This window comes from Pelodiscus sinensis, chromosome 6 (assembly GCF_049634645.1).
Source record: "Pelodiscus sinensis isolate JC-2024 chromosome 6, ASM4963464v1, whole genome shotgun sequence".
In the NCBI taxonomy this organism is placed as follows: Eukaryota; Metazoa; Chordata; order Testudines; family Trionychidae; genus Pelodiscus; species Pelodiscus sinensis.
The window spans coordinates 121319849-121590364 of NC_134716.1; the positions used below are offsets into that span (position 1 = coordinate 121319849).

Here is a 270516-nt window from a genome sequence, read left to right on the forward strand (position 1 = left end):
TTTATATAACTCATTACAGCACCGATTCACATTTCTAATTACAAAGTTAATTTTCCCCAGCAGTCTCTTAAACTGTAGGAGTAAGATGTGATTTTTTTCCCCTTTTTGTCTGAAATCAACAATGCTAGGAAGTTTTGCTCAATCATTCATTCCCGCCCCCCGGAAATAATAAAGCCTGCTCAGAAGAGACTGAGATGCAAGTAGATTTCCTTTCCCACAGATTGAAAGCTCATGGGAACAAAAAGTCTGGGCCAAAATCTCATGATAGCCTCATCAGAGATACATTCAGTTATACCAGCTGAGGATATGGACTATAGGCCTTGCCTACCTAAACAGAAGATCTCCTTTGCTGCGATCAATCTTCCAGAGTTCAATTAAGCAAGTCTAGTTAAGACTCACTTAATCAAACTCAGAGGGCATCCCCCCACCAGTGCCCAGTGCTCCTGCTTTTGCAAAGAGTAAGTGAAGCTGATGGGAGTGTTTGCTCCTGTCAACCTTTCACTTTGGGGATGCTGCCATGCTCGGCTAAGGTCAGCCGACTCCTGCTAAATATTCTACGTAGCTGGAGTTGCATACGTTAAGCCGAGCTGTCAGGTCTAGTGTAGACCTGGCCTTATTCTTTTGTTTTGTGCTGCATTCATAGAGGACAGCCTATTGTATTAATAAGAGAAGCATATAAGGTGCATCTACACTGCACCCTTATTTTGAGATTACTGGTGTTATTTTTAAATAACAAAGTGAGCATCCCACACAGCGGCCCACGGAGGGAGGGGAAGAGGGGCGGATGCTGATGTACACAGCTAGGGGGAGTGGCTGTGTATGTCACCACTCTACCCACCCTTCCCTTCCCGCCATGGAGCTCAGGCTGGCTAGGAAGAAGGGGGAGCGGGAAGCAGAGCTGGTGGGGGTGGGGAGAGGTGCAGTGGTGCTGGTTGGGGAGATCAAGAAGAGGAACGGGCTAGCGGGATGCAGAGCTGGGGGGCATGCAGGAGAAGTGGGGGGGAATCAGCTGGCCAGGAAGGGAGGGGGGTGAGCAAATAGGCTGGTGGGGAGTAGGACTGACCTGGGCACTTTCTGCCTGTCCCGTGCAGGATCCCAGCGACGCACAAGTGAGGAGGAGGCTTCCCCTCCTCCACACACTCAACCGACTGAGGGCTCTCAGCGGTAATCATGGCCCCACCTCCCAGCCGGGACTCCCAGCCGCTCCCCCGCCCACGTCAGGCTTCCGTCCAGTGCGCAGCTGGAAAAATCAGAAAATACCAGACATTGCACATGTCCGGTATTTTCTGACTTTTTTACCAGACAGAGAGGACAACTACCGGACTGTCCGGCACAATGCCGGACACCTGGCAACCCTACCCACCTCTCCTCCCCCATGGCGGCCCGGCTGAGCGCGCAACACTCAGCCGAGCCACCACGGAGGGAAGGGAAGGGTGCAGGGCAGCGATGTACATGGCCAGAGGGCGGGGCCATTTATATCACTGCTCCTCCTTCCCCTTCCTCTGTGATGCTCAGCTGAGTGCTGCGCCCCTCAACTGGACCGCCACGGAAGCCAGCATCACAGTGGACCATTTGGACTCCTCTGTGGCAGGAGGGGAAGGGGGGCTGGGTGGTGATGTACACGGCCTTGTCCCCAGCCATGTACATCACCGCTCCACCCCCCTCCGTCGCGGCAGCCCAGCTGGGCAGGCAGCACTCAGCCGAGCACCACAGTGGGAGGGGAAGAGGCAGGGGAAGGGGGGTGGGGAGAGACGGAGGGGAAGGAGAAGCAGGAGGAGGAGGAGAAGAGAAGAGAAAGGGAGAGTGAGAGGCAGGAGGGGGAGAAGAGAAAGAAAGAGACAAAGAGGCAGAAGGTGAGAGAGGCAGGAGGTGGAGGAGAGCAACAAGCTTCTGTTGACAAAACCCTGTAGTCTAGACGTACCCAAATTGTCAAATTTCCACTGATAAAAGACACTTCTTTTAAAAAATAGTTTTGCTAAAAACTGAATTTTCTATCCAAAAACAGTTTGGATGGAAAATTGCTGACCTGCACTATTTGTTGCTATCTGATGGTTGTTCAGTGGCATTTGTGAAAAATGCTGTAGATTCCATTCCTATTCTTCATGGACGAGGATTTTAAAGAACCCAATATCACCAACCCCATCATCTTTAGCAGGTGATCTCCTTCAAGAATCCAGGGAATTATTGGACCATGGAAACTGCTTTTCTAGGAATGCTCCTTCCAGGTCACCAGTGGCATTCACTGTAAGAAAGATTATTCTGCTTCCACCTATTATGCAGTGAAATAGGGCATTGGTTTCCAGTTCCTTGCCACTACTTCCTTTGTATTTAAAAATGTTTTTACAGGAGCATAATGCTAAGCATGACCAGTTCTAGAGTCACCATGTGATGGGGAGTAAGGTGCTTCACATTTCAATTATGCTCTCCTCCTCACCTCTGTTTCCAAATCATCATTCAGACTGGACAACTTTTTAAGTGATACCTATCTTGTAGCTCCATTAACAACAATTGGTACATTAGGTCTTATTCAATCCTACTTTAAATGCTTCTGCACCTTAGTTCAAGCAAATCAAATTTACTGTGGATCATTTGTACCACTTGAGCTGATAAAGCCAGGTTACTTTGGAGGGTAAATTACCATGAAGAGTATTAGGAGTAAAAAAGAAATGCAATTAGGATAGTTTCAGCCTAGAGGAGACAAGATTTTCTTTCTTTTTTTCTTTCTTACTTTCCATATCTTTTCTACTTTTCTTTCAAAAGAGACTTTCCTGAAATTTGGTGCATCTACATGGGGCCAAATGTCAGAAAAACCTACTCTTTCAACACATAGAATCATAGAATCATAGAATAGAATAATAGAATAATAGGACTGGAAGGGACCTCAAGAGGTCATCGAGTCCAGCCCCCCACCCTCAAGGCAGGACCAAGCTCCGTCTACACCATCCCTGACAGATGTCTATCTAACCTGTTCTTAAATATCTCCAGAGATTCCACCACCTCCCTTGGCAATTTATTCCAATAAATTTCCTTTATGCCTCATAGAACACGGTTTACAGGGATGGCAAAAGAGCGCATCTGCTTTTCTGAAAAATTATTCAGAAAAGCAGATGCATTCCTTGGACATGGTATCCCGGAAAAGCATGCTGAATAACCTAAGGCTATGTCTATACTGCAGTTATTTTTCAGAAAAAGGCATCTTTTTCCAATATTTTTTTCGGTAGAGGTTTTTCCAACATTTGGCCCATCTACATGGAGCCAAATGTGGGGGAAAACTCCTCATTTGGAAGAGCCCTTATTCCTCCTAAAATGAGGAATACAGGGCTTCCGAAAGAGTGCACCTGCTTTTTCGGAAACTGATCCGAAAAAGCGGACGTGTTCCCTGGACACAGCAGAGTTTTTCCAGGATACCTCCAGAATCCGGGAAAAACTCTGTAGTAGACTTATCCAACGACATCAAAAAGGATATTATGAGTTTTCAGTGATAGAAATGACATCAGAATTTGGCCCTGTATTTCAGTAGTAGCCATTCCCTTTCTGAATGCTTCACAGGCCATGTCTACACTAGATTGTTTGCTGTCTATTAAAGAATTGGACTACAGTAAACCAGATAAGTGTATATCCTAGAAAGCAGTTTGTGGAGTATTACAAAGATATCCACTAACTTGAGTTTGATTGCAATGAGATAACCATAGCTACAACAGCAGTAAAAAAAATTCTAGACAGACACAGAATATAAGACTTAAGTGCCCAATCTATCAACCATGTAAAAATCCATGTCTGTACACAGGTTTTGTATTGACATACTTATTTTGGTTAGGAGTGTGAATGTTCTGTCAAAAATTAAATCAGTGCAGTCCTTAGTGTGGATGCAATTATATCTGCATAAATGTGCTTATAACTTAGTACCCTTCCTACTCATATAATAGGCCTGAACACCAATATAACTGTGTTCTCACTTGGAGGGCTGTACAGCCTTAACTATACCAGTACAGGGACTGGTATAATTAAGATGGTAAAAAATATGTAGACAAGGTCAAAAAGAATATTAAGAGGAAACTCACTCCCCAGTGACAGGGAACTGCCAGAAATTTTCCCATATGAATAGCGGGTGCCAAGCAGGGTAGACTTCAACCCCTCTGTCCTACCTAAATGGCACTGGGGGGCATAGAGTTGGGGCAGCCCCGGACATTCACCTGTCTGGTGATTCTGTCCCTTTTCTCTATGGCTACGTCTACACTGGCCCCTTCTTCGGAAGAGGCATGCTAATTTTGAAAGTGGGAATAGGGAAATCCTCAGGGGATTTAAATATCCCCCACGGGATTTAAATAAACATGGCCGCCGTTTTTTTTCCGGCTTGGGGAAGAGCCGGAAAAAAGCGTCTAGACTGGCCCGATCCTCTGGAATAAAGCCCTACTTTGAAGAAGGAATAAGAGATCCTCCGGAAAAGGGCTTTATTTCGGAGGATCGGGCCAGTCTAGACGCTTTTTTCCGGCTTTTCCCCAAGCCGGAAAAAAAGCGGCGGACATGTTTATTTAAATCCCGCGGGGGATATTTAAATCCCCCGCGGATTTCCCTATTCCCACTTTCAAAATTAGCATGCCCCTTCCGAAGAAGGGGCCAGTGTAGACGTAGCCTATGGGTATGTCCACACTACAGAGTTTTGTAGGAAAAATGGCCGCTTTCCTCGGGGAATAACGCTAATTTTGAAATAGTTACTTTGAAATAATGGTAGTGTGGACGCTCCAGTGCCACTATTTTTAAATAACTACTCCCCAGAGTAATTCAAACTAATTACTCCTCTGTGCTTCCTTAGGTTCTAAATTGAGGTAGCACATCCACATTAATAGAGCCTGCCTCGGACTAATTTTGTGGGTTCCCCGTAGTGGGAATACACTATTCAATTTTGTAAAATTGGGAATTCAGTCAAATTTAGTTATTTTGAAATAATTTCCTGGTGTAGACATGCCCTCAATTACCTACCTTTAAAATGGGAATAATGATAATGCATCTGTTTCCCACCCATTGTTTATCTAGACTCTTACTGTGAGTACATACAGCAGATAGCAAAACAGGATCCCAATTACAATAGGTAGTGGCATACAGTAATATAAATATATCCTCAGTAGTCTGACGCTGAGTTAATTCTTTGATGCACCTGCCCCTGGTTTCATTTTCTAGGTTTCCATGTATGCCTTCATCAGCTCCTTCATATTTTTATAGGATCTTGAGGAAGGAAAGTTGAGAAGTTCTACAACACTCTACATGGAGGCTATGTCTACACTGCAGCTTTTGCTGCAAGAGCCTATGCAAATGATGTGTGGAATAGCATATTGCTCCTCTTCAATTGCATAATTTATTCGAGACTTTTTGCACAAGGGGTCTTTGTGCAAAACCAAGCAGTGTGGACTCTTTTTTTGACACAAAACCCCCATTTTGCACAAGATGCCTCTCTGGGACATAAGGCATAAGTCCACACTGCTTGTTTTTATGCAAAAACCCCTTGTGCAAAAAGAAACAGCAGAAAATATGCTAATAAGATCACAACTAATGTTAATAAGTCCCTCATTAGCATATTTTCTGCAGGAAGAACTGGCAGTGAAGACGTAGCCAGAGTGTTCCTGAATTCGTTCCCCATAAAGCTAGGCAGCTTCTGATTATCGCAGGAATAGAGCATCAGGAACAGTGTCCTTTCCATCATATTGCACTGTTCCATTTTATAAACTGATATGTGGTTATTAAGCGGTGAGCAATATTGATTTCTATGTTTCTTGTTTGTTCAGTTGCTTCAACAATAACAACTTAATGTATGCTAAATAGACTTTGCTGATCTCACTAGCTTTATGCTTCCATCGTTACTAATACATTACTTACAATTTGTAGCTGGCAGTCAATTAAAATCCCATATGTCCAACTAGTTTATTTTTGTTGAATTGTCTTAGGGGTAATTTGATGTCTGTTACAGATGAATGATCACAGAAGAAGAAATTTTTTCTTAAGACAGGGAGATAAAAGGAGACACTCCCTGGAGACATTTCTGACAGGTTGGAGAAGGTTGCTATAGAACTGGGTGGGAAATGATTTTTTTTTGAGCTTTTGAAAAATGTTCTTATCTTGAGCTAGGCAGAAAAAGCAAAATCTTGAAAAATAACTTGAACCAAAACTCCTGCCCCTGCAGAAACTAATTTGTGTCAATTGAAATTTACCATTTTGATAAGTTTCAGTTCAATATTGATCTTTTTCATTTAAATACAAATATTTTAACTTAGCTGAAATTGCAGAATGAACAGTCATTTCTATCCTCAAATACTTGGATGTTTATTTTTGGAAAGATGAAAGTGGAATGTGAATAATTCCAAACTGTTTTTTTTCCAATTCATTTTTTAAAAATACAAATTCATCTAAACTGACATTAGTCAATGAAAAGTTTTGATTTTGATGAATCAGCATTACTCAATGGAAATACTTGTTGTCAAAAAATCCCAATTGACTGTTTTGGGGTAACATTTTTAGAATCACCTAACCAGTTTAGGAGCTTAAACCCATGTATTTTTAATGAGATTAAATTCCTAAGTGCCAAGCTTCATAGGTAAGTAGATAACTAAAAATGGAGGGGCTGTTCTATGTAGTGGCACTTAGATCCTTTACAGCACGAGATAAGAACAAAGGAGCTCTACAGCCTAAACTGAAAGACAGCTGGCTTTTTAGCTCAAGCTGCAGAAGTTCCTACATCATACTCCAGAAGACCTAGGCTCACATCTGCCAGCTACCTCTCCAAAGCTAAAAATGTTAGGTATCTAATCCCTGTGGAATGTAGGCACCTAAACTGATCACTTCCCCAGTCAAAAGATTTTTCAACCTGCTCTTAAATATCTCCAATGATGGAGATTCTACAACCTCCCTGGGCAATTTATTCCAGTGTTTAACCACCCTGACAGTTAGGAAGTTTTTCCTGATGTCCAACCTAAATCTCTCTTGCTGTAGTTTAAGCCCATTGCTTCTTGTCCTGTCATCAGAGGTCAAGGACAACAATTTTTCTACGTTCTCCTTGTGACACCCTTTTAGATACCAGAAAACGACTATCATGTCCCCTCTCAATCATCTTTCCAAACTAACCAAGCCCAATTCTTTCAGTCTTCCTTCATAGGTCATTTTCTCTAGACCTTTAAACGTTTTTGTTGCTCTTCTCTGGACCTTCTCCAATTTCTCCACATCTTTCTTGAAATGTGATGCCCAAACTGGACACAATACTTCTGTTGAGGCCTAATCAGTGCAGAATAGAGCACAAGAATGACTTCTTGGCTGTGTCTAAATTGGCAAGTTTTTCCGGAAAATCATCTGATTTTCCGGGAAAACTTGCCAGCTGTCTACTCTGGCCGCTTGAATTTCCGGAAAAGCCCTGACGATCTCATGTAAAATCATCAGTGCTTTTCCAGAAAAACTATGCTGCTCCTGTTCGGGCAAAAGTCTTTTTCCGAAAGACTTTTGCCCGAAAGGGCCAGTGTAGACAGCACAGGAGTATTTTCCGCAAAAAAGCCCTGATCACAAAAATGGCGATCGGGGCTTTTTTTGTGGAAAAGCGCGTCTAGATTGGACACGGACGCTTTTCCGCAAAAAGTGCTTTTCCGGAAAAGCGTCCTGCCAATCTAGACGCGCTTTTCCGAAAATGCTTTTAACGGAAAACTTTTCCATTAAAAGCATTTTCGGAAAATCATGCCAGTATAGACGTAGCCCTCATGTCTTGCTCACAACACTCCTGTTAATGCATCCAAGAATCATCTTTGCTTTTTTTGCAACAGCATCATACTGTTGATTCATATTCAGTTTGTGGTCCACTATGACCCCTAGATCCATTTCTACAGTACTTCTTCCTAGACTGTCACTTCCCATTCTTCATGTTTGAGACTGATTGCTCCTTCCCAAGTGGAGCAATTTGCATTTCTCCTTATTAAACTTCCTCCTATTTACCTCAGACCATTTTTCCAGTTTGTCCAGATCATTTTTAATTATGACCCTATCCTCCAAAGCAGTTGCAACCCCTCCCAGCTTTGTATCATCTGCAAACTTAATAAGAGTACAGGCAGTCCCCAGGTTACATGGATCCGACTTACATCGGATCCCTACTTACAAACGAGGTGAGGCAACCCCGCACTAGCTGCTTCCTCCCAGCAAACCAAGGAGACGCGAAGCTGGCGCCCTCCTCCCCAGCAGATGAGGGAGACACAGAGCGGCTTTTCTCAGCAGACACCTCAGCTTGAGAATAAAGGACTGAGGGAAGTGAGGTGTGGGAGAATAAAACTGAGCTCTGGAGAAATGTTTGGCTAGAGTTTCCCCTACAATATGTACCAGTTCCGACTTACATACAAATTCAACTTAAGAACAAACCTACAGTCCCTATCTTGTACGTAACCCGGGGACTGCCTGTACTCTCTATGCCAATATCTAAATCTTTGATGAAGATATTAAACAGAACTGGTCCCAAAACACATCCCAGCAGAACCCCACTTGTTATGCCCTTCCAACAGTATTGTGAATTGTCTGAATGCTTCATTGAAAGTCCACTGCAGATATCAAATTAACTTAAGATGTCTTTGTGTGGAATTTGTTTCATAAAACTTTTTATTTTAGTCCAGTTATATTGTTGTTATTCAGCGTACAGCAAGTTGAGTGTGTGAATATGGCAGTGAATCACAGTGGAGAATATTAAAAATTCAAAGCACAGAAATATATCTTTCTTAAAGTTTTTCCTGACAAAATAAGAAATAAAGCTCTAAAACCATCCACCTTGTTTAACATACAGCACTTTTTAGTATGTTTGAAAAGAGAGAATTTCCTTTACATCATAAGAATATTACAAAATACCTTCCAGGCTGTAACTCATCCTTCTGGTAATAAAAGTTTGGACATTTCTTAAATAGAATTCATAAATGAATTTTGATGAAACTAATAAAAGTGAAAATTAAAATCACAGGGCCAGAACTTTAGATGGTGTAAACTGAACAATTCATACCAGCTGGGGATCTATCCTTGCAGCGTGAAGGTAAGGTCTTAAATGAAACTCTTGCATACCTTTGAATGGTTTTATACCCAACCGTCCTGTTTGCATAGAGAGCATGCATAATTACAACTGCACAATCACCCTGTAGACATTTAATGGCTTAGTGAGATATTTAATGACTATCCTTCAAAATGAGAAATCCTGCTGAGTAAAACAGGCATATAAAATATTATACAGCTGTGTAGGGTCCTTTTACGAATAGACGACAGCTACCATTAAATGAAGGGGGAAGTGTTCTGCAGGATGCCAGCTGAGCTGCTCTGTACAAAAGCCTGTGCTACACATTAAATACTCATACGTTTTAGCCAACCATGTTGGATTCCATGTCAGGGCACGGAGAATCCTTCCCAGGAGTTTCATGTAGCCAGCCAACTGCAAGCTTCAATGGAAACAATTGGTGGCTGTGAATTATCTCAAAAGCAAGAGGTTCAATGAGTTTGTATATTTCAAGGAGTTTTTAGTTTGAAACAAGTTAAATACTGATTAAATATTTCAGTTGGAGAACCTCGCCTAGATGCTCTGCTGGGGGCAGTCAAAGTAATTCCATTGTTTTGAACAGAGCTACTGTGATTTACACCGGTAGAAGGTTCAGGCTCCCTGTATTAATCCACAGAACAAGTGCATAATATCCGAGACTGTGCAAAGTTCATCAGCAATGTTCCTGTGCATGAAGGTTTCAGAAGGTTAGCTGAGTTAGTCTGTAAGTGAGAAAACTTAAAAAACAACTAATAGTCTTGTGACACCTTAGAACCTAACAAAACATGTAGCTGGTATCATGAGCTTTCGTGGGCACAGCCCACTTCTTCAGATGAATGGAGCTATTAAAGGTTCCATCCCCTATTTATTTAGAAACTAGATCTTTAATAACTCCATTCATCTGAAGAAGTGGGCTGTGCCCAGGAGAGCTCGTGGTACCAACCAAATGTTTTGTTAGGCTCTAAGGTGCTAAAAGACAATTTGTTGTTTTTGTGCATGATGGGTCACCCGGGTTGGCAAGAAGACAGTTCAGTGGTCCCCAACACAGTGCCCACTGGCACCATGGCGCCCACCGGGGCATTTATGTGCGCCCGCCTAGTTGGGGTCACGACGCGGAATGGCTGGGGGAGGACGTGCCACATGCTCTGCAGGGCCAAACTCGTGCTGTGACGAGGCGTGGGAAAGCGCCGGCGGTGGGAGAACCTTCCGGGGAGCATGGTGGGGAAGCCACAGGAGCAGGGCGGCTGGTCCGGAGCGGCAAAATGGCCACGATGGGGGGGTCTGGCACCGGTGCAGGTGCACTTGGCATGGGGCCGGCCAGCTGGGTGACGCAGCAGGATGACGTCACCCACCGGTGTGGCGCCCCACACACAAAAAGGTTGGGGACCACTGAGCTAGTTCATTCTCCATTGAGCATGTAACCTCATGGCTGAACCTGTGTTTTTGATGCGGACACTAGATATTCAGAAGAGATCATAGGAGCCCTGATCCTCAATTGGGGTAAATCAGATTAGCTCCACTCTGGTGTGACAGCATTTTATACCCGCCAAGGACCTGACCCTCATATCTATATCACTCTCACCGCTGACCAGCTTTATTGTTCCTAATGATTTTCAGGAAGGAAATTTACCTTCACGCAGCGCACAGCCAACCTATGGAACTCCTTGCCAGAGGATGGTGTGAAGTCCAGGACTTTAACAGAGTTCAAAAAAGAACCTAGATACATTTATGGAGCCATTGCATCCATCAATGGCTATTAGCCAGGATGGGTAGGAATGGTGTCCCTAGCCTGTTTTTGTCAAGAGATGGATGATATTGGAGGGATCAAGTGATGATTTCCTGTTCTGTTCACACCCTCTGGGGCACCTGGTGCTGGCCACTGTCAGCAGACAGGATACTGGGTAGATGGACCTTTGGTCTCACCCAGTACGGCCGTTCGTATGTTCTGTATTCATTTGACTTCAATTGGAACCAGCGATTTAAAAAGTGATGGTTGATCTTCAGTCCCAGTGGTGCAAGTAGGCCGGCATGGTCCAGTACCCCCTACAGGCAAGGTATTTTCAACCAGTACGGCATCCCAGAAAGACTCCCCAAGTCCTTCCACCGATTGCCACATCTCTGTGTACAGCTCTGGGACTGGGGGAAGGGGACAATGTGGGAGAGGGAGAGAGCAGGGCAGGGAGCTAAACGGCATCCAGAGAAGCTGCCAGCATCCTGCTCCTTTCCCCAGTGCCCCCAGAACTGCTAACCCTGCCCCCCAGCCCTGTACACTGACACCGCAGCTCCACGGAGAGGCAGAGGACGGGGTGGAGTTCCATTCCTTTCCCCGATGGGAGGGGCAGTGGGGAAAGGAGCGGACTTGCCAGCAGCTCCTCTTGCTGCTGTATCACCCTGATCCCCTTCTCCCCCCAAGTAATGTAGGATGGAGAAGGGAAGAGAAAATCATGGGAGTCCGGGCCCGGGGGCAGGGCAGAGTCATATTGGGAGGTCCTTTTAGCTGGTGTATCCTCCCTTTCCCATACCGGTAAGCATTTTTGTTTACTTGAACCATTTAGCATTATCAATCCCTGCACCATCGAATCCTCTAATTAACACAGGGATAGGGCCAACATGAAAAGATGGATCTGAGCATCCCCCAACTTTGCAATCCAAACCCACATGTTTCCAACAGCCCTGATCTTTATGTATGGAAAATACGTCCCTCCCGATCTGGACACTTTTGATGTGTAAAAATAAATCAATCAATCCCTATCTTCATTCTAAATTGTACAGATTGGGGACACCTCCCAGGAAACAAAACAGGATGTTACTGCTGACAACTCACAAACAGGGTTTCTTTTCACCTTAATTACATTGAAGAAGGACACTATTAAGAAGTACTGTTCAGCTACTCTTTAATACAAAACTGCAAAGGCCTCCCAATTTGTATCAATTGAACAGTTGCTTTTCACATACACAAAGAGCTTTGTAAAGCACGTGTATTCCTGTTTCTCTAGCAGTCAGGAAATGGTGGCTGGAAAACTCAGCTTTTTTGTTATTGTGTGTGATGAAGAGCATGGTGAGCTCTAAGGGAATGCTGACAAGTTGCTGCATAATACTGGAAACTAACATCATACCGTTGAACCTTTCTAGTCTGTGTCTGTCTGGTTCAGCAACATCCATGATCCGGCAAGATTTTAATTGTCGGGATATGTAAAAATTAACAGGGGTCTGAGATGGCTGGCTATGCATTAGTGGTTAAGGAATTTAGCCAAAATTGCCATTGCCCTTTAAACATGTTTTTCCCCTTTGTCCTGGCAGCCTTGGAAGACGGTTGCACTGAACAGTGTCTTGATTTGTCTTCACACTTGTTCTGTAAAAACATTTTCAGAGTCAAAGTACTTTCCCTCTTGCTATAAGCTGCTGATTAAGACAGCGTGTAATGCTGATTCAACTACAAACCAGTAAACAACAAACAAGGTGGATATAATTGTATTCATCACCTGCTTATTAATATTCATTGTATGGAAGTTAACATTACTAAATAAGGTTTACGGAAAGTAGTGATAGACATGTGAATTAACATATTAAAAGAGATAAAAGGGTAATTGGTGCTGAATTGTTGCCACTCGGAATAATGTGTTGGGGGTCCGAGGTTAACGTGTTTGGGCAATAAATACCGTTTACCTCATCCACTCCTGGGTCGCCTGTTTCTTCTCTAACATTAATTAGCTGTATATGTGCTTATCATGGGCTGCAAAAAGTTTGTTTATAGCTGCCAGTCCTGGCTCTCAGTATTCTATGCTGTTATTTAAAGCTCTAAATTATCCCTAAAGATCATTTCTACAAGACCAGCAAGCAATAGAAATGTTGATAATGCTGCTAAGCATAAGTGTGCATCAATATCAATTCAGTTATAGACTGTTATAGCATCATTGCAAGTGTTTTTCTGTTTATTCAGCTCGGCAAAATACAAATAAAAAGTGACCCACTTGCTTCAATATTGACCTCCTGTATTCTGCAAATTCTCTGTTTGGCCACGGGTGCCAGATCAGAGAGGTCCCATATGTACTTAGTTTGTGTTTACACAGTGCTTTTCTCCCACTAATGTAGCTGTGTACCAAGCTTCCTCTGGGAAAAAGTCTTTTATTTACTCTAAACATTGAACTAGGTCTACATTAAAGGGTAAAGTCGACTTAAGATATGCAACTCCAGCTACATTAGTTACATAGCTGGAGTTCAAGTAACATAAATCTCATTTTGGTGCTATCCACACAGAGGGAGGTCAATGATTTCCCTTACTCCTTGTAGGAGCAGGACTACTGGCGCCGATGGCAGTGCCCTCTCCGTTTGAATTAGCATGTATGCACTAGACCCTCTAATTGGAACCTTAGAAGATCGACTGCGGCAGCTTTGATCTTCTCTGTAGTGTAGACATGGCCTAGACACCAACAAAATGTGTCTGGCTCCTGGATGCATGTGTGATGGTAGGCTCATAAATGATCTTACATAGGACTGAAAGGGATCTTTAGAGTCATTTAATCCAGGCTTATGCTTTTTCAAGTAATCTCTTTGTAAAATCTAATCCATCAAGCTCCATTTTAAAACTAGTAGGAGGTTGTTTGCCCCCACTGTTCCTATGGGAAGGCTCTTCTAGAACCCTCCTCCTCTGATGGTTAGAAACCTTCTAATTTCTAGCCTAACTGTATTTGTAGCTTATTTAGACCCATTTGTTCTTTTGCCAGCACGTCCGTTTAGCTGAAACAGCTCTTTCGCCTCCCTGGTGTTTACTCCCACAGAGAGCAATCAAATCCCTTCTCAGCCTGCAATTTGCTAAGTAAATCAAGCCAAATTCTTCAAGTGCAGAGGTTCTCTACTTTTCTTTCTGAGCTCCCCCTCCCCCTGATGCTACAGTAGTCTCACAGCCTGCCTGTGCCACACAACTGGCTTTGTGCATAGAAAAGCCAGGGTCGATGTTATGGAGCAGCAAGCAGGGCAATTGCCCAGGGCCCCACACCATCCTCACAAAGCTAAGATGCTCAGTCCAGGTCCATAATACAGGAGAAGGTCGGTTTAAGGCATGCAATTCCAGCTATGTAAATAATGTAGCTGGAGTCAACATTCCTTAAGCTGAACTTTGGCACTGTTCCCACAGAGGGAAGTCGATGGGAGAAATGCTCCAGTCCACTTCCCTTACTCCTCACAATAGTGAGGAGTACCGCGGTCGATGGGGGGGGGGGGGGTCCCTCTGCATTTGATTTAGTGGGTCTGACCCACTAAATTGAACGCCAGAAGGTTGATCGCCACAGCATCAATCTTCTCTTTAGTGTAAATATGGCCTCAGACTTCTGCTTCAGCCCCAGGAGGTGAAGCTCAGGGCCCTGGGTTTCAGCCTTCTAGGATAAGGCTTAGGCTTTCTGTGATTGGCTCCCGTGAGTCCGACATGGGTCCTGCTTGGAGAATCACTGGCAACCTGCTCACAGCCTTCCCCACTCCCCCATCACCAGGGGGGTCCTTGCTCCTGGTCGAGAACAACTATTCTAGTGTTCTTTCATAAGACAGTTCTTTCAGTCCCATGATTGACCTAATGGCATGGCAGTGCACCTTCTCTCTTCCAGTTTTAATTAATGTTTCTTACTCATAGACTCAGGGTATGTCTACACTACAAAGTTAGTTCGAACTAACGGACGTTAGTTTGAACTAACTTTGATAGGCGCTACACTAGCGCTCCGTTAGTTCGAACTTAATTCGAACTAACGGAGCGCTTAGTTCGAACTAGGTAAACCTCATTGCACGAGGACTAAGCCTACTTCGAACTAGCTAGTTCGAATTAAGGGCTGTATAGACCCTTAATTCGAACTAGTGGGAGGCTAATGCTTCCCAGGTTTCCCTGGTGGCCACTCTGGCCAACACCAGGGAAACTCTATTGCCCCCCTTCCGGCCCCGGAGCCCTTAAAGGGCCACGGGCTGGCTACACAGTTTGTGCCAGTTGCAAGGCTGCCAGCACCCGTGCCAGCAGACCCTGCACCTGCCACACCATGAGCCAGCCACCCAAGGACACCCAGCCTTCCACTGCTCCCCAGGACCAGCCTGGCGGCTCCCAGGATCCTGCCCAGGGGCGCAAAAGGCGGGCACCCGCTTGGTCAAGTGCGGAGATCGTGGACCTCATCGAGGTTTGGGGGGAAGCCTCCAATGTCCACGATCTCCACACTAGCCACAGGAACGTGGCCGTCTACACCCGCATGGCTGCCAGCCTGGCCACCAGGGGCCACCAGCGCAGCCGGGAGCAGGTGCGCTGCAAGATTAAAGATCTGCGGCAGTCCTACTCCCGGGCCTGCCAGCCAGGGCCCGACCCGGAGGCCTGCCCCCACTTCCATGCCCTGGAACGCCTCCTGGGGGCTCATGCCGTCCCTGCCCCCCCGGGACGTGATAGACCTCGGGTCAGAGGGCCCGCTCCAGGGGACGGAGGAGGAGGAGGAGGGCTCTGAGAGCCAGGAGCCTGCCGCCAGCCTGCCCAGGACCCGGGACCCCGAGGCACCCCACAGTGCCACTCGCCTGTGTCGTCCGAGGCCGGGGAGGCGTCCACATGTGAGTACCATCGTGTTCCCCTTATGTGTACGGGGGGCTGGGGCGAGAGGGAGCCCCGGGACCGTGCGCCTGGGCCTTGCCCACCAAGGAGCAGCAGCTGGGGATCCTGCAGGGGCCCTGGCCTTGCAGAGGGGAGCTGGGTTTCACACACCTGGGCCCCTGGGGTAATTGACCACTGGTCTTGTTGCACCACAGCTGCAGCACCTGGGCCTGCAGGGAACACCACCCCGCCTGCAGCAGCTGCCCGTTCCCGGGCAAGCAGGACAGCCAGGAACCAGGAGGAGTACCAAAGGCGGCACCTCCGGTTCATGGATCACCAGCTCCGCACCCAGGACCACTGGGTCCAGGAGGACCTGAGGCTGCGACGGAGGAGTCTGGAGGCCCTGGAGGAGCAGGGCCGTGCCCTGCAAGGCCACCTCCAGAGACTGCTCGACCGCTTCCCATTTCCTCCTCCTGCTGCTCCCCCTGCTCCTCCTGCTCCCCCTGCTCCCCCTCCTGCTTCCGCTCCTGCTTCCTCCACACCCCCTGTCCCTCCTGCCCCCCCCCACAACCATTTCCCACCGACGCCCCCGGACCCGCAGTGTGGCGAGACGGGAAAGGCAGCCGGACTCCCACGCCTGAGCTTTCCTTTCCCTTCCTCCCTTCCCTCCCCTTCCAGCTCCCTTGTCCCAGGTTTCCCCCTCCCCTCTCCCACCCACCCCCCTCCCTCCCCCACCCCAGTTATGTGAAATAAACAGACGTTTTTGTTTGAAAAACAGGTGTCTTTATTTTACAGTAGGTAGGGAGGGGAAAGGGGAAGGGGGGTAGGGTGGAAGAAGGCCCCAGTGGGGCATGCAGGGAAAGGTCAGTCCTCCTTCTCCACCAGGAAGCTCTCCCGCAGGGCTTCCCGGATCCGGATGGCCCCCCGCTGGGCTTCCCGGATGGCGGCGGTGCGGGGCTGACCGTAGTGTCCAGCCATGAGGTCAGCCTCAGCCATCCAGGCTGGCAGGAAAGCCTCCCCCTTTCGCTCACACAAATTGTGGAGCACACAACATGCCGCCACCACGGGAGGGATGTTGTGCTCGGCCAAGTCCAGACGGGTGAGGAGGCATCGAAAGCGGGCTTTCAGTTGCCCGAAGGCCCCCTCCACCACAATGCGGGCCCTGGTCAGCCTGGCATTGAAGGCCTGGCGGGAGGGATTGAGGTGCCCCGTGTAGGGCTTCATCAGCCACGGCTGCAGTGGGTAGGTGGCATCCCCCACCAGGCACACGGGCATGTCCACGTCCCCGACCCTGATGTGGTGGTCGGGGAAGAAGGTCCCAGCCTGCAGCCGTTGGCACACGGAGGAGTTGCGGTACACCCGGGCGTCGTGTGCTTTGCCGGACCAGCCCATATTAATGTCCGTGAACTGTCCCCAGTGGTCACACACGGCCTGCAGGATGACGGAGAAGTACCCCTTGCGGTTCACGTAACGGGACGCCTGGTGTTCCGGGGCATGGATGGGGATGTGCGTCCCGTCGATGGCCCCCCCGCAGTTGGGGAAGCCGAGGGCGCCGAAGCCCCGGATGACGGCGTCCGGGTCGGCGAGGTGGACCACTCTGCGGAGCAGCACCCGGTTGATGGCCTTGACCACCTGCGGAGAGAGACACAGCAAAGCGCCAATCAGTGGGGCGCCCGGGTGGCTGGGAGCGTTCGTGCCCTGGCAGTGCCCCGCGCCCCACTCCCAGTAGCAACCCCCCTGGCAGCGTGTAGTACGGCCGGGACAGACCGACCCCTCCGGTGCGGGGCGCTTTCACCTCCTCCCGCCCCCCCTTTGTCCCTGGGGTGGCCCATCCCCTCCTCGAAGCCCCCCTTCCCCCCGGCTCGGTGGCCAACGAGTGCCATACCTGCATGAGCACCGCTCCGACGGTGGATCTCCCCACGCCGAACTGGTTCCCGACGGATCGGTAGCTGTCCGGCGTGGAGAGCTTCCAGAGGGAGATGGCCACCCGCTTCTGGAGGGGGATGGCAGGCCTCATGCGAGTGTCCCTTCTGCGCAGGGCAGGGGCGAGCCACTCACAGAGCTCCAGGAAGGTGTCCCTCCTCATCCTGAAGTTCTGGGTCCACTGTCGATCCTCCCAGCGCTCCAGGACGATGCGGTCCCACCAGTCGGTGCTGGTGTCCAGACGCCAGACGCGGCGGGGCACGCCGGTGCCGGGACGCCGCCGCAGCTCCTCCACGGCCCCCAGGGCGGCCAGGCGGAGAGGCAGGGGGCTGACGTGCACCAGGAGGTGCCAGGCAGCCTCGAGCCATTGGTGGCAGGCTTGCAGCAGCAAGTCCAGAAAGTGCACCAGAAGGTGCAGGGCGAGCTGTGGCTCCATGTTGCCACCTGCGGCGGCCCCCCCGAAGGGAAGCACCGACACAGACGGGCACAGAGACCAACGCTTTGCTGTCCCTCGGCGAGGTTGGCAAGCAAGCAGGAAAAGCTGAGAACCGGCTGTCCAGGGGGGTCCCTTTAAGCTCGAGCCTCAGATAGCCTCAGACAGCAGCCACACAAAGCAAATACTGACCTGATGCCCTGCCAGAACCAGTTTCAGCTGCCCTTAAATGCCCCCTGCATCCAATCAGTGTGGACGCGCTAGTTCGAATTAGCAAAACGCTAATTCGAACTAGTTTTTAGTTTTAGATGCGCTAGTTCGAATTAGCTTAGTGCGAATTAACTAATTCGAACTAAGTTAGTTCGAATTAGCGCTGTAGTGTAGACATACCCTCATAGACTTTAAGGTCAGAAGGGATCATTATGATCATCTAGTCTGATCCCCTGCACAGTGCAGGCCACAGAATCTCACCCACCCCCTCCTAGAATAATCCTCTCACCTATATCTCAGATATTGAGGCCTTCAAATACTTTGAAGACCCCAAGATGCAGAGAATCCTCCAGCTGTGATCTGTACCCCATGCTATAGAGGAAGGCAACCAGGCATGGTCAACCAGCCCATGGGCAACCAGAACTTTACACACCATTCCACATGAGGTCTCACCAATGCCTCGTAACACAATTTTAATATTTCCCTCTCTTTGCTGGAAATATCTTGCTTGATTTATCTTGTTCTTGATCCTATGGGCTCCTTAACTGCATATGTCTCAAGTTCTTTAAATCTTGTAAGTTATCATCTTCAGGGAATCTGTCATGCACTGACGCAGGTCTTGATCCTGCACCAATATAACCAAAGAGGGTATTGCCATTGACCTCAGCGGTCTCAGAAAGAGGCCCCTAAGTAGCAGCTACATTGCAAGAGGCAGACTACCCATGTACGCATGGTCCAATTACACTCTATTGTTAGGGTTCTGTTTTGGAAATGAGACAAATGTTCAGGCACTGTAAATCAGCATTCCTGCACTGGAATTTGAACATGAGAAAGTATGTTGAACCTCAGAATCATACCACTGAACTCACAGTCCCAGGCGTGGAAGGGATGGCTTTACACAGACAAGTGTGTCCTGTAATCTGTGCATTTGGGCAGCCACCCAAGAGAGATTCAAATGCTGTCCAGATGATTAATAGAGTCACCCACAGCCGGCAGCATGTGATTCTATTGGTGATGCACATCTGCTTATATCCTGGTGCACATAACAAAATGTATTCCAAACATGGATGGGAAAAATTAGATGGAACATTGCACAGAGCTGGCTGGGAATTTTCTAATGAAAAGTCTTTTTTTTTTTTCCCAGTCAGAAACTGAAAGTGAATCTTCTGGCAGAAAAGTGTCAGTTCTGACAAATTTCTCAACTCAGAACCAGCTGAAGGAAAAAGAGGGTTGAAAACTGTTGAAACATTTAATTTCAGCCTTTACCAAACACAAGGGCTGTGTCTAGACCTGCCAGTTTTTCCGGAAAATCAGCCGCTTTTCTGGAAAAACTTGCCAGCTGTCTACATTGGCCGCTTGAATTTCAGCAAAAGCACTGACTTCCTATGGTAAGAAATCAGTGCTTTTTGCAGAAATACTATGCTGCTCCCGTTCAGTGTAGACAGCTGAGATTTGTTTTCTGCAAAAAATCCCCAATCACGAAAATGGGATCATGGCTTTTTTGCGCAAAAGCGAGTCTTGATTGGCCATGGACGCTTTTCCACAAAAAGTGATTTTGCGGAAAAGCGTCTGCGCCAATCTAGATGCTCTTTTCCGAAAATGCTTTTAACGGAAAACTTTTCCATTAAAAGCATTTCTGGAAAATCATGTCAGTCTAGATGTAGCCAAGATTTATTTTTCATGTTAAAATTGGCTCTTTCTTTCCAAATGCCAGCAAATTAAAGTTAAAAATTGTCACAATCAAAACTAAACATTCTGAAATAAAAATGTTTCAGTTGTGCCGAAGCAACTGGTTTTTAGCTTTTTGATTCATGAAAGTTTTTAAGATTTTAATCTTTTGTCTGGATTGAGGAAGGAAAATTTCTATGATGTCTTAAAAATGTCATTGGGACAGAAAAATGCTTTCACACTCACCTCTGGTTTTGATCCACTTTCTCACCATCCCATTCCTGGGCTGTTCTGACTCCCTGGGTATGTCTACACTGCAGAGTTTTTCCAGAAAAATGGCCGTACTTACATCCACAGTGCTATTGAGTTATTTCAAACTCAAATAGAAAGTCAAAAGAACACAGGGGTTTTTCCCACAGTGGTAAACCTCATTCTACGAGGAAGAAGCCTTTTTCTGAAAAAGCTTTTTTGGAAAAAGGCGTGTGTAGATGTGGAAGAGAGTATTTTTTCAAAAGAAGAGGCCTCCAGAAAAAAGCACAGGTGCCCTGGTGGCCACTCCGCCCAAATTAATCACAACTGAAATGCGAGATAGCGTCCAATAAATTTGGACACTATTTTTTGAAAAAGCTCATCACTATTTGTGGTGCTTTTGCTGTGTAGACGCTCTCTTTTGAAAAAAGTTTTTCTGAAAGATCTCTTCCAGAAAAGCTTCTTCTGAAAGAAGCCTGCAGTCTAGATGTAGCCCCTGTGAGTTCTGAGGCATCTCTGGTCACACATCAAATCAGTAGCAGAACTGGGCTGAAATCCAAGGGTACATCTACACTACAGTGTTATTTTGAAATAACAAGGTGAGCATCCACACAGCAAGCCCGTTATTTTGAAATTATTTCATAATAACATAATAATTATTTCTTATTCCGGAATAATAAATCCTCATTTCATGAGATATAGCACCTATTTTGGAATTGCTATTTTGAAATAGCAGCAATGTGGATGCTCCACTGCTGCTATATTGAAATAGCTTCTCCCCATGGCCATTCAAAGTAATTACTCCCCAGTGCTTCCTGGAGTTCTAAATCAAAGTAGAGTATCCACATTAGGGGAGCCTGCCTCAGGCTAATTTCAAAGCTTCCCTGTAGCATGGACATGTTATTTTGAAATAGCTATTTGGGGAGTTATTATTCTGAAATACATTATTTTGAAATACCCTTGTAGTGTAAACATACCCCAAGAGTCCTGTCTCTTAGACTTATTCAACTAAATTTACATTCCAGAATTCAGAAGTGGATATTTGGCAAATGCTGCTTAAATTATGCAGACTGTAAAATGGGAGCCCAACAAATAGCCCAGTTTTCAGACGTCGGCCTCCTTTTTCCCAGAACAATTTACACCCACAAAAGTTGTGCATCCAGACTCAAGAAAATGAAGAACACAGCCAATTCAAATGAGGTCACTTATAGGTGGAAATAATCTGAGTCATGTCCACAATTCTTCCCATGCGACCAAAAATACTGGCACAAATTTTGAGGTGCATGTTCATGTTAAGGCCTTATTTGACCAGTATGATCATGTACTTTGACTGACACAACACAGACCATAAAATTCCACCAAGTAATTGCTGCACCTGGTCCATAACTTCTCACTTACCCATAGCATATCTTTAAGAAACATCTAGTCTTGATTTAAGGATGTCGAGTGCTGGAGGAGCCACCATAGTCCTTGGCAAGTTTTTCCAATTAATTACCTGTGGTTTTATTCTCATTTGCTTAGCTTAAGTTTCCAGCCATTGAATACTATTACACAGTCCTCTTTAGTGGCTTGGCCACAGAGGATATGAGACAACTACAGCTACTGGTTACAGAAGCTGCTACTTTAGTTCAAGCATGAGTCTCAAGGATTTGTCATGGTCAGGCTTAACTTCAGTTCCCATTCACAACCCATGATGGCAGTAATTGATGATCTAAAGAAAGACATACAAGAAATGAGTTTGGGCCTTGGACTATTTAAAAACATTTCTTCAGAATTTGTAGAATTTGAAATACAGAGAATCATAGGACTGGAGAGAAGTCTGAGAAGTCATCAAGTGCAGTCCCCTGAATTCATGACAGGACCAAGCACCATCTAGAACAGTTCAATGCATAACTTAATTTCCAGCAAATCTATCCATATGACTGGAATGCATTATTGGACTCTTGAGGGACAACCTTCTAATTCTGACAAACATTTCAGACAAATCTTCTACCATTCTTTAAAACAGAAATGTTCCTAATCAAAAGCACCTAATACTGAGAATTTAAACATACCCTCTCAGCTGAAATCGAGGATATTTCCTTTGGAGGAAAAAAAAACACAAAATAAAATATAGCTGTTATAAACTGCTAATTATAGTTTATAATAGTCATAATCCCAGAGAATTTGATCATTACTGTAGTTAATGGCCAGTTTGCTAGAATTTTAACTGCCTACAGCTCTATCTAGGGATGCCCAATTAGCAAGCCAGTCATTAAATATTCGCAATGACTAATGACTCATGGATTAAAAGCTTAAATATAAATAAAAACGAGATTGAAACTCTTAAAAATAATATGTTAATGAATCCCTTTCTTACCATGAGTTACACAATACTTTCTGTTCTTATGACTAGCATATCTTCTATAGGGGATTCATTTCCCTCTAAATGGGTTTCTATATTATGTCTTCTCCAGATGTTTAATTCATGTACATATGGACCATGGTTTTATAAACCCTCATCCTTCCATTTACTAGAGTACCTTAAACTGAGCTAAAATTGTTAACTTCCTTTCCAGCTGTCAGTGCGTGTTAGTTTTTCCTCTGCTTTTCTTCCTGCCTCCAAACCTTATTTCACATCTCTTTCATGTTCTTCAGTGTCTTGTCACTAGTCACATCAGCTACAAATTGACTTCAATTAGCTTGAGAAATGTTATTTGTTATGTGAGCTGTCAAATATACTCACACAATAGAATCAAGTGTGCCTGTGCAGAGACTGTACAGTGCTGAGACCACCATGATTATGCTATCTGATATTGTTCCATTGTTTTCTTGCATTCCCCCTTAGGTTTGTATTCAAATGTTGTCTCTTCTTTTATACTTAGAGGGCTTGTCCACATTACGCTTGTGCTCGCTTTCTGCACAGAGGTGAATTTCACCTATGAGCATGTCCAAACCTGTGTGCTTCAGAAACCAAGACAGTATCAGACACATGAAACTCTGTTTAAAAATGGCAACTGAATAGCTACACACATGGGCTACATCCCTGTCCTACTAAGAAATCTTCACAGGAAGGGCTCTCAGGGAGATTTTGTGACAAAGAATGAGGTTTCTCTTCACCTCCTTTTTGAGGTGCTATTTATACAACAAACCTAATATCCTCTGCTGGGATAAAACATATAGTTCTATTGAAGTCAACAGATCCATGCCTCTTTACTCTAAGGGTGTGTTTAGACTACATGACTGTCACCAGAGCCATGTAGATTAGTTTACTAGACATACCCAAATGAAGCAGCGATTTAAATAATCGCCACTTCATTTAAATTAAAATGGCTGCCGCACTGTGCCGATCAGCTGTTTGGTGGCACAGCACTGTTGTCTGGACGCTCCGCGGTCGACATCAAAGGTATTTTTCGACCTTGCCTCATGGTTTACCAGGGAGGTCGACAAATGCCTTTGATGTCGACCGCGGAGCGTCCAGACTACAGCGCTGTGCCGCCAAATAGCTGATCGGTACAGCGCAGCAGCCATTTAAATTTAAATGAAGTGGTGATTATTTAAATTGTTGCTTCATTTGGGTATGTCTAGTAAACTAATCTACATGGCTCTGGTGGCAGAACCATGTAGTCTAGACATACCCTAAGGGTGCATCTACACAGCACCAGAAACGCGAAATAAGATACAAAATTTGTGCTATGCAGATTACGTAACTTATTTTAAGTCTATTTTGAAATAGCTTACTTTGTCATTTGGTGCTGTCTACACAGCACCAGATTTTGAAATAGAATGCTATTTTGAGCCATTCCTTACACCTCGTAGAATGAGGTTTACAAGGATGGAGAAATAGCACGTCCACTATATTTTGAAATAGGGGACGCATTCAAAACAGGTGCGGTAGCTATACTTCTGGTATCCCAAAATAACTTTTCTGTGTAGACATACCCTAAATGGCTTCCTGTCACTAAGACCACATCTACACTACAAAATTGTTGCCTTAATTTACACCAGCATACAGTGACAGCAGTTATTAAACCATTTGTGAGTGTGAACATTTGGATCCTTGTGTCAATGGTGCACATCCTCACCAGGAGTACTTATATTGATTATATTGTCAATGTGAACCATTGTGGCTCCTGAAGGCCAGTAAAGGTCAATGTAAGCTTTGATCTTATTTATTTCACCAGCATGCCAGTCAAGGAGGTGATGTGACTAAATTGGCGTAGAAAGGCACGTGCATCAACAGGAGCCAAATTTAAGTGATGACACTTTCATAGCTACGTCAGTGCAAAGCAATTTACATTGACCTAAACATATAGTGTAGACTAGGCCTAATGCTCATCAAGGGAGAGTAGGAGCTCTATTTCTCTACCATTTCCTTTAAAAATCCATGACGATATTCCCACTAACTGTATAATGTTCCATGCCCTGGGTCAGGCCGACTGATAAGGGGGGAGCAAAGGGGACAGTTGCCCCAGGCGGGGTGATTCAAAGAAGCCTGGGGCTCCCAGCCACCGCCACAGCCGGAGTGCCAAGCCGCACATACTATGCGGCTCTGAGGGCTTGGGGAGACAGTGCCATTTTCTGTGTGGCTCTGAGGGATGGCTGCCTTTGGCTCACCCCTTCCATCTGAGTCCTCACCCCTTCCAGGGATGTGGAATTGGGCCCCCTACTCACCTTGCCCAGGGGTCTGCAGAAGCTGTGGGTCCCAGTGCCTGGAGTCTTTTATTTTTTGGTAGGTGTGCGATGTTCCACATTTCAATATATATCTGTTATTACTTTGTTTTCTGTGGATTGTACCTTTATAAACCTGTGTTCGCCAACACCAGCAGAGACAGGCAGCCATTTTGTGTTCAGCTCAATGGAAATTGTCACTGCAGACAGGCAGTCATTTTGTAATCTCGTTAGTGCAGACTTCTCAGAGAGCTTTTGCAAGAAGTTGGGAATGGACAACAGGGAATGGAGAATTTAATGATTACCTATTCTGTTCATTCCCTGGGGGGCACTTAGCATTGGCCACTGTCAGAAAAACAGGAAATTGGGTAAGATGGATCTTTGCTCTGACCCAGTATGGTCATTCTGGTGCTCCAGGGAATCTCTTTATGCCTTTTGAGAGAGACTTTATTTGATTCTCTCTTTATCAAACATTCTCTTATTCCAAAATAAAGGTTGCTCTGAATGAAAGTATTTGTTTGCTCTTTGTATAACATAACATGAGTTTCAAGTAATGTATGAATGGTACTTAACTACACTTTTTCTTTCTTTTTCCCCCTTAATTTTATGCTAATTTCTAGAGAAATTTCATCATAATTTTTGATTGTTGAGGATGTGCCAATTTATGCTTTTCATATAAACCATTTTTAGTTTCAACTATGAAGGCTTCCTATTTACATATAAACACTTGGGCCATGTCTACATTAGGGGTACGTCTAGACTACGGGCTTTTGTCAACAGATGTTTTGTTGACAGATAGGGTATGTCTAGACTCCATGGCTCCGTCGACGGAGCCATGTAGATTTGTTTGTTTGGCAAAGGGCAATGAAGCCGCGATTTAAATAATCGCGGCTTCATTTAAATTTAAATGGCTGCCCCGCTCTGCTGATCGGCTGTTTGTCAGCAGATCGGGGCAGTCTGGACACTCCCCTGCCGACATGAAAGTCCTTTCTCGACCTCCCCGGTAAACCTCATCCTACGAGGCATAACAGGGAGGTCGATAAAGGGCTTTCAGGTCGGCAAGGGAGTGTCCAGACTGCCCCGATCTGCTGACAAACAGCCGATCAGTAGAGCGGGGCAGCCATTTAAATTTAAATGAAGCCGCGATTATTTAAATCGCGGCTTCATTTCCCTTTGCCGATCAGCCTAATCTACATGGCTCCATCGATGGAGCCATGTAGTTTAGACACAGCCATACTGTCAACAAAGCTTCTGTTGACAAAAAGCATCTAGACTACATCCACTTCTGTCAACAAAGCAAGCGGCTTTGTCGACATGACAGTGTAGACCCAAAGGACAGTGTAGATGCAATAATGCCTTCTGTTGACAGAACTCTGTCAACAAAAAGCGTTATTCCTCGTAGAATGAGGTTTACTGCCGTCAACAAAACTTCTGAGTTCTGTCAACATTATGTTGAACTCAGCAGCAGTGTAGACAAGGTATAATTTTGTTGACAAAAGTCCACTTTTGTCAATAAAACCCTGTAGTCTACACACACACTAGGAGATTAGTCCAAATTTACTAAGTTTGACTTTCGGGCACCCAATTTTACAAATTCAAAGTTCCGTGTCCTCACTACAGAGAAGAATTGAATGTAATCTGAGACAGGCTCTGTTAATGTAGACACACTATCTCGGACTCAGAGCCCCAGAAAGCACTCTGGGGAACTGCAGGAGGCCTCCCAGAGGCCAATATGTTTGAATTTGTGGCGCTGGAGCATCCACACTAATGTAATTTTGGATTTACAAGTTCAAGAATAACATTACTCCTCATGAAAAGCGGGACTACGGAGTTTGAATTCCACCGCCCCTTATTCCGGAGTAACGGGCTTGGTAGTGTGGACACATCGATTACAAATTCAACTTTAGAGAGCTAATTTTGGACTAAGTTCCTAAAGTAGACCAGGCCATGATGCAGGTAAATAGCTACATCTCTCCAGGGCTAGAATAGTGTTTTCTTATCATGGGAAAACAAAGAATCTCAGCTTCCCAATAGGTTGCAAAACATTTGCTTCTCCTCAAGAGGTCTACAATGTTGCAGCAATTCAACACCATTTACATATTGTAAGGGGGAGAAGTGCATTGGTTGATGATGTATGTGTTTAATGTAAATATACATAGAATATGGTTATAATATGGGTTTTAAGGAGAAAAGACAATTATTCACTTTCTGTAAATTAGAGATAGCTTCTTTCTATTTTTGGTTCTCATACTGAAAAAGAGAGTGCTATAATGATACGTTTTTCCCCTCCCTCCCTCCAGTAAAAAATGTGTTAGCAGAATAGTGCTGGCATTCTCTAACCAGGCATTATAAAACTGTGATTTATGAAACAATGGGAATGTGAGCTGTGACTAATTAGTGAAGCACTTACTGCTGAAATATCTGAACTGTGCATATAATCAGTCTGGTGTTATTGTAGCCATGCTTACAGGGAAATAGCAGTCTTTACCTATTTTTACCCCACCATTTCCATGCAGAAAGATTATTCTTTCTTCAGGGAAGCCAATGCCTCCACTGTGCATAGGTGGGAAGCTAAGGTAGCTTGAAACATTGCTAATAATACTTAGGTCTGATAGAATTCTGCTCCTAGATCTCAAAACACTTTACAGAGAAGGCGTTTCATGGATGTGGCAATTGATGCACACAGGTTCAGTGGCTTGAAAAGGTCACCAAGGAAGCAATAGAATTCATGCATCTCAGCTCAGTGCTCTATCCACTACACTGTACTGCATTTGGTTATTTGACCTGGTGCTAACTGTTGTAACCCAGTGCTCAAACTAGCATTCAGCAGTGCTTTGCATTGCCAAAGCAACACAAAGCTGTTAGAGCGTATTGATGAATCTTAAACAGGGATTAGCAACAGCTTTCCACACAATGTCATAGAAGACCCACTGTTAGCGTATCCTATGGTTTTTAACTCCTTACACCCATGAAGCTCCAGTGCATCATATCTGTGGCAAGCTTCCAGTTGGCCATGAGCAATAATCTCAGGCAAGGCCATGTTCATCCTAACTAGATTTACAGCCTTTCAGGTATGAAAATGAGAAATTAAGGCTGGAAGAGAGGGTTATGTTTGAACTGAGGGTATGTCTACACTAGAAAGTTAGTTCGAACTAACGGACGTTAGTTCGAACTAACTTTCCTAGGCGCTACACTAGCGCTCCGTTAGTTCGAACTTAATTCGAACTAACGGAGCGCTTAGTTCGAACTAGGTAAACCTCATTTTACGAAGACTAACGCCTAGTTCGAACAAGCTAGTTCGAACTAAGGGCTGTGTAGCCCTTTAGTTCGAACTAGTGGGAGGCTAAGGCTTCCCAGGTTTCCCTGGTGGCCACTCTGGCCAACACCAGGGAAACTCTATTGCCCCCCTCCCGGCCCCGGAGCCCTTAAAGGGCCACGGGCTGGCTACTCACTTTGTGCCAGTTGCAAGGCTGCAAGCACCCGTGCCTGCACAGCCTGCACCTGCCACACCATGAGCCAGCCATCCGAGGGTTCCCAGCCCTCCACTGCTCCCCACGACCAGCCTGGCGGCTCCCGGGAGCCTGCCCGGGGGCGCAAAAGGCGGGCGCCCGCCTGGTCAAGTGCGGAGATCGTGGACCTCATCGAGGTTTGGGGGGAAGCCTCCAATGTCCACGATCTCCGCACTAGCCACCGGAACGCGGCCGTCTATGGACGCATGGCTGCCAGTCTGGCCGCCAGGGGCCACCAGCGCAGCCGGGAGCAGGTGCGCTGCAAAATTAAGGACTTGCGGCAGTCCTACTCCCGGGCCTGCCTGCCAGGGGCTGACCCGGAGGCCTGCCCCCACTTCCATGCCCTGGACCGCATCCTGGGGCCTCATGCCGTCCCTGCCCCCCGGGACGTGATTGACCCCGGGGCAGAGGGACCGCTCCTGGAGACGGAGGAGGAGGAGGAGGGCTCTGAGAGCCAGGAGCCTGCCGCCAGCCTTCCCAGGACCCGGGACCCCCGAGGCACCCCACAGAGCCGCTCGCCTGCATCATCAGAGGCCGGGGAGGCGTCCACCTGTGAGTACCCTCGTGTTCCCCTTATGTGTACGGGGGGCTGGGGCGAGAGGGAGCCCCGGGACCGTGCGCCTGGGCCTTGCCCACCACGGAGCAGCAGCTGGGGATCCTGCAGGGGCCCTGGCCTTGCAGAGGGGAGCTGGGTTTCACACACCTGGGACCCTGGGGTCATTGACCGCTGGTCTTCTTGCACCACAGCTGCAGAACCGGGGCCTGCAGGGCGCACCACACCGCCTGCAGCAGCCGCCCGCGCCCGGGCAAGCAGGACAGCCAGGAACCAGGAGGACTACCAGAGGCGGCATCTCCGGTTCCTGGACCGACAGCTCCGTCTCCAGGACCACTGGGTCCAGGAGGACCTCAGGCTGCGCCAGAGGAGTCTGAAGGCCCTGGAGGAGCAGGGCCGTGCCCTGCGAGGCCACCTCCAGAGCCTGCTGGACCGCTTTCCATTTCCTCCTCCCCCTGCTCCCCCTCTTTCTCCCCCTCTTGCTCCCCCTGCTCCCCCTCTTTCTCCCCCTCTTTCTCCCCCTGCTCCCCCTGCTCCTCCTGCTTCCGCTCCTGCTTCCTCCACACCCCCTGTCCTCTCTGCCCCCCCCTCCACAACCATTCCCCACCGACGCCCCCGGACCCGCAGTGTGGCGAGACGGGAGAGGCAGCCGGACTCCCACCCCTGAGCTTTCCTTTCCCTTCCTCCCTTCCCTCCCCTCCCCTTCCAGCTCCCTCGTCCCAGGTTTCCCCCTCCCTTCTCCCACCTTCATTCCTCCCTCCCCCCACCCCAGTTCTGTGAAATAAACAGACGTTTTTGTTTGAAAAACAGGTGTCTTTATTTGACAGTAGGTAGGGAGGGGAAAGGGGAAGGGGGGGGTAGGGTGGAAGAAGGCCCCGGTGGGGCATGCAGGGAGAGGTCAGTCCTCCTCCTCCTCCACCTGGAAGCTCTCCCGCAGGGCTTCCCGGATCCGGATGGCCCCCCGCTGGGCTTCCCGGACAGCGGCGGTGCGGGGCTGACCGTAGTGTCCAGCCATGCGGTCAGCCTCAGCCATCCAGGCTGGCAAGAAAGCCTCCCCCTTTCGCTCACACAAATTGTGGAGCACACAACATGCCGCCACCACGGGAGGGATGTTGTGCTCGGCCAGGTCCAGACGGGTGAGGAGGCATCGAAAGCGGGCTTTCAGTCGCCCGAAGGCCCCCTCCACCACGATGCGGGCCCTGCTCAGCCTGTTATTGAAGGCCTGGCGGGAGGGATTGAGGTGCCCCGTGTAGGGCTTCATGAGCCACGGCTGCAGTGGGTAGGCGGCATCCCCCACCAGGCAGACGGGCATGTCCACGTCCCCGACCCTGATGTGGCGGTCGGGGAAGAAGGTCCCGTCCTGCAGCCGCTGGCACACGGAGGAGTTCCGGTACACCCGTGCGTCGTGTGCTTTGCCGGACCAGCCCACATTTATGTCCGTGAACTGTCCCCGGTGGTCACACACGGCCTGCAGGATCACGGAGAAGTACCCCTTGCGGTTCACGTACCGGGACGCCTGGTGTTCCGGGGCACGGATGGGGATGTGCGTCCCGTCGATGGCCCCCCCGCAGTTGGGGAAGCCGAGGGCGCCGAATCCCCGGATGACGGCGTCCGGGTCGGCGAGGCGGACCACCCTGCGGAGCAGCACCCGGTTGATGGCCTTGACCACCTGCGGAGAGAGACACAGCAAAGCGTCAATCAGTGGGGCGCCCGGGTGGCTGGGAGTGTGCGTGCCCTGGCAGTGCCCCGCGCCCCACTCCCGGAAGCAACCCCCCTGGCGGCGTGTAGTACGGCCGGGACAGCCCAACCCCTCCGGTGCCGGGCGCCTTCGCCTCCTCCTGCCCCCCCCTTTGTCCCTGGGGCGGCCCATCCCCTCCTCGCAGCCCCCCTCCCTCCCGGCTCGGTGGCCGACGAGCGCCGTACCTGCATGAGCACTGCTCCGACAGTGGATCTCCCCACGCCGAACTGGTTCCCGACGGATCGGTAGCTGTCCGGCGTGGAGAGCTTCCAGAGGGCGATGGCCACCCGCTTCTGGAGGGGGATGGCGGGCCTCATGCGAGTGTCCCTTCTTTGCAGGGCAGGGGCGAGCCACTCGCAGAGCTCCAGGAAGGTGTCCCTCCTCATCCTAAAGTTCTGGGTCCACTGTCGGTCGTCCCAGTGCTCCAGGACGATGCGGTCCCACCAGTCGCTGCTGGTGTCCAGACGCCAGATGCGGCGGGGCACGCCGGTGCCGGGGCACCGCCGCGGCTCCTCCACGGCCCCCAGGGCGGCCAGGCGGAGAGGCAGGGGGCTGACGTTCCCCAGGTGGTGCCAGGCAGCCTCGAGCCATTGGTGGCAGGCTTGCAGCAGCAAGTCCAGAACGTGCACCAGAAGGTGCACGGCGAGCTGTGGCTCCATGTTGCCACCTGCGGCGGTCCCCCCCGAAGGGAAGCACTGACACAGACGGGCACAGAGACCGACGCTTTGCTGTCCCTTGGCGAGGTTGGCAAGCAAGCAGGAAAAGCTGAGAACCGGCTGTCCAGGGGGGTCCCTTTAAGCACGAGCCTCAGATAGCCTCAGACAGCAGCCACACAAAGCAACTGCTGACCTGATGCCCTGCCAGAACCGGTTTCAGCTGCCCTTAAATGCCCCCCTGCGTCCAATCAGTGTGGACGCGCTAGTTCGAACTAGCAAAACGCTAGTTCGAACTAGTTTTTAGTTCTAGATGCGCTAGTTCGAACTAGCTTAGTTCAAATTAACTAATTCGAACTAAGTTAGTTCGAACTAGCGCTGTAGTGTAGACGTACCCTAAGAGAGGTTTGCTTTAGTAGAGATGGATGAAGTATATTCAGTGCTGTGATGTGGACCAAAGTTTCTTCTAAATGTATTTGAGTATATAGCTGTCATATAAGAAGCCATATGAGGGGCCTGCAGCTCCACAGGCTGGGAAGAAAGTTTCCAGCGTAGCTGTACCTAGCCTAGTACAGCCTTGATGTCTGTAAACGCAAACACCAGCTGGCCCTTATCAGCTTTAACCCATGCACTTGAGCTGGGAAACTACTAAAGCGGTATATAAGTTTGACCTCAGTCTCAGCTCATAAGAATGATAACAATGACATTGAGCCTGTACGCACAAACCTGGTAAACAATTGTAATCTAACTAGCGTAGGGAGTCCCATGCCTGGTGAGTTTCACCAGGGACCTAGACCTTGGAGGGTGCCCTGGATTGCCCCCAGCTAGAGCCACATTTACCATGATCCTTGAAGCGAGGATCAGGGATGGGACTCCCAGAGGTAGAAGGTATGTAAGCATTCCAAGTGCCCTTTACTCTTACATGCATTGTTCTGTAGTGCTTGCTGATGTCCACACTGTGGGTGTGTCTAGACTACAGGGTTTTGTCGACAAAAGTGGACTTTTGTCGACAAAACTATACCTGCGTCCACACTGCCTTTGAGTTATGTCGACATAACGTCGACAAAACTCAGCAGTTTTGTCGACGTATGTAAACCTGATTCTACGAGGAATAACTCCTTTGTCGACGTAGTTCTGTCGACAAAACAGCAGTGTGGACGCAGGGGAAAAGTTATGTCGACATAAAAGGCCTCCAGAGAGAACCCCTGGTGGACACTCCTGCCACAGCTTGCAACTCTATTGTTCCTAGCCGTAGCCATCTTTAAAAGGCACAGGCGCCCAGGAGCAGCACTCTGGCAGCAAGCGAGCTCCAGAGCAGACCAGGGCTGTACTGCTCAGTTCAGGTCGAGCTATGTCACAGGGACAAGCTCCCCAAGGCCCCTCTGGCCCTTCCAGGGAATCATCCCCCCGGGAACCCCGGGGCACCAAGCGCTGGGCACCCTCCTGGTCAGGGCCAGAGATAAAAGCCCTCCCGGGACTCTGGGCTGAGGAGGACTCCCTACAGGCCATGCACTCCACGAAGAGCCGAAATGCAGACATCTATGCCCGAATGGCAGAAGAGCTGGCCAAACAAGGCCACCATCCCCGCACAATGGAGCAGGTCAGAGCCAAAGTAAAGGAGCTGAGGCAGGGGTATGTCCGGGCCCGTGAGCAGAGCTCCCGCTCCGGGGAAAGGCCGCACTCCTTTGAGCACTATGAGGACCTAAACAGGATCCTGGGGGCAAGAGATCCTCTGCCTCCTGAGAGGCTCGTGGAGTCTGGCCTGGAGACCCCGGTTCTACCACGGCCGGAACACCTGATGGAGGACCAGGAGCACCAGGAGGAGGAAGAAGAGGAGGAGGACGGCACCCAGGAGCCAGGCACCCAGACACAGGAGGCCTCCCAGATCACCTCGGACCCTGGGGAGGGAACATCAGGTGAGTGCTGTGAGGGTCCAACACACACAGGTCAGGGCAGGGCAGGGCAGGGCAGGGCAGGGCAGAGCAGGCGGGAGCAAAGGGGACGGTGCAGTGCTGTGACATGTCATGCTGAGCAAGGTCCGGGGGGAGGGAGGGGTGTAACAGACCGGGCCGTGTCTGGGCACAGCTGAGGGCGTCCGCTCAGGGCGAATTGCTCAAATCCAGGGCTCCTTACAGCCCCAGACTGGTGACCTCTCCACACAGGCCACAAACCAGTCCCACAGAGCGCTTCAGCAGCCTGCCTGAAACCTCACGAGCAAAACCCCTCCGATACCCCAGCAATATCCATGCCCCAGATGGCCCTGGGCCTCATACACAGGTGGGGGGTCCTAGCACCCAATCCCACCTACCCTGAACAAGTTCTGTCCAGTTCCGAGAAACCAGCCACAGATCCTTGGTCAATTTACCCTCTGGACCTTACCCACAAATCACGCTGGGCCAATCCTTTAGAATCTATATCTAAAGGTTTATTATCACAAGCAAGAAAAGCATGAGAGTAAGGTTGTTAAAGTACAGTATGTTACATGCACCAAATCTCCCAGTCTTCAATGCAGGCTCTAGCAGTGATGTTACAGCTTCTGGTTTAAAAGTTCTTATTGCACATCCTAGCATCAGGATGGGTTCACAGGTCTTCTGGGCTCTTCGATCCCTGCAATGCTGCCTCTGGGATGAAGTGCTGAGCTGAGAACCAAGATGACGCCGACCACATGGCCTCTTTATACCTCCTTCCTGGTCCCTTCTTGGCTGTAGTAGGTCACCTAGCCAGCGGCCAATCTCTGTGTTCCCTGCTGGCAGCTCTCAGCTGACAACCCTCATTCTTTAGGTGTGTCCTTTGTCCATTGAGAACCATTGTCCCACAGGGCCTCGCTAATTAGCATGTCCACAGGCCCGGCCCTGCCCAATGCTCAACCACATGCAGGGAAATTTTCAGTATCCATACAATTACATGCTAATAATTGCACACACAGACATTATACAAACACATGAACAGCGTACATAGGATTATCAGACAGTAAGCTTCTATTCAGTACCTCACATGGCCCCCTTCTATACCATTTTTGGGGCCAACACCCCCACCTATGGGTGCATCAGTGATCTGGCTGCTCCCCTCAAGACCCAGTAACGTGACAAGGGGGCACACCCATGGCTGCCCTCAGGGAGAACTGTGCTACCCCCCTGCACCCACATGGCTGCTAGGCACTGCCTGTTCCTGCAGGCAGGGATGCCACATGCAGGCATGGGCTGGAGACGCTGGGACAGCCTCACAGCTGCAGGCCTCTCAGCACTCAGTGGGAACCCCGACTGTGGCCCGACACTCATCCGTGCTGCTCAGCAATGGGGGATGCATGGGGGTGGGGAGGCATGACGGTGGTCTGCACACCGTCTGGGCCAGGCCACACCATGCCTTACTGAGACACACATGAGCAGCCTCTGACCCTAGCACAGGCACTGCCTGCTGAGAAGAAGGAGGGCAGGCCCTCTCAGGGAAAGGGTGAGCATGCATGACTGACGACTTTTCCCTCTTGTCTTCCACAGCTGACCAGGAGGGGGATGCCCCACCTGCCCGACCACCCAAACAGCTGCAGGGCACCCGTAGGCACTGGTGCAGCTACTTAGAGCTGGTGCGCCAGCACATTGGAGTCCTTCAAGAGATGAAGGACTCCATGGAAAGAAGGCTGGAGGCAGAGGCCGAGTGGCGCCGCCAGTTGCTGTGGGAATTTAGCCAGCAGCGCAGGGACATCTGCACAGTGATCCGGGAGGCCATGGCCTTCCCCGGTCCTTTGCCTGCTCCTGCTCCTCCTCCTCAGCCTGCCCCCTCCTCTGCCCCTGCCATCCCAGCCTCAGCCCCAGCCCCACCTCCTGCTCAGCCCTTCTGTGGCATCCCGCATGCGCAGCCGGGCGCGACAAGGCCGCCAGAGCCAAAGCAGCAGGAGCTCGGCCTCCAGGCATCCCCCTCAGCCCTGAGCCTCTCTCCCCCCTTCCAAGTTCACATTCCCCCTTCCCAACAGTGACACAAACTGAGGGACGCATTTTTTTAAGCACTTTATTTTCTAAAACAAACATGTTTATTTTTATTTTTTCTCTGAATCCAAGAGTTATTTATTTTCATTTGTTAAAAAAAACAGTTAAATAAAGTATACTCTGTTTTTCACCATCACCTGTCTCCATTCTCAGTGAGTGGGGACTGAGTAGAATGGGTGAATGTGGGGCAGGGAGGGGTTGCAGGGAGGAAGGCACCGGGGGTATGGGGCAATCCCACATGTGGAAGGCCCTGGGGACAATCAGGGGCCTCCCTGTGAGAATTGCTCCCTCAGGGCTTCCCAAATGCGTAGGCCCAGCTGGTGGGCTTGCCGGGTGGCAGCTGTCCGGGGCTGCCCAACCTGCCTCCCCTCCATCTCCGCCTGTGTCCTCCACACAGGGAGGAAGGCCTCCCCTTTCCTCTCTACGAGGTTGTGCAGCACACAGCATGCTGCAACCACATCAGGGATGTTGTGTTCCCCCATGTCCAGCCGCGTCAGCAGGCACCTAAACCTGCCCTTCAAACGGCCGAAGGCGCACTCCACCTGGAAGCGAGCCCTATTCAGGAGGGAGTTGAACAGTTCCCTGCTCGCGTCCAGGTGGCCGGTGTAGGGCTTCATGAGCCAGGGCATGAGAGGGTAGGCCGCATCGGCCACAATGCACGTAGGCATCTGCACATCCCCGACTGCCAGGTTCCTCTCTGGGAAGAATGCCCCAGTCTGCAGCCTGCGGTACAGGTATGAGTTCCTGAACACACGGGCATCGTGTGCCCGGCCTGACCACCCGACACAAACATCCGTGAACTGTCCCCTCTGGTCAACCAGAGCCTGCAGCACCATAGAGAAGTAGCCCTTCCTATTGATATACTGTGCCACTCGATGGGGCGGGGCATAGATGGGGATGTGGGTCCCGTCCAGTGCTCCACCGCAGTTTGGGAACCCCAGCCCTGCAAATCCGGCCAGGATGGTCTGCAGGTCTCCGAGGCGAACAGTCCTGTGGATCAGCTCCGCATTGATGGCCGTCCCACCTGCAGAATGGGACAAATAGAAACACACAGCACAGGACTTTAGAGGGATTGGCTCACCTGATGAGAAGTGCTCCCCCATTTGTCCCCCAGACAATCCCTTCCCTGACTCTGCACCATGGCAGGGTGAGGCTAAGTGGACTTCTACCTTTGCCACCCTATCCCCAATTCCCTGTGCCTGGTCCTGACTGCCCCTCTGGACTGTCCCCCAAGAGTGACTTACCTCCATCAAGACGGCCCCAACGGTAGACTTCCCCACACCAAACTGATGCCCCACAGAGCAGTAGCTGTCGGGGGTGGCCAGCTTCCAGAGCGCAATGGCGACGCGCTTCTCCACAGGGATGGCAGGCCGCAAGTGGGTGTCCTGGTGTTGCAGGGCAGGGGCGAGCCAGGTACAGAGCTCCCGGAAGGTGGCCTTCCTCATCCGGAAGTTTCTGAGCCACTGATCGTCGTCCCACTGCTGCAGCACTAGCCGGTCCCACCAGTCCAAACTGGTGTCCAGCCTCCAAACCCGCCTCTCCAGGAAAAAGTTGGGGGGCAAGGGCAGCAGGGCTGCAGCTGGATCCTGAGCAAGGGGCTCAAAGCTGGGCTCAGGATCCAGCTCTGCTGCCAAGGTCATCATGCTCTCCTGAGCATGAAGCAGAGCTTCCAGCAGCACGGTGTGGGGCCATCACCTGCCCAGTGGCAGCTCAGGCTCCATGGCAAAAAAAGCCAAAATAACACACAAACAAAAGAACAAAACAAACAAACAAACACAAGAACAAAAATACAAACAAACAAACAAAAAAACAAAAAAGTCAAAACCCAAGCAAACAAACAAGCAAACACACACAGAAGCAAACACACAAACAAACAGACAAACCAGATAATACACAGCTGTGGTGTCCGACAAAGCAAGGCAACCAGAGCCAGGAAAACTGCAGCAGCTTTGCTTTCCCTGTAAAGGTTGGCAAGCTAGAAGCAGAGGAACGGCTATCCAGGAGTATCCCTTTAAGCATGCGTCTCTGCAGAGAGCTTGCAGCAGTGCCAGGGCTTTATGGCTGCCCCTGTGACCTTTCAGAAGCACTTCCGGGTGCCTTCTTCTGTCGACAGAGCGTCCTGCAGTCTGGACGCTCTTATGTCGACAAAGCTGATCGCTTTGTCGACAAAGCGATGTAGTCTGGACGCTCTATGTCGACATAAGTTTTGTCAACAGATTCTGTCGACAAAACTTATGTCGACAAAACTCTGTAGTCTAGACACACCCTGTAATAGCTGAATAACAACAATTCAGCAACATTAACTCTGTAGAAGCAGTGACGCAGTGAGACTAATAAAACAAATTATCCCTAATCAACTCTGTGTTGAAACAAATCCATAATCCTATTTGTCCATGGCCCTGTGAGTTGACAACAGTGGATGAATAATAAAGTTTGACAGAATAATGCTCATGGCCCAAAATATCATCCTTGTCTTCTTTGGTGAGTAACCCTAAAAACAGAGGGAATTAACATGAAGGTGGTTTTAGATTGGTCTTCTTATCCACATGTGATGGCCACCATTTTGGCTAGTGCATTGGGGAATGAGCTGGGCACCTCCAGAGCATGACTTGCTACAGCTTGAGCTAATGCTGCTTTGCTGAAGACTGTAGCAACTCATAACTTCTGTCAGTCCGCAAAGAGAGGACCTCATACACATTCCCCAGTACATTAGAGAAGCACCTGTTGGAAGTCCAAAAGCCCTATTGGTAACAACCAGTGGAAAATGAAACTGAATGTGGAAGTCACAGAGTTAGAACAGGGATGAAAAGGACAGAAGAAATGGGAATTAAAGGAATATGGAGAGAGAGAAAAAGAGTTAATGAGAGAGATACCAGGACTGCAAGAGGGAGATAAGAACAGAATGAGCCTAATATTTTCAACCTGGCTGATGCCCAAATTCCTTTATTATGGAGGCAATTTGTTCCCATTACTTTGCACTTTACCTCCAAGCAGCTACAGAAATGGGTACAAAAATATGTGTCTAGACAGCACTCTTCTGTCACAATAAGCTACACAATTTGCACTACCTAAATTGTGTAGATTATTCCGAGTACAAGTCGAAAGAGCTTATTTAGAAATTTGGCACTGTGTAGACAGTGTCCAATTTCAAAATACTGTAAGTTACTATTCCGACAAATCCGTTAACCCTCATGGAATGAGGATTAAAGGGATGTCGGAATAGTGTGTCTGCTATTTCATGAAATAGCGGGAGCATTTAAAGATGCAGAATTGCTATTTCAGGATACTTCCGGTATCTCAAAATAGCGCCGTAATCTAGATGTACCCTCAGAGGTTGACTGTTGAAAAAATTGGCCCAGTAGGGGAGAAAAGACAATAGGGATGGTAGAGAAACATGTAACCACAGAGCTATTCAGCAAACACAAAATATTAACGCTCCTGGCCTATCTCTCATTACTTCCATGCACTAAATTTAATATAGTCAGAGATCCCCAGATGGATATATTCACATAATTTCATTCTAACTAACACCCCTCCCCACCACCCGATTTGTAATGTCATCGAGCATTCCAAAGGTTTTTGTACCAGAAGGCCAAGTATTAAATGAAGCCATTCACCTTGATGACTAATGGAAACCTTGATACACTTGAAGGATCTGCAGTAATACTTTTTAGGGTCCCATTACTCTGAAGCCATTTCAAATTTATTGTGATTGTGTTAACTGTTGTAAATTTTGGGGGTATTTATACGGATGTTGTATTTGCTTCTATTAAAGTTGCATTGTGACTTAAAGGATCATGAACTTAGTGTTCCATTAAAACAGCATGCTAGCAAATAACAATATATATATATATATATATATATATGTTCATAACTGTATGCGGACAGTGCTGAGAAACTATACCCACTCAATTTCTGCTAGCCAATAACTCCAACATCGAATACAGCTAAATCAGCTGTGCCCATTCTCCTGTAGTTAGGCAGGATTGTAAATTGTGTATGTCAGGAAACAAGGTTTCAGGACTCCTGAGTTTTCTCTATATCTGCCACTAACTGACAGTGTACCCTTGGCCCTGTTCTGCACTAAGGAGTTATTTCGAAATAACTCCCCTTATTTCAAAATAACAAGTAGAGCATTATTTTGAAATAAGGGGCTAGTTATTTCGAAACAATAACTCCTGCTTTCCTAGGGGAATAAGTTTATTTCGAAATAGTTATTTTGGGAGTTATTATTTTGAAATAATTTCCTAGTGTAGACAAGCCCTTGGAAATGTACTTACCCCTTTTGTGTTTCTGTTTCTCCATCCGTAAAAAGGAGATAACAATACTTACCCTGCTATGGCTAAAACCATGAAAATAGGAAGCAGTATTCTCATAGATATTCACAAATGCAACCCTTCGGATGTCACCACTACCATCTCTCTATGACTGCACTTTTCCACAGCAAAGCTCCATGTGCAAATGCATGAATTTGCATTTGTGGGAATCAACCATTTCTGCTATTTTTCGAGGCAGAAGCAGGTTCTCCTGCTAAAAATAAGATAGCCAGTTCTGTGCCTTTCTGTAGTACGAATTACAGATGCCAAAGGAAGATGCTTTGCTTTCTCAGGAGCATGTGGTGTTGATGAATTTTCAGCCACCTTCAAACTGCCTCTCTCGGATCTCTTGTGACGAGGCCCCAGGAATGAAGAAGGGGCTTCACCAACATGGGAGAATTTGATGCATTTAGTTTCAAATAAGGTGGACATCAAGCTACACAGAAAATATTCAAACAAGAAGTTGGGAAGTCTCCTTGCCTGTCCCATCTTCCTTTCCTTGGAGCTAGGTTGGGCCCTTTGTCATACTCAACAAACAAGGAGAGGGAGGTCCCCAACTTGCCCTTAGCTCCATCTGCCACCATCTTGGACCCAGGTCTGATATGAAATGTAGCCCCCGCTCTATGGATACTTCCTTCTGTGAACAAGTGGGTGTGTGGGCGTGGGAAGGATGCAAAGTATCTGCTTTCTTAGGTAACCTGACCATGCTAGTTGTACCAGCATGTTTCCTCTCACTGTATCACTGTAAGAGAGTGGAGGGGAGTAATTATGACTCATCCCTTCTGAGACTGCTCGCTGGGCACATCAATGATGCATCATCCCCTTATTTAAGGATGAGACTAACGACTTAGTCCAACTCTTCATTTGGTACAACCAGCCTGAGCTAACTATTAAAGCTGTTCAGACGGGAATATTTTCCCCTCAACAGTTTTGCTCCAGCCATTTTGCGGACCTCCGCTTTGATAAAACACAAGTTTGGCATCAAAACAGACCACATGTTGCAAGCTGCCACCATACTTGATTTAAGCCAAAATAGAATCTAAATGATCAAGACTTCACCTTTTCAAGAATGAGGATTTTTTGCTCTTAAACAGAACTATGTCTCATAGATTAGATACAGAAAAAGATTAGAAAAAGATGATTTTGCAAATCATGAACCACCAGCCAGATGCTCAGGTAGTGGAGCATTTTAAAGGTAATAGAGACATCCTGACTTACATCAGTTCAGAGTCTAGCCCCAAATGAGAAAACTTCACATTACAAAGCTTTCATGTTCCTATATGAATTTTCCACGGTTCTATCAGCAATAAGATGCTCTGCAGCTCCTATAAGTGGCAGATTTTTACAGTGACCTGTAAGCAATTCAGAACACAGGTTGGTATAAATGGTTAGCCGATTTAGACTATTGCATTCCACTAACAGTAAACTCACTGATGTCAGTCTAACCTTGAAACTATGTTGGTTTTGTGTTTAATCCATTAACTGGAGCACGACCTGCAGAAATGTAATAGAATGCCAGAGGAGGAAGAGAGGAATCTCGTATATGAGTAATCTCAGAGCAATTGGTAGAACAGGTCATATTGCAGAGCCCAAAAGAAAGCTTGTTATTCTTTGTATCCCTTCCTGTTTTGTTTCCTTTGCTGCTCATTAAGGGTATGTCTACACTTGCACCCTAGTTCGAACTAGGGATGCAAATGTAAGCATTCGAAATAGTCAATGAAGCGGGGATTTAAATATCCCACGCTTCATTAGCATGATCTCCCCGGTGCGTTACTTCGATCAACAGCTGTTTTGAAAGTGAGGAGTTTTTTTGAGGAATAATGTTAGTTTGAACCAAGGGGTTTGGTTCGAACTAATACGTCCTGTTTCGAACTAACACTTTCACTTTTGAAACAGCTGTTGATCGGAGTAATAGAATAAATCAACCTGGAAATCTATGGGTAATCCTTTTTTTTCTCCTCTATGAAAACAAGTGTTCAGGGTTAATGTTATTTATCTGGCCAAGGGAGTTGTATCATAGTAGCAGACGACCTGATAGCTGAAATCCCCCTGAACAACTGTGTCATGTTTAATAGGCTAAAAATATTTTAAATTTTAATTGGGAGCAGCAAATGAAACTGACGTGGAGCCCTGCATATACACCACATAGCCTGTTGTTTTTAAGCTTTTGGCTTCACATGAGAATGGAGACGAATCTTTCTCTTGGTGCACAAGTTAGCACTCCAGACAAGGGCTGTTTTCTCTGCGATGAAAATCTCTGCAAATGTAAATTTCATTACAGGGTGACATGGCTTGTTTTGCATAGTGAGATTCTTCCAGGGCTTTTTTTTTTTAATGTCCATTTAGCAGGATGATGAATTTGGGGCTGCGGGAATGTATTATTTTTAATGCATATTACATAGTTATTTGTCAGAGGAGCCTGCTCAAACTCACTCATTTCCCATTCTCACAGCTCATATGTGAAGGTAAATAAAGCTTTTATATGATTGGTGATTGGCCTGCAACTTCTTGTTGCTGTTTATATTACAACACTGCCTTGATTGGGTCCCTATTCTACAAGGCATTACAGACATAGTGAGAGGCTGTCCCTGCTCAGAACAGCTTACAGCCAAACCAGAGAAGACAAAGGGATGTGCCAAGATCTCACAGCAGATTGAATGACAGCACCAAGAACTGGTCTCCAGGTTCTTCATCCAGTGCCCTGCGCACTAGATCACAATCCTTCTAGACCACAGGAGGGCAATCCAAATTTAAGCCAAAGCCAAGGTTTTCATTTCCCCCAAACTAAAAGGAATTGCAAGATCAGTACATCTCTTATTCTGACGGCCTTACAAAATCCAGGGGAGAATAAAATATTTTCTATAGCACTTTTATCCAATAGGATTCTAGAGCCAGGGTCTGATGCAGGAGCAAATGTCACAAAATTCTATTGAATTGCTTAAAATAGTCTATAGAAAGGAGATGGCGAGTCCTATTGGTATCAGTGTCATTTCTATAGAATCCTGTTACATTTCTGAAGAACCCCTGTGATTTCACTCCTATCGAGTTCTTTGGGAACTTTATATAAGGAAGTAAGATAGAACTTGCCCCATCATCACCTATAGCCTGGAATGACATTTGACAAGCACTGCGAAATCCTTGGCAAAGTCCTTCACACAGAGTTAGGTAGCCACAACCAAGCGACAGCCAAGGGTATGTCTACACTGCAAGTTTCTTTCGAAATAAGCTCTTCCGGAAGATATCTTCTGGAACAGCTTATTTTGAAATAGAGCATCCTCGCTACAAGGAAGCCTCAAAATTAGTCCGATGTAGGCTCCCCTAGTGTGGAAATGCTATCTTGATTTAGAGCCCCAGGAAGTGGAGAGGAATAATTTTAGAATGGCCCTGGTGAGGAGCTATTTTGACATAGCATCAATGGAGTGTCCACACAAACCGTCTTCCGAAAAAGCTTTTTCAGAAGAGACCTTATTCCGGGTGGAATGAGGTTTACCAACATCAGAAAAAGCTCTCTGTTATTTCGATTATCTTTTAAAATAATACAATTGCTGTGTTGACACTAGTATTTTTTTCTGGAATAACAGCCGTTATTCCAGAAAAACGGTGCAATGTAGATGCATCCCCAAGGGCCTTTGAGGTTAAGAAAAAAGGAGCGAGACAGAATGGAAAATACCAGAGGAGCCACCTTTTTAAAAAAAAAGAAGGGGGGATCCAAATGAAGGTGTTTCAGCAATACTGTGGGGCAAACTGCAAGAATGAAGAAAGCTTGTTTGAAACAATTGCTATGGGGTGGTGGAAACAGGCTTAATCTCTAGTGCACCGGTGTTCTTGCTTTTCAGTTCCACCCAGGCTGATTACTACATTTGTCATCTGTGAAAGAGAGAAAAAAGATAGAGCTGCGATTTCTGTGCAGATTCTGTACAGATTCACCAGCAGCCTGACACACTGCTGCTGCATTTTAAGTGTCCATCTGCTTAGTTTTGGATTGCTGCACAGTGCCATCTGCTGGCATGATGGCTAACAGGAATGGAAATTTCCAAGTCTGTATTTCCTGCAAAATAAATGTAATCCATACTGCTGACTTTTCCCTGTTAGGCTGTGTCTAGACTACAAAGATAAATCAGAAAAAAAAGACAATTTGCAGTACCCAAATTGCATATCTTTTTCCGATTTACTTCCAAAAGAGCCTTTTCCAACATTTGCCCCATCTACATGGGGCCAAATGTCGGGAAAAACCCTCTTTTGGAACATCTCTTCTTTTCCAACATTTTTTTCAGAAAAGCAGATATGTTCCTTGGACATGGCAGAGCTTTTCCGGGATACCAGAGGTATCCTGGAAAAGCTCTGTAGTCTAGACATACCATTAGAGGGACAGTATATGAGGCCCAATGCCGGGCTGGAGAGAGGTCTCAGAAGTTCATCAGAGCCTCTCCAGTTTTTTGAAGGAAAATCTGGGATATATTCTCTGCCTCATCTGTACTAGAGACAGCTAATTCCTGTAGTCCTTATTATCGAGGGAACTGGTAGTGACCTTAGTATGTAGTTTGCCTAACACTTTTCATTATACAGCTGGTCCCCGAGTTACGAAAGAGTTATGGACCAAACACTTGGCCGTAACTTGAAGTGTTCGTAACTCGGATCCCATAGAGTTACATGGCAACCGCGCTGTTCATAAGCGCGATTGCTGCTCGTAAGTCGGGACTGCATTTACGACCACTTTGGTCGTAAGTGTGGATGGTCATAAGTGGAGGTGGTTGTAAGTTGGGGGCCAACTGTAAATAATTCTTCTGTCTTTCTTTAATGACAAGCTCTGAAATTCCACTGTTTGCAGGAGGCCTTTACTGTTTGGTCCGGAGAACAAAGTCAGGCTACATAAGAGCTTTTTGTGCTTGCTTTAAGATACAGTCTTTTGTTACAAGATCAAATAAGATTTTTTTTGCACTGGACCCTCATTCCAGACACGATATGGATGCTGAAGGGGGCAGAATTAAGATTGTGCAAGCAACTGCAAAATGTGGCATTTTCTCAATTTCAAGTGTTCGGCTTTGCAACCTAAAAAATATATAAGACAAGGAATAAGGGAATGATAATTGAAAAGAATAACATGGAAGCCTTCTGCATCTCTACATACAAGAAAATGAGCAATCAAACTCAGTGTATGAGGAGTTTGATTAGCTCCACAGTACCAAATAATAATTGTCTGTTGATTTAGATCCAGAAATTTTAGTCCCTCCAATTGCAATAGCTGCATCTTTTCACCCTACATTTAAGTTCATCAGAAGAAATGCTGAGCAACCACAAATTCATGGTGTATATCAGTGATGCAGTTAGCAGCCCGCAAAGACTCAACAATTGACTCCTACAAGGGTCTGTTCTAGCTACAGCCTTTTTCAAGTAATACAATCAGTGATATTCCACCAACATCCTCCCACCAGGTCATTTATGTAGATGTAGGGAGAGCAAAGCGACCCCACCGCCGAAGAGGCTACCCGGTGAGAGTACAAGCTGTGGTGTGAGTGTGTGCCTGTGCCTGACTGTTTGAATTTTACAGTTTGAAGTGTGAAGTGAGAGTCTGATTCCAGGTGAGTGCTAGCAGTTTCAGTTTCAGCTTCTGTGGCAGTTGGGACTGAGAGCCTGCCATTGTTCCCTTGATTGCCTCTGATTAGCCTCAGGCTCAGCCTTCCCCTGTGTGACTCAGAAGGGGGCAGGCCTGACCTAGGCAAGCAGGCTTTAAAAAGCCAGAGCAGTGCAACCAGGGGAGCGAAGCGGACAGGGGACTGCAGACAGGGGAGTTGAAGAGGGAGTTGAGCAGAGGGAGTGACTGATGGTGATGAAGACCCGTAGCACTTGTGCCAGTACTTCTCCTGTCTCCTCCACCTGTGCCTGTATCCAGACAGAGAACCTGAGCATGGATGCCTCTACCCAGGTCCTGGTGTGGTCTTGCTGTATTTGTGGCTTGCAATTCCCACTGAGTGATCTCCAGGCTGGGGGAGACAACCATTGTGAAAGGTGCCTGCTGGTGGAATCTCTCAGGCAGCAGGTGGGAGAGCTACAGGAGGAGGTGGCCAGGCTGAGGAGCATTCGAAGCCATGAGGAATTCCTGGACAGTATTCCTGTGGAGTCCACGGAGGTCACTGTCCTAGGATGTGGGACTGTTGACCAGCCACTTATGGAGGAGGCGGTGGTGCAGGGTGAGAACTGGTAGCTGGTTACTTCCGGCAGCAGGCAGTGTTCCACCCCTGCTCCTAACCCTCCCACTGTGTTGTTACATAACCGTTACACTTTACTTTCAGCAGGAGACAAGGAGTCACTCCCCACAGTGGAGGAGACCAGGCCTTGCACCACCAAGGTTGAGCAGTCTCCTGCCACCACTGCGAGGAGGAAACGTAGGGTAGTGGTGGTTGGAGACTCTCTTCTGAGGGGAACGGAGGCACCCATCTGTCGCCCTGACAGCTCATCTCGAGAGGTATGCTGTCTGCCAGGGGCCCGTATCCGAGATGTTACGGAGGCATTGTCGAGGATTATCCGGCCCTCTGACTACTACCCCATGCTACTCATCCACGTGGGCACAAATGATACTGCCAGGTGTGACACTGAGCGGATCAAGTGTGACTACAGGGCTTTGGGAGTACGGGTGAAGGAGTTTGGAGCGCAGGTGGTATTCTCTTCTATCCTTCCTGTCAAAGGTAGGGGCCCGGGCAGAGAGAGGTGCATCCTGGAGGTGAATGCCTGGCTGCGATGATGGTGTCGCCAGGAGGGATTCGGCTTCCTTGATCACGGGGTGCTCTTCCAGGAAGGACTGCTTGGCGGAGATGGAGTTCACCTTTCCAGGAGCGGGAAGGCCTTGTTTGGACACAGACTGGCTAACCTTGTGAGGAGGGCTTTAAACTAGGTTTGTCGGGGGCAGGTGAGCAAAGCCCACAGGTAAGTGCTGAATGTGCGGGACTGGGAGATGGGTTGGAAATGGGGGGGACTACGGCCTATAATGGCAAGGAGAAAGGAGGGTCAGGGCACAACAGGGAGGCAAGATCAAATCAGTATCTTAGATGCCTATATACAAATGCGAGAAGTATGGGTAATAAGCAGGAAGAACTGGAATTGCTAACCAATAAATACAACTATGATATCATTGGTATTACAGAAACCTGGTGGGATGGGACGCATGATTGGAATATTGGTATGGAAGGGTACGGCTTGCTCAGGAAGGACAGACAGGGAAAAAAGGGAGGAGGGGTTGCCTTGTATATTAAAAATGTACACACTTGGACTGAAGTGGAGATGAACGTAGGAGATAGCTGTGTAGAGAGTCTCTGGGTTAAGCTAAAAGGGGTAAAAAACGAGGGTGATATCATGCTAGGAGTCTACTACAGGCCACCTAGCCAGGTGGAAGAGGTGGATGAGGCCTTTTTTAAACAATTAACAAAACTATCCAAAGCCCAAGATTTGGTGGTGATGGGGGACTTCAACTACCCAGACATATGTTGGGAAACTAACACAGCGAGGCACAGGCTATCCAATAAGTTTCTGGACTGCATTGGAGACAACTTTCTGTTTCAGAAGGTTGAAAAAGCTACCAGAGGAGAAGCTGTTCTGGATTTGGTTTTAACAAATAGGGAGGAACTAGTTGAGAACTTGAAAGTGGAAGACAGTATAGGGGACAGTGATCACGAAATAATAGAGTTCATGATCTTAAGGAAAGGTAGAAGGGAGACCAGCACAATTGAGGTTATGGATTTCAGGAAGGCAGATTTTGATAAGCTCAGAGAACTTGTAGGTAAGGTCCCATGGGAAGCAAGACTGAAGGGAAAAACAACTGAGGAGAGTTGGAAGTATTTCAAAGGGACGTTGTTAAGGGCCCAAAAGCAAACAATTCCGCTGTGTAGGAAAGATAGAAAATATGGCAAAAGACCAGCTTGGCTTAACAAGGAGATCTTGCATGATCTCAAAATTAAAAAGGAGTCATATAAAAAATGGAAACTAGGACAACTAACAAAGGATGAATATAGGCAAGCAACACGGGAATGCAGGGGCAAGATTAGAAAGGCAAAGGCACAAAATGAGATCAAACTAGCTACAGGCATAAAGGGAAACAAGAAGACCTTTTATAAATACATTAAAAGCAAGAGGAAGACCAAGGACAGGGTAGGCCCACTGCTTAGCGAGGAGGGAGAAGCAGTAACAGGGAACTTGGAAATGGCGGAGATGCTCAATGACTTCTTTGTTTCGGTCTTCACCGAGAAGTCTGGAGGTGTGCCTAACGTAGTGAATACAAGCAGAGAGAGGGTAAGTTTAGAAGATAGGATACACAAAGAACAAGTTAAAAACCACTTAGGAAAGTTAGATGTCAGCAAGTCACCAGGTCCTGATGAAATGCATCCCAGGATACTCAAGGAGCTGATAGAGGAGGTATCTGAGCCTTTAGCTATGATCTTTGAAAAATCATGGCAGACAGGGGAGATTCCAGAAGACTGGAAAAGGGCAAATATTGTGCCCATCTATAAAAAGGGGAATAAGAACAACCCAGGAAATTATAGACCGGTCAGTTTAACGTCTGTCCCAGGGAAGATAATGGAGCAGGTAATTAAGGAAATCGTATGCAAACACTTGGAAAATAATAAAGTGATAGGGAATAGCCAGCATGGGTTTGTGAAGAACAAGTCATGCCAAACTAATCTGATAGCTTTCTTTGATAAGATAACGAGCCTTGTGGATAAGGGAGAAGCGGTGGATGTCATATACCTAGACTTTAGTAAGGCATTTGATACGGTCTCGCATGATATTCTTATTGATAAACTAGGCAAATATAACTTAGATAGGGCCACGATAAGGTGGGTGCATAATTGGCTGGATAACCGTAGTCAGAGAGTTGTTGTTAACGGTTCTAAATCCTGCTGGAAAGGGATAACAAGTGGAGTTCCTCAAGGGTCTGTTTTGGGACCCGTACTATTCAATATCTTCATCAATGATGTAGATATTGGGATAGAGAGTACTCTTATTAAGTTTGCAGATGATACCAAACTGGGTGGGGTTGCGACTTCTTTGGAGGATAGGGACATAATTCAAAATGACCTTAGCAAGTTAGAGAAATGGTCAGAGGTAAACAGGATGAGGTTTAATAAAGAGAAATGCAAAGTGCTCCACTTAGGAAGGAACAATCAGTTCCATACATACAAGATGGGAAGCGACTGTCTAGGAAGGAGCATGGCGGAAAGGGATCTAGGGGTCATAGTGGACCACAAGTTGAATATGAGTCAACAGTGTGATGCTGTTGCAAAAAAAGCAAATATGATTCTAGGTTGTATCAACAGGTGTGTTGTAAGCAAAACTCGTGAAGTCATTCTGCCGCTCTACTCTGCACTAGTTAGGCCTCAGCTGGAGTACTGTGTCCAGTTCTGGGCGCCACATTTCAAGAAAGATGTGGAGAAATTGGAAAGGGTACAGAGAAGAGCGACAAGAATGATTAAAGGTCTAGAGAACATGACCTATGAAGCCAGGCTTCATGAACTGGGCTTGTTTAGTTTGGAAAAAAGAAGATTAAGGGGGGACATGATAGCGGTTTTCAAATATCTAAAAGGGTGTCACAAGGAGGAAGGCGAAAATTTGTTCCTCTTGGTTTCTGCGGACAGGACAAGGAGTAATGGGCTTAAAGTGCAGCAGGGGAGGTTTAGATTGGACATTAGGAAAAAATTCCTAACTGTCAGGGTGGTCAAATATTGGAATAAATTGCCAAGGGAGGTGGTGGAATCTCCCTCTCTGGAGATATTTAAGAACAGGTTAGATAGACATCTGTCAGGGATGGTGTAGACGGAGCTTGATCCTGCCTTGAGGGCGGGGGGCTGGACTCGATGACCTCTCGAGGTCCCTTCCAGTCCTATTATTCTATGATTCTATGATTCTATGACAGTGTGCTGGCTATTGGGCTATCCTCATTTGTAACTTCAGAAAAAGGTTCTAGAATGGGACCAATCAACACTAGAACCCTACTTCAAGGCATGGTTGTTAAAGCTAACTCTCTCAAAGAAGCAGTCTCAGTTTTCCATTTGACTAACTCCCAGTCCCAAAAGACATTACATTTCAATTGGTGTAGATCACCGTTGATGCACGATCATAATCCATGGAACCTGGAAATAGCCTTGGACTGCACACTCAGCTTCCATAACCACCTTGAGCAAACCAAAAGGAAACCAAAAGCCACGGTCAACCTCATACAGATGGTTGCTGGACCATGTTGGAGAAGCGTCTGCACACTCCAAATATCAGCTCTAGCTTTGGTCCATTCTTCAGTGTCATACTGCACCCAGTTTGAAGCAGAAGCCCAAATGCCATTTTAGTGGACACCAGACTGAACGCCACTCTCTACCCATTTGGTGGCACCCTCACATAAACACCACTTCCTTGGCTATTGGCACTGGCTAATGGTTCACTAAGCAAATATCTGACGAGATGACACACCAGGGAAAACAAAGATCATGGTAAATACCAGGGTGCCACTCCTCCATGACCTAGAACACCCCACTTGCCACCAACTACAAAGAAGAAAACCCCTCTGGCCTTGTGATACAGCCCATCTTGTGGAAGATAAGGATTTCACAGAACATGGTCTGGAGACTGGGGAGCTGCCAACAAACCAAATAAACGTTTAATCTATGAGACAACTGTTCAAGTGCTGGGCTTCTCCTCCCCAGTCAAATATGAACAGCTCTACCCTGTATCCACACCCAACATGGAAGATGTGCATACTTTCTACATAGATGGAAAGTGAAGGAATCGCTGAACTATGACTGTGGAAGGATACAAACTCTCAGATGCACCACAGATTTCCCAGTGTATGTTCATTATGGAGGTGTTGCAGCTATTCTCATGACTGTCCCTTATACTTTAGACTGGACAAGAGACCTTAATATCCAGCTGTAGTCATAGTGATGGTTCCACTCACTCTTCTTCTATTGCCGTATGAAGAACTCCTTCTGCAATCCTTGCCCTCCTAAAACCACAGTTTACTGACAGGTCCAATTAGACCTGTTGAGAATCACAAGGTGACTCACCTCCAATTGGTCTCTTTAAGTTCAGAGAGCACTGAGATGAAAAATCCCATTCCAAAGTACAACTAATGGGATCTAGTTCTCTGCAATTATCTCTGTTTCTGTTGGCCTCTGAGATGGCCAAGTCAGCAGGGAGATACCACTGCCAATCTCTGGGCAGTCAGCTCTGCATTGTTGTTGGTGCCATCAGGCCTCATTAGGAAAATATCATTGCATCCCTGCTGCCCTGATCAGGTCTCACTGTTCCAATCCATAGAGGTTGTAGACAACCCAAACCAAATTCAGGACTTTTGGGCGGAGTTTCTGTTCCTCCAAAAAGGGCTCGTGTTGTCTCAGATTGCACCACCCTGTTGCCTTCCTTTCTTCTGAGCTTGAAGTTTCTTACCAAGTTAAAGTCCATTATAAAAATACTCAGAGTGACCCACCTCCAGGGTGTAGCCTTGATGATTCAAATACAGTATGATAATAATAACCATAAAAATTAATGCCTTCCCTCAGCATTCAAGCTGATGAGATCAGCCTACAGACGTGTCTCCTCTTCATGGCTGGAGTGTGAAGAAATTTAAGTCTTTGCCCTTTGATGTTTACAATGGCTCCTTTGGTTTCAATGGGCCTTCCTGGACCTAATACCTTCTGAAGGAAGCCAACCTTTTATATAATGTCATGCCTCTTTCATGTTTGGCAAGTGTGATGGGGAAGACAAAGCCCAACCACCCCGCTGGAGGCCTTTCAGCACCCTGGCCAGCAGCAGGAGCAGTGGAGAGGTCCTCCGAGCAGGGTAGAGGGGCAGCCTTCACTGCAGCCAATCAGGATGCGACAGACTGCTGTATAAGGAGATGCTAAGGCCTGTCAGTTCCTTCTTGGAGCTCAACCAGGCAGACCCTGGACTGACTGGGGAACACTGGAACCTTGGACAGCTCTGAGTGGGAGCTGGGTCTCGTAACTGAGCAGAGCTAGATCCTGAAGCTAAAAGCTAGCCAATGACACCCTGCAGAACCCAGCAACATGGCCCTGGAAAAGGGCTGGATGAAGCAGCATCCTAGAGAAGTCACCCAGGGACGTGACTGCAATTACAGACTTTGAAACTTGTCAGGTAACTGCTACGTATAGGGTCCCTGGGCTGGGACCCAGAGGAGTGGGTGGGCCTGGGTCCCCCCTATCACCCTTGCAACCCACAAGTGAGGAGGCTAAAGAAGAGGCCTGAACCCTAGCCACAGACTGAAAATTGACTTGCCCACAAACAGGCAAGTAAATATTACGAGAGCCCCTTCAGCCACCAAGGGGCATTCACACAAAGGACCGAAACTGTTACAGGGAGTTACACCATCACTGAGGTTTAAAATGCAAACACATAAAATACCTTTATATAATGGTGTGAAGGTGTTAAGCATTGTACACATATTTCTTAAAGTCCAAAAACTGAACACATTTTTTATGAATTGAATTGTTTGGTTTTAAACAAACAGAAGGAAGTTTTTCTTCACTCAGTGCACAGTCAACCTCTGGAACTCCTTGCCAGAGGATATGGTGAAGGCTAGGACTTTAACAGGGTTCCAAAAAGAGCTAGATAGATTTATGGAGGTTAGGTCCATCAATGGCTATTAGCCAGGTTGGGTGGAATGGTGTCCCTCACCTCTGTTTCTCTGGAAATGGATGACAGGGGAGGGATCATGTGAGGATTACTTGCTGTGTTCACTCCCTCTGGGGCATCTGGTATTGGTCACTGTCAGCAGACAAGATATTAGACTAGATAGACTGTTTGTCTGACCCAGTATGCCGTTCTTATGTTCTTATGAATAGCTGTTTCAATAATACTAGTGCACAGGTTGGCCAGACTGATTTCTGGATATTTCATCAGCGTTCAGTTGAGGCCTAGGGGCCCTGGCATGAATTGACAGCTGGTCTACCATCAGAACAGGAGGACATCACAAGATGCAACAAGTGGAAGAAAGAGATTAATGCAGAAGAAGGAGTGGCATGATGAGGTAACAGTGAAACAAGCATGTTTGGTTGTGGTTTCAGCTTATCTATCTGCCAGCCACTAGCAGAGGATCAATTTGTGGTAGGCTTACAGCCTATGATCTTGAAGAAGTCGTAACCCAAGTCTCCTCTCGGATATTAACAGGGTGACTCACAGACTTCACCAGGCCCTGGGCAAGGTGAGAAAGGGCAGTTCCAGGCCCCCAAAAGATGCGAGGCCTCGGGCGGAAGGGAAGCCTCCCACAGCCAGCCCTTCAGTGTTGCCTGGTGCATGCTGCCCAGGGCTCCAGCGGAGATTTAAAGGGCCCCAGGCGCGTACCGCTGCCATTGCCATTTTAGCGGCAGCTGGGGCCTCAGGCGCCTTTAAATCACCAGAGTCTGGGGCAGCTTCTCCTTTTTTCTCCCCCATCAGCAGGATGGGATATTAACCATATATTAGCACCTAGATATTAAGGCGATAGGCACACGAGACATACCATAGCAATGTAGCCGATTCTCAGGATTTCAACATGAGTCTTACAAAATGTTGTGTTTTATTTGAAGATTCAGCTCCTAGAGACACATGATCAGATGTGGATCTTAGCCTGTATTTATTTATGTATTTATTTATTATAAAGAACTAAATTTCTAGCTCTCACGGTGACTCATCAAACTTAGTGTGACAACCCTGCCCCTCCCCCCCCCCCCCCCCCCTCCAGCCAGGGCACTCTGCAGACCCTGAAACCAGAAGGCAAATAAAGACAATCCCAAATGTATTATTATTATTAATGCTTATTCTTGTACATTTCATAATGGTTTTGAAAACTGACTCATGATTTTGCCAGGGGCTACCATAAAGACCAAAAGTATAACTGAGTTCAAAAAAGAATTGGATAACTTCAGGAAGTCTGGCTGTTAGCCAAAATGCTCAGGAGTGCAACCTCATCGTCTGGGCATTCCCAAGCCTCGGATTGCCAGAAGCTGGTAAGGGAAATGAAAGGATGATTTACTTGAAATTGACCTTCTCTGTTTATTCCCTCACGGTTATCTGGCACTGTGAGCTGGGTGGACCATTTGCCTCAGTGTGGACATTTGATTTTTGAATGCTTGGGGACTGGTAGTGGTGTCATCCCCAAGGAAGCATAGGCAATATATACTGTATTGTGGCCTTACCCTTCTGCCACTGAAAACAGTGGCATTGCTGGCCAGTAACTTCAACAGAAAAGCAGCTGTGGGCCCCATAGCTCCATGCAGATTGAAGGCAAAATTCTGACTCCGTTTAAGACAGAGAATATTTTCCTATTAAATTCCTGACCCAATTGAAGTCAAAATAAACTTCCATTTAAAGAGTTTAGCAAGTAAAAGTGCAGAACACTCTTTTTTTTGTAAACAACATTTGTTCAGATAGAGAAATAAAAACCTTTGCTTTTTTAATAATTTGTAGAGCCAACTTTTGAGTGGACTGAGGTGCTTTCAAATAAACTGTATCTCATCTCCTAAGAGCCTCGGGAAAGATATTGGCATCTCTTATTTCACTGTCTGGTGTTTGCTCATACATCTCTTTTAGAGACAGCAGCTGTTGGGGAGAACCCACTTTTAAATATTGACTGATGCTGGAAATCATTTTTTTTAAATAAAATCTATTTGATACTAAAATGGGATTTGGGGCCTCGGCAAAAAACAAACACAAACTTAATAGTGTTACCTGGATAATTTTTTTTCCCTCCCACTGGCTCACGTGTCAATTTCTTCAGCTGCAGCAGCAGCTGTGTCTGGATTCCAAAGACCATTCCAGTGTGGTGCTTTTCAGGAGTAGTTGCCTTATAGAAGTCACCATCAGAATCAACGCACTAAGGTGAAATGATAAGTCCAGATCCCAAAAACACCTTGCATGAAGGGCTCATTACTTGTAATGGGGCCCTGGGTGTCTTCAGGTGACCAGATTTTCATAGTGAAAAAGGGCCTGACCCCTGTCGCCAGAGAGCAAGAATCAGATGATGGGGCACAGCGGATGATTTTGAGTATTGTCAAACAGCTGTGTAGTGGATGGGCTACAATTCCTCTGTCTTCTCACACCTGGCCTTTTTTGTACCCTGAAGTAGACGTCACGCTGCCTGATTAGGAAGTGATTTTTGTTCCGGTGAAAAATATTGACAAAAACCACACAAAAATGGTTTGTTTCTATGCCATTTTTTCTTCAAAAGTTTCCAGAGTTTCACTGGATTTTTTACCCATGAGTTTTGGCCAAACATTTTAAATCACTGCAATGCAAATAATTTTTGGGTTGAATTTTTTTTTTTTTTTTTTTTGGAGGGCAGGTTTGGTAAAAATGTCCTCCTGCTCCCAAAAAATTGTTAAAAATGGACATTTCTCATGGAAATTTCCTTTTTTAACCAAAAACCCACTGTTTGTTTATAAAAGACCCCTGCTCTCTTCCCTGCCAAAAATATTCCCTGAAACAAAAATACCATTTCAAGTGAATAATGTTCACCATGCCGAGGAAGGCTTGCTCAATTACTCATGAGGAGAGGGCAAAGAGTACACTACTGGAAGTCCAGAGTAGGGGAGGGAGGGCGTCCGCTTATGACAGGGCAGGAGATAAATCTTGAGATGCATATATTCTGAGCCGGCCTGACAGCGGTTTTCCTGGCTCGGATTGCCAGGGGTTTACTAAAGCAAAGACAAAATGTGTCATGGTTGCAGACGGAATCCCTGTGCATTGATTCAAGCACAGGTTCCGGTGGGCTTTGCCTGCTTCCATTCTAAATGCAATTAGGAGAGGAGGAGAGGAATCACTTTGTTTCCTGTAAGTATTTTCACAAGAGGCTCCCCCTTTACTGTGGTAAGTCATAAGTCAGCTATCTGAAGAGTGCCTGTGGCCTTTGAGCAGGTGATAAAATGGACTGGGATTCCGGGCTACTATCCGAGATCAAGTCCCCACTGAGCTGGGCACTGTGCAAACCCATAATAAAAGGAGAACCTGAGATCTGTCACCTGACAAGGGGCACTTAAGATAATGGGACTGGGATGATAAGCAGAACATTATTCAGTCTCCTCCTTTGCCCCGTTCAAAGAAAACTGCCTTCGGGTAAGGAAGCAGTTCTGGTTGTCTAAGAAAAATAAATGTAAGTGCTGTTGCTGGAAATGCCCGTATGTTGCTCCTAGGAACGATATTGAAAGTATTGATCATATAGTACAGATCATAGAATCCTAGAGCTGGAAGAGACCTCAGGAGGTCGAGTCCAGCTCCCTGCCTAAAGCAGGACCAACCCAACTAAATCAACCCAGCCAGGGCTTTGGCAACCAGAGACTTAAAAACCTCTAGGGATGGAGATTCCATCACCTCCCTAGGGAACCCATTCCAGTACTTTACCATCCTCCCAGTGAAATAGTTTTTCCTAATATCCAACCTAGACCTTCCCCACTGTAACTTGAGACCATTGCTCCTTGTTCTGCCATCTGCCACTACTGAGAACAGCCTCTCTCCATCCTCTTTGGAACCTCCCTTCAGGAAGCTGAAGGCTGCTATCAAATCCCCCCTCACTCTTTTCTTCTGCAGACTAAACAGACCCAAATCCCTCAGTCTCTCCTTATAGGTCATGTGCTCCAGCCCCTTAATCAATTTGGTTGCCCTCCACTCCAATGCATCCACTTCCATTCTATAGTGGGGGGCCCAGAACTGGATGCAATACTGCAGATGTGGCCTCCCTATAATAATAGTTATCACTATAACAGATATAGTGCATATGGTATTCATCTGATGAAGTGGGTTTTACCCCCAAAAGTTTGTGTCCTAATAAATTTGTTAGGGTACATCTACACCACATGCTTAATTTGAAATTAGCTACACCTACACTATAGGGAAGCCTCAAAATTAGTGCAAGGCAGTATTCCCTAATGTGGATGTGCTACTTCAAATTAGAGCCCCAGGAGGCACTGGGGAGTAATTATTTTGAATGGCCCTGGGGAGCAACTATTTCGAAATAGCAGCAATGCAGTGTCCACACTATTTTGAAATAGCTATTTCGGCATAGGCGTTATTCTTTGTGGAATGCCGTTCACACATTTCAAAATAAGCCATCTGTTATTTCATTATTATTTCAAAATAATGGAATTGCTGTGTGAGGAGGCTTTGTTATTTTGGAATAACGTCAGTTATTTCAAAATAACTATGCTGTGTAGATGTACCCTTAGGCTGTGTCTACACTGGGCCACTTATTCTGGAAAAGCAGCCACTTTTCCAGAATAACTTGCCAGCTGTCTACACTGGCCCCTTGAATTTCTGGAAAAGCACTGACGATCTACTGTAAGAAATCAGCCACTTTTCCGGAAATACTATGCTGCTCCCATTTGGGCAAAAATCCTTTTTCCGGAAAACTGTTCTGGAAAAGGGCCAGTGTAGACAGCACAGTAGTGTTTTCCACAAAAAAGCCCCGATCGCGAAAATGACGATCGGGGCTTTTTTGCGGAAAAGCGCGTCTACATTGGCCACGGACGCTTTTCTGGAAAAAGTGCTTTTCCGGAAAAGCATCCTGCCAATGTAGACGTGCTTTTTCCGGAAATACTTATAACAGAAAACTGTTCCGTTTTAAGCATTTCCAGAAAAAGGTGCCAGTGTAGACGTAGCCTTAGTCTCTAGGGTGCCATAGGACTCCTCTCAGTTTTTGCAGATACAAACTAACATGACTACTCTTCTGGGACATATAGTACAGAATTCAGCTTGTCACACTGGAAGGGAAGTGGGAGGAAGTACTCCTGCAATGGGAAATCCAAGCATATCTCCCACCCCACGTACACACACACATACAATGTCCCCATGGAAGTCAATAGAAGTTTTGCCTATGACTTGGATGGCCCAAGGTTTTAACCTCTGATACTTAACAGAAAAACGAGTCTTTTTCTAGCACAGTAAGATCTTGTCCTCCCTAGGGACATGTCTACACTGGGAAACTGTTTTGAAACAACTAAAATTGATTGACAACTCCCAAAATAATAAAAAATAGTGTGTCCCCACTACGGGGAAGCCTTGAAATTAGTCCAAGGCAGGCTCTGTTAGCGTGGGTGTGCTACCTCAACTCAGAGCCCAAGGAAGCACTGGGAAATAACTACTTTGAATTATTCTGTACATTTGAAAAAGTAGCAGTAGAGCATCCACACTATCGCTATTTCGAATTAAGTGTTATTCCCCAAGGAAAGCAGGAGTACAGATTTTGAAATAAGCAGACCATTATTTTAAAATAATGGACTTGGTAGTACGGATGCTCCGCTTTTTATTTTGAAATAAGGGGGATTATTTCAAAATAACTCCCTAATGTAGACAAGGGCCTGAAGACTCTAGGTGCAGCCACAATTATTTGATAATTGAGTACAGGTGAAAGAGGAATTTTCAAAGCATATAAACTGCTGGGTGGGGCAAAGGATAAAACTCACTTCAATTAATAACTTTACCCCATGAATCTATCCTGCACATTTTCAATTTGAAGCAAACTTGTTGAGAGAAACTCAATTTCCTTTGCTCCACTGGAAAAAAAAAACTCTGAAATGATAACATCCATCTGTTTACTGTTAGCAAGGGCACAAGAAAATTCATGGAGGGTCTAGTAAACAGTGACAGAGGAATAGTCTGAATGTAAACCTTGTTGACAGAAACAGCGTAAATTATCCTGTTCCAAATAGTCAGCTATATATCTGTAAACTCTCTGCTACTGAATTGTACGGCATGTACATCTTGGTGCAATTGGGCTATAATTATGAAGCACTTTAGCATAGCTCAGAGATGGAGTAATAGCTTTAACAGCAAGTATGAGATGCTTAAACTCACTCATGTTGCAGGTTCTAATCCCTGCATTTCTGAGATGGCTGTTTGCTCTTCTGAAAGAGATAAACTGGTTCCAGTGTAGTTTACAATAATGTGTCTGGGAGGGTGGTTTCATCTCAGACCTCACAAATAAAGCTGTAGTTTACAGTATAAATTTATGACAGTAAACTACTTTGCTCGGGGGTGTGATGAACTTATAGGGTAGGTCTAGACTACATGCCTTGGCCGACAGAGGCATGTAAAATAGGCTACCTGACATAGTCAATGAAGTGGGGATTTAAATATCCCCCTCTTCATTAAAATAAAAATGGCCACCGCGCTGTGCTGGCTCAGCTGATTGTCAGCACAGCGCGTGAGTCAAGACACAGATCGGTCGACAGGGGAAGCCTTTGTTAACTGCTCCCTTATGCCTTGTGGAACGAGGTTTACAGGAGCAGTCGACAACGGCTTCCCTTGTCGACCAATCCGCGTCTTGACTCACAGACTGTACCGACAATCAGCTGAGCCGGCACAGCGCTGTGGCGGCCATTTTTATTTGAATGAAGGCAGGGATATTTAAATCCCCACTTCATTGACTATGTCGGTTAGCCTATTTTACATGCCTCTGTTGGCAGAGGCATGTAGTGTAGACATATCCATACTGACAAGACTTCCAGTGTAGACAGATGTATGTCAACAGAAGGGCTTCCTCTAGGGGAGTTGGAGTATTTATGTTGAGGTTACATTTGCAAATGTTATCAGTAGATACACAAGTACCAAACGCAGTGTGACCCAGTGCCTAGGGAAGCCCTCACTGAAAGTACCACATTCAGGGCTGGCTGCAAAAAGAAGAGCAGATGCTCCCAGAAGTGATGGTTCACAGTGAAGTTAGACTCACCAGTCAGTTACACACTTTGCTTCTGATCCCTCACACTGTCTCCTAGGGTATGTCTACACTACCCCGCTAGTTCGAACTAGTGGGGTAATGTAGGCATACCGCACTTGCAAATGAAGCCCGGGATTTGAATTTCCTGGGCTTCATTTGCATAAGCAGGGAGCCGCCATTTTTAAAACCCCGCTGGTTCGAACCCCGTGTAGCGCGGCTACACGGGGCTCGAACTAGGTAGTTCGGACTAGGGTTCCTATTCCGAACTACTGGTACACCTCGTGGAATGAGGAACGAGGAACGAGGTGTACCGGTAGTTCGGAATAGGAATCCTAGTCCAAACTACCTAGTTCGAGCCCCATGTAGCCGCGCTACACGGGGTTCGAACCAGCGGGGATTTAAAAATGGCGGCTCCCCGCTTATGCAAATGAAGCCCGGGAAATTCAAATCCTGGGCTTCATTTGCAAGTGCGGTATGCCTACATTACCCTCCTAGTTCGAACTAGGAGGGTAGTGTAGACATACCCCTAGAGAGGGCAAGATGCTACTGTGCTAGGCTCTGTCTGCTCAGTAAATGAAAGGATGGAGTCTGATTGTCTTGCTGTCATGATGAGGGAGGCAGCTTGATCAACTCTGAGCAGCACAACAACATGTTCCTGGTCATGATACCTGGAGCATGAAGTCAGGTCCAGTGAGGCAGAAGAGAAGAGAGAGGAATCGCTGCTGCAGAGTAGGTTGTTTGGTTTGTTTCTGGGATGTTTTGGGGAGATTTTGTGTTCTCTCTCTCATTTGTGAAAAACACAAAGCTCCCTGAGGGCCTGATTCTGCTGTCATGGCTCTCCTTGAGTAGCACTGACTTACACTAACAGCACATCTACACTACACAGATAATCAATGTTGCCATGATCAATCTTCCGGGGATCGATTTAGTGGATGTAGTATAGACCAGCTACATCAAACTCAGACGGTGCCCCCATTAGCGCTGGTACTCCTGCTCCTCGTAAAGAGTAAGGGAAGCTGATGGGAGCATTTACTCCCATTGACCTCCCACTGTGTGGAGGAGGGACCTCCTACTGTGTGGACTCTGGCTACATCATTTATGTAGCTGGAGTTGTGCATCTTACTTCGATCTTCCTATGTAGTATAAACCAGGAGTAAAACAAGAGTCCCATTGTAAATGGAAACTGGGCAGTTTCTTCAAACCCTGCTGGGTCTCCCATGCCCCTCTTTTAAACAAGGATAAAATAATATCATTTAGCCCTAAAGTGGTGTGAGAAATTGTATTTTACCCAGAGCTTGAAAAGTGCAAAGCCGTGCAGAAGTGATAAGTGTTATTGTACAAGAGCAATACATTACATAGTCATTTCTGAGTTCCACTAGCATCTGAGTGGCTAGAATGTGTTGAAGTGCCAAACAATTACACTACTAGTGTGCTGACACCACTGCTTATCATAGAAATGTTGGGTGGGAAGGGAGCTAAAGAAGTCATCCGGCTAGCCCCCCATGTTGAGGGAGGACCAAGTAAACCTAAACCATCCTGGACAGGGGTTTGTGCAAGCTGTTCTTATCAAACTTCAATGATGGGGGTTTCCCACCCTCCTTTGGAAGCCTGTTCCAAAGCTTAATTATCCTTGTAATTAGTATCTGCTTGAAATCTCCCTTGCTGCAGATTAATCCTATTTCTTGTCCTATCTTCAGTGGACATGGACAACAATTGATCAGCATCTTCTTGATAACAGCCCTTAACGCATTCATGGATTGTTATCAGGTGTCCCTCTCCCACAAGTATTTTCCCCCAGACTGTACATCCTCAGTTCTTTTACCTTTCCTCAGTGGCCATCCTTTCAAAACCTGTTATGAGTTTTGTTGCTCTTCTCTGGACTCTCTCCAATTGATCCACATCTTCTCTCAAGTATGTATCAAGAGCACAGTACTCCAGCTGAGACTTCACTAGTAGTCAATAGAATAGGGCAGTTACTTCCTCTGGCTTACATATGACACTCCTGCTAAAGCACCCCCGTGTATTAGCCTTCTTCCAACGGCGTCACATTGTAGATTCTTCAGTTTGAGATCCTCTGTTACCCACTGATCCATTTCAGCAGAACTCCTGCCGAGCCACTCCCCATATTCTTGTGTGTATTTGACTTTTCCTCCCTGAGTGAAACACGAGGCACCTCTCTTTATTGATTTTCATCTTATGAATTCAGATCAATTCTCCAGTTTGCAAAGGTCATTTTGAATTCTCATCCTGTGCTCCAAAGGGCTTGCAGTTCCCCCCAGCTTGGCGTCAGCAGCAACTTTTATAAGCATACTCTCTTACTCCAGTTTGCAAGGACGGATCATGGTGAGACCCCACTAAATTCATTCTCCTCAGTTTGACAGCAAACCATTAATAACTACCCTTTGAAACCACTTTTGTAACCACCTTCTTGTAATTTTATATAGACCACATTTCCCTAGCTTGCTTATGAGAATGTCATCCAGGACTGTGACAGAAACCCTTTACAAAAAATCAAGATATATCATGCTTGCTGCTTTCCCACTAGCCCTTGGGCCAGTAACGCCGTCAAAAAAGGAAATTAGGTTTGTGTAGCTCGATTTGCTCCTGATAAATCAATGCTGGCTATTGCTCATAACCCTGTTATTGTCTAGGTGCTTACCAATTAATTATTAAATTTGTATAGTAACCATTAATTATACTATTTGCTGCCATTCGCATTAAGATCTCACCATGGATATTTTAAGTGATTTCATGGATAGGTCACGGGCAATAAACAAAAGTTCAGTGAAAACTCTGGTCTGTTCCCCTATATTTGCTCAAAATTTCGGAGACAAAATGGGGCTGACAGGGGAAAGCTCTGCTGAGGATGAGGCGAGGGGGAATCCAGCATCCGCCAGCAGCAGCGGCTGGGAGCTGTGTGGTTTCCCCGCCACCTGCAGCCGTTCATAGCTGTGCCCCTCCCCACCGCCACCCATGACAGCTCAGAGCTGGGGCCACTGGCTGTCAGCGCCTGTCCTGCCACCCCAGGACTGAAGTAGAAAATGTCACAGAAATCTATGGAAACCATGGAATCCGTGACATGGTGACCGCTGTGACATAATCATCTCACTGTTACCGTGTGCTGCCTCTGTTCATTGCATCCATTTGTCTCCTGTTATGATCAAAGGCCTCTGGCCTGAAACTCCAGCCCTGCGAGAAGGTTTCCTCACAGACAGAGGGATTGGCCCTGCTGATCCAACAGCAGGATCCAGCTTATAGGCTTCAAATTCTTTGCGGCATGGGTTATCTTTTCATTTTGGGTGAGTACAGCACCTAGCACAAGTGGAGTCCTCTCCTTCGCTGGGCCTCCTAGGCATTATTTATTTATATTGGCATCATGGTAGCTTAGTATCCTACTTACTATCACAGAAGTAGGAAATGGAAGAGACCAATTAAGCTCATACACCTATTTACCTCCCAGTGAGGGATTGTGTTTGTTGTTCAGTCCTGTGTCATAGATTTGTAGATTCTGCAGAGCCACTATGATCATCTCATTTGATATATACCATAATACAGGCCATAGAATGTCACCCAGTTGTTATCAATGCTTCAGATGTTAGCTCTACCGCCAAACTCTGCCACAGTGTAACACATTCCCTAATTCAAAATCAATATTGTTTGCTTCTTAGCTTCATCTTTTACTTCTAGCAAAACCTCCCCAGGGCACTTCTAAACAATTTCTCTCCATCATTTAAAAATAACCTTATAAATATTGTTATATTGTTCCTATTAGGGCTGGTCAAATATTAACGGAAGAGCTGTCCATTGAAAAAGGCCATTTTGTCAAAAAAAAATCCAAGCTTTCTGTGAGTATGTGTCAATTTTGACAACATTTAAAAAAATTATTTTGTTTTGACCTTTCTGGATGGAAATTCCAGGTTTTCATTTGGAGAGACTTTGATTCAAAATGTGTTTGATTTGATATTATAAATTCTAAATTTAAAAAGTAGATTTTATCAAAATAAAACATTTGAATTGACTCAAAACTATTTTTAACAAGTTTGTTTTGTGGCAAATTTTTACCTTTAATGTTTTGCAGAACAAATTTTGAATTACCAGCATTTTCCTGCAGAATGGAAATTCTGGCTGTAGCACAAATGCAGTTGGCAAGTCTGTGACCTATTTTATCCAAATATATAACCTGTTCTGAGGCCGCTTCTCTTTCCCTAAATAACATTCTATTTTGGGATTTTCCATTGCGCCCATTACCGTCTAGATATAAGGAAACATCCCTAGCATGACAGTGTATAAGTAAACTATAGCTCCTTCAAGCAGCTTATGCAACTGGAATGATGTACTGTACTAAACCAACGTTATGTAGATGAGTGGGAGGATTTCAATTTGCTTCCTCATGGCTAATTCTTTTCACTGGGCCATAAAAACTGCTGAAGCAATTACCATCTTGTTAAAGTTTGAAACAGCACTTTTAAATAATTAAAAAGTGAGCACTTTTTAATATAATTGCTATCTTCTCTTTTTTTTTAACTTGGGAGTGAACTAAGAGATAAATACCTTGCGAATCAATAAATGCCTGGCCTGAAGCACTGGAATCTTATTTATTTGTGAGCTGTTTATCTTACTGAATTCTCCATTGGAAAACAAAATAATTATTGCTTAATGGTAATAGAAGTTACTTTTCTCTTTCAATTATAAAGTAGAATGCTTAAAGTTTCTCCATTGTTAAATAAATGTCTCTGAATTCTGAAATGAAACACGGTGTATAAACTCTGTGTTCACCCTTTCAACTGTCCCAAACATGCGGGATCTCATTAAAATTCCAGTAAAGTCAATGGCGCATCTTCTCACTGATTTAAGTTGATCAAGCCCCAAGGGAAGGAAGGGTCCCATTATTCTAATAAGATTTCAAGGGTCATCAAGGGAAGGCTTTTCGTCATAATGGGTACGGTCACTGTGCCTCCATGGTAACAGCTGAGACTAGCAGAATCAGAACAAACTGTTGAGAATTGGGGCAGGCCCACCCCAAAATAAGTGTCTCACCATCCACTTTTGTCTCACCATCCACTTAACAAGAAGTCAAAAATGCAGTCTCTTTAGCTATTCCAGCCCTTCTTTCACCACCTAGGCTGTGTCTAGACTACATCCCTCTGTAGGCAGAGAGATGTAAATTGGGCACTTCAAAATTGCAAATGAAGTGTTTAAGTATGTGACTATTGGGTAAGATCGGAGTTCTACATTGACCTGGCTGTGTGGCTGATCTCTTGGGGCTGGAGGAACCCTTTGTCTAATGCAGTTGTTTTTAAGGACACATTCATAATTAAGTCTGATAACTTGGGCTATGTCTAAACTACATTCCTCTGTCGACAGAGGGATGTAAATTAGGCACTTCGAAAGTGCAAATTAAGCCAGGATTTAAATATCCCATGCTTCATTTGCATAATCACATAATGACGCTCTTTCAAAAAAGTGCTATTTCGAAATTGAAACTGCAGTCTAGATGCGGTTCTTTCAAAAACGGCAGGCTTTTTTGAAAGATCCTGTACTCCTCAAAAAATGAGGTTTACAGGATCTTTCAAAAAAGGCTTCTATTTTTGAAAGAACCACGTGTAGACCGCAATTTCAATTTCGAAATAGCGCTTTTTCGAAAGAGCGTCATTACGTGATTATGCAAATGAAGCATGGGATATTTAAATCCTGGCTTAATTTGCACTTTCGAAGTGCCTAATTTACATCCCTCTGTCGACAGAGGAATGTAGTTTAGACATAGCCCAAGTTATCAGACTTAATTATGAATGTGTCCTTAAAAACAACTGCATTAGACAAAGGGTTCCTCCAGCCCCAAGAGATCAGCCACACAGCCAGGTCAATGTAGAACTCCAATCTTACCCAATAGTCACATACTTAAACACTTAAAAACAACAAATAGACTAGTCGCACCTAAAAGACTAACAAAACATGTAGATAGTATCATGAACTTTCGTGGACACAACCCACTTCTTCAGGTTGTGCCCATGAAAGCTCATGATACCATCTCCATGTTTTGTTAGTCTTTAAGGTTCTCTTAGACTATTTGTTGTTTTTAAACTTTTTCCTATTACAGACTAACTCGGCTACCTCTCTGACGCTTCAGTCACATAGTTGACAGTCCTTTTGTATCTAATATCAAAAAGGTTTATTTATAAGAGAAAAGAAAGAGGAGAGCATTAAAATAGTCCTGGAAAACAAAAATGTGTACTCATTGCAAAGGTCTTGTATGAGGTTTGAAGCAGCGAGTGAATCAACTGCTGGCTTTTAAAATCTCTGAAGTCTGAAAAGTTTGGAAGGTTCTCGGTCCGTTGATGTGAATGCTCCTTTTAGTGTAAGTCCACAATCCAGAGATCAGAGCATGAACGAGAAATACTTTAGGCATTCTAGGGGCAGAATGTTGCTATCCCTGAGCTCTTGTCTCCCCATCCTCCAGGGCTAGGAAAGCTGGAGACATGCACTCCCATCTCCCTGTGGTGCTAGGGCAGGGGTAGGCAATAATTTTTGATGGGGGGCCACTCCAAATTTTGGAAAGTGGTTGAGGGCCTCACTGTTCCATATTAATGGAATATAAACTCATAGTCAGGCAGTCCTGTACTTGTAGCTTACAGCATGACTATACATTTTCCCACAAACATTAATCCCTTTCGTTAATGGAATGGTCTCACAAAGGAGGTGGTGGAAGTTCCATTATGAAAATCATTTAAAATGAACTAGACAAAACTTCTGAAGATACACTTCAGGGAGGCATCCAGGATTGACAGGGATATGAACAGGATAACCTTCTGGGTCTCTCCTTCTCTAACTACAAGGCTCTGATATTTGAAATGGTCTGTGAGCTTTCACCACCCCACTATGGCAGAAAATATTGAGAGGAAATTAGTCTGGAAACTCTTTAGGGACTGAAATGAGAGAGAAAATATTAGACACACAAGTTGGGTAAAGTGATAACTTTCATTGGACCAATTTCTGTTGATAAGAGAAACAAGCTAGCAAACTTACACCGAGCTCTTCTTCAGGCCAGGGAGACTAACGCAAGGTGTCAGAACAGCTTTGTGTAAGTGTCTCTCACCTACAAAAATTGATCCAATAAAAGCTATTACCCCTTGTGCCTTGTCTTTATAATATCCTGGGATCAACACTGCTACAATAGCACTGCATACAACAGCAAGACAAAGTTGCCACATGGTCAATTTCTGAGGGCTGACATTCAGGAGAGTTTGGTCAATAATCAGGAGAGTTTGGTCAATGTTGGACATGGTGAGCTAACAAAAGAACAAGGAATGAGATAGGAGAGTTGTGAAAAGAGAAAATAGAATGGTTAGAGCTATGAGAGTCACTAATGGACAGGAAGACAGGAAAGAATGCCAAAGAGGCAAGTAGTCAGCACAGCTGGTGAAATCCCCTGGGAAAATGAAAACAAAGGCAGGAAATCAAAGACCTGAGTGAGGAAGGATGGTTCAGAAATGGGAATGGGAATACTAAACCACAAAGAAAGCAATAATTATTATAGGCATCTTGTAATCAGCAGGCACGCTTATTCGTTTCTTATAAATGCCATTATAGGGGATGGAAAGTGAAGGACAAGAGTACTGGAACGGGAACCACAGTACCTGTCGGTGCCTCAAACCCCCACTGTACTGGACATATCAGCCCCTATAGCCCGTTCTCTCACATTCCTTGGGATTACAAGCAACCTAATCCACATCCAAAACAGATATGTCTACACTGGCTAGTCTTGCGCAAGAGCATATGCAAATGAGGTGCCGTGATGAATATTGCTGTGCCTCATTTGCATACTTAATGAGCCGCCAATTTGTGCAAGGGGCTTTTGCACAAGAAGGAGCAGTCTACACTGCTCCTTCTTGCGCAAAAACCCCTCTTGCGCAAGAGCCGTTCTGCCCCTTATTTTCAGAGTTAATTTTGAAATAGAGAGCTATTCCGAAAGTCCCTTAATTCTCATAAAGTGAGGCTTACAGTGGCGTCAGAATAGCGCATCCGTTATTTTGAAAGACAATTTGAAATAATGGGCACTGTCAAGATGCAGAAAACACTATTTCAGGATACCAGAAATGTTCTGAAATAGCACCACTGTCTAGAGGTACCCCAAAGGATAATTCTATCTGATCTGCAGTTTAGAGCTGGAGTCTCACATTATGATTTTCTTTTTTCTTTCAAATACCTGTTCTTTGGTCCCTGGGCCATCTCACAGTACATTATTGTCTATTAACTGTTCATAGGTTCCTGTTAAATATGTGTAGAACTGGCCATCCCTATAAATTGCCGAATTCCCTTCAGACTCTTTGGTCTGCACATTTCCTTAGTGGCTCTTATTTTCTCAGGAAGCATTGCCACCATCTGTCAGGTATGGTATGCCGGGTAATACCATGAATGGACTCCAGATGTGTAAAACTAAACTGGCTCCTTAAAACAACTATTTATGGAGTTACTTCAGCTGCAAACCAGCATGCAAACCAGGACTGCACAGACTGATTTCCTGGCACCTCTTCTGTAACCTGTGCTTCTCCCTTCATGTTCCATGCTGTGTGCTACAAAAAAGATCCTGCACTGTTTCAGGCCAATACCACAAGCCAAATACTGGGAAGTGTTGGAACTTAACTTCATTTAAGTTTGGGAGCCATCAAAAGGTATGAATAAAGACATTACGGCTGTGTCTACATTGGCCCCTATTCCGTAATAGGGATGCTAATGTAGCACTTTGGAATAGGCAAATCCGCGGGGATTTAAATATCCCCCGCGGCATTTGCATTAACATGGCTGCCGCTTTTTTCCGGCTTGTAGATAAGCCGGAGAAAAGCGCCAGTCTGGACGCGATCCTCCGGAAAATAAGCTCTTTTCCGGAGGATCTCTTATTCCTTGAAAGTAGGAATAAGAGATCCTCTGGAAAAGAGCTTATTTTCCGGAGGATCGCGTCCAGACTGGCGCTTTTCTCCGGCTTATCTACAAGCCAGAAAAAAGCGGCAGCCATGTTAATGCAAATGCCGCGGGGGATATTTAAATCCCCGCGGATTTGCCTATTCCAAAGTGCTACATTAGCATCCCTATTACGGAATAGGGGCCAATGTAGACACAGCCTACCTGTCTAGCACACTATCTTCCACATCCTAATGACTTAACCAACTAAACAATGGCTACTTAAGAATAATTTGCACCTTCTCTATCAGCTTCCTATACCTTGAACACTCCGATTCACTATTTTTGTCCCTTCCTTCCCTCACCCCCATCCCCTGCTTATTTTTGGAACTGGACTTTTAACACTCCATTCATCTGAAGAAGTGGGTTGTGCCCACGAAAGGTCATGATACCATCTATGTGTTTTGTTAGTCTTTAAGGTGCTGTTAGACTACTCGTTTTTTAAAGTTTTTCTAGTTACAGACTAACTCGGCTATTCCTCTGAAGAAAGTCAGCTTCACTTTTCCTGGCCTGGGCTGGAGTACATTTAGTAATTGGAATTTTTGACTAAGTCTCTACTATGTATGATATGGTTTTTTTTTTCAAAAGCGTATACATTGGCGAAATTTGGGCAGACTTTCACACAAATAATAAAAGGCATATCTCTGACAAAAACAGCCACCACTCAATTTTAAGCTCCTGTCCAATACATGACGATACTAGATCTTTTCAAAGTGAAGTTTTCCAGAATTTTTTAGTCTGGGCAAAACAATTTAATTTTTCCCTGGCCTCATGCTTGAAAACTGCTGAACTGTTTCGAATTTTCCAAAAGCAAATTCCACCTCAGGCAGACACATGGCATGGGAAATTTCAGCTCAGCCAGTTAATACATTGAAGTTATGAGCAGCTGGGAAAAAGTCTTATAATGGAAAGTATCTGATAACATTAATAAGGATTTCTACTAGCCCTGGGACTTTCAAATTTGAGTTTCTATTTCAGGACCAATTCTGAAAGCAATGGATAGTTAATCCCAAAAGTCTAATATGTTCACTGGTTCACAATTAAAACAATGTATTTTTCAGCTTGTAAATTTGGAGCCTTTTGATCTTTTTCCTCACAAGGAAGCTCTCCTTGATCTTCAACAGATTCCTTCTGACTCCAAATAACTTGGGGTATGTCTACACCGCAAAGTTATTTAGAAACAACAGTCTAAACAAACCAACTGCTATTTCGAAATTTGGTAAACCACATTCCATGAGGAATAGCACCAATTTCAAAATTGCTATTTTGAAATAAGCACTGTGTAGATGCTTATTTCAAAATAGCGGGCCTCCAGCCCTTCCCAGGGTGCCCTGCTTGCTGTCCTGGCCACAAGGTAACTTCTGATGTGATGCCCTGCCAGAACCAGTTCCAGCTGGCCTTAAAAGTCCAATCAGTGTGAACGCACTATTTCGAAATAGCAAAAAGCTATTTCAAAATGCATTTTGTGTGTAGATACGTTCTTTCGAAATAAGATATTTTGAAATTAGATATTTCGAAATAATGCTGTAGTATAGACATACCCTTGCATAAGACTGAGCAGCACGCATATCCAGATATGACTATCTCCATTACAGGCTAGAGGATTTTTTTTTTCATTTTGTAGTTTCCTACGCAGTGGTTACTATTTGCAATCTGGTGAATGAGTCCACCTTTGCTTTTGTGGCTTTATATGAACATGGGGTCTGTTTTGGGACTGGTTCTGTTCAGAATCTTCATCAACGATTTAGATGATGGCATAGAGCAGTGTTTCTCAACCAATGGTACAAGTACCTGGAGGGGTACTCAAGAGAAGTCTGGGGGGTACGTCAACACAACTGAAATTTGGAGAAAACTGAATTTTTGTTTTAAGTTTTACAGCACTTTATTATTTTTGTACTTTTACACCCTAAAATTCCATCGCCTGCCCGGCTATGATTAAGTTGTTTAAACAAATGTGTTGCAATAGTAGAAAAAAAATTGTGTGTCTGAAAACTGTAGGTTCTGGGGGTACTTATAATTTTTTTAAAGGGATACTTTATAAAAAAAAAGGTTAAGAAACACTGGCATAGAGAGTTTGCTTATTAAGTTTGCAGATACCAAACTGGCAGAGATTGCAAGTGCTTTGGAGGATAGGCTCAAAATTAAAATTCTCTGGACAAACTGGAGAAATGGCCTGAGGTAAATAGGAGGAAGTTTAATAAGGACAAATGTAAAGTAGTCCACTTAGGAAGGAACAATCAGTTTCACGCATACAGAATGGGAAGTGATTGTCTAGGAAGGAGTACTTCAGAAAGGGACCTAGGGGTCATATTGGACCATAAGCTAAATATGAGTCAACAGGGTGACACTGTTGCAAAAAAAGCAAATTGATTCTGGGATGCATTAACAGGAGTGTTGTGAGCAAGACATGAATAGTCATTCTTCAGCTCTACTCTGCGCTGATATAGCTTCAATTAAAGTATTATGTCCAGTTCTGGGCACCACATTTCCGGAAAGATGTAAAGAATTGGAGAGGGTCCAGAGAAGAGCAATAAAAATGATTAAATGTCTAGAAAACATGAGCTATGAAGGAAGGCTGAAGGAATTGGGCTTGCTTAGTTTGTAAAGAGAAGACTGAGGGGATATGATAGTGGTTTTCTGGTATCTAAAAGGGTATCACAGAGAGGAGGGGGGAAATTGTTCTCCTTGGCCACTGGGGACAGGACAAGAAGCAATGGGCTTAAACTTCAGAAAGAGAAGTTTAGGTTGGACATTAGGAAAAACTTCCTAACTGTCAGGGTGGTTAAACACTGGAATAAATTGCCTAGGGAGATTGTGGAATCTCCATCTCTGGAGATATTTAAGAGCAGGTTGGATAGACATCTATCAGGAATGATCTAGATGGTGCTTGGTCTGCCGATAGAACAGAGGACTGGACTTTCTTATCTCTCAAGGTCTCTTCCAGTTCTAGTGTTCCATGATTCTATGATTTGTGGGACTGATTTTTTAAATGAACAGTCTGTCTTAACATAAACATAACATTCTACCTAAAAGTCCACCTCGATATTATTCCAAGGCTCGCCCCAGGCTTTTTACACAAATTGCCATAGAAGTGCTCTGAAATATCTACCTTTGCAAACTGGATTTTCTGACTGTCCGTCAGAATCCTGTGCTTGCTTTACACTTTGAGTCCAGCTTGGTAGAGCTAAAGGTTTCCTATTGGTCTGACAGAAAGCCAATATGCTACCATTTCTCTTTAGCAAACAATGTAGTTGTGAGGGTCTCCGCTTCCCATGCTTTATGAAATGGACTTATGGACAGGAATATAGATAACTCAAAGGTACTGTGAGCAAATTATTTCATGTGACCTATCTATCTTCATGTCATGATCCATTGGTTCTGTTTATCTTACTTTAATGTATGTATAATTTTTGTGTTTAAAATTAGACATATGGGCTGTGTCTAGACTGCATCCCTTTTCCGTAAAAGGGATGCAAATTAGACACATCGCAATTGCAAATGAAATGGGGATTTAAATCCCCCCCCGCTTCTGTGACGGACCGGGCCGTGTCTGGGCACAGCTGAGGGCATCCGCTCAGGGAGAATTGCTCAACTTTGGGGCTCCTTACAGTCCCCAGACTGGTGACCTCTCCAAACAGGCCACAAACCAGTCCCACAGAGCGCTCCAGCAGCCTGCCTGAAGCCTCCCGATCAAAACCCCTCCGACACCCCAGCAATATCCGTGCCTCAGATGGCCCCAGGCCTTATACACAGGTGGGGGGTCCTAGCACCCAATCCCAGCTACCCCGAACAAGTTCTGTCCGGTTCCAAGAAACCAGCCACAGATCCCTGGTCAATTTACCCTTTGGACCTTACCCACAAATCACGCTGGGCCAATCCTTTAGCATTTAACAACTAAAGGTTTATTATCACAAGAAAGAAAAGCATGAGAGTAAGGTTGCTAAAGAATCATACATTACATGCATCGAAACTCCCAGTCCTCGATGCAGGCTCTAGCAGAGATGTTACAGCTGCTGGTTTAAAAGTTCTTGTTGCACATCCTAGCATCAGGATGGGTTCACAGGTCTTCCGGGCTCTTCGATCCCTGCAATGCTGCCTCTGGGATGAAGTGCTGAGCTGAGAACAAAATGGAGTCCCCCACATGGCCTCTTTATACATCCTTCTTGGCCTCTCCTTGGCCGCAGCCGGTCACCTGGCCGTCAGCCTCTCTCTGCTGCAGCTCTTAGGCCTCTGCCCTTATGCTTTAGGTGTGTCCTTGGCCCATTGAGTGCCATTGTCCCATAGGGCCTCACTAAGTAGCATGTCCATAGGTCAGGCTCTGCCCAATGCTCAACCACATTCAGAGAAATATTCAGTTTCCACACAGATTACAGATTCCTACCTACACACACAGACATTATACACTCTCATAAATAGCGTACACAGGATCAGCAGACAGTAAGCTTCTATTCAATACCTCATATGGCCCCCTTCTATACCATTCTTGGGGCCAACACACCCACGTATGGGTGCATCAATGATCTGGCTGCTCCCCTCAAGATCCAGTAATGTGACAGCTACATTTGCATAAAAATGGCTGCCGCTTTTTTCCAGCTCGGAGCTTTGCCGGAAAAAAGCGCCAGTCTAGACGCGGATCTTTCGGAAAATAAAGCCTTTTCCGAAAGATCCCTTATTCCTCTTAAAATAATCGCCGCTTCATTTAAATTTACATGGCTGCTGCGCTGTGCCTATCAGCTGTTTGTCGGCTCAGCGCGGTATTCTGGACGGGCTGGGGTCGACATCAAAGGCATTTGTCGACCTCCCAGGAAAACCTCATCACAAATGCCTTTGATGTCGACCCCCGCGCGTCCAGACTACCGCGCTGAGCCGACAAACAACTGATCGGCACAGCGCGGCAGCCATGTAAATTTAAATGAAGCGGCAATTATTTAAATCACCGCTTCATTTTCCTATGTCGGGTAGCCTAATCTACATGCCTCTGGCGACAGAGGCATGTAGTCTAGACGTACCCTAGATGTAGCCAGGGTGGGGAGACAGCCCTGGTAGGAAGTGACAGATGGAAAAAAGGTTTTAGGGTGAGTTTGAATAGTTTGTACTAAGGTTTCAGTGTAGAATTACCCAAGCGTCTTTGTTTCTTTTGATTTGTAACCTACTTTGCTCTGCCTATTCTCATTTATTACCACTTAAATCCTACTGCTTGTACTTAATAAAATTACTTTTATTTTTTATCAAACCCAGTGTAAATAATTGTTACCTGGATGGGGCAAGCAATGTGTACATTATCATTTTAATTACTGAAGGGACTTTATCCAGGTAATTCTCTGAGGTCTGATCCCATGTGGGGGTGGTATCCCAGGAAGCTGGGCCCTAAACAGCATTGTCCTTGGACCTGAAGAGGTTCAATGTCTGTACTGCTTCTTGGGGCAGGGGGGAAGGCAGGGATATCAGCTCGGAGCCTTGGTTGGGGGAGACCAGTGGAGCTGGCCCAGCAGGACCAAGCAGTGAGAAGTCCCAGAGAGCAGGAAGGTGAGTGGCAGTGGCCATGTCAACTCTCCAGGAGGCACCACAAAGGGATCTTCTGCGACTGCACCCCATCACAATAGCGCATGATATAATCTAAACCTATTTGCCCTGCTTAGCTGAAGACATTTGCAAAAAGTCGAGGCATACCTTTGCAAACAATTGAATGAGAGAACAATGGTGCATTGAGTCTGCAACAGCAACGGGAACTCCACTGGAGTCAATACCCTGTGGCAAGTGGTTCAGAGAACGGAGAATGAGAAGAGGGAAGATTTGAGAGCAAGATTAAGCCATAATCATTGCAAAACTTTCTGTAATGGAAAACCCAGCTGCTGCTTTGCATGGTTCTATTCTATCGGAGTTGTTCAGGTTGGCGTTAAACAATATAAGATTAAGCACTTGTCAGGCGAACTAATGAGTTTTGGATTGATTTCCGTCTTCTGCAATGCTACCAGCATTTTTGACAGGTATGATTTATAGGCCATCCTTTGGATCTGTTCATGAGAGGAGCTGTTTATTTTGGTTGATGGACAAGCTTTCTAATGTTCTCAGGGGAGTGTGCAGATGGAAGGAAGGACAGTAATCTTTGAAACCATCTCTCAATGTCCAGCATATGTCTCTTATAAATTTGTAATCAAGATCTCAGGAAATGAATGTGGGCAGGCAGGCTCTGAAATTGTTTTTGCGACCTTTGGCCAATGTAATGCTCCCTAGAAAATGTACGTCTCCTACTTCTGCAGTTGAGTAAATGGTGCTTGTATCGGGCAATCAGGAAACTATTCATCTGGTTTTAACTGATGTGACATGCATGTACTCACATGGTTTCACTTATATATGTTCTCTTCATTTTTTTGTACATTTTAAGTGGACTTGGAAAAGGAATCAGGGCATTTGGAAACGTAATGGAATCTAAATAACTGCCATTAAATAGTTTTTTCTTGTCTATTATCTACTATCTTCTGTTGGGTTTTGTTTCTAGTTATATTGTATGATCTTCAAGGGAATGTGACTGGGCCAGCTCTAAAGCCAGTGTAAATAGCAGTGCTTCCTGAAGGCAAAGAAGCCAGGTCAATTTTGAGGATTTATTCTGTGGACAACCCAGAATACTAAGAGAGATATGGAAGATGAGATAAGAATATAAGTATGGATATTTACCTGCAAACTTAGAATCACAGAATCATAGAATACTAGGACTGGAAGAGACCTCGAGAGGTCATTGAGTCCAGTCCCCTGCCCTCATGGTAGGACCAAATACTGTCTAGACCATCCCTGATAGACATTTAGCTAACCTACTCTTAAATATCTCCACAGATGGAGCTTCAACAACCTCCCTGGGCAATTTATTCCACTGTTTGACTACCCTGACAGTTAGGAACTTTTTCCTAATGTCCAACCTAAACCTCCCTTACTGCAGTTTAAGCCCATTGCTTCTTGTTCTATCCTCAGTGGCCAAGATGAACAAGTTTTCTCCCTCCTCCTTATGACATCCTTTTAGATATCTGAAAACTGCTATCATGTCCCCCGTCAATCTTCTCTTTTCTAAACTAAACAAACCTCATTCCTTCAGCCTTCCATCATAGGTCATGTTCTCTAGACCTTTCATCATTCTCGTTGCTCTTCTCTGGACCCTCTCCAATTTCTCCACAACTTTCTTGAAATGTGGTGCCCAGAACTGAACACAAGACTCCAATTGAGGCCTAACCAGTGCAGAGTAGAGTAGAAAAATGACTTCTCGTGTCTTGCTCACAACACACCTGTTAATGCATCCCAGAATCATGTTTGCTTTCTTTGCAACGGCATCACACTGCTGACTCATATTCAACTTGTGGTTCACTATAACCCCTAGATCCCTTTCTGCAGTACTCCTTCCCAACTTAGTACAAAAGATATATAGATACTTATAACTGAGGGCATGTCTGCACTACGGGACAAAGTCATATTAAGCTACGCAACTTCAGCTTTGTTAATTGCATAGCTGAAGTTGAAGTACCTTACCTCGGCTTTTGGCGTTATTCACGCTGTGGGAAGTTGAAGGAAGAACACCCTTCCTTCGATTTCCCTTACTCCTCATGAAATGAGGGTTGCACAAGTCAAAATAAGAAGCCCGTTATTTTGAAATTATTTTAAAATAATGTGCTTGCTGTGTAGATGCGCACTCTGTTATTTCAAAATAATACTGCTGCATATACATGCCCTGCGTATTCTAATGGTTACAACAGAGATTCTGGAGTCAAGACTCTTGGATTCTATTGCCAGCTCTTTTTCTTCTTATGAAATGGTCTTCAATAAGTCACATAAAGCTATTATTTTCAAACCTGGGTTCCTATTGTCAGGCGCCCACATAGAAAGCCTGATTTTCACAGGTGCTAAGCATGCACATTCATTTCAATGTCTAACTTTTAGCATCCAAATTTGAAGACGTCAGTCTATCATCTTGGTCAAGAACAAATCATGTCAAACCAACCTGATAGCTTTCTTTGATAGAATAACAAGCCTTGTGGATAAGAGGGAAGTGGTAGATGTGGTATACCTCCTAGACTTTAGTAAAGCATTTGATACAGTCTTGCCTGACCTTATCAATAAACTAGAGAAATAAAATATAGATGAGGCTACTATAAGGTGGATGAATAATGGGTTGGATAACTGCTTGGAGAGTAGTTATCAAGCTGGAAGGGCATAACAAACAGGGTTCCACCAGGATCTGGTTTGGGACTGGTTATATTCAATATCTTCATCAACAATTTAGATAATTTGTTGGTTTAGGTTGGTTTAGGTTGGACATTAGGGAAAATTTCCTAATTTTCATGGGAGTTAAGCATTAGAATAAATTGCCTAGGAAGGTTGTGGATTCTCCATCACTGGAGATATTTAAGAGGAGGTTAGACAGACATCTATCAGGGATAATCTAGCTGGTGGTTGGTCCTGCCATGTGGGCAGGGGACTGGACTCGATGACTTCTTGAGATCCTTACAGTTCTAGCATTCTATGATTCTATAATGGCATGGAGAGTACGCTTATGAAGTTTGCAGATGATTTATGATTCCAAGCTGGGAGGGGTTACATATGCTTCGAGGATAGGATCATAATTCAAAATGATCTGGACAAACTAGAGAAATGGTCTGAAGGAAATAGGATTAAGTTCAATAGGGAGGAGCAATCAGTTTCACACACAGAGAATGACTAATGACTATCTAGAAAGGAGTACTTAGAAAGGGATCTGGGGTCATAATGGACCACAAGTGAAATATGGGTCAGTGTGAAACTATTGCAAGAAAAGAAAATATTTTGGGATGCATTAACAGGAGGGTTGTGAGCAAGACACGAGAAGTAATTTTCCCCCTCTACTCTGCATTGATTAGGCCTCAACTGGAGTTTATGTTCAGTTCTGGACACCACATTTCAGGAAAGACATGGAGAAATAGGAGAGGGTGCAGTGAAGAGCAACAAAAGTATTGAAGGTCTAGAAAACATTGCCTTTGAGGAAGACTGAAAGAATTGGGTTTCTTTCATTTGGAAAAGCAAAGACTGACAGTGGACATGATAGCAGCTTTAAGTACCTACAAGGGTATTACAAGGAAGAAGTAGAAAATTATTCTCCTTAACATCTGCTTATAGGACAAGATGTATGGGGCATGTATTGCAGCAGAGGAGTTTAGGCTGGACATTAGGAAAATCTTCCTAACTGTCAGAATGGTTAAGCTATGGAATACATTGCCTAGGAGGGTTGTGGAATCTCCATCATTGGAGTTATTTGAAAGCAGGTTAAATAGACATATATCAGGGATGATCTAGATGGTGCTTGGTCCTGCCGTGAAGGGAAGGGACTGGATTTGATGACCTCTCAAGGGTCCTTTCAGTTCTAGTATGCTATGATTCTACTTTCATGATACTTAAGTCATGCCCCATCTCATTAAACTGGGTGATCAAGGTTGGTTTTGTTTTGTTCTGTTCTGTTTTGTTTTGGTAGTACTAAGAGTTCTGAGTAAGAATTTAGTAATGTTAACTCCCATAAAATAAATATTAATAAGCAAATAATGAATGCAATTATACCCGCCCCTAATTACTATTTACAGAATTTCTAATTAAATCAGCACATTCCTATGCTACAAACTAAAAGGTTACAGAGATTACAAGGATTTGACCCTGAAGATACATTATGCAGAGCCAAAGAGGATGAGCAAGAGAAATAACAAAATAGAGCAACTCCATACTTATCTGGTTTCCTAGGCTGCAAAAATGAAGGGCAAGAGCATGTCCAAGGGAAATGTCTGCTGTGGCTGAAATCCTTACCACCATCTCAGACCCATATTCATTTTACATTTCCCAATATACGCAGCTCCAGCTATGCAAAAGTCATAACTGGAGTCGTCTTCCCTTAAGTCGAGCTATGGAGGTGTCAACACATCAGGAAGCTGATGGATTCAAATGCTCCAATTGGCTTCCCTTACTCCTCGCAGAATGAGAAGTACCAGATACCAGTGGCGGCTGCCCTCAGCATTCGATTTATGGGTCTATTCTAGACCCACTCAATGAAATACTAGAAGATCAGCTTCCGGAGCATCGTTCTTTTGTAAGTATTGACGTGCCCCAACAGTTTCACCTTTTAAGCACATGACATGCGCCACACTTACTCAATTAATTCAGTGAAGTGCCACCACAGTCTACGAGCTCACCTTCCAATTTCAATTCTCTGCATTGCGATCTATGTAACCAATTCCTTTTTTATACCAGGACAAAATCCTTTATTAGATTTTCAGTCTAGCCGAGAAAAGTACAAGAGGAGTCAACATTCGGAAGTTGAAACTAGACAAATTCAGCCTGGAAATAAGGTGTACATTTTTAGCTCTGAGAGCAATTAACCATTGGAACAATTTCCCAGGGTTTCTTTGTCACCGATAAATATATATCGAGATCGGATGCTTTTCCGGATGATCGGCTCAAGGAATTATTTGAGAGAAGTTCATTAGTCTGTATTATAAAGAAGGTCAATCTAGGGATCGCATTGACCCTGGTGGCTTTAGAATCTATGTTATTGGTACTGCTACGTGTAAAACAAACAACAAATCTGTGGCCTTAAAACAACACACTTCAGGGAAAGTTTGATTGGGTTTATCAGCTGCTCCACTAACCAACTTTTGAGACATTCAGACTGTAATTTAGGTGCTGTGCATAGGCTTATCAGAAATTTAATCAACTTGCCTCCGTTAAATATTTATCCAATTACATGAGTAACAAGCAAAATATGAATTAATCCCTTTTAATGCAATATAAAATAGCACATAGCAGAAGGGAATTTTATCATTAAAGATATAATGAGATCACGAACACCTCCAAAGGGGCGAGTTAATCAAATAAGACCATAACATGACAAGCGGCCTGTCAGAAGAAATTCTATTTGCTCCAGCACGTGAGTAGCATTTGAATTAATTATTGAGCTGCCTCGCCATTCTACCAATCTTGTTAGAGGATGTCACATTCGACTTCATTGATGAAGCAGGGTGAACAGTAAAATGTATTAAGGGGAATTCCGAGCTCTGAAATTGACAATGGATGTAATTACAGGCTTTGCTGATGAGAGTGACAAAGGCGGGCCCTTCCCCATAAAAAAGCAAATAAACAAAGTAATCTCTTTTTGAAAGTATAGGAGCATATGGCAGGGGGAAATTAAGCTTTGCATTTTTCTGGAGAAGGAAGAATATAAGGCCAGATCCTCAACTGGTGCAAATTGTCATAGCTCCATTGCCTTCAATTGAGCTATAATGATTTACTCAGGTTGAGGATCTGTCCCATAGACTATAATCTTGCCCCATTATTGTTTACCTACTGTGCCACAATGACTGTAAAACACTTTGACAACAGTCAGACAGTGGGTGTACTGTGACTGCCGCATATTGCACTTATCATAGTTGTGCTGCTGTTACCTTGTGCTTCTCCTGTCTATTTTTCATTCCCATATGTTGTCCCTCCTACTTAGACAGTAAGCAAGGACTTTTTACAGTACTGCTACAAAACCAAATACGGTGGGGTGCCAAGCCCTGCTCAGAGCCTCTAGAATATATTGTAATGCAAACAAATGATCTTAGCTAAAAGGCTTAGAAGCGAATAAACAGCAATGACACTATGGTCTTATCTCATCTCATCTAATAATTAGACCGTGCTTTCTCCAAAACATCAACATGCTTTAAATAGAATGGTGGGTAAGTTTAATTAGATAGAGCTGGTCAAAAATTTAGCTCACAGTTACATATGATTCACTGGGCGATCTCAATTCTTCCGTCCATGAAAAAGAAAAGGAGGGACAAAGGCAAATTCTTATATGACTAGTATTAGCCACAGATGAAGTTCACCCACTGCAGAGCCTACCCAAATCCTTCTGTTCCATCTGATATGCATTTAAAGGGGGAAAAAAAGTATGGACATCTCTACACTAAGGTTAAATCTATTATGGTTGATTTCTGGTCACCCGATGTTGCAAAGTCAAAGGTCTGTGTTCTCACTGCAGGGAGGAATTCAATGTAGTCCAAAGTAATGTGTCCCCATTAAGGAGCTTTCCGTCGACTCAGAGAGCAACGCACTGTGGGTAACTTTGAATTCTGGCTTATGCTTCCGGTGCCCACTGGGACCAAAACTGTGCAGATGGCGGTTATGGGTTCATGTCATCAGTGTCCCATAATGCACTCGTCTAATCTCTTTTCCCTTTCTTAAGATCAACAGGAAACAGTCTTTTTGTGCCCTTTTTTGCACTGGTTGCTCTGGTGGACATCATAGCAGTGAGAGCATCAATCCCTGTTCTGCGTCTTCTGCAAAAAGTTCTTGCACAAGAGCACATCCACACTACCATGTGCTTTTGCGCACAAGAGCGTCCACACTGCCATGGATGCTCTTGCACAAGAAAGCTCTGATGACCATTCATGGAATGGCCATCAGAGCACCTGTGCTTTTTCCTATAGGGATTTCTTACACAAGAAACCCCTGTTGTCTGTACACACATGCCTTTTTGTGCAAAAGCTCTTGCGCAAAAAGGCTTATTCCTCGTACAAAGAGGAATAACTCTTGTGCAAAAAGCCCTGTCTTCTGATGATCTGCTGTATTTTTTCTTGTGTAAAAACACGCTTGTAGTGTGGACACTCCATGAGTTTTTGCGTAAAAACTCTGCAGTGTAGATGTAGTCTGACAACAGTCCCACCCTAACCTCTGGGTACATACTCATGCAGCTTACCCAAGCTGCCATACGAACATAAGAATGGTCATACTGAAGCAGACCAAAAGTTCACCTAGCCCAGTATCCTGTCTTCCAACAGTGGCTAATTCTAGGTGCCTCAGAGGGAATCAACAGTACAGACAATAATCAAGTGATCCTACCCTGTCATTCCTTCTCAGCCTCTGACAAAGAGAGGCAGGGGACTAATAAGCATTGATGGACTTATCCTCCGTGAATTTATCTAAGTTCTTTTTTGAGTCCTGTTAGGCTATGTCTACACAGCAGTGTTATTTCAGAATAGTGTTATTCTGAAATAACATTGTGCGCGTCTACACCACAAGCCTTTATTTCAAAATAATGTCGAGCTGGAGGACTTCTTACTATAACTCATGGTAACCCTCATTTCACATGGAGCAAGGGAAGTCAAAGGAAACATGTTCTTCCTTTGACTTCTTGCTGTGTAGACAGCGCCAAAAGCCAAATTAAGCTATTTCAACTTAAGCTACAGTGGCAAAGTCTGGGCTAAGCCCATGGGTCCTGCACTTCCTGGTGGGTTTTTGTGTGCCTCAGAGGCTTGCAGAGTCCCTAATACTGCCACGAAGGCGAGGGTTCTCCGCTACCAGAGCCCTGTTCATCATTGGCCAGTCCAGTGTCCTTTTTCCATTCCCTACTGGCCCTTCCAGCCAGGGGGAGGGGTTTTATAGTGTGCTCATCCACCTTAACTGGTCAGAGGTGTGCCAATTAGCCTTCCCTTCAGGCTGACACCAGATGGGCTTCAGGTGTGGCTGGCTGTGCCACAGTCTTTAGCAGCCTACTCAGGGGAAATAAAACCACATACTTAGCTCCCCACATATCTGCCTTCCATGAGGTCTCGACAGCCCCCTGCTCTCAGGCTGCCATACTATGTAATTGATGTAGTTGAAGTTGCGTAGCTTAACTCAACTTTAGCCCTGCTGCGGAAATGTACCCTTAATGTCCTGATCTTCACAACATCTTCTGGCAAGGAGTTCCACAGGTTGACTGTGGTTGTATGAAGAAATACTTGCTTTTGTTTGTTTTAAATCTACTACCTATTAACTAAGTGATGATTGAGCCCCATGAACACAGGTCTGCCTCCATGAGCTAAGGATTCCCAGCTCAAATGTAGACACATCCTAAGTGGACAGCGCCTAGCTGAATGTGGCAAGGATGTTGGTAGAGACATCTAGGTGCTACTGTAATTTCAATCAGAATTACCATCCACATGAGCTGACCTTCTTTGGAAGGTTTTGATGGCTCAGTTATTAAAGTATTATGGGCTTTTGCTTGATAGGTAAAATGTCATCTCCTAGAGGCACACAAAATAAGTGGTGTATGATGTCTGTAGAGGTGGCAATACATTCCCTGTAGAATACCCGCACTTGGAGAACAGGCTCTAGCATCACTCAGCTGGAGCTGACAGCTACTTAGCATTTTTACTTCAATGCTTTGATAATTTGGTATCCAGCCCCTTTGCGGTTTTATAGCATTAGCAAAATGTGCATTAACCCAACCTAGGGGTTTTGTAAGCAGCTGTTATGTGCAAATAGGTTCCTTGTATCCTTCAGAAAAAACAAACAGCTTCCCAGCAGAATATTGAACAGCTCCCTGAAAAATCATGTAAATGATGAAGTGGTGGACTTGAGCGAAAAGGACATGCATTAAAACCCTGTGGACAGCATTCAAGACAACACAGCCCCTGGGCAGGCTCATGCTACAGGTTGGACCCCCTGGTCCACCCTCCTTGGGACCTGACCGGTCTTGGATGAGGGATTTTGCTAGTCCAGGGGAGGTCATATCCAGCACTCCTGCTACTGGATCCCCCAGCCCTGAACCACCGGCTCCTCCTATGCCACCAGCCTTGCTCCCCTCCCATGCTATGCTGGAAAGCTTAGCTCTAGCCCAGCTCCCTGTGCACAGGGCTCCTGGCCGTCCTGGGCATCCCCACTGTGGCACACCAGTTTCCTGGCCCCACTGCCTGCCTTCAATGGGGACTTTCTGGTCCCGGAACATCCATGGTCCTGTCGGACCACAGATGTTGCTGGACCAAGAAATCCAAGTTTACAGAGGTTCAACCTGTAATAAAGAACCTCCACAGAGACTGCAGTGTTTCGTTAAAAGAACCTCCACAGAGACTGCAGTTTTGTATCTTCTCATTAATGTTTTGGATTATTCTAGTGCCCAGAAGCCCCATTGTAGTAGGCACTGTACAAACACATAGGCTGTGTCTACACTGGCCACTTATTCCGGAAAATCAGCCGCTTTTCCGGAAAAACTTGCCAGCTGTCTACACTGGCCACTTGAATTTCCGGAAAAGCACTGACGATCTAATGTAAACTCATCAGTGCTTTTCCAGAAAAACTATGCTGCTCCTGTTCGGGCAAAAGTCTTTTTCTGGAAAACTGTTCCGGAAAAGGGCCAGTGTAGACAGCACAGTAGTTTTCTACAAAAAAGCCCTGATCGCGAAAATGATGATCGGGGCTTTTTTGCGGAAAAGCGCGTCTAGATTGGCCACGGACACTTTTCCGGAAAAAGTGCTTTTGCGGAAAAGCATCCTGCCAATCAAGATGCGCTTTTCAGGAAATACTTTTAACGGAAAACCTTTTTCGTTAAAAGCATTTCTGGAAAATCATGCCAGTGTAGATGTAGCCCTACTGAGAGACAGTCTCTGCCCTGAAGAGCTTACAGTCAGTGGGTAGAAGAAGGGGAGCATGACTCACCCTGATTTACAGAAAGCAAGCAGAGCTGCAGACAGATTAAGTGACATACATGAGGTCACACATGGGCAGTGTGGTAGAGCCTAAGTTTAGCTCCATGTTTTAATATCTGGACCATTCAATGATTTAGCCTTCTTCTCTTCCAACCCCAGGGTGATTACCACTAATGCCACTTTGGCCCGGCTTTCGTAGGAAGTCAGACTTCTCCCAATAATCCCGTCTGGCCTTGGCGTCTATAACTCCTTCTAGGGCTCTCACCAAACCATTTCTCAGGCCAAACCCTATGTTGCTTCTGTCTGATAAAGTGGAGTGACTGCAAGCACAGACTGGCTCTGATTAGCCGCATATTGAGAATTATATTATTGATGAAGCTGTCCAGGCAATCGTACGTTCTGGCAGGCCATGACAACTTCCACAGCCACAGAAGCCTAAACAGCACAGCTATAAATAAAGCGAAGCTCAGGTCCCTGACACACACTCCTACACAGCTCTCTATAATTCAACACAGACCGGTAATATCAGCGTCCTCGGTGTGTGTCATCACAATGGATTGGGAGGAGGAAGGAACATACGGAGCGCACGTGGAACAAACGGGAAAAAAGGTTTACAAAAGTGAATCAGAGAGAGAGAGCAAAAGGGAGCACAGGGGAGGGGTTATCAAATTGCCTTATTGCAGATCCATTGTAGAGAAGAAGATGTAAAAAAGACCTACGGGCGGATTATTCTTAACATATATATTTTAGTGGGTAATATGGGAGATTGCAGCCATTCCTTTTCTGAAGTTCTAGGACAGTAGGGGTATGTCTAAACTACATGGCTCCGTCGACGGAGCCATGTAGATTTGTTGTTTTGGCAAAGGCAAATGAAGCCGTGATTTAAATGATCACAGCTTCATTTACATTTACATGGCTGCCGCGCTGAGCCGACAAACAGCTGATCAGCTGTTTGTCCACTCAGCGCACTAGTCTGGACGCTCCCCTGCCGACATTAAAGCCCTTTGTCGGCAGCCCCGGTAAACCTCGTCCCACGAGGAATAACGGGGCTGCCGACAAAGGGCTTTGATGTTGGCAGGGGAGCGTCCAGACTAGCGCGCTGAGCGGACAAATAGCTGATCAGCTGTTTGTCGGCTCAGCGCGGCAGCAATGTAAATGTAAATGAAGCCGCAATTATTTAAATCGTGGCTTCATTTGCCTTTGCCTATGTGTCTAATCTACATGCCTCTGACGACAGAGGCATGTAGTCTAGACACAGCCTAGGAGAGGCATATGAGTTTATCAATCAAAGTTGTCCAGCTGGAATGGACTTGGTGTAGATGGTGACTTTTCCTCTCTCTTCTTATATTTTCCCCCGTAGAATTTCAGGGATAGTTTCCCAAAAGAGCTCAGTTCCCAGTATTCAAAATCTAGGCACCTAGATAAACAGGCAGATTTGGGCAGGAACTGAGCATTTTTGAAAACTGAGCCCTAATTGTGGATTCTAACATTTGTAAATTAGGGCCCTGACAACAATACAGATGTGGTCTCCTCACCTCAAAAAAGATATTTTGGCCTTGGAAAGGGTTCAGAAAAGGGCAACTAAAATGATTAGGGGTTTGGAACAGGTTCCATATGAGGAGAGGCTAAAACGACTGGGACTTTTCAGTTTGGAAAAGAGGAGACTGAGGGGGGATATGACAGAGGTCTATAAAAGCATGACTGGTGTGGAGAGGGTGAATAAAGAAAAGTTCTTCATTAGTTCACATAATCTAAGGACTAGAGGACACCGAATGAAATTAATGGGTAGCAGGTTTTAAACAAATAAGCGTAAGTTCTTCTTCACACAGTACATAGTCAACCTGTGGAACTACTTGCCAGAGGAGGCTGTGAAGGCTAGAACTATCACAGAGTTTAAAGAGAACCTAGATAAATTCATGGACGTTGGGTCCATGAAAGGCTATTAGCCAGGGGGTAAGAATGGTGTCCCTGGTCTCTGTTTGTCAGATGCTGGAGACAGACGGCACAAGACAAATCACTTGATCATTGTCTTCAGTCTATCCCCTCTAGGGCACCTGGTGCTGGCCACTGTCGGCAGACAGGCTACTAGGCTGGATGGACCTTTGGTCTGACCCAGTACGGCCGTTCTTATGTTCTTATGTAATACAGAGCAGATGAAGGTGAATCATAGAATACTAGGACTGGAAGGGATCTCGAGAGGTCATCAAATCCAGTCCCCTGCCCTCATGGCAGGACCAAATACTGTCTAGACCATCCCTGATACACATTTATCTACCTACTCTTAAATATCTCCAGAGATGAAGATTCCACAACCTCCCTGGGCAATTTATTCCAGTGTCTGACTACCCTGACAGTTAGGAACTTTTTCCTAATGTCCAACCTAAACCACCCTTGCTGCGGTTTAAGCTCATTGCTTCTTGTTCTATCCTCAGAGGCCAAGATGAACAAGTTTTCTCCCTCCTCCTTATGACACCCTTTTAGATACCTGAAAACTGCTATCATGTCCCTCCTCAATCTTCTTTTTTCTAAACTAAACAAACCCAATTTCTTCAGCCTTCCCTCATAGGTCATGTTCTCTAGACCTTTCATCATTCTCGTTGCTTATCTCTGGACCCTCTCCAATTTCTCCACATCTTTCCTGAAATGCGGTGCCCAGAACTGAACACAATACTCCAGCTGAGACCTAACCAGTGCAGAGTAGAGCGGAAGAATGACTTCTCGTGTCTTGCTCACAACACACCTGTTAATGCATCTCAGAATCATGTTTGCTTTCTTTGCAACAGCATCACACTGCTGACTCATATTCAACTTGTGGTCCACTATAACCCCTATCTTCCTTTCTGCCGTACTCCTTCCTAGACAGTCACTTCCCATTCTGTAGGTATGAAACTGATTGTTCCTTCTTAAGAGGAGCACTTTGCATTTCTCTTTATTAAACTTCATCCTGTTTACCTCAGACCATTTCTCCAATTTGTCCAGGTCATTTTGAATTATTACCCTATCGTCCAGATCAGTCACAACCCCTCCCAGCTTGGTATCATCTGCAAACTTAATAAGCGTACTTTCTATACCAATATCTAAATCGTTGATGAAGATATTGAAGAGAGCCAGTCCCAGAACTGACCTCTGCGGAACCCCACTTGTTATGCCTTTCCAGCAGGATTGTGAACCATTAATAACTACTCTCTGAGTACGGTTATCCAGCCAGTTATGCACCCACCTTATAGCAGCCCCATCTAAGTTGTATTTACCTAGTTTATTGATAAGAATATCATGCAAGACCATATCAAACACTTTACTAAAGCCTAGGTATACCACATCCACCACTTCTCCCTTATCCCCAAGACTCGTTATCCTATTAAAGAAAGCTATCAGATTGGTTTGACATGATTTGTTCTTTACAAATCCATGCTGGCTGTTCCCTATCACCTTACCACTTTCCAAGTGTTTACAGATGATTTCCTTAATTACTTGCTCCATTATCTTCCCTGGCACGGAAGTTAAACTAACTGGTCTGTAGTTTTCTGCATTGTTCTTGTTTCCCTTTTTATAAATGGGCACTATATTTGCCCTTTTCCAGTCTTCTGGAATCTCTCCTGTCTCCCATGATTTTCCAAAGATGATAGCTAGAGGCTCAGGTGCCTCCTCTATCAGCTCCTTGAGTATTCTAGGATGCATTTCATCAGGCCCTGGTGACTTGAATGTTCTTATGTAATACAGAGCAGATGAAAGTGAAGGAAAATATTGTAAAGCACTGAGGTGTATCACTGCCATCTAGGCTATGTCTGCACCCCAAGGCTACATCTATACATCTCGGCTACGTCTACACTGGCATGATTTTCCGAAAATGCTTTTAACGGAAAACTTTTCCATTAAAAGCATTTTCGGAAAAGCACATCTAGATTGACAGGATGCTTTTCCGCAAAAGCACTTTTTGCGGAAAAGCGTTCATGGCCAATCTAGACGCGGTTTTCCGCAAAAAAGCCCAGATCGCCATTTTCGCGATCGGGGCTTTTTTGCGGAAAACAGTACTATGCTGTCTACACTGGCCCTTTTGCGCAAAAGTCTTTCGGAAAAAGACTTTTGCCCGAACAGGAGCAACATAATATTTCCGGAAAAGCACTGATGATTTTACAGGAGATCGTCAGTGCTTTTCCGGAAATTCAAGCGGCCAGTGTATACAGATGATTTTGCGGAAAACTTGCCAGTCTAGACACAGCCCTCTTGTGCAAGAAAACATGCAAATGAGGTGAAGCGGTGAATATCACTGTGCCTCATTTGCATACTTAATAAGCCACCATTTTTGCGTAACGGGCTTTTGTACAAGAACCGTTCTGCCGTTTTTTTTCAGGCAGAACGGCTCTTATGCAAGAGGCGGGTTTTGTGCAAAAAGGTGTAGTGTAGATAGCTCCTTTTTGCACAAAACCCCATTGCTAAAAAATGGCAGCTCATGAAGTATGCAAATGAGTCACGGCAATATTCACTGCTTTGCCTCATTTGCATATTTTCTTGTGCAAGTGAGTGCAGTATGGACGTAGCCCAAGCTTATTTCAAAACAAGTTATTTCAACATAATAACTCCACAAATAACTATTTTGAAATAGCGCATCACCCTACAGGGAAGCCTCTAAATTAGTCTGAGGCAGGCTCCCTTAACGTGCATACACTACCTTGACTTAGAGCCCCAGGAATCACTGGGGAGTAATTAGTTGGAATGATTCTAGGGGGTAGCTATTTCAAAATAACAGCAGCTGAGTGTCCACACTAATCCTATTTTGAAATAGTAATTTCAAAATAGGCCTTATTCCTTGTAAATTCAGGGGTTATTATTTCAAAATAACAAGCCTGTGATTTAGAAATAATTTCAAAATAACGGGCTTGCTGTGTGGATGCGCACCTTGTTATGTCAAAATAATGTGAGTGATTTTGAAATAACTCTGAGGTGTAGACATGCCCTCTACAGAATGGAATTAGAACTTCACAGCTTTATATCATCAGCTTTATGGTGCTTTGTGGAGTAAGAAAATCCAATTTCTGTTCCTGTTTTCCTGTTTTCCTGTTTTCATTGTGAACTTCCCAATGATTGTGGTTTTTGTTGTTGTTCGTCCATCGTATTCGAAGAGGACCTTGACATCTAACAGGTTATGGACTGTTCATGGTGTGTCCGCAAATGGCTGATAAGGCCGATACGGGCACGGAATGTTCTACCACAGGTCGGGCAGACATGTGTGGGCACCACTGTTGCAGCTTTTGCAACTCTGGCTTTACGGAGTGCTCGCTTCTCTTGTGCTATGGTTGTCCTTCTGGCTTCAGATGTTTGACAGCCTTGGTAGATCAGCGTGTGCCATGTTGATCGGTCTTGTGCCAGGGTCTCCCAGGAGGTGGTGTCAATATCCAGGGACTTGAGAGAGGCTTTAAGCGTATCTTTGTATCGCTTCTTTTGTCCCCCGTGCGATCGCTTCCCTTGAAACAGCTCACCATAGAAGAGCTGTTTAGGGATGCGATGATCTGGCATCCTTGCAACATGGCCTGCCCAGCGTGTCTGAGCTTTCATCAGCAGGGTGTAAACTGACGGCAGACCTGCTCTAGAAAGGACTTCTGTGTCTGGCACCTTATCCTGCCACCGGATCCTCAGAAGTCTGCGGAGGCAAATCGTGTGGAAGTGGTTCAGTTGCCTAGCGTGCCTCCTGTATACAGTCCAAGTCTCGCTGGCGTACATCAGGGTAGTTAACACTACTGCTCGATAGACTTTAAGCTTTGTAGCAAGGCTTATTCCACGGCGGTCCCACACTTTGGTCAACAGTCTGCCGAACGCAGAGCTTGCCTTGGCGACTCTGCAGTTGACCTCGATGTCAATTGTCACTGAGCGGGAGAGGGTGCTGCCAAGATATGTAAATTGGTCCACTGCTTGCAGCTTTTGTCCCTTCACTGTGATGGTGGGCACTTGATGCTGAGCTTTTGGAGCTGGCTGGTGCATCACTTCGGTTTTCTTTGTGTTGATGAGAAGGCCGAAGTTGTCGCATGCTGCTGCAAATTTGTCCATGCTGGCTTGCATTTCCTGCTCTGATCCAGCATTCAGGGCGCAGTCATCAGCAAAAAGGAGATCTCGTAACACAGTCTCTTTTATCTTGGTGACAGCCTGGAGTCTTCGCAGGTTAAACAATTTCCCATCGGTCCTGTATCTCAGTCTGATTCCCAAGGAACTGTTCTGAAAGGCGTCTGACAGCATGGCTGAAAACATTATGCTGAACAGGGTCGGGGTGCATGGGGTGTTCAGGGAGGGGTAGCACCTCTGATGTACGGGCATGTCGTGTCCTTTTAGGGCAGCTCGTCCACCTTTGGTCCCCACTTGTCACTCAACTCTCACCTGTGGCTCCTAGTAGCTGTAGCATGTGCAGCGGCCACACCCCGGGCAACAGCTTCGACAGGCTGGCTAAACCAGGTTGAGAGTAGCCGTCGGGTCATCGACCTTCGGTGAGATAGGGACTTGTCTATCCCGAGCATGTGAAGACAGACTCCGGCGGATCGAGCGGATGAGACCTACTAGAATAGGACCAACGGTCATGAAGGTGGTTTCTGCAAGCGATGTGGTACGCTAAGAGCACGGCAAGACATGAAAGATGCCCTGGTCAACCACTGCGCCCAGCCCATCTCCAACCGTCTCGACTTTAGTCCTGCCATTGGAGTAAGATGGAATCTGGGAAGAGAGAGTGAGGCTGACTATGCGCACCTCTCCCTCACTTTAATCCAATTCACGCGCAAGTCTTGACATCTTGACATCTCCTAAGTCCTGTGGCGACGGGCGAGCGACGAAGCAGCAGGTGTGGATACACTGGGAGCTGTAGCCGCGGACCTGCACACAGGCGGCTCAGGTCTAATGGTCGTCTTCTTGCTGGTGGAAGCAACAGCTGGATTCGGCGTCTACCTGAGTGACTGAGCAGCCCTCTTTAGGATTGCACTGCTCACCTCCGTAGTAAGAGGAAGGGGCTAGAAAAGGTGCCCTAAACATTGTTTGCTTCACAGAACCCTGGCCAGCTTACCGCGGCTGGAGGGGATCCCATCTCATGCGGTCGAACAATAAAATTTCGAACAAAATGCAAGATGACACCACTCACTATTGGCACATGGAACGTACGCACGCTTCAGGACAACCCTTCAGCAGACCGCCCAGAAAGAAGAACAGCCCTGGTCGCCAGAGAGCTCACAAGATTTAACATCAATATTGCGGCACTGTGTGAAACTCGTCTAGCAAATGAAGGTCAGCTCATGGAAACAGGAGGTGGTTACACATTCTTCTGGCGTGGACGCAGCAGTGACGAACGTCGTGAATCTGGAGTTGGCTTTGCGGTTAAGAATCATCTTGTCCGCAAACTTGCCAGTCTTCCCAAGGGCGTGAATGACCGACTCATGACACTGCATCTTCCACTACCGAGAGGAAAGCAAGCCACACTGATCAGCGCTTACGCGCCCACAATGACGAATCCGGATGAAGTAAAGGACAAGTTTTATGAAGATCTCGATGCCCTACTCTCATCCGTGAAGCGCACTGACAGGCTGATTCTACTTGGCGATTTCAACGCGAGAGTAGGATCTGATCACACTGCCTGGGATGGCGTCATTGGAAAAAATGGAATCGGTAAATGTAACAGCAATGGCCTACTATTACTGAAGATATGTGCGGCTCATGATTTGATCATCACCAATACCATCTTCCGCCTGCCCACTCGCAAAAAGACGTCCTGGATGCACCCACGCTCTAAGCACTGGCATCTCATTGATTATGTCATTGTGCGGAGGAAAGACAGACAGGATGTAAGGGTGACCAAGGCCATGCCGAGTGCTGACTGTTGGACTGACCACAGACTTATCATCTCCAAATTAAGCTTTTGCATCAAGCCAAAGAGACGTCCGCAGGGAAACAAAGCTGTGATGAAAAAGATCAATGTCAGTAGACTGAGGAACCCCAACACAGCAACTTTACTAGCAGAAGATCTTGGCAACCAACTTTTAGAGCTGCAATTAGAAGAAAATGCTGAGAAGGACTGGGAACGCTTCCGGGATATTGTGCACTCTTCTGCACTAAAGGTTCTTGGACCCTCACACAGGAAACAGCAGGACTGGTTTGATGAAAACGATGAAGAGATCAAGGCCATACTTGCTGAAAAGCATCGCCTTCACCGTGCTCACCAGAATGACCCATCGTCAACAGCTAAGAAAAATGCCTTCAACAACATTCGCAGGATCGTACAGAACAAGCTTCGTAAGATGCAGGACTCCTGGTTGAGTGCCAAAGCAGATGAAATCCAGGAGTTTTCTGATAGAAACGATGCCAAACGGTTCTACGAAGCCCTTAGATCCTTGTATGGACCTCAGCCCTCAGGGAGTTCCCCTCTACTGGACTCAGATGGTGCAACTCTCATTACTGAGAAGGCTCTGATTTTACAGCGTTGGGCTGAGCACTTCCAATCCGTACTGAACCGCCCATCTTCCATCAATAACGAGGCGATTGATAGAATGCCCCAGGCGGATATCAACCACAGCCTGGATGTCTCACCATCAGAGACTGAAACCTTACAGGCCATCAGCCAGCTGTCCAGTGGCAAGGCCCCAGGATCTGATGCGATTCCAGTGGAAGTCTATAAGGGTGGTGGTGCAGTGCTTGTCAACAAACTCACTCAGCTGTTCCAGTCCTTCTGGAATCAAGGATCTATTCCTCAGGAACTGAAAGACGCGTCTATCGTACACCTCTACAAGAGGAAAGGAAATCGACAAGTTTGCGATAATCATAGAGGAATATCACTGCTTTCCATCGCAGGTAAGATCCTTGCACGAGTGTTGCTGAATCGTCTGATTAACCACCTGGAACAGGGTTTATTACCCGAGACACAGTGCGGCTTCCGCAAAGAGCGTGGCACGGTGGATATGATCTTCGCAGCCCGACAGCTTCAAGAGAAGTGTCAAGAGCAGAATCGTGAACTGTACACCACCTTCGTGGATCTCACCAAGGCTTTTGACACTGTCAGTCGCGAAGGTCTGTGGCGCATCATGTCGAAGTTTGGGTGCCCTGACAGATTCATCTTGATGGTACGTCAGTTCCACGACGGCATGACGGCTCGTGTTTTGGATGATGGAGAAGCTTCAGAGGCCTTTCCCGTCACAAACGGCGTCAAGCAATGATTGTGGTACATAGTGCAATGATAACCTAACTGTAGTGTCCTAGCTATAATAGTACCAGGTGTCATCTTCTTAACAGAACATATAGACAATTAGATCTTGGAGAAAATTGTTGTTAGCTGTAGTGCAGTTCTTTATAGAAGACATTATTTACTATATGTAATGTTGGGTACTCTGCCTGAATCCCTCTGCCTTCCATCAAGGAAACTGGCTACAAATTATACCCATGCAAGCAAAAAAAAAAATCAATGGATGCAAAAGCATTGCATGAGAGCAGTTTCAGTATCGGAGGCAAGTTTCTACATTTGGCCCATCTCTAATTTGAGATAATCAGAAAGGTTCTCTTTCTAGTTCGTTTCTAGCAAAGGGAAGATTGCTGGGGAATTATTTTTATTTACAAATTGATTCACCCATCCATAACCAAAATATTCACTCACAGTCACCCCTGCATCCTTTCAGAGTGGTCGCATTATATAGAAGAGTGACCAGTATGTGGCAAAACAGCTTATGAGACTGGAATATCATCCAGTGACATTTTGGAACTGTGAGGTGCTGCAAAGCATTTTTTTATTATTATTAAGCGTTTCCTATGGTGAAATCAATATATTTTCAGAAATGGACCTCATAGTGTAGCCACAGGAGGGAAACCACACCAAACGGATTTAGTTAATCCCACACATTCACAGAGTTTGTGTCTACACAGCAAAATTATTTTGAAATAACAGCCGTTATTTAGAAATAACTTTCCTAGCATCTACACAAGCCAACTGCTATTTCGAAATTAATTCAAAATACCGGAGGGCTTATTTCAAAATAGGTAAACCTCATTCCATGAGGAATAGGGCCAATTTCAAAATTGCTATTTTGAAATAACCACTGCGTAGTTGCTTATTTCGAAATAGGGGGCCTCCAGCCCTTCCCAAGGTGCCCTGATGGCCGTGCTGGCCACAAGGTAACTTCTGACCTGATGCCCTTCCAGAACCAGTTCTAGCTGGCCTTAAATGTGATTCAGAGTCCAATCAGTGTGGACGCGCTAATTCGAAATAGCAAAAAGCTATTTTGAAATGCATTTTGTGTGTAGACACATTATTTAGAAATAAAATATTTCAAAATAATGCTGTAGTGTAGACACACCCAGACTGTATCATGTTTACCAATCTCTTCATTCTACAAAGACCAAGGCTATGTCTACACTGGCATGATTTTCCAGAAATGCTTAAAACGGAAAAGTTTTCCGTTATAAGCATTTTCGGAAAAAGGGCGTCTACATTGGCAGGATGCTTTTCCGGAAAAGCACTTTTTCCGGAGAAGCGTCCGCAAAAACGCCCTGATCGTCATTTTCGCGAACAGGGCTTTTTTGCGGAAAAGAAATCTGGGCTGTCTACATTGGCCCTTTTCCGGAACAGTTTTCTGGAAAAGGACTTTTGCCCGAATGGGAGCAGCACAGTTTTTCCAGAAAAGCACTGATGATTTTACATTAGATCGTCAGTGCTTTTCCGGAAATTCAAGGGGCCAGTGTAGACAGCTGGCAAGTTATTCTGGGAAAGCGGCTGATTTTCCGGAATAAGTGGCCAGTGTAGACACAGCCTAAGTGTCTGAGAACAGAAAGAGGGATAATTGGCATTCTTTGCTCTCCACCCTGGAAAGAGGTAATAATGACTCCAGAGAGAAGGTGGCATTTGTGTAAAACTCACTGATAAACATTGTGCCATTCTCCCAGTTGAATTAGTGCTTTGCCCACAGTTCACTTTGCTCTTTCAAAGCCCTATCTCGCTCAGAAGCCCAATGCTATCATTAAGACACACTCAGTACACATATAATTCAAAGAGAGGTCTACGTTATACAAAGCATGTGTATGTGTAAAATCCTTAGCAAAAGGCAGTGGTTTAGCGAAGCGTGGGGGGGAGGGGAGCGGGCAGTTGCTCCCGGGCACCATGCCAGGAAACACCAATTTAGTCCCCCTCCACTTCCCCTGTCATCCCTCGACTTGCCTACTCCTCCTCCGCCCGTCGCCACCAGCTGGAGCTTCCACCATGCCTCTCTGTTCCCATCTTGACCCTCCTCCATCTCAGATGTATCGCAATTGCTAATGAAGCAGGGATTTAAATCTCCCCCGCTTCATTAGCATAAAAATGGCTGCTGCTTTTTTTCGGCACGGAGCTTTGCCGGAAAAAAGCGCCAGTCTAGACACGGATATTTTGGAGAATAAAGCCTTTTCCAAAAGATCCCTTATCCCTCTTAAAATAAGGGATAAGGGATCTTTCGGAAAAGGCTTTAGTTTCCGAAAGATCCGTGTCTAGACTGGTGCTTTTTTCCAGCAAAGCTCCATGCCGAAAAAAAGCGGCAGCCATTTTTATGCTAATGAAGCGGGGGAGATTTAAATCCCTGCTTCATTAGCAATTGCGATACATCTAATTTGCATCCCTTTTACGAAAAAGGAATGCAATCTAGACGTAGCCATCTATATATAGATATAGATATATATCTTAGTTTCTGTTATTTCCACTCCAATTCTTCTGATGAAGTGTGTTTTACCCATAAAAGCTCATGATTCTATACATTTTGGTTGGTGTCTAAGATGCCACAGAACTACTTTTTTTTTTAAAGTTACAGACTAACACGGCTACCTCTCTGTGATATTCCTGAGTAGTCTGAGGCATCAAAATATATAAGTAAATATATTGCAGAAAGGTGATACCAGAACAACTTGATACCAAACACATTCCATATAGATTGCAGGAAGACAGTGACTCATCTTAAGGATAAGATCAGGATAATATTGTGATGAATAGAGTAGTCTGATCAAACCAACATGTGCAAAGTAATGGATGCTCCCTGAATACATGAATGAGTGTCAACCTGAGATGTCAGAGGGTGGCATTCTAATATGTTAGAAATAACACAGAAATTGTTTGTATTACTGAATAAAGAGCTATCTCAGAGGAAGTGCTTTGTCTGGCATGGAAGACAATGGAAAATTCTGCCACTAACAGCTAGTCCATTACAATGGGCATGTGTTCGTGTACTTGTAACCATTCAGCCAGAACGTTAGAATTGTGCTTAGTTGGCAATAAATCTAACCAAGTTCCTTCACTGTGAAAAACATTTTTCTGATGGGAAGTGGTACAAAACTCTAAGATACATAGAAACAGAGAGGCTCTTCTGGGAGTGTGAGTTACCTAGGGAAGTGGTAGAATCTCCATCTCTAGAGGTTTTTAAGTCCTGGCTTGACAAAGCCCTGGCTGAGATGATTTAGTTGGGTTGGTCCTGCTTTGGGCAGTCAGTTGGACTCAATGACCTCCTGAGGTCTCTTCCTGAAGTAGGATTCTATGATTCTGTTGATTCTATGTCTGTTGATTTACTGGGCAATGTGATTGGAGCCTAAAGTACAGGCTATTTGGTGAGAATCAGAACAGCACACAAAAAGAACACACATATACAGACAGATATCTGACCACAAAAGGTATCCAGAGAGTACAGGCTCTGTCTAGACAACGGAGTTTTTCTGGAATACTGAAGGTATCCCGGAAAAACTCCACCATGTCCAGAGATCACATCTACTCTTCTGAATTTTTTTTGGAAGAGCAGACACACGCTTTTGGAAGCCCTGTATTCCTCATTTTATGAGGAAGAAAGGCTCTTCTGAAAGAGGAGTGTTTTCCGAAATTTGGCACAGGGTAGACGGGCCAAATTTTGAAAAAGATTCTTCTGAAAAAAGAATCGGAAAAACATTTTTCTGATGGGAAGTGGTACAAAACTCTAAGATACATAGAAACAGAGAGGCTCTTCTGGGAGTGTGAGTTACCTAGGGAAGTGGTAGAATCTCCATCTCTAGAGGTTTTTAAGTCCTGGCTTGACAAAGCCCTGGCTGAGATGATTTAGTTGGGTTGGTCCTGCTTTGGGCAGGCAGTTGGACTCAATGACCTCCTGAGGTCTCTTCCTGAAGTAGGCTTCTATGATTCTATGATTATAGGGTGGAACCAGCACTGCTCACAGTGAGTATCTCATGTGCTGGTGACGAGGGATTCTTTGCTGGGGTTTGTCACACTTCAGTGTCATCTGGTCAAGCTTCTAAGGGTTCTGGTGCGCTCCTGACAGGACCTCTACTCCATCGCTGATGATAAACTTTCGTCTGCGTGCGTCAATGTCAGTGCTCCCTTTATCTAAAGTGTTAGACCCTGTACACTTGGGTCACCACAGGAGCTCTCAGAGCCCCCAGAAACAACAAGAGTAAAAGCATCGAGCAGGTTTATTGTCAAATGCGATGCACTAACAGTTGTTAGCAGAAATTCTCAAGGCTAAGCCACTGTGCATTTGGCACGTGTTGACAATGTACCAGCACATAATAGGCCTATTACCAAATAACAGACATTAACAGCGGTTAGTAAGCCACTTGGCATTCTGTAAGCCTCGGCAATGACACCTGCCATTTCAGGTGCTTAGTGTACCCCCCTCCCCCAAGGTCAGTTGGCACTCACCGTTTGTGGTGCTCTTTTATAGACATGTACAAACAACTTACATAATTTCTTTACGTACCAGGTTGCCACCCTCTGTTGCCTAGTTACCACCCCTCACTTCTATGGAAGGGGGGCTTACTTATTATCCTTCATGCTGTCAATTTCAGCCCTGTCCTGAACCTAGGTCGGTACGTGCATTCATTTTTGGGGAGTGTTTGTACCGAGACATTACTTATTAAGATGTTTCGCTACTCCACTTCGGCTTACAGTCTGTACTAGGTGCCTCCCTATGTCCTTCCATGCTCGACCTAACTTTAACAATCACGCAATTATCAATAGGGCCTCTTTCTTGGCTTCTGTATTACTGAACCAAAGTCTTGCTCACAACTCAACAGGCCTGTTGCTGTTTTTATGTTACAGGCCTTTATTCAGGCCTGCTGACTCCGTCTTACTGACCCGCAACTTACCACAGGGATGCCTGACTGAAATGACTTTTATGAGAAGAGAAATACTTTCTGAGCCTCCCCTTGGTCAGAGAACACTTGAAGAGTCACCCTTCTGCAAAAAGCCACAATAACCAAAACCAAAGAATTAAGGTAAGAGCTACAAGACAAACCCTAGAGAGGTGAAGGGCAGAGTCTGCTATTGAATCCACTACGACCGTGTCTATGTTAATGGCATTTGCTGCAAATGGTGCTAAGATGTTGTTAACTATGTGATCTGTAGAGCACAAGAGCGTTTCTAGCCATCAACCATGGAACGTTTCATCCCATAGAGCAAAGGGATGCTACATAATTACCAGTTATCATTAGTCAACTTCTGAGCTCAACTTGTTCTAAAATTGAGAAAATATCTCTTACATTCCAATTTAATACTAAATGAAAGTGGCAAAAAAAGAATCTGTAGGTATACTTCCCCCAGCTGATAGCTTTTTTCAAAATCAAGTATGCTTTCATTTTAAATGTCCAAGAGCCTATAAAACTTGGGAAAGTAGGAAAAAGCAGCAGAGTATTCCAAAAAAATTATGTTTAGGAATTTCCATAGCAGATGCATTAAATATGTAAAAGAAGCTAGATTTATTTTAATAACCCAAACAGGACTTGAAGGAGTTAGATTTTATTATTGCTACTTTTTAACCTGCATATCAGTTCAAGAGAGAAGATTCCCCGAGACACCCATTAGCCAGGATGTCTGGGGGGATTAATTAAAATGTGATGAGGCATTGTTATGGCAATCACACTTTAAAAAACTCACTCTCAAGGAAGTGTTCAGGCCATAGCAACTTTCGGCTAATTATATATGGGCAATTTTGTTAATTCTGCAGATAGTAACTCGTAAGGACAAATTGTGCCCTTACATGCACAACTGACAGTTGTCAATTATAGTGGTAAGTCATAATAATTAATAATCACAATGAATGGTCATGGATCTAAAAACATGTGTAAGAATAATTCTATGGCGTAATGATTTGGGCGCTACTATAGGGTAGAGAAATAATCCAGTATTTAACAAAGTAAAAAAGCTTAAATACGAGAAATTAGAAATCCTTATAGCATAATCCAGGGTGTGTCTACAAAGCACCCTTACCTCGAAATAAGCTACGCAATTTGCATTACGCAATTGTAAAGATTATTAAGAGGAAATTTCAAAAAGTTCCGAAAAGCAGATGTATTTTTTCATCATCCCTGTAAACCTCATTCTAAAAGAAAAAAGGGATATTCCAAAGAGGGAATTTTCCAACAAAGGCCGGCCTTTTCCTCCACAGTTGCATGGCGTGAGAACAAGGTTATAAAGCGAAGGCACTTTCCTGATCTCGGGGTGGGATAAACTGCCCAGGGAGGCCAGCTTGGAAAGACGCCCGGAAGTCAGCCTCCATCCCCAGGTGGAGCAACATCCACGCAACAATGAAGCACAGGGGAGGCACCCAGCTAACCTGAATGGTCTTTACTACCATGAATGCATCTAACTCGAAAGGAGGCACGGACAGGGGGGTTTCTCACGCGACAAAGTCCATCTGGCCAATGGCTTTTCCACACCCACAACAGTGAGCCCCCCTCCACGTGCTGAAGGTCACAGAAGGGGTCTGGTGGGCGCCTCCTCCCTTTGGTCTTCTGACCGGCTCCTGCCCTCAGGACCACGTCTGCTAGGAACTGACGGCTGTAGAGCTGGAAGGCCCGTCCCGGGAGAGGATGTCATCCAGGCGCCGGACTTCAGACGGCCGACGATTCCTCCTCTGCCGCAAGCGTGCCCCGAGAAGGACGCCATTGTTGCGGGGAACTGATTGCTTTAGCAAGGGGAGCACTCGCCTTCTCTTTATTTCTTTCTTTCTTTCTCTCTCTCTTCCGGACTCCGCCTGACAGCTAGCAGCCGCTTGTTCCTTTCCCGGTGGGAAGCGAGAACCAGGAGGCAGGCCGGGTGTGGCTTGTTGGTCTAGGAGCATGATTCTTGCTTTGGGAGCAAGAGGTCCCTGGTGCGAGTCCCGGACAAGCCCTTGCCCCGATTCCCACTGAGCTGTGGCCTTCTTGCCCTTTTTCTCTCGAGCTGCTGCTGGCTGACGGTCTGAATGGAGAGGCTGCTTGAGCAGGGAGCTGGAAGGTGGGCACGGGGGGCACGGCAAGCTGGTTGCCGAGGCGCGGCGGGAAGTGGTCGGCCGCGGGCCCCCATTGGATTCAATGGGGTGACCTGGTGGCCGGAATTCCTCCCGGCCGCCCGCTGTCCCCCAACGGGGGAGACGGCGCTCTCCGGCACGAGCCCCGGTGGCAGGGCTTAATGGCTCAGCTCTAGCGGAGGCGGTGGCGGGAGGTGCTTTCTAGTGGGCACCTGCAGGCAGGGGGGGGGCCGAAGGGTCGGCCGGGGGAAGAGGCGGAGGCTGGGAGGAGGCCGGAGCCCATCTGCCCGCCGGGCAGGGGCAGACACTGCCGCCCCGAGGCCCGCGGCGGAGCCGCCAGCTCAGCTGGAAAACTGCAGCCGCGCACGAGGACCCCGGCTCTCGGGGGGCAGCCCCCGCCGCCCCGCGTGGCGCACTCGGAGCGCCATTCGGGAGGGGAGACGCTTTACAGCCCGCTTGATCTCGGGCCAGAAGCTTGAGGACGAGCGGCCAGGCCAAAGGCCGCCCGGTACTCTCGGGGCGGCAGAGGCCCAGCGCCGAGCTCCCGGACGAGGCCCTGCCAACGAGCGTGCTTGCCGGTGTCCCGGGCCTACTTTGGCCGGCCTTTTCCTCCCCACTTGCGTGGCGTGGCGTGGCGTGGCGTGGCGTGGCGTGCGAGCCAGGCCAGGCCGTGAATGAACTTTCTTTCCTGCTCTCGCAGCGGGATGGACCGCCCCGGGAGGCCAGCTTGGAAAGGTGCCCGGAGGCGTGGGCCTTTTGCGCTTTGTGCATCCGGCTGCCTGCTCTTTCCGCCAAACTCGTGAGGCCTGCCAGGCGCCAGATTCCCCCAGGTCTGGCTTGTTGGTCTAGGGGTATGATTCTGGCTTACGGTGCGAGAGGTCCCGGGTTCAACTCCCGGACGAGCCCTGGTCCTCTCCTGCTTGGGGCCGGCCTGCGGGCTCGGCTGTGGCTCTCCTCTTTCTTACTTCAGCCCTGCGGATAGGCCGCCACGGGGCCCCCTCTTTGGCGGGAGCAGCGCCCCAACCCATCTTCCCACTCGCCCATTCACGTTACGCTACTCGTGTGCCCGTGTCCTTGTGGTACTCCAAGATGCCGGCGTTGGCTCTGCGCCTCTCCTTCAAGCTCCAGCTCCGGGAGTCAGGCCCAGCCAACAGCGAGCCGGCCTCTGGCGGGAACGGCTACGCAGCGTAGTGGGCCCGTGGAGCAACATCCGCGCAACAACGAAGCACAGGGGAGGCACCCAGCTACCCTGAACGGTCGGTCTTTCCTGCCAAGCTGCCGCCTGGTTGGCGGGCCGAGGCGTCTGCCTCGAAAGGAGGACCGAGTCCTGCACGGACGGGGGGCTTTCTCACGCGACAGGGTCCATCTGGCCAATGGCTTTTCCACAGCCACAACAGTGGGCCCCCCTCCACGTGCTGAAGGTCACAGAAGGGGTCTGGCGGGCGCCTCCTCCCTTTGGTCTTCCGACCGGCTCCTGCCCTCAGGACCACGTCTGCTAGGAACTGACGGCTCTAGGGCTGGAAGGCCCGTCCCGGGAGAGGATGTCATCCAGGCGCCGGACTTCAGACGGCCGACGATTCCACCTCTGCTGCAAGCGTGCCCCGAGCACGACGCCATTGTTGCGGGGAACTGATTGCTTTAGCAAGGGGAGCACTCGCCTTCTCTTTCTTTCTTTCTTTCTTTCTTTCTCTCTCTCTTCCGGACTCCGCCTCACAGCTAGCAGCCGCTTGTTCCTTTCCCGCTGGGAAGCCAGAGCCAGGAGGCAGGCCGGGCGTGGCTTGTTGGTCTAGGAGCATGATTCTTGCTTTGGGAGCAAGAGGTCCCGGGTGCGAGTCCCGGACAAGCCCTTGCCACTTCCCGCTGAGCTGTGGCCTTCTTGCCCTTTTTCTCTCGAGCTGCTGCTGGCTGACGGTCTGAATTGAGAGGCGTCTTGAGCAGGGAGCTGGAAGGTGGGCACGGGGGCACGGCAAGCTGGTTGCCGAGGCATGGCTGGAGGAGGCGCGGCGGGAAGTGGTCGGCTGTGGTCCCCCATTGGATTCAATGGGGTGACCTGGTGGCCGGAATTCCTCCCGGCCGCCCGCTGTCCCCCAACGGGGGGGACGGCGCTCTCCGGCACGAGCCCCGGTGGCAGGGCTTAATGGCTCAGCTCTAGCGGAGGCGGTGGGGGGAGGTGCTTTCTAGTGGGCACCTGAAGGCAGGGGAGGGGCCGGGGGAGGAGGCGGAGGCTGGGAGGCGGCCGGAGCCCATCTGCCCGCCGGGCAGGGGCAGACGCTGCCGCCCCGAGGCCCGCGGCGGAGCCGCCAGCTCAGCTGGAAAACTGCAGCCGCGCACGAGGCCCCCGGCTCTCGGGGGACAGCCCCCGCCCCCCCCCCCCGGGCGTGGCGCACTCGGAGCGCCGTTCGGGATGGGAGACGCTTTACAGCCTGCTTGATCTCGGGCCAGAAGCTTGAGGACGAGCAGCCAGGCCAAAGGCGGCCCGGTGCTCTCGGGGCGGCAGAGGCCCAGCGCCGAGCTCCCGGACGAGGCCCGGCCAACGAGCGTGCTTGCCGGTGTCCCGGGCCTACTTTGGCCGGCCTTTTCCTCCCCACTTGCGTGCTGTGCTGTGCCGTGCCGCGGCGTGGCGTGCGAGCCAGGTCAGGCCGCGAATGAGCTTTCTTTCTTGCTCTCGCAGCGGGATGGACCGCCCCGGGAGGCCAGCTTGGAAAGGTGCCCGGAGGCGTGGGCCTTTTGCGCTTTGTGCCTCCGGCTGCCTGCTCTTTCCGCCAAATTCGTGAGGCCTGCCAGGAGCCAGCTTGCCCCCAGGTCTGGCTTGTTGGTCTAGGGGTATGATTCTCGCTTAGGGTGCGAGAGGTCCCGGGTTCAACTCCAGGACAAGCTCTCGTCCTCTCCTGCTTGGGGCCGTCCCGCGCGCTCGGCTGTGGCTCTCCTCTTTCTTACTTCAGCCCTGCGGATAGGTCACGGGGCCCCCTCTTTGGCGGGAGCAGCGCCCCAACCCATCTTCCCGCTGGGTGCCCCGCTCGCCCATTCACGTTACGCTACTCGTGTGCCCGTGTCCTTGTGGTACTCCAAGATGCCGGCGTTGGCTCTGCGCCTCTCCTTCAAGCTCCAGCTCCGGGAGTCAGGCCCAGCCAACAGCGAGCCGGCCTCTGGCGGGAACGGCTACGCAGCGTAGTGGGCCCGTGGAGCAACATCCGCGCAACAACGAAGCACAGGGGAGGCACCCAGCTACCCTGAACGGTCGGTCTTTCCTGCCAAGCTGCCGCCTGGTTGGCGGGCCGAGGCGTCTGCCTCGAAAGGAGGACCGAGTCCTGCACGGACGGGGGGCTTTCTCACGCGACTGGGTCCATCTGGCCAATGGCTTTTCCACAGCCACAACAGTGGGCCCCCCTCCACGTGCTGAAGGTCACAGAAGGGGTCTGGCAGGCGCCTCCTCCCTTTGGTCTTCCGACCGGCTCCTGCCCTCAGGACCACGTCTGCTAGGAACTGACGGCTGTAGGGCTGGTAGGCCCGTCCCAGGAGAGGATGTCATCCAGGCGCCGGACTTCAGACGGCCGACGATTCCACCTCTGCTGCAAGCGTGCCCCGAGCACGACGCCATTGTTGCGGGGAACTGATTGCTTTAGCAAGGGGAGCACTCGCCTTCTATTTCTTTCTCTCTCTCTTCCGGACTCCGCCTCACAGCTAGCAGCCGCTTGTTCCTTTCCCGCTGGGAAGCCAGAACCAGGAGGCAGGCCGGGCGTGCCTTGTTGGTCTAGGAGCATGATTCTTGCTTTGGGAGCAAGAGGTCCCGGGTGCGAGTCCCGGACAAGCCCTTGCCACTTCCCGCTGAGCTGTGGCCTTCTTGCCCTTTTTCTCTCGAGCTGCTGCTGGCTGACGGTCTGAATTGAGAGGCGGCTTGAGCAGGGAGCTGGAAGGTGGGCACGGGGGCACGGCAAGCTGGTTGCCGAGGCATGGCTGGAGGAGGCGCGGCGGGAAGTGGTCGGCTGTGGTCCCCCATTGGATTCAACGGGGTGACCTGGTGGCCGGAATTCCTCCCGGCCGCCCGCAGTCCCCCGACGGGGGGGGACGGCGCTCTCCGGCACAAGCCCCGGTGGCAGGGCTTAATGGCTCAGCTCTAGCGGAGGCGGTGGGGGGAGGTGCTTTCTAGTGGGCACCCGAAGGCAGGGGAGGGGCCGAAGGGTCGGCCGGGGGAGGAGGCGGAGGCTGGGAGGCGGCCGGAGCCCATCTGCCCGCCGGGCAGGGGCAGACGCTGCCGCCCCGAGGCCCGCGGCGGAGCCGCCAGCTCAGCTGGAAAACTGCAGCCGCGCACGAGGCCCCCGGCTCTCGGGGGACAGCCCCCGCCCCCCCCCCCGGGCGTGGCGCACTCGGAGCGCCGTTCGGGAGGGGAGACGCTTTACAGCCTGCTTGATCTCGGGCCAGAAGCTTGAGGACGAGCAGCCAGGCCAAAGGCGGCCCGGTGCTCTCGGGGCGGCAGAGGCCCAGCGCCGAGCTCCCGGACGAGGCCCGGCCAACGAGCGTGCTTGCCGGTGTCCCGGGCCTACTTTGGCCGGCCTTTTCCTCCCCACGTGCGTGCTGTGCCGTGCCGCGGCGTGGCGTGCGAGCCAGGTCAGGCCGCGAATGAGCTTTCTTTCTTGCTCTCGCAGCGGGATGGACCGCCCCGGGAGGCCAGCTTGGAAAGGTGCCCGGAGGCGTGGGCCTTTTGCGCTTTGTGCCTCCGGCTGCCTGCTCTTTCCGCCAAATTCGTGAGGCTGCCAGGAGCCAGCTTGTCCCCAGGTCTGGCTTGTTGGTCTAGGGGTATGATTCTCGCTTAGGGTGCGAGAGGTCCCGGGTTCAACTCCCGGACAAGCCCTGGTCCTCTCCTGCTTGGGGCCGGCCCGTGCGCTCGGCTGTGGCTCTCCTCTTTCTTACTTCAGCCCTGCGGATAGGTCACGGGGCCCCCTCTTTGGCGGGAGCAGCGCCCCAACCCATCTTCCCGCTGGGTGCCCCGCTCGCCCATTCACGTTACGCTACTCGTGTGCCCGTGTCCTTGTGGTACTCGAAGATGCCGGCGCTGGCTCTGCGCCTCTCCTTCAAGCTCCAGCTGCGGGAGTCAGGCCCAGCCAACAGCAAGCCGGCCTCTGGCGGGAACGGCTACGCAGCGTAGTGGGCCCGTGGAGCAACATCCGCGCAACAACGAAGCACAGGGGAGGCACCCAGCTACCCTGAACGGTCGGTCTTTCCTGCCAAGCTGCCGCCTGGTTGGCGGGCCGAGGCGTCCGCCTCGAAAGGAGGACCGAGTCCTGCACGGACGGGGGGCTTTCTCACGCGACAGGGTCCATCTGGCCAATGGCTTTTCCACAGCCACAACAGTGGGCCCCCCTCCACGTGCTGAAGGTCACAGAAGGGGTCTGGCGGGCGCCTCCTCCCTTTGGTCTTCCGACCGGCTCCTGCCCTCAGGACCACGTCTGCTAGGAACTGACGGCTGTAGGGCTGGAAGGCCCGTCCCGGGAGAGGATGTCATCCAGGCGCCGGACTTCAGACGGCCGACGATTCCACCTCTGCTGCAAGCGTGCCCCGAGCACGACGCCATTGTTGCGGGGAACTGATTGCTTTAGCAAGGGGAACACTCGCCTTCTCTTTCTTTCTCTCTCTCTTCCGGACTCCGCCTCACAGCTAGCAGCCGCTTGTTCCTTTCCCGCTGGGAAGCCAGAACCAAGAGGCAGGCCGGGCGTGGCTTGTTGGTCTAGGAGCATGATTCTTGCTTTGGGAGCAAGAGGTCCCGGGTGCGAGTCCCGGACAAGCCCTTGCCACTTCCCGCTGAGCTGTGGCCTTTTTGCCCTTTTTCTCTCGAGCTGCTGCTGGCTGACGGTCTGAATTGAGAGGCGTCTTGAGCAGGGAGCTGGAAGGTGGGCACGGGGGCACGGCAAGCTGGTTGCCGAGGCATGGCTGGAGGAGGCGCGGCGGGAAGTGGTCGGCTGTGGTCCCCCATTGGATTCAATGGGGTGACCTGGTGGCCGGAATTCCTCCCGGCCGCCCGCTGTCCCCCAACGGGGGGGACGGCGCTCTCCGGCACGAGCCCCGGTGGCAGGGCTTAATGGCTCAGCTCTAGCGGAGGCGGTGGGGGGAGGTGCTTTCTAGTGGGCACCTGAAGGCAGGGGAGGGGCCGAAGGGTCGGCCGGGGGAGGAGGCGGAGGCTGGGAGGCGGCCGGAGCCCATCTGCCCGCCGGGCAGGGGCAGACGCTGCCGCCCCGAGGCCCGCGGCGGAGCCGCCAGCTCAGCTGGAAAACTGCAGCCGCGCACGAGGCCCCCGGCTCTCGGGGGACAGCCCCCGCCCCCCCCCCCGGGCGTGGCGCACTCGGAGCGCCGTTCGGGATGGGAGACGCTTTACAGCCTGCTTGATCTCGGGCCAGAAGCTTGAGGACGAGCAGCCAGGCCAAAGGCGGCCCGGTGCTCTCGGGGCGGCAGAGGCCCAGCGCCGAGCTCCCGGACGAGGCCCGGCCAACGAGCGTGCTTGCCGGTGTCCCGGGCCTACTTTGGCCGGCCTTTTCCTCCCCACGTGCGTGCTGTGCCGTGCCGCGGCGTGGCGTGCGAGCCAGGTCAGGCCGCGAATGAGCTTTCTTTCTTGCTCTCGCAGCGGGATGGACCGCCCCGGGAGGCCAGCTTGGAAAGGTGCCCGGAGGCGTAGGCCTTTTGCGCTTTGTGCCTCCGGCTGCCTGCTCTTTCCGCCAAATTCGTGAGGCTGCCAGGAGCCAGCTTGCCCCCAGGTCTGGCTTGTTGGTCTAGGGGTATGATTCTCGCTTAGGGTGCGAGAGGTCCCGGGTTCAACTCCCGGACAAGCCCTGGTCCTCTCCTGCTTGGGGCCGGCCCGTGCGCTCGGCTGTGGCTCTCCTCTTTCTTACTTCAGCCCTGCGGATAGGTCACGGGGCCCCCTCTTTGGCGGGAGCAGCGCCCCAACCCATCTTCCCGCTGGGTGCCCCGCTCGCCCATTCACGTTACGCTACTCGTGTGCCCGTGTCCTTGTGGTACTCCAAGATGCCGGCGTTGGCTCTGCGCCTCTCCTTCAAGCTCCAGCTCCGGGAGTCAGGCCCAGCCAACAGCGAGCCGGCCTCTGGCGGGAACGGCTACGCAGCGTAGTGGGCCCGTGGAGCAACATCCGCGCAACAACGAAGCACAGGGGAGGCACCCAGCTACCCTGAACGGTCGGTCTTTCCTGCCAAGCTGCCGCCTGGTTGGCGGGCCGAGGCGTCTGCCTCGAAAGGAGGACCGAGTCCTGCACGGACGGGGGGCTTTCTCACGCGACAGGGTCCATCTGGCCAATGGCTTTTCCACAGCCACAACAGTGGGCCCCCCTCCACGTGCTGAAGGTCACAGAAGGGGTCTGGCGGGCGCCTCCTCCCTTTGGTCTTCCGACCGGCTCCTGCCCTCAGGACCACGTCTGCTAGGAACTGACGGCTGTAGGGCTGGAAGGCCCGTCCCGGGAGAGGATGTCATCCAGGCGCCGGACTTCAGACGGCCGACGATTCCACCTCTGCTGCAAGCGTGCCCCGAGCACGACGCCATTGTTGCGGGGAACTGATTGCTTTAGCAAGGGGAACACTCGCCTTCTCTTTCTTTCTCTCTCTCTTCCGGACTCCGCCTCACAGCTAGCAGCCGCTTGTTCCTTTCCCGCTGGGAAGCCAGAACCAGGAGGCAGGCCGGGCGTGGCTTGTTGGTCTAGGAGCATGATTCTTGCTTTGGGAGCAAGAGGTCCCGGGTGCGAGTCCCGGACAAGCCCTTGCCACTTCCCGCTGAGCTGTGGCCTTCTTGCCCTTTTTCTCTCGAGCTGCTGCTGGCTGACGGTCTGAATTGAGAGGCGTCTTGAGCAGGGAGCTGGAAGGTGGGCACGGGGGCACGGCAAGCTGGTTGCCGAGGCATGGCTGGAGGAGGCGCGGCGGGAAGTGGTCGGCTGTGGTCCCCCATTGGATTCAATGGGGTGACCTGGTGGCCGGAATTCCTCCCGGCCGCCCGCTGTCCCCCAACGGGGGGGACGGCGCTCTCCGGCACGAGCCCCGGTGGCAGGGCTTAATGGCTCAGCTCTAGCGGAGGCGGTGGGGGGAGGTGCTTTCTAGTGGGCACCTGAAGGCAGGGGAGGGGCCGAAGGGTCGGCCGGGGGAGGAGGCGGAGGCTGGGAGGCGGCCGGAGCCCATCTGCCCGCCGGGCAGGGGCAGACGCTGCCGCCCCGAGGCCCGCGGCGGAGCCGCCAGCTCAGCTGGAAAACTGCAGCCGCGCACGAGGCCCCCGGCTCTCGGGGGACAGCCCCCGCCCCCCCCCGCGTGGCGCACTCGGAGCGCCGTTCGGGATGGGAGACGCTTTACAGCCTGCTTGATCTCGGGCCAGAAGCTTGAGGACGAGCAGCCAGGCCAAAGGCGGCCCGGTGCTCTCGGGGCGGCAGAGGCCCAGCGCCGAGCTCCCGGACGAGGCCCGGCCAACGAGCGTGCTTGCCGGTGTCCCGGGCCTACTTTGGCCGGCCTTTTCCTCCCCACGTGCGTGCTGTGCCGTGCCGCGGCGTGGCGTGCGAGCCAGGTCAGGCCGCGAATGAGCTTTCTTTCTTGCTCTCGCAGCGGGATGGACCGCCCCGGGAGGCCAGCTTGGAAAGGTGCCCGGAGGCGTGGGCCTTTTGCGCTTTGTGCCTCCGGCTGCCTGCTCTTTCCGCCAAATTCGTGAGGCTGCCAGGAGCCAGCTTGTCCCCAGGTCTGGCTTGTTGGTCTAGGGGTATGATTCTCGCTTAGGGTGCGAGAGGTCCCGGGTTCAACTCCCGGACAAGCCCTGGTCCTCTCCTGCTTGGGGCCGGCCCGTGCGCTCGGCTGTGGCTCTCCTCTTTCTTACTTCAGCCCTGCGGATAGGTCACGGGGCCCCCTCTTTGGCGGGAGCAGCGCCCCAACCCATCTTCCCGCTGGGTGCCCCGCTCGCCCATTCACGTTACGCTACTCGTGTGCCCGTGTCCTTGTGGTACTCCAAGATGCCGGCGTTGGCTCTGCGCCTCTCCTTCAAGCTCCAGCTGCGGGAGTCAGGCCCAGCCAACAGCGAGCCGGCCTCTGGCGGGAACGGCTACGCAGCGTAGTGGGCCCGTGGAGCAACATCCGCGCAACAACGAAGCACAGGGGAGGCACCCAGCTACCCTGAACGGTCGGTCTTTCCTGCCAAGCTGCCGCCTGGTTGGCGGGCCGAGGCGTCCGCCTCGAAAGGAGGACCGAGTCCTGCACGGACGGGGGGCTTTCTCACGCGACAGGGTCCATCTGGCCAATGGCTTTTCCACAGCCACAACAGTGGGCCCCCCTCCACGTGCTGAAGGTCACAGAAGGGGTCTGGCGGGCGCCTCCTCCCTTTGGTCTTCCGACCGGCTCCTGCCCTCAGGACCACGTCTGCTAGGAACTGACGGCTGTAGGGCTGGAAGGCCCGTCCCGGGAGAGGATGTCATCCAGGCACCGGACTTCAGACGGCCGACGATTCCACCTCTGCTGCAAGCGTGCCCCGAGCACGACGCCATTGTTGCGGGGAACTGATTGCTTTAGCAAGGGGAACACTCGCCTTCTCTTTCTTTCTCTCTCTCTTCCGGACTCCGCCTCACAGCTAGCAGCCGCTTGTTCCTTTCCCGCTGGGAAGCCAGAACCAGGAGGCAGGCCGGGCGTGGCTTGTTGGTCTAGGAGCATGATTCTTGCTTTGGGAGCAAGAGGTCCCGGGTGCGAGTCCCGGACAAGCCCTTGCCACTTCCCGCTGAGCTGTGGCCTTCTTGCCCTTTTTCTCTCGAGCTGCTGCTGGCTGACGGTCTGAATTGAGAGGCGTCTTGAGCAGGGAGCTGGAAGGTGGGCACGGGGGCACGGCAAGCTGGTTGCCGAGGCATGGCTGGAGGAGGCGCGGCGGGAAGTGGTCGGCTGTGGTCCCCCATTGGATTCAATGGGGTGACCTGGTGGCCGGAATTCCTCCCGGCCGCCCGCTGTCCCCCAACGGGGGGGACGGCGCTCTCCGGCACGAGCCCCGGTGGCAGGGCTTAATGGCTCAGCTCTAGCGGAGGCGGTGGGGGGAGGTGCTTTCTAGTGGGCACCTGAAGGCAGGGGAGGGGCCGAAGGGTCGGCCGGGGGAGGAGGCGGAGGCTGGGAGGCGGCCGGAGCCCATCTGCCCGCCGGGCAGGGGCAGACGCTGCCGCCCCGAGGCCCGCGGCGGAGCCGCCAGCTCAGCTGGAAAACTGCAGCCGCGCACGAGGCCCCCGGCTCTCGGGGGACAGCCCCCGCCCCCCCCCGCGTGGCGCACTCGGAGCGCCGTTCGGGATGGGAGACGCTTTACAGCCTGCTTGATCTCGGGCCAGAAGCTTGAGGACGAGCAGCCAGGCCAAAGGCGGCCCGGTGCTCTCGGGGCGGCAGAGGCCCAGCGCCGAGCTCCCGGACGAGGCCCGGCCAACGAGCGTGCTTGCCGGTGTCCCGGGCCTACTTTGGCCGGCCTTTTCCTCCCCACGTGCGTGCTGTGCCGTGCCGCGGCGTGGCGTGCGAGCCAGGTCAGGCCGCGAATGAGCTTTCTTTCTTGCTCTCGCAGCGGGATGGACCGCCCCGGGAGGCCAGCTTGGAAAGGTGCCCGGAGGCGTGGGCCTTTTGCGCTTTGTGCCTCCGGCTGCCTGCTCTTTCCGCCAAATTCGTGAGGCTGCCAGGAGCCAGCTTGTCCCCAGGTCTGGCTTGTTGGTCTAGGGGTATGATTCTCGCTTAGGGTGCGAGAGGTCCCGGGTTCAACTCCCGGACAAGCCCTGGTCCTCTCCTGCTTGGGGCCGGCCCGTGCGCTCGGCTGTGGCTCTCCTCTTTCTTACTTCAGCCCTGCGGATAGGTCACGGGGCCCCCTCTTTGGCGGGAGCAGCGCCCCAACCCATCTTCCCGCTGGGTGCCCCGCTCGCCCATTCACGTTATGCTACTCGTGTGCCCGTGTCCTTGTGGTACTCCAAGATGCCGGCGTTGGCTCTGCGCCTCTCCTTCAAGCTCCAGCTGCGGGAGTCAGGCCCAGCCAACAGCGAGCCGGCCTCTGGCGGGAACGGCTACGCAGCGTAGTGGGCCCGTGGAGCAACATCCGCGCAACAACGAAGCACAGGGGAGGCACCCAGCTACCCTGAACGGTCGGTCTTTCCTGCCAAGCTGCCGCCTGGTTGGCGGGCCGAGGCGTCTGCCTCGAAAGGAGGACCGAGTCCTGCACGGACGGGGGGCTTTCTCACGCGACAGGGTCCATCTGGCCAATGGCTTTTCCACAGCCACAACAGTGGGCCCCCCTCCACGTGCTGAAGGTCACAGAAGGGGTCTGGCGGGCGCCTCCTCCCTTTGGTCTTCCGACCGGCTCCTGCCCTCAGGACCACGTCTGCTAGGAACTGACGGCTGTAGGGCTGGAAGGCCCGTCCCGGGAGAGGATGTCATCCAGGCACCGGACTTCAGACGGCCGACGATTCCACCTCTGCTGCAAGCGTGCCCCGAGCACGACGCCATTGTTGCGGGGAACTGATTGCTTTAGCAAGGGGAACACTCGCCTTCTCTTTCTTTCTCTCTCTCTTCCGGACTCCGCCTCACAGCTAGCAGCCGCTTGTTCCTTTCCCGCTGGGAAGCCAGAACCAGGAGGCAGGCCGGGCGTGGCTTGTTGGTCTAGGAGCATGATTCTTGCTTTGGGAGCAAGAGGTCCCGGGTGCGAGTCCCGGACAAGCCCTTGCCACTTCCCGCTGAGCTGTGGCCTTCTTGCCCTTTTTCTCTCGAGCTGCTGCTGGCTGACGGTCTGAATTGAGAGGCGTCTTGAGCAGGGAGCTGGAAGGTGGGCACGGGGGCACGGCAAGCTGGTTGCCGAGGCATGGCTGGAGGAGGCGCGGCGGGAAGTGGTCGGCTGTGGTCCCCCATTGGATTCAATGGGGTGACCTGGTGGCCGGAATTCCTCCCGGCCGCCCGCTGTCCCCCAACGGGGGGGACGGCGCTCTCCGGCACGAGCCCCGGTGGCAGGGCTTAATGGCTCAGCTCTAGCGGAGGCGGTGGGGGGAGGTGCTTTCTAGTGGGCACCTGAAGGCAGGGGAGGGGCCGAAGGGTCGGCCGGGGGAGGAGGCGGAGGCTGGGAGGCGGCCGGAGCCCATCTGCCCGCCGGGCAGGGGCAGACGCTGCCGCCCCGAGGCCCGCGGCGGAGCCGCCAGCTCAGCTGGAAAACTGCAGCCGCGCACGAGGCCCCCGGCTCTCGGGGGACAGCCCCCGCCCCCCCCCCCGGGCGTGGCGCACTCGGAGCGCCGTTCGGGATGGGAGACGCTTTACAGCCTGCTTGATCTCGGGCCAGAAGCTTGAGGACGAGCAGCCAGGCCAAAGGCGGCCCGGTGCTCTCGGGGCGGCAGAGGCCCAGCGCCGAGCTCCCGGACGAGGCCCGGCCAACGAGCGTGCTTGCCGGTGTCCCGGGCCTACTTTGGCCGGCCTTTTCCTCCCCACGTGCGTGCTGTGCCGTGCCGCGGCGTGGCGTGCGAGCCAGGTCAGGCCGCGAATGAGCTTTCTTTCTTGCTCTCGCAGCGGGATGGACCGCCCCGGGAGGCCAGCTTGGAAAGGTGCCCGGAGGCGTAGGCCTTTTGCGCTTTGTGCCTCCGGCTGCCTGCTCTTTCCGCCAAATTCGTGAGGCTGCCAGGAGCCAGCTTGCCCCCAGGTCTGGCTTGTTGGTCTAGGGGTATGATTCTCGCTTAGGGTGCGAGAGGTCCCGGGTTCAACTCCCGGACAAGCCCTGGTCCTCTCCTGCTTGGGGCCGGCCCGTGCGCTCGGCTGTGGCTCTCCTCTTTCTTACTTCAGCCCTGCGGATAGGTCACGGGGCCCCCTCTTTGGCGGGAGCAGCGCCCCAACCCATCTTCCCGCTGGGTGCCCCGCTCGCCCATTCACGTTACGCTACTCGTGTGCCCGTGTCCTTGTGGTACTCCAAGATGCCGGCGTTGGCTCTGCGCCTCTCCTTCAAGCTCCAGCTCCGGGAGTCAGGCCCAGCCAACAGCGAGCCGGCCTCTGGCGGGAACGGCTACGCAGCGTAGTGGGCCCGTGGAGCAACATCCGCGCAACAACGAAGCACAGGGGAGGCACCCAGCTACCCTGAACGGTCGGTCTTTCCTGCCAAGCTGCCGCCTGGTTGGCGGGCCGAGGCGTCTGCCTCGAAAGGAGGACCGAGTCCTGCACGGACGGGGGGCTTTCTCACGCGACAGGGTCCATCTGGCCAATGGCTTTTCCACAGCCACAACAGTGGGCCCCCCTCCACGTGCTGAAGGTCACAGAAGGGGTCTGGCGGGCGCCTCCTCCCTTTGGTCTTCCGACCGGCTCCTGCCCTCAGGACCACGTCTGCTAGGAACTGACGGCTGTAGGGCTGGAAGGCCCGTCCCGGGAGAGGATGTCATCCAGGCGCCGGACTTCAGACGGCCGACGATTCCACCTCTGCTGCAAGCGTGCCCCGAGCACGACGCCATTGTTGCGGGGAACTGATTGCTTTAGCAAGGGGAACACTCGCCTTCTCTTTCTTTCTCTCTCTCTTCCGGACTCCGCCTCACAGCTAGCAGCCGCTTGTTCCTTTCCCGCTGGGAAGCCAGAACCAGGAGGCAGGCCGGGCGTGGCTTGTTGGTCTAGGAGCATGATTCTTGCTTTGGGAGCAAGAGGTCCCGGGTGCGAGTCCCGGACAAGCCCTTGCCACTTCCCGCTGAGCTGTGGCCTTCTTGCCCTTTTTCTCTCGAGCTGCTGCTGGCTGACGGTCTGAATTGAGAGGCGTCTTGAGCAGGGAGCTGGAAGGTGGGCACGGGGGCACGGCAAGCTGGTTGCCGAGGCATGGCTGGAGGAGGCGCGGCGGGAAGTGGTCGGCTGTGGTCCCCCATTGGATTCAATGGGGTGACCTGGTGGCCGGAATTCCTCCCGGCCGCCCGCTGTCCCCCAACGGGGGGGACGGCGCTCTCCGGCACGAGCCCCGGTGGCAGGGCTTAATGGCTCAGCTCTAGCGGAGGCGGTGGGGGGAGGTGCTTTCTAGTGGGCACCTGAAGGCAGGGGAGGGGCCGAAGGGTCGGCCGGGGGAGGAGGCGGAGGCTGGGAGGCGGCCGGAGCCCATCTGCCCGCCGGGCAGGGGCAGACGCTGCCGCCCCGAGGCCCGCGGCGGAGCCGCCAGCTCAGCTGGAAAACTGCAGCCGCGCACGAGGCCCCCGGCTCTCGGGGGACAGCCCCCGCCCCCCCCCGCGTGGCGCACTCGGAGCGCCGTTCGGGATGGGAGACGCTTTACAGCCTGCTTGATCTCGGGCCAGAAGCTTGAGGACGAGCAGCCAGGCCAAAGGCGGCCCGGTGCTCTCGGGGCGGCAGAGGCCCAGCGCCGAGCTCCCGGACGAGGCCCGGCCAACGAGCGTGCTTGCCGGTGTCCCGGGCCTACTTTGGCCGGCCTTTTCCTCCCCACGTGCGTGCTGTGCCGTGCCGCGGCGTGGCGTGCGAGCCAGGTCAGGCCGCGAATGAGCTTTCTTTCTTGCTCTCGCAGCGGGATGGACCGCCCCGGGAGGCCAGCTTGGAAAGGTGCCCGGAGGCGTGGGCCTTTTGCGCTTTGTGCCTCCGGCTGCCTGCTCTTTCCGCCAAATTCGTGAGGCTGCCAGGAGCCAGCTTGTCCCCAGGTCTGGCTTGTTGGTCTAGGGGTATGATTCTCGCTTAGGGTGCGAGAGGTCCCGGGTTCAACTCCCGGACAAGCCCTGGTCCTCTCCTGCTTGGGGCCGGCCCGTGCGCTCGGCTGTGGCTCTCCTCTTTCTTACTTCAGCCCTGCGGATAGGTCACGGGGCCCCCTCTTTGGCGGGAGCAGCGCCCCAACCCATCTTCCCGCTGGGTGCCCCGCTCGCCCATTCACGTTACGCTACTCGTGTGCCCGTGTCCTTGTGGTACTCCAAGATGCCGGCGTTGGCTCTGCGCCTCTCCTTCAAGCTCCAGCTGCGGGAGTCAGGCCCAGCCAACAGCGAGCCGGCCTCTGGCGGGAACGGCTACGCAGCGTAGTGGGCCCGTGGAGCAACATCCGCGCAACAACGAAGCACAGGGGAGGCACCCAGCTACCCTGAACGGTCGGTCTTTCCTGCCAAGCTGCCGCCTGGTTGGCGGGCCGAGGCGTCCGCCTCGAAAGGAGGACCGAGTCCTGCACGGACGGGGGGCTTTCTCACGCGACAGGGTCCATCTGGCCAATGGCTTTTCCACAGCCACAACAGTGGGCCCCCCTCCACGTGCTGAAGGTCACAGAAGGGGTCTGGCGGGCGCCTCCTCCCTTTGGTCTTCCGACCGGCTCCTGCCCTCAGGACCACGTCTGCTAGGAACTGACGGCTGTAGGGCTGGAAGGCCCGTCCCGGGAGAGGATGTCATCCAGGCACCGGACTTCAGACGGCCGACGATTCCACCTCTGCTGCAAGCGTGCCCCGAGCACGACGCCATTGTTGCGGGGAACTGATTGCTTTAGCAAGGGGAACACTCGCCTTCTCTTTCTTTCTCTCTCTCTTCCGGACTCCGCCTCACAGCTAGCAGCCGCTTGTTCCTTTCCCGCTGGGAAGCCAGAACCAGGAGGCAGGCCGGGCGTGGCTTGTTGGTCTAGGAGCATGATTCTTGCTTTGGGAGCAAGAGGTCCCGGGTGCGAGTCCCGGACAAGCCCTTGCCACTTCCCGCTGAGCTGTGGCCTTCTTGCCCTTTTTCTCTCGAGCTGCTGCTGGCTGACGGTCTGAATTGAGAGGCGTCTTGAGCAGGGAGCTGGAAGGTGGGCACGGGGGCACGGCAAGCTGGTTGCCGAGGCATGGCTGGAGGAGGCGCGGCGGGAAGTGGTCGGCTGTGGTCCCCCATTGGATTCAATGGGGTGACCTGGTGGCCGGAATTCCTCCCGGCCGCCCGCTGTCCCCCAACGGGGGGGACGGCGCTCTCCGGCACGAGCCCCGGTGGCAGGGCTTAATGGCTCAGCTCTAGCGGAGGCGGTGGGGGGAGGTGCTTTCTAGTGGGCACCTGAAGGCAGGGGAGGGGCCGAAGGGTCGGCCGGGGGAGGAGGCGGAGGCTGGGAGGCGGCCGGAGCCCATCTGCCCGCCGGGCAGGGGCAGACGCTGCCGCCCCGAGGCCCGCGGCGGAGCCGCCAGCTCAGCTGGAAAACTGCAGCCGCGCACGAGGCCCCCGGCTCTCGGGGGACAGCCCCCGCCCCCCCCCGCGTGGCGCACTCGGAGCGCCGTTCGGGATGGGAGACGCTTTACAGCCTGCTTGATCTCGGGCCAGAAGCTTGAGGACGAGCAGCCAGGCCAAAGGCGGCCCGGTGCTCTCGGGGCGGCAGAGGCCCAGCGCCGAGCTCCCGGACGAGGCCCGGCCAACGAGCGTGCTTGCCGGTGTCCCGGGCCTACTTTGGCCGGCCTTTTCCTCCCCACGTGCGTGCTGTGCCGTGCCGCGGCGTGGCGTGCGAGCCAGGTCAGGCCGCGAATGAGCTTTCTTTCTTGCTCTCGCAGCGGGATGGACCGCCCCGGGAGGCCAGCTTGGAAAGGTGCCCGGAGGCGTGGGCCTTTTGCGCTTTGTGCCTCCGGCTGCCTGCTCTTTCCGCCAAATTCGTGAGGCTGCCAGGAGCCAGCTTGTCCCCAGGTCTGGCTTGTTGGTCTAGGGGTATGATTCTCGCTTAGGGTGCGAGAGGTCCCGGGTTCAACTCCCGGACAAGCCCTGGTCCTCTCCTGCTTGGGGCCGGCCCGTGCGCTCGGCTGTGGCTCTCCTCTTTCTTACTTCAGCCCTGCGGATAGGTCACGGGGCCCCCTCTTTGGCGGGAGCAGCGCCCCAACCCATCTTCCCGCTGGGTGCCCCGCTCGCCCATTCACGTTATGCTACTCGTGTGCCCGTGTCCTTGTGGTACTCCAAGATGCCGGCGTTGGCTCTGCGCCTCTCCTTCAAGCTCCAGCTGCGGGAGTCAGGCCCAGCCAACAGCGAGCCGGCCTCTGGCGGGAACGGCTACGCAGCGTAGTGGGCCCGTGGAGCAACATCCGCGCAACAACGAAGCACAGGGGAGGCACCCAGCTACCCTGAACGGTCGGTCTTTCCTGCCAAGCTGCCGCCTGGTTGGCGGGCCGAGGCGTCTGCCTCGAAAGGAGGACCGAGTCCTGCACGGACGGGGGGCTTTCTCACGCGACAGGGTCCATCTGGCCAATGGCTTTTCCACAGCCACAACAGTGGGCCCCCCTCCACGTGCTGAAGGTCACAGAAGGGGTCTGGCGGGCGCCTCCTCCCTTTGGTCTTCCGACCGGCTCCTGCCCTCAGGACCACGTCTGCTAGGAACTGACGGCTGTAGGGCTGGAAGGCCCGTCCCGGGAGAGGATGTCATCCAGGCACCGGACTTCAGACGGCCGACGATTCCACCTCTGCTGCAAGCGTGCCCCGAGCACGACGCCATTGTTGCGGGGAACTGATTGCTTTAGCAAGGGGAACACTCGCCTTCTCTTTCTTTCTCTCTCTCTTCCGGACTCCGCCTCACAGCTAGCAGCCGCTTGTTCCTTTCCCGCTGGGAAGCCAGAACCAGGAGGCAGGCCGGGCGTGGCTTGTTGGTCTAGGAGCATGATTCTTGCTTTGGGAGCAAGAGGTCCCGGGTGCGAGTCCCGGACAAGCCCTTGCCACTTCCCGCTGAGCTGTGGCCTTCTTGCCCTTTTTCTCTCGAGCTGCTGCTGGCTGACGGTCTGAATTGAGAGGCGTCTTGAGCAGGGAGCTGGAAGGTGGGCACGGGGGCACGGCAAGCTGGTTGCCGAGGCATGGCTGGAGGAGGCGCGGCGGGAAGTGGTCGGCTGTGGTCCCCCATTGGATTCAATGGGGTGACCTGGTGGCCGGAATTCCTCCCGGCCGCCCGCTGTCCCCCAACGGGGGGGACGGCGCTCTCCGGCACGAGCCCCGGTGGCAGGGCTTAATGGCTCAGCTCTAGCGGAGGCGGTGGGGGGAGGTGCTTTCTAGTGGGCACCTGAAGGCAGGGGAGGGGCCGAAGGGTCGGCCGGGGGAGGAGGCGGAGGCTGGGAGGCGGCCGGAGCCCATCTGCCCGCCGGGCAGGGGCAGACGCTGCCGCCCCGAGGCCCGCGGCGGAGCCGCCAGCTCAGCTGGAAAACTGCAGCCGCGCACGAGGCCCCCGGCTCTCGGGGGACAGCCCCCGCCCCCCCCCCCCGGGCGTGGCGCACTCGGAGCGCCGTTCGGGATGGGAGACGCTTTACAGCCTGCTTGATCTCGGGCCAGAAGCTTGAGGACGAGCAGCCAGGCCAAAGGCGGCCCGGTGCTCTCGGGGCGGCAGAGGCCCAGCGCCGAGCTCCCGGACGAGGCCCGGCCAACGAGCGTGCTTGCCGGTGTCCCGGGCCTACTTTGGCCGGCCTTTTCCTCCCCACGTGCGTGCTGTTCCGTGCCGCGGCGTGGCGTGCGAGCCAGGTCAGGCCGCGAATGAGCTTTCTTTCTTGCTCTCGCAGCGGGATGGACCGCCCCGGGAGGCCAGCTTGGAAAGGTGCCCGGAGGCGTAGGCCTTTTGCGCTTTGTGCCTCCGGCTGCCTGCTCTTTCCGCCAAATTCGTGAGGCTGCCAGGAGCCAGCTTGCCCCCAGGTCTGGCTTGTTGGTCTAGGGGTATGATTCTCGCTTCGGGTGCGAGAGGTCCCGGGTTCAACTCCCGGACAAGCCCTGGTCCTCTCCTGCTTGGGGCCGGCCCGTGCGCTTGGCTGTGGCTCTCCTCTTTCTTACTTCAGCCCTGCGGATAGGTCACGGGGCCCCCTCTTTGGCGGGAGCAGCGCCCCAACCCATCTTCCCGCTGGGTGCCCCGCTCGCCCATTCACGTTACGCTACTCGTGTGCCCGTGTCCTTGTGGTACTCCAAGATGCCGGCGTTGGCTCTGCGCCTCTCCTTCAAGCTCCAGCTCCGGGAGTCAGGCCCAGCCAACAGCGAGCCGGCCTCTGGCGGGAACGGCTACGCAGCGTAGTGGGCCCGTGGAGCAACATCCGCGCAACAACGAAGCACAGGGGAGGCACCCAGCTACCCTGAACGGTCGGTCTTTCCTGCCAAGCTGCCGCCTGGTTGGCGGGCCGAGGCGTCTGCCTCGAAAGGAGGACCGAGTCCTGCACGGACGGGGGGCTTTCTCACGCGACAGGGTCCATCTGGCCAATGGCTTTTCCACAGCCACAACAGTGGGCCCCCCTCCACGTGCTGAAGGTCACAGAAGGGGTCTGGCGGGCGCCTCCTCCCTTTGGTCTTCCGACCGGCTCCTGCCCTCAGGACCACGTCTGCTAGGAACTGACGGCTGTAGGGCTGGAAGGCCCGTCCCGGGAGAGGATGTCATCCAGGCGCCGGACTTCAGACGGCCGACGATTCCACCTCTGCTGCAAGCGTGCCCCGAGCACGACGCCATTGTTGCGGGGAACTGATTGCTTTAGCAAGGGGAACACTCGCCTTCTCTTTCTTTCTCTCTCTCTTCCGGACTCCGCCTCACAGCTAGCAGCCGCTTGTTCCTTTCCCGCTGGGAAGCCAGAACCAGGAGGCAGGCTGGGCGTGGCTTGTTGGTCTAGGAGCATGATTCTTGCTTTGGGAGCAAGAGGTCCCGGGTGCGAGTCCCGGACAAGCCCTTGCCACTTCCCGCTGAGCTGTGGCCTTCTTGCCCTTTTTCTCTCGAGCTGCTGCTGGCTGACGGTCTGAATTGAGAGGCGTCTTGAGCAGGGAGCTGGAAGGTGGGCACGGGGGCACGGCAAGCTGGTTGCCGAGGCATGGCTGGAGGAGGCGCGGCGGGAAGTGGTCGGCTGTGGTCCCCCATTGGATTCAATGGGGTGACCTGGTGGCCGGAATTCCTCCCGGCCGCCCGCTGTCCCCCAACGGGGGGGACGGCGCTCTCCGGCACGAGCCCCGGTGGCAGGGCTTAATGGCTCAGCTCTAGCGGAGGCGGTGGGGGGAGGTGCTTTCTAGTGGGCACCTGAAGGCAGGGGAGGGGCCGAAGGGTCGGCCGGGGGAGGAGGCGGAGGCTGGGAGGCGGCCGGAGCCCATCTGCCCGCCGGGCAGGGGCAGACGCTGCTGCCCCGAGGCCCGCGGCGGAGCCGCCAGCTCAGCTGGAAAACTGCAGCCGCGCACGAGGCCCCCGGCTCTCGGGGGACAGCCCCCGCCCCCCCCCCCCCCCGTGCGTGGCGCACTCGGAGCGCCGTTCGGGATGGGAGACGCTTTACAGCCTGCTTGATCTCGGGCCAGAAGCTTGAGGACGAGCAGCCAGGCCAAAGGCGGCCCGGTGCTCTCGGGGCGGCAGAGGCCCAGCGCCGAGCTCCCGGACGAGGCCCGGCCAACGAGCGTGCTTGCCGGTGTCCCGGGCCTACTTTGGCCGGCCTTTTCCTCCCCACGTGCGTGCTGTGCCGTGCCGCGGCGTGGCGTGCGAGCCAGGTCAGGCCGCGAATGAGCTTTCTTTCTTGCTCTCGCAGCGGGATGGACCGCCCCGGGAGGCCAGCTTGGAAAGGTGCCCGGAGGCGTGGGCCTTTTGCGCTTTGTGCCTCCGGCTGCCTGCTCTTTCCGCCAAATTCGTGAGGCTGCCAGGAGCCAGCTTGCCCCCAGGTCTGGCTTGTTGGTCTAGGGGTATGATTCTCGCTTAGGGTGCGAGAGGGCCCGGGTTCAACTCCCGGACAAGCCCTGGTCCTCTCCTGCTTGGGGCCGGCCCGTGCGCTCGGCTGTGGCTCTCCTCTTTCTTACTTCAGCCCTGCGGATAGGTCACGGGGCCCCCTCTTTGGCGGGAGCAGCGCCCCAACCCATCTTCCCGCTGGGTGCCCCGCTCGCCCATTCACGTTACGCTACTCGTGTGCCCGTGTCCTTGTGGTACTCCAAGATGCCGGCGTTGGCTCTGCGCCTCTCCTTCAAGCTCCAGCTCCGGGAGTCAGGCCCAGCCAACAGCGAGCCGGCCTCTGGCGGGAACGGCTACGCAGCGTAGTGGGCCCGTGGAGCAACATCCGCGCAACAACGAAGCACAGGGGAGGCACCCAGCTACCCTGAACGCTCGGTCTTTCCTGCCAAGCTGCCGCCTGGTTGGCGGGCCGAGGCGTCCGCCTCGAAAGGAGGACCGAGTCCTGCACGGACGGGGGGCTTTCTCACGCGACAGGGTCCATCTGGCCAATGGCTTTTCCACAGCCACAACAGTGGGCCCCCCTCCACGTGCTGAAGGTCACAGAAGGGGTCTGGCGGGCGCCTCCTCCCTTTGGTCTTCCGACCGGCTCCTGCCCTCAGGACCACGTCTGCTAGGAACTGACGGCTGTAGGGCTGGAAGGCCCGTCCCGGGAGAGGATGTCATCCAGGCGCCGGACTTCAGACGGCCGACGATTCCACCTCTGCTGCAAGCGTGCCCCGAGCACGACGCCATTGTTGCGGGGAACTGATTGCTTTAGCAAGGGGAGCACTCGCCTTCTCTTTCTTTCTTTCTCTCTCTCTTCCGGACTCCGCCTCACAGCTAGCAGCCGCTTGTTCCTTTCCCGCTGGGAAGCCAGAACCAGGAGGCAGGCCGGGCGTGGCTTGTTGGTCTAGGAGCATGATTCTTGCTTTGGGAGCAAGAGGTCCCGGGTGCGAGTCCCGGACAAGCCCTTGCCGCTTCCCGCTGAGCTGTGGCCTTCTTGCCCTTTTTCTCTCGAGCTGCTGCTGGCTGACGGTCTGAATTGAGAGGCGTCTTGAGCTGGAAGGTGGGCACGGGGGCACGGCAAGCTGGTTGCCGAGGCATGGCTGGAGGAGGCGCGGCGGGAAGTGGTCGGCTGTGGTCCCCCATTGGATTCAATGGGGTGACCTGGTGGCCGGAATTCCTCCCGGCCGCCCGCTGTCCCCCAACGGGGGGGACGGCGCTCTCCGGCACGAGCCCCGGTGGCAGGGCTTAATGGCTCAGCTCTAACGGAGGCGGAGGGGGGGAGGTGCTTTCTAGTGGGCACCTGAAGGCAGGGGAGGGGCCGAAGGGTCGGCCGGGGGAGGAGGCGGAGGCTGGGAGGCGGCCGGAGCCCATCTGCCCGCCGGGCAGGGGCAGACGCTGCCGCCCCGAGGCCCGCGGCGGAGCCGCCAGCTCAGCTGGAAAACTGCAGCCGCGCACGAGGCCCCCGGCTCTCGGGGGACAGCCCCCGCCCCCCCCCCCGTGCGTGGCGCACTCGGAGCGCCGTTCGGGAGGGGAGACGCTTTACAGCCTGCTTGATCTCGGGCCAGAAGCTTGAGGACGAGCAGCCAGGCCAAAGGCGGCCCGGTGCTCTCGGGGCGGCAGAGGCCCAGCGCCGAGCTCCCGGACGAGGCCCGGCCAATGAGCGTGCTTGCCGGTGTCCCGGGCCTACTTTGGCCGGCCTTTTCCTCCCCACGTGCGTGCTGTGCCGTGGCGTGGCGTGGCGTGCGAGCCAGGTCAGGCCGCGAATGAGCTTTCTTTCTTGCTCTCGCAGCGGGATGGACCGCCCCGGGAGGCCAGCTTGGAAAGGTGCCCGGAGGCGTGGGCCTTTTGCGCTTTGTGCCTCCGGCTGCCTGCTCTTTCCGCCAAATTCGTGAGGCTGCCAGGAGCCAGTTTGCGCCCAGGTCTGGCTTGTTGTTCTAGGGGTATGATTCTCGCTTAGGGTGCGAGAGGTGCCGGGTTCAACTCCCGGACAAGCCCTGGTCCTCTCCTGCTTGGGGCCGGCCCGTGCGCTCGGCTGTGGCTCTCCTCTTTCTTACTTCAGCCCTGCGGATAGGTCACGGGGCCCCCTCTTTGGCGGGAGCAGCGCCCCAACCCATCTTCCCGCTGGGTGCCCCGCTCGCCCATTCACGTTACGCTACTCGTGTGCCCGTGTCCTTGTGGTACTCCAAGATGCCGGCGTTGGCTCTGCGCCTCTCCTTCACGCTCCAGCTCCGGGAGTCAGGCCCAGCCAACAGCGAGCCGGCCTCTGGCGGGAACGGCTACGCAGCGTAGTGGGCCCGTGGAGCAACATCCGCGCAACAACGAAGCACAGGGGAGGCACCCAGCTACCCTGAACGGTCGGTCTTTCCTGCCAAGCTGCCGCCTGGTTGGCGGGCCGAGGCGTCTGCCTCGAAAGGAGGACCGAGTCCTGCACGGACGGGGGGCTTTCTCACGCGACAGGGTCCATCTGGCCAATGGCTTTTCCACAGCCACAACAGTGGGCCCCCCTCCACGTGCTGAAGGTCACAGAAGGGGTCTGGCGGGCGCCTCCTCCCTTTGGTCTTCCGACCGGCTCCTGCCCTCAGGACCACGTCTGCTAGGAACTGACGGCTGTAGGGCTGGAAGGCCCGTCCCGGGAGAGGATGTCATCCAGGCGCCGGACTTCAGACGGCCGACGATTCCACCTCTGCTGCAAGCGTGCCCCGAGCACGACGCCATTGTTGCGGGGAACTGATTGCTTTAGCAAGGGGAGCACTCGCCTTCTCTTTCTTTCTTTCTCTCTCTCTTCCGGACTCCGCCTCACAGCTAGCAGCCGCTTGTTCCTTTCCCGCTGGGAAGCCAGAACCAGGAGGCAGGCCGGGCGTGGCTTGTTGGTCTAGGAGCATGATTCTTGCTTTGGGAGCAAGAGGTCCCGGGTGCGAGTCCCGGACAAGCCCTTGCCACTTCCCGCTGAGCTGTGGCCTTCTTGCCCTTTTTCTCTCGAGCTGCTGCTGGCTGACGGTCTGAATTGAGAGGCGTCTTGAGCTGGAAGGTGGGCACGGGGGCACGGCAAGCTGGTTGCCGAGGCATGGCTGGAGGAGGCGCGGCGGGAAGTGGTCGGCTGTGGTCCCCCATTGGATTCAATGGGGTGACCTGGTGGCCGGAATTCCTCCCGGCCGCCCGCTGTCCCCCAACGGGGGGGACGGCGCTCTCCGGCACGAGCCCCGGTGGCAGGGCTTAATGGCTCAGCTCTAGCGGAGGCGGTGGGGGGAGGTGCTTTCTAGTGGGCACCTGAAGGCAGGGGAGGGGCCGAAGGGTCGGCCGGGGGAGGAGGCGGAGGCTGGGAGGCGGCCGGAGCCCATCTGCCCGCCGGGCAGGGGCAGACGCTGCCGCCCCGAGGCCCGCGGCGGAGCCGCCAGCTCAGCTGGAAAACTGCAGCCGCGCACGAGGCCCCCGGCTCTCGGGGGACAGCCCCCGCCCCCCCCCCCCGGGCGTGGCGCACTCGGAGCGCCGTTCGGGATGGGAGACGCTTTACAGCCTGCTTGATCTCGGGCCAGAAGCTTGAGGACGAGCAGCCAGGCCAAAGGCGGCCCGGTGCTCTCGGGGCGGCAGAGGCCCAGCGCCGAGCTCCCGGACGAGGCCCGGCCAACGAGCGTGCTTGCCGGTGTCCCGGGCCTACTTTGGCCGGCCTTTTCCTCCCCACGTGCGTGCTGTGCCGTGCCGCGGCGTGGCGTGCGAGCCAGGTCAGGCCGCGAATGAGCTTTCTTTCTTGCTCTCGCAGCGGGATGGACCGCCCCGGGAGGCCAGCTTGGAAAGGTGCCCGGAGGCGTGGGCCTTTTGCGCTTTGTGCCTCCGGCTGCCTGCTCTTTCCGCCAAATTCGTGAGGCTGCCAGGAGCCAGCTTGCCCCCAGGTCTGGCTTGTTGGTCTAGGGGTATGGTTCTCGCTTAGGGTGCGAGAGGGCCCGGGTTCAACTCCCGGACAAGCTCTGGTCCTCTCCTGCTTGGGGCCGGCCCGTGCGCTCGGCTGTGGCTCTCCTCTTTCTTACTTCAGCCCTGCGGATAGGTCACGGGGCCCCCTCTTTGGCGGGAGCAGCGCCCCAACCCATCTTCCCGCTGGGTGCCCCGCTCGCCCATTCACGTTACGCTACTCGTGTGCCCGTGTCCTTGTGGTACTCCAAGATGCCGGCGTTGGCTCTGCGCCTCTCCTTCAAGCTCCAGCTGCGGGAGTCAGGCCCAGCCAACAGCGAGCCGGCCTCTGGCGGGAACGGCTACGCAGCGTAGTGGGCCCGTGGAGCAACATCCGCGCAACAACGGAGCACAGGGGAGGCACCCAGCTACCCTGAACGGTCGGTCTTTCCTGCCAAGCTGCCGCCTGGTTGGCGGGCCGAGGCGTCTGCCTCGAAAGGAGGACCGAGTCCTGCACGGACGGGGGGCTTTCTCACGCGACAGGGTCCATCTGGCCAATGGCTTTTCCACAGCCACAACAGTGGGCCCCCCTCCACGTGCTGAAGGTCACAGAAGGGGTCTGGCGGGCGCCTCCTCCCTTTGGTCTTCCGACCGGCTCCTGCCCTCAGGACCACGTCTGCTAGGAACTGACGGCTGTAGGGCTGGAAGGCCCGTCCCGGGAGAGGATGTCATCCAGGCGCCGGACTTCAGACGGCCGACGATTCCACCTCTGCTGCAAGCGTGCCCCGAGCACGACGCCATTGTTGCGGGGAACTGATTGCTTTAGCAAGGGGAACACTCGCCTTCTCTTTCTTTCTTTCTCTCTCTCTTCCGGACTCCGCCTCACAGCTAGCAGCCGCTTGTTCCTTTCCCGCTGGGAAGCCAGAACCAGGAGGCAGGCCGGGCGTGGCTTGTTGGTCTAGGAGCATGATTCTTGCTTTGGGAGCAAGAGGTCCCGGGTGCGAGTCCCGGACAAGCCCTTGCCACTTCCCGCTGAGCTGTGGCCTTCTTGCCCTTTTTCTCTCGAGCTGCTGCTGGCTGACGGTCTGAATTGAGAGGCGTCTTGAGCTGGAAGGTGGGCACGGGGGCACGGCAAGCTGGTTGCCGAGGCATGGCTGGAGGAGGCGCGGCGGGAAGTGGTCGGCTGTGGTCCCCCATTGGATTCAATGGGGTGACCTGGTGGCCGGAATTCCTCCCGGCCGCCCGCTGTCCCCCAACGGGGGGGACGGCGCTCTCCGGCACGAGCCCCGGTGGCAGGGCTTAATGGCTCAGCTCTAGCGGAGGCGGTGGGGGGAGGTGCTTTCTAGTGGGCACCTGAAGGCAGGGGAGGGGCCGAAGGGTCGGCCGGGGGAGGAGGCGGAGGCTGGGAGGCGGCCGGAGCCCATCTGCCCGCCGGGCAGGGGCAGACCCTGCTGCCCCGAGGCCCGCGGCGGAGCCGCCAGCTCAGCTGGAAAACTGCAGCCGCGCACGAGGCCCCCGGCTCTCGGGGGGCAGCCCCCGCCCCTCCCCGCGTGGCGCACTCGGAGCGCCGTTCGGGATGGGAGACGCTTTACAGCCTGCTTGATCTCGGGCCAGAAGCTTGAGGACGAGCAGCCAGGCCAAAGGCGGCCCGGTGCTCTTGGGGCGGCAGAGGCCCAGCGCCGAGCTCCCGGACGAGGCCCGGCCAACGAGCGTGCTTGCCGGTGTCCCGGGCCTACTTTGGCCGGCCTTTTCCTCCCCACGTGCGTGCTGTGCCGTGCCGCGGCGTGGCGTGCGAGCCAGGTCAGGCCGCGAATGAGCTTTCTTTCTTGCTCTCGCAGCGGGATGGACCGCCCCGGGAGGCCAGCTTGGAAAGGTGCCCGGAGGCGTGGGCCTTTTGCGCTTTGTGCCTCCGGCTGCCTGCTCTTTCCGCCAAATTCGTGAGGCTGCCAGGAGCCAGCTTGTCCCCAGGTCTGGCTTGTTGGTCTAGGGGTATGATTCTCGCTTAGGGTGCGAGAGGTCCCGGGTTCAACTCCCCGACAAGCCCTGGTCCTCTCCTGCTTGGGGCCGGCCCGTGCGCTCGGCTGTGGCTCTCCTCTTTCTTACTTCAGCCCTGCGGATAGGTCACGGGGCCCCCTCTTTGGCGGGAGCAGCGCCCCAACCCATCTTCCCGCTGGGTGCCCCGCTCGCCCATTCACGTTACGCTACTCGTGTGCCCGTGTCCTTGTGGTACTCCAAGATGCCGGCGTTGGCTCTGCGCCTCTCCTTCAAGCTCCAGCTGCGGGAGTCAGGCCCAGCCAACAGCGAGCCGGCCTCTGGCGGGAACGGCTACGCAGCGTAGTGGGCCCGTGGAGCAACATCCGCGCAACAACGAAGCACAGGGGAGGCACCCAGCTACCCTGAACGCTCGGTCTTTCCTGCCAAGCTGCCGCCTGGTTGGCGGGCCGAGGCGTCTGCCTCGAAAGGAGGACCGAGTCCTGCACAGACGGGGGGCTTTCTCACGCGACAGGGTCCATCTGGCCAATGGCTTTTCCACAGCCACAACAGTGGGCCCCCCTCCACGTGCTGAAGGTCACAGAAGGGGTCTGGCGGGCGCCTCCTCCCTTTGGTCTTCCGACCGGCTCCTGCCCTCAGGACCACGTCTGCTAGGAACTGACGGCTGTAGGGCTGGAAGGCCCGTCCCGGGAGAGGATGTCATCCAGGCGCCGGACTTCAGACGGCCGACGATTCCACCTCTGCTGCAAGCGTGCCCCGAGCACGACGCCATTGTTGCGGGGAACTGATTGCTTTAGCAAGGGGAACACTCGCCTTCTCTTTCTTTCTCTCTCTCTTCCGGACTCCGCCTCACAGCTAGCAGCCGCTTGTTCCTTTCCCGCTGGGAAGCCAGAACCAGGAGGCAGGCCAGGCGTGGCTTGTTGGTCTAGGAGCATGATTCTTGCTTTGGGAGCAAGAGGTCCCGGGTGCGAGTCCCGGACAAGCCCTTGCCGCTTCCCGCTGAGCTGTGGCCTTCTTGCCCTTTTTCTCTCGAGCTGCTGCTGGCTGACGGTCTGAATTGAGAGGCGTCTTGAGCAGGGAGCTGGAAGGTGGGCACGGGGGCACGGCAAGCTGGTTGCCGAGGCATGGCTGGAGGAGGCGCGGCGGGAAGTGGTCGGCTGTGGTCCCCCATTGGATTCAATGGGGTGACCTGGTGGCCGGAATTCCTCCCGGCCGCCCGCTGTCCCCCAACGGGGGGGACGGCGCTCTCCGGCACGAGCCCCGGTGGCAGGGCTTAATGGCTCAGCTCTAGCGGAGGCGGTGGGGGGAGGTGCTTTCTAGTGGGCACCTGAAGGCAGGGGAGGGGCCGAAGGGTCGGCCGGGGGAGGAGGCGGAGGCTGGGAGGCGGCCGGAGCCCATCTGCCCGCCGGGCAGGGGCAGACGCTGCTGCCCCGAGGCCCGCGGCGGAGCCGCCAGCTCAGCTGGAAAACTGCAGCCGCGCACGAGGCCCCCGGCTCTCGGGGGACAGCCCCCGCCCCCCCCCGCGTGGCGCACTCGGAGCGCCGTTCGGGATGGGAGACGCTTTACAGCCTGCTTGATCTCGGGCCAGAAGCTTGAGGACGAGCAGCCAGGCCAAAGGCGGCCCGGTGCTCTCGGGGCGGCAGAGGCCCAGCGCCGAGCTCCCGGACGAGGCCCGGCCAAGGAGCGTGCTTGCCGGTGTCCCGGGCCTACTTTGGCCGGCCTTTTCCTCCCCACGTGCGTGCTGTGCCGTGCCGCGGCGTGGCGTGCGAGCCAGGTCAGGCCGCGAATGAGCTTTCTTTCTTGCTCTCGCAGCGGGATGGACCGCCCCGGGAGGCCAGCTTGGAAAGGTGCCCGGAGGCGTGGGCCTTTTGCGCTTTGTGCCTCCGGCTGCCTGCTCTTTCCGCCAAATTCGTGAGGCTGCCAGGAGCCAGCTTGTCCCCAGGTCTGGCTTGTTGGTCTAGGGGTATGATTCTCGCTTAGGGTGCGAGAGGTCCTGGGTTCAACTCCCCGACAAGCCCTGGTCCTCTCCTGCTTGGGGCCGGCCCGTGCGCTCGGCTGTGGCTCTCCTCTTTCTTACTTCAGCCCTGCGGATAGGTCACGGGGCCCCCTCTTTGGCGGGAGCAGCGCCCCAACCCATCTTCCCGCTGGGTGCCCCGCTCCCCCATTCACGTTACGCTACTCGTGTGCCCGTGTCCTTGTGGTACTCCAAGATGCCGGCGTTGGCTCTGCGCCTCTCCTTCAAGCTCCAGCTCCGGGAGTCAGGCCCAGCCAACAGCGAGCCGGCCTCTGGCGGGAACGGCTACGCAGCGTAGTGGGCCCGTGGAGCAACATCCGCGCAACAACGAAGCACAGGGGAGGCACCCAGCTACCCTGAACGGTCGGTCTTTCCTGCCAAGCTGCCGCCTGGTTGGCGGGCCGAGGCGTCTGCCTCGAAAGGAGGACCGAGTCCTGCACGGACGGGGGGCTTTCTCACGCGACAGGGTCCATCTGGCCAATGGCTTTTCCACAGCCACAACAGTGGGCCCCCCTCCACGTGCTGAAGGTCACAGAAAGGGTCTGGCGGGCGCCTCCTCCCTTTGGTCTTCCGACCGGCTCCTGCCCTCAGGACCACGTCTGCTAGGAACTGACGGCTGTAGGGCTGGAAGGCCCGTCCCGGGAGAGGATGTCATCCAGGCGCCGGACTTCAGACGGCCGACGATTCCACCTCTGCTGCAAGCGTGCCCCGAGCACGACGCCATTGTTGCGGGGAACTGATTGCTTTAGCAAGGGGAACACTCGCCTTCTCTTTCTTTCTTTCTCTCTCTCTTCCGGACTCCGCCTCACAGCTAGCAGCCGCTTGTTCCTTTCCCGCTGGGAAGCCAGAACCAGGAGGCAGGCCGGGCGTGGCTTGTTGGTCTAGGAGCATGATTCTTGCTTTGGGAGCAAGAGGTCCCGGGTGCGAGTCCCAGACAAGCCCTTGCCGCTTCCCGCTGAGCTGTGGCCTTCTTGCCCTTTTTCTCTCGAGCTGCTGCTGGCTGACGGTCTGAATTGAGAGGCGTCTTGAGCTGGAAGGTGGGCACGGGGGCACGGCAAGCTGGTTGCCGAGGCATGGCTGGAGGAGGCGCGGCGGGAATTGGTCGGCTGTGGTCCCCCATTGGATTCAATGGGGTGACCTGGTGGCCGGAATTCCTCCCGGCCGCCCGCTGTCCCCCAACGGGGGGGACGGCGCTCTCCGGCACGAGCCCCGGTGGCAGGGCTTAATGGCTCAGCTCTAGCGGAGGCGGTGGGGGGAGGTGCTTTCTAGTGGGCACCTGAAGGCAGGGGAGGGGCCGAAGGGTCGGCCGGGGGAGGAGGCGGAGGCTGGGAGGCGGCCGGAGCCCATCTGCCCGCCGGGCAGGGGCAGACGCTGCCGCCCCGAGGCCCACGGCGGAGCCGCCAGCTCAGCTGGAAAACTGCAGCCGCGCACGAGGCCCCCGGCTCTCGGGGGACAGCCCCCGCCCCCCCCCCCCGGGCGTGGCGCACTCGGAGCGCCGTTCGGGAGGGGAGACGCTTTACAGCCTGCTTGATCTCGGGCCAGAAGCTTGAGGACGAGCAGCCAGGCCAAAGGCGGCCCGGTGCTCTCGGGGCGGCAGAGGCCCAGCGCCGAGCTCCCGGACGAGGCCCGGCCAACGAGCATGCTTGCCGGTGTCCCGGGCCTACTTTGGCCGGCCTTTTCCTCCCCACGTGCGTGCTGTGCCGTGCCGCGGCGTGGCGTGCGAGCCAGGTCAGGCCGCGAATGAGCTTTCTTTCTTGCTCTCGCAGCGGGATGGACCGCCCCGGGAGGCCAGCTTGGAAAGGTGCCCGGAGGCGTGGGCCTTTTGCGCTTTGTGCCTCCGGCTGCCTGCTCTTTCCGCCAAATTCGTGAGGCTGCCAGGAGCCAGCTTGCCCCCAGGTCTGCCTTGTTGGTCTAGGGGTATGATTCTCGCTTAGGGTGCGAGAGGTCCCGGGTTCAACTCCCGGACAAGCCCTGGTCCTCTCCTGCTTGGGGCCCGCTCGGCTGTGGCTCTCCTCTTTCTTACTTCAGCCCTGCGGATAGGTCACGGGGCCCCCTCTTTGGCGGGAGCAGCGCCCCAACCCATCTTCCCGCTGGGTGCCCCGCTCGCCCATTCACGTTACGCTACTCGTGTGCCCGTGTCCTTGTGGTACTCCAAGATGCCGGCGTTGGCTCTGCGCCTCTCCTTCAAGCTCCAGCTCCGGGAGTCAGGCCCAGCCAACAGCGAGCCGGCCTCTGGCGGGAACGGCTACGCAGCGTAGTGGGCCCGTGGAGCAACATCCGCGCAACAACGAAGCACAGGGGAGGCACCCAGCTACCCTGAACGGTCGGTCTTTCCTGCCAAGCTGCCGCCTGGTTGGCGGGCCGAGGCGTCTGCCTCGAAAGGAGGACCGAGTCCTGCACGGACGGGGGGCTTTCTCACGCGACAGGGTCCATCTGGCCAATGGCTTTTCCACAGCCACAACAGTGGGCCCCCCTCCACGTGCTGAAGGTCACAGAAGGGGTCTGGCGGGCGCCTCCTCCCTTTGGTCTTCCGACCGGCTCCTGCCCTCAGGACCACGTCTGCTAGGAACTGACGGCTGTAGGGCTGGAAGGCCCGTCCCGGGAGAGGATGTCATCCAGGCGCCGGACTTCAGACGGCCGACGATTCCACCTCTGCTGCAAGCGTGCCCCGAGCACGACGCCATTGTTGCGGGGAACTGATTGCTTTAGCAAGGGGAGCACTCGCCTTCTCTTTCTTTCTTTCTCTCTTCCGGACTCCGCCTCACAGCTAGCAGCCGCTTGTTCCTTTCCCGCTGGGAAGCCAGAGCCAGGAGGCAGGCCGGGCGTGGCTTGTTGGTCTAGGAGCATGATTCTTGCTTTGGGAGCAAGAGGTCCCGGGTGCGAGTCCCGGACAAGCCCTTGCCGCTTCCCGCTGAGCTGTGGCCTTCTTGCCCTTTTTCTCTCGAGCTGCTGCTGGCTGACGGTCTGAATTGAGAGGCGTCTTGAGCAGGGAGCTGGAAGGTGGGCACGGGGGCACGGCAAGCTGGTTGCCGAGGCATGGCTGGAGGAGGCGCGGCGGGAAGTGGTCGGCTGTGGTCCCCCATTGGATTCAATGGGGTGACCTGGTGGCCGGAATTCCTCCCGGCCGCCCGCTGTCCCCCAACGGGGGGGACGGCGCTCTCCGGCACGAGCCCCGGTGGCAGGGCTTAATGGCTCAGCTCTAGCGGAGGCGGTGGGGGGAGGTGCTTTCTAGTGGGCACCTGAAGGCAGGGGAGGGGCCGAAGGGTCGGCCGGGGGAGGAGGCGGAGGCTGGGAGGCGGCCGGAGCCCATCTGCCCGCCGGGCAGGGGCAGACGCTGCCGCCCCGAGGCCCGCGGCGGAGCCGCCAGCTCAGCTGGAAAACTGCAGCCGCGCACGAGGCCCCCGGCTCTCGGGGGACAGCCCCCCCCCCCCGGGCGAGGCGCACTCGGAGCGCCGTTCGGGATGGGAGACGCTTTACAGCCTGCTTGATCTCGGGCCAGAAGCTTGAGGACGAGCAGCCAGGCCAAAGGCGGCCCGGTGCTCTCGGGGCGGCAGAGGCCCAGCGCCGAGCTCCCGGACGAGGCCCGGCCAACGAGCGTGCTTGCCGGTGTCCCGGGCCTACTTTGGCCGGCCTTTTCCTCCCCACGTGCGTGCTGTGCCGTGCCGCGGCGTGGCGTGCGAGCCAGGTCAGGCCGCGAATGAGCTTTCTTTCTTGCTCTCGCAGCGGGATGGACCGCCCCGGGAGGCCAGCTTGGAAAGGTGCCCGGAGGCGTGGGCCTTTTGCGCTTTGTGCCTCTGGCTGCCTGCTCTTTCCGCCTAATTCGTGAGGCTGCCAGGAGCCAGCTTGCCCCCAGGTCTGGCTTGTTGGTCTAGGGGTATGGTTCTCGCTTAGGGTGCGAGAGGTCCCGGGTTCAACTACCGGACAAGCCCTGGTCCTCTCCTGCTTGGGGCCGGCCCGTGCGCTCGGCTGTGGCTCTCCTCTTTCTTACTTCAGCCCTGCGGATAGGTCACGGGGCCCCCTCTTTGGCAGGAGCAGCGCCCCAACCCATCTTCCCGCTGGGTGCCCCGCTCGCCCATTCACGTTACGCTACTCGTGTGCCCGTGTCCTTGTGGTACTCCAAGATGCCGGCGTTGGCTCTGCGCCTCTCCTTCAAGCTCCAGCTGCGGGAGTCAGGCCCAGCCAACAGCGAGCCGGCCTCTGGCGGGAACGGCTACGCAGCGTAGTGGGCCCGTGGAGCAACATCCGCGCAACAACGAAGCACAGGGGAGGCACCCAGCTACCCTGAACGGTCGGTCTTTCCTGCCAAGCTGCCGCCTGGTTGGCGGGCCGAGGCGTCCGCCTCGAAAGGAGGACCGAGTCCTGCACGGACGGGGGGCTTTCTCACGCGACAGGGTCCATCTGGCCAATGGCTTTTCCACAGCCACAACAGTGGGCCCCCCTCCACGTGCTGAAGGTCACAGAAGGGGTCTGGCGGGCGCCTCCTCCCTTTGGTCTTCCGACCGGCTCCTGCCCTCAGGACCACGTCTGCTAGGAACTGACGGCTGTAGGGCTGGAAGGCCCGTCCCGGGAGAGGATGTCATCCAGGCGCCGGACTTCAGACGGCCGACGATTCCACCTCTGCTGCAAGCGTGCCCCGAGCACGACGCCATTGTTGCGGGGAACTGATTGCTTTAGCAAGGGGAGCACTCGCCTTCTCTTTCTTTCTCTCTCTCTTCCGGACTCCGCCTCACAGCTAGCAGCCGCTTGTTCCTTTCCCGCTGGGAAGCCAGAGCCAGGAGGCAGGCCAGGCGTGGCTTGTTGGTCTAGGAGCATGATTCTTGCTTTGGGAGCAAGAGGTCCCGGGTGCGAGTCCCGGACAAGCCCTTGCCACTTCCCGCTGAGCTGTGGCCTTCTTGCCCTTTTTCTCTCGAGCTGCTGCTGGCTGACGGTCTGAATTGAGAGGCGTCTTGAGCAGGGAGCTGGAAGGTGGGCACGGGGGCACGGCAAGCTGGTTGCGGAGGCATGGCTGGAGGAGGCGCGGTGGGAAGTGGTCGGCTGTGGTCCCCCATTGGATTCAATGGGGTGACCTGGTGGCCGGAATTCCTCCCGGCCGCCTGCTGTCCCCCAACGGGGGGGACGGCGCTCTCTGGCACGAGCCCCGGTGGCAGGGCTTAATGGCTCAGCTCTAGCGGAGGCGGTGGGGGGAGGTGCTTTCTAGTGGGCACCTGAAGGCAGGGGAGGGGCCGAAGGGTCGGCCGGGGGAGGAGGCGGAGGCTGGGAGGCGGCCGGAGCCCATCTGCCCGCCGGGCAGGGGCAGACGCTGCCGCCCCGAGGCCCGCGGCGGAGCCGCCAGCTCAGCTGGAAAACTGCAGCCGCGCACGAGGCCCCCGGCTCTCGGGGGACAGCCCCCGCCCCCCCCCCCCGGGCGTGGCGCACTCGGAGCGCCGTTCGGGAGGGGAGACGCTTTACAGCCTGCTTGATCTCGGGCCAGAAGCTTGAGGACGAGCAGCCAGGCCAAAGGCGGCCCGGTGCTCTCGGGGCGGCAGAGGCCCAGCGCCGAGCTCCCGGACGAGGCCCGGCCAACGAGCATGCTTGCCGGTGTCCCGGGCCTACTTTGGCCGGCCTTTTCCTCCCCACGTGCGTGCTGTGCCGTGCCGCGGCGTGGCGTGCGAGCCAGGTCAGGCCGCGAATGAGCTTTCTTTCTTGCTCTCGCAGCGGGATGGACCGCCCCGGGAGGCCAGCTTGGAAAGGTGCCCGGAGGCGTGGGCCTTTTGCGCTTTGTGCCTCCGGCTGCCTGCTCTTTCCGCCAAATTCGTGAGGCTGCCAGGAGCCAGCTTGCCCCCAGGTCTGGCTTGTTGGTCTAGGGGTATGATTCTCGCTTAGGGTGCGAGAGGTCCCGGGTTCAACTCCCGGACAAGTCCTGGTCCTCTCCTGCTTGGGGCCGGCCCGCGCGCTCGGCTGTGGCTCTCCTCTTTCTTACTTCAGCCCTGCGGATAGGTCACGGGGCCCCCTCTTTGGCGGGAGCAGCGCCCCAACCCATCTTCCCGCTGGGTGCCCCGCTCGCCCATTCACGTTACGCTACTCGTGTGCCCGTGTCCTTGTGGTACTCCAAGATGCCGGCGTTGGCTCTGCGCCTCTCCTTCAAGCTCCAGCTGCGGAAGTCAGGCCCAGCCAACAGCGAGCCGGCCTCTGGCAGGAACGGCTACGCAGCATAGTGGGCCCGTGGAGCAACATCCGCGCAACAACGAAGCACAGGGGAGGCACCCAGCTACCCTGAACGGTCGGTCTTTCCTGCCAAGCTGCCGCCTGGTTGGCGGGCCGAGGCGTCTGCCTCGAAAGGAGGACCGAGTCCTGCACGGACGGGGGGCTTTCTCACGCGACAGGGTCCATCTGGCCAATGGCTTTTCCACAGCCACAACAGTGGGCCCCCCTCCACGTGCTGAAGGTCACAGAAGGGGTCTGGCGGGCGCCTCCTCCCTTTGGTCTTCCGACCGGCTCCTGCCCTCAGGACCACGTCTGCTAGGAACTGACGGCTGTAGGGCTGGAAGGCCCGTCCCGGGAGAGGATGTCATCCAGGCGCCGGACTTCAGACGGCCGACGATTCCACCTCTGCTGCAAGCGTGCCCCGAGCACGACGCCATTGTTGCGGGGAACTGATTGCTTTAGCAAGGGGAGCACTCGCCTTCTCTTTCTTTCTTTCTTTCTCTCTTCCGGACTCCGCCTCACAGCTAGCAGCCGCTTGTTCCTTTCCCGCTGGGAAACCAGAACCAGGAGGCAGGCCGGGCGTGGCTTGTTGGTCTAGGAGCATGATTCTTGCTTTGGGAGCAAGAGGTCCCGGGTGCGAGTCCCGGACAAGCCCTTGCCGCTTCCTGCTGAGCTGTGGCCTTCTTGCCCTTTTTCTCTCGAGCTGCTGCTGGCTGACGGTCTGAATTGAGAGGCGTCTTGAGCAGGGAGCTGGAAGGTGGGCACGGGGGCACGGCAAGCTGGTTGCCGAGGCATGGCTGGAGGAGGCGCGGCGGGAAGTGGTCGGCTGTGGTCCCCCATTGGATTCAATGGGGTGACCTGGTGGCCGGAATTCCTCCCGGCCGCCCGCTGTCCCCCAACGGGGGGGACGGCGCTCTCCGGCACGAGCCCCGGTGGCAGGGCTTAATGGCTCAGCTCTAGCGGAGGCGGTGGGGGGAGGTGCTTTCTAGTGGGCACCTGAAGGCAGGGGAGGGGCCGAAGGGTCGGCCGGGGGAGGAGGCGGAGGCTGGGAGGCGGCCGGAGCCCATCTGCCCGCCGGGCAGGGGCAGACGCTGCCGCCCCGAGGCCCGCGGCGGAGCCGCCAGCTCAGCTGGAAAACTGCAGCCGCGCACGAGGCCCCCGGCTCTCGGGGGACAGCCCCCGCCGGGCGTGGCGCACTCGGAGCGCCGTTCGGGATGGGAGACGCTTTACAGCCTGCTTGATCTCGGGCCAGAAGCTTGAGGACGAGCAGCCAGGCCAAAGGCGGCCCGGTGCTCTCGGGGCGGCAGAGGCCCAGCGCCGAGCTCCCGGACGAGGCCCGGCCAACGAGCGTGCTTGCCGGTGTCCCGGGCCTACTTTGGCCGGCCTTTTCCTCCCCACTTGCGTGCTGTGCCGTGCCGCGGCGTGGCGTGCGAGCCAGGTCAGGCCGCGAATGAGCTTTCTTTCTTGCTCTCGCAGCGGGATGGACCGCCCCGGGAGGCCAGCTTGGAAAGGTGCCCGGAGGCGTGGGCCTTTTGCGCTTTGTGCCTCCGGCTGCCTGCTCTTTCCGCCAAATTCGTGAGGCTGCCAGGAGCCAGCTTGCCCCCAGGTCTGGCTTGTTGGTCTAGGGGTATGATTCTCGCTTAGGGTGCGAGAGGTCCCGGGTTCAACTCCCGGACAAGCCCTGCTGCAAGCGTACCCCGAGAACGACGCCATTGTTGCGCGGAACTGATTGCTTTAGCAAGGGGAGCACTCGCCTTCTCTTTCTTTCTCTCTCTCTTCCGGACTCCGCCTCACAGCTAGCAGCCGCTTGTTCCTTTCCCGCTGGGAAGCCAGAACCAGGAGGCAGGCCGGGCGTGGCTTGTTGGTCTAGGGGTATGATTCTCGCTTAGGGTGCGAGAGGTCCCGGGTTCAACTCCCGGACAAGCCCTGGCCCTGTCCTGCTTGGGGCCGGCCCGTGCCTTCGGCTGTGGCTCTCCTCTTTCTTACTTCAGCCCTGCGGATAGGTCACGGGGCCCCCTCTTTGGCGCGAGCAGCGCCCCAACCCATCTTCCCGCTGGGTGCCCCGCTCGCCCATTCACGTTACGCTACTCGTGTGCCCGTGTCCTTGTGGTACTCCAAGATGCCGGCGTTGGCTCTGCGCCTCTCCTTCAAGCTCCAGCTGCGGGAGTCAGGCCCAGCCAACAGCGAGCCGGCCTCTGGCGGGAACGGCTACGCAGCGTAGTGGGCCCGTGGAGCAACATCCGCGCAACAACGAAGCACAGGGGAGGCACCCAGCTACCCTGAACGGTCGGTCTTTCCTGCCAAGCTGCCGCCTGGTTGGCGGGCCGAGGCGTCCGCCTCGAAAGGAGGACCGAGTCCTGCACGGACGGGGGGCTTTCTCACGCGACAGGGTCCATCTGGCCAATGGCTTTTCCACAGCCACAACAGTGGGCCCCCCTCCACGTGCTGAAGGTCACAGAAGGGGTCTGGCGGGCGCCTCCTCCCTTTGGTCTTCCGACCGGCTCCTGCCCTCAGGACCACGTCTGCTAGGAACTGACGGCTGTAGGGCTGGAAGGCCCGTCCCGGGAGAGGATGTCATCCAGGCGCCGGACTTCAGACGGCCGACGATTCCACCTCTGCTGCAAGCGTGCCCCGAGAACGACGCCATTGTTGCGGGGAACTGATTGCTTTAGCAAGGGGAGCACTCGCCTTCTCTTTCTTTCTTTCTTTCTCTCTTCCGGACTCCGCCTCACAGCTAGCAGCCGCTTGTTCCTTTCCCGCTGGGAAGCCAGAACCAGGAGGCAGGCCGGGCGTGGCTTGTTGGTCTAGGAGCATGATTCTTGCTTTGGGAGCAAGAGGTCCCGGGTGCGAGTCCCGGACAAGCCCTTGCCGCTTCCCGCTGAGCTGTGGCCTTCTTGCCCTTTTTCTCTCGAGCTGCTGCTGGCTGACGGTCTGAATTGAGAGGCGTCTTGAGCAGGGAGCTGGAAGGTGGGCACGGGGGCACGGCAAGCTGGTTGCCGAGGCATGGCTGGAGGAGGCGCGGCGGGAAGTGGTCGGCTGTGGTCCCCCATTGGATTCAATGGGGTGACCTGGTGGCCGGAATTCCTCCCGGCCGCCCGCTGTCCCCCAACGGGGGGGACGGCGCTCTCCGGCACGAGCCCCGGTGGCAGGGCTTAATGGCTCAGCTCTAGCGGAGGCGGTGGGGGGAGGTGCTTTCTAGTGGGCACCTGAAGGCAGGGGAGGGGCCGAAGGGTCGGCCGGGGGAGGAGGCGGAGGCTGGGAGGCGGCCGGAGCCCATCTGCCCGCCGGGCAGGGGCAGGCGCTGCCGTCCCGAGGCCCGCGGCGGAGCCACCAGCTCAGCTGGAAAACTGCAGCCGCGCACGAGGCCCCCGGCTCTCGGGGGACAGCCCCCGCCCCCCCCCCCGCCGGGCGTGGCGCACTCGGAGCGCCGTTCGGGATGGGAGACGCTTTACAGCCTGCTTGATCTCGGGCCAGAAGCTTGAGGACGAGCAGCCAGGCCAAAGGCGGCCCGGTGCTCTCGGGGCGGCAGAGGCCCAGCGCCGAGCTCCCGGACGAGGCCCGGCCAACGAGCGTGCTTGCCGGTGTCCCGGGCCTACTTTGGCCGGCCTTTTCCTCCCCACGTGCGTGCTGTGCCGTGCCGCGGCGTGGCGTGCGAGCCAGGTCAGGCCGCGAATGAGCTTTCTTTCTTGCTCTCGCAGCGGGATGGACCGCCCCGGGAGGCCAGCTTGGAAAGGTGCCCGGAGGCGTGGGCCTTTTGCGCTTTGTGCCTCCGGCTGCCTGCTCTTTCCGCCAAATTCGTGAGGCCTGCCAGGAGCCAGCTTGCCCCCAGGTCTGGCTTGTTGGTCTAGGGGTATGATTCTCGCTTACGGTGCGAGTGGTCCCGGGTTCAACTCTCGGACAAGCCCTGGTCCTCTCCTGCTTGGGGCCGGCCCGCGCGCTCGGCTGTGGCTCTCCTCTTTCTTACTTCAGCCCTGCGGATAGGTCACGGGGCCCCCTCTTTGGCGGGAGCAGCGCCCCAACCCATCTTCCCGCTGGGTGCCCCGCTCGCCCATTCACGTTACGCTACTCGTGTGCCCGTGTCCTTGTGGTACTCCAAGATGCCGGCGTTGGCTCTGCGCCTCTCCTTCAAGCTCCAGCTCCGGGAGTCAGGCCCAGCCAACAGCGAGCCGGCCTCTGGCGGGAACGGCTACGCAGCGTAGTGGGCCCGTGGAGCAACATCCGCGCAACAACGAAGCACAGGGGAGGCACCCAGCTACCCTGAACGGTCGGTCTTTCCTGCCAAGCTGCCGCCTGGTTGGCGGGCCGAGGCGTCCGCCTCGAAAGGAGGACCGAGTCCTGCACGGACGGGGGGCTTTCTCACGCGACAGGGTCCATCTGGCCAATGGCTTTTCCACAGCCACAACAGTGGGCCCCCCTCCACGTGCTGAAGGTCACAGAAGGGGTCTGGCGGGCACCTCCTCCCTTTGGTCTTCCGACCGGCTCCTGCCCTCAGGACCACGTCTGCTAGGAACTGACGGCTGTAGGGCTGGAAGGCCCGTCCCGGGAGAGGATGTCATCCAGGCGCCGGACTTCAGACGGCCGACGATTCCACCTCTGCTGCAAGCGTGCCCCGAGCACGACGCCATTGTTGCGGGGAACTGATTGCTTTAGCAAGGGGAGCACTCGCCTTCTCTTTCTTTCTTTCTTTCTCTCTTCCGGACTCCGCCTCACAGCTAGCAGCCGCTTGTTCCTTTCCCACTGGGAAGCCAGAACCAGGAGGCAGGCCGGGCGTGGCTTGTTGGTCTAGGAGCATGATTCTTGCTTTGGGAGCAAGAGGTCCCGGGTGCGAGTCCCGGACAAGCCCTTGCCGCTTCCCGCTGAGCTGTGGCCTTCTTGCCCTTTTTCTCTCGAGCTGCTGCTGGCTGACGGTCTGAATTGAGAGGCGTCTTGAGCAGGGAGCTGGAAGGTGGGCACGGGGGCACGGCAAGCTGGTTGCCGAGGCATGGCTGGAGGAGGCGCGGCGGGAAGTGGTCGGCTGTGGTCCCCCATTGGATTCAATGGGGTGACCTGGTGGCCGGAATTCCTCCCGGCCGCCCGCAGTCCCCCAACGGGGGGGGACGGCGCTCTCCGGCACGAGCCCCGGTGGCAGGGCTTAATGGCTCAGCTCTAGCGGAGGCGGTGGGGGGAGGTGCTTTCTAGTGGGCACCTGAAGGCAGGGGAGGGGCCGAAGGGTCGGCCGGGGGAGGAGGCGGAGGCTGGGAGGCGGCCGGAGCCCATCTGCCCGCCGGGCAGGGGCAGACGCTGCCGCCCCGAGGCCCGCGGCGGAGCCGCCAGCTCAGCTGGAAAACTGCAGCCGCGCACGAGGCCCCCGGCTCTCGGGGGACAGCCCCCGCCCCCCCCCCCCGGGCGTGGCGCACTCGGAGCGCCGTTCGGGATGGGAGACGCTTTACAGCCTGTTTGATCTCGGGCCAGAAGCTTGAGGACGAGCAGCCAGGCCAAAGGCGGCCCGGTGCTCTCGGGGCGGCAGAGGCCCAGCGCCGAGCTCCCGGACGAGGCCCGGCCAACGAGCGTGCTTGCCGGTGTCCCGGGCCTACTTTGGCCGGCCTTTTCCTCCCCACTTGCGTGCTGTGCTGTGCCGTGCCGCGGCGTGGCGTGCGAGCCAGGTCAGGCCGCGAATGAGCTTTCTTTCTTGCTCTCGCAGCGGGATGGACCGCCCCGGGAGGCCAGCTTGGAAAGGTGCCCGGAGGCGTGGGCCTTTTGCGCTTTGTGCCTCCGGCTGCCTGCTCTTTCCGCCAAATTCGTGAGGCTGCCAGGAGCCAGCTTGCCCCCAGGTCTGGCTTGTTGGTCTAGGGGTATGATTCTCGCTTAGGGTGCGAGAGGTCCCGGGTTCAACTCCCGGACAAGCCCTGGTCCTCTCCTGCTTGGGGCCGGCCCGTGCGCTCGACTGTGGCTCTCCTCTTTCTTACTTCAGCCCTGCGGATAGGTCACGGGGCCCCCTCTTTGGCGGGAGCAGCGCCCCAACCCATCTTCCCGCTGGGTGCCCCGCTCGCCCATTCACGTTACGCTACTCGTGTGCCCGTGTCCTTGTGGTACTCCAAGATGCCGGCGTTGGCTCTGCGCCTCTCCTTCAAGCTCCAGCTGCGGGAGTCAGGCCCAGCCAACAGCGAGCCGGCCTCTGGCGGGAACGGCTACGCAGCGTAGTGGGCCCGTGGAGCAACATCCGCGCAACAACGAAGCACAGGGGAGGCACCCAGCTACCCTGAACGGTCGGTCTTTCCTGCCAAGCTGCCGCCTGGTTGGCGGGCCGAGGCGTCTGCCTCGAAAGGAGGACCGAGTCCTGCACGGACGGGGGGCTTTCTCACGCGACAGGGTCCATCTGGCCAATGGCTTTTCCACAGCCACAACAGTGGGCCCCCCTCCACGTGCTGAAGGTCACAGAAGGGGTCTGGCGGGCGCCTCCTCCCTTTGGTCTTCCGACCGGCTCCTGCCCTCAGGACCACGTCTGCTAGGAACTGACGGCTGTAGGGCTGGAAGGCCCGTCCCGGGAGAGGATGTCATCCAGGCGCCGGACTTCAGACGGCCGACGATTCCACCTCTGCTGCAAGCGTGCCCCGAGCACGACGCCATTGTTGCGGGGAACTGATTGCTTTAGCAAGGGGAGCACTCGCCTTCTCTTTCTTTCTTTCTCTCTCTCTTCCGGACTCCGCCTCACAGCTAGCAGCCGCTTGTTCCTTTCCCGCTGGGAAGCCAGAACCAGGAGGCAGGCCGGGCGTGGCTTGTTGGTCTAGGAGCATGATTCTTGCTTTGGGAGCAAGAGGTCCCGGGTGCGAGTCCCGGACAAGCCCTTGCCGCTTCCCGCTGAGCTGTGGCCTTCTTGCCCTTTTTCTCTCGAGCTGCTGCTGGCTGACGGTCTGAATTGAGAGGCGTCTTGAGCAGGGAGCTGGAAGGTGGGCACGGGGGCACGGCAAGCTGGTTGCCGAGGCATGGCTGGAGGAGGCGCGGCGGGAAGTGGTCGGCTGTGGTCCCCCATTGGATTCAATGGGGTGACCTGGTGGCCGGAATTCCTCCCGGCCGCCCGCTGTCCCCCAACGGGGGGGACGGCGCTCTCCGGCACGAGCCCCGGTGGCAGGGCTTAATGGCTCAGCTCTAGCGGAGGCGGTGGGGGGAGGTGCTTTCTAGTGGGCACCTGAAGGCAGGGGAGGGGCCGAAGGGTCGGCCGGGGGAGGAGGCGGAGGCTGGGAGGCGGCCGGAGCCCATCTGCCCGCCGGGCAGGGGCAGACGCTGCCGCCCCGAGGCCCGCGGCGGAGCCGCCAGCTCAGCTGGAAAACTGCAGCCGCGCACGAGGCCCCCGGCTCTCGGGGGACAGCCCCCCCCCCCGGGCGAGGCGCACTCGGAGCGCCGTTCGGGATGGGAGACGCTTTACAGCCTGCTTGATCTCGGGCCAGAAGCTTGAGGACGAGCAGCCAGGCCAAAGGCGGCCCGGTGCTCTCGGGGCGGCAGAGGCCCAGCGCCGAGCTCCCGGACGAGGCCCGGCCAACGAGCGTGCTTGCCGGTGTCCCGGGCCTACTTTGGCCGGCCTTTTCCTCCCCACGTGCGTGCTGTGCCGTGCCGCGGCGTGGCGTGCGAGCCAGGTCAGGCCGCGAATGAGCTTTCTTTCTTGCTCTCGCAGCGGGATGGACCGCCCCGGGAGGCCAGCTTGGAAAGGTGCCCGGAGGCGTGGGCCTTTTGCGCTTTGTGCCTCCGGCTGCCTGCTCTTTCCGCCAAATTCGTGAGGCTGCCAGGAGCCAGCTTGCCCCCAGGTCTGGCTTGTTGGTCTAGGGGTATGATTCTCGCTTAGGGTGCGAGAGGTCCCGGGTTCAACTCCTGGACAAGCCCTGGTCCTCTCCTGCTTGGGGCCGGCTCGGCTGTGGCTCTCCTCTTTCTTACTTCAGCCCTGCGGATAGGTCACGGGGCCCCCTCTTTGGCGGGAGCAGCGCCCCAACCCATCTTCCCGCTGGGTGCCCCGCTCGCCCATTCACGTTACGCTACTCGTGTGCCCGTGTCCTTGTGGTACTCCAAGATGCCGGCGTTGGCTCTGCGCCTCTCCTTCAAGCTCCAGCTCCGGGAGTCAGGCCCAGCCAACAGCGAGCCGGCCTCTGGCGAGAACGGCTACGCAGCGTAGTGGGCCCGTGGAGCAACATCCGCGCAACAACGAAGCACAGGGGAGGCACCCAGCTACCCTGAACAGTCGGTCTTTCCTGCCAAGCTGCCGCCTGGTTGGCGGGCCGAGGCGTCCGCCTCGAAAGGAGGACCGAGTCGTGCACGGACGGGGGGCTTTCTCACGCGACAGGGTCCATCTGGCCAATGGCTTTTCCACAGCCACAACAGTGGGCCCCCCTCCACGTGCTGAAGGTCACAGAAGGGGTCTGGCGGGCGCCTCCTCCCTTTGGTCTTCCGACCGGCTCCTGCCCTCAGGACCACGTCTGCTAGGAACTGACGGCTGTAGGGCTGGAAGGCCCGTCCCAGGAGAGGATGTCATCCAGGCGCCGGACTTCAGACGGCCGACGATTCCACCTCTGCTGCAAGCGTGCCCCGAGCACGACGCCATTGTTGCGGGGAACTGATTGCTTTAGCAAGGGGAGCACTCGCCTTCTCTTTCTTTCTTTCTTTCTCTCTTCCGGACTCCGCCTCACAGCTAGCAGCCGCTTGTTCCTTTCCCGCTGGGAAGCCAGAACCAGGAGGCAGGCCGGGCGTGGCTTGTTGGTCTAGGAGCATGATTCTTGCTTTGGGAGCAAGAGGTCCCGGGTGCGAGTCCCGGACAAGCCCTTGCCGCTTCCCGCTGAGCTGTGGCCTTCTTGCCCTTTTTCTCTCGAGCTGCTGCTGGCTGACGGTCTGAATTGAGAGGCGTCTTGAGCAGGGAGCTGGAAGGTGGGCACGGGGGCACGGCAAGCTGGTTGCCGAGGCATGGCTGGAGGAGGCGCGGCGGGAAGTGGTCGGCTGTGGTCCCCCATTGGATTCAATGGGGTGACCTGGTGGCCGGAATTCCTCCCGGCCGCCCGCTGTCCCCCAACGGGGGGGACGGCGCTCTCCGGCACGAGCCCCGGTGGCAGGGCTTAATGGCTCAGCTCTAGCGGAGGCGGTGGGGGGAGGTGCTTTCTAGTGGGCACCTGAAGGCAGGGGAGGGGCCGAAGGGTCGGCCGGGGGAGGAGGCGGAGGCTGGGAGGCGGCCGGAGCCCATCTGCCCGCCGGGCAGGGGCAGACGCTGCCGCCCCGAGGCCCGCGGCGGAGCCGCCAGCTCAGCTGGAAAACTGCAGCCGCGCACGAGGCCCCCGGCTCTCGGGGGACAGTCCCCGCCCCCCCCCCCCGGGCGTGGCGCACTCGGAGCGCCGTTCGGGATGGGAGACGCTTTACAGCCTGCTTGATCTCGGGCCAGAAGCTTGAGGACGAGCAGCCAGGCCAAAGGCGGCCCGGTGCTCTCGGGGCGGCAGAGGCCCAGCGCCGAGCTCCCGGACGAGGCCCGGCCAACGAGCGTGCTTGCCGGTGTCCCGGGCCTACTTTGGCCGGCCTTTTCCTCCCCACGTGCGTGCTGTGCCGTGCCGCGGCGTGGCGTGCGAGCCAGGTCAGGCCGCGAATGAGCTTTCTTTCTTGCTCTCGCAGCGGGATGGACCGCCCCGGGAGGCCAGCTTGGAAAGGTGCCCGGAGGCGTGGGCCTTTTGCGCTTTGTGCCTCCGGCTGCCTGCTCTTTCCGCCAAATTCGTGAGGCTGCCAGCAGCCAGCTTGCCCCCAGGTCTGGCTTGTTGGTCTAGGGGTATGATTCTCGCTTAGGGTGCGAGAGGTCCCGGGTTCAACTCCCGGACAAGCCCTGGTCCTCTACTGCTTGGGGCCGGCCCGTGCGCTCGACTGTGGCTCTCCTCTTTCTTACTTCAGCCCTGCGGATAGGTCACGGGGCCCCCTCTTTGGCGGGAGCAGCGCCCCAACCCATCTTCCCGCTGGGTGCCCCGCTCGCCCATTCACGTTACGCTACTCGTGTGCCCGTGTCCTTGTGGTACTCCAAGATGCCGGCGTTGGCTCTGCGCCTCTCCTTCAAGCTCCAGCTGCGGGAGTCAGGCCCAGCCAACAGCGAGCCGGCCTCTGGCGGGAACGGCTACGCAGCGTAGTGGGCCCGTGGAGCAACATCCGCGCAACAACGAAGCACAGGGGAGGCACCCAGCTACCCTGAACGGTCGGTCTTTCCTGCCAAGCTGCCGCCTGGTTGGCGGGCCGAGGCGTCTGCCTCGAAAGGAGGACCGAGTCCTGCACGGACGGGGGGCTTTCTCACGCGACAGGGTCCATCTGGCCAATGGCTTTTCCACAGCCACAACAGTGGGCCCCCCTCCACGTGCTGAAGGTCACAGAAGGGGTCTGGCGGGCGCCTCCTCCCTTTGGTCTTCCGACCGGCTCCTGCCCTCAGGACCACGTCTGCTAGGAACTGACGGCTGTAGGGCTGGAAGGCCCGTCCCGGGAGAGGATGTCATCCAGGCGCCGGACTTCAGACGGCCGACGATTCCACCTCTGCTGCAAGCGTGCCCCGAGCACGACGCCATTGTTGCGGGGAACTGATTGCTTTAGCAAGGGGAGCACTCGCCTTCTCTTTCTTTCTTTCTTTCTCTCTTCCGGACTCCGCCTCACAGCTAGCAGCCGCTTGTTCCTTTCCCACTGGGAAGCCAGAACCAGGAGGCAGGCCGGGCGTGGCTTGTTGGTCTAGGAGCATGATTCTTGCTTTGGGAGCAAGAGGTCCCGGGTGCGAGTCCCGGACAAGCCCTTGCCGCTTCCCGCTGAGCTGTGGCCTTCTTGCCCTTTTTCTCTCGAGCTGCTGCTGGCTGACGGTCTGAATTGAGAGGCGTCTTGAGCAGGGAGCTGGAAGGTGGGCACGGGGGCACGGCAAGCTGGTTGCCGAGGCATGGCTGGAGGAGGCGCGGCGGGAAGTGGTCGGCTGTGGTCCCCCATTGGATTCAATGGGGTGACCTGGTGGCCGGAATTCCTCCCGGCCGCCCGCAGTCCCCCAACGGGGGGGGACGGCGCTCTCCGGCACGAGCCCCGGTGGCAGGGCTTAATGGCTCAGCTCTAGCGGAGGCGGTGGGGGGAGGTGCTTTCTAGTGGGCACCTGAAGGCAGGGGAGGGGCCGAAGGGTCGGCCGGGGGAGGAGGCGGAGGCTGGGAGGCGGCCGGAGCCCATCTGCCCGCCGGGCAGGGGCAGACGCTGCCGCCCCGAGGCCCGCGGCGGAGCCGCCAGCTCAGCTGGAAAACTGCAGCCGCGCACGAGGCCCCCGGCTCTCGGGGGACAGCCCCCGCCCCCCCCCCCCGGGCGTGGCGCACTCGGAGCGCCGTTCGGGATGGGAGACGCTTTACAGCCTGTTTGATCTCGGGCCAGAAGCTTGAGGACGAGCAGCCAGGCCAAAGGCGGCCCGGTGCTCTCGGGGCGGCAGAGGCCCAGCGCCGAGCTCCCGGACGAGGCCCGGCCAACGAGCGTGCTTGCCGGTGTCCCGGGCCTACTTTGGCCGGCCTTTTCCTCCCCACTTGCGTGCTGTGCTGTGCCGTGCCGCGGCGTGGCGTGCGAGCCAGGTCAGGCCGCGAATGAGCTTTCTTTCTTGCTCTCGCAGCGGGATGGACCGCCCCGGGAGGCCAGCTTGGAAAGGTGCCCGGAGGCGTGGGCCTTTTGCGCTTTGTGCCTCCGGCTGCCTGCTCTTTCCGCCAAATTCGTGAGGCTGCCAGGAGCCAGCTTGCCCCCAGGTCTGGCTTGTTGGTCTAGGGGTATGATTCTCGCTTAGGGTGCGAGAGGTCCCGGGTTCAACTCCCGGACAAGCCCTGGTCCTCTCCTGCTTGGGGCCGGCCCGTGCGCTCGACTGTGGCTCTCCTCTTTCTTACTTCAGCCCTGCGGATAGGTCACGGGGCCCCCTCTTTGGCGGGAGCAGCGCCCCAACCCATCTTCCCGCTGGGTGCCCCGCTCGCCCATTCACGTTACGCTACTCGTGTGCCCGTGTCCTTGTGGTACTCCAAGATGCCGGCGTTGGCTCTGCGCCTCTCCTTCAAGCTCCAGCTGCGGGAGTCAGGCCCAGCCAACAGCGAGCCGGCCTCTGGCGGGAACGGCTACGCAGCGTAGTGGGCCCGTGGAGCAACATCCGCGCAACAACGAAGCACAGGGGAGGCACCCAGCTACCCTGAACGGTCGGTCTTTCCTGCCAAGCTGCCGCCTGGTTGGCGGGCCGAGGCGTCTGCCTCGAAAGGAGGACCGAGTCCTGCACGGACGGGGGGCTTTCTCACGCGACAGGGTCCATCTGGCCAATGGCTTTTCCACAGCCACAACAGTGGGCCCCCCTCCACGTGCTGAAGGTCACAGAAGGGGTCTGGCGGGCGCCTCCTCCCTTTGGTCTTCCGACCGGCTCCTGCCCTCAGGACCACGTCTGCTAGGAACTGACGGCTGTAGGGCTGGAAGGCCCGTCCCGGGAGAGGATGTCATCCAGGCGCCGGACTTCAGACGGCCGACGATTCCACCTCTGCTGCAAGCGTGCCCCGAGCACGACGCCATTGTTGCGGGGAACTGATTGCTTTAGCAAGGGGAGCACTCGCCTTCTCTTTCTTTCTTTCTCTCTCTCTTCCGGACTCCGCCTCACAGCTAGCAGCCGCTTGTTCCTTTCCCGCTGGGAAGCCAGAACCAGGAGGCAGGCCGGGCGTGGCTTGTTGGTCTAGGAGCATGATTCTTGCTTTGGGAGCAAGAGGTCCCGGGTGCGAGTCCCGGACAAGCCCTTGCCGCTTCCCGCTGAGCTGTGGCCTTCTTGCCCTTTTTCTCTCGAGCTGCTGCTGGCTGACGGTCTGAATTGAGAGGCGTCTTGAGCAGGGAGCTGGAAGGTGGGCACGGGGGCACGGCAAGCTGGTTGCCGAGGCATGGCTGGAGGAGGCGCGGCGGGAAGTGGTCGGCTGTGGTCCCCCATTGGATTCAATGGGGTGACCTGGTGGCCGGAATTCCTCCCGGCCGCCCGCTGTCCCCCAACGGGGGGGACGGCGCTCTCCGGCACGAGCCCCGGTGGCAGGGCTTAATGGCTCAGCTCTAGCGGAGGCGGTGGGGGGAGGTGCTTTCTAGTGGGCACCTGAAGGCAGGGGAGGGGCCGAAGGGTCGGCCGGGGGAGGAGGCGGAGGCTGGGAGGCGGCCGGAGCCCATCTGCCCGCCGGGCAGGGGCAGACGCTGCCGCCCCGAGGCCCGCGGCGGAGCCGCCAGCTCAGCTGGAAAACTGCAGCCGCGCACGAGGCCCCCGGCTCTCGGGGGACAGCCCCCCCCCCCGGGCGAGGCGCACTCGGAGCGCCGTTCGGGATGGGAGACGCTTTACAGCCTGCTTGATCTCGGGCCAGAAGCTTGAGGACGAGCAGCCAGGCCAAAGGCGGCCCGGTGCTCTCGGGGCGGCAGAGGCCCAGCGCCGAGCTCCCGGACGAGGCCCGGCCAACGAGCGTGCTTGCCGGTGTCCCGGGCCTACTTTGGCCGGCCTTTTCCTCCCCACGTGCGTGCTGTGCCGTGCCGCGGCGTGGCGTGCGAGCCAGGTCAGGCCGCGAATGAGCTTTCTTTCTTGCTCTCGCAGCGGGATGGACCGCCCCGGGAGGCCAGCTTGGAAAGGTGCCCGGAGGCGTGGGCCTTTTGCGCTTTGTGCCTCCGGCTGCCTGCTCTTTCCGCCAAATTCGTGAGGCTGCCAGGAGCCAGCTTGCCCCCAGGTCTGGCTTGTTGGTCTAGGGGTATGATTCTCGCTTAGGGTGCGAGAGGTCCCGGGTTCAACTCCTGGACAAGCCCTGGTCCTCTCCTGCTTGGGGCCGGCTCGGCTGTGGCTCTCCTCTTTCTTACTTCAGCCCTGCGGATAGGTCACGGGGCCCCCTCTTTGGCGGGAGCAGCGCCCCAACCCATCTTCCCGCTGGGTGCCCCGCTCGCCCATTCACGTTACGCTACTCGTGTGCCCGTGTCCTTGTGGTACTCCAAGATGCCGGCGTTGGCTCTGCGCCTCTCCTTCAAGCTCCAGCTCCGGGAGTCAGGCCCAGCCAACAGCGAGCCGGCCTCTGGCGAGAACGGCTACGCAGCGTAGTGGGCCCGTGGAGCAACATCCGCGCAACAACGAAGCACAGGGGAGGCACCCAGCTACCCTGAACAGTCGGTCTTTCCTGCCAAGCTGCCGCCTGGTTGGCGGGCCGAGGCGTCCGCCTCGAAAGGAGGACCGAGTCGTGCACGGACGGGGGGCTTTCTCACGCGACAGGGTCCATCTGGCCAATGGCTTTTCCACAGCCACAACAGTGGGCCCCCCTCCACGTGCTGAAGGTCACAGAAGGGGTCTGGCGGGCGCCTCCTCCCTTTGGTCTTCCGACCGGCTCCTGCCCTCAGGACCACGTCTGCTAGGAACTGACGGCTGTAGGGCTGGAAGGCCCGTCCCAGGAGAGGATGTCATCCAGGCGCCGGACTTCAGACGGCCGACGATTCCACCTCTGCTGCAAGCGTGCCCCGAGCACGACGCCATTGTTGCGGGGAACTGATTGCTTTAGCAAGGGGAGCACTCGCCTTCTCTTTCTTTCTTTCTTTCTCTCTTCCGGACTCCGCCTCACAGCTAGCAGCCGCTTGTTCCTTTCCCGCTGGGAAGCCAGAACCAGGAGGCAGGCCGGGCGTGGCTTGTTGGTCTAGGAGCATGATTCTTGCTTTGGGAGCAAGAGGTCCCGGGTGCGAGTCCCGGACAAGCCCTTGCCGCTTCCCGCTGAGCTGTGGCCTTCTTGCCCTTTTTCTCTCGAGCTGCTGCTGGCTGACGGTCTGAATTGAGAGGCGTCTTGAGCAGGGAGCTGGAAGGTGGGCACGGGGGCACGGCAAGCTGGTTGCCGAGGCATGGCTGGAGGAGGCGCGGCGGGAAGTGGTCGGCTGTGGTCCCCCATTGGATTCAATGGGGTGACCTGGTGGCCGGAATTCCTCCCGGCCGCCCGCTGTCCCCCAACGGGGGGGACGGCGCTCTCCGGCACGAGCCCCGGTGGCAGGGCTTAATGGCTCAGCTCTAGCGGAGGCGGTGGGGGGAGGTGCTTTCTAGTGGGCACCTGAAGGCAGGGGAGGGGCCGAAGGGTCGGCCGGGGGAGGAGGCGGAGGCTGGGAGGCGGCCGGAGCCCATCTGCCCGCCGGGCAGGGGCAGACGCTGCCGCCCCGAGGCCCGCGGCGGAGCCGCCAGCTCAGCTGGAAAACTGCAGCCGCGCACGAGGCCCCCGGCTCTCGGGGGACAGTCCCCGCCCCCCCCCCCGGGCGTGGCGCACTCGGAGCGCCGTTCGGGATGGGAGACGCTTTACAGCCTGCTTGATCTCGGGCCAGAAGCTTGAGGACGAGCAGCCAGGCCAAAGGCGGCCCGGTGCTCTCGGGGCGGCAGAGGCCCAGCGCCGAGCTCCCGGACGAGGCCCGGCCAACGAGCGTGCTTGCCGGTGTCCCGGGCCTACTTTGGCCGGCCTTTTCCTCCCCACGTGCGTGCTGTGCCGTGCCGCGGCGTGGCGTGCGAGCCAGGTCAGGCCGCGAATGAGCTTTCTTTCTTGCTCTCGCAGCGGGATGGACCGCCCCGGGAGGCCAGCTTGGAAAGGTGCCCGGAGGCGTGGGCCTTTTGCGCTTTGTGCCTCCGGCTGCCTGCTCTTTCCGCCAAATTCGTGAGGCTGCCAGCAGCCAGCTTGCCCCCAGGTCTGGCTTGTTGGTCTAGGGGTATGATTCTCGCTTAGGGTGCGAGAGGTCCCGGGTTCAACTCCCGGACAAGCCCTGGTCCTCTACTGCTTGGGGCCGGCCCGTGCGCTCGACTGTGGCTCTCCTCTTTCTTACTTCAGCCCTGCGGATAGGTCACGGGGCCCCCTCTTTGGCGGGAGCAGCGCCCCAACCCATCTTCCCGCTGGGTGCCCCGCTCGCCCATTCACGTTACGCTACTCGTGTGCCCGTGTCCTTGTGGTACTCCAAGATGCCGGCGTTGGCTCTGCGCCTCTCCTTCAAGCTCCAGCTGCGGGAGTCAGGCCCAGCCAACAGCGAGCCGGCCTCTGGCGGGAACGGCTACGCAGCGTAGTGGGCCCGTGGAGCAACATCCGCGCAACAACGAAGCACAGGGGAGGCACCCAGCTACCCTGAACGGTCGGTCTTTCCTGCCAAGCTGCCGCCTGGTTGGCGGGCCGAGGCGTCTGCCTCGAAAGGAGGACCGAGTCCTGCACGGACGGGGGGCTTTCTCACGCGACAGGGTCCATCTGGCCAATGGCTTTTCCACAGCCACAACAGTGGGCCCCCCTCCACGTGCTGAAGGTCACAGAAGGGGTCTGGCGGGCGCCTCCTCCCTTTGGTCTTCCGACCGGCTCCTGCCCTCAGGACCACGTCTGCTAGGAACTGACGGCTGTAGGGCTGGAAGGCCCGTCCCGGGAGAGGATGTCATCCAGGCGCCGGACTTCAGACGGCCGACGATTCCACCTCTGCTGCAAGCGTGCCCCGAGCACGACGCCATTGTTGCGGGGAACTGATTGCTTTAGCAAGGGGAGCACTCGCCTTCTCTTTCTTTCTTTCTTTCTCTCTTCCGGACTCCGCCTCACAGCTAGCAGCCGCTTGTTCCTTTCCCGCTGGGAAGCCAGAACCAGGAGGCAGGCCGGGCGTGGCTTGTTGGTCTAGGAGCATGATTCTTGCTTTGGGAGCAAGAGGTCCCGGGTGCGAGTCCCGGACAAGCCCTTGCCGCTTCCCGCTGAGCTGTGGCCTTCTTGCCCTTTTTCTCTCGAGCTGCTGCTGGCTGACGGTCTGAATTGAGAGGCGTCTTGAGCAGGGAGCTGGAAGGTGGGCACGGGGGCACGGCAAGCTGGTTGCCGAGGCATGGCTGGAGGAGGCGCGGCGGGAAGTGGTCGGCTGTGGTCCCCCATTGGATTCAATGGGGTGACCTGGTGGCCGGAATTCCTCCCGGCCGCCCGCTGTCCCCCAACGGGGGGGACGGCGCTCTCCGGCACGAGCCCCGGTGGCAGGGCTTAATGGCTCAGCTCTAGCGGAGGCGGTGGGGGGAGGTGCTTTCTAGTGGGCACCTGAAGGCAGGGGAGGGGCCGAAGGGTCGGCCGGGGGAGGAGGCGGAGGCTGGGAGGCGGCCGGAGCCCATCTGCCCGCCGGGCAGGGGCAGACGCTGCCGCCCCGAGGCCCGCGGCGGAGCCGCCAGCTCAGCTGGAAAACTGCAGCCGCGCACGAGGCCCCCGGCTCTCGGGGGACAGCCCCCCCCCCCGGGCGAGGCGCACTCGGAGCGCCGTTCGGGATGGGAGACGCTTTACAGCCTGCTTGATCTCGGGCCAGAAGCTTGAGGACGAGCAGCCAGGCCAAAGGCGGCCCGGTGCTCTCGGGGCGGCAGAGGCCCAGCGCCGAGCTCCCGGACGAGGCCCGGCCAACGAGCGTGCTTGCCGGTGTCCCGGGCCTACTTTGGCCGGCCTTTTCCTCCCCACGTGCGTGCTGTGCCGTGCCGCGGCGTGGCGTGCGAGCCAGGTCAGGCCGCGAATGAGCTTTCTTTCTTGCTCTCGCAGCGGGATGGACCGCCCCGGGAGGCCAGCTTGGAAAGGTGCCCGGAGGCGTGGGCCTTTTGCGCTTTGTGCCTCCGGCTGCCTGCTCTTTCCGCCAAATTCGTGAGGCTGCCAGGAGCCAGCTTGCCCCCAGGTCTGGCTTGTTGGTCTAGGGGTATGATTCTCGCTTAGGGTGCGAGAGGTCCCGGGTTCAACTCCTGGACAAGCCCTGGTCCTCTCCTGCTTGGGGCCGGCTCGGCTGTGGCTCTCCTCTTTCTTACTTCAGCCCTGCGGATAGGTCACGGGGCCCCCTCTTTGGCGGGAGCAGCGCCCCAACCCATCTTCCCGCTGGGTGCCCCGCTCGCCCATTCACGTTACGCTACTCGTGTGCCCGTGTCCTTGTGGTACTCCAAGATGCCGGCGTTGGCTCTGCGCCTCTCCTTCAAGCTCCAGCTCCGGGAGTCAGGCCCAGCCAACAGCGAGCCGGCCTCTGGCGAGAACGGCTACGCAGCGTAGTGGGCCCGTGGAGCAACATCCGCGCAACAACGAAGCACAGGGGAGGCACCCAGCTACCCTGAACAGTCGGTCTTTCCTGCCAAGCTGCCGCCTGGTTGGCGGGCCGAGGCGTCCGCCTCGAAAGGAGGACCGAGTCGTGCACGGACGGGGGGCTTTCTCACGCGACAGGGTCCATCTGGCCAATGGCTTTTCCACAGCCACAACAGTGGGCCCCCCTCCACGTGCTGAAGGTCACAGAAGGGGTCTGGCGGGCGCCTCCTCCCTTTGGTCTTCCGACCGGCTCCTGCCCTCAGGACCACGTCTGCTAGGAACTGACGGCTGTAGGGCTGGAAGGCCCGTCCCAGGAGAGGATGTCATCCAGGCGCCGGACTTCAGACGGCCGACGATTCCACCTCTGCTGCAAGCGTGCCCCGAGCACGACGCCATTGTTGCGGGGAACTGATTGCTTTAGCAAGGGGAGCACTCGCCTTCTCTTTCTTTCTTTCTTTCTCTCTTCCGGACTCCGCCTCACAGCTAGCAGCCGCTTGTTCCTTTCCCGCTGGGAAGCCAGAACCAGGAGGCAGGCCGGGCGTGGCTTGTTGGTCTAGGAGCATGATTCTTGCTTTGGGAGCAAGAGGTCCCGGGTGCGAGTCCCGGACAAGCCCTTGCCGCTTCCCGCTGAGCTGTGGCCTTCTTGCCCTTTTTCTCTCGAGCTGCTGCTGGCTGACGGTCTGAATTGAGAGGCGTCTTGAGCAGGGAGCTGGAAGGTGGGCACGGGGGCACGGCAAGCTGGTTGCCGAGGCATGGCTGGAGGAGGCGCGGCGGGAAGTGGTCGGCTGTGGTCCCCCATTGGATTCAATGGGGTGACCTGGTGGCCGGAATTCCTCCCGGCCGCCCGCTGTCCCCCAACGGGGGGGACGGCGCTCTCCGGCACGAGCCCCGGTGGCAGGGCTTAATGGCTCAGCTCTAGCGGAGGCGGTGGGGGGAGGTGCTTTCTAGTGGGCACCTGAAGGCAGGGGAGGGGCCGAAGGGTCGGCCGGGGGAGGAGGCGGAGGCTGGGAGGCGGCCGGAGCCCATCTGCCCGCCGGGCAGGGGCAGACGCTGCCGCCCCGAGGCCCGCGGCGGAGCCGCCAGCTCAGCTGGAAAACTGCAGCCGCGCACGAGGCCCCCGGCTCTCGGGGGACAGTCCCCGCCCCCCCCCCCCGGGCGTGGCGCACTCGGAGCGCCGTTCGGGATGGGAGACGCTTTACAGCCTGCTTGATCTCGGGCCAGAAGCTTGAGGACGAGCAGCCAGGCCAAAGGCGGCCCGGTGCTCTCGGGGCGGCAGAGGCCCAGCGCCGAGCTCCCGGACGAGGCCCGGCCAACGAGCGTGCTTGCCGGTGTCCCGGGCCTACTTTGGCCGGCCTTTTCCTCCCCACGTGCGTGCTGTGCCGTGCCGCGGCGTGGCGTGCGAGCCAGGTCAGGCCGCGAATGAGCTTTCTTTCTTGCTCTCGCAGCGGGATGGACCGCCCCGGGAGGCCAGCTTGGAAAGGTGCCCGGAGGCGTGGGCCTTTTGCGCTTTGTGCCTCCGGCTGCCTGCTCTTTCCGCCAAATTCGTGAGGCTGCCAGCAGCCAGCTTGCCCCCAGGTCTGGCTTGTTGGTCTAGGGGTATGATTCTCGCTTAGGGTGCGAGAGGTCCCGGGTTCAACTCCCGGACAAGCCCTGGTCCTCTACTGCTTGGGGCCGGCCCGTGCGCTCGACTGTGGCTCTCCTCTTTCTTACTTCAGCCCTGCGGATAGGTCACGGGGCCCCCTCTTTGGCGGGAGCAGCGCCCCAACCCATCTTCCCGCTGGGTGCCCCGCTCGCCCATTCACGTTACGCTACTCGTGTGCCCGTGTCCTTGTGGTACTCCAAGATGCCGGCGTTGGCTCTGCGCCTCTCCTTCAAGCTCCAGCTCCGGGAGTCAGGCCCAGCCAACAGCGAGCCGGCCTCTGGCGAGAACGGCTACGCAGCGTAGTGGGCCCGTGGAGCAACATCCGCGCAACAACGAAGCACAGGGGAGGCACCCAGCTACCCTGAACAGTCGGTCTTTCCTGCCAAGCTGCCGCCTGGTTGGCGGGCCGAGGCGTCCGCCTCGAAAGGAGGACCGAGTCGTGCACGGACGGGGGGCTTTCTCACGCGACAGGGTCCATCTGGCCAATGGCTTTTCCACAGCCACAACAGTGGGCCCCCCTCCACGTGCTGAAGGTCACAGAAGGGGTCTGGCGGGCGCCTCCTCCCTTTGGTCTTCCGACCGGCTCCTGCCCTCAGGACCACGTCTGCTAGGAACTGACGGCTGTAGGGCTGGAAGGCCCGTCCCAGGAGAGGATGTCATCCAGGCGCCGGACTTCAGACGGCCGACGATTCCACCTCTGCTGCAAGCGTGCCCCGAGCACGACGCCATTGTTGCGGGGAACTGATTGCTTTAGCAAGGGGAGCACTCGCCTTCTCTTTCTTTCTTTCTTTCTCTCTTCCGGACTCCGCCTCACAGCTAGCAGCCGCTTGTTCCTTTCCCGCTGGGAAGCCAGAACCAGGAGGCAGGCCGGGCGTGGCTTGTTGGTCTAGGAGCATGATTCTTGCTTTGGGAGCAAGAGGTCCCGGGTGCGAGTCCCGGACAAGCCCTTGCCGCTTCCCGCTGAGCTGTGGCCTTCTTGCCCTTTTTCTCTCGAGCTGCTGCTGGCTGACGGTCTGAATTGAGAGGCGTCTTGAGCAGGGAGCTGGAAGGTGGGCACGGGGGCACGGCAAGCTGGTTGCCGAGGCATGGCTGGAGGAGGCGCGGCGGGAAGTGGTCGGCTGTGGTCCCCCATTGGATTCAATGGGGTGACCTGGTGGCCGGAATTCCTCCCGGCCGCCCGCTGTCCCCCAACGGGGGGGACGGCGCTCTCCGGCACGAGCCCCGGTGGCAGGGCTTAATGGCTCAGCTCTAGCGGAGGCGGTGGGGGGAGGTGCTTTCTAGTGGGCACCTGAAGGCAGGGGAGGGGCCGAAGGGTCGGCCGGGGGAGGAGGCGGAGGCTGGGAGGCGGCCGGAGCCCATCTGCCCGCCGGGCAGGGGCAGACGCTGCCGCCCCGAGGCCCGCGGCGGAGCCGCCAGCTCAGCTGGAAAACTGCAGCCGCGCACGAGGCCCCCGGCTCTCGGGGGACAGTCCCCGCCCCCCCCCCCGGGCGTGGCGCACTCGGAGCGCCGTTCGGGATGGGAGACGCTTTACAGCCTGCTTGATCTCGGGCCAGAAGCTTGAGGACGAGCAGCCAGGCCAAAGGCGGCCCGGTGCTCTCGGGGCGGCAGAGGCCCAGCGCCGAGCTCCCGGACGAGGCCCGGCCAACGAGCGTGCTTGCCGGTGTCCCGGGCCTACTTTGGCCGGCCTTTTCCTCCCCACTTGCGTGCTGTGCTGTGCCGTGCCGCGGCGTGGCGTGCGAGCCAGGTCAGGCCGCGAATGAGCTTTCTTTCTTGCTCTCGCAGCGGGATGGACCGCCCCGGGAGGCCAGCTTGGAAAGGTGCCCGGAGGCGTGGGCCTTTTGCGCTTTGTGCCTCCGGCTGCCTGCTCTTTCCGCCAAATTCGTGAGGCTGCCAGCAGCCAGCTTGCCCCCAGGTCTGGCTTGTTGGTCTAGGGGTATGATTCTCGCTTAGGGTGCGAGAGGTCCCGGGTTCAACTCCCGGACAAGCCCTGGTCCTCTACTGCTTGGGGCCGGCCCGTGCGCTCGACTGTGGCTCTCCTCTTTCTTACTTCAGCCCTGCGGATAGGTCACGGGGCCCCCTCTTTGGCGGGAGCAGCGCCCCAACCCATCTTCCCGCTGGGTGCCCCGCTCGCCCATTCACGTTACGCTACTCGTGTGCCCGTGTCCTTGTGGTACTCCAAGATGCCGGCGTTGGCTCTGCGCCTCTCCTTCAAGCTCCAGCTCCGGGAGTCAGGCCCAGCCAACAGCGAGCCGGCCTCTGGCGGGAACGGCTACGCAGCGTAGTGGGCCCGTGGAGCAACATCCGCGCAACAACGAAGCACAGGGGAGGCACCCAGCTACCCTGAACGGTCGGTCTTTCCTGCCAAGCTGCCGCCTGGTTGGCGGGCCGAGGCGTCTGCCTCGAAAGGAGGACCGAGTCCTGCACGGACGGGGGGCTTTCTCACGCGACAGGGTCCATCTGGCCAATGGCTTTTCCACAGCCACAACAGTGGGCCCCCCTCCACGTGCTGAAGGTCACAGAAGGGGTCTGGCGGGCGCCTCCTCCCTTTGGTCTTCCGACCGGCTCCTGCCCTCAGGACCACGTCTGCTAGGAACTGACGGCTGTAGGGCTGGAAGGCCCGTCCCGGGAGAGGATGTCATCCAGGCGCCGGACTTCAGACGGCCGACGATTCCACCTCTGCTGCAAGCGTGCCCCGAGCACGACGCCATTGTTGCGGGGAACTGATTGCTTTAGCAAGGGGAGCACTCGCCTTCTCTTTCTTTCTCTCTCTCTTCCGGACTCCGCCTCACAGCTAGCAGCCGCTTGTTCCTTTCCCGCTGGGAAGCCAGAACCAGGAGGCAGGCCGGGCGTGGCTTGTTGGTCTAGGAGCATGATTCTTGCTTTGGGAGCAAGAGGTCCCGGGTGCGAGTCCCGGACAAGCCCTTGCCGCTTCCCGCTGAGCTGTGGCCTTCTTGCCCTTTTTCTCTCGAGCTGCTGCTGGCTGACGGTCTGAATTGAGAGGCGTCTTGAGCAGGGAGCTGGAAGGTGGGCACGGGGGCACGGCAAGCTGGTTGCCGAGGCATGGCTGGAGGAGGCGCGGCGGGAAGTGGTCGGCTGTGGTCCCCCATTGGATTCAATGGGGTGACCTGGTGGCCGGAATTCCTCCCGGCCGCCCGCTGTCCCCCAACGGGGGGGACGGCGCTCTCCGGCACGAGCCCCGGTGGCAGGGCTTAATGGCTCAGCTCTAGCGGAGGCGGTGGGGGGAGGTGCTTTCTAGTGGGCACCTGAAGGCAGGGGAGGGGCCGAAGGGTCGGCCGGGGGAGGAGGCGGAGGCTGGGAGGCGGCCGGAGCCCATCTGCCCGCCGGGCAGGGGCAGACGCTGCCGCCCCGAGGCCCGCGGCGGAGCCGCCAGCTCAGCTGGAAAACTGCAGCCGCGCACGAGGCCCCCGGCTCTCGGGGGACAGCCCCCGCACCTCCCCCCCCGGGCGTGGCGCACTCGGAGCGCCGTTCGGGATGGGAGACGCTTTACAGCCTGCTTGATCTCGGGCCAGAAGCTTGAGGACGAGCAGCCAGGCCAAAGGCGGCCCGGTGCTCTCGGGGCGGCAGAGGCCCAGCGCCGAGCTCCCGGACGAGGCCCGGCCAACGAGCGTGCTTGCCGGTGTCCCGGGCCTACTTTGGCCGGCCTTTTCCTCCCAACTTGCGTGCTGTGCTGTGCCGTGCCGCGGCGTGGCGTGCGAGCCAGGTCAGGCCGCGAATGAGCTTTCTTTCTTGCTCTCGCAGCGGGATGGACCGCCCCGGGAGGCCAGCTTGGAAAGGTGCCCGGAGGCGTGGGCCTTTTGCGCTTTGTGCCTCCGGCTGCCTGCTCTTTCCGCCAAATTCGTGAGGCTGCCAGGAGCCAGCTTGCCCCCAGGTCTGGCTTGTTGGTCTAGGGGTATGATTCTCGCTTAGGGTGCGAGAGGTCCCGGGTTCAACTCCCGGACAAGCCCTGGTCCTCTACTGCTTGGGGCCGGCCCGTGCGCTCGACTGTGGCTCTCCTCTTTCTTACTTCAGCCCTGCGGATAGGTCACGGGGCCCCCTCTTTGGCGGGAGCAGCGCCCCAACCCATCTTCCCGCTGGGTGCCCCGCTCGCCCATTCACGTTACGCTACTCGTGTGCCCGTGTCCTTGTGGTACTCCAAGATGCCGGCGTTGGCTCTGCGCCTCTCCTTCAAGCTCCAGCTGCGGGAGTCAGGCCCAGCCAACAGCGAGCCGGCCTCTGGCGGGAACGGCTACGCAGCGTAGTGGGCCCGTGGAGCAACATCCGCGCAACAACGAAGCACAGGGGAGGCACCCAGCTACCCTGAACGGTCGGTCTTTCCTGCCAAGCTGCCGCCTGGTTGGCGGGCCGAGGCGTCTGCCTCGAAAGGAGGACCGAGTCCTGCACGGACGGGGGGCTTTCTCACGCGACAGGGTCCATCTGGCCAATGGCTTTTCCACAGCCACAACAGTGGGCCCCCCTCCACGTGCTGAAGGTCACAGAAGGGGTCTGGCGGGCGCCTCCTCCCTTTGGTCTTCCGACCGGCTCCTGCCCTCAGGACCACGTCTGCTAGGAACTGACGGCTGTAGGGCTGGAAGGCCCGTCCCGGGAGAGGATGTCATCCAGGCGCCGGACTTCAGACGGCCGACGATTCCACCTCTGCTGCAAGCGTGCCCCGAGCACGACGCCATTGTTGCGGGGAACTGATTGCTTTAGCAAGGGGAGCACTCGCCTTCTCTTTCTTTCTTTCTTTCTCTCTTCCGGACTCCGCCTCACAGCTAGCAGCCGCTTGTTCCTTTCCCGCTGGGAAGCCAGAACCAGGAGGCAGGCCGGGCGTGGCTTGTTGGTCTAGGAGCATGATTCTTGCTTTGGGAGCAAGAGGTCCCGGGTGCGAGTCCCGGACAAGCCCTTGCCGCTTCCCGCTGAGCTGTGGCCTTCTTGCCCTTTTTCTCTCGAGCTGCTGCTGGCTGACGGTCTGAATTGAGAGGCGTCTTGAGCAGGGAGCTGGAAGGTGGGCACGGGGGCACGGCAAGCTGGTTGCCGAGGCATGGCTGGAGGAGGCGCGGCGGGAAGTGGTCGGCTGTGGTCCCCCATTGGATTCAATGGGGTGACCTGGTGGCCGGAATTCCTCCCGGCCGCCCGCTGTCCCCCAACGGGGGGGACGGCGCTCTCCGGCACGAGCCCCGGTGGCAGGGCTTAATGGCTCAGCTCTAGCGGAGGCGGTGGGGGGAGGTGCTTTCTAGTGGGCACCTGAAGGCAGGGGAGGGGCCGAAGGGTCGGCCGGGGGAGGAGGCGGAGGCTGGGAGGCGGCCGGAGCCCATCTGCCCGCCGGGCAGGGGCAGACGCTGCCGCCCCGAGGCCCGCGGCGGAGCCGCCAGCTCAGCTGGAAAACTGCAGCCGCGCACGAGGCCCCCGGCTCTCGGGGGACAGCCCCCGCCCCCCCCCCGCGTGGCCCACTCGGAGCGCCGTTCGGGATGGGAGACGCTTTACAGCCTGCTTGATCTCGGGCCAGAAGCTTGAGGACGAGCAGCCAGGCCAAAGGCGGCCCGGTGCTCTCGGGGCGGCAGAGGCCCAGCGCCAAGCTCCCGGACGAGGCCCGGCCAAGGAGCGTGCTTGCCGGTGTCCCGGGCCTACTTTGGCCGGCCTTTTCCTCCCCACTTGCGTGCTGTGCCGTGCCGCGGCGTGGCGTGCGAGCCAGGTCAGGCCGCGAATGAGCTTTCTTTCTTGCTCTCGCAGCGGGATGGACCGCCCCGGGAGGCCAGCTTGGAAAGGTGCCCGGAGGCGTGGGCCTTTTGCGCTTTGTGCCTCCGGCTGCCTGCTCTTTCCGCCAAATTCGTGAGGCCTGCCAGGAGCCAGCTTGCCCCCAGGTCTGGCTTGTTGATCTAGGGGCATGATTCTCGCTTAGGGTGCGAGAGGTCCCGGGTTCAACTCCCGGACAAGCCCTGGTCCTCTCCTGCTTGGGGCCGGCCCGCGCGCTCAGCTGTGGCTCTCCTCTTTCTTACTTCAGCCCTGCGGATAGGTCACGGGGCCCCCTCTTTGGCGGGAGCAGCGCCCCAACCCATCTTCCCGCTGGGTGCCCCGCTCGCCCATTCACGTTACGCTACTCGTGTGCCCGTGTCCTTGTGGTACTCCAAGATGCCGGCGTTGGCTCTGCGCCTCTCCTTCAAGCTCCAGCTCCGGGAGTCAGGCCCAGCCAACAGCGAGCCGGCCTCTGGCGGGAACGGCTACGCAGCGTAGTGGGCCCGTGGAGCAACATCCGCGCAACAACGAAGCACAGGGGAGGCACCCAGCTACCCTGAACGCTCGGTCTTTCCTGCCAAGCTGCCGCCTGGTTGGCGGGCCGAGGCGTCTGCCTCGAAAGGAGGACCGAGTCCTGCACGGACGGGGGGCTTTCTCACGCGACAGGGTCCATCTGGCCAATGGCTTTTCCACAGCCACAACAGTGGGCCCCCCTCCACGTGCTGAAGGTCACAGAAGGGGTCTGGCGGGCGCCTCCTCCCTTTGGTCTTCCGACCGGCTCCTTCCCTCAGGACCACGTCTGCTAGGAACTGACGGCTGTAGGGCTGGAAGGCCCGTCCCGGGAGAGGATGTCATCCAGGCGCCGGACTTCAGACGGCCGACGATTCCACCTCTGCTGCAAGCGTGCCCCGAGAACGACGCCATTGTTGCGGGGAACTGATTGCTTTAGCAAGGGGAGCACTCGCCTTCTCTTTCTTTCTCTCTCTCTTCCGGACTCCGCCTCACAGCTAGCAGCCGCTTGTTCCTTTCCCGCTGGGAAGCCAGAACCACGAGGCAGGCCGGGCGTGGCTTGTTGGTCTAGGAGCATGATTCTTCCTTTGGGAGCAAGAGGTCCCGGGTGCGAGTCCCGGACAAGCCCTTGCCACTTCCCGCTGAGCTGTGGCCTTCTTGCCCTTTTTCTCTCCAGCTGCTGCTGGCTGACGGTCTGAATTGAGAGGCGGCTTGAGCAGGGAGCTGGAAGGTGGGCACGGGGGCACGGCAAGCTGGTTGCCGAGGCATGGCTGGAGGAGGCGCGGCGGGAAGTGGTCGGCTGTGGTCCCCCATTGGATTCAATGGGGTGACCTGGTGGCCGGAATTCCTCCCGGCCGCCCGCTGTCCCCCAACGGGGGGGACGGCGCTCTCCGGCACGAGCCCCGGTGGCAGGGCTTAATGGCTCAGCTCTAGCGGAGGCGGTGGGGGGAGGTGCTTTCTAGTGGGCACCCGAAGGCAGGGGAGGGGACGAAGGGTCGGCCGGGGGAGGAGGCGGAGGCTGGGAGGCGGCCGGAGCCCATCTGCCCGCCGGGCAGGGGCAGGGGCAGACGCTGCCGCCCCGAGGTCCGCGGCGGAGCCGCCAGCTCAGCTGGAAAACTGCAGCCGCGCACGAGGCCCCCGGCTCTCGGGGGACAGCCCCCGCCCCCCCCCCCCCGCCGGGCGTGGCGCACTCGGAGCGCCGTTCAGGATGGGAGACGCTTTACAGCCTGCTTGATCTCGGGCCAGAAGCTTGAGGACGAGCAGCCAGGCCAAAGGCGGCCCGGTGCTCTCGGGGCGGCAGAGGCCCAGCGCCGAGCTCCCGGACGAGGCCCGGCCAACGAGCGTGCTTGCCGGTGTCCCGGGCCTACTTTGGCCGGCCTTTTCCTCCCCACGTGCGTGCTGTGCCGTGCCGCGGCGTGGCGTGCGAGCCAGGTCAGGCCGCGAATGAGCTTTCTTTCTTGCTCTCGCAGCGGGATGGACCGCCCCGGGAGGCCAGCTTGGAAAGGTGCCCGGAGGCGTGGGCCTTTTGCGCTTTGTGCCTCCGGCTGCCTGCTCTTTCCGCCAAATTCGTGAGGCCTGCCAGGAGCCAGCTTGCCCCTAGGTCTGGCTTGTTGGTCTAGGGGCATGATTCTCGCTTAGGGTGCGAGAGATCCCGGGTTCAACTCCCGGACAAGCCCTGGTTCTCTCCTGCTTGGGGCCGGCCCGTGCGCTCGGCTGTGGCTCTCCTCTTTCTTACTTCAGCCCTGCGGATAGGTCACGGGGCCCCCTCTTTGGCGGGAGCAGCGCCCCAACCCATCTTCCCGCTGGGTGCCCCGCTCGCCCATTCACGTTACGCTACTCGTGTGCCCGTGTCCTTGTGGTACTCCAAGATGCCGGCGTTGGCTCTGCGCCTCTCCTTCAAGCTCCAGCTCCGGGAGTCAGGCCCAGCCAACAGCGAGCCGGCCTCTGGCGGGAACGGCTACGCAGCGTAGTGGGCCCGTGGAGCAACATCCGCGCAACAACGAAGCACAGGGGAGGCACCCAGCTACCCTGAACGCTCGGTCTTTCCTGCCAAGCTGCCGCCTGGTTGGCGGGCCGAGGCGTCTGCCTCGAAAGGAGGACCGAGTCCTGCACGGACGGGGGGCTTTCTCACGCGACAGGGTCCATCTGGCCAATGGCTTTTCCACAGCCACAACAGTGGGCCCCCCTCCACGTGCTGAAGGTCACAGAAGGGGTCTGGCGGGCGCCTCCTCCCTTTGGTCTTCCGACCGGCTCCTTCCCTCAGGACCACGTCTGCTAGGAACTGACGGCTCTAGGGCTGGAAGGCCCGTCCCGGGAGAGGATGTCATCCAGGCGCCGGACTTCAGACGGCCGACGATTCCACCTCTGCTGCAAGCGTGCCCCGAGCACGACGCCATTGTTGCGGGGAACTGATTGCTTTAGCAAGGGGAGCACTCGCCTTCTCTTTCTTTCTCTCTCTCTTCCGGACTCCGCCTCACAGCTAGCAGCCGCTTGTTCCTTTCCCGCTGGGAAGGCAGAACCAGGAGGCAGGCCGGGCGTGGCTTGTTGGTCTAGGAGCATGATTCTTGCTTTGGGAGCAAGAGGTCCTGGGTGCGAGTCCCGGACAAGCCCTTGCCACTTCCCGCTGAGCTGTGGCCTTCTTGCCCTTTTTCTCTCGAGCTGCTGCTGGCTGACGGTCTGAATTGAGAGGCGTCTTGAGCTGGAAGGTGGGCACGGGGGCACGGCAAGCTGGTTGCCGAGGCATGGCTGGAGGAGGCGCGGCGGGAAGTGGTCGGCTGTGGTCCCCCATTGGATTCAATGGGGTGACCTGGTGGCCGGAATTCCTCCCGGCCGCCCGCTGTCCCCCAACGGGGGGGACGGCGCTCTCCGGCACGAGCCCCGGTGGCAGGGCTTAATGGCTCAGCTCTAGCGGAGGCGGTGGGGTGAGGTGCTTTCCAGTGGGCACCTGAAGGCAGGGGAGGGGCCGAAGGGTCGGCCGGGGGAGGAGGCGGAGGCTGGGAGGCGGCCGGAGCCCATCTGCCCGCCGGGCAGGGGCAGACGCTGCCGCCCCGAGGCCCGCGGCGGAGCCGCCAGCTCAGCTGGAAAACTGCAGCCGCGCACGAGGCCCCCGGCTCTCGGGGGACAGCCCCCGCCCCCCCCCGCGTGGCGCACTCGGAGAGCCGTTCGGGATGGGAGACTCTTTACAGCCTGCTTGATCTCGGGCCAGAAGCTTGAGGACGAGCAGCCAGGCCAAAGGCGGCCCGGTGCTCTCGGGGCGGCAGAGGCCCAGCGCCGAGCTCCCGGACGAGGCCCGGCCAACGAGCGTACTTGCCGGTGTCCCGGGCCTACATTGGCCGGCCTTTTCCTCCCCACGTGCGTGCTGTGCCGTGCCGCGGTGTGGCGTGCGAGCCAGGTCAGGCCGCGAATGAGCTTTCTTTCTTGCTCTCGCAGCGGGATGGACCGCCCCGGGAGGCCAGCTTGGAAAGGTGCCCGGAGGCGTGGGCCTTTTGCGCTTTGTGCCTCCGGCTGCCTGCTCTTTCCGCCAAATTCGTGAGGCTGCCAGGAGCCAGCTTGCCCCCAGGTCTGGCTTGTTGGTCTAGGGGTATGATTCTCGCTTAGGGTGCGAGAGGTCCCGGGTTCAACTCCCGGACAAGCCCTGGTCCTCTCCTGCTTGGGGCCGGCCCGTGCGCTCGGCTGTGGCTTTCCTCTTTCTTACTTCAGCCCTGCGGATAGGTCACGGGGCCCCCTCTTTGGCGGGAGCAGCGCCCCAACCCATCTTCCCGCTGGGTGCCCCGCTCGCCCATTCACGTTACGCTACTCGTGTGCCCGTGTCCTTGTGGTACTCCAAGATGCCGGCGTTGGCTCTGCGCCTCTCCTTCAAGCTCCAGCTCCGGGAGTCAGGCCCAGCCAACAGCGAGCCGGCCTCTGGCGGGAACGGCTACGCAGCGTAGTGGGCCCGTGGAGCAACATCCGCGCAACAACGAAGCACAGGGGAGGCACCCAGCTACCCTGAACGCTCGGTCTTTCCTGCCAAGCTGCCGCCTGGTTGGCGGGCCGAGGCGTCTGCCTCGAAAGGAGGACCGAGTCCTGCACGGACGGGGGGCTTTCTCACGCGACAGGGTCCATCTGGCCAATGGCTTTTCCACAGCCACAACAGTGGGCCCCCCTCCACGTGCTGAAGGTCACAGAAGGGGTCTGGCGGGCGCCTCCTCCCTTTGGTCTTCCGACCGGCTCCTGCCCTCAGGACCACGTCTGCTAGGAACTGACGGCTGTAGGGCTGGAAGGCCCGTCCCGGGAGAGGATGTCATCCAGGCACCGGACTTCAGACGGCCGACGATTCCACCTCTGCTGCAAGCGTGCCCCGAGCACGACGCCATTGTTGCGGGGAACTGATTGCTTTAGCAAGGGGAGCACTCGCCTTCTCTTTCTTTCTCTCTCTCTTCCGGACTCCGCCTCACAGCTAGCAGCCGCTTGTTCCTTTCCCGCTGGGAAGCCAGAACCAGCAGGCAGGCCGGGCATGGCTTGTTGGTCTAGGAGCATGATTCTTGCTTTGGGAGCAAGAGGTCCCGGGTGCGAGTCCCGGGCAAGCCCTTGCCACTTCCCGCTGAGCTGTGGCCTTCTTGCCCTTTTTCTCTCGAGCTGCTGCTGGCTGACGGTCTGAATTGAGAGGCGTCTTGAGCAGGAAGCTGGAAGGTGGGCACGGGGGCACGGCAAGCTGGTTGCCGAGGCATGGCTGGAGGAGGCGCGGCGGGAAGTGGTCGGCTGTGGTCCCCCATTGGATTCAATGGGGTGACCTGGTGGCCGGAATTCCTCCCGGCCGCCCGCTGTCCCCCAACGGGGGGGACGGCGCTCTCCGGCACGAGCCCCGGTGGCAGGGCTTAATGGCTCAGCTCTAGCGGAGGCGGTGGGGGGAGGTGCTTTCTAGTGGGCACCTGAAGGCAGGGGAGGGGCCGAAGGGTCGGCCGGGGGAGGAGGCGGAGGCTGGGAGGCGGCCGGAGCCCATCTGCCCGCCGGGCAGGGGCAGACGCTGCCGCCCCGAGGCCCGCGGCGGAGCCGCCAGCTCAGCTGGAAAACTGCAGCCGCGCACGAGGCCCCCGGCTCTCGGGGGACAGCCCCCGCCCCCCCCCGCGTGGCGCACTCGGAGAGCCGTTCGGGATGGGAGACGCTTTACAGCCTGCTTGATCTCAGGCCAGAAGCTTGAGGACGAGCAGCCAGGCCAAAGGCGGCCCGGTGCTCTCGGGGCGGCAGAGGCCCAGCGCCGAGCTCCCGGACGAGGCCCGGCCAACGAGCGTGCTTGCCGGTGTCCCGGGCCTACTTTGGCCGGCCTTTTCCTCCCCACGTGCGTGCTGTGCCGTGCCGCGGCGTGGCGTGCGAGCCAGGTCAGGCCGCGAATGAGCTTTCTTTCTTGCTCTCGCAGCGGGATGGACCGCCCCGGGAGGCCAGCTTGGAAAGGTGCCCGGAGGCGTGGGCCTTTTGCGCTTTGTGCCTCCGGCTGCCTGCTCTTTCCGCCAAATTCGTGAGGCTGCCAGGAGCCAGCTTGCCCCCAGGTCTGGCTTGTTGGTCTAGGGGTATGATTCTCGCTTAGGGTGCGAGAGGTCCCGGGTTCAACTCCTGGACAAGCCCTGGTCCTCTCCTGCTTGGGGCCGGCCCGTGCGCTCGCCTGTGGCTTTCCTCTTTCTTACTTCAGCCCTGCGGATAGGTCACGGGGCCCCCTCTTTGGCGGGAGCAGCGCCCCAACCCATCTTCCCGCTGGGTGCCCCGCTCGTCCATTCACGTTACGCTACTCGTGTGCCCGTGTCCTTGTGGTACTCCAAGATGCCGGCGTTGGCTCTGCGCCTCTCCTTCAAGCTCCAGCTCCGGGAGTCAGGCCCAGCCAACAGCGAGCCGGCCTCTGGCGGGAACGGCTACGCAGCGTAGTGGGCCCGTGGAGCAACATCCGCGCAACAACGAAGCACAGGGGAGGCACCCAGCTACCCTGAACGCTCGGTCTTTCCTGCCAAGCTGCCGCCTGGTTGGCGGGCCGAGGCGTCTGCCTCGAAAGGAGGACCGAGTCCTGCACGGACGGGGGGCTTTCTCACGCGACAGGGTCCATCTGGCCAATGGCTTTTCCACAGCCACAACAGTGGGCCCCCCTCCACGTGCTGAAGGTCACAGAAGGGGTCTGTCGGGCGCCTCCTCCCTTTGGTCTTCCGACCGGCTCCTTCCCTCAGGACCACGTCTGCTAGGAACTGACGGCTGTAGGGCTGGAAGGCCCGTCCCGGGAGAGGATGTCATCCAGGCGCCGGACTTCAGACGGCCGACGATTCCACCTCTGCTGCAAGCGTGCCCCGAGAACGACGCCATTGTTGCGCGGAACTGATTGCTTTAGCAAGGGGAGCACTCGCCTTCTCTTTCTTTCTTTCTCTCTCTCTTCCGGACTCCGCCTCACAGCTAGCAGCCGCTTGTTCCTTTCCCGCTGGGAAGCCAGAACCAGGAGGCAGGCCGGGCGTGGCTTGTTGGTCTAGGAGCATGATTCTTGCTTTGGGAGCAAGAGGTCCCGGGTGCGAGTCCCGGACAAGCCCTTCCCGCTGAGTTGTGGCCTTCTTGCCCTTTTTCTCTCGAGCTGCTGCTGGCTGACGGTCTGAATTGAGAGGCGTCTTGAGCAGGGAGCTGGAAGGTGGGCACGGGGGCACGGCAAGCTGGTTGCTGAGGCATGGCTGGAGGAGGCGCGGCGGGAAGTGGTCGGCTGTGGTCCCCCATTGGATTCAATGGGGTGACCTGGTGGCCGGAATTCCTCCCGGCCGCCCGCTGTCCCCCAACGGGGGGGACGGCGCTCTCCGGCACGAGCCCCAGTGGCAGGGCTTAATGGCTCAGCTCTAGCGGAGGCGGTGGGGGGAGGTGCTTTCTAGTGGGCACCTGAAGGCAGGGGAGGGGCCGAAGGGTCGGCCGGGGGAGGAGGCGGAGGCTGGGAGGCGGCCGGAGCCCATCTGCCCGCCGGGCAGGGGCAGACGCTGCCGCCCCGAGGCCCGCGGCGGAGCCGCCAGCTCAGCTGGAAAACTGCAGCCGCGCACGAGGCCCCCGGCTCTCGGGGGACAGCCCCCGCCCCCCCCTCCCTGCGTGGCGCACTCGGAGCGCCGTTCGGGATGGGAGACGCTTTACAGCCTGCTTGATCTCGGGCCAGAAGCTTGAGGACGAGCAGCCAGGCCAAAGGCGGCCCGGTGCTCTCGGGGCGGCAGAGGCCCAGCGCCGAGCTCCCGGACGAGGCCCGGCCAACGAGCGTGCTTGCCGGTGTCCCGGGCCTACTTTGGCCGGCCTTTTCCTCCCCACGTGCGTGCTGTGCCGTGCCGCGGCGTGGCGTGCGAGCCAGGTCAGGCCGCGAATGAGCTTTCTTTCTTGCTCTCGCAGCGGGATGGACCGCCCCGGGAGGCCAGCTTGGAAAGGTGCCCGGAGGCGTGGGCCTTTTGCGCTTTGTGCCTCCGGCTGCCTGCTCTTTCCGCCAAATTCGTGAGGCTGCCAGGAGCCAGCTTGCCCCCAGGTCTGGCTTGTTGGTCTAGGGGTATGATTCTCGCTTAGGGTGCGAGAGGTCCCGGGTTCAACTCCCGGACAAGCCCTGGTCCTCTCCTGCTTGGGGCCGGCCCGTGCGCTCGGCTGTGGCTCTCCTCTTTCTTACTTCAGCCCTGCGGATAGGTCACGGGGCCCCCTCTTTGGCGGGAGCAGCGCCCCAACCCATCTTCCCGCTGGGTGCCCCGCTCGCCCATTCACGTTATGCTACTCGTGTGCCCGTGTCCTTGTGGTACTCCAAGATGCCGGCGTTGGCTCTGCGCCTCTCCTTCAAGCTCCAGCTCCGGGAGTCAGGCCCAGCCAACAGCGAGCCGGCCTCTGGCGGGAACGGCTACGCAGCGTAGTGGGCCCGTGGAGCAACATCCGCGCAACAACGAAGCACAGGGGAGGCACCCAGCTACCCTGAACGGTCGGTCTTTCCTGCCAAGCTGCCGCCTGGTTGGCGGGCCGAGGCGTCTGCCTCGAAAGGAGGACCGAGTCCTGCACGGACGGGGGGCTTTCTCACGCGACAGGGTCCATCTGGCCAATGGCTTTTCCACAGCCACAACAGTGGGCCCCCCTCCACGTGCTGAAGGTCACAGAAGGGGTCTGGCGGGCGCCTCCTCCCTTTGGTCTTCCGACCGGCTCCTGCCCTCAGGACCACGTCTGCTAGGAACTGACGGCTGTAGGGCTGGAAGGCCCGTCCCGGGAGAGGATGTCATCCAGGCGCCGGACTTCAGACGGCCGACGATTCCACCTCTGCTGCAAGCGTGCCCCGAGCACGACGCCATTGTTGCGGGGAACTGATTGCTTTAGCAAGGGGAGCACTCGCCTTCTCTTTCTTTCTTTCTTTCTCTCTTCCGGACTCCGCCTCACAGCTAGCAGCCGCTTGTTCCTTTCCCGCTGGGAAGGCAGAACCAGGAGGCAGGCCGGGCGTGGCTTGTTGGTCTAGGAGCATGATTCTTGCTTTGGGAGCAAGAGGTCCCGGGTGCGAGTCCCGGACAAGCCCTTGCCACTTCCTGCTGAGCTGTGGCCTTCTTGCCCTTTTTCTCTCGAGCTGCTGCTGGCTGACGGTCTGAATTGAGAGGCGTCTTGAGCTGGAAGGTGGGCACGGGGGCACGGCAAGCTGGTTGCCGAGGCATGGCTGGAGGAGGCGCGGCGGGAAGTGGTCGGCTGTGGTCCCCCATTGGATTCAATGGGGTGACCTGGTGGCCGGAATTCCTCCCGGCCGCCCGCTGTCCCCCAACGGGGGGGACGGCGCTCTCCGGCACGAGCCCCGGTGGCAGGGCTTAATGGCTCAGCTCTAGCGGAGGCGGTGGGGTGAGGTGCTTTCCAGTGGGCACCTGAAGGCAGGGGAGGGGCCGAAGGGTCGGCCGGGGGAGGAGGCGGAGGCTGGGAGGCGGCCGGAGCCCATCTGCCCGCCGGGCAGGGGCAGACGCTGCCGCCCCGAGGCCCGCGGCGGAGCCGCCAGCTCAGCTGGAAAACTGCAGCCGCGCACGAGGCCCCCGGCTCTCGGGGGACAGCCCCCGCCCCCCCCCGCGTGGCGCACTCGGAGAGCCGTTCAGGATGGGAGACGCTTTACAGCCTGCTTGATCTCGGGCCAGAAGCTTGAGGACGAGCAGCCAGGCCAAAGGCGGCCCGGTGCTCTCGGGGCGGCAGAGGCCCAGCGCCGAGCTCCCGGACGAGGCCCGGCCAACGAGCGTGCTTGCCGGTGTCCCGGGCCTACTTTGGCCGGCCTTTTCCTCCCCACGTGCGTGCTGTGCCGTGCCGCGGCGTGGCGTGCGAGCCAGGTCAGGCCGCGAATGAGCTTTCTTTCTTGCTCTCGCAGCGGGATGGACCGCCCCGGGAGGCCAGCTTGGAAAGGTGCCCGGAGGCGTGGGCCTTTTGCGCTTTGTGCCTCCGGCTGCCTGCTCTTTCCGCCAAATTCGTGAGGCTGCCAGGAGCCAGCTTGCCCCCAGGTCTGGCTTGTTGGTCTAGGGGTATGATTCTCGCTTAGGGTGCGAGAGGTCCCGGGTTCAACTCCCGGACAAGCCCTGGTCCTCTCCTCCTTGGGGCCGGCCCGTGCGCTCGGCTGTGGCTCTCCTCTTTCTTACTTCAGCCCTGCGGATAGGTCACGGGGCCCCCTCTTTGGCGGGAGCAGCGCCCCAACCCATCTTCCCGCTGGGTGCCCCGCTCGCCCATTCACGTTACGCTACTCGTGTGCCCGTGTCCTTGTGGTACTCCAAGATGCCGGCGTTGGCTCTGCGCCTCTCCTTCAAGCTCCAGCTCCGGGAGTCAGGCCCAGCCAACAGCGAGCCGGCCTCTGGCGGGAACGGCTACGCAGCGTAGTGGGCCCGTGGAGCAACATCCGCGCAACAACGAAGCACAGGGGAGGCACCCAGCTACCCTGAACGGTCGGTCTTTCCTGCCAAGCTGCCGCCTGGTTGGCGGGCCGAGGCGTCTGCCTCGAAAGGAGGACCGAGTCCTGCACGGACGGGGGGCTTTCTCACGCGACAGGGTCCATCTGGCCAATGGCTTTTCCACAGCCACAACAGTGGGCCCCCCTCCACGTGCTGAAGGTCACAGAAGGGGTCTGGCGGGCGCCTCCTCCTTTTGGTCTTCCGACCGGCTCCTGCCCTCAGGACCACGTCTGCTAGGAACTGATGGCTGTAGGGCTGGAAGGCCCGTCCCGGGAGAGGATGTCATCCAGGTGTGACGTAGTGGGGGTACCTGGCTGGTTTCTATGCTGCTGGCTCTGGGGTAACCCCACTGGCTGCCGTGGGTACCACGACCCAGCAAAACAGGATGAGTCACTATGCAAACCAGTCTGGCCAGACACCCCCCATGGAGAGGAACAAAGGAAGGTGGAATGCTGCCTTGGCTGGGGGGCAGGGCTGGAAGTGAGGGAGTTGGTTGCTGGCTGTCGGAGGGCATGGAGGGGAGCCTAGGAGAAGGGGCTGGAGTTTAGGGGCCCAGTCTCCCCCATCCCAAGGGGGCCTGAGGCATCCTAGCCCAGTTCCTGTAACCAGATTACATCGGTGCTGCGCTGTGCTGGAGGAGCAATAAACCACCCTCAATTCCACTGGCTGGTGCAGTCTGTTTGTGCCATTTCGGGGTGCAGGAGACGGGGAACCCCCAACGCGCCGTCACACTGGTGTCAGAAGTGGGATGCACTGCACCCCGTGGATGGAGCTTCCAGCGGCAAGCGACAAGGCGCAGTAGAAGCAAGAGCCCTGGAGCCAGGCGTGCTGGAGACAGAGCGAAGCGGTTCCTGGGAATCGTGGGGCGCTGCAGCACTAGACTGGTGAGTCTGCACCGAGGGGCCCAGCGGGCAGATGGCCTACGCCCGACTCTTGAAGGCAGAGCTGGTGGGGCTGTGCAGAGAGAGGGGCTTGCCTGTGCAGAAAGCAACCAAGGCCCAGCTGATTGCCCAGCTGGAAGATAATGACCAGCCACAGGGCCAGGATCTTGTCCCCAGGGGAAGCAGCCAGACCCCCCCTGAGAGTGTGTCAGGCTCAGAGAGGGGGAGGAGCGTTGGAACCCACCGGAGAGATGAGACAGCGTCTCCCGGGAGGCCTGCAAGCCGTAGCCCATCTAGGGCAGGGGCCAGCCCAGCGGAGCTGCTGCGCCTGGAGATCCAGCTGCGGATCAGGGAATTGGAAGTAGAGGACCGAGAGAAGGACCGCCAGGATCGAGAGAGGCAGCGGCAGCATGAGCTGGCCATGGCAGAGCGGAGAACCGGCGGTGCACCGGCTGCGCCAAGTGCGGATGGGCCCCAGGGTCCCAGGACTGCCAGACGCTTGGAGAGGCTCGTGGTGGCCCAATTGAAGGACGTGGGCGACATAGACGGGTTCCTCAGCTCCTTTGAGAGGGCCTGTGGACTGCAACGGGTTCCCCCAGCTGACTGGCTGCAGGAGCTCATCCCCGCACTGAACCAGGAGGCGGCCGGAGTGCTCAGTCAGCTGGAGGACCTACAGCCAGGGGATTACAACCGAGTCAAGGAGGCCCTGCTGCACAAGTTCGGGCTGACCCCCGAGATGTACAGGAAGAAGTTCCGGGGGGTACAGAAAGGGCCACGGGAGACCTATGTGGACCTGGCCTCCCGCCTGGCGCAATACTGCCGCAAGTGGGTGTCTGGAGTCGGAGCCCAGACCGCAGAGGAGCTGCTCAAGCTGGTCATGATGGAGCAGTTCTATGAAGCGTGCCCACCCAAACTGAGGCTGTGGCTCAAGGACCGGAGACCAGAGAACCCCCAGGAGGCCGGGAGACTGGCGGATGAGTTCACGGAGAGCCGGTCCGGGTGTGAACGGGAGTCCCGGAGAGAGAGGGAACCGCGCAGAGACCGGATCTCGGATGAGCGACGGAGGGAGTCAACTACGGGGCGAGACCAAGGAACAGGTCGTCTGCGCCCCAGAGAACCAGCCAGGGCCTGGACAGAGACAGCCCAAAGCCTAACTTGCCATCGCTGTGGGCAAAAAGGCCACAAGAGGGCTCAGTGCACCAGGTCCCAGGACCGGGGACTTTCCAGGGTTAACTGGCTGGGGCGGGAGGAAGGGCAGGCTGCCCCAGAGGCAGGGGCTGGCAGGCAAACCTCAGCTCAGAGAGAGGGGAAGGATGCTCAGTGCACCTCCCCTGGGAGGTCTGATTCTCAGGAGGAGGATTTCTCCGTGTACCGGGTGGGGGCAGGACGGCCCCTGCGGAGCGAGCGCCTCATACCCCTGGAGGTGGATGGTAGGAAGGTGACGGGCTTCTGGGACACGGGGGCAGAGGTGACTCTGGCCCGATCCGACATAGTGGCCCCGGAGCGGATACTACCCCACGCGCAGCTGACCCTGAAGGGCATAGACGGGTCCCCGTTTAAGGTGCCTGTAGCCAGGGTGCATCTGAAATGGGGGGCGAAGGAAGGCCTCAAGGAAGTGGGGGTGCACCCGCACTTGCCCACCGAGGTGCTGATGGGGAACGACCTAGAGGAGTGGCCCCATGAATCCCAGCGGGCTCTAGTCACTACCTGGAGCCAGAGCCAGCGGGGGGCTGACAACGTGGGTCCAGGGAAGGACTCCCGGCAGCGTCCTCAGGGTCCCATCCCAGTGGACAGGGGGTCCAGCCAGGCTGGGACTCCGGACCTAGGCAGAGGTGGGGGACAGGTCCCGATCCCTGCCTCAGCAGCTGAATTCCAGGCTGAGGTGCAGGCAGACCCCTCCTTGCAGAGGCTGAGGGACCAGGCTGGCCTCCATGCAGCTCAGCCCCGGGGGAGAGGTGGCCAGGAGAGATTCCTGCGGGAGCGTGGGCTCCTGTTCCGTGAGTGGCTCCCCCCCAGGAAGGCGAGGGCATGGAGGGTAGAGCGGCAGCTGGTCGTCCCCCGAAAGTATCGCCTCAAGCTGCTGTATTTGGCCCACGATGTCCCCGTTGGGGGCCACCGGGGGATCCGGAGCACCCGGCTGAAGCTGCTCCAGCACTTCTATTGGCCGGGAATCTTTACAGCCGTGCGGCGGTACTGCCGGTCCTGTGACTCCTGCCAGAGGGGCGGGAAGGCCCAAGACAGGAGGAAAGCGGCTTGGGGGTCTCTACCCCAGATAGACCCTCTGGGCTTGCTGAGAGAGTTATGGGAGGGGAAGACCTCCCTGGATGGAGCATCGGGGGTGGAAGCCGCCCTGGCTGGCCAGAGAAGGCTCGCTGGGCTCATGGCCCCAGCCCGAGAGACCCTGGCCAGAGATCAAGGCCAGTGGAAGGGTGGGTGTGACCCCCGAGGACAGGCCTGTGCCAGTCGCCCTGGAGCGGGGCGGCGAGTGGACAGAGGGAAGCCAGCTCATGTGGGGCCTTGCCACGGCCGGCCTGAGTCAAGGGGAGCACCCATGTCCCCGGGGCGGGTTCCCACGCAGAGGACCCGAACTTCCCTAGGTCACGAGCGGAGTGACCCTGCTCAGTTCGCTCTCGGAGGGGGGAGAACTGTGACGTAGTGGGGGTACCTGGCTGGTTTCTATGCTGCTGGCTCTGGGGTAACCCCACTGGCTGCCGTGGGTACCACGACCCAGCAAAACAGGATGAGTCACTATGCAAACCAGTCTGGCCAGACACCCCCCATGGAGAGGAACAAAGGAAGGTGGAATGCTGCCTTGGCTGGGGGGCAGGGCTGGAAGTGAGGGAGTTGGTTGCTGGCTGTCGGAGGGCATGGAGGGGAGCCTAGGAGAAGGGGCTGGAGTTTAGGGGCCCAGTCTCCCCCATCCCAAGGGGGCCTGAGGCATCCTAGCCCAGTTCCTGTAACCAGATTACATCGGTGCTGCGCTGTGCTGGAGGAGCAATAAACCACCCTCAATTCCACTGGCTGGTGCAGTCTGTTTGTGCCATTTCGGGGTGCAGGAGACGGGGAACCCCCAACGCGCCGTCACACCAGGCGCCGGACTTCAGACGGCCGACGATTCCACCTCTGCTGCAAGCGTGCCCCGAGCACGACGCCATTGTTGCGGGGAACTGATTGCTTTAGCAAGGGGAGCACGCGCCTTCTCTTTCTTTCTTTCTCTCTCTCTTCCGGACTCCGCCTCACAGCTAGCAGCCGCTTGTTCCTTTCCCGCTGGGAAGCCAGAACCAGGAGGCAGGCCGGGCGTGGCTTGTTGGTCTAGGAGCATGATTCTTGCTTTGGGAGCAAGAGGTCCCGGGTGCGAGTCCCGGACAAGCCCTTGCCGCTTCCCGCTGAGCTGTGGCCTTCTTGCCCTTTTTCTCTCGAGCTGCTGCTGGCTGACGGTCTGAATTGAGAGGCGTCTTGAGCAGGGAGCTGGAAGGTGGGCACGGGGGCACGGCAAGCTGGTTGCCGAGGCATGGCTGGAGGAGGCGCGGCGGGAAGTGGTCGGCTGTGGTCCCCCATTGGATTCAATGGGGTGACCTGGTGGCCGGAATTCCTCCCGGCCGCCCGCTGTCCCCCAACGGGGGGGACGGCGCTCTCCGGCACGAGCCCCGGTGGCAGGGCTTAATGGCTCAGCTCTAGGGGAGGCGGTGGGGGGAGGTGCTTTCTAGTGGGCACCCGAAGGCAGGGGAGGCGCCGAAGGGTCGGCCGGGGGAGGAGGCGGAGGCTGGGAGGCGGCCGGAGCCCATCTGCCCGCCGGGCAGGGGCAGACGCTGCCGCCCCGAGGCCCGTGGCGGAGCCGCCAGCTCAGCTGGAAAACTGCAGCCGCGCACGAGGCCCCCGGCTCTCGTGGGAAAGCCCCCGCCCCCCCCCCCCGCGTGGCGCACTCGGAGCGCCGTTCGGGATGGGAGACGCTTTACAGCCTGCTTGATCTCGGGCCAGAAGCTTGAGGACGAGCAGCCAGGCCAAAGGCGGCCCGGTGCTCTCGGGGCGGCAGAGGCCCAGCGCCGAGCTCCCGGACGAGGCCCGGCCAACGAGCGTGCTTGCCGGTGTCCCGGGCCTACTTTGGCCGGCCTTTTCCTCCCCACTTGCGTGCTGTGCCGTGCCGCGGCGTGGCGTGCGAGCCAGGTCAGGCCGCGAATGAGCTTTCTTTCTTGCTCTCGCAGCGGGATGGACCGCCCCGGGAGGCCAGCTTGGAAAGGTGCCCGGAGGCGTGGGCCTTTTGCGCTTTGTGCCTCCGGCTGCCTGCTCTTTCCGCCAAATTCGTGAGGCTGCCAGGAGCCAGCTTGCCCCCAGGTCTGGCTTGTTGGTCTAGGGGTATGATTCTCGCTTAGGGTGCGAGAGGTCCCGGGTTCAACTCCCGGACAAGCCCTGGTCCTCTCCTGCTTGGGGCCGGCCCGTGCGCTCGGCTGTGGCTCTCCTCTTTCTTACTTCAGCCCTGCGGATAGGTCACCGGGCCCCCTCTTTGGCGGGAGCAGCGCCCCAACCCATCTTCCCGCTGGGTGCCCCGCTCGCCCATTCACGTTACGCTACTCGTGTGCCCGTGTCCTTGTGGTACTCCAAGATGCCGGCGTTGGCTCTGCGCCTCTCCTTCAAGCTCCAGCTCTGGGAGTCAGGCCCAGCCAACAGCGAGCCGGCCTCTGGCGGGAACGGCTACGCAGCGTAGTGGGCCCGTGGAGCAACATCCGCGCAACAACGAAGCACAGGGGAGGCACCCAGCTACCCTGAACGGTCGGTCTTTCCTGCCAAGCTGCCGCCTGGTTGGCGGGCCGAGGCGTCTGCCTCGAAAGGAGGACCGAGTCCTGCACGGACGGGGGGCTTTCTCACGCGACAGGGTCCATCTGGCCAATGGCTTTTCCACAGCCACAACAGTGGGCCCCCCTCCACGTGCTGAAGGTCACAGAAGGGGTCTGGCGGGCGCCTCCTCCCTTTGGTCTTCCGACCGGCTCCTGCCCTCAGGACCACGTCTGCTAGGAACTGACGGCTGTAGGGCTGGAAGGCCCGTCCCGGGAGAGGATGTCATCCAGGCGCCGGACTTCAGACGGCCGACGATTCCACCTCTTCTGCAAGCGTGCCCCGAGCACGACGCCATTGTTGCGGGGAACTGATTGCTTTAGCAAGGGGAGCACTCGCCTTCTCTTTCTTTCTCTCTCTCTTCCGGACTCCGCCTCACAGCTAGCAGCCGCTTGTTCCTTTCCCGCTGGGAAGCCAGAACCAGGAGGCAGGCCGGGCGTGGCTTGTTGGTCTAGGAGCATGATTCTTGCTTTGGGAGCAAGAGGTCCCGGGTGCGAGTCCCGGACAAGCCCTTGCCGCTTCCCGCTGAGCTGTGGCCTTCTTGCCCTTTTTCTCTCGAGCTGCTGCTGGCTGACGGTCTGAATTGAGAGGCGTCTTGAGCAGGGAGCTGGAAGGTGGGCACGGGGGCACGGCAAGCTGGTTGCCGAGGCATGGCTGGAGGAGGCGCGGCGGGAAGTGGTCGGCTGTGGTCCCCCATTGGATTCAATGGGGTGACCTGGTGGCCGGAATTCCTCCCGGCCGCCCGCTGTCCCCCAACGGGGGGGACGGCGCTCTCCGGCACGAGCCCCGGTGGCAGGGCTTAATGGCTCAGCTCTAGCGGAGGCGGTGGGGGGAGGTGCTTTCTAGTGGGCACCTGAAGGCAGGGGAGGGGCCGAAGGGTCGGCCGGGGGAGGAGGCGGAGGCTGGGAGGCGGCCGGAGCCCATCTGCCCGCCGGGCAGGGGCAGACGCTGCCGCCCCGAGGCCCGCGGCGGAGCCGCCAGCTCAGCTGGAAAACTGCAGCCGCGCACGAGGCCCCCGGCTCTCGGGGGACAGCCCCCGCCCCCCCCCCCCGCCGGGCGTGGCGCACTCGGAGCGCCGTTCGGGATGGGAGACGCTTTACAGCCTGCTTGATCTCGGGCCAGAAGCTTGAGGACGAGCAGCCAGGCCAAAGGCGGCCCGGTGCTCTCGGGGCGGCAGAGGCCCAGCGCCGAGCTCCCGGACGAGGCCCGGCCAACGAGCGTGCTTGCCGGTGTCCCGGGCCTACTTTGGCCGGCCTTTTCCTCCCCACGTGCGTGCTGTGCCGTGCCGCGGCGTGGCGTGCGAGCCAGGTCAGGCCGCGAATGAGCTTTCTTTCTTGCTCTCGCAGCGGGATGGACCGCCCCGGGAGGCCAGCTTGGAAAGGTGCCCGGAGGCGTGGGCCTTTTGCGCTTTGTGCCTCCGGCTGCCTGCTCTTTCCGCCAAATTCGTGAGGCTGCCAGGAGCCAGCTTGCCCCTAGGTCTGGCTTGTTGGTCTAGGGGTATGATTCTCGCTTAGGGTGCGAGAGGTCCCGGGTTCAACTCCCGGACAAGCCCTGGTCCTCTCCTGCTTGGGGCCGGCCCGTGCGCTCGGCTGTGGCTCTCCTCTTTCTTACTTCAGCCCTGCGGATAGGTCACGGGGCCCCCTCTTTGGCGGGAGCAGCGCCCCAACCCATCTTCCCGCTGGGTGCCCCGCTCGCCCATTCACGTTACGCTACTCGTGTGCCCGTGTCCTTGTGGTACTCCAAGATGCCGGCGTTGGCTCTGCGCCTCTCCTTCAAGCTCCAGCTCCGGGAGTCAGGCCCAGCCAACAGCGAGCCGGCCTCTGGCGGGAACGGCTACGCAGCGTAGTGGGCCCGTGGAGCAACATCCGCGCAACAACGAAGCACAGGGGAGGCACCCAGCTACCCTGAACGGTCGGTCTTTCCTGCCAAGCTGCCGCCTGGTTGGCGGGCCGAGGCGTCCGCCTCGAAAGGAGGACCGAGTCCTGCACGGACGGGGGCTTTCTCACGCGACAGGGTCCATCTGGCCAATGGCTTTTCCACAGCCACAACAGTGGGCCCCCCTCCACGTGCTGAAGGTCACAGAAGGGGTCTGGCGGGCGCCTCCTCCCTTTGGTCTTCCGACCGGCTCCTGCCCTCAGGACCACGTCTGCTAGGAACTGACGGCTGTAGGGCTGGAAGGCCCGTCCCGGGAGAGGATGTCATCCAGGCGCCGGACTTCAGACGGCCGACGATTCCACCTCTGCTGCAAGCGTGCCCCGAGCACGACGCCATTGTTGCGGGGAACTGATTGCTTTAGCAAGGGGAGCACTCGCCTTCTCTTTCTTTCTTTCTTTCTTTCTCTCTTCCGGACTCCGCCTCACAGCTAGCAGCCGCTTGTTCCTTTCCCGCTGGGAAGCCAGAACCAGGAGGCAGGCCGGGCGTGGCTTGTTGGTCTACGAGCATGATTCTTGCTTTGAGAGCAAGAGGTCCCGGGTGCGAGTCCCGGACAAGCCCTTGCCACTTCCCGCTGAGCTGTGGCCTTCTTGCCCTTTTTCTCTCGAGCTGCTGCTGGCTGACGGTCTGAATTGAGAGGCGTCTTGAGCTGGAAGGTGGGCACGGGGGCACGGCAAGCTGGTTGCCGAGGCATGGCTGGAGGAGGCGCGGCGGGAAGTGGTCGGCTGTGGTCCCCCATTGGATTCAATGGGGTGACCTGGTGGCCGGAATTCCTCCCGGCCGCCCGCTGTCCCCCAACGGGGGGGACGGCGCTCTCCGGCACGAGCCCCGGTGGCAGGGCTTAATGGCTCAGCTCTAGCGGAGGCGGTGGGGGGAGGTGCTTTCTAGTGGGCACCTGAAGGCAGGGGAGGGGCCGAAGGGTCGGCCGGGGGAGGAGGCGGAGGCTGGGAGGCGGCCGGAGCCCATCTGCCCGCCGGGCAGGGGCAGACGCTGCCGCCCCGAGGCCCGCGGCGGAGCCGCCAGCTCAGCTGGAAAACTGCAGCCGCGCACGAGGCCCCCGGCTCTCGGGGGACAGCCCCCGCCCCCCCCCCCCCCGCCGGGCGTGGCGCACTCGGAGCGCCGTTCGGGAGGGGAGACGCTTTACAGCCTGCTTGATCTCGGGCCAGAAGCTTGAGGACGAGCAGCCAGGCCAAAGGCGGCCCGGTGCTCTCGGGGCGGCAGAGGCCCAGCGCCGAGCTCCCGGACGAGGCCCGGCCAACGAGCGTGCTTGCCGGTGTCCCGGGCCTACTTTGGCCGGCCTTTTCCTCCCCACGTGCGTGCTGTGCCGTGCCGCGGCGTGGCGTGCGAGCCAGGTCAGGCCGCGAATGAGCTTTCTTTCTTGCTCTCGCAGCGGGATGGACCGCCCCGGGAGGCCAGCTTGGAAAGGTGCCCGGAGGCGTGGGCCTTTTGCGCTTTGTGCCTCCGGCTGCCTGCTCTTTCCGCCAAATTCGTGAGGCTGCCAGGAGCCAGCTTGCCCCCAGGTCTGGCTTGTTGGTCTAGGGGTATGATTCTCGCTTAGGGTGCGAGAGGTCCCGGGTTCAACTCCCGGACAAGCCCTGGTCCTCTCCTGCTTGGGGCCGGCTCGGCTGTGGCTCTCCTCTTTCTTACTTCAGCCCTGCGGATAGGTCACGGGGCCCCCTCTTTGGCGGGAGCAGCGCCCCAACCCATCTTCCCGCTGGGTGCCCCGCTCGCCCATTCACGTTACGCTACTCGTGTGCCCGTGTCCTTGTGGTACTCCAAGATGCCGGCGTTGGCTCTGCGCCTCTCCTTCAAGCTCCAGCTGCGGGAGTCAGGCCCAGCCAACAGCGAGCCGGCCTCTGGCGGGAACGGCTACGCAGCGTAGTGGGCCCGTGGAGCAACATCCGCGCAACAACGAAGCACAGGGGAGGCACCCAGCTACCCTGAACGGTCGGTCTTTCCTGCCAAGCTGCCGCCTGGTTGGCGGGCCGAGGCGTCCGCCTCGAAAGGAGGACCGAGTCCTGCACGGACGGGGGCTTTCTCACGCGACAGGGTCCATCTGGCCAATGGCTTTTCCACAGCCACAACAGTGGGCCCCCCTCCACGTGCTGAAGGTCACAGAAGGGGTCTGGCGGGCGCCTCCTCCCTTTGGTCTTCCGACCGGCTCCTGCCCTCAGGACCACGTCTGCTAGGAACTGACGGCTGTAGGGCTGGAAGGCCCGTCCCGGGAGAGGATGTCATCCAGGCGCCGGACTTCAGACGGCCGACGATTCCACCTCTGCTGCAAGCGTGCCCCGAGCACGACGCCATTGTTGCGGGGAACTGATTGCTTTAGCAAGGGGAGCACTCGCCTTCTCTTTCTTTCTTTCTTTCTTTCTCTCTTCCGGACTCCGCCTCACAGCTAGCAGCCGCTTGTTCCTTTCCCGCTGGGAAGCCAGAACCAGGAGGCAGGCCAGGCGTGGCTTGTTGGTCTACGAGCATGATTCTTGCTTTGAGAGCAAGAGGTCCCGGGTGCGAGTCCCGGACAAGCCCTTGCCACTTCCCGCTGAGCTGTGGCCTTCTTGCCCTTTTTCTCTCGAGCTGCTGCTGGCTGACGGTCTGAATTGAGAGGCGTCTTGAGCTGGAAGGTGGGCACGGGGGCACGGCAAGCTGGTTGCCGAGGCATGGCTGGAGGAGGCGCGGCGGGAAGTGGTCGGCTGTGGTCCCCCATTGGATTCAATGGGGTGACCTGGTGGCCGGAATTCCTCCCGGCCGCCCGCTGTCCCCCAACGGGGGGGACGGCGCTCTCCGGCACGAGCCCCGGTGGCAGGGCTTAATGGCTCAGCTCTAGCGGAGGCGGTGGGGGGAGGTGCTTTCTAGTGGGCACCTGAAGGCAGGGGAGGGGCCGAAGGGTCGGCCGGGGGAGGAGGCGGAGGCTGGGAGGCGGCCGGAGCCCATCTGCCCGCCGGGCAGGGGCAGACGCTGCCGCCCCGAGGCCCGCGGCGGAGCCGCCAGCTCAGCTGGAAAACTGCAGCCGCGCACGAGGCCCCCGGCTCTCGGGGGACAGCCCCCGCCCCCCCCCCCCGCCGGGCGTGGCGCACTCGGAGCGCCGTTCGGGATGGGAGACGCTTTACAGCCTGCTTGATCTCGGGCCAGAAGCTTGAGGACGAGCAGCCAGGCCAAAGGCGGCCCGGTGCTCTCGGGGCGGCAGAGGCCCAGCGCCGAGCTCCCGGACGAGGCCCGGCCAACGAGCGTGCTTGCCGGTGTCCCGGGCCTACTTTGGCCGGCCTTTTCCTCCCCACGTGCGTGCTGTGCCGTGCCGCGGCGTGGCGTGCGAGCCAGGTCAGGCCGCGAATGAGCTTTCTTTCTTGCTCTCGCAGCGGGATGGACCGCCCCGGGAGGCCAGCTTGGAAAGGTGCCCGGAGGCGTGGGCCTTTTGCGCTTTGTGCCTCCGGCTGCCTGCTCTTTCCGCCAAATTCGTGAGGCTGCCAGGAGCCAGCTTGCCCCTAGGTCTGGCTTGTTGGTCTAGGGGTATGATTCTCGCTTAGGGTGCGAGAGGTCCCGGGTTCAACTCCCGGACAAGCCCTGGTCCTCTCCTGCTTGGGGCCGGCCCGTGCGCTCGGCTGTGGCTCTCCTCTTTCTTACTTCAGCCCTGCGGATAGGTCACGGGGCCCCCTCTTTGGCGGGAGCAGCGCCCCAACCCATCTTCCCGCTGGGTGCCCCGCTCGCCCATTCACGTTACGCTACTCGTGTGCCCGTGTCCTTGTGGTACTCCAAGATGCCGGCGTTGGCTCTGCGCCTCTCCTTCAAGCTCCAGCTCCGGGAGTCAGGCCCAGCCAACAGCGAGCCGGCCTCTGGCGGGAACGGCTACGCAGCGTAGTGGGCCCGTGGAGCAACATCCGCGCAACAACGAAGCACAGGGGAGGCACCCAGCTACCCTGAACGGTCGGTCTTTCCTGCCAAGCTGCCGCCTGGTTGGCGGGCCGAGGCGTCCGCCTCGAAAGGAGGACCGAGTCCTGCACGGACGGGGGCTTTCTCACGCGACAGGGTCCATCTGGCCAATGGCTTTTCCACAGCCACAACAGTGGGCCCCCCTCCACGTGCTGAAGGTCACAGAAGGGGTCTGGCGGGCGCCTCCTCCCTTTGGTCTTCCGACCGGCTCCTGCCCTCAGGACCACGTCTGCTAGGAACTGACGGCTGTAGGGCTGGAAGGCCCGTCCCGGGAGAGGATGTCATCCAGGCGCCGGACTTCAGACGGCCGACGATTCCACCTCTGCTGCAAGCGTGCCCCGAGCACGACGCCATTGTTGCGGGGAACTGATTGCTTTAGCAAGGGGAGCACTCGCCTTCTCTTTCTTTCTTTCTTTCTTTCTCTCTTCCGGACTCCGCCTCACAGCTAGCAGCCGCTTGTTCCTTTCCCGCTGGGAAGCCAGAACCAGGAGGCAGGCCGGGCGTGGCTTGTTGGTCTACGAGCATGATTCTTGCTTTGAGAGCAAGAGGTCCCGGGTGCGAGTCCCGGACAAGCCCTTGCCACTTCCCGCTGAGCTGTGGCCTTCTTGCCCTTTTTCTCTCGAGCTGCTGCTGGCTGACGGTCTGAATTGAGAGGCGTCTTGAGCTGGAAGGTGGGCACGGGGGCACGGCAAGCTGGTTGCCGAGGCATGGCTGGAGGAGGCGCGGCGGGAAGTGCTCGGCTGTGGTCCCCCATTGGATTCAATGGGGTGACCTGGTGGCCGGAATTCCTCCCGGCCGCCCGCTGTCCCCCAACGGGGGGGACGGCGCTCTCCGGCACGAGCCCCGGTGGCAGGGCTTAATGGCTCAGCTCTAGCGGAGGCGGTGGGGGGAGGTGCTTTCTAGTGGGCACCTGAAGGCAGGGGAGGGGCCGAAGGGTCGGCCGGGGGAGGAGGCGGAGGCTGGGAGGCGGCCGGAGCCCATCTGCCCGCCGGGCAGGGGCAGACGCTGCCGCCCCGAGGCCCGCGGCGGAGCCGCCAGCTCAGCTGGAAAACTGCAGCCGCGCACGAGGCCCCCGGCTCTCGGGGGACAGCCCCCGCCCCCCCCCCCCCGCCGGGCGTGGCGCACTCGGAGCGCCGTTCGGGAGGGGAGACGCTTTACAGCCTGCTTGATCTCGGGCCAGAAGCTTGAGGACGAGCAGCCAGGCCAAAGGCGGCCCGGTGCTCTCGGGGCGGCAGAGGCCCAGCGCCGAGCTCCCGGACGAGGCCCGGCCAACGAGCGTGCTTGCCGGTGTCCCGGGCCTACTTTGGCCGGCCTTTTCCTCCCCACGTGCGTGCTGTGCCGTGCCGCGGCGTGGCGTGCGAGCCAGGTCAGGCCGCGAATGAGCTTTCTTTCTTGCTCTCGCAGCGGGATGGACCGCCCCGGGAGGCCAGCTTGGAAAGGTGCCCGGAGGCGTGGGCCTTTTGCGCTTTGTGCCTCCGGCTGCCTGCTCTTTCCGCCAAATTCGTGAGGCTGCCAGGAGCCAGCTTGCCCCCAGGTCTGGCTTGTTGGTCTAGGGGTATGATTCTCGCTTAGGGTGCGAGAGGTCCCGGGTTCAACTCCCGGACAAGCCCTGGTCCTCTCCTGCTTGGGGCCGGCTCGGCTGTGGCTCTCCTCTTTCTTACTTCAGCCCTGCGGATAGGTCACGGGGCCCCCTCTTTGGCGGGAGCAGCGCCCCAACCCATCTTCCCGCTGGGTGCCCCGCTCGCCCATTCACGTTACGCTACTCGTGTGCCCGTGTCCTTGTGGTACTCCAAGATGCCGGCGTTGGCTCTGCGCCTCTCCTTCAAGCTCCAGCTGCGGGAGTCAGGCCCAGCCAACAGCGAGCCGGCCTCTGGCGGGAACGGCTACGCAGCGTAGTGGGCCCGTGGAGCAACATCCGCGCAACAACGAAGCACAGGGGAGGCACCCAGCTACCCTGAACGGTCGGTCTTTCCTGCCAAGCTGCCGCCTGGTTGGCGGGCCGAGGCGTCCGCCTCGAAAGGAGGACCGAGTCCTGCACGGACGGGGGCTTTCTCACGCGACAGGGTCCATCTGGCCAATGGCTTTTCCACAGCCACAACAGTGGGCCCCCCTCCACGTGCTGAAGGTCACAGAAGGGGTCTGGCGGGCGCCTCCTCCCTTTGGTCTTCCGACCGGCTCCTGCCCTCAGGACCACGTCTGCTAGGAACTGACGGCTGTAGGGCTGGAAGGCCCGTCCCGGGAGAGGATGTCATCCAGGCGCCGGACTTCAGACGGCCGACGATTCCACCTCTGCTGCAAGCGTGCCCCGAGCACGACGCCATTGTTGCGGGGAACTGATTGCTTTAGCAAGGGGAGCACTCGCCTTCTCTTTCTTTCTTTCTTTCTTTCTCTCTTCCGGACTCCGCCTCACAGCTAGCAGCCGCTTGTTCCTTTCCCGCTGGGAAGCCAGAACCAGGAGGCAGGCCAGGCGTGGCTTGTTGGTCTACGAGCATGATTCTTGCTTTGAGAGCAAGAGGTCCCGGGTGCGAGTCCCGGACAAGCCCTTGCCACTTCCCGCTGAGCTGTGGCCTTCTTGCCCTTTTTCTCTCGAGCTGCTGCTGGCTGACGGTCTGAATTGAGAGGCGTCTTGAGCTGGAAGGTGGGCACGGGGGCACGGCAAGCTGGTTGCCGAGGCATGGCTGGAGGAGGCGCGGCGGGAAGTGGTCGGCTGTGGTCCCCCATTGGATTCAATGGGGTGACCTGGTGGCCGGAATTCCTCCCGGCCGCCCGCTGTCCCCCAACGGGGGGGACGGCGCTCTCCGGCACGAGCCCCGGTGGCAGGGCTTAATGGCTCAGCTCTAGCGGAGGCGGTGGGGGGAGGTGCTTTCTAGTGGGCACCTGAAGGCAGGGGAGGGGCCGAAGGGTCGGCCGGGGGAGGAGGCGGAGGCTGGGAGGCGGCCGGAGCCCATCTGCCCGCCGGGCAGGGGCAGACGCTGCCGCCCCGAGGCCCGCGGCGGAGCCGCCAGCTCAGCTGGAAAACTGCAGCCGCGCACGAGGCCCCCGGCTCTCGGGGGACAGCCCCCGCCCCCCCCCCCCGCCGGGCGTGGCGCACTCGGAGCGCCGTTCGGGAGGGGAGACGCTTTACAGCCTGCTTGATCTCGGGCCAGAAGCTTGAGGACGAGCAGCCAGGCCAAAGGCGGCCCGGTGCTCTCGGGGCGGCAGAGGCCCAGCGCCGAGCTCCCGGACGAGGCCCGGCCAACGAGCGTGCTTGCCGGTGTCCCGGGCCTACTTTGGCCGGCCTTTTCCTCCCCACGTGCGTGCTGTGCCGTGCCGCGGCGTGGCGTGCGAGCCAGGTCAGGCCGCGAATGAGCTTTCTTTCTTGCTCTCGCAGCGGGATGGACCGCCCCGGGAGGCCAGCTTGGAAAGGTGCCCGGAGGCGTGGGCCTTTTGCGCTTTGTGCCTCCGGCTGCCTGCTCTTTCCGCCAAATTCGTGAGGCTGCCAGGAGCCAGCTTGCCCCCAGGTCTGGCTTGTTGGTCTAGGGGTATGATTCTCGCTTAGGGTGCGAGAGGTCCCGGGTTCAACTCCCGGACAAGCCCTGGTCCTCTCCTGCTTGGGGCCGGCTCGGCTGTGGCTCTCCTCTTTCTTACTTCAGCCCTGCGGATAGGTCACGGGGCCCCCTCTTTGGCGGGAGCAGCGCCCCAACCCATCTTCCCGCTGGGTGCCCCGCTCGCCCATTCACGTTACGCTACTCGTGTGCCCGTGTCCTTGTGGTACTCCAAGATGCCGGCGTTGGCTCTGCGCCTCTCCTTCAAGCTCCAGCTCCGGGAGTCAGGCCCAGCCAACAGCGAGCCGGCCTCTGGCGGGAACGGCTACGCAGCGTAGTGGGCCCGTGGAGCAACATCCGCGCAACAACGAAGCACAGGGGAGGCACCCAGCTACCCTGAACGGTCGGTCTTTCCTGCCAAGCTGCCGCCTGGTTGGCGGGCCGAGGCGTCCGCCTCGAAAGGAGGACCGAGTCCTGCACGGACGGGGGGCTTTCTCACGCGACAGGGTCCATCTGGCCAATGGCTTTTCCACAGCCACAACAGTGGGCCCCCCTCCACGTGCTGAAGGTCACAGAAGGGGTCTGGCGGGCGCCTCCTCCCTTTGGTCTTCCGACCGGCTCCTGCCCTCAGGACCACGTCTGCTAGGAACTGACGGCTGTAGGGCTGGAAGGCCCGTCCCGGGAGAGGATGTCATCCAGGCGCCGGACTTCAGACGGCCGACGATTCCACCTCTGCTGCAAGCGTGCCCCGAGCACGACGCCATTGTTGCGGGGAACTGATTGCTTTAGCAAGGGGAGCACTCGCCTTCTCTTTCTTTCTTTCTTTCTCTCTTCCGGACTCCGCCTCACAGCTAGCAGCCGCTTGTTCCTTTCCCGCTGGGAAGCCAGAACCAGGAGGCAGGCCGGGCGTGGCTTGTTGGTCTAGGAGCATGATTCTTGCTTTGGGAGCAAGAGGTCCCGGGTGCGAGTCCCGGACAAGCCCTTGCCGCTTCCCGCTGAGCTGTGGCCTTCTTGCCCTTTTTCTCTCGAGCTGCTGCTGGCTGACGGTCTGAATTGAGAGGCGTCTTGAGCTGGAAGGTGGGCACGGGGGCACGGCAAGCTGGTTGCCGAGGCATGGCTGGAGGAGGCGCGGCGGGAAGTGGTCGGCTGTGGTCCCCCATTGGATTCAATGGGGTGACCTGGTGGCCGGAATTCCTCCCGGCCGCCCGCTGTCCCCCAACGGGGGGGACGGCGCTCTCCGGCACGAGCCCCGGTGGCAGGGCTTAATGGCTCAGCTCTAGCGGAGGCGGTGGGGGGAGGTGCTTTCTAGTGGGCACCTGAAGGCAGGGGAGGGGCCGAAGGGTCGGCCGGGGGAGGAGGCGGAGGCTGGGAGGCGGCCGGAGCCCATCTGCCCGCCGGGCAGGGGCAGACGCTGCCGCCCCGAGGCCCGCGGCGGAGCCGCCAGCTCAGCTGGAAAACTGCAGCCGCGCACGAGGCCCCCGGCTCTCGGGGGACAGCCCCCGCACCTCCCCCCCCGGGCGTGGCGCACTCGGAGCGCCGTTCGGGATGGGAGACGCTTTACAGCCTGCTTGATCTCGGGCCAGAAGCTTGAGGACGAGCAGCCAGGCCAAAGGCGGCCCGGTGCTCTCGGGGCGGCAGAGGCCCAGCGCCGAGCTCCCGGACGAGGCCCGGCCAACGAGCGTGCTTGCCGGTGTCCCGGGCCTACTTTGGCCGGCCTTTTCCTCCCCACTTGCGTGCTGTGCTGTGCCGTGCCGCGGCGTGGCGTGCGAGCCAGGTCAGGCCGCGAATGAGCTTTCTTTCTTGCTCTCGCAGCGGGATGGACCGCCCCGGGAGGCCAGCTTGGAAAGGTGCCCGGAGGCGTGGGCCTTTTGCGCTTTGTGCCTCCGGCTGCCTGCTCTTTCCGCCAAATTCGTGAGGCTGCCAGGAGCCAGCTTGCCCCCAGGTCTGGCTTGTTGGTCTAGGGGTATGATTCTCGCTTAGGGTGCGAGAGGTCCCGGGTTCAACTCCCGGACAAGCCCTGGTCCTCTCCTGCTTGGGGCCGGCTCGGCTGTGGCTCTCCTCTTTCTTACTTCAGCCCTGCGGATAGGTCACGGGGCCCCCTCTTTGGCGGGAGCAGCGCCCCAACCCATCTTCCCGCTGGGTGCCCCGCTCGCCCATTCACGTTACGCTACTCGTGTGCCCGTGTCCTTGTGGTACTCCAAGATGCCGGCGTTGGCTCTGCGCCTCTCCTTCAAGCTCCAGCTCCGGGAGTCAGGCCCAGCCAACAGCGAGCCGGCCTCTGGCGGGAACGGCTACGCAGCGTAGTGGGCCTGTGGAGCAACATCCGCGCAACAACGAAGCACAGGGGAGGCACCCAGCTACCCTGAACAGTCGGTCTTTCCTGCCAAGCTGCCGCCTGGTTGGCGGGCCGAGGCGTCCGCCTCGAAAGGAGGACCGAGTCCTGCACGGACGGGGGGCTTTCTCACGCGACAGGGTCCATCTGGCCAATGGCTTTTCCACAGCCACAACAGTGGGCCCCCCTCCACGTGCTGAAGGTCACAGAAGGGGTCTGGCGGGCGCCTCCTCCCTTTGGTCTTCCGACCGGCTCCTGCCTTCAGGACCACGTCTGCTAGGAACTGACGGCTGTAGGGCTGGAAGGCCCGTCCCGGGAGAGGATGTCATCCAGGCGCCGGACTTCAGACGGCCGACGATTCCACCTCTGCTGCAAGCGTGCCCCGAGTACGACGCCATTGTTGCGGGGAACTGATTGCTTTAGCAAGGGGAGCACTAGCCTTCTCTTTCTTTCTTTCTTTCTCTCTTCCGGACTCCGCCTCACAGCTAGCAGCCGCTTGTTCCTTTCCCGCTGGGAAGCCAGAACCAGGAGGCAGGCCGGGCGTGGCTTGTTGGTCTAGGAGCATGATTCTTGCTTTGGGAGCAAGAGGTCCCGGGTGCGAGTCCCGGACAAGCCCTTGCCGCTTCCCGCTGAGCTGTGGCCTTCTTGCCCTTTTTCTCTCGAGCTGCTGCTGGCTGACGGTCTGAACTGAGAGGCGTCTTGAGCAGGGAGCTGGAAGGTGGGCACGGGGGCACGGCAAGCTGGTTGCCGAGGCATGGCTGGAGGAGGCGCGGCGGGAAGTGGTCGGCTGTGGTCCCCCATTGGATTCAATGGGGTGACCTGGTGGCCGGAATTCCTCCCGGCCGCCCGCTGTCCCCCAACGGGGGGGACGGCGCTCTCCGGCACGAGCCCCGGTGGCAGGGCTTAATGGCTCAGCTCTAGCGGAGGCGGTGGGGGGAGGTGCTTTCTAGTGGGCACCTGAAGGCAGGGGAGGGGCCGAAGGGTCGGCCGGGGGAGGAGGCGGAGGCTGGGAGGCGGCCGGAGCCCATCTGCCCGCCGGGCAGGGGCAGACGCTGCCGCCCCGAGGCCCGCGGCGGAGCCGCCAGCTCAGCTGGAAAACTGCAGCCGCGCACGAGGCCCCCGGCTCTCGGGGGACAGCCCCCGCCCCCCCCCCCGGGCGTGGCGCACTCGGAGCGCCGTTCGGGATGGGAGACGCTTTACAGCCTGCTTGATCTCGGGCCAGAAGCTTGAGAACGAGCAGCCAGGCCAAAGGCGGCCCGGTGCTCTCGGGGCGGCAGAGGCCCAGCGCCGAGCTCCCGGACGAGGCCCGGCCAACGAGCGTGCTTGCCGGTGTCCCGGGCCTACTTTGGCCGGCCTTTTCCTCCCCACGTGCGTGCTGTGCCGTGCCGCGGCGTGGCGTGCGAGCCAGGTCAGGCCGCGAATGAGCTTTCTTTCTTGCTCTCGCAGCGGGATGGACCGCCCCGGGAGGCCAGCTTGGAAAGGTGCCCGGAGGCGTGGGCCTTTTGCGCTTTGTGCCTCCGGCTGCCTGCTCTTTCCGCCAAATTCGTGAGGCTGCCAGGAGCCAGCTTGCCCCCAGGTCTGGCTTGTTGGTCTAGGGGTATGATTCTCGCTTAGGGTGCGAGAGGTCCCGGGTTCAACTCCCGGACAAGCCCTGGTCCTCTCCTGCTTGGGGCCGGCTCGGCTGTGGCTCTCCTCTTTCTTACTTCAGCCCTGCGGATAGGTCACGGGGCCCCCTCTTTGGCGGGAGCAGCGCCCCAACCCATCTTCCCGCTGGGTGCCCCGCTCGCCCATTCACGTTACGCTACTCGTGTGCCCGTGTCCTTGTGGTACTCCAAGATGCCGGCGTTGGCTCTGCGCCTCTCCTTCAAGCTCCAGCTGCGGGAGTCAGGCCCAGCCAACAGCGAGCCGGCCTCTGGCGGGAACGGCTACGCAGCGTAGTGGGCCCGTGGAGCAACATCCGCGCAACAACGAAGCACAGGGGAGGCACCCAGCTACCCTGAACGGTCGGTCTTTCCTGCCAAGCTGCCGCCTGGTTGGCGGGCCGAGGCGTCCGCCTCGAAAGGAGGACCGAGTCCTGCACGGACGGGGGCTTTCTCACGCGACAGGGTCCATCTGGCCAATGGCTTTTCCACAGCCACAACAGTGGGCCCCCCTCCACGTGCTGAAGGTCACAGAAGGGGTCTGGCGGGCGCCTCCTCCCTTTGGTCTTCCGACCGGCTCCTGCCCTCAGGACCACGTCTGCTAGGAACTGACGGCTGTAGGGCTGGAAGGCCCGTCCCGGGAGAGGATGTCATCCAGGCGCCGGACTTCAGACGGCCGACGATTCCACCTCTGCTGCAAGCGTGCCCCGAGCACGACGCCATTGTTGCGGGGAACTGATTGCTTTAGCAAGGGGAGCACTCGCCTTCTCTTTCTTTCTTTCTTTCTTTCTTTCTTTCTTTCTTTCTCTCTTCCGGACTCCGCCTCACAGCTAGCAGCCGCTTGTTCCTTTCCCGCTGGGAAGCCAGAACCAGGAGGCAGGCCGGGCGTGGCTTGTTGGTCTACGAGCATGATTCTTGCATTGAGAGCAAGAGGTCCCGGGTGCGAGTCCCGGACAAGCCCTTGCCGCTTCCCGCTGAGCTGTGGCCTTCTTGCCCTTTTTCTCTCGAGCTGCTGCTGGCTGACGGTCTGAATTGAGAGGCGTCTTGAGCAGGGAGCTGGAAGGTGGGCACGGGGGCACGGCAAGCTGGTTGCCGAGGCATGGCTGGAGGAGGCGCGGCGGGAAGTGGTCGGCTGTGGTCCCCCATTGGATTCAATGGGGTGACCTGGTGGCCGGAATTCCTCCCGGCCGCCCGCTGTCCCCCAACGGGGGGGACGGCGCTCTCCGGCACGAGCCCCGGTGGCAGGGCTTAATGGCTCAGCTCTAGCGGAGGCGGTGGGGGGAGGTGCTTTCTAGTGGGCACCTGAAGGCAGGGGAGGGGCCGAAGGGTCGGCCGGGGGAGGAGGCGGAGGCTGGGAGGCGGCCGGAGCCCATCTGCCCGCCGGGCAGGGGCAGACGCTGCCGCCCCGAGGCCCGCGGCGGAGCCGCCAGCTCAGCTGGAAAACTGCAGCCGCGCACGAGGCCCCCGGCTCTCGGGGGACAGCCCCCGCCCCCCCCCCCCGCCGGGCGTGGCGCACTCGGAGCGCCGTTCGGGAGGGGAGACGCTTTACAGCCTGCTTGATCTCGGGCCAGAAGCTTGAGGACGAGCAGCCAGGCCAAAGGCGGCCCGGTGCTCTCGGGGCGGCAGAGGCCCAGCGCCGAGCTCCCGGACGAGGCCCGGCCAACGAGCGTGCTTGCCGGTGTCCCGGGCCTACTTTGGCCGGCCTTTTCCTCCCCACGTGCGTGCTGTGCCGTGGCGTGGCGTGGCGTGCGAGCCAGGTCAGGCCGCGAATGAGCTTTCTTTCTTGCTCTCGCAGCGGGATGGACCGCCCCGGGAGGCCAGCTTGGAAAGGTGCCCGGAGGCGTGGGCCTTTTGCGCTTTGTGCCTCCGGCTGCCTGCTCTTTCCGCCAAATTCGTGAGGCTGCCAGGAGCCAGCTTGCCCCCAGGTCTGGCTTGTTGGTCTAGGGGTATGATTCTCGCTTAGGGTGCGAGAGGTCCCGGGTTCAACTCCCGGACAAGCCCTGGTCCTCTCCTGCTTGGGGCCGGCCCGTGCGCTCGGCTGTGGCTCTCCTCTTTCTTACTTCAGCCCTGCGGATAGGTCACGGGGCCCCCTCTTTGGCGGGAGCAGCGCCCCAACCCATCTTCCCGCTGGGTGCCCTGCTCGCCCATTCACGTTACGCTACTTGTGTGCCCGTGTCCTTGTGGTACTCCAAGATGCCGGCGTTGGCTCTGCGCCTCTCCTTCAAGCTCCAGCTGCGGGAGTCAGGCCCAGCCAACAGCGAGCCGGCCTCTGGCGGGAACGGCTACGCAGCGTAGTGGGCCCGTGGAGCAACATCCGCGCAACAACGAAGCACAGGGGAGGCACCCAGCTACCCTGAACGGTCGGTCTTTCCTGCCAAGCTGCCGCCTGGTTGGCGGGCCGAGGCGTCTGCCTCGAAAGGAGGACCGAGTCCTGCACGGACGGGGGGCTTTCTCACGCGACAGGGTCCATCTGGCCAATGGCTTTTCCACAGCCACAACAGTGGGCCCCCCTCCACGTGCTGAAGGTCACAGAAGGGGTCTGGCGGGCGCCTCCTCCCTTTGGTCTTCCGACCGGCTCCTGCCCTCAGGACCACGTCTGCTAGGAACTGACGGCTGTAGGGCTGGAAGGCCCGTCCCGGGAGAGGATGTCATCCAGGCGCCGGACTTCAGACGGCCGACGATTCCACCTCTGCTGCAAGCGTGCCCCGAGCACGACGCCATTGTTGCGGGGAACTGATTGCTTTAGCAAGGGGAGCACTCGCCTTCTCTTTCTTTCTTTCTCTCTCTCTTCCGGACTCCGCCTCACAGCTAGCAGCCGCTTGTTCCTTTCCCGCTGGGAAGCCAGAACCAGGAGGCAGGCCGGGCGTGGCTTGTTGGTCTAGGAGCATGATTCTTGCTTTGGGAGCAAGAGGTCCCGGGTGCGAGTCCCGGACAAGCCCTTGCCGCTTCCCGCTGAGCTGTGGCCTTCTTGCCCTTTTTCTCTCGAGCTGCTGCTGGCTGACGGTCTGAATTGAGAGGCGTCTTGAGCAGGGAGCTGGAAGGTGGGCACGGGGGCACGGCAAGCTGGTTGCCGAGGCATGGCTGGAGGAGGCGCGGCGGGAAGTGGTCGGCTGTGGTCCCCCATTGGATTCTAGGGGGTGACCTGGTGGCCGGAATTCCTCCCGGCCGCCCGCTGTCCCCCAACGGGGGGGACGGCGCTCTCCGGCACGAGCCCCGGTGGCAGGGCTTAATGGCTCGGCTCTAGCGGAGGCGGTGGGGGGAGGTGCTTTCTAGTGGGCACCTGAAGGCAAGGGAGGGGCCGAAGGGTCGGCCGGAGGAGGAGGCGGAGGCTGGGAGGCGGCCGGAGCCCATCTGCCCGCCGGGCAGGGGCAGACGCTGCCGCCCCGAGGCCCGCGGCGGAGCCGCCAGCTCAGCTGGAAAACTGCAGCCGCGCACGAGGCCCCCGGCTCTCGGGGGACAGCCCCCCCCCCCCGGGCGAGGCGCACTCGGAGCGCCGTTCGGGATGGGAGACGCTTTACAGCCTGCTTGATCTCGGGCCAGAAGCTTGAGGACGAGCAGCCAGGCCAAAGGCGGCCCGGTGCTCTCGGGGCGGCAGAGGCCCAGCGCCGAGCTCCCGGACGAGGCCCGGCCAACGAGCGTGCTTGCCGGTGTCCCGGGCCTACTTTGGCCGGCCTTTTCCTCCCCACGTGCGTGCTGTGCCGTGCCGCGGCGTGGCGTGCGAGCCAGGTCAGGCCGCGAATGAGCTTTCTTTCTTGCTCTCGCAGCGGGATGGACCGCCCCGGGAGGCCAGCTTGGAAAGGTGCCCGGAGGCGTGGGCCTTTTGCGCTTTGTGCCTCCGGCTGCCTGCTCTTTCCGCCAAATTCGTGAGGCTGCCAGGAGCCAGCTTGCCCCCAGGTCTGGCTTGTTGGTCTAGGGGTAAGATTCTCGCTTAGGGTGCGAGAGGTCCCGGGTTCAACTCCCGGACAAGCCCTGGTCCTCTCCTGCTTGGGGCCGGCCCGTGCGCTCGGCTGTGGCTCTCCTCTTTCTTACTTCAGCCCTGCGGATAGGTCACGGGGCCCCCTCTTTGGCTGGAGCAGCGCCCCAACCCATCTTCCCGCTGGGTGCCCCGCTCGCCCATTCACGTTACGCTACTCGTGTGCCCGTGTCCTTGTGGTACTCCAAGATGCCGGCGTTGGCTCTGCGCCTCTCCTTCAAGCTCCAGCTGCGGGAGTCAGGCCCAGCCAACAGCGAGCCGGCCTCTGGCGGGAACGGCTACGCAGCGTAGTGGGCCCGTGGAGCAACATCCGCGCAACAACGAAGCACAGGGGAGGCACCCAGCTACCCTGAACGGTCGGTCTTTCCTGCCAAGCTGCCGCCTGGTTGGCGGGCCGAGGCGTCCGCCTCGAAAGGAGGACCGAGTCCTGCACGGACGGGGGCTTTCTCACGCGACAGGGTCCATCTGGCCAATGGCTTTTCCACAGCCACAACAGTGGGCCCCCCTCCACGTGCTGAAGGTCACAGAAGGGGTCTGGCGGGCGCCTCCTCCCTTTGGTCTTCCGACCGGCTCCTGCCCTCAGGACCACGTCTGCTAGGAACTGACGGCTGTAGGGCTGGAAGGCCCGTCCCGGGAGAGGATGTCATCCAGGCGCCGGACTTCAGACGGCCGACGATTCCACCTCTGCTGCAAGCGTGCCCCGAGCACGACGCCATTGTTGCGGGGAACTGATTGCTTTAGCAAGGGGAGCACTCGCCTTCTCTTTCTTTCTTTCTCTCTCTCTTCCGGACTCCGCCTCACAGCTAGCAGCCGCTTGTTCCTTTCCCGCTGGGAAGCCAGAACCAGGAGGCAGGCCGGGCGTGGCTTGTTGGTCTAGGAGCATGATTCTTGCTTTGGGAGCAAGAGGTCCCGGGTGCGAGTCCCGGACAAGCCCTTGCCGCTTCCCGCTGAGCTGTGGCCTTCTTGCCCTTTTTCTCTCGAGCTGCTGCTGGCTGACGGTCTGAATTGAGAGGCGTCTTGAGCAGGGAGCTGGAAGGTGGGCACGGGGGCACGGCAAGCTGGTTGCCGAGGCATGGCTGGAGGAGGCGCGGCGGGAAGTGGTCGGCTGTGGTCCCCCATTGGATTCTAGGGGGTGACCTGGTGGCCGGAATTCCTCCCGGCCGCCCGCTGTCCCCCAACGGGGGGGACGGCGCTCTCCGGCACGAGCCCCGGTGGCAGGGCTTAATGGCTCGGCTCTAGCGGAGGCGGTGGGGGGAGGTGCTTTCTAGTGGGCACCTGAAGGCAGGGGAGGGGCCGAAGGGTCGGCCGGAGGAGGAGGCGGAGGCTGGGAGGCGGCCGGAGCCCATCTGCCCGCCGGGCAGGGGCAGACGCTGCCGCCCCGAGGCCCGCGGCGGAGCCGCCAGCTCAGCTGGAAAACTGCAGCCGCGCACGAGGCCCCCGGCTCTCGGGGGACAGCCCCCCCCCCCCGGGCGAGGCGCACTCGGAGCGCCGTTCGGGATGGGAGACGCTTTACAGCCTGCTTGATCTCGGGCCAGAAGCTTGAGGACGAGCAGCCAGGCCAAAGGCGGCCCGGTGCTCTCGGGGCGGCAGAGGCCCAGCGCCGAGCTCCCGGACGAGGCCCGGCCAACGAGCGTGCTTGCCGGTGTCCCGGGCCTACTTTGGCCGGCCTTTTCCTCCCCACGTGCGTGCTGTGCCGTGCCGCGGCGTGGCGTGCGAGCCAGGTCAGGCCGCGAATGAGCTTTCTTTCTTGCTCTCGCAGCGGGATGGACCGCCCCGGGAGGCCAGCTTGGAAAGGTGCCCGGAGGCGTGGGCCTTTTGCGCTTTGTGCCTCCGGCTGCCTGCTCTTTCCGCCAAATTCGTGAGGCTGCCAGGAGCCAGCTTGCCCCCAGGTCTGGCTTGTTGGTCTAGGGGTAAGATTCTCGCTTAGGGTGCGAGAGGTCCCGGGTTCAACTCCCGGACAAGCCCTGGTCCTCTCCTGCTTGGGGCCGGCCCGTGCGCTCGGCTGTGGCTCTCCTCTTTCTTACTTCAGCCCTGCGGATAGGTCACGGGGCCCCCTCTTTGGCGGGAGCAGCGCCCCAACCCATCTTCCCGCTGGGTGCCCCGCTCGCCCATTCACGTTACGCTACTCGTGTGCCCGTGTCCTTGTGGTACTCCAAGATGCCGGCGTTGGCTCTGCGCCTCTCCTTCAAGCTCCAGCTGCGGGAGTCAGGCCCAGCCAACAGCGAGCCGGCCTCTGGCGGGAACGGCTACGCAGCGTAGTGGGCCCATGGAGCAACATCCGCGCAACAACGAAGCACAGGGGAGGCACCCAGCTACCCTGAACGGTCGGTCTTTCCTGCCAAGCTGCCGCCTGGTTGGCGGGCCGAGGCGTCCGCCTCGAAAGGAGGACCGAGTCCTGCACGGACGGGGGGCTTTCTCACGCGACAGGGTCCATCTGGCCAATGGCTTTTCCACAGCCACAACAGTGGGCCCCCCTCCATGTGCTGAAGGTCACAGAAGGGGTCTGGCGGGCGCCTCCTCCCTTTGGTCTTCCGACCGGCTCCTGCCCTCAGGACCACGTCTGCTAGGAACTGACGGCTGTAGGGCTGGAAGGCCCGTCCCGGGAGAGGATGTCATCCAGGCGCCGGACTTCAGACGGCCGACGATTCCACCTCTGCTGCAAGCGTGCCCCGAGCACGACGCCATTGTTGCGGGGAACTGATTGCTTTAGCAAGGGGAGCACTCGCCTTCTCTTTCTTTCTCTCTCTCTTCCGGACTCCGCCTCACAGCTAGCAGCCGCTTGTTCCTTTCCCGCTGGGAAGCCAGAGCCAGGAGGCAGGCCAGGCGTGGCTTGTTGGTCTAGGAGCATGATTCTTGCTTTGGGAGCAAGAGGTCCCGGGTGCGAGTCCCGGACAAGCCCTTGCCACTTCCCGCTGAGCTGTGGCCTTCTTGCCCTTTTTCTCTCGAGCTGCTGCTGGCTGACGGTCTGAATTGAGAGGCGTCTTGAGCAGGGAGCTGGAAGGTGGGCACGGGGGCACGGCAAGCTGGTTGCCGAGGCATGGCTGGAGGAGGCGCGGCGGGAAGTGGTCGGCTGTGGTCCCCCATTGGATTCAATGGGGTGACCTGGTGGCCGGAATTCCTCCCGGCCGCCTGCTGTCCCCCAACGGGGGGGACGGCGCTCTCTGGCACGAGCCCCGGTGGCAGGGCTTAATGGCTCAGCTCTAGCGGAGGCGGTGGGGGGAGGTGCTTTCTAGTGGGCACCTGAAGGCAGGGGAGGGGCCGAAGGGTCGGCCGGGGGAGGAGGCGGAGGCTGGGAGGCGGCCGGAGCCCATCTGCCCGCCGGGCAGGGGCAGACGCTGCCGCCCCGAGGCCCGCGGCGGAGCCGCCAGCTCAGCTGGAAAACTGCAGCCGCGCACGAGGCCCTCGGCTCTCGGGGGACAGCCCCCGCCCCCCCCCCCCGGGCGTGGCGCACTCGGAGCGCCGTTCGGGAGGGGAGACGCTTTACAGCCTGCTTGATCTCGGGCCAGAAGCTTGAGGACGAGCAGCCAGGCCAAAGGCGGCCCGGTGCTCTCGGGGCGGCAGAGGCCCAGCGCCGAGCTCCCGGACGAGGCCCGGCCAACGAGCGTGCTTGCCGGTGTCCCGGGCCTACTTTGGCCGGCCTTTTCCTCCCCACGTGCGTGCTGTGCCGTGCCGCGGCGTGGCGTGCGAGCCAGGTCAGGCCGCGAATGAGCTTTCTTTCTTGCTCTCGCAGCGGGATGGACCGCCCCGGGAGGCCAGCTTGGAAAGGTGCCCGGAGGCGTGGGCCTTTTGCGCTTTGTGCCTCCGGCTGCCTGCTCTTTCCGCCAAATTCGTGAGGCTGCCAGGAGCCAGCTTGCCCCCAGGTCTGGCTTGTTGGTCTAGGGGTATGATTCTCGCTTAGGGTGCGAGAGGTCCCGGGTTCAACTCCCGGACAAGCCCTGGTCCTCTCCTGCTTGGGGCCGGCTCGGCTGTGGCTCTCCTCTTTCTTACTTCAGCCCTGCGGATAGGTCACGGGGCCCCCTCTTTGGCGGGAGCAGCGCCCCAACCCATCTTCCCGCTGGGTGCCCCGCTCGCCCATTCACGTTACGCTACTCGTGTGCCCGTGTCCTTGTGGTACTCCAAGATGCCGGCGCTGGCTCTGCGCCTCTCCTTCAAGCTCCAGCTCCGAGAGTCAGGCCCAGCCAACAGCGAGCCGGCCTCTGGCGGGAACGGCTACGCAGCGTAGTGGGCCCGTGGAGCAACATCCGCGCAACAACGAAGCACAGGGGAGGCACCCAGCTACCCTGAACGGTCGGTCTTTCCTGCCAAGCTGCCGCCTGGTTGGCGGGCCGAGGCGTCTGCCTCGAAAGGAGGACCGAGTCCTGCACGGACGGGGGGCTTTCTCACGCGACAGGGTCCATCTGGCCAATGGCTTTTCCACAGCCACAACAGTGGGCCCCCCTCCACGTGCTGAAGGTCACAGAAGGGGTCTGGCGGGCGCCTCCTCCCTTTGGTCTTCCGACCGGCTCCTGCCCTCAGGACCACGTCTGCTAGGAACTGACGGCTGTAGGGCTGGAAGGCCCGTCCCGGGAGAGGATGTCGTCCAGGCGCCGGACTTCAGACGGCCGACGATTCCACCTCTGCTGCAAGCGTGCCCCGAGCACGACGCCATTGTTGCGGGGAACTGATTGCTTTAGCAAGGGGAGCACTCGCCTTCTCTTTCTTTCTTTCTCTCTCTCTTCCGGACTCCGCCTCACAGCTAGCAGCCGCTTGTTCCTTTCCCGCTGGGAAGCCAGAACCAGGAGGCAGGCCGGGCGTGGCTTGTTGGTCTAGGAGCATGATTCTTGCTTTGGGAGCAAGAGGTCCCGGGTGCGAGTCCCGGACAAGCCCTTGCCACTTCCCGCTGAGCTGTGGCCTTCTTGCCCTTTTTCTCTCGAGCTGCTGCTGGCTGACGGTCTGAATTGAGAGGCGTCTTGAGCAGGGAGCTGGAAGGTGGGCACGGGGGCACGGCAAGCTGGTTGCCGAGGCATGGCTGGAGGAGGCACGGCGGGAAGTGGTCGGCTGTGGTCCCCCATTGGATTCAATGGGGTGACCTGGTGGCCGGAATTCCTCCCGGCCGCCCGCTGTCCCCCAACGGGGGGGACGGCGCTCTCCGGCACGAGCCCCGGTGGCAGGGCTTAATGGCTCAGCTCTAGCGGAGGCGGTGGGGGGAGGTGCTTTCTAGTGGGCACCTGAAGGCAGGGGAGGGGCCGAAGGGTCAGCCGGGGGAGGAGGCGGAGGCTGGGAGGCGGCCGGAGCCCATCTGCCCGCCGGGCAGGGGCAGACGCTGCTGCCCCGAGGCCCGCGGCGGAGCCGCCAGCTCAGCTGGAAAACTGGAGCCGCGCACGAGGCCCCCGGCTCTCGGGGGACAGCCCCCGCCCCCCCCCGCGTGGCGCACTCGGAGCGCCGTTCGGGATGGGAGACGCTTTACAGCCTGCTTGATCTCGGGCCAGAAGCTTGAGGACGAGCAGCCAGGCCAAAGGCGGCCCGGTGCTCTCGGGGCGGCAGAGGCCCAGCGCCGAGCTCCCGGACGAGGCCCGGCCAACGAGCGTGCTTGCCGGTGTCCCGGGCCTACTTTGGCCGGCCTTTTCCTCCCCACGTGCGTGCTGTGCCGTGCCGCGGCGTGGCGTGCGAGCCAGGTCAGGCCGCGAATGAGCTTTCTTTCTTGCTCTCGCAGCGGGATGGACCGCCCCGGGAGGCCAGCTTGGAAAGGTGCCCGGAGGCGTGGGCCTTTTGCGCTTTGTGCCTCCGGCTGCCTGCTCTTTCCGCCAAATTCGTGAGGCTGCCAGGAGCCAGCTTGTCCCCAGGTCTGGCTTGTTGGTCTAGGGGTATGATTCTCGCTTAGGGTGCGAGAGGTCCCGGGTTCAACTCCCGGACAAGCCCTGGTCCTCTCCTGCTTGGGGCCGGCCTGTGCGCTCGGCTGTGGCTCTCCTCTTTCTTACTTCAGCCCTGCGGATAGGTCACGGGGCCCCCTCTTTGGCGGGAGCAGCGCCCCAAGCCATCTTCCCGCTGGGTGCCCTGCTCGCCCATTCACGTTACGCTACTCGTGTGCCCGTGTCCTTGTGGTACTCCAAGATGCCGGCGTTGGCTCTGCGCCTCTCCTTCAAGCTCCAGCTCCGGGAGTCAGGCCCAGCCAACAGCGAGCCGGCCTCTGGCGGGAACGGCTACGCAGCGTAGTGGGCCCGTGGAGCAACATCCGCGCAACAACGAAGCACAGGGGAGGCACCCAGCTACCCTGAACGGTCGGTCTTTCCTGCCAAGCTGCCGCCTGGTTGGCGGGCCGAGGCGTCTGCCTCGAAAGGAGGACCGAGTCCTGCACGGACGGGGGGCTTTCTCACGCGACAGGGTCCATCTGGCCAATGGCTTTTCCACAGCCACAACAGTGGGCCCCCCTCCACGTGCTGAAGGTCACAGAAGGGGTCTGGCGGGCGCCTCCTCCCTTTGGTCTTCCGACCGGCTCCTGCCCTCAGGACCACGTCTGCTAGGAACTGACGGCTGTAGGGCTGGAAGGCCCGTCCCGGGAGAGGATGTCATCCAGGCGCCGGACTTCAGACGGCCGACGATTCCACCTCTGCTGCAAGCGTGCCCCGAGCACGACGCCATTGTTGCGGGGAACTGATTGCTTTAGCAAGGGGAGCACTCGCCTTCTCTTTCTTTCTTTCTCTCTCTCTTCCGGACTCCGCCTCACAGCTAGCAGCCGCTTGTTCCTTTCCCGCTGGGAAGCCAGAACCAGGAGGTAGGCCGGGCGTGGCTTGTTGGTCTAGGAGCATGATTCTTGCTTTGGGAGCAAGAGGTCCCGGGTGCGAGTCCCGGACAAGCCCTTGCCGCTTCCCGCTGAGCTGTGGCCTTCTTGCCCTTTTTCTCTCGAGCTGCTGCTGGCTGACAGTCTGAATTGAGAGGCGTCTTGAGCTGGAAGGTGGGCACGGGGGCACGGCAAGCTGGTTGCCGAGGCATGGCTGGAGGAGGCGCGGCGGGAAGTGGTCGGCTGTGGTCCCCCATTGGATTCAATGGGGTGACCTGGTGGCCGGAATTCCTCCCGGCCGCCCGCTGTCCCCCAACGGGGGGGACGGCGCTCTCCGGCACGAGCCCCGGTGGCAGGGCTTAATGGCTCAGCTCTAGCGGAGGCGGTGGGGGGAGGTGCTTTCTAGTGGGCACCTGAAGGCAGGGGAGGGGCCGAAGGGTCGGCCGGGGGAGGAGGCGGAGGCTGGGAGGCGGCCGGAGCCCATCTGCCCGCCGGGCAGGGGCAGACGCTGCCGCCCCGAGGCCCGCGGCGGAGCCGCCAGCTCAGCTGGAAAACTGCAGCCGCGCACGAGGCCCCCAGCTCTCGGGGGACAGCCCCCGCCCCCCCCCCCGTGCGTGGCGCACTCGGAGCGCCGTTCGGGATGGGAGACGCTTTACAGCCTGCTTGATCTCGGGCCAGAAGCTTGAGGACGAGCAGCCAGGCCAAAGGCGGCCCGGTGCTCTCGGGGCGGCAGAGGCCCAGCGCCGAGCTCCCGGACGAGGCCCGGCCAACGAGCGTGCTTGCCGGTGTCCCGGGCCTACTTTGGCCGGCCTTTTCCTCCCCACGTGCGTGCTGTGCCGTGCCGCGGCGTGGCGTGCGAGCCAGGTCAGGCCGCGAATGAGCTTTCTTTCTTGCTCTCGCAGCGGGATGGACCGCCCCGGGAGGCCAGCTTGGAAAGGTGCCCGGAGGCGTGGGCCTTTTGCGCTTTGTGCCTCCGGCTGCCTGCTCTTTCCGCCAAATTCGTGAGGCTGCCAGGAGCCAGCTTGCCCCCAGGTCTGGCTTGTTGGTCTAGGGGTATGATTCTCGCTTAGGGTGCGAGAGGTCCCGGGTTCAACTCCCGGACAAGCCCTGGTCCTCTCCTGCTTGGGGCCGGCCCGTGCGCTCGGCTGTGGCTCTCCTCTTTCTTACTTCAGCCCTGCGGATAGGTCACGGGGCCCCCTCTTTGGCGGGAGCAGCGCCCCAACCCATCTTCCCGCTGGGTGCCCCGCTCGCCCATTCACGTTACGCTACTCGTGTGCCCGTGTCCTTGTGGTACTCCAAGATGCCGGCGTTGGCTCTGCGCCTCTCCTTCAAGCTCCAGCTGCGGGAGTCAGGCCCAGCCAACAGCGAGCCGGCCTCTGGCGGGAACGGCTACGCAGCGTAGTGGGCCCGTGGAGCAACATCCGCGCAACAACGAAGCACAGGGGAGGCACCCAGCTACCCTGAACGGTCGGTCTTTCCTGCCAAGCTGCCGCCTGGTTGGCGGGCCGAGGCGTCCGCCTCGAAAGGAGGACCGAGTCCTGCACGGACGGGGGGCTTTCTCACGCGACAGGGTCCATCTGGCCAATGGCTTTTCCACAGCCACAACAGTGGGCCCCCCTCCATGTGCTGAAGGTCACAGAAGGGGTCTGGCGGGCGCCTCCTCCCTTTGGTCTTCCGACCGGCTCCTGCCCTCAGGACCACGTCTGCTAGGAACTGACGGCTGTAGGGCTGGAAGGCCCGTCCCGGGAGAGGATGTCATCCAGGCGCCGGACTTCAGACGGCCGACGATTCCACCTCTGCTGCAAGCGTGCCCCGAGCACGACGCCATTGTTGCGGGGAACTGATTGCTTTAGCAAGGGGAGCACTCGCCTTCTCTTTCTTTCTCTCTCTCTTCCGGACTCCGCCTCACAGCTAGCAGCCGCTTGTTCCTTTCCCGCTGGGAAGCCAGAGCCAGGAGGCAGGCCGGGCGTGGCTTGTTGGTCTAGGAGCATGATTCTTGCTTTGGGAGCAAGAGGTCCCGGGTGCGAGTCCCGGACAAGCCCTTGCCGCTTCCCGCTGAGCTGTGGCCTTCTTGCCCTTTTTCTCTCGAGCTGCTGCTGGCTGACGGTCTGAATTGAGAGGCGTCTTGAGCAGGGAGCTGGAAGGTGGGCACGGGGGCACGGCAAGCTGGTTGCCGAGGCATGGCTGGAGGAGGCGCGGCGGGAAGTGGTCGGCTGTGGTCCCCCATTGGATTCAATGGGGTGACCTGGTGGCCGGAATTCCTCCCGGCCGCCCGCTGTCCCCCAACGGGGGGGACGGCGCTCTCCGGCACGAGCCCCGGTGGCAGGGCTTAATGGCTCAGCTCTAGCGGAGGCGGTGGGGGGAGGTGCTTTCTAGTGGGCACCTGAAGGCAGGGGAGGGGCCGAAGGGTCGGCCGGGGGAGGAGGCGGAGGCTGGGAGGCGGCCGGAGCCCATCTGCCCGCCGGGCAGGGGCAGACGCTGCCGCCCCGAGGCCCGCGGCGGAGCCGCCAGCTCAGCTGGAAAACTGCAGCCGCGCACGAGGCCCCCAGCTCTCGGGGGACAGCCCCCGCCCCCCCCCCCGTGCGTGGCGCACTCGGAGCGCCGTTCGGGATGGGAGACGCTTTACAGCCTGCTTGATCTCGGGCCAGAAGCTTGAGGACGAGCAGCCAGGCCAAAGGCGGCCCGGTGCTCTCGGGGCGGCAGAGGCCCAGCGCCGAGCTCCCGGACGAGGCCCGGCCAACGAGCGTGCTTGCCGGTGTCCCGGGCCTACTTTGGCCGGCCTTTTCCTCCCCACGTGCGTGCTGTGCCGTGCCGCGGCGTGGCGTGCGAGCCAGGTCAGGCCGCGAATGAGCTTTCTTTCTTGCTCTCGCAGCGGGATGGACCGCCCCGGGAGGCCAGCTTGGAAAGGTGCCCGGAGGCGTGGGCCTTTTGCGCTTTGTGCCTCCGGCTGCCTGCTCTTTCCGCCAAATTCGTGAGGCTGCCAGGAGCCAGCTTGCCCCCAGGTCTGGCTTGTTGGTCTAGGGGTATGATTCTCGCTTAGGGTGCGAGAGGTCCCGGGTTCAACTCCCGGACAAGCCCTGGTCCTCTCCTGCTTGGGGCCGGCCCGTGCGCTCGGCTGTGGCTCTCCTCTTTCTTACTTCAGCCCTGCGGATAGGTCACGGGGCCCCCTCTTTGGCGGGAGCAGCGCCCCAACCCATCTTCCCGCTGGGTGCCCCGCTCGCCCATTCACGTTACGCTACTCGTGTGCCCGTGTCCTTGTGGTACTCCAAGATGCCGGCGTTGGCTCTGCGCCTCTCCTTCAAGCTCCAGCTCCGAGAGTCAGGCCCAGCCAACAGCGAGCCGGCCTCTGGCGGGAACGGCTACGCAGCGTAGTGGGCCCGTGGAGCAACATCCGCGCAACAACGAAGCACAGGGGAGGCACCCAGCTACCCTGAACGGTCGGTCTTTCCTGCCAAGCTGCCGCCTGGTTGGCGGGCCGAGGCGTCTGCCTCGAAAGGAGGACCGAGTCCTGCACGGACGGGGGGCTTTCTCACGCGACAGGGTCCATCTGGCCAATGGCTTTTCCACAGCCACAACAGTGGGCCCCCCTCCATGTGCTGAAGGTCACAGAAGGGGTCTGGCGGGCGCCTCCTCCCTTTGGTCTTCCGACCGGCTCCTGCCCTCAGGACCACGTCTGCTAGGAACTGACGGCTGTAGGGCTGGAAGGCCCGTCCCGGGAGAGGATGTCATCCAGGCGCCGGACTTCAGACGGCCGACGATTCCACCTCTGCTGCAAGCGTGCCCCGAGCACGACGCCATTGTTGCGGGGAACTGATTGCTTTAGCAAGGGGAGCACTCGCCTTCTCTTTCTTTCTCTCTCTCTTCCGGACTCCGCCTCACAGCTAGCAGCCGCTTGTTCCTTTCCCGCTGGGAAGCCAGAGCCAGGAGGCAGGCCAGGCGTGGCTTGTTGGTCTAGGAGCATGATTCTTGCTTTGGGAGCAAGAGGTCCCGGGTGCGAGTCCCGGACAAGCCCTTGCCGCTTCCCGCTGAGCTGTGGCCTTCTTGCCCTTTTTCTCTCGAGCTGCTGCTGGCTGACAGTCTGAATTGAGAGGCGTCTTGAGCTGGAAGGTGGGCACGGGGGCACGGCAAGCTGGTTGCCGAGGCATGGCTGGAGGAGGCGCGGCGGGAAGTGGTCGGCTGTGGTCCCCCATTGGATTCAATGGGGTGACCTGGTGGCCGGAATTCCTCCCGGCCGCCCGCTGTCCCCCAACGGGGGGGACGGCGCTCTCCGGCACGAGCCCCGGTGGCAGGGCTTAATGGCTCAGCTCTAGCGGAGGCGGTGGGGGGAGGTGCTTTCTAGTGGGCACCTGAAGGCAGGGGAGGGGCCGAAGGGTCGGCCGGGGGAGGAGGCGGAGGCTGGGAGGCGGCCGGAGCCCATCTGCCCGCCGGGCAGGGGCAGACGCTGCCGCCCCGAGGCCCGCGGCGGAGCCGCCAGCTCAGCTGGAAAACTGCAGCCGCGCACGAGGCCCCCAGCTCTCGGGGGACAGCCCCCGCCCCCCCCCCCCGTGCGTGGCGCACTCGGAGCGCCGTTCGGGATGGGAGACGCTTTACAGCCTGCTTGATCTCGGGCCAGAAGCTTGAGGACGAGCAGCCAGGCCAAAGGCGGCCCGGTGCTCTCGGGGCGGCAGAGGCCCAGCGCCGAGCTCCCGGACGAGGCCCGGCCAACGAGCGTGCTTGCCGGTGTCCCGGGCCTACTTTGGCCGGCCTTTTCCTCCCCACGTGCGTGCTGTGCCGTGCCGCGGCGTGGCGTGCGAGCCAGGTCAGGCCGCGAATGAGCTTTCTTTCTTGCTCTCGCAGCGGGATGGACCGCCCCGGGAGGCCAGCTTGGAAAGGTGCCCGGAGGCGTGGGCCTTTTGCGCTTTGTGCCTCCGGCTGCCTGCTCTTTCCGCCAAATTCGTGAGGCTGCCAGGAGCCAGCTTGCCCCCAGGTCTGGCTTGTTGGTCTAGGGGTATGATTCTCGCTTAGGGTGCGAGAGGTCCCGGGTTCAACTCCCGGACAAGCCCTGGTCCTCTCCTGCTTGGGGCCGGCCCGTGCGCTCGGCTGTGTCTCTCCTCTTTCTTACTTCAGCCCTGCGGATAGGTCACGGGGCCCCCTCTTTGGCGGGAGCAGCGCCCCAACCCATCTTCCCGCTGGGTGCCCCGCTCGCCCATTCACGTTACGCTACTCGTGTGCCCGTGTCCTTGTGGTACTCCAAGATGCCGGCGTTGGCTCTGCGCCTCTCCTTCAAGCTCCAGCTGCGGGAGTCAGGCCCAGCCAACAGCGAGCCGGCCTCTGGCGGGAACGGCTACGCAGCGTAGTGGGCCCGTGGAGCAACATCCGCGCAACAACGAAGCACAGGGGAGGCACCCAGCTACCCTGAACGGTCGGTCTTTCCTGCCAAGCTGCCGCCTGGTTGGCGGGCCGAGGCGTCCGCCTCGAAAGGAGGACCGAGTCCTGCACGGACGGGGGGCTTTCTCACGCGACAGGGTCCATCTGGCCAATGGCTTTTCCACAGCCACAACAGTGGGCCCCCCTCCATGTGCTGAAGGTCACAGAAGGGGTCTGGCGGGCGCCTCCTCCCTTTGGTCTTCCGACCGGCTCCTGCCCTCAGGACCACGTCTGCTAGGAACTGACGGCTGTAGGGCTGGAAGGCCCGTCCCGGGAGAGGATGTCATCCAGGCGCCGGACTTCAGACGGCCGACGATTCCACCTCTGCTGCAAGCGTGCCCCGAGCACGACGCCATTGTTGCGGGGAACTGATTGCTTTAGCAAGGGGAGCACTCGCCTTCTCTTTCTTTCTCTCTCTCTTCCGGACTCCGCCTCACAGCTAGCAGCCGCTTGTTCCTTTCCCGCTGGGAAGCCAGAGCCAGGAGGCAGGCCGGGCGTGGCTTGTTGGTCTACGAGCATGATTCTTGCTTTGGGAGCAAGAGGTCCCGGGTGCGAGTCCCGGACAAGCCCTTGCCGCTTCCCGCTGAGCTGTGGCCTTCTTGCCCTTTTTCTCTCGAGCTGCTGCTGGCTGACGGTCTGAATTGAGAGGCGTCTTGAGCAGGGAGCTGGAAGGTGGGCACGGGGGCACGGCAAGCTGGTTGCCGAGGCATGGCTGGAGGAGGCGCGGCGGGAAGTGGTCGGCTGTGGTCCCCCATTGGATTCAATGGGGTGACCTGGTGGCCGGAATTCCTCCCGGCCGCCCGCTGTCCCCCAACGGGGGGGACGGCGCTCTCCGGCACGAGCCCCGGTGGCAGGGCTTAATGGCTCAGCTCTAGCGGAGGCGGTGGGGGGAGGTGCTTTCTAGTGGGCACCTGAAGGCAGGGGAGGGGCCGAAGGGTCGGCCGGGGGAGGAGGCGGAGGCTGGGAGGCGGCCGGAGCCCATCTGCCCGCCGGGCAGGGGCAGACGCTGCCGCCCCGAGGCCCGCGGCGGAGCCGCCAGCTCAGCTGGAAAACTGCAGCCGCGCACGAGGCCCCCGGCTCTTGGGGGACAGCCCCCGCCCCCCCCCCCCCCGGGCGAGGCGCACTCGGAGCGCCGTTCGGGATGGGAGACGCTTTACAGCCTGCTTGATCTCGGGCCAGAAGCTTGAGGACGAGCAGCCAGGCCAAAGGCGGCCCGGTGCTCTCGGGGCGGCAGAGGCCCAGCGCCGAGCTCCCGGACGAGGCCCGGCCAACGAGCGTGCTTGCCGGTGTCCCGGGCCTACTTTGGCCGGCCTTTTCCTCCCCACGTGCGTGCTGTGCCGTGCCGCGGCGTGGCGTGCGAGCCAGGTCAGGCCGCGAATGAGCTTTCTTTCTTGCTCTCGCAGCGGGATGGACCGCCCCGGGAGGCCAGCTTGGAAAGGTGCCCGGAGGCGTGGGCCTTTTGCGCTTTGTGCCTCTGGCTGCCTGCTCTTTCCGCCAAATTCGTGAGGCTGCCAGGAGCCAGCTTGCCCCCAGGTCTGGCTTGTTGGTCTAGGGGTATGATTCTCACTTAGGGTGCGAGAGGTCCCGGGTTCAACTCCCGGACAAGCCCTGGTCCTCTCCTGCTTGGGGCCGGCCCGTGCGCTCGGCTGTGGCTCTCCTCTTTCTTACTTCAGCCCTGCGGATAGGTCACGGGGCCCCCTCTTTGGCGGGAGCAGCGCCCCAACCCATCTTCCCGCTGGGTGCCCCGCTCGCCCATTCACGTTACGCTACTCGTGTGCCCGTGTCCTTGTGGTACTCCAAGATGCCGGCGTTGGCTCTGCGCCTCTCCTTCAAGCTCCAGCTCCGGGAGTCAGGCCCAGCCAACAGCGAGCCGGCCTCTGGCGGGAACGGCTACGCAGCGTAGTGGGCCCGTGGAGCAACATCCGCGCAACAACGAAGCACAGGGGAGGCACCCAGCTACCCTGAACGGTCGGTCTTTCCTGCCAAGCTGCCGCCTGGTTGGCGGGCCGAGGCGTCCGCCTCGAAAGGAGGACCGAGTCCTGCACGGACGGGGGGCTTTCTCACGCGACAGGGTCCATCTGACCAATGGCTTTTCCACAGCCACAACAGTGGGCCCCCCTCCACGTGCTGAAGGTCACAGAAGGGGTCTGGCGGGCGCCTCCTCCCTTTGGTCTTCCGACCGGCTCCTGCCCTCAGGACCACGTCTGCTAGGAACTGACGGCTGTAGGGCTGGAAGGCCCGTCCCGGGAGAGGATGTCATCCAGGCGCCGGACTTCAGACGGCCGACGATTCCACCTCTGCTGCAAGCATGCCCCGAGCACGACGCCATTGTTGCGGGGAACTGATTGCTTTAGCAAGGGGAGCACTCGCCTTCTCTTTCTTTCTTTCTTTCTCTCTTCCGGACTCCGCCTCACAGCTAGCAGCCGCTTGTTCCTTTCCCGCTGGGAAGCCAGAACCAGGAGGCAGGCCGGGCGTGGCTTGTTGGTCTAGGAGCATGATTCTTGCTTTGGGAGCAAGAGGTCCCGGGTGCGAGTCCCGGACAAGCCCTTGCCGCTTCCCGCTGAGCTGTGGCCTTCTTGCCCTTTTTCTCTCGAGCTGCTGCTGGCTGACGGTCTGAATTGAGAGGCGTCTTGAGCTGGAAGGTGGGCACGGGGGCACGGCAAGCTGGTTGCCGAGGCATGGCTGGAGGAGGCGCGGCGGGAAGTGGTCGGCTGTGGTCCCCCATTGGATTCAATGGGGTGACCTGGTGGCCGGAATTCCTCCCGGCCGCCCGCTGTCCCCCAACGGGGGGGACGGCGCTCTCCGGCACGAGCCCCGGTGGCAGGGCTTAATGGCTCAGCTCTAGCGGAGGCGGTGGGGGGAGGTGCTTTCTAGTGGGCACCTGAAGGCAGGGGAGGGGCCGAAGGGTCGGCCGGGGGAGGAGGCGGAGGCTGGGAGGCGGCCGGAGCCCATCTGCCCGCCGGGCAGGGGCAGACGCTGCCGCCCCGAGGCCCGCGGCGGAGCCGCCAGCTCAGCTGGAAAACTGCAGCCGCGCACGAGGCCCCCGGCTCTCGGGGGACAGCCCCCGCACCTCCCCCCCGGGCGTGGCGCACTCGGAGCGCCGTTCGGGATGGGAGACGCTTTACAGCCTGCTTGATCTCGGGCCAGAAGCTTGAGGACGAGCAGCCAGGCCAAAGGCGGCCCGGTGCTCTCGGGGCGGCAGAGGCCCAGCGCCGAGCTCCCGGACGAGGCCCGGCCAACGAGCGTGCTTGCCGGTGTCCCGGGCCTACTTTGGCCGGCCTTTTCCTCCCCACTTGCGTGCTGTGCTGTGCCGTGCCGCGGCGTGGCGTGCGAGCCAGGTCAGGCCGCGAATGAGCTTTCTTTCTTGCTCTCGCAGCGGGATGGACCGCCCCGGGAGGCCAGCTTGGAAAGGTGCCCGGAGGCGTGGGCCTTTTGCGCTTTGTGCCTCCGGCTGCCTGCTCTTTCCGCCAAATTCGTGAGGCTGCCAGGAGCCAGCTTGCCCCCAGGTCTGGCTTGTTGGTCTAGGGGTATGATTCTCGCTTAGGGTGCGAGAGGTCCCGGGTTCAACTCCCGGACAAGCCCTGGTCCTCTCCTGCTTGGGGCCGGCTCGGCTGTGGCTCTCCTCTTTGTTACTTCAGCCCTGCGGATAGGTCACGGGGCCCCCTCTTTGGCGGGAGCAGCGCCCCAACCCATCTTCCCGCTGGGTGCCCCGCTCGCCCATTCACGTTACGCTACTCGTGTGCCCGTGTCCTTGTGGTACTCCAAGATGCCGGCGTTGGCTCTGCGCCTCTCCTTCAAGCTCCAGCTCCGGGAGTCAGGCCCAGCCAACAGCGAGCCGGCCTCTGGCGGGAACGGCTACGCAGCGTAGTGGGCCTGTGGAGCAACATCCGCGCAACAACGAAGCACAGGGGAGGCACCCAGCTACCCTGAACGGTCGGTCTTTCCTGCCAAGCTGCCGCCTGGTTGGCGGGCCGAGGCGTCCGCCTCGAAAGGAGGACCGAGTCCTGCACGGACGGGGGGCTTTCTCACGCGACAGGGTCCATCTGGCCAATGGCTTTTCCACAGCCACAACAGTGGGCCCCCCTCCACGTGCTGAAGGTCACAGAAGGGGTCTGGCGGGCGCCTCCTCCCTTTGGTCTTCCGACCGGCTCCTGCCCTCAGGACCACGTCTGCTAGGAACTGACGGCTGTAGGGCTGGAAGGCCCTTCCCGGGAGAGGATGTCATCCAGGCGCCGGACTTCAGACGGCCGACGATTCCACCTCTGCTGCAAGCGTGCCCCGAGCACGACGCCATTGTTGCGGGGAACTGATTGCTTTAGCAAGGGGAGCACTCGCCTTCTCTTTCTTTCTTTCTTTCTCTCTTCCGGACTCCGCCTCACAGCTAGCAGCCGCTTGTTCCTTTCCCGCTGGGAAGCCAGAACCAGGAGGCAGGCCGGGCGTGGCTTGTTGGTCTACGAGCATGATTCTTGCTTTGAGAGCAAGAGGTCCCGGGTGCGAGTCCCGGACAAGCCCTTCCCGCTGAGCTGTGGCCTTCTTGCCCTTTTTCTCTCGAGCTGCTGCTGGCTGACGGTCTGAATTGAGAGGCGTCTTGAGCAGGGAGCTGGAAGGTGGGCACGGGGGCACGGCAAGCTGGTTGCTGAGGCATGGCTGGAGGAGGCGCGGCGGGAAGTGGTCGGCTGTGGTCCCCCATTGGATTCAATGGGGTGACCTGGTGGCCGGAATTCCTCCCGGCCGCCCGCTGTCCCCCAACGGGGGGGACGGCGCTCTCCGGCACGAGCCCCGGTGGCAGGGCTTAATGGCTCAGCTCTAGCGGAGGCGGTGGGGGGAGGTGCTTTCTAGTGGGCACCTGAAGGCAGGGGAGGGGCCGAAGGGTCGGCCGGGGGAGGAGGCGGAGGCTGGGAGGCGGCCGGAGCCCATCTGCCCGCCGGGCAGGGGCAGACGCTGCCGCCCCGAGGCCCGCGGCGGAGCCGCCAGCTCAGCTGGAAAACTGCAGCCGCGCACGAGGCCCCCGGCTCTCGGGGGACAGCCCCCGCCCCCCCCCGCGTGGCGCACTCGGAGCGCCGTTCGGGATGGGAGACGCTTTACAGCCTGCTTGATCTCGGGCCAGAAGCTTGAGGACGAGCAGCCAGGCCAAAGGCGGCCCGGTGCTCTCGGGGCGGCAGAGGCCCAGCGCCGAGCTCCCGGACGAGGCCCGGCCAACGAGCGTGCTTGCCGGTGTCCCGGGCCTACTTTGGCCGGCCTTTTCCTCCCCACGTGCTTGCTGTGCCGTGGCGTGGCGTGGCGTGGCGTGCGAGCCAGGTCAGGCCGCGAATGAGCTTTCTTTCTTGCTCTCGCAGCGGGATGGACCGCCCCGGGAGGCCAGCTTGGAAAGGTGCCCGGAGGCGTGGGCCTTTTGCGCTTTGTGCCTCTGGCTGCCTGCTCTTTCCGCCAAATTCGTGAGGCCTGCCAGGAGCCAGCTTGCCCCCAGGTCTGGCTTGTTGGTCTAGGGGTATGATTCTCGCTTACGGTGCGAGTGGTCCCAGGTTCAACTCTCGGACAAGCCCTGGTCCTCTCCTGCTTGGGGCCGGCCCGCGCGCTCGGCTGTGGCTCTCCTCTTTCTTACTTCAGCCCTGCGGATAGGTCACGGGGCCCCCTCTTTGGCGGGAGCAGCGCCCCAACCCATCTTCCCGCTGGGTGCCCCGCTCGCCCATTCACGTTACGCTACTCGTGTGCCCGTGTCCTTGTGGTACTCCAAGATGCCGGCGTTGGCTCTGCGCCTCTCCTTCAAGCTCCAGCTCCGGGAGTCAGGCCCAGCCAACAGCGAGCCGGCCTCTGGCGGGAACGGCTACGCAGCGTAGTGGGCCTGTGGAGCAACATCCGCGCAACAACGAAGCACAGGGGAGGCACCCAGCTACCCTGAACGGTCGGTCTTTCCTGCCAAGCTGCCGCCTGGTTGGCGGGCCGAGGCGTCCGCCTCGAAAGGAGGACCGAGTCCTGCACGGACGGGGGGCTTTCTCACGCGACAGGGTCCATCTGGCCAATGGCTTTTCCACAGCCACAACAGTGGGCCCCCCTCCACGTGCTGAAGGTCACAGAAGGGGTCTGGCGGGCGCCTCCTCCCTTTGGTCTTCCGACCGGCTCCTGCCCTCAGGACCACGTCTGCTAGGAACTGACGGCTGTAGGGCTGGAAGGCCCGTCCCGGGAGAGGATGTCATCCAGGCGCCGGACTTCAGACGGCCGACGATTCCACCTCTGCTGCAAGCGTGCCCCGAGCACGACGCCATTGTTGCGGGGAACTGATTGCTTTAGCAAGGGGAGCACTAGCCTTCTCTTTCTTTCTTTCTTTCTCTCTTCCGGACTCCGCCTCACAGCTAGCAGCCGCTTGTTCCTTTCCCGCTGGGAAGCCAGAACCAGGAGGCAGGCCGGGCGTGGCTTGTTGGTCTAGGAGCATGATTCTTGCTTTGGGAGCAAGAGGTCCCGGGTGCGAGTCCCGGACAAGCCCTTGCCGCTTCCCGCTGAGCTGTGGCCTTCTTGCCCTTTTTCTCTCGAGCTGCTGCTGGCTGACGGTCTGAATTGAGAGGCGTCTTGAGCAGGGAGCTGGAAGGTGGGCACGGGGGCACGGCAAGCTGGTTGCCGAGGCATGGCTGGAGGAGGCGCGGCGGGAAGTGGTCGGCTGTGGTCCCCCATTGGATTCAATGGGGTGACCTGGTGGCCGGAATTCCTCCCGGCCGCCCGCTGTCCCCCAACGGGGGGGACGGCGCTCTCCGGCACGAGCCCCGGTGGCAGGGCTTAATGGCTCAGCTCTAGCGGAGGCGGTGGGGGGAGGTGCTTTCTAGTGGGCACCCGAAGGCAGGGGAGGGGCCGAAGGGTCGGCCGGGGGAGGAGGCGGAGGCTGGGAGGCGGCCGGAGCCCATCTGCCCGCCGGGCAGGGGCAGACGCTGCCGCCCCGAGACCCGCGGCGGAGCCGCCAGCTCAGCTGGAAAACTGCAGCCGCGCACGAGGCCCCCGGCTCTCGGGGGACAGCCCCCGCCCCCCCCCCCCCCGGGCGTGGCGCACTCGGAGCGCCGTTCGGGATGGGAGACGCTTTACAGCCTGCTTGATCTCGGGCCAGAAGCTTGAGGACGAGCAGCCAGGCCAAAGGCGGCCCGGTGCTCTCGGGGTGGCAGAGGCCCAGCGCCGAGCTCCCGGACGAGGCCCGGCCAACGAGCGTGCTTGCCGGTGTCCCGGGCCTACTTTGGCCGGCCTTTTCCTCCCCACGTGCTTGCTGTGCCGTGGCGTGGCGTGGCGTGCGAGCCAGGTCAGGCCGCGAATGAGCTTTCTTTCTTGCTCTCGCAGCGGGATGGACCGCCCCGGGAGGCCAGCTTGGAAAGGTGCCCGGAGGCGTGGGCCTTTTGCGCTTTGTGCCTCTGGCTGCCTGCTCTTTCCGCCAAATTCGTGAGGCTGCCAGGAGCCAGCTTGCCCCCAGGTCTGGCTTGTTGGTCTAGGGGTATGATTCTCGCTTAGGGTGCGAGAGGTCCCGGGTTCAACTCCCGGACAAGCCCTGGTCCTCTCCTGCTTGGGGCCGGCCCGTGCGCTCGGCTGTGGCTCTCCTCTTTCTTACTTCAGCCCTGCGGATAGGTCACGGGGCCCCCTCTTTGGCGGGAGCAGCGCCCCAACCCATCTTCCCGCTGGGTGCCCCGCTCGCCCATTCACGTTACGCTACTCGTGTGCCCGTGTCCTTGTGGTACTCCAAGATGCCGGCGTTGGCTCTGCGCCTCTCCTTCAAGCTCCAGCTGCGGGAGTCAGGCCCAGCCAACAGCGAGCCGGCCTCTGGCGGGAACGGCTACGCAGCGTAGTGGGCCCGTGGAGCAACATCCGCGCAACAACGAAGCACAGGGGAGGCACCCAGCTACCCTGAACGGTCGGTCTTTCCTGCCAAGCTGCCGCCTGGTTGGCGGGCCGAGGCGTCCGCCTCGAAAGGAGGACCGAGTCCTGCACGGACGGGGGCTTTCTCACGCGACAGGGTCCATCTGACCAATGGCTTTTCCACAGCCACAACAGTGGGCCCCCCTCCACGTGCTGAAGGTCACAGAAGGGGTCTGGCGGGCGCCTCCTCCCTTTGGTCTTCCGACCGGCTCCTGCCCTCAGGACCACGTCTGCTAGGAACTGACGGCTGTAGGGCTGGAAGGCCCGTCCCGGGAGAGGATGTCATCCAGGCGCCGGACTTCAGACGGCCGACGATTCCACCTCTGCTGCAAGCGTGCCCCGAGCACGACGCCATTGTTGCGGGGAACTGATTGCTTTAGCAAGGAGAGCACTCGCCTTCTCTTTCTTTCTTTCTTTCTCTCTTCCGGACTCCGCCTCACAGCTAGCAGCCGCTTGTTCCTTTCCCGCTGGGAAGCCAGAACCAGGAGGCAGGCCGGGCGTGGCTTGTTGGTCTACGAGCATGATTCTTGCTTTGAGAGCAAGAGGTCCCGGGTGCGAGTCCCGGACAAGCCCTTCCCGCTGAGCTGTGGCCTTCTTGCCCTTTTTCTCTCGAGCTGCTGCTGGCTGACGGTCTGAATTGAGAGGCGTCTTGAGCAGGGAGCTGGAAGGTGGGCACGGGGGCACGGCAAGCTGGTTGCTGAGGCATGGCTGGAGGAGGCGCGGCGGGAAGTGGTCGGCTGTGGTCCCCCATTGGATTCAATGGGGTGACCTGGTGGCCGGAATTCCTCCCGGCCGCCCGCTGTCCCCCAACGGGGGGGACGGCGCTCTCCGGCACGAGCCCCGGTGGCAGGGCTTAATGGCTCAGCTCTAGCGGAGGCGGTGGGGGGAGGTGCTTTCTAGTGGGCACCTGAAGGCAGGGGAGGGGCCGAAGGGTCGGCCGGGGGAGGAGGCGGAGGCTGGGAGGCGGCCGGAGCCCATCTGCCCGCCGGGCAGGGGCAGACGCTGCCGCCCCGAGGCCCGCGGCGGAGCCGCCAGCTCAGCTGGAAAACTGCAGCCGCGCACGAGGCCCCCGGCTCTCGGGGGACAGCCCCCGCCCCCCCCCGCGTGGCGCACTCGGAGCGCCGTTCGGGATGGGAGACGCTTTACAGCCTGCTTGATCTCGGGCCAGAAGCTTGAGGACGAGCAGCCAGGCCAAAGGCGGCCCGGTGCTCTCGGGGCGGCAGAGGCCCAGCGCCGAGCTCCCGGACGAGGCCCGGCCAACGAGCGTGCTTGCCGGTGTCCCGGGCCTACTTTGGCCGGCCTTTTCCTCCCCACGTGCTTGCTGTGCCGTGGCGTGGCGTGGCGTGGCGTGCGAGCCAGGTCAGGCCGCGAATGAGCTTTCTTTCTTGCTCTCGCAGCGGGATGGACCGCCCCGGGAGGCCAGCTTGGAAAGGTGCCCGGAGGCGTGGGCCTTTTGCGCTTTGTGCCTCCGGCTGCCTGCTCTTACCGCCAAATTCGTGAGGCTGCCAGGAGCCAGCTTGCCCCCAGGTCTGGCTTGTTGGTCTAGGGGTATGATTCTCGCTTAGGGTGCGAGAGGTCCCGGGTTCAACTCCCGGACAAGCCCTGGTCCTCTCCTGCTTGGGGCCGGCCCGTGCGCTCGGCTGTGGCTCTCCTCTTTCTTACTTCAGCCCTGCGGATAGGTCACGGGGCCCCCTCTTTGGCGGGAGCAGCGCCCCAACCCATCTTCCTGCTGGGTGCCCCGCTCGCCCATTCACGTTACGCTACTCGTGTGCCCGTGTCCTTGTGGTACTCCAAGATGCCGGCGTTGGCTCTGCGCCTCTCCTTCAAGCTCCAGCTGCGGGAGTCAGGCCCAGCCAACAGCGAGCCGGCCTCTGGCGGGAACGGCTACGCAGCGTAGTGGGCCCGTGGAGCAACATCCGCGCAACAACGAAGCACAGGGGAGGCACCCAGCTACCCTGAACGGTCGGTCTTTCCTGCCAAGCTGCCGCCTGGTTGGCGGGCCGAGGCGTCTGCCTCGAAAGGAGGACCGAGTCCTGCACGGACGGGGGGCTTTCTCACGCGACAGGGTCCATCTGGCCAATGGCTTTTCCACAGCCACAACAGTGGGCCCCCCTCCACGTGCTGAAGGTCACAGAAGGGGTCTGGCGGGCGCCTCCTCCCTTTGGTCTTCCGACCGGCTCCTGCCCTCAGGACCACGTCTGCTAGGAACTGACGGCTGTAGGGCTGGAAGGCCCGTCCCGGGAGAGGATGTCATCCAGGCGCCGGACTTCAGACGGCCGACGATTCCACCTCTGCTGCAAGCGTGCCCCGAGCACGACGCCATTGTTGCGGGGAACTGATTGCTTTAGCAAGGGGAGCACTCGCCTTCTCTTTCTTTCTTTCTCTCTCTCTTCCGGACTCCGCCTCACAGCTAGCAGCCGCTTGTTCCTTTCCCGCTGGGAAGCCAGAAACAGGAGGCAGGCCGGGCGTGGCTTGTTGGTCTAGGAGCATGATTCTTGCTTTGGGAGCAAGAGGTCCCGGGTGCGAGTCCCGGACAAGCCCTTGCCGCTTCCCGCTGAGCTGTGGCCTTCTTGCCCTTTTTCTCTCGAGCTGCTGCTGGCTGACGGTCTGAATTGAGAGGCGTCTTGAGCAGGGAGCTGGAAGGTGGGCACGGGGGCACGGCAAGCTGGTTGCCGAGGCATGGCTGGAGGAGGCGCGGCGGGAAGTGGTCGGCTGTGGTCCCCCATTGGATTCAATGGGGTGACCTGGTGGCCGGAATTCCTCCCGGCCGCCCGCTGTCCCCCAACGGGGGGGACGGCGCTCTCCGGCACGAGCCCCGGTGGCAGGGCTTAATGGCTCAGCTCTAGCGGAAACGGTGGGGGGAGGTGCTTTCTAGTGGGCACCCGAAGGCAGGGGAGGGGCCGAAGGGTCGGCCGGGGGAGGAGGCGGAGGCTGGGAGGCGGCCGGAGCCCATCTGCCCGCCGGGCAGGGGCAGACGCTGCCGCCCCGAGGCCCGCGGCGGAGCCGCCAGCTCAGCTGGAAAACTGCAGCCGCGCACGAGGCCCCCGGCTCTCGGGGGACAGCCCCCGCCCCCCCCCCCCCCGGGCGTGGCGCACTCGGAGCGCCGTTCGGGATGGGAGACGCTTTACAGCCTGCTTGATCTCGGGCCAGAAGCTTGAGGACGAGCAGCCAGGCCAAAGGCGGCCCGGTGCTCTCGGGGCGGCAGAGGCCCAGCGCCGAGCTCCCGGATGAGGCCCGGCCAACGAGCGTGCTTGCCGGTGTCCCGGGCCTACTTTGGCCGGCCTTTTCCTCCCCACTTGCGTGCTGTGCTGTGCCGTGCCGCGGCGTGGCGTGCGAGCCAGGTCAGGCCGCGAATGAGCTTTCTTTCTTGCTCTCGCAGCGGGATGGACCGCCCCGGGAGGCCAGCTTGGAAAGGTGCCCGGAGGCGTGGGCCTTTTGCGCTTTGTGCCTCCGGCTGCCTGCTCTTACCGCCAAATTCGTGAGGCTGCCAGGAGCCAGCTTGCCCCCAGGTCTGGCTTGTTGGTCTAGGGGTATGATTCTCGCTTAGGGTGCGAGAGGTCCCGGGTTCAACTCCCGGACAAGCCCTGGTCCTCTCCTGCTTGGGGCCGGCCCGTGCGCTCGGCTGTGGCTCTCCTCTTTCTTACTTCAGCCCTGCGGATAGGTCACGGGGCCCCCTCTTTGGCGGGAGCAGCGCCCCAACCCATCTTCCCGCTGGGTGCCCCGCTCGCCCATTCACGTTACGCTACTCGTGTGCCCGTGTCCTTGTGGTACTCCAAGATGCCGGCGTTGGCTCTGCGCCTCTCCTTCAAGCTCCAGCTGCGGGAGTCAGGCCCAGCCAACAGCGAGCCGGCCTCTGGCGGGAACGGCTACGCAGCGTAGTGGGCCCGTGGAGCAACATCCGCGCAACAACGAAGCACAGGGGAGGCACCCAGCTACCCTGAACGGTCGGTCTTTCCTGCCAAGCTGCCGCCTGGTTGGCGGGCCGAGGCGTCTGCCTCGAAAGGAGGACCGAGTCCTGCACGGACGGGGGGCTTTCTCACGCGACAGGGTCCATCTGGCCAATGGCTTTTCCACAGCCACAACAGTGGGCCCCCCTCCACGTGCTGAAGGTCACAGAAGGGGTCTGGCGGGCGCCTCCTCCCTTTGGTCTTCCGACCGGCTCCTGCCCTCAGGACCACGTCTGCTAGGAACTGACGGCTGTAGGGCTGGAAGGCCCGTCCCGGGAGAGGATGTCATCCAGGCGCCGGACTTCAGACGGCCGACGATTCCACCTCTGCTGCAAGCGTGCCCCGAGCACGACGCCATTGTTGCGGGGAACTGATTGCTTTAGCAAGGGGAGCACTCGCCTTCTCTTTCTTTCTTTCTCTCTCTCTTCCGGACTCCGCCTCACAGCTAGCAGCCGCTTGTTCCTTTCCCGCTGGGAAGCCAGAACCAGGAGGCAGGCCGGGCGTGGCTTGTTGGTCTAGGAGCATGATTCTTGCTTTGGGAGCAAGAGGTCCCGGGTGCGAGTCCCGGACAAGCCCTTGCCGCTTCCCGCTGAGCTGTGGCCTTCTTGCCCTTTTTCTGTCGAGCTGCTGCTGGCTGACGGTCTGAATTGAGAGGCGTCTTGAGCAGGGAGCTGGAAGGTGGGCACGGGGGCACGGCAAGCTGGTTGCCGAGGCATGGCTGGAGGAGGCGCGGCGGGAAGTGGTCGGCTGTGGTCCCCCATTGGATTCAATGGGGTGACCTGGTGGCCGGAATTCCTCCCGGCCGCCCGCTGTCCCCCAACGGGGGGGACGGCGCTCTCCGGCACGAGCCCCGGTGGCAGGGCTTAATGGCTCAGCTCTAGCGGAGGCGGTGGGGGGAGGTGCTTTCTAGTGGGCACCTGAAGGCAGGGGAGGGGCCGAAGGGTCGGCCGGGGGAGGAGGCGGAGGCTGGGAGGCGGCCGGAGCCCATCTGCCCGCCGGGCAGGGGCAGACGCTGCCGCCCCGAGGCCCGCGGCGGAGCCGCCAGCTCAGCTGGAAAACTGCAGCCGCGCACGAGGCCCCCGGCTCTCGGGGGACAGCCCCCGCCCCCCCCCCCCGCCGGGCGTGGCGCACTCGGAGCGCCGTTCGGGAGGGGAGACGCTTTACAGCCTGCTTGATCTCGGGCCAGAAGCTTGAGGACGAGCAGCCAGGCCAAAGGCGGCCCGGTGCTCTCGGGGCGGCAGAGGCCCAGCGCCGAGCTCCCGGACGAGGCCCGGCCAACGAGCGTGCTTGCCGGTGTCCCGGGCCTACTTTGGCCGGCCTTTTCCTCCCCACGTGCGTGCTGTGCCGTGCCGCGGCGTGGCGTGCGAGCCAGGTCAGGCCGCGAATGAGCTTTCTTTCTTGCTCTCGCAGCGGGATGGACCGCCCCGGGAGGCCAGCTTGGAAAGGTGCCCGGAGGCGTGGGCCTTTTGCGCTTTGTGCCTCCGGCTGCCTGCTCTTTCCGCCAAATTCGTGAGGCTGCCAGGAGCCAGCTTGCCCCCAGGTCTGGCTTGTTGGTCTAGGGGTATGATTCTCGCTTAGGGTGCGAGAGGTCCCGGGTTCAACTCCCGGACAAGCCCTGGTCCTCTCCTGCTTGGGGCCGGCCCGTGCGCTCGGCTGTGGCTCTCCTCTTTCTTACTTCAGCCCTGCGGATAGGTCACGGGGCCCCCTCTTTGGCGGGAGCAGCGCCCCAACCCATCTTCCCGCTGGGTGCCCCGCTCGCCCATTCACGTTACGCTACTCGTGTGCCCGTGTCCTTGTGGTACTCCAAGATGCCGGCGTTGGCTCTGCGCCTCTCCTTCAAGCTCCAGCTGCGGGAGTCAGGCCCAGCCAACAGCGAGCCGGCCTCTGGCGGGAACGGCTACGCAGCGTAGTGGGCCCGTGGAGCAACATCCGCGCAACAACGAAGCACAGGGGAGGCACCCAGCTACCCTGAACGGTCGGTCTTTCCTGCCAAGCTGCCGCCTGGTTGGCGGGCCGAGGCGTATGCCTCGAAAGGAGGACCGAGTCCTGCACGGACGGGGGGCTTTCTCACGCGACAGGGTCCATCTGGCCAATGGCTTTTCCACAGCCACAACAGTGGGCCCCCCTCCACGTGCTGAAGGTCACAGAAGGGGTCTGGCGGGCTCCTCCTCCCTTTGGTCTTCCGACCGGCTCCTGCCCTCAGGACCACGTCTGCTAGGAACTGACGGCTGTAGGGCTGGAAGGCCCTTCCCGGGAGAGGATGTCATCCAGGCGCCGGACTTCAGACGGCCGACGATTCCACCTCTGCTGCAAGCGTGCCCCGAGCACGACGCCATTGTTGCGGGGAACTGATTGCTTTAGCAAGGGGAGCACTCGCCTTCTCTTTCTTTCTTTCTCTCTCTCTTCCGGACTCCGCCTCACAGCTAGCAGCCGCTTGTTCCTTTCCCGCTGGGAAGCCAGAACCAGGAGGCAGGCCGGGCGTGGCTTGTTGGTCTAGGAGCATGATTCTTGCTTTGGGAGCAAGAGGTCCCGGGTGCGAGTCCCGGACAAGCCCTTGCCACTTCCGGCTGAGCTGTGGCCTTCTTGCCCTTTTTCTCTCGAGCTGCTGCTGGCTGACGGTCTGAATTGAGAGGCGTCTTGAGCAGGGAGCTGGAAGGTGGGCACGGGGGCACGGCAAGCTGGTTGCCGAGGCATGGCTGGAGGAGGCGCGGCGGGAAGTGGTCGGCTGTGGTCCCCCATTGGATTCAATGGGGTGACCAGGTGGCCGGAATTCCTCCCGGCCGCCCGCTGTCCCCCAACGGGGGGGACGGCGCTCTCCGGCACGAGCCCCGGTGGCAGGGCTTAATGGCTCAGCTCTAGCGGAGGCGGTGGGGGGAGGTGCTTTCTAGTGGGCACCTGAAGGCAGGGGAGGGGCCGAAGGGTCGGCCGGGGGAGGAGGCGGAGGCTGGGAGGCGGCCGGAGCCCATCTGCCCGCCGGGCAGGGGCAGACGCTGCCGCCCCGAGGCCCGCGGCGGAGCCGCCAGCTCAGCTGGAAAACTGCAGCCGCGCACGAGGCCCCCGGCTCTCGGGGGACAGCCCCCGCTCCCCCCCCCCCCCGCGTGGCGCACTCGGAGCGCCGTTCGGGATGGGAGACGCTTTACAGCCTGCTTGATCTCGGGCCAGAAGCTTGAGGACGAGCAGCCAGGCCAAAGGCGGCCCGGTGCTCTCGGGGCGGCAGAGGCCCAGCGCCGAGCTCCCGGACGAGGCCCGGCCAACGAGCGTGCTTGCCGGTGTCCCGGGCCTACTTTGGCCGGCCTTTTCCTCCCCACTTGCGTGCTGTGCTGTGCCGTGCCGCGGCGTGGCGTGCGAGCCAGGTCAGGCCGCGAATGAGCTTTCTTTCTTGCTCTCGCAGCGGGATGGACCGCCCCGGGAGGCCAGCTTGGAAAGGTGCCCGGAGGCGTGGGCCTTTTGCGCTTTGTGCCTCCGGCTGCCTGCTCTTACCGCCAAATTCGTGAGGCTGCCAGGAGCCAGCTTGCCCCCAGGTCTGGCTTGTTGGTCTAGGGGTATGATTCTCGCTTAGGGTGCGAGAGGTCCCGGGTTCAACTCCCGGACAAGCCCTGGTCCTCTCCTGCTTGGGGCCGGCCCGTGCGCTCGGCTGTGGCTCTCCTCTTTCTTACTTCAGCCCTGCGGATAGGTCACGGGGCCCCCTCTTTGGCGGGAGCAGCGCCCCAACCCATCTTCCCGCTGGGTGCCCCGCTCGCCCATTCACGTTACGCTACTCGTGTGCCCGTGTCCTTGTGGTACTCCAAGATGCCGGCGTTGGCTCTGCGCCTCTCCTTCAAGCTCCAGCTGCGGGAGTCAGGCCCAGCCAACAGCGAGCCGGCCTCTGGCGGGAACGGCTACGCAGCGTAGTGGGCCCGTGGAGCAACATCCGCGCAACAACGAAGCACAGGGGAGGCACCCAGCTACCCTGAACGGTCGGTCTTTCCTGCCAAGCTGCCGCCTGGTTGGCGGGCCGAGGCGTCCGCCTCGAAAGGAGGACCGAGTCCTGCACGGACGGGGGGCTTTCTCACGCGACAGGGTCCATCTGGCCAATGGCTTTTCCACAGCCACAACAGTGGGCCCCCCTCCATGTGCTGAAGGTCACAGAAGGGGTCTGGCGGGCGCCTCCTCCCTTTGGTCTTCCGACCGGCTCCTGCCCTCAGGACCACGTCTGCTAGGAACTGACGGCTGTAGGGCTGGAAGGCCCGTCCCGGGAGAGGATGTCATCCAGGCGCCGGACTTCAGACGGCCGACGATTCCACCTCTGCTGCAAGCGTGCCCCGAGCACGACGCCATTGTTGCGGGGAACTGATTGCTTTAGCAAGGGGAGCACTCGCCTTCTCTTTCTTTCTTTCTCTCTCTCTTCCGGACTCCGCCTCACAGCTAGCAGCCGCTTGTTCCTTTCCCGCTGGGAAGCCAGAAACAGGAGGCAGGCCGGGCGTGGCTTGTTGGTCTAGGAGCATGATTCTTGCTTTGGGAGCAAGAGGTCCCGGGTGCGAGTCCCGGACAGGCCCTTGCCGCTTCCCGCTGAGCTGTGGCCTTCTTGCCCTTTTTCTCTCGAGCTGCTGCTGGCTGACGGTCTGAATTGAGAGGCGTCTTGAGCAGGGAGCTGGAAGGTGGGCACGGGGGCACGGCAAGCTGGTTGCCGAGGCATGGCTGGAGGAGGCGCGGCGGGAAGTGGTCGGCTGTGGTCCCCCATTGGATTCAATGGGGTGACCTGGTGGCCGGAATTCCTCCCGGCCGCCCGCTGTCCCCCAACGGGGGGGACGGCGCTCTCCGGCACGAGCCCCGGTGGCAGGGCTTAATGGCTCAGCTCTAGCGGAGGCGGTGGGGGGAGGTGCTTTCTAGTGGGCACCCGAAGGCAGGGGAGGGGCCGAAGGGTCGGCCGGGGGAGGAGGCGGAGGCTGGGAGGCGGCCGGAGCCCATCTGCCCGCCGGGCAGGGGCAGACGCTGCCGCCCCGAGGCCCGCGGCGGAGCCGCCAGCTCAGCTGGAAAACTGCAGCCGCGCACGAGGCCCCCGGCTCTCGGGGGACAGCCCCCGCCCCCCCCCCCCCGGGCGTGGCGCACTCGGAGCGCCGTTCGGGATGGGAGACGCTTTACAGCCTGCTTGATCTCGGGCCAGAAGCTTGAGGACGAGCAGCCAGGCCAAAGGCGGCCCGGTGCTCTCGGGGCGGCAGAGGCCCAGCGCCGAGCTCCCGGATGAGGCCCGGCCAACGAGCGTGCTTGCCGGTGTCCCGGGCCTACTTTGGACGGCCTTTTCCTCCCCACTTGCGTGCTGTGCTGTGCCGTGCCGCGGCGTGGCGTGCGAGCCAGGTCAGGCCGCGAATGAGCTTTCTTTCTTGCTCTCGCAGCGGGATGGACCGCCCCGGGAGGCCAGCTTGGAAAGGTGCCCGGAGGCGTGGGCCTTTTGCGCTTTGTGCCTCCGGCTGCCTGCTCTTACCGCCAAATTCGTGAGGCTGCCAGGAGCCAGCTTGCCCCCAGGTCTGGCTTGTTGGTCTAGGGGCATGATTCTCGCTTAGGGTGCGAGAGGTCCCGGGTTCAACTCCCGGACAAGCCCTGGTCCTCTCCTGCTTGGGGCCGGCCCGCGCGCTCGGCTGTGGCTCTCCTCTTTCTTACTTCAGCCCTGCGGATAGGTCACGGGGCCCCCTCTTTGGCGGGAGCAGCGCCCCAACCCATCTTCCCGCTGGGTGCCCCGCTCGCCCATTCACGTTACGCTACTCGTGTGCCCGTGTCCTTGTGGTTCTCCAAGATGCCGGCGTTGGCTCTGCGCCTCTCCTTCAAGCTCCAGCTCCGGGAGTCAGGCCCAGCCAACAGCGAGCCGGCCTCTGGCGGGAACGGCTACGCAGCGTAGTGGGCCCGTGGAGCAACATCCGCGCAACAACGAAGCACAGGGGAGGCACCCAGCTACCCTGAACGCTCGGTCTTTCCTGCCAAGCTGCCGCCTGGTTGGCGGGCCGAGGCGTCTGCCTCGAAAGGAGGACCGAGTCCTGCACGGACGGGGGGCTTTCTCACGCGACAGGGTCCATCTGGCCAATGGCTTTTCCACAGCCACAACAGTGGGCCCCCCTCCACGTGCTGAAGGTCACAGAAGGGGTCTGGCGGGCGCCTCCTCCCTTTGGTCTTCCGACCGGCTCCTTCCCTCAGGACCATGTCTGCTAGGAACTGACGGCTGTAGGGCTGGAAGGCCCGTCCCGGGAGAGGATGTCATCCAGGCGCCGGACTTCAGACGGCCGACGATTCCACCTCTGCTGCAAGCGTGCCCCGAGAACGACGCCATTGTTGCGGGGAACTGATTGCTTTAGCAAGGGGAGCACTCGCCTTCTCTTCCTTTCTCTCTCTCTTCCGGACTCCGCCTCACAGCTAGCAGCCGCTTGTTCCTTTCCCGCTGAGAAGCCGGAACCAGAAGGCAGGCCGGGCGTGGCTTGTTGGTCTAGGAGCATGATTCTTGCTTTGGGAGCAAGAGGTCCCGGGTGCGAGTCCCGGACAAGCCCTTGCCACTTCCCGCTGAGCTGTGGCCTTCTTGCCCTTTTTCTCTCCAGCTGCTGCTGGCTGACGGTCTGAATTGAGAGGCGGCTTGAGCAGGGAGCTGGAAGGTGGGCACGGGGGCACGGCAAGCTGGTTGCCGAGGCATGGCTGGAGGAGGCGCGGCGGGAAGTGGTCGGCTGTGGTCCCCCATTGGATTCAATGGGGTGACCTGGTGGCCGGAATTCCTCCCGGCCGCCCGCTGTCCCCCAACGGGGGGGACGGCGCTCTCCGGCACGAGCCCCGGTGGCAGGGCTTAATGGCTCAGCTCTAGCGGAGGCGGTGGGGGGAGGTGCTTTCTAGTGGGCACCCGAAGGCAGGGGAGGGGCCGAAGGGTCGGCCGGGGGAGGAGGCGGAGGCTGGGAGGCGGCCGGAGCCCATCTGCCCGCCGGGCAGGGGCAGGGGCAGACGCGGCCGCCCCGAGGCCCGCGGCGGAGCCGCCAGCTCAGCTGGAAAACTGCAGCCGCGCACGAGGCCCCCGGCTCTCGGGGGACAGCCCCTGCCCCCCCCCCCGCCGGGCGTGGCGCACTCGGAGCACCGTTCGGGATGGGAGACGCTTTACATCCTGCTTGATCTCGGGCCAGAAGCTTGAGGACGAGCAGCCAGGCCAAAGGCGGCCCGGTGCTCTCGGGGCGGCAGAGGCCCAGCGCCGAGCTCCCGGACGAGGCCCGGCCAACGAGCGTGCTTGCCGGTGTCCCGGGCCTACTTTGGCCGGCCTTTTCCTCCCCACGTGCGTGCTGTGCCGTGCCGCGGCGTGGCGTGCGAGCCAGGTCAGGCCGCGAATGAGCTTTCTTTCTTGCTCTCGCAGCGGGATGGACCGCCCCGGGAGGCCAGCTTGGAAAGGTGCCCGGAGGCGTGGGCCTTTTGCGCTTTGTGCCTCCGGCTGCCTGCTCTTTCCGCCAAATTCGTGAGGCCTGCCAGGAGCCAGCTTGCCCCCAGGTCTGGCTTGTTGGTCTAGGGGCATGATTCTTGCTTAGGGTGCGAGAGGTCCCGGGTTCAACTCCCGGACAAGCCCTGGTCCTCTCCTGCTTGGGGCCGGCCCGCGCGCTCGGCTGTGGCTCTCCTCTTTTTTACTTCAGCCCTGCGGATAGGTCACGGGGCCCCCTCTTTGGCGGGAGCAGCGCCCCAACCCATCTTCCCGCTGGGTGCCCCTCTCGCCCATTCACGTTACGCTAGTCGTGTGCCCGTGTCCTTGTGGTACTCCAAGATGCCGGCGTTGGCTCTGCGCCTCTCCTTCAAGCTCCAGCTCCGGGAGTCAGGCCCAGCCAACAGCGAGCCGGCCTCTGGCGGGAACGGCTACGCAGCGTAGTGGGCCCGTGGAGCAACATCCGCGCAACAACGAAGCTCAGGGGAGGCACCCAGCTACCCTGAACGCTCGGTCTTTCCTGCCAAGCTGCCGCCTGGTTGGCGGGCCGAGGCGTCTGCCTCGAAAGGAGGACCGAGTCCTGCACGGACGGGGGGCTTTCTCACGCGACAGGGTCCATCTGGCCAATGGCTTTTCCACAGCCACACCAGTGGGCCCCCCTCCACGTGCTGAAGGTCACAGAAGGGGTCTGGCGGGCGCCTCCTCCCTTTGGTCTTCCGACCGGCTCCTGCCCTCAGGACCACGTCTGCTAGGAACTGACGGCTGTAGGGCTGGAAGGCCCGTCCCGGGAGAGGATGTCATCCAGGCGCCGGACTTCAGACGGCCGACGATTCCACCTCTGCTCCAAGCGTGCCCCGAGAACGACGCCATTGGTGCGGGGAACTGATTGCTTTAGCAAGGGGAGCACTCGCCTTCTCTTTCTTTCTCTCTCTCTTCCGGACTCCGCCTCACAGCTAGCAGCCGCTTGTTCCTTTCCCGCTGGGAAGCCAGAACCAGGAGGCAGGCCGGGCGTGGCTTGTTGGTCTAGGAGCATGATTCTTGCTTTGGGAGCAAGAGGTCCCGGGTGCGAGTCCCGGACAAGCCCTTGCCACTTCCCGCTGAGCTGTGGCCTTCTTGCCCTTTTTCTGTCGAGCTGCTGCTGGCTGACGGTCTGAATTGAGAGGCGTCTTGAGTAGGGAGCTGGAAGGAGGGCACGGGGGCACGGCAAGCTGGTTGCCGAGGCATGGCTGGAGGAGGCGCGGCGGGAAGTGGTCGGCCGCGGGCCCCCATTGGATTCAATGGGGTGACCTGGTGGCCGGAATTCCTCCCGGCCGCCCGCTGTCCCCCAACGGGGGGGACGGCGCTCTCCGGCACGAGCCCCGGTGGCAGGGCTTAATGGCTCAGCTCTAGCGGAGGCGGTGGGGGGAGGTGCTTTCTAGTGGGCACCTGAAGGCAGGGGAGGGGCCGAAGGGTCGGCCGGGGGAGGAGGCGGAGGCTGGGAGGCGGCCGGAGCCCATCTGCCCGCCGGGCAGGGGCAGACGCTGCCGCCCCGAGGCCCGCGGCGGAGCCGCCAGCTCAGCTGGAAAACTGCAGCCGCGCACGAGGCCCCCGGCTCTCGGGGGACAGCCCCCGCCCCCCCCCCCGCGTGGCGCACTCGGAGCGCCGTTCGGGATGGGAGACGCTTTACAGCCTGCTTGATCTCGGGCCAGAAGCTTGAGGACGAGCAGCCAGGCCAAAGGCGGCCCGGTGCTCTCGGGGCGGCAGAGGCCCAGCGCCGAGCTCCCGGACGAGGCCCGGCCAACGAGCGTGCTTGCCGATGTCCCGGGCCTACTTTGGCCGGCCTTTTCCTCCCCACGTGCGTGCTGTGCCGTGCCGCGGCGTGGCGTGCGAGCCAGGTCAGGCCGCGAATGAGCTTTCTTTCTTGCTCTCGCAGCGGGATGGACCGCCCCGGGGGGCCAGCTTGGAAAGGTGCCCGGAGACGTGGGCCTTTTGCGCTTTGTGCCTCCGGCTGCCTGCTCTTTCCGCCAAATTCGTGAGGCTGCCAGGAGCCAGCTTGTCCCCATGTCTGGCTTGTTGGTCTAGGGGTATGATTCTCGCTTAGGGTGCGAGAGGTCCCGGGTTCAACTCCCGGACAAGCCCTGGTCCTCTCCTGCTTGGGGCCGGCCCGTGCGCTCGGCTGTGGCTCTCCTCTTTCTTACTTCAGCCCTGCGGATAGGTCACGGGGCCCCCTCTTTGGCGGGAGCAGCGCCCCAACCCATCTTCCCGCTGGGTGCCCCGCTCGCCCATTCACGTTACGCTACTCGTGTGCCCGTGTCCTTGTGGTACTCCAAGATGCCGGCGTTGGCTCTGCGCCTCTCCTTCAAGCTCCAGCTCCGGGAGTCAGACCCAGCCAACAGCGAGCCGGCCTCTGGCGGGAACGGCTACGCAGCGTAGTGGGCCCGTGGAGCAACATCCGCGCAACAACGAAGCACAGGGGAGGCACCCAGCTACCCTGAACGGTCGGTCTTTCCTGCCAAGCTGCCGCCTGGTTGGCGGGCCGACGTGTCCGCCTCGAAAGGAGGACCGAGTCCTGCACGGACGGGGGGCTTTCTCACGCGACAGGGTCCATCTGGCCAATGGCTTTTCCACAGCCACAACAGTGGGCCCCCCTCCACGTGCTGAAGGTCACAGAAGGGGTCTGGCGGGCGCCTCCTCCCTTTGGTCTTCCGACCGGCTCCTGCCCTCAGGACCACGTCTGCTAGGAACTGACGGCTGTAGGGCTGGAAGGCCCGTCCCGGGAGAGGATGTCATCCAGGCGCCGGACTTCAGACGGCCGACGATTCCACCTCTGCTGCAAGCGTGCCCCGAGCACGACGCCATTGTTGCGGGGAACTGTTTGCTTTAGCAAGGGGAGCACTCGCCTTCTCTTTCTTTCTCTCTCTCTTCCGGACTCCGCCTCACAGCTAGCAGCCGCTTGTTCCTTTCCCGCTGGGAAGCCAGAACCAGGAGGCAGGTCGGGCGTGGCTTGTTGGTCTAGGAGCATGATTCTTGCTTTGGGAGCAAGAGGTCCCGGGTGCGAGTCCCGGACAAGCCCTTGCCACTTCCCGCTGAGCTGTGGCCTTCTTGCCCTTTTTCTCTCAAGCTGCTGCTGGCTGACGGTCTGAATTGAGAGGCGGCTTGAGCAGGGAGCTGGAAGGTGGGCACGGGGGCACGGCAAGCTGGTTGCCGAGGCATGGCTGGAGGAGGCGCGGCGGGAAGTGGTCGGCTGTGGTCCCCCATTGGATTCAATGGGGTGACCTGGTGGCCGGAATTCCTCCCGGCCGCCCGCTGTCCCCCAACGGGGGGGACGGCGCTCTTCGGCACGAGCCCCGTTGGCAGGGCTTAATGGCTCAGCTCTAGCGGAGGCGGTGGGGGGAGGTGCTTTCTAGTGGGCACCTGAAGGCAGGGGAGGGGCCGAAGGGTCGGCCGGGGGAGGAGGCGGAGGCTGGGAGGCGGCCGGAGCCCATCCGCCCGCCGGGCAGGGGCAGACGCGGCCGCCCCGAGGCCCGCGGCGGAGCCGCCAGCTCAGCTGGAAAACTGCAGCCGCGCACGAGGCCCCCGGCTCTCGGGGGACAGCCCCCGCCCTCCCCCTCCCCCGGTCGTGGCGCACTCGGAGCTCCATTCGGGAGGGGAGACGCTTTACAGCCTGCTTGATCTCGGGCCAGAAGCTTGAGGACGAGCAGCCAGGCCAAAGGCGGCCCGGTGCTCTCGGGGCGGCAGAGGCCCAGCGCCGAGCTCCCGGACGAGGCCCAGCCAACGAGCGTGCTTGCCGGTGTCCCGGGCCTACTTTGGCCGGCCTTTTCCTCCCCACGTGCGTGCTGTGCCGTGCCGCGGCGTGGCGTGCGAGCCAGGTCAGGCCGCGAATGAGCTTTCTTTCTTGCTCTCGCAGCGGGATGGACCGCCCCGGGAGGCCAGCTTGGAAAGGTGCCCGGAGGCGTGGGCCTTTTGCGCTTTGTGCCTCCGGCTGCCTGCTCTTTCCGCCAAATTCGTGAGGCCTGCCAGGAGCCAGCTTGCCCCCAGGTCTGGCTTGTTGGTCTAGGGGTATGATTCTCGCTTAGGGTGCGAGAGGTCCCGGGTTCAACTCTCGGACAAGCCCTGGTCCTCTCCTGCTTGGGGCCGGCCCGTGCGCTCGGCTGTGGCTCTCCTCTTTCTTACTTCAGCCCTGCAGATAGGTCACGGGGCCCCCTCTTTGGCGGGAGCAGCGCCCCAACCCATCTTCCCGCTGGGTGCCCCGCTCGCCCATTCACGTTACGCTACTCGTGTGCCCGTGTCCTTGTGGTACTCCAAGATGCCGGCGTTGGCTCTGCGCCTCTCCTTCAAGCTCCAGCTCCGGGAGTCAGGCCCAGCCAACAGCGAGCCGGCCTCTGGCGGGAACGGCTACGCAGCGTAGTGGGCCCGTGGAGCAACATCCGCGCAACAACGAAGCACAGGGGAGGCACCCAGCTACCCTGAACGGTCGGTCTTTCCTGCCAAGCTGCCGCCTGGTTGGCGGGCCGAGGCGTCTGCCTCGAAAGGAGGACCGAGTCCTGCACGGACGGGGGGCTTTCTCACGCGACAGGGTCCATCTGGCCAATGGCTTTTCCACAGCCACAACAGTGGGCCCCCCTCCACGTGCTGAAGGTCACAGAAGGGGTCTGGCGGGCGCCTCCTCCCTTTGGTCTTCCGACCGGCTCCTGCCCTCAGGACCACGTCTGCTAGGAACTGACGGCGGTAGAGCTGGAAGGCCCGTCCCGGGAGAGGATGTCATCCAGGCGCCGGACTTCAGACGGCCGACGATTCCACCTCTGCTGCAAGCGTGCCCCGAGAACGACGCCATTGTTGCGGGGAACTGATTGCTTTAGCAAGGGGAGCACTCGCCTTCTCTTTCTCTCTTCCGGACTCTGCCTCAGAGCAATTTGTCTCTTGGAATGGTTCTTACAGCTCTTCAACCATCAGTTCGCAGTGGACAAGCTCCAGCGGGAAACAGTAGGTCAGAAGACCAAAGGGAAGGCACCCGCAAGACTCCTTCTGTTACCTTCACTGTTCTGACTTTCTCATGGGCTCCTCAAGTTAGGTAATTGGCCAAAGGGTTGGCTGAGGGAGGGACAGATGCTACAACCCTAAAGGCCACAGCATACCTGCCAGCTCACCTGGAACACTGTAGCCTCACTCTATCCATCCGGCTCTCAGTGGTAGCCCCTCCACCCTGTTCATAGCTCATCCCAAAAATGAACCCTTGCAGCTTTTCTCAGGTTTTTTTTCAACCAGTCTTCTCCTACTGGATAGGCCAGGATGCAGGACTTTGACCTTCCGTTTCCTCCCTGGTTCTATGGTTTGAGAGCAAGTTTGGGGTGTAAATTTGGTTTCCTACTGTAGGAGTGGCATTGACCTTCCAGGAATAATTCCTTGTAATGGTATTGATCAAAACACAGGATCAGAATGGCATCCTTAAAAAGGAAAAGAAATGATATTCTTCATTCTGGATTTTATCATCTCCTGTACAGTGTGGCATCGCTTATCTATATGCTATTAAATGTCATATTAAGGAATATGTTATGGATTGAAATGGCATGGTGCTGACTCTCTGAACATCTTTAAGTTTGACACAATCAACTCTGGATTAAACAAAGACTGTGAATGGCTTGCTAACTACAAAAGCAGCTTCTGTTCCCTTGGAATTCACACCTCCAGATCAGCTGCTAGAAGTGGGCCTCATCCTCCTTGATTGGATCACCTCATCATCTCCAGCCTGATCCTGGCCTGCATATTTATTCCTGCCTCTGGAAATTTCCACTACATGCATCTGACGAAGTGGGTCTTTGCCCACGAAAGCTTATGCTCCTACACTTCAGTTAGTCTATAAGGTGCCACAGGACTCCTCGTCGCTTTTGCATCTATAGGGACTTTCACAATTTGTAAAGCTGTTTCTTCATGTCTATTTTCTCTGTATTGAAAAAAATGAGAACAACAACAGGAAGTATTTTAACACACAGTATTGCTTCTAATTATTAATTTGGTTGTAGCTCTGAATGCCACAATTCCATTTAGCATAAGGCTTTCTAAACTCATAGCTCTGGTGGGTAATGGGTTGGGGTTTTTCCCCAAAGACGGAGGAATGAGCAGGTTGTTGGGTGCCCCCTACTGTTAAAATGTTCCACGTGTTGAAAAAAGAGCTTCCTTTTCCAAACTAGATAGCCTCATCCTGTGAGACATCATCACAATTTACACTTTGGTGAGCACTCCAAAGAAAGAAGCCAAAATTTGAATATCCCATGGAGACAAAACTCCCATATCGCTATGGTATATTTATACTACAGAGAAGATTGAATTTGCCGCTGTCCATCTTTCAAGGTTAGAATTAGTGGGTCTAGTGAAAACACGCTAATATGAACTGAGAAGGGCACTCCAGTCAATGCCGTTAGTCCTGCTTTCACGAAAAGTACGTGAAATTGAAAGGAGAGGGATCTCCCTTCGACTTCCTGCAGTGTAGTCAGCATCAAAAGTCAAGGTACTTCCTTCAACTACACCATGTAGCTGAAGTTATGTATCTTAATTCAACTTTATCCCATAGTGTAGACATACCCTAATGGTGCTGTCTCTCAAGGTCATGGATGAGGTGCATTGGTCACAGACTATAATTAAACTCACCTCACTGCTATCTAGACTGAACCCATGCTATATTGAAACAGAGGACGTAACACTCCAGGGCTGTTAACTTGACCAACTTTTCACTGATGCTAAATATTAAATTTCAGTTTGCACAAAACAAAACAAAGCAATCAACAAGCTCTGGGCTCTGGCAGTTTGAGCTAGAATTGTAGATGGGTGCAATTGTGGGTTTTCATGTTAGCATTGGTTTTCTTCATTTTCTAGGTAAACATTTTACATGTTCCCTTTGTTAAATATTGTTTTGGGTTTTATTGCTTTGTTAGATTTCAAACTGATGCTGAATTTATAACAAATGTTTGGCTCTGAAATTAATGAACAATAAGGTTGCAGTATACAAAGGAACATAAAGTTGGAAGACGAAAAAGAATCTAATTATTGGAGCATTTGGTAGGAATTTATTTTACAAATTTACCATAATTACATTGACAGTGATTCAACAATACATCCCAGAGGCATTTATTACTTACAGGAGAGAGAAGGATGGAACATAGATATTATTTTTGTTTAAAAGAGAAGGTAGAGGGAGGAGTAGTTTATTTCTTGTCAGTGTTATTATTTTCAGGTCAAAACCAGACCTAGTGAATAATGCTGAAGAAACTCTGGTCTATACTAAAGTGTTATTTCAAAATAGGAAAAATCTAGGAAGACATGTGACTGTATCACCTGGTGCCAGGATACCAGTTTTACTAGGTCATTTTCCATGGAAGCAGGAGGGAGGAGGGCAACGGGGTAGGGAACAAAAGATTCCCATCCAAGGAAAGTCTAAGCCAGCGCTGGCCAATCCGTGGCTCTGGAGCCACTTGTGGCTCTGATGAAGTTAATATGCAGCTCCTTGCTCAGGTACCAACTCCGGGGCTGCAGCTACAGGTGCCAAATTTCCAGTGCTCAACTCCTGGCTCCACCTCCTCCTCCAAGTGTATTGCGCCCTCGCTCCTTCCCTCCCCTACAGAGCCCCCTGAGTGCCATGAAACAGCTGATTGCAGTGGGCAGGAGGTGCGGGAAAGGAAAAGGAGGCACTGATTGGTGGGGCTGTTGGTGGGCAAAAGATACTGGTGATGGGAGACGAGGCACTTGATGGGGACTGCTCACAAATTACCGTAGCACTTTGGCAATGGACATTGGTAAACTGTGGCTCCTTCTCAGGCTTAGGTTGGCCCTACCTGGTCTAGACAAACAATGGGAAGCTATTAGTCCCTTGGTCTTTGGCTAGCGTGACAAACTCAAGGGGAGACCCAAGTCAGAATAAAAGATCATCTTTGACTTGGAAGAGTGCGTAAAGCAAGAGCAGGTTTTAGGGCAATTTTGTAATAAGCTTTAGTGTATTATAACTAGCTATGCATGTCTTTTTATTTTAATTCTGTCACTTACTTTCTGTCCACTTTCACTTTCACCCACTTAAAATCCTACTATTTGTAATTAATAAAATCACTTTTGTTTACTATCAATCCCAGAGTAAATCATTGTTACCTGCAGGGAACAACCAATGTGCATATTGATTTCCTTTAAAAATGGCATGTGAACACTTCCCCCATCATACCATGTTCACTATGTGTAACCCCTCCTATCCACTAGCCTAGCATGAGGTTATTCAACATTGAGGAAACCTTGTGACTTTGTACACAGCTCTGGGAGATGAGGCCTGAGGCTCCTTAGTATGCTCTGTGTTGAGTATTAGGGTATGTCTAAACTGCATCCCTGTGTCGGCAGAGGGATGCAGATTAGGCTGGTCGACATTGCAAATGAGGCAGGGATTTAAATATCCCACACCTAATTTGCATAAAAATGGCCACCGTATTTTGCCGACTCAGCACCTTGTCAGCAAAAAGCAGCAGTCTAGAGGGGGATCTGTCGAGAAAGAAAGCCTTTTTTGACAGATCCCTTATGCCTCCTGCAAGGAGGTTTACAGGATCTGTCGAAAAAGGCCTTCTTTCTCCACAGATCCCCCCTAGACTGCCACTTTTTACTGACAAAGTGCTGAGTTGGCAAAATGTAGTGGCCATTTTTATGCAAATTAGACACAGGATATTTAAATCCCTGCCTCATTTGCAATGTCGACCTGCCTAATCTGCATCCCTCTGCCGACACAGAGATGCAATCTAGACATACCCTTAGGCTATGTCTAGACTGCAATCCTCTTTCGAAAGAGGCTTTTTCGAAAGATACTTTTGAAAAAGCCTCTTTCGAAAAAGAGCGTCTAGACTGCAAGCCGCTTTTTCGAAAGGCAGTCTGGATGCTCTCTTTTGAAAAACCCCTGTTTGCATTCAAGAACGCCTTTTTTCGAAAAAGCACTTTCGAAAAAAGGCGTTCTTCCTCGTAAAATGAGGTTTACCACCGTCGAAAGAAAAGCCGCGTTCTTTCGATTTAATTTCGAAAGAACACGGCTGCAGTCTAGACGCAGGTGAAGTTTTTTCGGAAAAAGGCTACTTTTTCGGAAAAAAACCCTGAGTCTGGTCACAGTCCGAGTGTGTGTGCACCTCAGACTGGACCCACTCAGACAAACCACCAGTAACAGGCTTTATTCTGTAAAAAACAAAGAATAAGATCACAGTTCAGCAACCCCTTCTCTGCATGCTGCTGACAGCTCAGTCCCTGCGAGGGGATAGAGGGTACATCCTGGCAGGAACCAGGAAGCTCTCTCAACATGCCGCAGTTTGTAGTCCACAACTTGAAGTTCCCAAGGTTTCTGCTGAAGCACACTGGACCTTGGGCTACATATGTCTCCGATCATTCCAGTCTTTATTATCATTTCAACAAACCCGTCTGAGACAGAAGTTAGAGTTTCTGGCCTGCAATTGCCTCTGGAGCCTTTTTTTAAAAATTGGTGTCACAGGACCCAACCTCCATCCATCTGCTATAGAAGCTGATTTAACCAATAGGTTACATGTCACTGTTAGTCGCTATGCAATGTTGTATTTGATTTCCTTCAGTTAGATGCAATCAAGTTATTTTCTTAAATTTGGGGGTTGGTTGAACTCTTCTGTGCTGAACCATGTACATCTCCCCGTCATACACTACAGCAATGTCTAGACTGGCAAGTTTTTCCACAAAAAAACTTGCCAGCTGTCTACACTGGCAGCTTGAATTTCTGCAAGAATGCTGACTTCCTACTGTCTGAAATCAGTGCTTCTTGCGGAAATACTATGCTGCTCCCGTTCAGGCAAAAGTCCTTTTGCACAAAGCTTTTGTGCAAAAGGGCCAGTGTAGACAGCTCAGATTTGTTTTGCGCAAAAAAGCCCCGATCGCGAAAATGGCAATCAGGGCTTTTTTGCGCAAAAGCGCATCTAGATTGGCCACAGATGCTTTTACGCAAAAGTGCTTTTGCGGAAAAGCGTCCGTGCCAATCTAGACGCTCTTTTCCGCAAATGCTTTTAATGGAAAACTTTTCCGTTAAAAGCATTTGCGGAAAATCATGCCAGTCTAGACATAGCCTACAACTTTTAAACTGAATCCCAGGGAAGCAATTCTCTGCTTTTAATTTGTCTTTTTTTAGTTGCTCTATACACCCAGCAACCAAGTATATTTTACCAAGCATGTCTTCTCTGTTTTGTTAATAAAATCACTTTTTTTTAAGACTCTGATCTGTGTCCTAGAAGGCAGGAGGTTCTGTGTGCACATGCCTGAAACTAAAAGGTCAGCTATTAAGAAATTACGGGGGGGAGGGGGAGGTTCAAGCTCTGTACGGAGGAAGGGTTAAAGTGCTCGGGGATGCCCTATAGGAAGAAATTGCCAAGCGCATCTTCCAGGGTTGACAAAGGGGGTTTTGCTTTTGGGTGGGGGAAGTGTACCATCCAATATCCGGGAACCGGTGACCGGGGGGAATTTTAAGCAAAGGCCTTTAGTGGTTGGGTATTTTAAAGTCTCTTGTGGGCCTCCACCTTCTGCACTCAAAATGGCAGAGTGGATAACAGTCTTGACACCATCAGACCCCTTCTACCATTGCTGAGGGAACCAAGCCAGGATATGAACCTGATGGTTAACCATGTCACGGGGTCTGTGGGTGCATATATTCTTAGTTATTCAGGGGTGTTGTCTGAAAGTTATTTATCCACTGATGAAGGGTTAGCTTGCTCCCCTTTACTACCAAATTTAGTACCCTAACCATCCAGCCAGGGCTGTGATATAGTACATGTAATAAGAAGACACGGAAGTCTTATTCCCCAACAGCATAAATCTTGGAGTGGGCATTAGTAACCATAAGAGTATCTGTTTGTATTGTTAATTAATGTTCACCCTTTGTTTAATACTATTACCCAGTCTGATTGATAGACTGTTATGTATAGTATTCCTTGGGAATCTCCAGATATCAGGTGGCTGGGCTAAGGTGAGATAGAACTGTTTTCTTCCAAGCAGAACCCTGGTCCTTTTGCCAGGAAGGAGCATAGGAAGTGGAGGTTCTGCGAACTAATTGTGTGTCCGAACAAGATGAAGAAAAGAGTCAGCCAAGGCTGGAGACAAGCCCAGAAGAACCCAAGCCTGTCTGTCAAACCTGCAGGGAGCAGAGTGCCGGAAGAGGTAGTTGGGTAGGATAGAAGAATTACACCAATGCCAACACTCCACATTAAAGGCCTTGGGCTGCTTCCACTGAAGTCAGCAGGTATTTTGTTACAGACTTCATGGGAAATAAGACTTCAGCCTAAGGGTGGCTTTCTATGGAAAATATTTCATTTCATCCATTTTGAATCTGCTACCTTTTCATTTCGTTGAATGTCTCTTGCTTTTGTGCTATGAGGTAGGGAGAACAGACTTACCTTCTCTACCTCAGCCATTCTTTTTATACTTTCATTATATCCCTTCTTATCCAACCCCTATCTTGGATAAACTGTTCATCACATATGGGAGTTTATGCCTGGTCCTAATCATTCCAGTCTAAGGAAACCAAATTCCCTGCGATAGTGCAAAGATCACTGCCAGAAGCAGAGATTTCTCAACTTCTAAAGAACTAGCAGTCCCTACTGTGTGTGTGTTTGTAGCCAAAGGAGGGATAATACACTTCCTCTTGTAATTTTAATTTCAATTCTGTTTTCCCCGCATATCTTTACAGTCTTACACATAAACATGTCCACGGCCCGGGTTCCTTTAGTCTAAAGTTTACTTGCAAATGAATGAGATGACGAATATATTTTACCTGGCCCAGTACAACCTAGCTTATTTAATTTATTTACCACTGGAAAGGCATTTAGAATAAAACAAGTCTCTGTTACTAAAGGGCAGCTTTCATTTTTATGGCCTTTATTGGAGTTTAACTGATAAAAAGTTAGTTCCGCAAACAGGATGATAGATTTCCACCCCTGGGTTTTTTTCGCTTTCACTCCTTCCCCCCACTTCCCCATTGACCTTTTAGAATCCATTTGATAAAGTATTTTGCTTCAAAACCCTGGAAAAGTTATAAATTTGGGGACAGGAACAAAAGTTATATAGTCTATATATAAAGCCTATAGTCTCTGAAATTGATATTAAACTTACAAATTTCTTCCAATTTTTTACATCTGCATTAGTGGTCTCTAATTAGTGCCTTAATCACCTCCCTAATATAGTCATTTGCCCTGGGTTCATAGTTGACTAAAGTTAATTCCATTGCTTTCATGCAATTAAATATTAATTCCAACCACTGTTTTGAGCATGTATGTTATCAGTTTCTAGATGAAACATTGCTGTGAGCCTTTGAACACTTGCACATGTTCCTTTCCCTTCACTTACTATTGGGCTGTGCTCAAAGTTTGGCCAAGAACCTCTAAAAGCTTCAGGATGCTAATCATAGTACTCAACCCCTTCTACACTTGAAGCCTACAGCATAAGAATTGCCTTATAGAAATCTCAATTAATAAATGACTCCACATCCCCTACTCTGCCAGGGTGTTGGCTAGGAGATTACAAGATCAGGGTGCACAGTTTTGGAAATTATTCTGAACAGGGGTCAGAAGCAACATTTGAACATGTGATCTTCTGTACGGGCTTCTACTCACTGTACACATTCTATGTTGCTGCAGACTTCGAAAGTTAACCTATTTCAGCTACTAGCTAAAGAAGGCATGTCAAAAGTAGCTCTCTCAGCAGTAATAGGTTGTTATCCTCTAGTGAACCAGTCATTAAAAGGGCAGGCAACACACAATTTCTCAGTGCGAGACACTGTGATTCTGAACATTGTCTTGCACCCACCTCTGCAAGTGGGGCATCCATAGAATTCTAGGGTTGGAAGAGATCTCAAGAGGTCAAGTTTAACCCCCTTCCCCCCAAAGCAGGACCAACCCCAACTAAATCATCCCCACCAGGGATTTGTCAAGCCAGGACTTGAAAACCTCTAGGGATGGAAACTCTACTACCTCCCTAGATAACTTATTCCTGTGCTTCACCACCCTCTTAGTGAAATAGTTTTTCCTAATATCCAACTTGGGGTGCATCTACACAGCAGGGCTTAACTCAAAATAAGCTACACAAATTGAGCTACGTCAATTGTATAGCTTACTTTGAAATAGCTTATTTTGACATAAGGAGCATCTACACAGCACTTGTTTCAAAATAGAGCACTCTTCCTTTGACTTCCCTTATTCCTCATACAATGAGGATTACAGAAGTCGGAGTAAGAAGTGTTCCGGCGCGACAGTATTTTGACACTATCTTGAAATAACTGCCTGCCGTGTAGATGCGGACTAAGTTATTTCAAAGAAGTGTTGCAGTGTAGATGTACTCCTATGTGGCCTAACCAGTGCCGAATAAAGGGAAATAATCACTTGCCTAAATCTGCTGGCAATGTTCCTCCTAATGCACCCTAATATGCCATTAGCCTTCTTGGCTACAAGGGCACACTGACGACTCATATCCAGCTTCTCATCCACTGGAATCCCTAGGTCCTTTTCTGCTGAACTGTTGCTTAGCCAGTTAGTCCCCAGCCTGTAAGTGTATGTCTACACAGAATAAATTTGAAATAACGGGCTTCTTACGCCAACTTCTATAAATCTCATTGTATGAGGAGTAAGGCAAGTAAGAGGGAGAGTGCTCTATTTCAAAATAAGTGCTGTGCTCTATTTGGAAATATGTGTTGTGTAGATGTGCCCAATTTAAAAAATTAGCTATTTTGACTTAAGCTACACAATTAGGCTGTGTCTACACTGGGCCACTTATTCCGGAAAATCAGCCGCTTTTCCGGAATAAGCTGCGAGCTGTCTACACTGGCCCTTGAATTTCCGGAAAAGCAACGATGCTCTATTGTACAAAATCAGCCGCTATTCCGGAAAAACTATTCTGCTCCCGCTTGGGCATAAGTCCTTATTCCGGAACACTGTTCCAGAAAAGGGCCAGTGTAGACAGCCCAGTAGTCTTTTCCGGAAAAAAGCCCCGATCGCGAAAATGGCGATCGGGGCTCTTTTCCGGAAAAGCGCGTCTACATTGGCCACAGACGCTTTTCCGGAAAAAGGGCTTTTCCAGAAAAGCAGCCTGCCAATGTAGACGCTCCTTTTCCAGAAAAACTGAAAACGGAATAGTATTCCGTTTTAAGCATTTCCGGAAATTCATTCCAGTGTAGACACACAGCCTTAGTGTAGCTCAAGTTGCTGAGCTTATTTTGAGTTTAGCTCTGCTGTGTAGACGTACCCTTTCAGTTCTTGGGATTCTTTCATCTCGAGTGCAGGACTTGGCACTAGTGCTTGTTGAATTTCTTCAGATCTCTTTTGGCCCAAACCTCAGCTGAAGACATGGCCTATCTTCCAAACCCATCGTCCTTAGAGTCAAACATTGCTAAAGAATGTAGCTTGTACTCCCTGTTTCTGTGAGTGAATCCAAGCTATGGTTTAGAACAGGGGTGGGGGACCCTTTTTGGGTCAGGGCCACTCACCCACAGAAAAATCAGTTGGGGGCCTGTCATGGCACATGCACACCCCCGTCTCTTGGGTACATGGGGGCATGGACACAGCCTAGTCAGCCGTTGAACTGTAGGCAGTCTCTTTCATGGTCTATTCTAGGAATTACCTGGGGGTGTGACGGACACCTCCTGCCCCATGTTTTATGAAATGGACTTATGGACATGAATATACATTACTCAAAGGTGCTTTGAGCGAATTATTTTGTGTAACCCATTGATCTTCATGTCATGATCCGCTGGTTCTGTTTATCTTACCTTGACGTATGTATCATTTGTGTCTGTAAAACTAGACATCTAGAGTGGGGAATACTTTGTGAGTTTCAATGTATGAATGAGAGACATGGGGGGTGCTACCTTCAATGTCTCGATGAGCAACTGTTAAACTATCTCTTTTGTCCTTTAGTCTGAGCAGGGGTTGGTAGGGAATGGCCTCAATTCTTTAACAAAAAGAATAGGAGAGGAAAGGCCTTGGACTTTTGGCTGGGCTGCACCTGAAGGAAGGAGCCTGAGACCCCAGGGTGGGGAGACAGCCCTGGGTGGGAGAGGCAGCTGGGAAAGAGGTTTTAGGGTGAGTTTGAAGAATTTGTACTAAGGTTTCAGTGCAGAATTAGCCAAGTGTTTTTGTTTCTTTTGATTTGTAACGTACTTTGCTCTGCCTGATCTCACTTATTACCACTTAAATCCTACTGCTTGTGCTTAATAAAATCACTTTTATTGTCTATCAAACCCAGTGTAAATAATTGTTACCGGGGGAGAGGAGGGGGGCAACCACTGTGCACCTTCCCCCTTTCATTGTTAAAGGGGGCTTATCTAATTCTGTGAGGTTTGATCCCATCTGGGGAGTGCTACCTCAGGAGGCTAGGCCCTAAATTGTACTCTCCTTGGACCTGAAGTGGTTCAGTGTCTGTATTGCTTCTCGGTGGGGGCAGGGACCTCAGCTTGGGGCCTTGGTTGGGGGAGACCAGCAGAGCTGGCCCAGCAGGACCGGGCAGTGAGGAGCCCCAAAGAGTGGGAAGGCGACTGATAGTGGCATGTCAGCATCCCGGGAGGCACCCCCAAGGGGTCTTCTGTGACCGCACCCCGTCACAGGGAGGTTGGGACCAGTCACCCCAGTAGGGGGACCCGAGCCCACCCTACTCCACTGGGTCTCAACCCAAGGCCCTGTGAGCTCAGAATGGTCTGCCACTCCCTCGGCGGGGTATCCAGCTAAAACATGCCGAGTTTATCTGGGTGGGAGAGGCCGCTCCTGCACCCTCCCTGGCAGCAGCGGATTTAGGGCAGGGCGAGCAGGGCAGCTGCCCCAGGCACCGTGCTTCCCGAGGCCCCATGCATGCACTATGTCAAAGGAGGGGCCCCACGAAATTTTGCTGCCCAGGGCCCCATGGTGCTGCCCAGGGCCCCGCGGCACTCTCATCTGCCCCTGCTTCCTGGGTCACTTCCTACTGGTGCTGGTGAAGTGGCATCCCATGAAGAGGCTGGGTCTTCGGGTTCCCCGACTGCTGCTTCTCCCTGGGGTTGCTCCGGGGCTGTGTGGCAGCAGACTCCTGGGGCTCTGTCACTCGCTGTCTGGGTCGCTGGCCGGGTGAAGCCCTGGAGTTCCGGTTGCAGGTCCTTCTCCTTCAGCGGCCAGCCCGGACTGAGCTGCTCTGCTGCCTTTTGTGCTGCCCCAGCATTTGGAGCATGCCCAGTCTGAGTGGAGGGGCGGGACTTCCTCCGCCCGCAGGGTTTTAACCCCACCGGTTTCAGTGCGAGTTATGCACACCCTATCACAGGGCCACCGACGTGAAAAGCCAAAAATAGCTGCAACAACCCTCCTCTCGCTGATGTGGCTCCTGACTGGGAGGGAAAAAGACACTCCCACATTCTCCTGGCACACTAGAGCTTAGGGGGGCAGCATAGTAGATTTTATATGCTCCAGACCTGCAGTGGGTAGTGGGGGGGGGGGCTGGAGCAACAGCACGGACTCCCCAGAGCTGGGGGAGGGCATGAGCCTTGGGGAACTGGATCCAGGCAAGCCGGTGGCCCCCAGGCCTGAGGGCCCCACCCCTTTTTTAGAAAGGACATATAGAGTTGTGTCTCTTTGAGAGCCAATTGGATTGAGTTAGTTTAGTTTCACTTTCCTTGTTGCAGTAAAATGATTAGGGGCTGGAGCGCATGACCTATGAAGAGAGGCTGAGAAATTTGGGCTTATTTAATCTGCAGAAGGGAAGAGTGAGGGGGGATTTGATAGAAGCCTTTAACTACCTCAAGGGAGGTTCCAAAGAGGATGGAGAGAGGCTGTTTTCAGTAGTGACAGATGGCAGAACAAGGAGCAATGGTCTCAAGTTATAGTGGGGGAGATCTAGGTTGGATATTAGGAAAAACTATTTCACTAGGAGGGTGGTGAAGCACTGGAATGGGTTACTTAGGGAGGTGGTGGAATCTACATCCCTAGAGGTTTTTAAGTCCCAACTTGACAAAGCCCTGGCTGGGAAGATTTAGTTGGGATTGGTCCTCTTTGGGCAGGGGCTGGACTTGATGACCTCCTGAGGTCTCTTCCAGCCCTAGGATTCTAAGGTTACAAACCATGAAAGAAAACCTAGGAGTTAGTTCTAATGAATTTAAAAGCCCAAACTGAAGCCATCATATAGTATTAGTGGGAAAGCTAATCTACAAATAACCATGCAACAGCGAGATTTCTGAATAGCAACATACAGCAAGGAAAACAAAGCATTTGCATGTTAAAAATAGAATTGATGGATGCATCAGGAAAGGTCAGAAGGATTCTTGGATGAAAAAGTTGTCCAGCATATCCACACATCTGAAATCTGAGATCTAAGAAGATATTTCTATAGAAGAGCAGAGAGACACTGAATAAAACTGACTTCAATGCTGAAAAAAAATTAAAGATGTTACTGTTAAACCATTTCACACATCGAAAAGAACAAGCACTGATTTATTAACCTGAGAGAACTCAGAGAGTGCAGAAAGTCCTTGGTGAAAAAAAAAAAATCTGCCAGTTATACCAGCCAGTGAAAAGCAGATGGCCATGTATCTTAGTAACACAAAGTAGATTAATTTGGTCTAGTTACCTTGGCTGTGAAGAAAATAAATGAAGAAGATGTCCAGTAAGAAAGACTGCCATGCACTAAGAATGCAAAATTTTGCTCCATCCTCCAAGAGAAAATTAACCCTTATACATCCCCCATATGACAGAAAGTACATTAAATTAATTCTACAGGTCAGAGGTTATAATGGTAAACCAGAACTCCTGGGTTTGATTCCAGGCTGTGTCATAGTACACTTGGGTGACTCACTTTGCGGGGGGAGAAGATGATTTTAGACTAGCAAATTTACCTGCTGTTGCTCAGGTGTATAACTCAATTAAGGTTTGCTGAGTGTCTTTTCTTCAGAAAATAAATGGAAAATGTACATGCTTTATTGAAATGATTGTATTTATCAAAAACAGTGTTATTTTTATGAAGTTAATGTTCTATTTTGGATTTCTTAAAGAAAGGGATTCTTAACGTTTTTCTTTAATTGTTTTTAGTAAATTTTCTAAATGAGAATTCCATCAAATGTGTTTCTTCTTCTTTTCATCATTCACTATGTTTTAACAAAAAAGGGCTATATTCAATTTGGCTTCCAATTATGACTTCTAGTTTTCAAACATTAAGCATTGATTTAACAGTGCCAAAACAGAGTACTACGGCTGAACCTCTCTAGTCCACCACTCTCTGGTCTGGCAACATCCATGGTCTAGCATGATTTGAGTTAACTTGGATTATGTCTAGATTACATCCCTCTTTCGAAAGAGGGATGTAAATTAGACATATCGAAATTGCAAATTAAGCCAGTATTTGAATTTCTCACGCTTCATTTGCATAATTGCATCACAGCCTTTTTTTCAAAACCATTATTTCAAAAGTGAAACCGTGGTCTAGACACAGTTCTTTTGAAAAGAAAAGCCTTTTTCAAAAGATTCTGTAAACCTCGGAGTACAGGATCTTTCAAAAAAGGCTTTTTGAAAGAACTGCGTCTAGACCGTGGTTTCACTTTCGAAATAGCATTTTTAAAAACATGCTGTGATGCAATTATGCAAATGAAGCACGGGCAATTCAAATCCCAGCTTCATTTGCAATTTCAATATGTCTAATTTACATCCCTCTTTCGAAAGAAGGATGTAGTTTAAATGTACCCTTGATGTCCACTTAATCATGGGTCTGGTCAAGTTTCCTAAAGTCCCATAAAGATTGTTTACAGCCACCAGTCCTGGCTTTCAGTGTAGTGTTCTCTGCTGGTTTTTAGCTCTCTTTTACCCCTTAATGTCTTCTAAGAGCCCAGTAAGCAGTAGAAGAGATGGAAATGCTGCTAGACAATATTGACCTCTCATAGTTTGGCAAATTTTCTGGTTTGGCACCTGTAGGTCCTGAGGGTGCTGGACTAGAGAGGTTTACCCTGTACTCCAAATTTCTGTTTTATCTCTTTTCTGTAAGATTTATTGAGAAGCAATCCTATTCCAGGTTCATCATCCTTTTTTGGCTCATCTTGGTTCAGTCTCTTTTTTCAACTTTCTCTCTTATGTCATTTGTGAAGACTGTACTTCCTTTGGTGCTTCTATCTCTTTTCTGTTTGTCTTTATGAGAAGCAATCCCATTTCATTTTCCTGGCACAATTCAGCCTTTATGTTGCTTTAAGCTATGATAAGAGGACACTGTATATCCAATTTGGTGATCCTAGTTCTTCCATTTAGGAGGAGCTCTTGATCAAGCAGACAAACAAACTCTAAAATACATAGTAGATTTGACACCTAGGTCCAAAGATTTGAAGGGAGTAGAACACAAAGTTGCAGATAGGTGACTAGTAGGATTTTCAAAACACTTGGGCTATGTCTACACTAGTGGGTTCTTGAGCAAGCACATCTTGCGCAAGGGTTCTTGTGCAAGAATTCTTGCGCAAGAACACGTCCACACTGCCATGTGCTTTTGAGCAAGATCATCCCTGGCAGTATGGGTGCTCTCTTGCACAAGAAAGCTCTGGTAGCCATTTTAGTCATAGGGCTTTCTTGAGCAAGAAACCCCTCCCGTGCGTCCACGCTGCCCTCTTGCGCAAGAGAGAGCTTACACTTGTTAGAAAAGAGCGTAGCTCTTGTGCAAGAAGCCTTCTCTTCCCACACTTTACTGTAAATCTTCTTGCGCAAGAGCGGGCGGGCAGTGTGGGCGCTCTGCGGAAGAACGGCCATTCTTGCGCAAGAACCCGCCAGTGTAGACATAGTCTTGAGCACCTAACTCCCTTTAATTACAATAGGAGTTAGGAATTTGTGCATCTCTCTACTTCTTATAGCACCCAAATACCTTTACAAACCTGGCCTTTAAGCCCATACTCAGACACCTATATGGATGTCTTGATTTGCCTGTAGTGTTAAGCTAGGTAGATGAGAAGGATTTCTTCATTTGGCCCCTTTGATCATACATTCCATGCAGTCCATCTCTGTTCCATTTAGGATAGCAGTTGAGTGATGACGTTAGTTTATTCTGGATTGCTACTCTCTCATGCTGCCCAATATTTTATTTGTTTCACTGTATTCTCTCGTCTGACTGTGTCCATCTGTTGCCTTTTGTCTTATACGTTGATTGTAAGCTCTTAGAGCCAAGAACTGTCATTTTATTCTGTTTGGACACTACCTACCACAACAGGTTCCTGATGAATAATTAGGGCTTTTAGGCACTACATTAGTAAAATAAAATAATGCATGAACACAGACTGGAAACCAAGGAATTAACTCCAAAGAGTCTCAGTGATGGTGGAATAAATAACAAATGCTTTGAATCATAAATAAAAATTAATCATCCTGCTTAAAATAATGGACCATGGGAAAAAATCCAAGACCTGTCAAAAAGAAAATTATTTATTGTTTGCATAAGAACAAAGGAATGACCATAGTGGGTCAGACTAATATTCTATCTAGCCAGTGACAGCGGCCAGTACCTGATGTTTCAGAGGCTATGTCTAGACTACAGGCTTCTTTCGGAAGAAGCTTTTTTTGGAAGAGATCTTCCGGAAAAACGTCTTCCTAAAGAGAATGTCCTCACTACAAAAGTGCATCGAAAACGTGATCTGCTTTTTTGAAAGAGAGCATCCAGACTGAATGGACATTCTCTCGCACGTAAGCTGTGATTACTATGGATGGAGTGGCCACCAGGGCGCCTGTGCTTTTTCCTCTTTCCTCTTCTTCCAAAAGAACTCCCTCTTCCCCATTCACGCACACCTTTTGGTGAAAGAACTCTTTTGCAAAAAGGCTTCTTCCTCATAAAATGAGGATTGCCAATGTTGGAAAAACTCCTCTGTTCTTTTGATTTTCTTGTGGAAGAACATGATTGCAGTGTGGACATTCCTCAAGTTTTGTCAGAAAAACAGCTGTTTTTCAAAAAAAAAACCTCTATAGTGTAGACATATTAAAAGGAAATGAATAGCACAGAGCTATTATTGAGTGATCAGTCCCCTGTCATCCCATCCTAGTTTCTTGCAGTCAGAATTTTAGGGACACTCAGAGCACGGGGTTGAATCTCTGACCATCTTGGCTAATAGCCATTGATGGAACTAACCTCCATGAACGTATCTAATTATTTTCTGGGTCCTGTTATATTTTTGACCTTCATAAAATCCTCTGACAATGAATTCCACAGGTTGACTGTCTTGTATGAAGAAGTACTTGCTTATATTTGTTTCATACTTGATGCTAATTAAGATCATTGAGAAAACTCAGATTCATGTGTTTTTGTGAAGGGGTAAACAACACTTTCATATTTTTTTTCTCTGCACCATTCATGATTTTATAGAGCTCCATCATATTCCCCCTCATTCATCTCTTTTCCAAGAAGAACAGTCCCAATCTTTGTCAAATTTGCCCCCATCATTTTGTTTGAAGAGTTAGGATTATGGTTTATAATGTGCATGTTCCAAACTGTTTAGTTCTTGAAAGTGGGGAATCTAGTTCTGAAATGTGGAGAAACATGCGAGTTTTGCCTCTTTTGTCTTTAATCTGATTAGGACTGGTGCCTATGGGTATGTCTACACTATAAGACAAAGCCGAATTAAGATACACAACTTCCACTGTGTTAATTGCATAGCTGAAGTCGAAGTAGCGTAACTCGGCTTTTGGCGCTGTCTACACTTCAGGAAGTCGAAGGAAGAACACTCTTCCTTCGACTTCCCTTACTTCTCGTGAAAGCATGGTTACCAGCATCAACTGGTATGCTTCTCTCACATCAAGTTAGTTGTCTTAACTAGACCGCTAATTCAAACTCTGGAAGATCAACAGTGGCGGCTTTGATCTTCCTCTGTAGTGTACAAATACTCTCAGTGTGTTCATATTTTTTACTTCATTTCACGATTGACGGGGGGTTGTTAGGCATTCAATTTCCATTACAGATCAGCAGTAATTGAGTGCATAACTCCAGTACGTGCCTTTATTTACCTTGCCCATATCATTTCTCCCTCTGGCTCCATAACTAGGAAAACATTAAAAACATTAAAAATTTAAGATAACAGTTATCTTATTCTCACCAAAAATTGCTTATTGAAAAATAAAGAATTAAGTACATTTGCACCCAGTTGATCACAGCTGAACATCTGCATGTGCTTGACATGACCAACTTTGGGAATAAGTGTAGTCAAGGTCACCGCAAACTCAGCTTCTTTTCTTTTTATGATGTATACTAAGTGTTTTGTATCTCAGCTTTTATAGTAAATAAAATAATACCGTAGTTAAATATATTGCTGTCATCTTTAACACTGAAGGTCACCTAGGACTCTGAATTGAATACGGAGGAGCTGGAAGCCTGTATTATGCAGCACGGGAATGAAATTAGGGGATTCATCTTTAATATTTGCTTGTTTGTGTTACTGCATTTGTTTCCTAGTCTCCTTGATCTTCACATTTTTTCTGATGATGAATGTTTAGAAGCTGACTTTACTTCTCCACCAGTGTGGATATTCACACTTCAAAGTCAGGGAGATCAAAAGATCCACAGAGTCAAATGTTATGCCATTTTACTAGCTATATATTTCCCGTGCTCGCTTTTCCTTGGAAATAAAGAGCAATTAGGAAATGGCTCAATAAAAATGGTTAAGAGCTGACTTTACAGCAGCAAGAGAATGTTAAATATTCCATTAAATGGTCACTGCGGCTGACAGCACATAAAGCAAGCTAACTTTGGAATAAAATTATTCAGTGCTACTGGCTAGTGGAATAGCTTTGAGTGGAAATCTGCAATGCAGTTCAGTTTGGGTAGTACTTTGTACTGACGTGCCACTTTCTGTGTAGCCCTTCAAGCATTTTACAACTCCTATGGGCTCAATTTTGCCACTAAGGCTTAGCCCTCAAGGGGGCACTATTTAGTTACATCCCATGGGAATTTCGAGGTGGTATCAGACTTCGGAAGGCACACAACTTCCTGGAATTCTTAGATGCAGAGAAGGAAATTCACAGACTTGCTGATGCTGACGTGGGCGGGGAGGGCATCATCAAGTCCTGCACTAACTACTAGACGACACACCCTTCCTATTTAAAATGCATAGAGTCAAGTCACACTCCTATTGAAATAAAAAGAAGTCTTGTCCTGCAGCCAGGATCTCATCGATTGATTTAGGGCCAAAAGAGACAGCTAAAATCTAATCTGACCTCTTGAATAATATAAACCTTAGAATTCACCCAATGACTCCAGTATAGCTCGCTTGTAGTCAATAAAAGGCTGAGGACAAAAAGGCTGGTCCCTGGGAAAGGTGGGGGGGAGCTGGCTCTGGGTCCTCTAGAAGGGGTGGAGCTTGAGGCAGAAGGGGAGGAGCTAGGGGTTAGCCTCACTTCACCAACCCTTCTGTGGTGCCCAGACTGTGCAGCCAGGGTTTCCAGCAATGATTTAAAGGTCCCACAGCTCCAGCCACTACTGGTGCTGTGGTAGTGGTGGTAGTAGCAGGGAACCTGGGCCCTTAAATTGCCAGGCCCTAGGGCAGCTGCCCCCTTTGCCCACCCTTGTCAATGGCCTTGAGTCAATAGCACTACATGACTACAAGGAATCTAGCTTGATTTGCTTCACCTGAGTATCTATCTGTCTATCCCCTTCAACGTGCAAGTTGGTTTTATTTCTATTTTCATAAGTTCTTGGGCCAGATAGGTCCATTGTGCTCATCAAACAAGGTTTCCCACATGACAAAGGCCAAAGAACATTGCCTAATAATTCTTACATCAGGCCCGGTGATCTGGCTGAATCTGAGCATCTCTGTAGACACATCTCTGCTCTTGAGTTAGACACTCCAGGTGATGGAGAATCCCTCAGTAAGATCTTCCAATGGTTATTTGCACTCACTGTTGACAACCTACCCAAGACTGGACCAGTATCTAACCTCCAATCCTTGGTTACGAGAAGGGAAAGGCTGTGACATATTAACTTACAGTGATCCTGTATAACCTTGACTTCCCTGACCTTTATCAAACAAGGTTTTGCCCCAGGCATGGCTCAGAGATGATAACTGTTGCATTGTCTGATGGTCTTCCCTGGCAATGGATAAAGATCTGATTCTCTGTGCTACAGGAATAAGTCAGAAGTAACTACCAAAGTCCACTTGAAAGTGTAATAGAAATGAAATTAACAATAATATAAAACTTAATCAGAGAATCTCCTCTATTGAAATAAAGGTAACAGGCTTTTTTATCAAAGAGCAAACACTCAACTGGTTCATTGCTTTAAATGGAGATGGAAATGCCTAGTATCTCAAAAGCAAAGCAGACCAACTGAGGCCAAGCTATACCCCCATCCTAAATGACTGGGAATCCTAACCAGCAACAGTTTTTTACTGACAAGATCTTATTGATCAGCAGCAGGAGGAAGGGAAGAGCTGCCATGACCGACGAAAGGGAGTGTTTATAGGTTTGTGATCACTATTTAGTGTGTGCTACTTCCCATTCTCATATTTTTTGTTGTAAGAATGGATTTATGTGCTGCCATGTTTTTGTACTCATGACAGTATTTGTCAAAATAATGACAAGTCAGGGGATCTGAATTTCCAACATGGAGGGGTCAGTTACGACAGGCACATATGTATTTAAAAAATTATCCTCTTCCCCAGATTCTGCATCCTGGCTAACGAGCATTCCTCCATTGTGTTCCCTCTATGAGTTATATGGGAGTAGGTTGCAGGGAAGACCAATCAAACAGAAGAATGCTACACAGTAGACTCTTGCCCCTCTGTAATTCACTAGCCTTTAAAATTCCAGGACCACATTCTCATGACAAATGGGAAAGAAAGTGCCATGAAATTAATCGGCAACACTTTATTACAAGTGACAAATGGTTATTAATTTCTTTGGTATTCATTACAATAACATTAATCATGGGGAAGTCTGGTATTAGCACAACTGTTAATATGCAGTTCCATCAGAATTCTAGGGTAATTTAACATTAGTTCATGTCAACTTCTAATAAAGTGTTACTATATTAATATACTTCTGTGACAAAGGAGAGGGAATCCAACAAGATTTAACCCCCTCTTGCTGAGTGCCTAACATTATAGTCAGAAAGCCCCTTCTTGTTGCACTACAGGCTAGGATGCATGAAGAAAGCCATGTATTCTTTTACAACTTTGAGAGATCAAAGTGGAATTAATGAAGAGAGTAACAGGAGAATGGCAAAGGTATGGGGCCATGGGACCTTTGCCTTCCAGGCCAATGTCCACTTACTGCCCAGATATGTAGCAACAAAGTCAGTGGTAATTGAATGGAATAAGATCAGGACTTCAGTCTAGACCAGGGGTGGGCAATTAATTTTTTGCCAGGGACCACTACAAAAATTTTTGAAGTGGCCCCGGGCCAGGACAGAAGGGGCAAGGCCTAATCCGGAAAGGGCAGGGCCAGAATGCTTCTGGGCTTCCCCACCCCCAGACAACAATTGGTCTGGGAGTGGGGGAGCACCTTTGCCACCCCCACCCACTAGGCACCCATACCCCTGGCAGGGCGGGAAGAGGCTTCACACACTCCCCCGTCCCTAGGCCCTGATTGGTCTGGGGGCGGGGAAAGTGCAGGAAGCCTCCTCCCACCCTGCGAGCAGCACGTGGCACTTTGAAGAGCCGCACACTCCTCGCACAGCCGGGACAAGATAAAGCTTCCCTGCCCCCAGGTCCTAATTGGCCTGGGGGCAGGGGAGCAGCAGGGCCTCCGTGGGCTGGATCAACCCGTTTGGTGGGCTGGATCCAGCCCGTGGAGGCCCTTTTGCCCACCCCGGTCTAAACTCTAGGGCTAGGTCTACATTGGCAAGATTTTGTGCAAATACTTTTAACAAAAGAGTTTTTGCGTTAAAGTATTTGTGCAAGAGAGCGTCTACACTGGCATGTGCTTTTGCACAAGAGATGTGCTTTTGTGCAAAAGCATCCGTGCCAGTGTAGACACTCTCTCGTGCAAGAAAGCTCCGATGGCCATTTTAGCCATCGGGCTTTCTTGTGCAAGAAATTCATGTTGCCTTTCTACACTGGCCTCTTGCACAAGAACACTTGCAAAAGAGGACTTTTTCCTGAGTGGGAGCATCATAGTTCTTGCGCAAGAAGCACTGATTTCACACATTAGAACATCAGTGTTCTTGCGCAAGAACTCCCCGCCAGTGTAGACAGGCAGCATGTTTTTGCGCAAAAGCGGGCACTTTTGCGCAAAACCATGCCAATGTAGACACAGCCTAGGGCTATGTCTACACTACAGAGTTTTTGCAGAACAACGGCCATTTTTTTGCAAAAACTCGTGGCGCGTCCACACCTCAAGCATGTTTTTGCACAAAAAAATCGAAAAAGCAGAGGGGTTTTGTGCAATAGTTATTCCTCTTTCTACCAGGAATAACTCCTTTTTGCACAAGAGCTCCTACACAAAAAGTGTGTGGACAGGGAACAAGGGGGTTTGTGGAAAAAGAGGCAATCGAAAAAAGCCAAGGTGCCCTGGTGGCCATTCTGTAAATAGCAATCAGAATTTCCTTTTGAGAGAGCATCCATGCAGTCTGGGTGCTCTCTTTGGCAAAAGCACATTGCTTTTTCGATACGCTTTTGCAGTGTGGACACGCTCTTGCACAAGAAGTTTTTGCGGAAGATCACTTCTGCAAAAAGCTTCTTGGGCAAGAAGTCTGCAGTGTAGACATAGCCTAGTAGCCATACAAATTAAAAAAAAAACCTATAATTGGCACAAGTTAGATTTCATTTGCAAGGACTCATTTCTTCCATAACACTATTATTGTTTGTATCACAGTTGATCCCTGTGATAGGCCATACGAAATCATCTAAATAAGACACCATCCCTAAAAGCTTGAAATATAAATACTCAAGACAGGGAAAGAAAGTATTGTTGTTATAATCATTTTTGGCCTGAGGATCAGAGGCTGAGTGAGGTTTTCAAAAGCACCCTGCCTTGGCTGACTTCTTTTGACAAATCTTACAACAAGTGCCTTGCCCAGGGTCACAGAGGGTATGTCTACACTACCCCGCTAGTTCGAACTAGCGGGGTAATGTATGCATACCGCACTTGCTAATGAAGCCCGGGATTTGAATTTCCCGGGCTTCATTAGCATAAGCGGGGAGCCGCCATTTTTAAATCCCCGCTGCTTCGAACCCCGTGTAGCGCGGCTACACGGGGCTCGAACTAGGTAGTTCGGACTAGGGTCCTATTCCGAACTACCGTTACTCCTCGTGAAACGAGGTGTACCGGTAGTTCGGAATAGGCACCCTAGTCCGAACTACCTAGTTCGAGCCCCGTGTAGCCGCGCTACACGGGGTTCGAAGCAGCGGGGATTTAAAAATGGCGGCTCCCCGCTTATGCTAATGAAGCCCGGGAAATTCAAATCCCGGGCTTCATTAGCAAGTGCGGTATGCATACATTACCCTCCTAGTTCGAACTAGGAGGGTAGTGTAGACATACCCATAGGGTGTGCATGGCAGCTGCTGGGATGGAGTTCTGCTATTCTGAACCCTAGCTGAGCATCTTAATGACAAACCCATCCTTTCCCTGCTTAGTGTTCTGGTGGGACTGACGCTTTTCTTCTGTGAGTTCAATGCAAACCCAACGGCAGTTATGAAATATGGTTAGATAGACTGTGTGTCACCTCTGTATGAGAATGCCTATCATACTGCTACTACTAAGGTAATAAAACATCTGTGCTCTGCCTACAGCTACTAAATTCCTTCATGTTTATACATACCTATAAATTACCCAGACTCTTTCCTATTACACGATGTTCCCTAACAATTCTCCATTGGTATTAAGCACATAGCATTACATACAGACCCATTTTGTAAGAAATCTAGCAAGGGAGCACAGGAGAGGTACTATTTCAGAGTTTAGGGGGGGAGCAACTTGTGCATCCTGCAATAGTGGGGGGGGGGGATAAAGGCATGGGGGGATCTGATGGATAGGAGTGCTGACCAGCCCTCGGTGACTAAACGGTTAAGCTCAGGTAGCTAGCAAGGGTGTTGGCAGGGGGCCAGAAGAACCAATGGGGACAGAGTGCTGAAATTTGAATTGTATACGATACCTTGCCTGCTTTCTTTGCGTGGGGAAGTTAAGCCAGGAGTTAAGAGACACAGAATGATTTAAATCCAGGCAGGACTACCATGCCTCCAAGGAATTCGGGGCATGGAAGTGTACACAACCAGGAAGAGATCATGAGTAAATAAAGGGAAACGTGTATTTAGTCGTGATTAGGGTATTTTTCTTTGTGTGTGTGTGGTTTGGTTCGAATTTCTCTGTGTGAATCCATGCTTCTCCTCCCCCATTCATTATCTAAGAGTTGTTCCCAGAGATTTTCTGTGGTTTACTTTGTTTTACTTAGTTGCTCTGTAGCACCTAGCAAACAAATCTGCTTTTATCTTTTTGTTTTGTTAATAAAAATCACTTTAAGGTGATTTGATTCTTGTGTCCTGGAAAGAAACAGGTTTCAAGCAGTTCTTTTAATACATCCAAAACGTCACAACCCACAGACTATCTTACAATTTTACCTCTTAAGCCAAAAGACTAACATGCTTAGTAGGGCCATATTCTGATCTAAATACTGCCAGGATAAATGCCCCTCTTCTAAGGAAGTGGGTTTTGCCCATGAAAGCTCATGATTCTATCTATATAGTTGTTATTTTTAATGTTACAGACTAACATGGTGACCTCTCTGAGACTTTCCCCTCAAGTCTCTTGGGCATCGTCTACACTGCCAGTTTTTTCCCTGGCAGAAAATATGCTAATGAGGGACTCATTAGCATAAGTTGCAATCTCATTAGCATATTTTCTGCCATTTCTTTTTGCACAAGGGATTTTGGCACATAAAGAAGCAGCGTGGACCTTTTTTTTTTTTTTGCGTAAAACACAGGTTTTGCGCAAGGTCCCTATGCCTCTCCGGGACAGGCATAAAGATCTTGCACAAAATGGGGGTTTTGTGCAAAAAACCCACATCCACACTAATTCTTTTTGCGCAAAAACCCCTTGCGCAAAAAGAAACAGCAGAAAATATGCTAATGAGATAGTGACTTATGCTAATGAGTCCCTCATTAGCATATTTTCTGCTGGAAGAACTCACAGTGAAGACAAAGACTTGGCTTGCACAGCTGCATCATCTAACCAACGAGCCCTCCCCTACCTGCCCCTCTGTTGCTATTCATGCTATTCTCCATAGGCTAGAGAAGCACCACATAGAAGAGATAGCCCCACCTGAAGTTTGAACTGCTGAATTTCATACCTGAGGTCTGCTTAAAGTTCATGTCCTAGCCCCAGATTCAGCTCTTCACTGCAACACAGCTTGGCTGCATCTAGACTGGCAAGTTTTGCCGCAAAAGCAGTCACTTTTGCGCAAAAACTTGCCAGCTGTCCACACTGGCCTCTTGATTTTGCACAAAAGCACTGATGTTCTACTGTCCGAAATCAGTGCTTCTTGCGCAAATGCTTTGACGTTCCCCTTTGGGCAAAAGCCCTTTTCCGGAAATGTTTTTGCACAAGAGGAACAGCGTAGACAGCTAAAAACTGTTTTGCGCAAAAAAGCCCCGAATGGCTAAAATGGAGATCGGGGCTTTCTTGCGCAAAACCATGTCTAGATTGGCACGGACGCTTTTCCACAAAAAGTGCTTTTGCGGAAAAGCGTCCGTGCCAATCTAGACGCTCTTTTCCACAAATGCTTTTAACAGAAAAACTTTTCCGTTAAAAGCATTTGCGGAAAATCATGCCAGTCTAGACCTAGCCCTTGTGTGGCTCCCAGTTTTGCCTTAGGGGAAGGGAGTTTGTTTATAAACAGAGGGAGTAGGGCGATTAGGATAACAAAAGACTTGTCATTCAAATAATTGAAGGATCTTTAGATGATCCTGAAAACTTCCCTTTAAAGTTAGGAAACAAAGGGTAGAAATGTATAGTGGTGTGCTCCAGGCATCTGTATTGGGACCAGTGCTAATTAATTTCTTCATAAATGATCTTGAAAAAGGGATAAACAGTTAGGTGGCAAAATTTGCAGATGATACAAATTTACTCAAAATAGTTAAGACCAAAGCAGACTGCAACGGGATCTCACAAAATTGGGTGACTCAACAATACAAGGGCTGATGGATTCAATACTGATAAATGCAAAGTATTGCACAGGGGAAAATATAATCCCTACTGTACATACAAAATGATGGGGTTTAAATTAGCTGTTACCACTTAGGAAAGAGATCTTGAAATCATTGTGGATAGTCCCCTGAAAACATCTGCCAAATGTGCAGTGGCACTCTATAAAATTAACAGAAAATTAGGAATCATTAGGAAAGGAATAGATAATAATACTGAAAATATCGTATCTCCTCTATAAATTGCCATGGTACACCCATATGAGGAGAGGTTAAAAAGACTGGGACTTTCCAGCTTGGTAAAGAAATGACTAAAGGGTTGGGGGCGAGGGGGGCGGTATATAAGAGATCCAGACAATCATGAATTTGTTGAAAAATCAAATAAGGAAATGCTATTTACTCATTAACTAATGTAACACAAGAAAGTCACCCACTGGACTTTATAAGCTGCAGATTTAAAACGAACAAAAAACATTATTTCTTCACAGTCAACTTGTGGAACTCTTTGCCAGGGGATGATGGAAAAGCCCAAACTATCACATGGTTCCAATTAGAACAAAATAAGTTCAGGGAGAATAGGTTTATCAATGGCTACTAGCCAGGAAGAGCAGGAATGGGGTCCCTAACTTCCGTTTGCCAGGAATTGGGAATGGGTGATAGGGGATCGATCATTTGATGATTGCTTCTTCAGTTCATGCCTTCTAAAGCACTTGGCATTAGCCTTTGTCAGAAGACAGGAGACTGGGATAGATGGACTTTTGGTCTTACCAAGTATGGCTATTCTGATGCTCTTATATAGAACCCAGGTGTATCCGTCCCCTGCTGTAACCCACTAGACCCCACTTTCCTTTCAGAGCTGAGATGGAACCCAGAGTCCTGACAGTATCTCTCTCATTCTCTGCAGTTAGTAAAGTAAGAATCATAGAATAATAGGACTGGAAGGGACCTCGAGAGGTCATCGAGTCCAGTCCCCTGCCTTCATGGCAGGACCCAGTACCGTTTAGACGACCTCTGATAGACATTTATCGAACCTGCTCTTAAATATCTCCAGAGATGAAGATTCCACAGCCTCCCTGGGCAACTTATTCCAGTGTTTAACTACCCTGACATTTAGTAAGTTTTTCCTGATGTCCAACCTAAACCTCCCTTGCTGCAGTTTAAGCCCATTGCTTCTTGTCCTATTCTCAGAAGCCAAGGAGAACAATTTTTCTCCCTCCTCCTTGTGACACCCTTTTAGATACCTGAAAAACCGCCATCATGTCCCCTCTCAATCTTCTCTTTTCTGAACTAAACAAGCCCAATTCTTTCAGTCTTCCTTCATAGGTTATGTTCTCTAGACATTTAAGCATTCTTGTTGCTCTTCTCTGGACCTTCTCCAATTTCTCCACATCTTTCTTGAAATGAGGTGCCCAGAACTGGACACAATACTCCAATTGAGGCCTAATCAGCTCAGAGTGGAACAGAAGAATGACTTCTCGTGTCTTGCTCACAACAGTCCTGTTAATGCATCTCAGAATCATATTTGCTTTGTTTGCAACAGCGTCACACTGTTGTATTTAGCTTGTGCTCCACTGTAGGGGGAGGGATAGCTCAGTGATGTGAGCATTAGCCTGCTAAACCCGGGGTTGTAAGCTCACTCCTTGAGGGGGACTTTTAGGGATCTGGGGCAAATCTGTCAGGGATGGTACTTGGGCCTGCTATGATGGTAGGTGACTGGACTTGATGACCTTTCAAGGTCCCTTCCAGCTCTATGAGATATGTCTATCTCCATGTACTATAACCCCTAGACCTAGATCCCTTTCTGCCATACTTCATCCTAGATAGTCAGTTCCCATGCTGTATGGCTACGTCTACACTGGCACCCTTTTCCGGAAATGCTTAAAACGAAACAGTTTTCTGTTATAAGTATTTCCGGAAAAAGCGCGTCTACATTGGCAGGATGCTTTTCCGGAAAAGTACTTTTTCCAGAAAAGCGTCCGTGGCCAATGTAGACACGCTTTTCCGGAAAAAAGCCACGATCGTCATTTTCGTAATCGGGGCTTTTTTGCAGAAAAGACTACTGTGCTGTCTACACTGGCCCTTTTCTGGACTTTTGCCCGAACGGGAGCAGCCTAGTTTTTCCGGAAAAACACTGGCAATTTTACAGTAGATTGTTATTGCTTTTCCGGAAAAGCAAGCGGCCAGTGTAGACAGCTGGCAAGTTATTCCGGAAAAGCAGCTGCTTTTCTGGAATAAGTGGCCCAGTGTAGACACAGCCTATGTGTAAAACTGATAGTTCCTTCCTAAGTGGAGCACTTAGCATTTGTCCTTATTAAACTTCATCCTGTTTACCTCAGACCGTTTGTCCAGATCATTTTGAATTATGACCCTATCCTCCAAAGCAGTTGCAACCCCTTCCAGCTTGGTATCATCTGCAAACATAATAAGCGTACTCTCTGTGCCAATATCTAAATCGTTGATGAAGATATTGAACAGATATTGATTTTCATGTGTAAGAATACAGGCAGTCCCCGACTTACGCAGATCCAACTTATGGCAGATCCACACTTACCAACGGGACTTTCTCGCCCCGGAGCTCGCAGGCAGCGGGACCGCCCAGAGCGCAGCGGTCCCGCCACCTCGACTTCCGGGGCGAGAAAAGCTACTCCGGGTGCCCCTGGTCTGCTGGGGACCGTCCCCAGCAGACCAGGGACACCTGGAGGAAAGCCGGGGAGGCGGAGGGGTCCCGTGCCTCTGAGGCTTTGCTCTGGCAAAGCCTCAGAGGCGCGGGACTCCGCTGCCGCTGCGGCTTTGCTCCCGGTGTCCCTGGTCTGCTGGAGACGGTCCCCAGCAGACCAGGGGCACTGGGAGCAAAGCCGCAGCGGCGGCGAGGTCCCGCACCTCCCCGGATTTGCCACAGCAAAGCCTCAGAGGCGCGGGACCCCTCCGTCTCCGCTCCGGGTGTCCCTGGTCTGCTGGGGACCGTCTCCAGCAGACCAGGGATACCGGGAGCAAAGCCGCAGTGGCAGCGGGGTCCCGCGCCTCTGAGGCTTTGCCAGAGCAAAGCCTCAGAGGCGTGGCACCCCGCCGCCGCTGCCGCTTTGCTCCTGGTGCCTCTGGTCTGCTGGGGGGGGGGGGGGTCAGCTAGTGCGCCCCCCCCCAGCAGACCAGGCTTTTGTTGTGGACCCTGGCTTAGAGCAGCTGGGGTGCTGCCGGGTTGGTCCTGCAGGGACCTACCTGGCAGCCCAGCTGTTCTGTCCCAGGCTCGAGATTCAGCCGCTGTTGAAACTGATCAGTGGCTGATTCCAGGAAGCTGGGGGCAGAGCAATTCTGCCTCCAGCTTCCTGTAGTCAGCCCCTGGTCAGTTTCAGCAGCAGCGGCTGAATCTGGAGCCAGTTCCGACTTACATACAAATTCAACTTAAGAACAAAACTATAGTTCCTATCTTGTACGTAACCCGGGGACTGCCTGTACACATGAAAATGTTAAGCCTCGCTAGTGTCTCTTAAATGAATTGCCACACGTTGTCAGAACATGTTAGTATTAAAGGTGAGTGAAACCTAATATTATTTTAATTTTATTTCTTATATGTAGTGCTCCTGTCAGCTAACTGTTGAGTTATCTGCCAAAACCCACCTAGATTTTTCAAGTGCCTTAGTAGCCCTGAAAAGAGATGTGTGTGTGCTCCTGCTTTCCTCAGGGAATAACACTTATTTTGAAATAGTTATTTTGAAATAAGTGTTAGTTTGGATGTTCCACTGCTGCTATTTCAAAATAGCTACTTCTCAGAGTAATTCAGACTAATTACTCCCCAGTGCTTCTTGGAGCTCTACGTTGAGATAGCATGTTCACATTAACAGAGCCTGCCTCAGGGTAATTTTGAGACTTCCCCATAGTGTGGACACGTTATTTTGATTTTATTAAATTAGGAGTTATTAAATCGATTTTAGGTATTTTGTAATAGTTTCCTAGTGTAGACATAGCCTCAGAGAATAACTAGGTTTCTGCTTCAAGTCAAAACATCTCTGTTCTTCAGAAATGTTTGAATGAAAGAAAGACTTGCATCAAAGAATTTGGGTCTCGAATAGGACTCTCAAAGTTCGTACTTTGCTTTGCCCCATTGCTGAGAAAGGGTTTCATCATGAACTTAAAAATCCAGAGGTGTATCTCAGGAGAGAGAATCCAGGGATTGGGTTTATCATGTTTTATAGGGGTTCTTCTCACTGATTACACAGACTAAAATATTACCGGCAAAGATAACATCCAACAATCCTGGCACTGTTATTTGGGGGGAAGAAAGAGGAATAACTGGAACTGCATTGAAAAAAAAATCCCAAAAAAGGAAACTGTCTCCTTTTTGTAAGACTCTGAAATAACTACACTCTAGTTCCCCTTAGAAGAAAGTCGCACTTTGAAGGGCTAAAAAGACGCATAGGGCAAATTCTAAGCTCATATACATTGGCATTGTTCCAATGAAGTGAATGGGGCTACATCAGGCCTGGGTGAAATACAGCCCGCAGGCCGAATCCAGCCCACAGAGGCATCAGGGAGCCCCAGGCAAACTCCCCTGTTTGCCCTGCAGCCCAACACACCGTGCAGAAATTTGTTTGCTGGGCTCTATTTCTGTTTCAAAACTGGAGGGGATGGGGAAGCTTCAAGAGCCACCCCCGCCCCCAGCACAATCCCATTGGCTGGTTTCTGGCCAGCAACCAGCCAATGGGAGCCGCTTTGTTTGAATAATAGGCAGCCGAGAAGAACCACTCCCCCTTTCTTTGGCTCAGTTATTCACTGAAGCACGTGACCAGGCAGACTGGCTGGTGGGGAAATGTTTTAAGCTCTGCAAGCCCTAGCTCTGCAGACAGGGAGGCTAGTTTGGCTGCTGGCTGGTAAGTCTCCTGGCTACAACCTGCCTCTGGCACTCCAGCCCCTCCCTGACCCAACCCTCTGCTCCCTACTCAACATACTCAAACCCTCTGTCCCCTCTTGCACCCATACCATCTCCCAGATCTGGCACCCCAACCTCCTGCCTCAGATCACAATCCCCTTCTACCCTAGGTCACATCCCAAACCTGTGCACTCCAGTCTCCTGCCCTAGGTCACAACCGCCTCCTTTACCCGAACTCCCTTACAGACTCCAATCTCCCTCTTGAACCCTAATCCCTTACCCCAAGCTCCCCTTTGCACCCAACCTCCATACCAGACCCCACATCTCCATTAATATCATAGAAGAGTGTGGCCCTTGACCCCTTTCCAAAATCTTAGAGTGCCCTCCCCCCATCAAAAATTATTGCCCACACCTGGCTCACATGATGATTAGACCACTTTGGATGTGGTCTGTAGTTGTAAATCTAGAGTAACTCAGTTAAGACTCTAGATTTGCATTTGTTATAACTAAAAGCTGAATTTGCCCCATCGTCTCTTCACAGGGATAAACAAAGAGAAGCTGAATCATACTGAAACCTTTGCAAAATATCTCTGGTGCAAACACAAGAGGGTAGCTCAGCAGATCTTTCTCTTTTTTATTTATTTATCATACTCCTAGGGTAGATCAGAACTCTAGCATTTAATGAATATGATAAATTCCCACCAGATGGAAGAATTATTTTATTTATTTTACCGAAAGCACAACCTTGTTCTGTCAGTTTCACAGCTGCATTTACAGGTTTGAAATTGAGAAGCTCACAACACTAGAGGCCAGTGCTTAGAAATTGACAGAAGGCTCTCTCTTTAGGACATTCTCAGGGCAGATATATTATGGGGAGAATTTTTTTTATAAGAAATACAATATTAATCCCAAGTCCAAGGCTCTGTCATCACTCAAGGGCCTCATTGTCAACTGGTATATCCCAGATAAATTGAAGAGTGAAGTGTAACAATCTCAGTGACCAACTCAATAAAAAATAAAGGATGAAAAACAAAGTGGATGAGGCTAAGACTCTTTTTAACGTCTGATGAAATCATGTTTCTATTTATTGCAATGCTTTATACACACACTATCCCAAGCATTTGTCAGTGGTTGCAGACTTCAGAATTGTCTCATTATTGCATTTAGACAGTTCATGGTCTGAAAAAGATTCAGCCATTGTGTTTACCAGAAATGGGACTGATATATAGATACTATTTGGTTAATTACATCTATCACCCTAATACTGTTATAACGTCTCCTCCTTTCATTTCCCCAGTCCACATAACCCTATATGCTTTCAACAGATGAAAGCCTTCATGTTGTATGTAGATCTAGAGAGGCAGTGCATCTGAAATAGAAAGTCCTTGTTATATCTTTCTAAAGTAGACCCAGTGACCATAGTGTCTGAGTTACAATTTGCCCTCACATTACAACCAACTAAGGTAGTATGATTAACCTCTTTTTAACAGAGGGGAAAGTGAAGTAGAGAGAGATTAAGTGATTAATGTTGATAAATGTAAAGTAATGTGCATGGGAAAATATAATCCCAACTATACATACAATATGATGGGGACTAATTTAGCTATTGCCACTCAAGAGAGAGATCCTGAAGTCACTGTGGATAGTCTCTGAAAACATCCACACAGGCTGTCTCTAGACTGGCAAATTTTTCCGGAAAATCAGCCGCTTTTCCAGAAAAACTTGCCAGCTATCTACACTGGCCGCTTGAATTTCCAGAAAAGCACTGACGATCTCATGTAAGGTTGTCAGTGCTTTTCTGGAAATACTATGCTGCTCCCATTCGGGCAAAAGTCTTTTTCCGAAAGACTTTTGCGCAAAAGGGCCAGTGTAGACAGCACAGTACTGTTTTCCGCAAAAAAGCCCCGATCGCGAAAATGGCAATCGGGGCTTTTTTGCGGAAAACCACGTCTAGATTGGCCACGGATGCTTTTCTGCAAAAAGTGCTTTTGCGGAAAAGCATCCTGCCAATCTAGACGTGCTTTTCTGAAAATGCTTTTAACGGAAAACTTTTCCGTTAAAACCATTTTCAGAAAATCATGCCAGTGTAGACGTAGCCTCAGTGTGCAGTGGCAATCAAAAAGGCAGACAGAAAATTAGGAATAATTTAAAAAGGGATAGAAAATAAGACAGAGAACATCTTGTTACCTCTCTATAAAACCGTGGTATGCCCACATCTTGAATACTTCGTACAGACGTGGTCACCTCATCTCAAAAAAGATATATTGGTATTGGAAAAGGTTCAGAAAAGGGCAACACAATTGATTAGAGATTTGAAGCAGGTCCCATATGAAGAGAGATTAAAAAGACTTGGACTTTTCATCTTAGAAAAGAGGAGACTAAGGGGGGGATATGATAGAGGTCTATAAAATCAGGACTGGTGTGGAAAAAGTGAATAAGGGAAAGTTATTTACTTGTTCCCACAACATAAGAACTAGGGGTCACCAAATGAAATTAATAGGAAGCAGGTTTAAAACAAACAAAAGGAAGTTTTTCTTCACTCAGTGTACAGTCAACCAGTGTAACTTCTTGCCAGAGGATGTGGTAAAGACTAACTAGGACTTGAATAGGGTTCAAAAAATAGCTAGACAGATTAATGGAGGTTAGGTCCATCAATGCCTACTAGCCAGGATGGGTAGGAATGGTGTTCCTAGACTCTGTCTGGAAATAGACAACAGAAGAGGGATCATGTGAGGATTACCTGTTGTGATTCCTCCCTCTGGGGCATCTAGCACTGACCATTGTCAGCAGACAGGATACCGGGCTAGATGGACCTTTGGTCTGACCCAGTATGGCCATTCTTATGTTCATATGTTATCATCTCATAACAAGCCAAATCAAATACAAACACCACAGAGTTCTGCGGATGCTCAGGTGTTGGGGTTAGGTACCATAAACATTCTTATGACACTGCTGCGGTTGATCTTCTAGGGTTCCGTTTAGCAGGTGTAGTATAGACCCGCTAGATCAAACTCAAAAGGAGCCCCCATTGGCCCCGGTACTCCCTCTCCTCACCAGGAGTAAGGGATGCTCCTGTTGACCTCCTGCTGTATGGACAGTGTGAAAATGTGATGTAAGATACATCAAATCCAGCTACATAATTTACATAGCTGGAGCTGTGTTTCTTACTTTGACCTTCCCATGTAGCGTAGACCAGGCCTTTGAGACTAACAGATTTATTATGTCATGATCTTTTGTGGGTAAAATCGACTTCATCAGATATGTTGGAGTGGACTCCTCATTGTTTTTACAGTTACTGTCTAACACAGACACCTCTGAGACTTGTAACCTTATAGTGATAGACTCAAAGAACTCTATTTAGTTCAACAAAGAGACAGCTGAGGGATGACTTGATAAGACCCTATATCTAAATGAGGAACAAATATGTAAAATGGGCGCTTCTATCTATCAGAGAAAGGTATAACATAATCCAATGGCTGTAATTTGAAGCTAGACACATTCAGACAGGAAATCAGGTGTCATTTTTGATCAATGAAGGCTTGGATCAATGTACCAAGGCTCATGGTGGATTCTCCATCACTTGACAATTTTTAAGTCAAATCTGTGTGGGTCTCTAAATGATCTGTTCTGTGGTTTGTTCTGCAAAAGTTATAATGTTTCTATTATATGGGCGGTCACACTAAATGGTCCTTTCTGGCTTTGGAATCTATGATTCTAGCTCACCCGGGTTCCAGGGAAGCAACCTGATTCCTACATCACACTTCTTCTATATGGCCGCTAGTTCTTGGTCAGCACATACGCTTATTCTCCAGTATATAAGTACACCCACTCCACAGTCACACAAAAGCAATCACAGCCGGGTCATAAGAACATAAGAAAATAAGAACGTAAGAACGGCCATAATGGGTCAGACCAAAGGTCCATCTAGCCCAGTATCCTGCCTTCCAACAGTGGCCAATGCCAGATGCCCCAGAGGGAGACAACAGAACAGAGAATCATCAATCTCTCTCTCTCCTTACCTGTTTCTAGCCTCGGACAAACCATCCCTACCCATTCTGGCCAATAGCCACTGAGGGACCTAATTTATGTAGCTCTTTTTGGAACCCTGTTCAAGTCCTGGTCTTCACAATATCCTGGCTCCTAAGTATTAGCTTGTCATGAATATTTGAGCATTTGTTACTTACACAAATGCTTGTGGACAGTTATTTTTTTTAGATTTAGCCCTCACTGAAACCTTGTATACAATGTATCCCCTATCCGATCCATGTTTTACAGTTAGGGAGATCATAGAATCATAGAATATTAGAACTGGAAGGGACCTTGAGACGTCATCAAGTCCAGTCCCCTGCCCTCACGGCAGGACCCAGCACCGTCTCTAGATCATCAGATGACCGAGGATTAAGGAATTTAAAGTTGTTGGAGTTCATGACCCTCAGCCCCCCAGGTATTTGAATCAATACTGTAATGCCTAGACCAAATAAAAGTAGATCAATGTCAAACTGGTTTCCCACATGTTCCTATTTTCTTCATTTCAGCTTTTTCTGTCCTCAAAGGCCACATGCAAGAGCCAGCATTAAAAAGTAAACCTTTCCCTGGAGCGATCACACATCGATTGGTCAGATATATTTATTTATTTCCCAGGATAAAATAATCTTTGTGTTCAGATTAAACTGTGTGGTAAAGCACGTTAGTGCTTTTACTGACCATTGTGTCTCCTAAAAGAAAGTTATTTAATTTTTGAGCGACATGTAAGCAAGGTGGATATTGATCGGTTTCCAGCCAGAGGACGGATGAGTTAGAGAAATTTTTAAAACAGCTTCACTAATGCAATAAGGTGATGCTTGAGAGAGAAAGCTGTCAGCTCAGTAGTTGTGTGATTATTGCATATTACAGTTCCAATTTCCAGAGCTTTAAAATATATTGGTGCCAATGAGATAATGCACTGCTGAATTTCCAGCCTATAGAAGGCAGCCTGAATGTTTCCTTACACTTCTGGGAACTCATTTATAGAGAAGAAAGATCAAAATTACAGTTCAGGCCAAAGGAGGAAATTTAATTCATTCTCTCTCTCTCTTTTTTATTTTTACTTGAAACACTATTATATTGAAGCTACCTGTATGAGGAAAGGGAGATAAATTAAAAGCTTGGCTCCCACAAAACTCATCTGACAAGGCTAAGATTTTAACACATAACCATCACACACCCAATGGGCCAAATTTTAACTGGTGGTCATAAAGTGTCAAATCCCGGTCTCTCTCATCACCTGGTGTTTTGTCATTGATGACAATAAAATCAAGATTCGGCCCATGTTGACAACAGAAAGAAAATTTAGAAAACTCAAGGAAAATCATAATATAGCATCTTGTGGTACACACAGATACTTAGGAGACTAGGTGTTAGGGGACTATAATGGAATCAGCACTCACTTCATGTGAGATCCGCAATTTGGCCGAGTGCGGATTCCTGTGCCTCAGTTTTAAAAACGTTGTGGCTCGTCAGCCCTGCGACCGAGCCACGCTCTTTGTGCGCTCACAAACCCCCTCCTGGGTACACCTCGAACAGGGGCCCTCTGCAGAGTCTTCCTGGGGCCCTCTGTAGAGTCTCTCAGTTTGACTGTGTCTAGACATCATCCCTCTTTTGACAGAGAGATGTAAATTAGACACTTTGAAATTGCATTTTTTGAGGAATACAGGATCTTTCGAAAAAGCCTTCTGTTTTCAAAAGAACCACGTCTAGACCTCCGTTTTACTTTCGAAATGGCGTTTTTTTTAAAAACCGGCATGACGCTATTCTGCAAATGACACACAGGAAATTCAAATACCGGCTTCATTTGCCATTTCAAAGTGTTTAATTTACAACCCTCTGTCGAAAGAGGGATGTAGTATAGACACAGCCTTTGAATGCTGTTCCCTCAGTTTATTGCCTCACTTTGATGAGAGTGGTGCCTCCAGAGCTTACTTTCCTGGAAAAGACTCTTTTTCCCTTAGCTCAGGGCTACCTTCAAGCTCAACAGTCTCTCAACAGCTCTCTATTCTGAGCTGTCCGTTGTGCTGCTGCTCTCTCAGCCAGCCCCTAACCTTTTGCCTTCCAGGTCTGAGCTGCATTTAGTCCTGCAGCTCCTTTTGTAGTCCTTACTGGCTCTTGATTGGCTGGTTCCTCCACAGTTGTGCTAGCCTGTCGGGAGGACTTCTCTATGTCCATTCTTTGGCCTCAGGGCTAAGCCCTGTTACAGGGACATGTCGCTATAACTCTTTAAGTTCATTAGATCCGAATAGGCAAAAATCGAGACTGGTCGGTATCCAGCAAAATTAGATTTCTCTTATCTTCCTTCCTTCTGCAGTTTTCATACCCATTGTGTTATTTTTCTTCACTTCCTGTCTTCAGGTCTTGGAGCACTTCTGAACAGCCGTGGCATCTCAGCTCACAAGATGATGATGACTTTAAATTATCTTTTCTGTATCCGTAGGGGTTTCCTATCACTATCTAATATGGAAAAGGTTTGACTCTGCCTCTAAAGCATCTGGTACAGTATAGACAGAATCAGATAGAGGAGCTGTGACATTCAAACTGTCTATGCATGTATTTTCAGCCTGTGTTAATGCTGTAGGGCCTTTTGATAAAAAAATAATTGCTTTATAATATAACATCTCCCTCATCCTTTTGTCCCATGCTTCCGAAGGAAGTTGAAGGCAGTTTCCACTTGTGGATCAGACTGTACCAATTCTGACTGCAGTATGGACATAGTCTATGTTTCTCTGTGCCTTAGGGTACGTCTAGACTACCGCGTTTTGTCGATGGAAGTTTTGTCGACAGATACTGTCGATAAAACTTCCGTCGACAAAGAGCGTCCAGACACATTGAGTTCTGTCGACAAAGCAAGCCGCTTTGTCGACAGAACTCCGTAGTCTCGACGCAACGTTACAGGCAATAATACCTTCTGTCGACAGAACTCTGTTGACAGAGGTGTTTTGCCTCGTAAAATGAGGTATACCAGCGTTGACAAAACCGTGGAGTTCTGTCGACGTTATGTCGACAGAACTCCACGGTAGTGTAGACGCTGGTATTGTTTTGTCAACAAAAGTCCACTTTTGTCGACAAAACGCGGTAGTCTCGACACACCCTTAGTTTCCCATCTGTAAACTGGAAAGTCCAAAGCTTCCATACCTCATTAGGTGTTGTGAAAAGCAATGCAATGAAGAGTGTGAGATGCTCAGAGTTCATGGTAATGGATGCCAATATAAGCACCTTTGATTAAAATTTGTTTCATCCAAAAGTAAATATTGGGCCAAATTTATCCTGCGTGTAATCTTATCAAGGAACTTATATGAGGGATGAATACGTGCCACTCGTTAAATAAAAAACCCAGAACAAACCGGACAGGTTGGATTAATGGCTTTAAGCAGCCAGCCTTCAAAGTACAGCTAATCCCTGGCAGAAATCAGAACAATATCCCTGAGGATTCTGTTTGGGGAGGGAAAAATAAACCTCGGCAGATTTCCACTGAGGTTTGTTATTAATGTGCCAGCTTCTACTCCCTGACTGGGACTGCCACACATCTAATCTGAGCTGTATTGCTCCAGCATTAGGCATTTTAGTAGTTGTGTATCACCTTGACAGACTCTTGCCCTGCTGGCTCAGAAAGATTAAAATATTTGCCAGTGTGTGTTAGCTCTTACTTTTTGCTTTTGAGCTGTGACAAATAGGAGCCAGTGATAACTTTGCCTCAGTTCACAGAAAAAAAAAAATTAGTGTGTGGATACTCAAGAGATGGGAAATTTCCAGATGTTGATTGTCAGAAGGCCAGGCCAGTGTGCTCCATGGAGTATATAAACCACAAGGAGTCTGGAGTATGTCTCCTTTTGTACTCTTTACACTGTGTTCATGACTATAGTACCTGAGACCCTTTTGGTAGTGTGTTAAACAAGGGGACTACACAGTGGTCATAGAATCATAGGGCTGGAAGAGACCTCAGTTATTGTGTCCAGCCCCCTGCCCAAACCAGGACTAATCCCAACTAATTCATCCCAGCTAGGGCTTTGTCAAGCCGAGACTTAAAAACGTCTAAAGATGGCAGTCACTTCCTATTTGTTCTCTCCTCCTCTCCCCAGAGGGAAAAGCGTGTTCAGTGGGATATCTTGCTTTTGTAGGGGTTGGGTTTTTTTTAGCTCTCTTGTTTTTTGGCTGCACATTTATAGTAGAGAAAAAGTAAAAGAAAGGCACCTGTCCCTTTGAACAGAAAGTGGTGAGGTTTGCCATTGTCCTTAATGGCTGGGACAGTTCCTTCTTTGCTCTTGTCCCACTCAGGAAAAGTTCTACAACATGCACAGTGGAGCTTTAATCTTAGGGTACGTCTAGACTACATGGCTCCGCCGACGGAGCCATGTAGATTTGTTTGTTTGGCAAAGGGAAAAGAAGCCGCAATTTAAATAATTGCGGCTTCATTTAAATTTAAATGGCTGGCACGCTGAGCCGACAAACAGTTGATCAGCTGTTTGTCGGCTCAGCGCACTAGTCTGGACGCTCCCGCGCCGACCTGAAAGCCCTTTATCGACCTCCCCGGTAAACCTCATCCTACGAGGCATAATGGGGAGGTCGATAAAGGGCTTTCAGGTCGGCGCGGGAGCGTCCAGACTAGTGCGCTGAGCCGACAAACAGCTGATCAGCTGTTTGTCGGCTCAGCGTGGCAGCCATTTAAATTTAAATGAAGCCGCGATTATTTAAATCGCAGCTTCATTTCCCTTCGCCAATCAGCCTAATCTACATGGCTCCATCGATGGAGCCATGTAGTTTAGACACACCCTTACTGTTGAGAGCTCAGATGGCTAGAGGAGCTAAATTGTTGACCTGTCCCAAAGCTTGTTAGTTATAAGGAAACGGATGAGACACTAGATAGTCATTCCATGCATCTGGCAAAGTGGTTTTGACCCACAAAAGCTTATGACCAAATAAATCTGTTAGTATTGAAGGGGCCACAGCATTCCTTGTTTTTTATAATGTAGCCACAGGGCAGTAAACTACAAATGGATTTCAATCTCTGCTTTAGAGCGGTGCAAACTAGTATCAGACAATAGTTTTATTCATTAAGGGTCAGCGTCTGCTCCTGTTGAAGTGCAGGCAAAACTGCCATTGTCTCCAATGAGGCAGGATTATGCCCTAATCTGTCATCTGTTTGCAAACTGCTAGCAAGCATATCCTAATTCCCACCAAAATGAACAAGGAGCCTGTGGTGATTTAAAGACTAACAAATATATTAGGCTACGGCTACACTATGGCGTTTGTTGGAAGAGGCAATGCAAATGAAGCATGGATTAGCATTTTCTCGTGCTTCATTTGCATAATCTCTTCTGGTCCGTTTTTATGCAAGAGGTTTTTGTGGAAAAATTTCTTGCGCAAAAATGGACCAGAAGAGATTATGCAAATTAAGCGTGAGAAAATGCTAATCCGTGCTTCATTTGCATTGCCTCTTCCGGCAAAAGCCGTCGTGTAGACATAGCCTTAGAGCAGAAGTTTGTGGCTTCGGCCTGAGTCTTCCCCCTGCCATTGTTGTGGTTTTCAGACAGGTAAACCCCATCTATTTGGCTGTGCAGGCACCTCCCATTACCTGCTGAGCTAAATTTGCATGCTGCACAATATAAGTAAAACTTAATTTATTATGATTAACCATTATGTGACGAGGCAGCAATACCAGGATTGATGCTTCCAGCTCTAGTTTCACATGGCAATTATTGTTCTGTTCCCTGTAGAACAGTAACATTTCTCCAGCTCCAAGGGGGTTTTTCCCTTCCTTTTTATTGTTTGATTATGTACCAGGTGGGAATATTAATATGTTCTTATATTTTTTGCCCACTTGGCATTTCCTTTCCCATGAACTAGATGTTACATATATAAGGAGTGAGCATGGCTGACTGTTTGAAAAATAAATCCCTCCCATTACTCTAGCTACTTCAGACATTCTGTCTCTTAGCCTACCAACCGATTTACCTATCTTAGGGCTCATCTAGACTACGATAAAGTGTTGAAGGGGGATATGCAAATTCCGGGGGTATTTGCATATCTTCTTCCGATCTCGCTTTCGAAAGAAAAGCTTTCGAAAGTGAAAGTAGTCAAGGCACGGTTTTTTCGGCAACCCTCTCTTTTTCGAAAAGCAGCTTTTCCTCAAAAATGAGGTTTATGCAGCTCTTTGAAAAAGGAGGGTTACCAAAAAAATGGGTCTTGACTACTTACACTTGCGAGATCGAAAGAAGATATGCAAATTTCCGTGAAATTTGCATATCCCCTTTCGACACTTTAACGTAGTCTAGATGAGCCCTTAGTTCGCAGATTATATTTCCAGCCTACTGCACTATTTACCTCCCTAAATCCTGTTTTCCCAGAAACGAGACTTCCCCCTTTGTTTAATTACAGACATCGAGCTAGACCTATACATTTTATTGAGGAAATGTGTTTACATCAGAAATAAAGAAGCCAAAATAGAAGATGTTCAGGTTACAGAAAAAGAAGACAATTCTTAAAGAAGAAATTCTCAACTCTTTAAGTTTCCTGGGTGAATACTTTTTTACTGATCATTGTGGGGGTCCTTGTCTCACCCTGCATCCGCATTGGCAGGTGGAGTGCTTTCTGACGCACAACAGCTGTTAGCCAGGCCATTGGAGGTGATGAAGGTGGTATTTTTAGGAGTGAGGGTCATATGATCAGGATTGTGGAGGGTGGGAGTGACTGCACATGAGAGAGATTTATATATTATCAGTAACTGTCTATTGTCTAAAGCAGTGTTTCTCAACCAGTAGTACAAGTACCCTTGGGGTACTCAAAAGAAGTCTGGGGGGTACATCAACACAACTGAAATTTGGACAAAACTGAATTGTTGTATTAAGTTTTAAAGTGTTTTATTATTTTTGTACTTTTA

The 270516-nt window shown here is 55.4% G+C and overlaps 1 long non-coding RNA gene and 59 other non-coding genes across 60 annotated transcripts; all 60 read left to right on the forward strand.

Annotated features, from left to right (window-relative positions):
- Positions 1–62295: 62295 nt before the first annotated feature.
- On the forward strand, positions 62296–63672 carry LOC112543664 (uncharacterized). The gene is made up of 3 exons (XR_003086876.2): positions 62296–62440; positions 62914–62986; positions 63220–63672. It is a non-coding gene; the product is annotated as an uncharacterized LOC112543664 (long non-coding RNA).
- A 40888-nt stretch (positions 63673–104560) lies between these two features.
- Positions 104561–104632, forward strand: TRNAP-AGG (transfer RNA proline (anticodon AGG)). The gene has a single exon. It is a non-coding gene; the product is annotated as a tRNA-Pro (tRNA).
- Positions 104633–106530: 1898 nt separating this feature from the next.
- TRNAP-AGG (transfer RNA proline (anticodon AGG)) lies at positions 106531–106602 on the forward strand. The gene has a single exon. It is a non-coding gene; the product is annotated as a tRNA-Pro (tRNA).
- Positions 106603–108496: 1894 nt separating this feature from the next.
- On the forward strand, positions 108497–108568 carry TRNAP-AGG (transfer RNA proline (anticodon AGG)). Its single transcript has one exon. It is a non-coding gene; the product is annotated as a tRNA-Pro (tRNA).
- Positions 108569–110462: 1894 nt separating this feature from the next.
- Positions 110463–110534, forward strand: TRNAP-AGG (transfer RNA proline (anticodon AGG)). The gene has a single exon. It is a non-coding gene; the product is annotated as a tRNA-Pro (tRNA).
- A 1898-nt stretch (positions 110535–112432) lies between these two features.
- TRNAP-AGG (transfer RNA proline (anticodon AGG)) lies at positions 112433–112504 on the forward strand. The gene has a single exon. It is a non-coding gene; the product is annotated as a tRNA-Pro (tRNA).
- A 1894-nt stretch (positions 112505–114398) lies between these two features.
- Positions 114399–114470, forward strand: TRNAP-AGG (transfer RNA proline (anticodon AGG)). Its single transcript has one exon. It is a non-coding gene; the product is annotated as a tRNA-Pro (tRNA).
- A 1894-nt stretch (positions 114471–116364) lies between these two features.
- TRNAP-AGG (transfer RNA proline (anticodon AGG)) lies at positions 116365–116436 on the forward strand. Its single transcript has one exon. It is a non-coding gene; the product is annotated as a tRNA-Pro (tRNA).
- Positions 116437–118335: 1899 nt separating this feature from the next.
- Positions 118336–118407, forward strand: TRNAP-CGG (transfer RNA proline (anticodon CGG)). Its single transcript has one exon. It is a non-coding gene; the product is annotated as a tRNA-Pro (tRNA).
- Positions 118408–120309: 1902 nt separating this feature from the next.
- TRNAP-AGG (transfer RNA proline (anticodon AGG)) lies at positions 120310–120381 on the forward strand. The gene has a single exon. It is a non-coding gene; the product is annotated as a tRNA-Pro (tRNA).
- Positions 120382–124245: 3864 nt separating this feature from the next.
- Positions 124246–124317, forward strand: TRNAP-AGG (transfer RNA proline (anticodon AGG)). The gene has a single exon. It is a non-coding gene; the product is annotated as a tRNA-Pro (tRNA).
- A 1891-nt stretch (positions 124318–126208) lies between these two features.
- On the forward strand, positions 126209–126280 carry TRNAP-AGG (transfer RNA proline (anticodon AGG)). The gene has a single exon. It is a non-coding gene; the product is annotated as a tRNA-Pro (tRNA).
- Positions 126281–128174: 1894 nt separating this feature from the next.
- Positions 128175–128246, forward strand: TRNAP-AGG (transfer RNA proline (anticodon AGG)). Its single transcript has one exon. It is a non-coding gene; the product is annotated as a tRNA-Pro (tRNA).
- Positions 128247–130142: 1896 nt separating this feature from the next.
- TRNAP-AGG (transfer RNA proline (anticodon AGG)) lies at positions 130143–130214 on the forward strand. The gene has a single exon. It is a non-coding gene; the product is annotated as a tRNA-Pro (tRNA).
- Positions 130215–134070: 3856 nt separating this feature from the next.
- On the forward strand, positions 134071–134142 carry TRNAP-AGG (transfer RNA proline (anticodon AGG)). Its single transcript has one exon. It is a non-coding gene; the product is annotated as a tRNA-Pro (tRNA).
- Positions 134143–136035: 1893 nt separating this feature from the next.
- TRNAP-AGG (transfer RNA proline (anticodon AGG)) lies at positions 136036–136107 on the forward strand. The gene has a single exon. It is a non-coding gene; the product is annotated as a tRNA-Pro (tRNA).
- Positions 136108–136280: 173 nt separating this feature from the next.
- TRNAP-AGG (transfer RNA proline (anticodon AGG)) lies at positions 136281–136352 on the forward strand. Its single transcript has one exon. It is a non-coding gene; the product is annotated as a tRNA-Pro (tRNA).
- Positions 136353–140239: 3887 nt separating this feature from the next.
- On the forward strand, positions 140240–140311 carry TRNAP-AGG (transfer RNA proline (anticodon AGG)). The gene has a single exon. It is a non-coding gene; the product is annotated as a tRNA-Pro (tRNA).
- Positions 140312–142207: 1896 nt separating this feature from the next.
- On the forward strand, positions 142208–142279 carry TRNAP-AGG (transfer RNA proline (anticodon AGG)). The gene has a single exon. It is a non-coding gene; the product is annotated as a tRNA-Pro (tRNA).
- A 1895-nt stretch (positions 142280–144174) lies between these two features.
- TRNAP-AGG (transfer RNA proline (anticodon AGG)) lies at positions 144175–144246 on the forward strand. The gene has a single exon. It is a non-coding gene; the product is annotated as a tRNA-Pro (tRNA).
- A 1909-nt stretch (positions 144247–146155) lies between these two features.
- TRNAP-AGG (transfer RNA proline (anticodon AGG)) lies at positions 146156–146227 on the forward strand. The gene has a single exon. It is a non-coding gene; the product is annotated as a tRNA-Pro (tRNA).
- Positions 146228–148123: 1896 nt separating this feature from the next.
- TRNAP-AGG (transfer RNA proline (anticodon AGG)) lies at positions 148124–148195 on the forward strand. The gene has a single exon. It is a non-coding gene; the product is annotated as a tRNA-Pro (tRNA).
- Positions 148196–150089: 1894 nt separating this feature from the next.
- On the forward strand, positions 150090–150161 carry TRNAP-AGG (transfer RNA proline (anticodon AGG)). The gene has a single exon. It is a non-coding gene; the product is annotated as a tRNA-Pro (tRNA).
- Positions 150162–152057: 1896 nt separating this feature from the next.
- Positions 152058–152129, forward strand: TRNAP-AGG (transfer RNA proline (anticodon AGG)). Its single transcript has one exon. It is a non-coding gene; the product is annotated as a tRNA-Pro (tRNA).
- A 1895-nt stretch (positions 152130–154024) lies between these two features.
- TRNAP-AGG (transfer RNA proline (anticodon AGG)) lies at positions 154025–154096 on the forward strand. The gene has a single exon. It is a non-coding gene; the product is annotated as a tRNA-Pro (tRNA).
- Positions 154097–156003: 1907 nt separating this feature from the next.
- On the forward strand, positions 156004–156075 carry TRNAP-AGG (transfer RNA proline (anticodon AGG)). Its single transcript has one exon. It is a non-coding gene; the product is annotated as a tRNA-Pro (tRNA).
- Positions 156076–157980: 1905 nt separating this feature from the next.
- Positions 157981–158052, forward strand: TRNAP-AGG (transfer RNA proline (anticodon AGG)). The gene has a single exon. It is a non-coding gene; the product is annotated as a tRNA-Pro (tRNA).
- A 1900-nt stretch (positions 158053–159952) lies between these two features.
- Positions 159953–160024, forward strand: TRNAP-AGG (transfer RNA proline (anticodon AGG)). The gene has a single exon. It is a non-coding gene; the product is annotated as a tRNA-Pro (tRNA).
- Positions 160025–161934: 1910 nt separating this feature from the next.
- Positions 161935–162006, forward strand: TRNAP-AGG (transfer RNA proline (anticodon AGG)). Its single transcript has one exon. It is a non-coding gene; the product is annotated as a tRNA-Pro (tRNA).
- A 1887-nt stretch (positions 162007–163893) lies between these two features.
- TRNAP-AGG (transfer RNA proline (anticodon AGG)) lies at positions 163894–163965 on the forward strand. The gene has a single exon. It is a non-coding gene; the product is annotated as a tRNA-Pro (tRNA).
- Positions 163966–165859: 1894 nt separating this feature from the next.
- TRNAP-AGG (transfer RNA proline (anticodon AGG)) lies at positions 165860–165931 on the forward strand. The gene has a single exon. It is a non-coding gene; the product is annotated as a tRNA-Pro (tRNA).
- A 1895-nt stretch (positions 165932–167826) lies between these two features.
- On the forward strand, positions 167827–167898 carry TRNAP-AGG (transfer RNA proline (anticodon AGG)). Its single transcript has one exon. It is a non-coding gene; the product is annotated as a tRNA-Pro (tRNA).
- Positions 167899–169789: 1891 nt separating this feature from the next.
- TRNAP-AGG (transfer RNA proline (anticodon AGG)) lies at positions 169790–169861 on the forward strand. Its single transcript has one exon. It is a non-coding gene; the product is annotated as a tRNA-Pro (tRNA).
- A 5582-nt stretch (positions 169862–175443) lies between these two features.
- On the forward strand, positions 175444–175515 carry TRNAP-AGG (transfer RNA proline (anticodon AGG)). The gene has a single exon. It is a non-coding gene; the product is annotated as a tRNA-Pro (tRNA).
- A 1902-nt stretch (positions 175516–177417) lies between these two features.
- TRNAP-AGG (transfer RNA proline (anticodon AGG)) lies at positions 177418–177489 on the forward strand. Its single transcript has one exon. It is a non-coding gene; the product is annotated as a tRNA-Pro (tRNA).
- A 1904-nt stretch (positions 177490–179393) lies between these two features.
- TRNAP-AGG (transfer RNA proline (anticodon AGG)) lies at positions 179394–179465 on the forward strand. The gene has a single exon. It is a non-coding gene; the product is annotated as a tRNA-Pro (tRNA).
- A 1894-nt stretch (positions 179466–181359) lies between these two features.
- Positions 181360–181431, forward strand: TRNAP-AGG (transfer RNA proline (anticodon AGG)). The gene has a single exon. It is a non-coding gene; the product is annotated as a tRNA-Pro (tRNA).
- A 1903-nt stretch (positions 181432–183334) lies between these two features.
- Positions 183335–183406, forward strand: TRNAP-AGG (transfer RNA proline (anticodon AGG)). The gene has a single exon. It is a non-coding gene; the product is annotated as a tRNA-Pro (tRNA).
- A 1894-nt stretch (positions 183407–185300) lies between these two features.
- On the forward strand, positions 185301–185372 carry TRNAP-AGG (transfer RNA proline (anticodon AGG)). Its single transcript has one exon. It is a non-coding gene; the product is annotated as a tRNA-Pro (tRNA).
- A 1894-nt stretch (positions 185373–187266) lies between these two features.
- Positions 187267–187338, forward strand: TRNAP-AGG (transfer RNA proline (anticodon AGG)). The gene has a single exon. It is a non-coding gene; the product is annotated as a tRNA-Pro (tRNA).
- Positions 187339–189232: 1894 nt separating this feature from the next.
- TRNAP-AGG (transfer RNA proline (anticodon AGG)) lies at positions 189233–189304 on the forward strand. Its single transcript has one exon. It is a non-coding gene; the product is annotated as a tRNA-Pro (tRNA).
- A 1917-nt stretch (positions 189305–191221) lies between these two features.
- On the forward strand, positions 191222–191293 carry TRNAP-AGG (transfer RNA proline (anticodon AGG)). The gene has a single exon. It is a non-coding gene; the product is annotated as a tRNA-Pro (tRNA).
- Positions 191294–193190: 1897 nt separating this feature from the next.
- On the forward strand, positions 193191–193262 carry TRNAP-AGG (transfer RNA proline (anticodon AGG)). The gene has a single exon. It is a non-coding gene; the product is annotated as a tRNA-Pro (tRNA).
- A 1896-nt stretch (positions 193263–195158) lies between these two features.
- Positions 195159–195230, forward strand: TRNAP-AGG (transfer RNA proline (anticodon AGG)). Its single transcript has one exon. It is a non-coding gene; the product is annotated as a tRNA-Pro (tRNA).
- Positions 195231–197129: 1899 nt separating this feature from the next.
- Positions 197130–197201, forward strand: TRNAP-AGG (transfer RNA proline (anticodon AGG)). Its single transcript has one exon. It is a non-coding gene; the product is annotated as a tRNA-Pro (tRNA).
- A 1890-nt stretch (positions 197202–199091) lies between these two features.
- On the forward strand, positions 199092–199163 carry TRNAP-AGG (transfer RNA proline (anticodon AGG)). The gene has a single exon. It is a non-coding gene; the product is annotated as a tRNA-Pro (tRNA).
- Positions 199164–201058: 1895 nt separating this feature from the next.
- On the forward strand, positions 201059–201130 carry TRNAP-AGG (transfer RNA proline (anticodon AGG)). The gene has a single exon. It is a non-coding gene; the product is annotated as a tRNA-Pro (tRNA).
- A 1898-nt stretch (positions 201131–203028) lies between these two features.
- On the forward strand, positions 203029–203100 carry TRNAP-AGG (transfer RNA proline (anticodon AGG)). The gene has a single exon. It is a non-coding gene; the product is annotated as a tRNA-Pro (tRNA).
- Positions 203101–204992: 1892 nt separating this feature from the next.
- On the forward strand, positions 204993–205064 carry TRNAP-AGG (transfer RNA proline (anticodon AGG)). Its single transcript has one exon. It is a non-coding gene; the product is annotated as a tRNA-Pro (tRNA).
- Positions 205065–206965: 1901 nt separating this feature from the next.
- On the forward strand, positions 206966–207037 carry TRNAP-AGG (transfer RNA proline (anticodon AGG)). The gene has a single exon. It is a non-coding gene; the product is annotated as a tRNA-Pro (tRNA).
- Positions 207038–208938: 1901 nt separating this feature from the next.
- Positions 208939–209010, forward strand: TRNAP-AGG (transfer RNA proline (anticodon AGG)). Its single transcript has one exon. It is a non-coding gene; the product is annotated as a tRNA-Pro (tRNA).
- Positions 209011–212876: 3866 nt separating this feature from the next.
- On the forward strand, positions 212877–212948 carry TRNAP-AGG (transfer RNA proline (anticodon AGG)). The gene has a single exon. It is a non-coding gene; the product is annotated as a tRNA-Pro (tRNA).
- A 1895-nt stretch (positions 212949–214843) lies between these two features.
- TRNAP-AGG (transfer RNA proline (anticodon AGG)) lies at positions 214844–214915 on the forward strand. The gene has a single exon. It is a non-coding gene; the product is annotated as a tRNA-Pro (tRNA).
- Positions 214916–216825: 1910 nt separating this feature from the next.
- TRNAP-AGG (transfer RNA proline (anticodon AGG)) lies at positions 216826–216897 on the forward strand. The gene has a single exon. It is a non-coding gene; the product is annotated as a tRNA-Pro (tRNA).
- A 1906-nt stretch (positions 216898–218803) lies between these two features.
- TRNAP-AGG (transfer RNA proline (anticodon AGG)) lies at positions 218804–218875 on the forward strand. Its single transcript has one exon. It is a non-coding gene; the product is annotated as a tRNA-Pro (tRNA).
- Positions 218876–220784: 1909 nt separating this feature from the next.
- Positions 220785–220856, forward strand: TRNAP-AGG (transfer RNA proline (anticodon AGG)). Its single transcript has one exon. It is a non-coding gene; the product is annotated as a tRNA-Pro (tRNA).
- Positions 220857–222765: 1909 nt separating this feature from the next.
- TRNAP-AGG (transfer RNA proline (anticodon AGG)) lies at positions 222766–222837 on the forward strand. The gene has a single exon. It is a non-coding gene; the product is annotated as a tRNA-Pro (tRNA).
- A 1908-nt stretch (positions 222838–224745) lies between these two features.
- TRNAP-AGG (transfer RNA proline (anticodon AGG)) lies at positions 224746–224817 on the forward strand. The gene has a single exon. It is a non-coding gene; the product is annotated as a tRNA-Pro (tRNA).
- Positions 224818–226713: 1896 nt separating this feature from the next.
- On the forward strand, positions 226714–226785 carry TRNAP-AGG (transfer RNA proline (anticodon AGG)). The gene has a single exon. It is a non-coding gene; the product is annotated as a tRNA-Pro (tRNA).
- A 1903-nt stretch (positions 226786–228688) lies between these two features.
- TRNAP-AGG (transfer RNA proline (anticodon AGG)) lies at positions 228689–228760 on the forward strand. Its single transcript has one exon. It is a non-coding gene; the product is annotated as a tRNA-Pro (tRNA).
- The last annotated feature ends 41756 nt before the right edge of the window (positions 228761–270516 follow it).